This window comes from Hemiscyllium ocellatum, chromosome 43 (genome assembly GCF_020745735.1).
Source record: "Hemiscyllium ocellatum isolate sHemOce1 chromosome 43, sHemOce1.pat.X.cur, whole genome shotgun sequence".
NCBI classification, from domain to species: Eukaryota; Metazoa; Chordata; class Chondrichthyes; order Orectolobiformes; family Hemiscylliidae; genus Hemiscyllium; species Hemiscyllium ocellatum.
This window is the reverse complement of record NC_083443.1, coordinates 23,258,931-23,541,959: the sequence shown is the minus strand read 5'-3', so window position 1 is coordinate 23,541,959 and position 283,029 is coordinate 23,258,931. Positions and strand designations below refer to the sequence as shown.

General features: G+C 40.2%; 6 protein-coding genes across 10 annotated transcripts; 4 read left to right on the top strand and 2 right to left on the bottom strand.

The window, feature by feature from the left end:
- The first annotated feature begins 8,446 nt into the window (after positions 1-8,446).
- On the top strand, positions 8,447-17,096 carry lrit1a (leucine-rich repeat, immunoglobulin-like and transmembrane domains 1a). Its single transcript, XM_060854130.1, has 4 exons — positions 8,447-8,568; positions 10,224-10,696; positions 13,180-13,485; positions 16,036-17,096. The coding sequence occupies exons 1-4, from the start codon at positions 8,447-8,449 to the stop codon at positions 17,094-17,096; spliced, it is 1,962 nt and encodes a 653-aa protein (XP_060710113.1).
- Positions 17,097-29,178: 12,082 nt separating this feature from the next.
- On the top strand, positions 29,179-33,074 carry lrit2 (leucine-rich repeat, immunoglobulin-like and transmembrane domains 2). The gene is made up of 3 exons (XM_060854360.1): positions 29,179-29,213; positions 29,329-30,110; positions 32,272-33,074. Exons 2-3 carry the CDS (start codon positions 29,342-29,344, stop codon positions 33,072-33,074), a joined length of 1,572 nt encoding a protein of 523 aa, XP_060710343.1. The 5' UTR covers positions 29,179-29,213; positions 29,329-29,341.
- Positions 33,075-49,500: 16,426 nt separating this feature from the next.
- Positions 49,501-87,365, bottom strand: cdhr1a (cadherin-related family member 1a). Its single transcript, XM_060854129.1, has 17 exons — positions 87,305-87,365; positions 86,645-86,740; positions 82,085-82,230; positions 80,648-80,698; positions 79,206-79,295; positions 79,006-79,092; positions 78,186-78,302; positions 77,960-78,103; positions 76,068-76,146; positions 73,281-73,381; positions 72,058-72,261; positions 70,093-70,245; positions 69,833-69,997; positions 66,272-66,339; positions 56,581-56,809; positions 54,988-55,242; positions 49,501-50,058 (listed from the first exon to the last, which is right to left on the bottom strand). The coding sequence occupies exons 1-17, from the start codon at positions 87,363-87,365 to the stop codon at positions 49,501-49,503; spliced, it is 2,604 nt and encodes an 867-aa protein (XP_060710112.1).
- Positions 87,366-110,897: 23,532 nt separating this feature from the next.
- LOC132835058 (ferroptosis suppressor protein 1-like) lies at positions 110,898-130,380 on the top strand. The gene is made up of 8 exons (XM_060854319.1): positions 110,898-111,072; positions 114,369-114,484; positions 114,589-114,708; positions 117,264-117,356; positions 124,996-125,104; positions 126,572-126,724; positions 127,755-127,955; positions 130,215-130,380. Exons 1-8 carry the CDS (start codon positions 110,898-110,900, stop codon positions 130,367-130,369), a joined length of 1,122 nt encoding a protein of 373 aa, XP_060710302.1. The 3' UTR covers positions 130,370-130,380.
- Positions 130,381-138,212: 7,832 nt separating this feature from the next.
- On the top strand, positions 138,213-162,653 carry LOC132834936 (ferroptosis suppressor protein 1-like). 4 transcript variants are annotated; one of them, XM_060854099.1, is made up of 10 exons: positions 138,491-138,668; positions 139,441-139,541; positions 142,646-142,836; positions 147,104-147,219; positions 147,311-147,430; positions 147,552-147,644; positions 148,445-148,553; positions 151,111-151,263; positions 158,757-158,957; positions 162,202-162,653. In XM_060854099.1, the coding sequence occupies exons 2-10, from the start codon at positions 139,513-139,515 to the stop codon at positions 162,354-162,356; spliced, it is 1,167 nt and encodes a 388-aa protein (XP_060710082.1). In that variant the 5' UTR covers positions 138,491-138,668; positions 139,441-139,512; the 3' UTR covers positions 162,357-162,653. The 4 variants fall into 4 exon arrangements, with proteins under 4 accessions (XP_060710084.1, XP_060710082.1, XP_060710087.1 ...); XM_060854101.1 differs by lacking the exons at positions 138,491-138,668; positions 139,441-139,541 and adding an exon at positions 138,213-138,373; XM_060854104.1 differs by lacking the exon at positions 139,441-139,541.
- A 3,556-nt stretch (positions 162,654-166,209) lies between these two features.
- On the bottom strand, positions 166,210-273,496 carry LOC132834980 (elongation of very long chain fatty acids protein 6-like). 2 transcript variants are annotated; one of them, XM_060854157.1, is made up of 5 exons: positions 273,205-273,496; positions 203,771-203,902; positions 188,752-188,903; positions 174,377-174,461; positions 166,210-167,197 (listed from the first exon to the last, which is right to left on the bottom strand). In XM_060854157.1, the coding sequence occupies exons 1-5, from the start codon at positions 273,291-273,293 to the stop codon at positions 167,170-167,172; spliced, it is 486 nt and encodes a 161-aa protein (XP_060710140.1). In that variant the 5' UTR covers positions 273,294-273,496; the 3' UTR covers positions 166,210-167,169. The 2 variants fall into 2 exon arrangements, with proteins under 2 accessions (XP_060710140.1, XP_060710138.1); XM_060854155.1 differs by lacking the exon at positions 166,210-167,197 and having other exon boundaries at positions 173,998-174,461.
- Positions 273,497-283,029: the final 9,533 nt, after the last annotated feature.

The window sequence follows — 283,029 nt, the reverse complement described above, 5'->3', positions numbered from 1 at the left end:
GCATAATTTACTGTTTTTGTGGCCAAGGTTGAGTGACCATTCTGGCGCCATACTGTTTTATACACAACCGTTCTTTAATAACAATTCTCTTAAATTTGCGAATATTCTTACCCATAATTACCATGATCAACAAACAAGTCTGTCCAAGAGAATGGATTTACACTGCTTCATTTAATTAAAATGCAATCAGTTCCAATATAGCCAGCTGTGAAGAATGAGTTTGTTGTATTCTGTGTTCCCACTTTACAACACACTTTCAATAATGCTAATGTTTTACTATATGGCTTTTCCACTAACCTTTGCAGTCATTTATCATTTGATGTGAAGTAGGTCACCCATGGAAGAGGTGGTCACAGATCTATACCACTGCACTTCAATTATAATATAAGTTGATTGTAAGGCCATGCAAGTGTTTGACATTGTACTATCTTTGGTGTAACAGTGAAGAAATGCATGGAGATGCCTCTGCTAAAAAAGCATGGAGAAACCAGATGGTGAATGACTTAAAGGTAAAATGGTACAGTCTCCATGTAGCATTCCAATGGTGGATACAATTTCAGGATTAAGCAATTCAGGTTTTGCTTCTCAGTGCAATGGGGAAGTTTAGATTAAATCATTATTCAGACTGGCAGACAATATTGCATTGGGAATTGTTTCTCACAATGTGTGTGAATGAAGAAGTGTGATAAATAGGATTGATGGGTTTCAGGTGCAGATTGCCAGGTGGAAAGATGGTCTGATGGGAAAATAATTGTTGCAGCAGCATAGACAGAAAAACCATGTGGAAATGCTGATGGGGCTGATTCCCTGGGAATGACCCTGGAAGTTGAGATTTCTGAGGGGATTTCTGAGAACCCTCTGAGAAAAGACCCGGCTCTGAGTTAGAAGTTGAGACTTTGTGCGGTCCTGACTGGTTTTGCTAAATAGTTACCCAGGACATGTTAGAGGGATTCAAACTCACAATTCACCCCCATCAGACTCTCCACAGATACTCGACACTCCTTCCATTGCACTTCACCGACACCCTCATCTCCACATAAATCTGAACCCTCCAACTACTCAAAGCCATTCCAAAGACCAATCACTCAAGCATACCTGCCCCCAGTTGGACCCAACCACCCCCAATGGATTTGTCTTGTAAATACCTTCAACCTGAATCTCTTTCCCCCAACCACACCATGATCTAAAGAGCAGGAGAATCGATGTTTCGGGCATAAGCCCTTCTTCAGGAAGGGCTTATGCCCGAAACATCGATTCTCCTGCTCTTTGGATGCTGCCTGACCTGCTGCACTTTTCCAGCAACACATTTTCAGCTCTGATCTCCAGCATCTGCAGTCCTCACTTTCTCCACACCATGATCTACCCTACTCATTCATCCACGTACCTATCCTTTTGCCTACATGGTATGTAAACCCTTCACCGATCTGCTATCCTAACACTTACCCTCCTGCCATGCACCACCTCAACTACCTGACATCTCAACCCTTCAATCACTGTCACCCTATGCCCTCATCCATCTACCAACCTATCCCTCACCCACATGACATGCTATTCCAGCAAGAGCAAGTACAGAAAAGGAACCGGAGAAAGGAATGCCAGTGATCTCGAGGACAAGAACCAATTCCATCTCCTGGAGTCATCTGCCAAAGGTGTAGTGGGAGATGCAGCTCTAGGATCAGGCTCATCAGTGCCATATAAGGGCCCACAGAACCCATGACCAGTGACAAGGAATTTCTGAGATAGACAATTATAATTGTTAGTGAGTGACTGCTAATAAGGACGACACTCAGCTGCCGCCTCACCCCTCAGTCATCATTCACATTAGCCCCTCAATCATCTGGCATTGTATCCTCTTACCCACATGATACCACAACCCCTCACCCACCTATCATTGCAAACCCCACCCCTTGCCACTATACCACGCCAACCCAGTGAACACCCCAACATTTGCCCCAACCTCCAGCTCAGACCAAATGGACTGCTGTAGTCCAAGAAGACAGCTCATCATTTTCTCAAGGGTGACAAGAGATGGGTAATAAATGCTGGCCCAGCAGTAAAACCCACATCCCTTGATTGGATCAATGAAGGGAAAAGAGAAGGAAAACTCTTTCAAAATGAAAAGGTGAGGCAAACAAATTCAAAGCTTCCTGGATCACATAAGATGTAGAAACTATGACAAAGAAACAGTTTACTAATGCAAGGTGTCACATAAAAAATACAATTGAGAACAGGCCGAATATGGAAGTTTCAGTGGGGTGGTAACAAAGTAAGTAAGAGAAATATTGTGGGAATATTGAATTTGATGGGCATCCAACATAAAGGAGGATTCCAATGTCTTCTACAGACACATAAATAGTAAAACAGTGGTTAAAAAAAAGCCTGGAACCAATTAAGACCAAAAAAGGGGATTTATATATGGAAAAGGCAGCATGACTGAGGTATTTAAATGAATAGTTTGCATTTGTCTTTGTGAGGTGTTGATGATCCCAGTTGTTAGTAATATTGGACAAGTCAGGTATAGATGTAAACGTATAGACCAAAGGGTTCTTTTTTTTTCTGTTTACCTGGAGGTCAGTCACTGAATATATTCACAAGAGGCTGCCAATGTACTTTTAACAATAGATTTGCTCGACAAAAGAATAAAACAAACTATATTACAATATGCAAGAATTATTTGAAATGTACTAATTCCAATTATCAGAAGTAATGATTCATCCTTCTATCCCCAGCAATAAACTTACAAGCATCTGTTATGGACAAGCACAGATTCCTCCCCCCCCCCCCCCCCCCCCAAAACATTTTAAGAAGCTAGCCAAGACCCTAACTTTTACTTATTTGTAAGGCAAATGTAAAGTGTCATGTTCCAGTTGCAATACAATTGGTCAAACTACTTGACATTGAAGAAAACTCAATTTATTTCGACACTGTAGTTAAAATAATCATAGAAAGGGAGATTTAGAATAACTTAACTCTATTTGAAACCTTCACAAAATAATAGATAGAATAACTAATACTAATTAACCGTTCCAATATAGTAATATCCCATAAACACATGCCTTGGCAAACAGGAAAATTCAGAAAAGCAAATTTTGTCTCACATACAAAGACCTTCCTAGCAACCTAGGAAGAGAATCCTCAACTTTTGGTTGTAATTGAGAGAGGGAAAAATAGCTCCCACTTCGTCATGCCCACAACAGCAACTGCTTAAAGCTATATGTAAAAACTAAAAAAAAAGTTGAAATCCTCGTCTGTGTGAATTGGCCACACCCATCCAGGCTGCTTCTATTGTTCCAAGCTTTTAAGAAAAATCCCAAGGCCTCACAAGCTGTACATTCTAGTGGTTTTGGTAGAATGCTCAGTACCGCTGCCTCTCCCTTAAAAAAAAGGACAAAATAGCCTCATAAAGTCACAGCATCATCACACATCCAAAGCTCAGAGTCACAGCTGTCTCCATGCTAAAGTATCTTGCAGAGCTTGTATGGCTATAGTTGGTTTCTTTCTGAAAATTGCTGTGGAATCACTGCTTGCCATTTTGATCAGTGAATCTTTCTTTCTGAGACCCTTGTAAAACCTGCTAACTCAGCTCACTTATTTCTCAGCCTGGGTTGCTTAACCTCACACAATCACCAGCCTTGCCCTCTCTGTCACTATCACCACATTCTATTTCTGGCGTTCTTCTCGACATCCAAATATGTTTTCTGCAACCTTGATTCCTTTAACTGCTGCATAATTTTCTGATGGCTATTTCTGCAGTGTCAAGGGGAGTTGCACATTGAGATACTGTGTAATCCATGATGTCGCAGACTCCAAAGGAATGCCCAGAAAATTAAAAATCCCCTTGACCTGATAATACCCCAGATCCTCGTGGGGACCTACAGTCTCTCTGTCACTGGACCCAACACTGCTCCCTTTGCCTGAGATCCACAAATGACGAGACCAAAAGGCCATAAGATATAGGAACAGAATTAGATGATTTAGTCATTTCAATTCTGCTTCTCCATTTGATCATGGCTGATGTGTTTTTCAATCCTATTCTCCCGCCATCTCCCCATAATTCCCTTATGAATGAAGAACCTACCTCTCTTAAATACACTCAATGACTTGGCCTCCACAGCCATCTGTAGCAATGAGTTCCATAGATTAACCACCCTCTGACTGAAGAAATACCTCCTTTTTTCATTTCTGAAGGGCTGTCCCTTCACTCTGAGCCTGCGCTCTCAGGTTCTAGTCTCTCCCAAAAGTGGAAACATCTTAAAAGAATCCTGAACTAGGACTTCCAAGTTCCATTGAGCTTCAGATTTCTAAAGCCTTTCCCTATATAGAAACTAGTCTATGCCTCTATTCTTCCACCAAAGTACACATCTCACACCTTCCCACATTGTGTTCCATCTGTCACTTCTTTTCCACTCTTCTCGCCTCTCCAATTCCTCTGCAGCCTCCTCTCTTCTTCAATAGTACCTGCCCCTCCAGCTACCTTTGTCTGCAAACTTAGCAACAATGCCCTCAGTTCCTTCATCCAGATTTCTAATGCATAACACGTATAATTGTGATCTGAAAACTGACTCCTGCAGAATGCCACTAGCCACTGGCTGCCATCCTGAAAAAGACCAATTTATCCCTTCTCTATGTCTTCTACCAGTCAGCCAATCCTCTATCCATGCCAGTACCTTATCCCTTACACCATGGGCTCTTATTTTATTCAGCAGCATCCTGCACAGCACATTGTCAAAGGCCTTTTAATAATTCAAATACATCTGGATCTCTTGAAACGGGTAAAGGTGGATAAATCCCCAGGACCTGATCAGGTGTACCTGCGAACTCTGTGGGAAGCCAGAGAAGTGATTGCTGGGCTTCTTGAGGTGCCGGAAGACTGGAGGTTGGCAAACGTGGTGCCACTGTTTAAGAAGGGCAGTAAGGACAAGCCAGGGAACTATAGACCGGTGAGCCTGACCTTGGTGGTGGGCAAGTTGTTGGAGGGAATCCTGAGTATTGAGTACAGGAGTTGGGAGGTCATGTTGCAGCTGTACAGGACATTGGCTAAGCCATTGTTGGAATACTGTGTGCAATTCTGGTCTCCTTCCTATTGGAATGAAATGAAAAAGGGTTCAGATAAGATTTACAAGTATGTTGTCAGGGTTGGAGGATTTGAGCTATAGGAAGAGGCTAAACAGGCTGGAGCTGTTTTCCCTGGAGTGTCAGAGGCTGAGGGGTGACCTTATAGAAGTTTACAAAATTAAGAGGGGCATGGATAGGGTAAATAGGCAAAGTCTTTTCCCTGGGGTTGGGGAGTCCAGAACTAGAGGGCATAGGTTTATGGTAAGAGGGGAAAGGTATAAAAGAGACCTAAGGGACAATGTTTTCATGCAGAGGGGGGTATGTGTATGGAATGAGCTGCCAGAGGAAGTGGTGGAGGCTGGTACAATTACAACACTTAAGAGGCATTTGGATGGGTATATGAATAGGAAGGGTTTGGAGGGATATGGGCCGTGTGCTGGCAGATGGGACTAGATTGGGTTGGGATATCTGGTTGGCTTGGACAGGTTGGACCAAAGGGTCTCTTTCTGTGCTGTACATCTCCATGAGTCTATGACATCCACTGGCTCTCCTTTGTCTAACTTGCTCATTACCAGCTCAAAGAATTCTAACAGATGTATCAGGCATGACCTCCCCTTCACAAAGCCGTGCTGACTCAGCTGTATTGACTATGCACTTCCAACTACTCCATAATCTTATTCTCCATAATGGACTCTAAAATCTGACCAGCAACCAAAGTCAGGCTATCCAGTCTATAATTTCCGGTCTTTTTCTGCAACACTCCCTTCTTAAACAGGAGTGTTACATTAACCATTTTCCGGTTCTCTGGAACCCTCCCAACTCCAATGATTCCTACAAGATCACCACCAATGCCTCTACAATCTCCTCAGCTAACTCCTTCAGAACTCTGAAATTTAGTCCATCTGCTCCAGCTGATTTATCTACCTTCAGACCTTTCAGTTTCCCCAGAAGAAAAATCACCCAAAAATAATTGACAGCTAATTTGGTTTTAAGAGCTTAGCTAAGCTGCCATTAGCCAAACAAAGATTGGATTATTAAGGGGCCATTGGTCTGAACTCACATAAGATGTATTTGCATGAGCCAAATGACAAAAATATTCAATTAAACTCTGGGGATGTTCATACAATCATATCATGTGAATAAGATAATCCATCTCTGCACTCTATCTCAGAGACATCAGATTTTATTAAAGTAAGTATGCTTTCAATAAATTGCAAAATAACAGATGGTGAGGGTTGTGAATCATCACTTGGTTGGGTTTTCAAATCTGGTTAAGCATTGGGTCAGATTAAGAAAATCATTATTAGAGTTGCCATTTGCGACAAGAATCTGTGCCACATTTACAAAACTGATGCAGTCCCTTAACGTGTTTTATAGCAGCCACACTCACAATCAAGTAATGGAAGAGATAGGCTTTGCTGCATGCTGTAATGCACTAATTGTGCTATAATCACCAGAGTAAAATAAATGGAGACCAAGCACAAAATGAGAGAAAACAATCTAAGTTAGAATAAGACTTGTTTTGAGGCTAGTTGAGAGATCAAAACAATTTGATTGAACAATATGCAGTTCCATTTACTTGTTTTAGTAGTTGTGATAAATTGGTGAAAGTAGATAATTTATATGAAGTGAACCAAACAAAATGTAAACTGCGATTTATAAAGAGCCAGAGCTAGGTTATTTGAACAGATGATGATTGGTACTTGGTCACGAGGAGCTCAACATTAATAGTTGCTGCTTGATACAAAATCCAACAATTTGACAAAAAAGCACTATGAAAGATTTTAAAGAGACATTGCAAGATGCATTGCAATGCAGAGAAGTATGAGAGAAAAATAAAGAAATAAAATCTACACACAGTGGAAATATAACAACACATGTGGAGAATTAGAAAGGTTGAGGGATATAAACATATAAACGTACAGATGCTGGGCAGGGAGGTTATCACATCTTAGGTTTTCACATGGCCCATAGAAATGCGTTATGGTAGGTGTGGGCAAACAGGCCACATTTATTCCTGATCATGTTGGCATGCCACTTTTCGTACAATACCATGCTGAGATTATATACTTACTGAAGAGCCTATAGGCAGAATGATGAGGCAGAGAGTCACATTGCATTATATTGTCATTCAAAGTGCCAGTGATGAAGACATCACTCAGAAGAGGAGGCTCCATTTCCCAATGTCAGCCAAGATGAGCTTCCTGTGGCTTTAAGACTGCAGGCTGTAGGTGCACACTGAAAATCTCACAGTACCCATCAAGAAGCCTGAATGATGTGGTAGATTATCACTTGTCCACTTTTCCACTGGACATCACTTTGAAAGTTTCCCAGTGGCAAACACTTCCCAAATAAAGACATATTTACTTCCTTTATTAGTTCATAGGATGTCATTGTTTCTGGTCAGACCAGCATATATTGTCTAGCCTTGGTTCCCTTTGGGGGTTGTGGCAAAATAATACCTGTCACTCCAGTTCATAAAAGTCTAGCAGCCCAGATGAAAACACAGTAACAGTACAGAAAACATTTTTAGAAGGCTTAATGCAGTTACCTTTTAAATTACTTCCCACTTGCTCATTCACCAGAAACCTTTTCCTCCATCAGGTTTCAGGTATTTTTAATCGACCTGTATCAAAGGTATCATGACACATCCCCTGGAGCAGGCGAGAGTTGAATCCAAGCCTCCTGGTTTAGAGGTAGGGACGCTACTGCTGTACCATAAGAGTCCTGTCCAGCAGTTTCAGTTATGTTTAATCAACTTCCTCAGATTTTAGGTTTACCCTCAAACACACCTTGAGCATCGTGTCAGTCTTGAACTGAACATGCATGCCGCTTTTTTGAACAGATATGGATTGGAAGGAATGCCAGCTATACTGCCTATAGCATTTACCTTTGGTTTCATCAAACATTTATGGCTTTTTCCATTTAGCAATTAAATAATTAGTACAACATGATTTTTATTTCAGAATGATATAAAACAGAAGTAAACCATTGGTCCATCAACAATAGGGAAGGGTTCTACTTTATCTAAGTAGACTATTCAGTCTATTCCTACCCTTCTGCAGTGGTATCATATTGAATGATACTATCCAATTAATCTCCATGCAAACAAATGCACATGCATTTAATGAGAATAAAACAATGCCAGGATAATTCACATCCGTGCATGTTAGCTCTCTCAGTACAATATCTCCCGATGGTGCCCAGACTATATACCAATCTCATGACAGCAGAAAGCCCTTCTTAATCCTTTTCTATCCTTTTTTTATCTCAGGATTCACTGTAGCAGCTGAGGACTTTGGATTGTGAGCCACAAAGACAGAGAGATGTTGCTGGAGCTGTGTTAAGCAGCACAGTCTTCAGATCACCAGTGCTATGAGGAGCAGAGAAAATGTCACTCAACATTTGGATGCTTTGCTTTTTGTGTTTTGGCGATCTATCTGTGACTTTCTGCTTGTGCCCTTCTCAATGCATTTGCACATTCCAGAATTACAGTGGTGAACACATGACAAGGTATCTCAGCATTTCAACTTTGGGTTTAAATTGGGAGAGACATCTAATTATTTTATAACTGAAACTGCATAGTTGTACAATTGAAATTGTCCTTTCCAAAGTTCCATGCACTTAATTTATCATTTCTAATGTTCAACATTTTTACTTCCGAAGAGATTAATTTTAGTTGTGCTTTTCTAATAGATTTCTAGCAGCATCTACCATAATATCAATTTATATATGTATATTTTGTACTGAGGTAAATTGTAGAATATCATTGCATATTTTTGGAAACATTTTACAATGCTCAAAAAAGCACTGAGGATAACTTTGCTCAATATTTAATATTTGACATTGTATTTTATTCTACAATACAATTTTTACTCCTTACCTGCATTGTCTAAACTAAAAGAGAATTATAAATATTGAAATCATGCTTAATTCAGGAAACTATTATGTATTTCTTTGATTGATGTCAGATCTGAGGTAATTTCTTGTGAGCTGTCGACCTCGTGAATTAAGTCTTAATTAGTCAAGACATTTCCATTCCTACAGATTAAATGTGAAGCTCCATTATACTTTCATTGAGGCACTTACATTTAGATTACTTCTCCAAAGTGCATATTACTGACAAATACATATATTGCATTTGATAATAAGTAATACAATTTAAGAGAAGGTAAAAAAAATTGAGCTAGATTAGAATCCTTACAGTATGGAAACAGGCCATTCAGCCCAAAGTATCCACACTTACCCTCTGAAAAGCATCCCACCCAGACCCATTCCCCTGAACACCATGGGCAACTTAGCATGATCAACTCACCCTAACCTGCACATCTTTGGACTGTGGGAGGAAACAGAGCACCCAGAGGAAATCCACACAGACACAGGGAGAACATAAAAACTCCACACAGACAGTCACCTGAGGCTGGAATTGAACCCAGCTCCCTGGTACTGTGAGGCAACAGTGCTAACCACTGAGCCACCCTGCTACCCAAATGGCTGCTGTAACTCAAATGGAATGTGGTAAGAACTTCTTTGAGCACCACTTCTGACTTGTCTTTGCTGTTTCTGGCATTTTTCAGCTGAAGTTAAATCAAGATTAGTACAACCATTCTTAATTGATGGATGCATATCCTATATTACATTTCCTATTATTCATGCCTCATTAATGCTTAGAGTAAGAGAATATCTGTCTAAACCTGGTTCTGAGCAGCAGAGGGCTACTTGCAAACAAGTGAAGCTTTTTGGACCCAATGTTCTTCAGTTGGTAGTGAAGCTGGAGGCCTAGCAAGCCCAATGCCAGATTTCAGCTAAGACTGAAATGAGGACAACATAATTGGTTTCCAGGAATAGGGAGAGCTAAATCTTCTCCTTCACTTCAGGGATGGAAAAATTATTGGCATGATAAGGCCTTATCTTTGCTCTCATAGCCCTCACTTTTCATGGTAGATCAACTGGCTGTTCCACACTGCCTAGGTCCACATTACTCAGACATATTACAGGAGAATTGATAACACTCAGTGTCACGGCAGCTTTCAAGCAAAGATGGGAGAAAACTGGATCACAAACAAGCAAAAAAAATTACCATGCTGTGTTCTCTGCAACTAAAAAGTTTGTTTAGTTGTCACATGTAATGAATAATTAAACTAACAAGAGATTCTCTTTACTTTCAGGACTGTGCTTTGTAATGACCCTGAAATGATTCTGTTTCCAAACAATATTCCAGCTGAAACTGTAAAACTAGTGATTGAGAAAACATTAATTCAACAAATTCCCATTCAAGCTTTCTCTTCTATCTCCAGTCTGGAGTACATTTGGCTGTCCAGTAACTCCATTAGCAGCTTTGACAGAGAGAGTCTGCAGAGTGTAATCGGTCTGAAGGAACTTCGTCTGGATAGAAATGCACTTGCAACTTTTCCATGGGAAGCCCTTTCTTATTTGCCACAACTCTGGCTCCTTGACCTACATGACAATGTTCTTCAATCATTCCCGAGCCAAGCAGCCACTTATTTAAGAAATATCACCTACCTGGATTTATCAGGAAACCAGCTGACCACCTTGTCAATCAAAGTGATTTCCATATGGCTGACTGCTCCAAAGGTGTGCCGTGCAACTTCATCAACCGACAATTCAAAGCGCATCATAGGTAAGCACAAAGAATGTCCTATCTCTGCTGTGCAGTAGACTCATTTGTAAAAAACCATCAATAATGTTTCATTCTCATAAAAGGTAGATCTTTAGCTAAATTATTGACACAATTCTCCATTAAAATAATACATCTTTATTGGTGATTAGTTTCTTAAGCAAGCAATTTTAGAGAAAGCTGCACTGTCACATGTAATAACAGAAATATAATATTCCTCTGTTATGCATTTGCTTTTCACTATGGCAAGTGTGTCTCTGCTATACTCTTACCTCAACTTATTTATTTTGAATCATTTGACTTTAGCCTGCAATAATTAACAATATCTCTGGCTCAAATCATTAGTTTTACTTCTATATGTATGTTAATTTTCTTTTACCTCAAGCTAGTTGCCTACTTTTTGTTGACTATGAGTTTTAACTGATTGCTGGTGCAATGTATTTTGAATTTGCGGTTATCCTCCTGTTTGTATAAAGTGACGCTGAAACAACTCTTAATCATCACACATGATATGGTGCTCATAACTAAACAGCAAGGACAAACACCTCTATAATGCAAAATAATAGGCAACACTGTGGTAATTTTATACCCCACTTGCCTTTTCGTCATCATGATTCAGAACACACTGAAGAAACTATTAGGACTGTATTCAATTGCCAATACATAAAAAACTGCAATATTGTATGTTTTCCTGTACAGTATACCCAGTATGTTCAGATTTACCACAACATAAATTAGGAGTCCAATTGATTTCATATCATTCCTCAGCATATGCTTTTTTATAATACTTTATTTTTCATGTACCTGACTTCAATCAAAGAGAGAATATAGATATAGAGTCAGTTCAAGTCCCACACTTCTCCTTGGCAAATGTCAATGTTTGTTGTTATTGCACTTAAATTTACAAATAAACAAATTAATGTCATAAAATTAGCAACTAAAGACAATGTGACTACAAATGATAGATTGTGCATTCATGTAAAATTTTAGTTACATCACTTATTAATTTTTCATAACAATTATGACCAAATGAATGTAGGGACCATTTTAATATTTCTCATAACCACCTTAAGACTGGGTGTTACACAACTTTGCGAAGACAATAAGATATACGAACAAGAGTAGGTCATTTGACTCCTTGAATCTGCTCCACTCTTCAACGGGAGCATGGCTGATCCACCAGTCCTCACATCAACTTTCCTTCCCTTTCACCAAAACACTTGATTCCCCTACTGATCAAGCATCTATTTATCTCAGCCTTATTTTATATATATATATATATATATATATGGACAATGCCTAACAGATATCTGTAGCAAAGATTCCAAAGACTCAAAACTTTCTGAGTGAAGAAATTCCTCCACACCTCAGCCTTGAATTGGTGTCCCTTTATTCTGAAACTAAACTCTCTGACCCTAGGGTCTCCCGTAAGGGGAAACATCCTCTAAACATTTACCCTGTCAAGCTTCACAATAATCCTATGTTTCAATGAAATCACCTCTCATACTTCTAAATTCCAGAAAGTAGAATCCCAACCTGTTTAATCTTTATTCCAGAACAGGGATTATCTGAGTGAACTTTCACTGAACTGCCTCCAATAAAATTATATCTTTTTTTAAATAGAAGGGACTAAAATTGCTCACAGTTCTCCAGATGTGGTCTCATTAGCACCTTGTACAGTTGCAGTAAAATTTCCCTACTCTTTACGCCCAACCCCATTGAAATAAGGGCCAACATTCCATTAGTTTTCATGATTATCTGCTGTGCCTGTTTGCTAGCTTTCTGTGTTTCACGTACCCAAAGCCCTTTGTGTTGCAACTTTCTACAGTTTTTCTCATTTAAATAATATTCTGTGCTTTTGTTCTCAATGAACATCTATGCATTTTCCCACATTGTACTTCATTTGCCAACGTTTTGCCCACTTACTTAAACTTTCAATATCTCTGTAAATTGTCTGTTCCCCTTTCGTAACCTGCCTTTCCACTTTTTTTTTGTTCAGTTATGTGACTTGTTGGGAGGGTAGAATATTCAATCAAATATGAACTTTAATGTCTTTCACGTGATGAGTTTGCAATTCTGAAGTAATGTGGCAATGAGAACAGTACAACTGAGATGGCATTTCCTGCCAGAGTAAATATTAACTAGGATTTCTGCTCCTCATCAGTGCCTTGGAAAAGATGCAAGGTGAGGATATCACAGTAGTTGGCTGTATTACCCTCCAGAGTGTAATACTTTACTGAGGCATACTGCATAATGACTGATTGGTCCCTTGGACTATCAGAAACTGTGAGATAACAACTCACATCAAAACTTCAGAAGAGCTGAAAGCCTTGCTGTGCAGGCCGGATCAATAATTTAAAAATGTGTATCTAAAATATTTAAAATAAAGATATAATAAAATGAAAGAATTTATATCCAACAGTGCAGATCCACATGTTTTGCAATCCTTTCCTCTGAACGAAATGTACACTTGTTCCTTTCAATAGGACTACATGGCAACCCTTGGAAATGTGACTGCAGATTGTCAGAACTAGTTCATTTGGTCAAGAGGAATGGTTTAACTACAGCTTTGATGGACCCTGGATTAAAGTGCACATGGCCAGAAAACCTCTCTGAATCCCAACTCAGCAGCATTGACCTAAAAAAGTGTCAGAGTCCAACAATTCATGCCGTGGAAAGTAAAGTGACCACAGTCATGGGAAGAATTGTCTCACTATATTGTGTCGCTACAGGGGTTCCCATTCCAGACATTAGTTGGCTTAGACTGGATAATATCCTGTTGAATGATACAGGTAGGTCTCTGATCAAATAAAGCCATTTTTTAACTGTTTTTAGTTAAAAACTAAACTCTGATGCTAAGGAAGCATTAAGCTCCAAAAGATACCCAACTGTTACTTATTTATACTAATCTCAATAAATACATTACATTTTTCACTAAAGAGATTGGCACATTGATTATAGCCAGTACACATGTTGAAAAATTATCAGTCAAGAATAGATTTTTACGAAATATTTGGGCATGTTACCGCAACCAAAATGTAATGATCTATTTTTAGATAACAATTTAAAACTTTTAGGTTTGCTTTCATAATTTAACGTTGGATCCTTCCAATAAAATATTGTCTTACAATTACACCTAGTTGACCATCTTATCTTGCATAATCCACGTGTTCTATATGTCCATAAACATTGTATGACTTCAAAAGTTTACTTCACACTGCTGCAGAGGCAAATGTTCTGTTCCCAATAAGCTTTTCCTTTACATTAAACTTTGATGTTTCTTAGATTAGCCCAACTAAATAGGATTAAGGATTGTAATTTCTCATTGGGGCATTGGAACAGGAATAGGGTATTCATCCTCATAAGCATGTCCTGCCATCCAGTTATGTCATGATTGAATTGTATCTTAACTCCGTTTACCTATCTGGGTTCCACAACCCTTAATTCACTCCTGAACAAAGTCTTACCATTAGATTGCCTGCTATAATTTATCTGTAAATGTTTGTGAAATATGCAAGCTGTGGCAGTTGATCAAAGCCCTGAAATTCTACTGTGTAAAGAAATGTACATTAATATGAAACACGTGTCTTTTAATTTGAAGCTGCCTTCTGACATATCTTTTTAAGACCACAGTTCAAGAACTCACCATTACCTTCTCAAAGGTAACCAGGGACAAGCAATAAACCCTGGTCCAGTCTGCGGCACCCAAAATTCATGAGTGAGTTTTTTTAAAAAAAACTCCTATTTTAACGTGCACTTCTGTGGTAGATTTAAGCTATTATATTGGCTGACTGACAGGAAACAGAGTATTGGTCTGGGAAGGTTTGTCGTGAAAGTCCCCAAGGTCAGTGTTGAGAGTCTTGCATTTCCTGCTAAATATTAACTTTTAAAATATATAGTACAATTTCAAAATCACAAACGATATGGGACTTGGCAGCATTGTCAACCATGAAGGGAATCATGTAGAAATTCAGATGAACATACACGGGTACAGGGTGGTTATGCAGCAGATAAAGATCAATGCAGAGAATGTGAGGTGATAGCTTTGTGTAGAAGAACATGGAGAGACAATATAAAATAAAAGAAATAACTCTAAAGGAAATGTAAGGTTGGAAAGTTCTTGGTGTAAATGTGCACAAATCATAAAGGTGGCAGGAGAGGTTGAGAGAACTGGTAATAGAACATACTGTATATGAAACTCTATTAATGGGGGCACAGGGTATAAGAGCAAGGAAGTTATATTGAAGTTATGTAAGACACTCCTTCAGCTTCTGCTGGAATATTGCACCCAGTTCTGGGCACTGAACTTTCGAAAAATAAGGGAAGGCAATTGATGAGTGTACAGACGTTTACCAGAATGGTTACAGGGATGAGGGCAATTATGAAGATATGTTGGAGAAATTGAGACTGTTGAGCTCAGAGAAAAGAAGCTCAGTGATCTCTTTGAAGTATTCAAGATCAAGATAGAGTAAATAGGGGGAAATTGTTCTCATTCATGAAAGGATCAAGGATGAGTGGAAACAGATTTAAAGTAATTAGTGAAAAATAACAAAAATGATATAGAGTCATAGAGAAGTACAGCATGGAAACAGACATTTCGGTCCAACCCATCCATGCCGACCAGATATCCCAACCCAATCTAGTCCAACCTGCCAGCACCCAGCCCATATCCCTCCAAACCCTTCTTATTCATATACCCATCCAAATGCCTCTTAAATGTTGCAATTCTACCAGCCTCCATCACTTCCTCTGGCAGCTCATCCCATACACGTACCACCCTCTGCGTGAAAAAGTTGCCTCTTTGGTCTCTTTTATATCTTTTCCCTCTCACTACAACAAAAGTGTTTTTCATGCTGTGAGTGGTTAAGGTATGGAATGCACTGCTTGAAAGTGTGGAGATATTCAAAAGGGAATTAGATAGTTATTGTGAAAAGAAACAATGTGCAGGCTCACTGGGAGAATGCAGGAGAATGGCACTAAGTGAATTGTTCATTCAGAGAGCTAGAACAGACAAGATAGGCTGAATGATTTTTTTTTCTTCTGCACAGTAATAATTCCTGTGATTCATCTTGAAAATCTATGATGTTGAAGTACAATTGTTAGTTGCAAATTTTAGCCTTCAAATCAGAAGAACCCATTATAACATGAAAGTCTTTTCTTACTTTTATCAAGATTATTTTACACCTGTTCCAATATTTGCCAGCAATTTCTATAGACAACACTAGTTGATGAGGAAGAACAGTGGGCACATTTAAATGTATTTCATTCTTAATCCAAAAAAAGCACATATTCTTGTAACTTCAAACTCAAATATAAAATGCTGCAAATGTTGTGTTTTACAGTAATACAGGACAATTCTCATGAGAGATTGAAGTGGTCTGCACTCAGTCTATCAACTGCATCCCATCAGGATTCTGGAATATATTTGTGCAGAGCCAGTAATTTGGTGGGTACATCAAATGCTTCGATTTCCCTTCTTGTGGTGAACTCTGCCATTGAATTAGCACCAATCAAAACCACACCCAAAAGAAAAATGAGGAAGCTCATGGCCAAGTATGTGACTGCACTGACCACCACAGTATCACCAAGGGAGTCATCAGGGATCTCTCATGCTATAAATGGGACAGATTACTTCCTCATGCCGAACCACCAGGTTAAACCAAATGAAGATGCATCAGAAATTGTTTCACAGGTTATGGATCCTCCACAAGTTAGTGGCTTATTGGAAAAGCGAAGAAGTGCTGATGACTTTTCTGACAATATTACATCTAGTCCTTCTTCAACTCAGCCAGAAGCAGACTGTCTGGTCAGAACTGTTAGAGTTATAGGGGGTACCTATCATAGTGTTTCCCTGGCTTGGAGATCTCCAAAGGCTACAAATATCACAATCTTTAGCATTCTATACACAACTTTCGGTGAAAGGGAAATGCGAAGAATAAATGTGGGTCCTGGAAAGACCAAAATCACCATTGGTGGTTTAATGCCACAGACCAAGTACATTGTTTGCATTTGTCTCAAAGGCCTCATTCCCAAGAAGGAGCAGTGCGTGATTTTCTCCACAGATGAAGTAGCTAATGCAAGTGGGACACAGAAACTGATTAACCTGGTGGTGATCACCGTGGCCTGTGTTATTGTGGTCCCTCTCACTCTCATTGTCTGCTGTGGAGCACTAAAGAGGCGCTGCAGAAAGTTTCTGATTAAGCCACCAGAAGAGGGTTTCCAAAATGACTCATACGTCACGTTTGAGAGTCTGTCAACAGGGCCCAAACCCAGCGGTGCTGAAGGAGAGTATCAGACTCGTCACAATAAAGATGAGTCTAATCGACTTCTCTCACCAAGATCCAGTTTAGATTCTGAAGAAGCAACAAACAGTGAAGTACAACAGCATGAATATTTCTGCTGATCGATTCGTATGCATTTGGATCAATCAAACTTGTTCATCTGAATGGACATACCAATAGCAAAGAAACTAATTTCTCACTATTCCCCCTGCCAAAAGGCTTATCAAATCTAAGCCCCATATTTCAGAATTTCAACATGACTAATACATATATAGAAAGTTTAGATTCCCTACAGTATAGAAACAAACCCTTCGGCCCAACAAGTCCACACTGACCCGTCGAAGAGTAACCCACACACCTCCATTTCCCTCTGACTAGTGCACTTAACACTATGGGCAATTTAGCATGGCTAATCCACCTAACCTGCACATCTTTGAATTGTGGGAGTAAACCAGACAGCTGAAGAAAACCCTTGCAGACACGGGGAGAATGTACAAACTCCACATAGACAGTTGCTCAAGGTGGGAATCAATCACAGGTCCCTGTACAGTGAGGCAGCAGTGCTAACCACTGAGCCATCATGCTGCCCCGTGAGCAACAATAAAGCAACAATAAACCATGATCCTTGGATTCTTTGTGAAGGCAATACAGTTTTGAAGAAATTTTAGGAATGGTGCCATAGTTAGTATTATGACCCCTTTCACCATGTGCAGCTATAATTCTCATACCCAACACTGTCTGTATTTTTGATTGTTAGTTTAAGATCAACAAGAATATCACTTTCCAGAAATTAAAGGCTTCCTGCCTTGGGGAGTCAGTGTGAATATCACACATTTCCAGTCAAGTACTGCACAGCACAGCCCGAAGCTGAATGAATTTCCTCCCATCCGACTCCAACACCGTGCCTCAACCTTGGATCTTTTTCCCATCTCCTACACCAACCATCCTTGACCTCCTGAGCAACATTTCCAAATAACTATATGTTAAATTGATCCAGACCATATTGTGAACATTACACTCAGCAAAGCATGCTATCAAACCATAAATCAAGATTTGGTTTGAACCCGGCATTGAAAATTCAATCTCTAAGCTCTTGCTTCGCTGGATATATTAACCCCTCCACTTCATTGCTTGGCTCATCTGAATGTCTGTTTACATTCTGTAAGGAAGAAATTCCATCCAATATATCTTTCAAACAATAGATAGATTCTTTTCTTTATCCTGTTTCTGCATCAAACTATGATATTGTTTCAGTGTCCTTGTCTGTACACCTTGCCTAAGAAAAGTTTTATGTAACAGAATGGGTAGCAACAGTTTTAACATTACTGTTGCACTTCCGATGGCTAACAGTTGTGCATTTTATTTATGTTGTTATATAACAATTTGGTGTGTGAATGTTTTAGTGCAATACTTGCTGCTTTCTTTTGCTCTGTTCTGTTGCTTTGATGAAAGAAATTACTTTGAAGGTGCATTTTGTAATTGGCTCAGAACTTCTAAACATTTGCCACTCAGCCAACCTACACATATCATCAGTACAATAAATGTTATAATCCCAGTAGTATGTGAAAGGAGTGATTTTCTTGATTGAAATGTTTAGCTTGTTTATTACTATGTGAAAAATGGAAAATCTGATCTTCAGACCACTTTGTGCCGAGCTATGCAAGTTTGGCCAAAACATCAATTGAGCTATTTATCAGCAGCATATCCAACTGAAGGAAACCATGTTATATGTAGTGTCACTATACAGAAAGATCTTTACTTTGAAGTCTTACCATAGGACTTTCCTTCTCAACCTCTTCCCACGCCTGAGGTCTGTTGGCCCTCAGGTTAAATCACCACCAGTTGGTTCTCTCAAATGAGAGCAGCCCCTATGGTCTAGTATTCAAACACTACCTTAAACTTTGAAACTAAAGATGAAACTTCATATAGTCCAAGCAATTTTTCCAATATTATTGGGGAACATATGAACATTGGAATAGATGGACTTCATCTCACCCTTGAGCTTGTTCTGGCATTCAGTGAGATTATAGATCACCTGTGACCCAACTCCATATAGCCATCTTTGCTCCGTATCCCTTCATACCTTTGGTTAACAATAATCTATCGTAATCTGATTTAAAATTAGTAACTGAGCCATCAATAATTATGTAGAGTTCCAAACTCCTACTGCCCTTCGGATTTTGAAATTTTCTGAATTAGAAGTTCTCTTAAAACGGACTCAAAACTTTAGACTACAAACCCTTTCCCTCAACACTCCAACCAGCAAGACAAATGCCTCATTTATTTTGCCCAACTCCTTTTAATATCTTAAAAACTTGAAATGAAACCATTCCCTCACCTTCTACTTAAAATGGAATACAACCAAACAACAATGCATTGCAGGTTGTGCCAGGGAGTGAATATATATTCATGCATACCTTAGCAAGGGGTAATTGGAAGGATTCACATCTAGAAAATAAAATGCACCAGGAACAAGATGTTACCAGAATCTCTGAGGAACAGATAGTGATGACAAGCAACATATTATATGGTGTGTTGGGAAAAAGTATATTTTTTTTATTTTGCTAATTTTGACATTATATGACACTAGGTTTCTGCATCTTTTTGTGGATTATGAAGCAGAATTGATACTTCTTATAGTCATAGAGTCATAGAGGCGTACAGCATGGAACAGACCCTTTGGTCTAATCTGTCCTTGCTGCCAGCACTTGGCCCATATCCCTCTAAACCCTTCCTATTCATATACCCATTCAATGCCTTTTAAATGTTGCAATTGTACCAGCTTCCACCACTTCCTCTGGCAGCCCAATCCACACACGTACCACCCTTTGCGTGAAAACCTTAGGTCTCTTTGAGATCTTTCCCCTCTCACCCTAAACCTATTTCCTCTCGTTCTGACCTCCCCCTACTGACAAACCTAAGCTAACACAGCAGACATTCCCAGCTAAAGAAAAAAAATGTAAGCTTACCAATAAATTCTGCAACATATGTCAAGCTTATAAAAGATTATAACAATGTTAAGCAACTATTTTAAGCTTTCCTGGCTTTTGTGTATGTATGAGACTTAAGGTAGTCAAGATTCAAATGTTTTTCTTGGTACTTTTTAGAAAACCTTCCCAGTTGGTCTCAATACATTCTCAAAGTATACAAGGTAGGGAAATTATTTTTAAGTAAGTTGAATATAGGGTATTATTTTCTTTTAAGAAAGGAAATATTATGAACAATGATAGGTGCACCTTCATATTACAGAATACTCAGGGCAAAATATGGAAGCAGGAAACCAATTTTAAGAACATTTCCTGAACATACAGGAAATCATGGTTTCACTCTGGCCAACAAATTTCCCATAATTCCTTTATTGAGCACTTAGCGCTTCACCTTTTTGAGACAATGCCTATACACCATGCATTTTATCTAAATCACCCACTGCCTTGAGATTGTTTTTCATGTAAACCCTTTCTGAGGGCAGTATTTTATTGTCAAAATGTGGAATATAAATCTAAGGTCGTCTTGGTGAACTTTGTAGTGCATTTGCAAGGTTACGCAATGAATAAGGCAAATGACTTTGAGTAGGACCAAATGGCCATCAAGACCAAGTGAGGCAGGGAAGGGCAATGTGGCTGATCCAAATTGACAAAAAACTGAACCTGGAGAGATTACAGAGTTCAAAAAGAAGAGAATGAGAAGACAGCCAGTATTATAAATGAAGGAGGAATAGGATGGAACAGTTAACCAATTCTAAATAATCATTGCAAGTTGAATCAAGCATGCAGGACAAACAAACATAGGTACAATCAAAGTTAAAGCTCCATTTAGGATCAATTGCAGGGATCACTTTGTCAGGTAAGGAGTGATCAATACTGAGATAGTAGATTTTTAAAAGTATATTTTTGAGATGTGATATCATTTGGTCTGCCAGCATTTATCACCATCCCTAGTTGCCCTTGAGAAGGAGGAGGTAAGCAGCTTTCTTGAAACATTGCCCTCTTTTTGGTAGACCCACAATGCTGTTAGGATTTCAATATAGTGACAATGAAGGTATGGAGGTATATTTCCAAGTTGGGAGTGTGAGAGGCACAGAATGGAACTTGTGGGTGGTAAGGTTCCCATGTATCCACTACCCTAGATGGTGGTGGTCATGCGTTTGTAAGCTGCTGTCTAAGGAACCTTGGTGAATTGCAGTAGTGCATTTTGTAGATGGTACACATTGTTGCTACTGAGCATCAGTAGTGGTGGGAGTGAATGCTTGAAGATGTAATGCCAATGAAGCAGGCTGATTTGTCATGGATGTTGTCAAGCTTCTTGAATTTTGTTGGAGCAGCAATCATTCAGGCAAATAGGGAGTATTCCATCACACTCTTGACTTGTGGCTTGGAGATGGTGGTTAGGCTTTGGGGATTATTTCAAGTCATAAAGCCATAGAGACTTACAACACAGAAACAGACCCTTCAGTCCAACTCGTCAATGCCGACCAGATAGCTCAACCCAATCTAGTACCACCCGCAAGCACTCGACCCATATCCCTCCAAACCCTTCCTATTCATATACCCATCCAGATGCCTTTTAAATGTTGCAATTGTACTAGCCTCCACCACTGCCTCTGGCAGCTCATTCTGTACCACCCTCTGCATGAAAAAGTTGTCCCTTAGGTCTGTTTTGTAATTTGTCCCTCTCACCCTAAACCTATGCCCTCTGGTTATTTGCTGCAAGATTCTTTGCATCTGACCTGCCGTTGCAGCTAAAACATTTATATGGCTGGTTCTGTTCATTTCTGAATGATGGTTACCCCTAGGTATTGACATTGGAGAATTCAGCAATGATAATGCCAATAGATGTCACAGGATGATAATTGGATTCTCATTTGTTGGAAATGGTTAATGTATGGCATAAATTATAGTTAGGGCCAGACATTAGGTCTAAAAACATCTGTGGTCTTCAAAGTGCATTTGGATGCTGGAATGTGGATGTGGGGCTGAAGGTAGGTGAGATTGAGTTGGGTGGGAAAACTTCGTTTTCTGAGGAAGGGTGAATGAAAAAAGCCAACCATTTCCTTCATTCTTGTGTTTTAGTATTGTTAAAAAAACAGATTGCCTGCTCACTAATACAATACTGTTTGTAGGATCTTCTGTAGAAAATAGCTACTACAAATTTTATAGCAATTCCTTGTACATTAAGACAGGTGGTATGTTTTAAAAGACATGGTAAAGTGTTATATTAATGCAAAAATGTCTTTATAATAAAGATTCAGAATTCGTATTGGCCTGCAATTTTGGATTCTCATCAAAATAAGACACCAGCAGTCAGAATACTGGAAGAATTAACTAATTGCCATTTCTAAGCAAATATTTCATGTTTATTCCCAGACTGGGTCAGACACAGAATAATGAATCTCATCCTCTTTTGGTCCTTTGCTGTTTCAGAGAAAATCAACTGCAAAAGCACCTGAGATTTCTATTTCTCACACCAGCTCTCTCATTTCTCTGAGACTGCCACTTCTGTGCAAAATCAAACTTTTGAGTTTTGTCTCCCATCAGGAATTAGATTTTACTAATTTCATTCAGGATTCTTACAAAAAATATTGCATGAAAAATTGCACCATTAGAGGTGAAAGCCCTGCTTTCAAGTGTGAAGGCATGTTATTCATTTTTACCACTCTAACTCTTGAATTCCATGAAACAATTCCCCTATCAACTCTTACGTCTGGGGATTCTCCTTATGATCCATGAATGTCAAGGTAAACTCTTAATGTTCTGTTATAATTTTGTTTGGAGAATATTCATTGTTTGTAAAGGGTTACAATGAAATATTTTATCTAAGTTAAAAATCACACAACACCAGGTTATAGACCAACAGGTTTATTTGAAAGTACTAGCTTTCAGAGCACTGGTCCTTCATCAGATAACTTGTGCGAGTTTTAACTTTGTCCCCCCTCAGTCCATCTTCGGCACCTCCGCATCTATTAGTCTACACAGCCTATCTAACCAAGAGAGACTGGATGGATTGGGGTTATTTTACTTACAGCAGAAAAGGTTGACGTCGGATCTAATTGTATAAACTTCTGAGGTACATAGTCGGGGTAGGTAGGAGGAACTTTTTCCCTTAGTAGAGGTGTCAATTACCAGTAGCAAAATTTTAAATTACAGAGCAGGAAATTTAGAGGGGATTTGAGGATTTTTATTTCACTCAGAGGGTTGTGGTTACCTGAAATTCACTGCCTGAAAGGGTGGTAGAGGCAAGATTCATCAAGACATTTAAGACTATTTAGACAAAACTTGAAATGACACAGCATACAAGGCTGTGAAGGTAGGTAGGATTGAGTTGGGTGGGAAAACTTAGTTTTCTGAGGAAGGGTGAATGAAAAAAGCCAACCACTTCCTTCATTCTTGGTTTTGTATTGTTAAAAAACAGATTTCCTGCTCACTAAGTGCTGGAAAATGGGATTAGAATAAATGGATGCTTGATGATCAGCATGGACATGATGGGCCAATGGGCTTCTTTCAATGCTCTAAAAACCTCTGTGTGTTCTGATCAGATTTTATACAAGTACACAATCAAGAATGTGAAGACACCAGATTAGTGAGGATGTATCCAGTGGAATTTTAAAAGAATGAGGGGGAAATCTCATTGAAGCCTATACAATTCTAACAGGACTGGACAGGGTAACTGCAGGAAAGATGTTTGCAATGAATAGGAAGTCCAGAACCAGAGGTCACAGTCTAAGGATATGAGGTAGGCCATTTAGATCTGAGATGAGGAGAATTATCTTCACCCAGAGAGTGGTCAGTCTGTGGAATTTTCTACTAGAGAAAGTGGTTGAGGCCAAACCACTAAATGATTTCAAGATGTTATGTATAGTTCTTAGGGCGATAGGGATCAAACTGTGTTAGGAGAAACAGGAACAAGGTACTGAGTTGGTTGATCAACCATGATCATATTGAAAGATAAATGAAAAATACTTTTTTTTTGCGTAGAGAGTTGGTTCGTGTGTGGAATTAACTTCCAGAGGAAATGGTGGATGTGGGTACAATTACAGTGTTTAAAAGGCTTTGGGTAAGCACATGATTAAGAAATGTTTGGAAGGATATGGGCCCTCCACTTAGGTAGATCTCTCCTGCTCCTCAGATGCTGCCTGACCTGCTGTGCTTTTCCAGCACCCCACACTCAACTCTGCTCTCTAGCATCTGCAGTCCTCACTTTCTCCTTTGGGATTATGGTCAACATGGACTGGTTAGACCGAAGGGTCTGTTTCCTTGCTGTCTGATTCTATGACTCAATGAATGGTGGAGAAAACCTGAAGGCCTGAATGGCCTAGTCCTGCTCTCATTTTTGAAGTTTCTATGTAGCTGAGGACATAAGGAAATGGACATTCCACAGTTTATTCCATAAAATAGCTGATTGCACAGTTGCACAATTTTAAACGAATGCTGTCTTGCATGTTTTGTACTTCTTATGCACTTCGTGCTGCCCTGTGTATGATCGTGTACTTTGTGCTGTCCATGTAGCACCCTCGTTCCTGGAGGAATGCTATCTCATTCTTACTGTCTTAGTTGTATATGGTAGAAATGACAAATAAAGCTACTGTTGACTCTTGGCTCTTGCATAATGTGGTGATTAGGGAATTGTCTGTCTTGGCAATACCCATTTTATTCATAAAGCATCTATTGGAAAGGTTTGGTAACTCTGATGAGAATCTATTTGGTATTCATTGCTGTGAAATTCACTCTGGGTTTTACCCCTTTTAGACAGGAGCTTGTTAGAATTTGGTGTTTCAGTGCTTCTCAAACTCCCCATAAACTCTTGTCTACTGGACACTGTTGTTAATTGCATTTCTTGACCATTCCCATTTTCTGAATTGTTGCAATGAAAACACTTCCAAATTTGGAGAAATCTGTTGTCAACTTACACCACTGTAATAATGCATAAGACTTCCAGGAATCAGTAATTTTACAATAAACAAAAAAAATCTGTGGATACTGAAAACCTGAAACAAAAACTGAAATTTCTAGGAAAAACAACAGGTCTGGCAGCATCTGTAGAGAGAAATCAGACTTAACGTTTCAAGTCCAGTTTTTAGGTGCTTTGATTTGACATCCTCTGGAGTATGATTCCAGATATCCCTGGTTTTCCCAGCATTTATTGCCCATCCCGAATTGTCCTGATGATATTTAAGAGTCAATCATATTACTGTGGGTCTGAAGTCACATGTACACCAAAACATTTTCCTTCCCTAAAGGAAGAGTGTTCGTTAAAGAGCATTTGTGAATCAGATGGTTTTTCCTGACTATCGGCAATGGTCATCATCAGACTCCTACCTCCAGAATTGCATTGAATTCAAATTCCACAAATGCCTTGGTGGGATGTGACCCCAGGGCATTACCTTAGTCTCTGGATTAATAGGGAAAAAGTGAGGACTGGAGATGCTGGAGAGTCAGAGTCAAAAAGGGTGGCGCTGAAAAAGCACAGCAGGTCAGGCAGCATCCTGATGAAGGGCTTATCATAAAATCCCTACAGTGTGGAAACAGGCTAGTTGGACAAACAAGTCCACACCGACCCTCCGAAGAGTACCCCACCCAGACCATTCCCCTACCCTATTACTCAACATTTACCCATGACCTATGCACCTAACCTACACATCCTTAAATACAATGGGTAATTGAGCATGGCTAATTCACCTAACCTGCACATCTTTGGATTGTGGGATGCAACTGGGGCACCCAGAGGAAACCCACGCAGACATGTGGAGAGTGTGCAAACTCTACACAGACAGCTGCCTGAGACTGGAATCGAACCCGGGTCCTTGGTGCTATGGTGTTCAGTGTGAGCCACTGGGCCACTTATGCCTGAAACAATGATTTGCCAGCTCCTCAGATGCTGGCTAACCTGCTGTGCGTTTCCAGCTCTGCCCTTTTCAACTCTCTGGATTAACAGTCCAGTGATAATACCACTAGGGTGTTAACTTCCCTTAATTCACCTAATTTCACAACCAGTGTGTAACATTCCACAGAGGACTCCTCATATTTGACTTTCATCTAAATATCTGGAGACTTTATGCTTTCTCCGCCCCCTCTATAAAGAGTATTCCATTATCCAGAGATATGAATAGCTCGTCTACAGAGGACCACCCGAAGTTTCAGTGTGGTAACAGCCAGAAAGGTTAGCTCACTGCAGCTTGAGGGAGAACAAACTGCAGAGAGAGTGGCGTGGCACCTGTTTTATTTCTTCATGCTTGGTGTCTGGATTTCCAAAAGAGGAGGGAGAAATGTCAGAGAACATCAGGAGAGGTCTGGCACTGTCCTTCATGCGTTTGGAAGCCTCATTGAACAGCGGACAGAGGAATAATGGTTTAGAAATTAAACATAGTTATGTTGCCCTAGTTATTTCGACATTCCAATGGCAACATGCATTTCAGATTATAGCCGAGCCCAGTGCTCCCGGGATATATCTTCAGATCAGAAGTCACATCACACCAGGTTAAAGTCCAACAGGTTTATTAGAAATCACAAGCGTTGGAGCGCTGTTCTTTCATCAGGTGAAGTGAAGAGAAGCACGCAGGTGAAGAATTTATAATCAGAGAGATCAAAATATCATAGAAATGGTGTGGGTTTAGTGTCCACAGGCTGAATATTAAATCTCTATAGATGATCAAGAGTGTCTGACTGTGTGAGTAAAATAGCCATTGAAGGCATGACCTATAATCTTATTAATTGAGGCAGAGAGACAATTACAAAAAAAAAGTGGTGCTGGAGATAAGCCAAATGACTGGAATAACATAATAGTCATAACCATACTAACAAGTGATCCAAAACTGTACAAACTAATTAAGGTAGAGAGATCATAACAATTTATCAAGGCAAAGGTGCAAAAGAGTATGGTAAGAAAATGTTTACATGCACAAAACAGTATGGTAGGGTCACATATAGTGTGACATGAACCCAAGATCATAGCTGAGGCTGTCTTTATGGGTTCGGAACTTAGCTATCAATTTCTGCTTGGCGATTCTGTGTATTTCAAGGGCTGCCTTGAAGGATACTTACTCAAAGATAGGAGGCTGAATGCCCTTGACTGCTGAAGTGTTACAAATAACGTCAAATGGGAGGGAAGATTCCTGTCTGGCGATGGTTGCATGGTGTCCATTTGTCCATTGTCATTGTGTCTGCATGGTCCTGCCAATATACTATGCCTCGGGGCATACTTGCCTGCAACATAAGAGATAGACAACATTGGCTGACTCACATGAGTACATGGTGGGTGGTGTTCCCACATATGATGGTAGTAGCCATGTCGATGATTTGACATGTTTTGCAGATGTTGTAATGGCAGGGTTGTGTGATGCTGTGGTCATTGTTGTCCTGGGCAGTTTACTGGGCAGAATGATGAACTGTTTAAGGTTTGGTGGTTGTTTGAAGGTGAGAAGTGGAGATGTAGGAATGATCTTGGTAAGATGTTCATCGTCATCAGTGACATGTTGAAGGCTGCAAAGAACATGGTTTAGTTTCTCCATTGCAGGGAAGTACTGGATGATGAAGGGTACTCTATCGGTTGAGTCCTATGTCTTTCTTTTGAGGAGGTATATACAGTTGTTTGCTGTGGCATGTTGGAACTGGTGATCGATGAGTTGAGCCTCGTATCCCGTTCTTATGGGGGCATCTTCCAACATTTTTTTATTGCCTGTCATGTCCTCTTCATCTGAACAGATCCTGTGTATATGCAGGGCTTGTCTGCAGGGGATGGCTTCTTTAATATGTTTACCGTGGAAGCTGATTTTGACACCATCACCTTGATAACTCATTACGATCTCTCTACCTTAATTAGTTTGTACAGTTTTCTTGTTACTTTGGTTAGACCCTTATACCCATCATGTTATTCCAGCCATTTGGTCTCCAGCACCACCTTTTTTTAAAAAAAATATAATTATCTCTCTACCTCAATTAATCAGGTAATAGGTCATCCATTCACTGGTCGTTCAGCTGTTGACATTTTGCTCACACAGTCGGACTCTTTTGATCACCTGCAGAGATTTATTCAGCCAGTGGACACTCATGCAACTTATATGATCTTGTTGATTATAAATCCTGTGCCTGTGTGCTCCTCCTCACTTCACCTGATGAAAGAACAGCTCTCTGAAAGCTTGTGATTTCAAATAAATTTGATTGACTATAACCTGGTTTGGTGTTACTTCTGACCTTGTCCATCCCAGTCCGACACCTGCACCTCCACATCAGAGACGGATAGAACCTGCTCTAAAGCCATAACTGCTAAAGCCACTGCCTAAAGCTTACACTACAATAGCTAGTGTTAAAGTACTTAATTGACTGCAAATCCTTTGGGGTCTCCTGAAATTGAGAAATATGCTAAATAAATAGAAATCTTTTCTTTTATAGCAGCCATTAAACATTTCCTTTAGTTAGCGTTTGCACCAATTAGTATACATCTCCGAAATGGAACTAATATTATAGAAATTTAACTGTCATCAACACGATTTCATAAGTCAGTTACTGGATGATGTATATCTTGTCCAGACTCTGTACAGGGGATACACTATAAATAAGGCCACACGTACATAGTGATTAAAGCAAAATACTGGGGATGCTGGAAATCTGAAACAGAACGTGTTAGCAAAACTCAACAGGTCTGGCAGTGTCTGTGGAGAAATAGAGATTTAACGTTCGGAGTCTAATATGACCCTTCAGAGGAAGGCTATAACCCCCCGGCCCTCAGATCGCATTTATCTGAAAGCGGGTCACATAAAACGTACATTTGAAAAACGAACTGGTGCGGATTAGAGTTGAATTTGAGCAGCATGGATGTGTCGTGTTTGTTTCAGATTAACGCTAAGAAGTCGGAATGAATTTCGTTTTCAATTTGGTTTTGTAACACCGCGATTCCCCAGTTGATTAAAATAAGCATCAATATATTCCAGTATATTGAGCAATCTTATTCGGTCCTGGAGGACCAGCCGGGTTGCTCTGGAGAATGAAAGTAGGACTTTATCTTATTTTCACCGACATATCTTGCCTTCCGCCCAGCCCAAAGTTGCGTCAGATAAGATTACTGTTAATGTGATTCGATATAATCCCTAACTATAGACAGGTCTGGTGTGAAGCCAAACGCTTTGCCTACGTTGAAGCAATCATGGACATAATTTGGAGTATGTTCGTTCTTCTGCTGGTCTGTGGTACAAAACCAACAGCTGCTTCTTGTGTGTCCGAATGTTATTGTAGGAATGACAGCTTTGGAAGGTGAGAGGCAAGTTCCTATTGCTATCTCAATACCATTTCGTAACATTTGCCATATTCTTTTTTTATTAACCAGAAAGGATAGTTTGTAAATGCCTGTATCTTTCTTGTTTTGCAGAAGTCTGATCTGCATGCCTTCCTCTTTGCAGCGAATACCAGAGGATATTCCACACGATGTTAGAAAGATCCGAATCGAAAACTCCCGTCTGGCAGAACTGCCTCGGGGTGCATTCTCCAGAGTTCGTGCCTTGGAATACCTGTGGTTAAACTTTAACCAGATCACGCTCATGCATGTGAAGAGTCTGCAGCATTTGCAGGATCTGTCCGAGCTGAGGCTGCAAGGGAACAAACTGCGTTCAGTACCATGGACAGCTTTCCAGGATTGTCCGGCGTTGAAGATCTTGGATCTGAAGCACAATCGACTGGACGTCCTCCCAGAATACGCACTCAGGCATCTCATCAACCTCACCTTCCTGGACATGTCTTTCAACCAACTCACGGTGATTTCCCAAGATGTGTTCTTGAACTGGTCAGTTTATCAGAGGAGCCAGCAGCCTCGGGATCAGGGGAACCGTCATCCCAACGCAGTGCTGGCCCTCCATGATAACCCGTGGCTCTGTGACTGCCGCCTTAAAGGTTTTGTGCACTTTATCAAATCCATCAGCCCCCCTTTGATTTTGATGAATTCTTACCTAACCTGTTCAGGCCCGGAGTCCAGGACCGGGAAATTTTTCTACGAGGTGGAACTAAAGAGTTGCTTTAAACCGTTAGCAACGGCCGAGGTCAGGAACATCAGCGTTTCACTGGGAGACGAGGTCCATTTGTTTTGTGAGGCTAAAGGAAATCCTACCCCTACTGTGTGGTGGACAAATGGTGGGAAGATCATTCGGAAGTTTAATGGTATGACCAACAAGCTATTGTGAGGATCTGCAAGTTATCTTTTTGCTTGCAAGTACAATAGCAATTAAACTATACTCAGAATGAAAGCTTCCTTTTTTTTAAAATATCTTTTGAATCTAATAGTTTAGGATACAGAGCACAAAAATGATACACTGATGATCTATAATTGCATTACATTATGAAATAATGTTGCCAAATCATTGGTAACGAATAATATGGTCACACTTCCTGTAATTTTGATGTTTGCTTCCTGTCACACTTGGTCCCATTTTGTTGCTAACAACCATCTTGTTACAAAACAGCAGACCCTAAAACTCACCAGGAGGAAAGCCCTGAGATTTGTAGCTGTATCAATGTAAATCCGATATATCACATCAATGCAAACTATAATTTCTAGGTCTGTAGTGAGCTGACAGAAATTTACAGAGTTTAATTTCTGATTAGTGAACAACTACAGCACCAGAACATTTGGCTATCAAGATCATAGAAGTTGAACTTAATGCACTTTGGACTATTTTCATTCAGGAATCCCTACATTCCCAGACATAAATTGATTTGTCAGAACCAAGGAGTTTACCATTCAGTGATTTTGCTGTTCTGACCCTCAACACAATCTAACTGCTACATTAATGACATCACAATTGGGTAACATTTTCACTCATCCAGTGGCTTGCATTTGTGCAATATGGCATGAAATAAGCTGAGCAAAGTAGAGTGCAAATGTCTAATGTTGAAAGGATTTATTAAAAACATTTATGACACTCTCTAACTGGTTTTAAAGTCAACGTACTATTGTGTCACAATCTCATTTGTTCATTCATATGTCAAATTGGGTGTCACTTTACTGACTGCCACTCTTGAGTCAATACAATAATCTCAGGTGCACAGAAACTATGATTTCAGTACTTCATTGAGGATATGGAATCCTTCCAAACTTTTAAGTACATTTAAAATTGGAATTTTGAGATCAGGTGTAACATTTGGACAACTTTCATTTGTGCTTCTGCCCTAATGCGTTTTAATTCCAACCCAAGACGCAGTCGTAGTTTTAAAAATATCTAAATATCTGGTAGGAGAGTTTGGGCAATTAGCATATTCTAACCACTCCCTCATGACATTACAAATGAAACTAAGAAGGCCAAATAAGTGAACTCACTCACATTTCAATCCACCTGAATAGGTTGACATACAAATAATGTCATGTAATGAATACAAAACAATGATCACTTACATTTATGTAGAGCCTTTCACAATTACAGACACACCAAAGCACTTTGCAGTCAATTAAGTACTTTTTGAAGTGTAGTCATTGCTAAAATGTAGGAAATGTCATGCCCAATTTACAGACAAAAAATTCCAAAAAACAACAATCTTTCAACAACAGACCATTTGCTCTTGTCATGTTGTTTGAGTGATAAATGTTGAGCAGGAAACTAATAAAATTATTCTCATGCAGTTGGTTAAGATAGTGCCATGGGATCTTTTTTACCTGACTTGGGGAAACAAGACCTCAATTGAACAACTTTGTTTGTAAAAAATTGCTCCTCTGACAGTGCAGCATTCCCTCAGTAGTACTCTGGAGTGCCAGCCTAGACCTTTTGTGAAAGGAAAACACTAGTCCATATAAATAAATTTAAGACAGTTTGGGCTGTGCCCTTTATCATTATCCTTTGTGGTGAGATTTTATGGTGAGATTATTATACAGTCTTTATAAAATTAATGCATATTTTACATTATTAGCTATGGAAATTATGTAATTTAATCTTTTGAGATGACTAATGGATATATAAATTCAACATGTATTTCAGTAGTATTGATTAACCTCATCTCTTGTTTCACATGAATTCTAAATGCCAAGATTTTTGTAGTATTTTAGTTACTTACATTAGAAATGCAGAATGTTTACTATTATTGGAGATAACCTTGGCTGACAATTTGTGGGACACTTCACTGCAGAGTTATTTCAACATCCACAACAATACCATTTATTCTACCATAACCATTTTTGTTGCATGTATTTTACTATATTGGATGTGGAAGCTATTTTTTGGTTGTCTGCTCCTCAGCATTTTCAAAATTTGTGCCTCTCTCAAGTAATTTCGCATGGTACACAAGTACTTTGACTTGAATTAATAAACACATCTTTGTTTTATTATTACAGTGTCTTTTGCAAATATTGATGAGGAAACAGTAAAGTCAGAGTTGGTGATTCCATCAGTTCAGAGTACCAATGAAGGAAGTTACATCTGCATTACTACAAACTATCTTGGAAACTCATCCGTGCAGATCCTGGTAAACTTTTTAACTTCAGAATCTTTAGGTACCCTATCGTCCTTGACCCCTACAGCTTCCGAAGAAGAGAATGTTTATATAGATGTGAGGATTGCAAAGCAAACAGTCTATGGCATAACCCTAGAGTGGTACGCAGCAACTCAGAACCCTGCTGAGACTTGGTACACCCTGCACTTTGGGAAATTCGAAGACGCTAAAAAGGAAATGATTTATATTGGACCAGGAGTAAATACTTATTCTGTTAATGATCTGTTCCCAGCGACAAAGTACAAGGTGTGTGTTACACTGAGGAATCAGCCTCCGAAGAGCGGTCAATGCATTATATTTGTTACCGGCAATGACATTAGTGAACTGGAGCAGAGGGAGAAACTCATTCACATTATAGTCATTGTTTGTGCCATGATTCTGGCAGTCCCGGCTGGAATGTATGCTTGTACAACAGAAACGCGTTTCAGCTGCTTTGATAAATGCAGCAAGTTTTGTCGAAGACAAAGACGAGAGAAAGCACTGAAAACAAGAACACAGGATGTCGCCTTTGACAGCCTGCAGACAGGTAGTGATGCTGAGCTTTGCAACAGAAATTCCAAGGAAGACAGGAGAAGACGTAAAAAATCAGAAGACAAAACCCATAAGGTCAAAACGGAGCACAAAAATAGTGATGAATTATATTAAGCAGAACTGCTATTAACTTGCTTCAGTCAAAATTTATTTATCCACCAGTGAATATTTTGTACTTGGGGCTGAATGCCCTGGTTATATTGAACATCTGCTGCCAATGTGGCACAGTTATTTTGGTCCTAGTTAAAGCTTCTGTTATTGCAATTTACTTTAGGCATTCACATTGACAGTCATGAAGAAGCAGAACAAAAATCTTACTGATCTCCTGGGGTATTAGAAGTGCTGTATTTTGGAAAAGTGGAAGGAGAGATGGACACAATTTTATCACTTTAAAGTTTTGTATCTAACATTTGGAATTAGTATTATAAATGAATAAAAACATTTACATAAAGTTGGGAAGCAGAGAAGTGTGGGGTTAATTGGAGAATAGGTTCTCCCCAAGGAATACCAGCTAAGGAACAGGAAGACGTAGAATAAAGAATGCACAATGATATCACTGATGCGGGTTGTGGTTATAACACAATAGCTTTACATATACAATTTCAGCAATGAGTGTGGGCATAGAAATTCATAATGAAATGAATATAAATGTAAGATTTTGGGTATTATTTCTAGGTATATTCATTGCACATTAATATTTTCTATCCAAGGACTTACTTCATTGGATCCTATTAGCTTAATTTTGTCAAATGCAGCTAAAAGGAAATTAATTCAAAACACACAGTCTTACTTTTCTGAGTTAATGAAAAGCAGTCAGGAAGATGAGAAGACCTGGATATTTTATGATTGTTCAAGACTAACAAAATAACTATCAAAAAGCAGTTGACAATGATATAGCTGTAAACTGGCAAAAGTATTAATAAAGATGGTTCACAGTTGAAAAAAACTTTTTAATGTTACTTATTGCATCCCAAAGTGCATAATTTTCATCAAATTAATTTTTGAGTAAGTAAACCATCATAGGAATAAAGTCAGTTTAGTATACATCCAATCAAGGAATAGATCTTCTCAGCCAGTGCAACAACAATGCAGCAGAGAGATAAACTATAAAGAGACAGAGATGGAGTTTGACAACTGTTAGTGAGTATAGCAGAATTGATAACAGCAAAGGGATTAATATGAATCGCTGATAACTTCAAGATCAAAAACAGAAAGCAGTCAAGATGATTGAATACTTTTGGTTTGCTAAAAAGTGAGAATGACAGGACTGGTGAACATATGTTCATTTAGGATTTCAACAAAATAGCAATCAAGATTACTTAATCTTGAATAAAAAAAAGGTGCAAAGCAAGGAAAAGTGTTACCTTTCTGGTCATGACTTGGAATTGCCGGTGTTGGAATGGGGTGGACAAAGTTAAAAATCAGAGTTGAAAAGTGTGGTGCTGGAAAAGCGCAGCAGGCCAGGCAGCATCTGAGGAGCAGGAAAATCGACATTTCGGGCATAAGCCCTTCTTCAGGAAGTTAAAAATCACACAATGCCAGGTTGTAGTCCAACAGGTTTATTTGAAAACACAAGCTTTCAAAGGACTGCTTCTTCCTCATGTAGTAATGGTGTATACTAGTGTTTCCAAATAAACCCATTGGACTACAACCTGATGTTGTGTGATTTTTAATCTCTTCTGGTGGTTAAGTTGGGTGAAAGCTCAATCTGCTTGGTTTACCAGCATAGAGATAATCGAGGCACCTGAGTTTATATTTACCATAATTCAAGAAGACGGGAGCATGACATACTAATCCACGATAAAACTGGGTTACAAAAATGTGATTGAAATGAAAGAATGTCCGCTTTAGGTCAAGTTGGAAGAATGCGAAGAAACATATTTATAAAAAAAGTAGATGGAACTAAATTTATCCAACTAAAAATGGATTATGCATAGAATCGTAATTAATTGGTTCAGAATATTGGGATGGATTTTACAGGGAGATGAAATACTTATGATATCCCTGAAGTAGAAGTATATCTTCAAATCTGGCTGTCTCACAGAGGTGACAGTATCATATAGTGCCCAATTAAGGGAGGGTTAAGAGAGAGAGAAAAGGGGCAGGGAGAGAGAGAAACTGGGAGGAGTGATGATAACAAATGCAACACATGACATGGAGCATCCATTAGAAATAGCCACTGTTATCCCAGAATGTTTAAGTGTCAGATTGGGTACCTGGCAGTATCTCCTGAGGAGAAGAGGTAGCTGGAACATAATTTCACTGCCAGTGGCAGACTATCCAGAGTAAATCCAAAGTCATTCAAATATTCTTAGCCTGCAAAATTGCAATTATTTTATTAGCCATTTTGAATTTACACAGAATTTTCATATAAAAATATAACTGAAACATGCAAATATTTAAATTCATAGAAGAAAATAAAATGTGTATTTAAAGAAGAAAGAAAGCTTTTATAATGGGTTATTGAGTTTAGTATATTTAGCCAAATACATTTGGGCGGCACGGTGGCACAGTGGTGGGCGGCACGGTGGCACAGTGTTTGGGCGGCACGGTGGCACAGTGGTTAGCACTGCTGCCTCACAGCGCCTGAGACCCGGGTTCAATTCCCGACTCAGGTGACTGACTGTGTGGAGTTTGCACGTTCTCCCCGTGTCTGCGTGGGTTTCCTCCGGGTGCTCCGGTTTCCTCCCACAGTCCAAAGATGTGCGGGTCAGGTGAATTGGCTGTGCTAAATTGCTCGTAGTGTTAGGTAAGGGGTAAATGTAGGGGTATGGGTGGGTTTCGCTTCGGCGGGTCGGTGTGGACCTGTTGGGCCAAAGGGCCTGTTTCCACACTGTAAGTAATCTAATCTAATCTACATCAGTAGGTTTTGTACTGAAATGTGCGAAGGTAGCCAATCCCATTACAATATCTTTCAACATTCTTGTGTAGAGAGGACAATTGGCCAATGTTCCTCCTCCTGATCATAATCCACAAACCTCCGATTTAAGTACTCACATTTGGGCTTCATATTTCATTGTTGGGCTTGGTTGTGATGCCTGCAACAGTGGAACAACTAAGTAGAATTATCTACCAATGGTGTACAGGCAAAGTACAATGGGCGAGGTATAAATGGTTTCTGGAAATATACACCAATAGAAAACCAACTCCTTTAGGAGAAAGTGAGGACTGCAGATGCTGGAGATCAGAGCTGAAAATGTGTTGCTGGAAAAACGCAGCAGGTCAGGCAGCATCCAAGGAGCAGGAGAATCGACGTTTCGGGCATGAGCCCTTCTTCAGGAATGAGGAAAGCCCTCTCTCCTGAAGAAGGGCTGCCTGACTTGCTGCGCTTTTCCAGCAACACATTTTCAGCAACTCCTTTAGGACACAAGAAGAGAAAATTGAGAGCTTTATTCTGACTGTATTTTTATTGGTAGTCCAGATTCATTTAAAAAAAATTTTTTTTCAGTTAATACTTTAGATGTAATTGTCCTTAAAGAGATATCATATCCATCCTTTGTCCAAGTTGTCATATCCCTAATTGTAAGGAAACACTGTTGTCCCACCTCCTGTTTCATTAAATATCTTACTTGATCTATCAATACTCTATTGAATGATTCCTCAAAAACTGGTGCAGGTATTGAAGGTATCAGTCTGATTGTATATTGAGGGTTTCACACCACCTGACACAAATGGCATGTTAAAGAAAACTACATCACATCCTTGAGAAATCTGGATCAATAAAAAATATTATTTAAAAATGCTTGAGTTTTACATATTCTTACATGTCCTGAAATAGGAATTTCATGTGCTACTCACAACATCACTTTATGATATCTGGGTGATCTCACTATCTTATGAACAACTGTCTATTTTTTGTATGCAGTTCTATGAGGAGATCTCTACTTGCTCATCAATATCCTATATTTAACAGAATAATACTCAGTAACTCCCTCAATGTCAGCTTCATGTGGGCTAATTATGCTTACTTGCTTATCTCCACTTCTGCTTGCTGAACATTAATTAAAGAAGACTTACTAAACATGAATACTATTAAGAAAAAGACATATTTTGTCAAAGTTTGCACTCATCAGAACAATTTGCAATGCTACAAATGTGAGGGGAAATCCATAATCATATTGTAGGGGATGAGAGGTGAAGATTGTTTGTGCTGAGAATACATCGTAGCTTCACTCCCAGCACCCAATACCACACTCAATGAGGCATAACTGAATCAGGAGCACTGGATTTCTGCTTGCCAATGGTCAGTGACAAGAACACTATTGTTTCTATATCACCCAACTGTGCAGATAAAACTAGGACACTTACAACAACAAACTTTACAAGTCAACATTAGCCCCATCTTACTGTCATGCCATTCCTGATTAATTCGACAATGTTTACAACTGCATTTTATAAGTGAGAGCAAGTGGCAGTGGTTTTACAGAAGACAGGGTAAAGGAAATGTGGCAAAACATTAATATACAGTCAGGATAATTAAATGCTGCCCTGTGTTTTGATGCTACACATTTCAGGTCTTAATCAATGTGCTGCTAATATATGCAAAGTTGCCAATGTACTGATGGGAAAGTGTAGAAAAATTAAATTATATATATTGAAAAGTGAAATTCCATTACATTTTTATATGGCTTGTGGAAGCCAATAAATTAATAAAACTTATTAAAGATACATAAATAAATATACTAAGAAATTCCAACATGCACTGGACTATGCAGAATCTATTTCCCCTAAATCATGTTCTTAAATTCTAATTTTAAATGAATATAGCTCTGATTTTAAGTTGTAGATTCCCACATAACTATAGATGCATTTTGGTACAACAAACAAGGATAGAACTTATACAATTAATCATGATTTGGAGATGCCGGTGTTGGACTGGGGTGTACAAAGTTAAAAATCACACAACACCAGGTTATAGTCCAACAGGTTTAATTGGAAGCACACTAGCTTTCGGAGCGACGCTTTCATCAGGTGATAGCCTGATGAAGGAGCGTCGCTCCAAAAGCAAGTGTGCTTCCAATTAAACCTGTTGGACTATAACCTGGTGTTGTGTGATTTTTATCTTTATACAATTAATGGTAGGGCCTTGGGTAGTATTATAGAACAGAGGGTCCTAGGGGTATAGGTATATAATTCTTTGAAGTTTGCATCACAGGGTGATTAAAAAGGTGTTTGGCACACATGCCTTTACTGCTCAGTCCATTGAGTATAGGAGCTGGGACGTCATGTCAAGGTTCTACAGGATATTGGTGAGGCTTCTTCTGGAACACTGTGACCAGTTTGGTTGCCCACTTATAGGAAGAATAGTATTAAGCTGGAGAGGCTTCAGAAGAGATTTACCAGGGTGCTGTCGAGTATGGAAGGTTTGAGTTATAAAGAAAAGCTGGATAGTGCTGGGACTTCTTTCACCGGAGCGTAGGACGTTTAAAGCAACCTGATATAAGTTTATAAAATAACAAGAGGTACAGATAGAGTTAACTAGAGTTATCTTTTCCCTAGGATGGGGGATTTCAAGGCAGGGGGACACAGTTTAAAGGTGAGAGGACACACATTTGCAAAAGACATGAGAGGCAATTTTTTTTTTACACAGCATGGAATGAAATTGCTGAGGAAGTGGTGGATGTAGATACAATTACAACATTTAAAAGACCATTTGGATAGATACATGAATATGAATGGTTTGGAGGGATATGGGCTAAGAGCAGGCAGGTAGGACTAGTTTAATTTGGGATTATGTTTGGCATGGACTGGTTGGATTGAAGGTTCTGTTTTCATGGTGTGTAACACCATGACTCTACGAGGGAGGTTATTTAACCCATTCTAATTCATCCATCCAAAAGTATTCTAGACAGTCCCCCCAGTTGCTTGACAGGCATAGTGACAACACTGCAGTCACATTTTGGCCAAATGATTGTCACTAATTTAATATCAGTAGCTTTATGCCATAGTCTCATATAAATAAGAAACACTGAGACTGCCAAGGTCATTTCATTTTAAACTTTTACAGGAAGCAGGCAGAAAGACTTTCAATCCACTAATCTGGGTTTATTTCAACACACTCACAGAGCAGATTAATTTGTAAATAGCATCCTTAAGATTAACTCCATCCACTTTAGTGGAAGGGTGGACCCATATATTAAATCTATTTGTTATGAGTTGTTTTTCACACTCATGCTCATTGTAGTTAATATGAAAAGGTCTACTGAACAATTGCAAAAAGTAACTATTTGGCAAAAATAGCACTGTAAGTCTGCTGAAGACCTTATTGATTTTATCTTAAATGTACTTTTCTCTCCCTCTGGCTATTTCTCTTCTGAATTTCTCCATGCCCTTTCCCACCTTATAACCACCACAATTCCACATCCCAACACCCTCTCCAGCCCCCACAAGGCTTTGTTCCACTGTCTTCAGTCTCTGAAATCCCACCTTTCCGATGCCCTGTATAGCCTCATAAATCCTACTGTTTGGAACCATTTTTATAAAGACCAGCACCTCACCACATGTTCTTTTGGGACTCCGTAAAATGTCATGGAGTCACACAGTCATGCAGTCATATAGCATGAACCCGGACCCTTTGGTCCAATTCATCAATGCCAATCAACTTTCCCAAATTAAATTGGTTCCACTTGCCTGTGTTTGACCCATATCCCTCTAAACTATTCCTATTCATGTACCTATCCAAATGTCTTTTAAATGTTATAACTGTACCTGCATCCACCACTTCATCTGGCAGTTTGTTACAAATACAAACCACCCTCTGTGTGAAAAAGTTGCCTCAGGTCACTTTTAAATATTTCTCTCACCCTAAAAAAAAAGCCCTCTAGTTTTGAACTCCGGAGGAAAAAGACTTTTGCTAGTCACCTTATCTATGCCCTTCATGATTTTATAAACCTTTATAACATCACCCCTCAACCACCTATGCTCCAGTGAAAAAAAGTCCCAGTCTATCCAGCCTCTCCTTTTAACTCAAACCTCCATTCCTGGCACCATCCTGGTTCAGCTTTTCTGAACCCTCTCCAATTTAATAATATCCTTCCTATAGTAGGGCAACTAGAACTTACACAGAACTTTAAAAGTTGTCTCATCAATCTCCTGTACAACCTCAATATGACATCCCAACTCATGAGTTCAATGGTCTTGGCATGGACTGGTTGGACCTTGCTGTATGACTCTGTCATTCTATCAGCCACCCTCCAGTCCTCCAGCACCTTACTTGTAGCTATAGATGATAGAAATATTTCTCCTAGGGGTCCCGTAATTTCTTCCCCAACTTCCCATAATGTCCTGGGATACACTTGATCAGATCCCACAGATTTATCCACCTTTACGCTTTTTAAGACTTCCAGCACCTTCTCCTCCATGATGCATACTGTTTTCAATGGATCAATATTTACTTCTCTGAGTCCTCTAGCCTCTATGTCTTTGTCCACAGTAAAAACTGAGCATGAAATATTCTTTTGGAATGTCTCCCACCTCCTGTGGTCCAACACAGAGATTAACTCATTGATCTTTAAGAGGCCGCATTCTCCCCCAGTTGCTCTTTTGCTCTCAATGTATTTGAAGAATCTCTTTCAATGATCCTTAACTTTATCTGCCAAGGCTATTTCATACCTCCTCTTTGGCTTCCTGATTTCCCTTTTAAGAATGCTCCTACTCTCCTTCTGCTTTTCAAGAGTTTCACTTGATCCCAGTTGTCGATACCTAACATATGCCTCCTCATCTTTGACCAGAACCTCAATATCTGTATTCATCCATTGTTCCCTCCTCTTATCAGCTTTACTCTTTATTCTAACAGGAACATAATGTTCCTGGACTCTCTTCATCTCACTTTTGAAAGCCTCCCACTTGCCAGTTGTCTCTTTACTTGTGAACTGACTACCCCAATCAACTTTTGAAAGTATGTTCCTCATATAAAATTTGTCTTACTCCAATTTAGAACTCTTATTTCTCCAAGTTGTTGATTACCCCATATGCACTTTTCTTCCTTGTCTTACTTTGTAGCAAAGTACCAAAATCTTTCACATGCAATGGCCCCAGGTTCTGGAATCCGCTCCTTAAATCTGTTTGGTCCTGCCTCTCTTTGAACCTAAGATGGTGCGATGTGTTGATGAAATTGTACTTTACTCTGTCCTTTTGTAATCCGAGTGCACATGATAATAAACCCAATTCTAATTCTAATTCTCTTTATTCATTTAAGATGCCTCTTAAGAGCTACTTCCTTTACAAATCTCATGACTTTATGGCTATATAGGGGAGGCAACAGTATTATTGTAATGCCATTGGATTGCAATGCAGAATCTCAGGGGAAATGAGTTAGAACATAATGAGGAAATTTCAATAAAATCCGTGATCCTAATAGTGTAACTACTGTGAATTGCTGGAAACATTTATCTGGTTCATTAATGTCCTTCAAGGAAGGAAATGTTAAATTGTTACCTAGTCCAATGTAGATGGATCGCAGACATGTTATGTGTTTAACTCTTACCTCTCCTCTGAAATAGCCCAAACAACTCCTTTAGATTCCTCAAATTGCCACAAAAGCTTACAAAAGGAATTAAACTGGATAGACTGCCTGCCACCAGAAATAACAATGGAAGAGGTTCACTCATTCCAGGTTTGAATCCTGCCATGGCAAATGGTGGATTGTGAATTCAATAAAATGTTTGTAATTAAGAGTCTAATGATAACCATGAATCTATCGTCAGGAAAAAACCTATCTGGTTCACTACTGCCCTTTAGGGAAAAAAACTGCCATCCTTACCTGGTCTGAACTACATGTGACTCCAGACCCACAGCAATGTGGTTGGCTGTCAGCTGCTGCCCTTTGGGCAATTAGAAATGCACAATAAACGCTGTCCTAGCCAGATAAATGAGGTAAAAAATTTATTCAGTCACATTGACCCTGCAAAGTTCTCCTTACCAGCATTGGTGGGGGGGTGCTTGTGCCAAATCTGAGAACGCTGTCCCACAAGCAACAGCACTCACAGAAACATACCTTTCAGGCAAAGTCCCAGATACTGTCATCACCATCTCATATCCCAAGTAAAGAATTAGCTCCAAAACCTCCCTTGGGTTGTAGTTGAAACATATTGAAGTTTGATATTCACATTCATTATTCTCATAGTTTATGATCAATATTGAGTCTTTAATGCTACTAAAAGAACAATGTGAAACCAGTCATTATTTTGTGCCATTATCCGGCCACAATGAAATTTGTGTAAATCTGTCTTCTGATTGTACATAAGATTTATGTCATAGAATCCCTACAGTGTGGAAACAGTTCCTTTGGCCCAACAAATCCATACCAACCCTCGAAAGAGCATCCCATCCAAACCCAGCCCACTCTCCTATTACTCTACATTTACCCCCACACGAACACATCCCTGAACACTTTGGGCAACTTAGCATGGCCAATTCACCTAACCTACATATCTTTGGATTGTGGGAGGAAACCAGAGCACCTGGAGGAAACTCACACAGACAGCTTTGCAAGACTGGAATTGAACCTGGGTCTCTGGCGCTATGAGGCATCAGTACTAAACAGTGAGCAACCATGCCACCCCTGTCTTTATTTGTTATAAGCAGGATAATGATTGAAACTGTTGTGAAGAAGGGTCAGATTGAACTCAAAACATTAATTCTGTTTCTGTCTCCACAGATGTTACCAGACCTGCTGAGTATCTCCAGCACTTCATGTTTTTATTATCAATGACTAAAATACATCATTAAGTCATGTGTATGTGAGCATTTAGAATTCGTGAGAATTAGAGAGAAATAGAGAATTGCAAATAGCCAGTTGTACTCAGATATTCAAGTTAGAATAAAGACTAAACAGCTAAAATCATAGATATTCAGAGAGTAAAACTATATTTCTGCATATGAATCTAATATAAAATAGTTGCGAAATATTGCACATAACCTCAACAGGTATGCTTCATTTGCTTAAAAGTACGTACATACTTTTATTCAGTATCAGACTCAGTGGACTCTGCAAAAGATATTAATAACCTACTTATTATTATTAAGGGCCTGTATCAAACAGTATTATTCAATTGAACATAAGTGACCTTCAAACAAATGCTACACTGAAAAACATAATGCTTGTTAAATGGCACATGCTACATTAACATGTTGCAGTTGCTGTATCCTAAGGATAGATACCTAGAGCAAATGCCAGAAGTACATTATGTAGAACGTTAATCCAGATGTAACCTAAATTTTGATCGATTTGCATCAGTGAGATGAGACTATGTAAGCGGCTTCTAGATTTTTTATTTCAATGTGCTGTTATGTAAAACCATCATCTTCCCTTTAATGGGAATTGATTTTAGTCAGGCTGCATTTATACTCCTAAGGCATTTTATAAAAACCTAAATTTCACAGTACAATCGTCAACAGATAATATTCCATTCATCAAGTTTGCACCAAATGTATCTGAAGGAAAGCATTCTCATTTGTCCAGGTACATACATACCTACAAACATCAATTTTGGCCAATACTGTCTTTAAAATTCCTCTCATTTGAGCTTTATTCTGATTTTTTTTATCTTAGGGTCCATTCATATTTAAGTTTGTTCTATTCACTGTTTAACTTCTTTCTTTTATTTATTAATTATTATTTGTGCCCTTGTGTATACAGTTATGCTCTCTGCATGTTGATTATTCCCTTCTTAGAATGGACCTATTAATGATAACTGATGATTAATGCCATGCTTTTGTTATCAAAATTCAGGACTAGAAGAGTTTAGCTAGAAATCAGAAGACGTTATTCAAAGCTAAGAAAGTTTTCAGTTGTATGAATAATCAAGGAAAAGGCCATGAAGCTCACAAGATTGGAAACTGAAAGAAATAATCAAATCATAGAGCCACACAACACGGAAAGAGATGCTGTTGTCCAACTCTTTAGTGCCGACCACGTTTCTAAAACTAGACTTGCTCCACTTGTCTGTGTTTGGCCCATTTCACTCTCAATCTTTCCTATTCATGTATCTATGCAAGTGTCTTTTAAATGTTATCCACCACTTCCTCTGACAGTTTATTTCAGATATGAATCAGCCTCTGTATGAAAAGTTTGCCCTCAGGTCAATTTTAAATCTTTCTCCTCTCTCACCTTAAAAATATACCCTTTAGTTTTGAACTACCCAACCCTAGGGAAAAGACCTTTTCTACCCACCTTCTCAATGCCCCTCATGATTTTCTAAACCTCTATAAGGTCACCCCTTAACCTCCTACACTCCAGTGATAAAATTGAGCCTTTTCAGCCTCTCCTTATAACTCAAACCCTCCAGTCCTTGCAGGATCCCCGTAAATCTTCTTTGAACCCTCTTTAATTTGATAATATCCTTCCTTTAGCAGAGCAACCAGAACTATACTCAGTACTCCAAAAGCAGCCTCACCAACCTCCTGTACAACCTCAACATGATGTCCCAACTCCTATACTCAATAATCTGAGCAAGGAAAGCAAGTGTGCTTAAAAACTTTCTTAACCACTCTGTCTACTTGTGACATAACTTTCAAAGAACTATATCCCTGAACTCCTAAGTCTCTCTGTTCCATAACACTTCCCCAACCTTAACATTAATTGTATATGTCCAGCCCTTGTTTATTTTATGAAAATGCAATACCTCACATATATCCAAATTAAACTCCATCTGCCACTTGGAAAAAGTAAGGGCTGCAGCTGCTATAAGTTAGAGTCAATAGATGTGAAGATGGAACAGCAGGTCAGACAGCATCTGAGGGGCAGGAGAGTCAACGGTTGAAGCTGAAACCCTTTGCCAGTACTGGGGAAGGGGAAGGGACACCAGAAGAAAACGGAGGGAAGGGATTTGGGCTGGGGGGAAGGGTATATTTGGACTGGGATGGTGATAGGCAGATACAGATGGGGGTTATTGTGATTGGTCAGTGGGAAGGGTGGAACGGATGGGTGAGTAGAAAGATGGACAGGTTAAAACTGCTCAGAAAGGTGAGGAGGAGGGGTGGGGCTAGACATAAGATAAGGCTGGGGGAGAAGTGACTTTGAAGTTGGCGAGGCCATTGAGCTGTAAGCTTCCCAGGCGAAATATGAGGTGTTGTTCCTCCTGTTTCCATTTGGCCTCACTCTGACAGTGGAGAAGGCTAAGGATTGGTATGTTGCTGGGGGAGTGGGAGGGAGAATTAAAATAGATGGCAACCGGAAGGTCGGGTTGGTTGATGTGAACAGACTACAGATGTTCCGTGAACTGGTCCCTGAGTCTGAATTTGGTCTCCCCAATATAGAGGAGACCACATTGTGAGCAATGGATGCAGTACATGAGGTTAGATGATGTGCAGGTGAATCTCTGTCAGATCTGTAAGGATTGTTTAGGGCCTTGAACAGAGATGAGAGGGGAGTTGTGGGGGCAGTTGGTGTACCTCTTGCGGTTGCAGGGAAAGGTACCGGGTATGGTGGAGAAGTTGATGGGGAGTGTAGAGTTGACAAGGGAGTCGCAGAGAGAGTGGAGCCTGTGCAAAGCAGGCAGTGTAGGGAAGGAAATATATTTTTGGTGGTGGGGTTTGATTGTAGGTGGCAGAAATAATGATGTATTGGATTTGGAGGTTATTGGTGTGGTATGTGAGACTAAGGGGACTCTATCCTTATTGTTGTCGTGGGAGGGGTGTGAGGGCAGAAGTGTGGGAAATGGAGGAGATGCAGTTTGAGGGCATCTTTAAACACTGAGGAGGGGAAACTATGGTCCCTGAAGTAAAAGGATATCTGAGATGTCCTGGAGTGGAACATCTCATCCTGGCAGTAGATGTGGCAGAGGCAGATAACATTTTTGCAGGAGGGGTGGGTGACAGAAGGTGTAGTCGAGTTGGTTGTGTGAGTCAGTGGGTTTGAAATGGATATCAGTGATCTGGAGTGCAAATTTGGTCCCCACGTCTATTTCTTGTGCCTGGTTGAAGAACTGGTTGTCAAAGGTGAAAACATTGTCGTCAAGATTGAAGTGAATGAGTTGTAGGATGGTGCCTAGAATTTGGCAGTTGTTGTTATTGAGGACTGAGTTTGTTCTATTTTGTTCAAAAAGCATAAAATTTATAGACAGTCAGTCAATGTGGCATTTTACAAATTCCTACTTTGGAAATAAAACCAGTCTGTCTCTAGGTTAATACATAGAAAGACTCCTGCAGAGATTTTCCTGCACATCCAAACACCTCATCTACTGTGCCCATTGTTTTTGATGTGGTCTCTTCTACACTGGGGAGACAGGATGCCAGCTTGTTGAGTGTTTCAGAGAATGTCTCTGGGACACATGCACCAACAACCCCACCACCCTGTGGCTGGCACTTCAAACCCCCTCCCTCTCCGCCAAGGGCATGCAAGTCCTGGGCATCCTCCACTGCCAAATCCAAGCCACCTGATGACTGGAGGAAGAACGCCTCATCTTCTGCCTTGGGACCCTCGAACTACACCGCATCAACATTGATTTTACCAGTTTCTTCAACTCCCCTCCCCCCCACCTCATCCCAGACCCAACCCTCCAACTCAGCAATGCCCTCTTGAACTGTCCCACCTGCCCATCTTCCTTCCCACTTATCCGTTCCACCCTCCACTCCAACCTATTACCACCACCCCCACCTGCATTTACCTATCGCCTTTCCAGCTACCTTCCTCCTAGCCCCAACATGCCTCCCATTTATCTATCAGCTCCCCCTTCCCCCAACCCCTACATTCCTGAAAAAGGGCTTATGCCCAAAACATCAATTCTCCTGCTCCTCGAATGCTGCCTGACCTGCTGTGCTTTTCCAGGGCTACATTTTTCAACTCTAAACAAGACCTCACACCTAAAATGCATTGTCTGACCTCTTTTATGTTTATAAAACCTTACATTATCTTCGGAGTGACTTGAAAGAAATTTCGGGATGTGCATATTAATCAATTGAAACCTGCATCTCCATTCTAACTGATTAAAGATTTAGCAGTGATCTTACGTGTGTTCAATTCATTCACATCAGTTGTATGACCCTTGATCTTTTACTTATAAATTCTGTATCTAAGGTCTCCCTCTCCCACGAGCACCTGAAGAAGGAGTGAGGCTCCTTGTGTTTTCAAATAAACCTGTTGGACTATAATCTTGCCTAACCAGTCCAATACCATCACTTCCACATCACAGTGAAACGTGACTGTCATAAATTTGATTTTATCAACAAGAATTTGTTCAAATCTATTTTTCTTTTCCCTTTATGCTTTTATCATCTCTGCAGAGTTTATGTTATTTTTTCTTTGTTTTGTGCTCATCATACAGTCCTAATTCAGGATTATAATTTAATCTTCACTAGTTTTGACAGTTTTTATTTAGAAATTAGTTTTGTTTTATAATGAACTGATTATTTTGAGTTAATTAAAGAAACCTAGTGAAAGTAGTCCATGTCATTCTGGATAGCCTTACTAAAGAGAAACAATTGGTAGTTTTGGTGATTGAATCACAACATTTGCACTAATGGAGCAATTTGTGGTATAATACACGTTGATTACCAATACATTCCTCTAATCCAAGTAGTAATAAACTTGATGTCGATAGAATACACCCAAAATGACTTTCTAGTAAGGTAGGCTTTTCAAATGGTTTATATTCAGCAGCCGACCAGTTGTAGCCATAAACTAAAATTGCAAAACACATAGTGTCACATAAACTGCAGAGGTTCAAGAAGGCAATCACCACCATCATTTCAAGGGCAATCAGAGAGTGACGACAAATATTGCCCTAGGCAGGGATGGCTACATCCTGTGAAACAATTTTTTTTAAAAAAGCACATGAACTAAGACATCAGAATTCTTCAGTACACAAACTTTATTTATAAAAACAATTTGAAGTACAAATCAACATGTTTATCACTAGGAAGATCATCTTGCATGTTCACAAGAAATGTACTAAACTCTTAATACTGCTTTCTCTTAATATCTCAGTTTTATTGCCCATGACCTTTGGTAATAGTATCAACTAGATGGGGAAAAGAGGGAGGGAGTTTGACATGAGACCTACATATTTTCAACTACAGTATGGATGAGGTGAACCTATTATGCACATTCATCATTATTCCAATTTCAAGTCCCACCAAAAATATGAATCCCTCTCTTCGCCAATGGTTGTATCAAAATATCTAGTTTCTCTGCTATTTCTTTCGATAATGATTGCAGATAAGCCAGAAATGATAAATGTTTTTAATCATTAGATTCTCTCCATTCTTCCTTCCATTTTAACACACTGTCTGTACAACAATATTTTCTTTAACCTTCTACCAACTTACTGATGCTACACTTTATATCGGCACAAATTACCAAATCTATCTAACATAGAACTGACAGATGCAAGTGATAATTTAGACTGGAAAGTATGCTCCATTATAGCTACATCTTAGCTTGGCCATGAAATGCCTATGTGGACTAGCATGGATTGCCTAGAAAGTTTGTAATAAACATTTCCAAATCCTGTTTTAATAAATAGGTTAATCTTTGAATATGTGTCCACTATAATTGAAGGAATTTTGAATGAGCACATAAAGCATTTGTACATCAGTACCTTGTGGTGCAAATTTAGATGTTAACTTTTGCTTAAATCTACCTCAGGGACTTTTTCTGGTTGGCAATAAGAACAGGAAACCATTTAGCACCCTTAATGCCTGTCCTGCATTTAATAAGATCATGGTATACACTCATCCTTAAACTTTAATGCATTAATTTATCACAGGCTGTCACCGATATTTTATTTTCTTAACATTGCATGGTCAGTATTCTAGAATGTGGGTCATGTATATTTTCACAATACACACTTATACTCAATTGCATTACATCATCAGACATTTAGGTTAATATTGCCAATTTGAAGTAAATCTCTGCAATTGAAACAAGGTACATCTTCTTGCAGTCCAAAAACATTTTACTCCTTTTTAATTAAGAGTGTGCTGTAGTATTTTTCTCAAGTATTCCCCAGCAGGGGGATCCATTTGCCTTCAGTAGCTTTAAAAGAGTGGAATGCTTTAAATTAAAATGCAGGTTACTCAACATTACTTAAAGCATACATTTAATATGGTGCCATTCCTTGGTATTCTGAATCAATGTTTGAAAATTACTGTATCCATTCATGAATAAGATCAATATCTGGGGATTAAAAGAAGGGGTTTATCTAATATGTGATGGTGGTAGTGTAGCTGTAAAGTGCACTTCTGACTGAGTTCCACTTTACTGAATATTCTGGTCTCACCCACATTTCCCCCCCTTTGACACTCTCCTCTCTCAGATCCCCAATCTCTCACTACTCAATAACCATGCATCTGTTGGGGCAGCATGTGAAACAGTCAGCACATTTTAAAGTTGAATTCCCTGTTCTGCAGGAGGCTGCAGTAATCTGATTCAGAGAGTAGAACACATAGATAGGCACGCAGATTTTATGCCTTTATAACCTGTGGAATCTTTAAACTTTGCACAGTGTAGAAAATCAACGCTTCTGACAAGATTAGAATGACCTTCCCATGTCGCATTTCAATCACGTTATTTTACGTACTTTATAATAGCACGGATATTTCATAAATATAGCTTAGAAGCATCTTCATTCTTTTTCTGTTCGAATCGCTGTTTAAGCTCTGACACCAGGGCACTGTTGATGTTCGACATCTTGCATTTTGTCTGTTGTGGGATATGGGACCCCTTGGAGCTGAGTGATCCCGACACTGTCGGCAGGACCCAATCTGGCTGGTTGAGACTGGTCGGGAGTATAGAAGGTTGAGGAGGAAGCAAAGGTGCACATGGCAACGGAAGTGGTGGACGGTTACATCTGGTGCTCACATCTTGCAAATGGTGGTTGGCTTCAGAAGCTGTGAAACCAATGTTTCTTTTGCCTGATTTCTTATTTTGAAACCATTTAGATCTGCGAGTCTTTGATCTATGGCGTGGCCTTTTCTTTATGATACGCCTCACTGGGCCAACTCTGTTGGACTTTTTGTTCCGCCAAAACATGATTGTCGAAATTAAAATTGTAAGCATCACAAAAAAACAAACTATGCCAGCTAGCACTCCTAGGGTTTTCATAGGATTATCTTTAGATTGCAACAAAAAGTCTGCCATGTGCCCTTTGCCTGAAGTCTGTAAAAGAGTACAAAGAAAACAAGTGATTTAGTCCCTTAGACTAGATTTTTCATTTGTGCAACACTTATGAACTATTTAATCAATATTCTGTTTTGTACATCATTTTCTCAAGTGTACAAAAGCCTCACTTGATCTTGCTTCCCTAGAGCAGCATTAATCATATTCTTCAATGTGTTATTTATCAGGATAAGGTGTGACACCAAATTCAATAGTCGAGGAATGTTGTTCATCTCCAGTTCTCGACGAGAATAGGTCACAAGTGTTACCATTAGCATGTAACATGGATTCATTTACTTTATTTTAAAAGTAATTTCTTCCCTCCTAATTTTAAGTCCTTTCCTTTCATAGATTCTCCAGCTGCATGCTAGATAAGCAACCTCCGACTAGACTTCTAACCAAAGGCAGCTTTAAGTCACTCGCTAAAGACAAGTGCCAGTCATCCAGGATGATTCGTGCTGTGAGATGGCACCTGTCTCAAATCCAGTGATGAGCAGGATTAAAGCTTTCCATATGGAAAAACCATGGTTGACATTGAGAATGTTGCTGCATAACATTTGGAGATTTCCACCACATTTGTGGAATATATGTGGCGTTATATACCCAGTGTAGGATACATGGACAGGGTCCTCACAATGCAAATTTCTAACATCCCATCCAATAAATCTGAGTACTTTCCATTAGCTTTTGTACTCTTGCAAAAGATCACTGCATAGAAAGCCAACATCCATCACATTTCCATGTATCACTTCTGTACTCTTTTACAGACCTGCACAGTATTAGCATTGGAAGAGGAAATAAAAATTTTGTTTGTATCTACTCTGACATACTGTGGACATCTACAGGTACAATCCTGCACCATCAAAGAGAGTGCTCTAATCAGCCACTTTTCTTTGTACAGGTCTCTGGACAATCTTTCGGATCTTGCTGCGTGGGTGTATTCTGGATCTTTTCGCAGTTTTCCAGAACATCAGACCGGATATAATTACTGTTAGAGAAACGATGAAGGTGACCATGCTGAAACAAATCCTAAATATTCGCCAGGGCTGGTTCCTTAGGCCCAAAATATAAGAGTTTAGCCTTGATTTAATCTGAAAATGTTAAAACATTGGATTTCAGTGTTAAAAATTGGAGTGTGTGGTCAAACTAGTGTACTAAGATCAGCTTGTACAAATGCAGGATATTCAGCTGTTAAACCATTATGACACTTAAGTTTTAAAGCAATCTGGAGATCCTTAGGTAGTGAAACAGAATCAGCAAAAGTGTAGAAACATTTACAAAATGCTCTTCGGTTTCCATTTTACACAATTTTAAGCAAATGAAGTTAAGACGTGAAGTTTAAAACTAGTTTAAAAACATTCCTTTCTGGTTTCAATGTTCACCCCGCTGGGCCTGCGATCAGGGATTTGTGCCTACCTGCACGCTACCATCGGTTTACCTCCCATTTACTGACAAGTGCACAAGAGAGAAAACAGGCTTTTGTGGAGAACTTTCTTCAAACACAAAATCATTCAGTTTATAAAGTTGCCTTCATAGCACAGCACATTCCATCTATAAAGGTATACATTTTATCTCAATAAATGAATGTTTTTTTTAATGCTACAATGATCTTTTTACAATTGTTGCATGTTATTGAATTGAATGTAAACCATGACTGCTTGCTACAAAAAGAAAGGCTCACATTTGAACAGGTATAGTGATTTTCATGATCACTGGACATCTCAAAATTCTTCACATCTTTACAATGAAGTACTTTTGAGTGTAGTTACTGTTGCATTGCAAGAAATTAATAACTGATGGAACCATATATCTCTTTGATTGGATGGCACATTTTATAGTCAAGATTAGTGTGGTGCTGGAAAAGCACAGCCGGTCAGGCAGCATCCGAGAAGCAGGAAAATCGACGGAAAGGCTTTCTTGATGAAACATCGATTTTCCTGCTCCTCGGATGATGCCTGACCTGTTGTGCTTTTCCAACACCATTCTAATCTAGATTCTAATCTTCAGCATCTGCAGCACCCACTTTTGCCTGGCACATTTTATAGCAATGTACTTCTAGCCTGGCCATAATTCAATATTTTACATGCATCTTCTGTGAATTAGGACAGAAGATTTAACACTGAGACCTTTTTCCAGAACTGTTTCTATTTGCACCTTGAAGAGAAAACAATGACTTTGTTTTTCAGTCACAGAATAATCCCAGTCTAAGACCAGCCTTTTGTTGGTACTTGAGAGGAGGAAATAAAATTTCCTTGCTCATTCTACCTAACTTTCCCTATCAAGACCATGAATGAGAGCATCTATTTCAGGACAAGGTACCCTTAAATTGGAATAATCACTGCCTCATGAGACTCATGAGAAACTATGTCATTGAGTCACACCATGCTATAACCTGATCTGACAGCACTGATGAGTAATCAATAGATTCAAAAGATGATGGGATGCCTTGTTACTTTAAATTATTGATACCCATTCCTGCGAATCTGTCAGACTACAGCAGTTTAGAATTATATAGAATCTCTATAGTGTGGAAACAGGCCCTTCAACCCAACAAGTCCACACCGAACCGCTGAAGAGTAACCCCCTAGACATATTCCTCTTATCGCCCCCTTGACCACGACCCCACCTCCCACCACCAAACCATCATCTCCCAGACCATCCAGGACCTCATCACCTCAGGGGATCTCCCATCCACCGCCTCCAACCTCATAGTCCCACAACCCCGCACCGCCCGTTTCTACCTCCTGCCCAAAATCCACAAACCTGCCTGCCCCGGCCGACCCATTGTCTCAGCCTGCTCCTGCCCCACCGAACTCATCTCCCAATACCTCGACACGGTCCTGTCCCCTTTAGTCCAAGAACTCCCCACCTACGTTCGGGACACCACCCACGCCCTCCACCTCCTCCAGGATTTTCGCTTCCCCGGTCCCCAACGCCTTATTTTCACTATGGACATCCAGTCCCTGTACACCTCCATCCCCCATCACGAAGGACTCAAAGCCCTCCACTTCTTCCTTTCCCGCCGCACCAACCAGTACCCTTCCACTGACACCCTCCTTCGACTGACTGAACTGGTCCTCACCCTGAATAACTTCTCTTTTCAATCCTCCCACTTCCTCCAAACTAAAGGAGTTGCCATGGGCACCCGCATGGGCCCCAGCTATGCCTGCCTCTTCGTAGGATATGTGGAACAGTCCATCTTCCGCAACTACACTGGCACCACCCCCCACCTTTTCCTCCGCTACATCGATGACTGTATCGGCGCTGCCTCGTGCTCCCACGAGGAGGTTGAACAGTTCATCAACTTTACTAACACCTTCCATCCCGACCTGAAATTCACCTGGACTGTCTCAGACTCCTCCCTCCCCTTCCTAGACCTTTCCATTTCTATCTCGGGCGACCGACTCAACACAGACATCTATTATAAACCGACTGACTCCCACAGCTACCTGGACTACACCTCCTCCCACCCTGCCCCCTGTAAAAACGCCATCCCATATTCCCAATTCCTTCGTCTCCGCCGCATCTGCTCCCAGGAGGACCAATTCCAACACCGCACAGCCCAGATGGCCTCCTTCTTCAAGGACCGCAGATTCCCCTCAGACGTGATCGACGATGCCCTCCACCGCATCTCCTCCACTTCCCGCTCCTCCGCCCTTGAGCCCCGCTCCTCCAACCGCCACCAAGACAGAACCCCACTGGTTCTCACCTACCACCCCACCAACCTGCGCATACAACGTATTATCCGCCGCCATTTCCGCCACCTCCAAACGGACCCCACCACCAAGGATATATTTCCCTCCCCTCCCCTATCAGCGTTCCGCAAGGACCACTCCCTTCGTGACTCCCTTGTCAGATCCACACCCCCCACCAACCCAACCTCCACCCCCGGCACCTTCCCCTGCAACCGCAGGAAATGTAAAACTTGCGCCCACACCTCCACACTCACTTCCCTCCAAGGCCCCAAGGGATCCTTCCATATCCGCCACAAGTTCACCTGTACCTCCACACACATCATCTATTGCATCCGCTGCACCCGATGTGGCCTCCTCTATATTGGTGAGACAGGCCGCTTACTTGCGGAACGCTTCAGAGAACACCTCTGGGCCGCCCGAACCAACCAACCCAATCACCCCGTGGCTCAACACTTTAACTCCCCCTCCCACTCCACCGAGGACATGCAGGTCCTTGGACTCCTCCACCGGCAGAACACAACTACACGACGGCTGGAGGAGGAGTGCCTCATCTTCCGCCTGGGAACCCTCCAACCACAAGGTATGAATTCAGATTTCTCCAGCTTCCTCATTTCCCCTCCCCCCACCTTGTCTCAGTCGGTTCCCTCAACTCAGCACCGCCCTCCTAACCTGCAATCCTCTTCCTGACCTCTCCGCCCCCACCCCACTCCGGCCTATCACCCTCACCTTGACCTCCTTCCACCTATCCCACCTCCATCGCCCCTCCCCCTAGTCCCTCCTCCCTACCTTTTATCTCAGCCTGCTTGGCTCTCTCTCTCTTATTCCTGATGAAGGGCTTATGCTCGAAACGTCGAATTCTCTATTCCTGAGATGCTGCCTAACCTGCTGTGCTTTGACCAGCAACATATTTGCAGCTGTGATCTCCAGCATCTGCAGACCTCATTTTTTACTCACATATTCCCCTATCCTACAACTCTATATTTACCCCTGAACACTATGGACAATTTAGTATTGCCAATTCACCCAATCTGCGCATCTTTGGATTGTGGAAGGAAACCAGAGCAAACCCACGCAGACATGGGGAGAACGTGCAAACTCCACACAGACAGTGGCCTGAGGCTGGAATTGAACCCAGGTCCCTGGCGCTGTGAGGCAGCAGTGCTATCCACTGAGCCATCATGCCTTTACATTCTTGTATAGTTTGCATGTACACCTTCACAGAACATGTACTTACCTCCTCTGTAATGTCGATCCTCACAACTGCTGTTGTGCTGAAGGAAGGAGAGCCTCTGTCTTTAGCTAACACCACTAGTGACCACTGACAGTCTTTGTTTCTGGTGATGTTGTGAATGACCTCCAGAGATTTGATGTAGGACTTCAGCACAATCTCCCCTGTGGCTTGATCAATGTCAAAAACATTTGCAGGATCTGCTTGCATTATTGAGTAATCTATAATATTATTCGGTTCTTCTGCATCTTCATCTTTGGCCTACAGTAAAAGTACAGACACAATTCAAGAGATCACTTAAAAGTGTGAGTGAATGGCAAGGTGTTGGTGACAGCACTACTTGTGACAGAATTGAACTTCAAATGTTATTCAGCTGTGACGTTGGGCAAAATATTTTCCACCTTTATTGATATCTGGAATTATAGAAAGATTCAAATAGCAGGGATCTCTACTCCTCTTACCTGCTCTAGCTAGCACCCAGCAATGGAACAATTAGTCCTGAAGCCTATTAGAAGGTATTATTCTGTTGTTTTTTTTTCACCTTTGCAACTTGTAAATAATCAGAACTGTGCTAAGGAGATTGTTGATGGATGTAGGACTGTAATATATGTGCTTTAAACACTTCATTATTACATCTTCTCAGTTTTGCGATGTTGGTTCAGCATGCTATTCTTGAAATCTTCATCCATCTTTTTACAAACCAGAGGTTTGATTTCACTAGCATACTCATGGATGTATATGACACAAAACACGAAGAACAGCCACCGTATTCTATTCCATCTTAAACCCCAAATACTATTGATCCTGTCATCAAGTACCTTATCTTCCTTTGATTGGATATCCACCAGCACATCAATTATTGAATCTGTATCTGTTTTCAAATCACTTTATAGACTTACACTGTAATGCTTCTTGCAGTCTCCTCCTAATCCAATGTTATATCATATTGCCTCTGTTCTTCAACTGTGCTCTAATATTTGTTCCCTCTCTAGGCTTTACACCTGAATTTCTGGCATCCATGTTTTTTCACTCCTATGCTTTTTAAACCTTTCCATCTTCCTGCTTCCTTCTGTTCTCAAAGTCTCCTTAAAACCCTTCTCTTTCTCAGCATCCAGAAATTCACCATGTGACTGGTGCAATCCAGTCCCTTGGAGAGTACAACGTCTTTGCCATTGCCAACACCAACACCAACAGTATTGTTCACCTGATCTGATCGATTATATTCTCAAAACAGTCGGTATAGTTAACAGTAAATAAAGTACTTGATTGCGCAGTGTACCAATGCACCATGCACTGTGGAACTTTGGGTGGGTCATTTGCTCCCACGTCCCTGGAAATCTGCCTATCTGACCACAGAAGGTGTGAATCCTTTCAAATCTTTCCTCATTGTGCTTGAGCCTTGTGAGATGGCTGACATTAAAAATCATCCTGGTATGACACAAATCCAGAGCCCATTATTCTCTAACAGTTTCAATGCCTGACAAATATACCCAACCTGAAACTTCAACTGAGAAATGCAATCTCTGTTAACATTGATCTTATTCACATCTTGTATATAAAGGCAATAACATAATACATTATTTTGTCATCAATTCTTACCTCGACTTTCACAGGCAATCCAATGATCATAACTTGCTCCAAAATCCCCTCACTAAATTCTGGGTAGTGATCATTGACATCTAGGACTGTTACAAAGACTTCAGCCAAGCTATGCTTTCCTTCCACATCTGCCGCTTTGATGTGAAAATTGTATCTAGATTGTACCTCAGCATCCAGCACAGCCCAAGGCTGAGTGTATATAATCCCCGTAGTTGGGTGAATCAGAAATCTGGAAAATAAGAATTCAGTAAAACAATAGCCCTGTTTAAAAAACACACACTGACAATAAAATGCACTGAGCAGCCTTCTTATTATGTTGTTCGGATGAAATGAAAAGTTTCTTACAATGAATACACCATCCCCTCTGGTATCCTTGTCTCCCCCCCCCCCCCCCCTTTTACTTCTCATTTAGATGCCACCCCTCGGTAACATCATCTAAAGCCAGAATGTTATTTTCACACAGGCATTGATGATCCCTGAGCTGTACCTCACCTCTCTCCAGTCCTCCTCTTGTTGTTAAATCATCAGACTGTTTATCCAATTGCAGTACTGGGTGAGCAGACATTTCCTGCAAGTAAATATTGGGACATTGTTTTCAGTCCCTACTCCGTTCCCCTAGTTACCAATACTATCCTTGCCCCTGGCAACAGTTTGAGATTAAACTAGGCTGTTTACAATCTTGGTGTCACATTTGATCCTGAGATAAGCTTTTAACCATATATTCATATACATTAATCTCTAAAACCAGTTATTTCCAACTCAGTAACCTTGTTGAAATGGCCTGTCTCTGTTCATCTGTTACTGAGACCCTTGTTCTTGACTTTGTTATCTCTGGGCTCAAAAACACCAATCTTTTGCTGGCTGGCCTCTCATATTCTACTTTAGTAAACTTGGCGTCATCCAAAATTATACAGCCTGTTGTCTTGACTCTCAGGGGTTTCATTTCCCTATAACTCTTGAGTTCACTGGCCTACATGATTTTAATATTCCCATCCACATTTTCAAAACCTTCCATGGCCTCACACCTCTCTATCTCAGTAAGTTGCTCCAGTCGCACAATCCTCTGAGATATTCTGGTCCTCTAATTCTGGTCTCTTGTGCATCTTCAATTTTAATTGATCCATCATTGATGGCTGTGCAAATGGCTGCCTATACTTTGGCTGCTTGTTACACATCTTCATCTCTACCTCTCTCTCCTTGTATAAGACATTCTTTAAAATTTATCTCTTTGTCTGAATTTCTGAAACATCATGATATTATTTTGTTTTAAAATGCTGCTCTGAAGCACCCGGGGACATTTTATCACTTTAAATGTGTTAAATAAATATGTCATTGTTGTTCAAATATCAATTCAGAAGTTTTATAATTTACTGCAATGAGGATAAAAGGAAAGTTTAAAGAAATGTCTTCTTACAAACAGCTGTTGGAGAATGGAGTGCTTTGCCACAGGAGCTGGTTGAGAACACAGCATTTTTTAAGGAAAATTGGATAACCATGTGAAGCAGAGGGAAAGAAGAGAACAACTTAATATGTAGAGCTTTAGCAAAGATTTTTATAGAATCAGGGTCTGAATGTTTTAAATGTTTATGATTCTGAGTTTGGGGAATATTTGGATTGAGAAGTGTAATACTTTCCATATTGAGCACGCATTGTCAGTACTGTACACTGATAACATCTCTACTTTTCCAGCTTAGTCATCTCATGGGATCCTACAGTGGTGTTCACAATGTACTAACCAAGTTAACTGCTGAGTCCTTAAAGATGGCTTACACAAATATAAGCTTCAAACAACCATCATAAAATTTGCTGCAATGAGTTGGCCAATTGCATATTAACAGAAACACTTAACTGAGCAATGAAAAACTGTCAGTTCTCTGTTAATTTAAGTTGATTGATGCTGAGCTGTCAGTTAATGCGATTTGATACAGTTCAGAATACACCAGTGTGAGAAGAATCGTGACAATCTTATATATAAAATGTTTGGGGCCCATGTGACACAGTGGTAGAGGTCCTCCCTCTCAGCCAGAAGCCAAATTCAATTTCCACCTCTTTCAAAGGTGTGCAATAACATCTCTAAATAGGTTGATGAGGTAACTACCTATACAGAATACTTAATTATTGCAACTACAGAATGGTACAATATGGAGTATGTCTAAGCAAATATAATAATTCAGACTAATTGAGCAGGTACCTTTTGTGCTGTAGAATTTTATATACAAATATTGTACTATTTGAATGATAGCACACATTAAGTTTATATTTCAGCATGGTTTGTCAGTTGGGGAAATGCAATTTAACCCATTGTTTTAAATCTCAGCATTAAAACTTGATGACAATACACTAGAGTCTTGAAACATTTTTCCATCTGTTCTAAATGCACAAACTGAGGGTCGACTAGTCAGCTCACGTGCAGTTCAGGATTACTGCCAACACCACAGGTTTGTTTGCTGTTCCATCCTTCCTCTGCACCTCTACCCCTAACAGTCATATCAGCATGCCAGGGAGCATCAGGAGGTATAGAAGTCGATGTTTCAGGTGTAATCCTTCTTCAGGTTAGACCTGAAACATCGACTTCTACACCTCCTGATGCTGCCTGGTTTGCTGTGTTCTTCCAGCCTCCCTGCCTGTCTATTTTGGATTCCAGCATCTTCAGTTTGTCTTTGTCCCGAACAGTGGTATCAGCAGATAATGAGTCAAGGACGTGCTTTTGGGAGCTTGCGCACATAGGAAGAAAGATCATTCAAACTACAGTAATGTGCACGAATGCCACTAGAGGGACAGATTTACCAAGTTACAAATTAACCTGAATTTGAAATTAAAATGTATGAATGTTGCTAAAAGTTGTTGTGGTTCTGTTCACCGAGCTGGGAGTTTTTGTTGCAACGTTTCGTCCCCTTTCTAGGTGACATCCTCAGTGCTTGGGAGGCTCCTGTGAAGCACTTCTGTCATGTTTCCTTCGGCATTCATAGTGGCTTGTCTCTGCCGCTTCCGGTTGTCAGTTGCTGTCCGCTGCAGTGGCTGGTATATTGGGTCCAGGTTGATGTGTTTGTTGATAGAATCAGTGGATGAGTGCCATGCCTCTAGGAATTCCCTGGTTGTTTTCTGTTTGGCTTGCGCTATAATAGTAGTGTTGTCCCAGTCGAATTCATGTTGTTTGTCGTCTGTGTGTGTGGCTACTAAGGATAGCTGGTCGTGTCTTTTCGTGGCTAGTTGGCGTTCGTGGATGCGGGTTGTTAGCTGTCTTCCTGTTTGTCCTACATAGTGTTTTGTGCAGTCCTTGCATGGGATTTTTTCATGAGCAAAACCAATGTAGTGTACAAAATCCCATGCAAGGACTGCACAAAACACTACGTAGGACAAAAAGGAAGACAGCTAACAACCCGCATCCACGAACACCAACTAGCCACGAAACGACATGAATAGCTATCTTTAGTAGCCACACACACACAGACGACAAACAACATGAATTCAACTGGGACAACACTACTATTATAGCGCAAGCCAAACAGAGAACAGCTGGAACTGACAACCGGAAGCGGCAGAGACAAGCCACAATAAATGCCGAAGGAAACATGACAGAAGCGCTTCACAGAAGGCTCCCAAGCACTGAGGATGTCACCTAGAAAGGGGACGAAACGTTTGCAACAAAAACTCCCAGCTCGGCGAACAGAACCACAACAACGAGCACCCGAGCTACAAATCTTCTCCCAAATGTTGCTAAAAGTATCAGACAAATTCTCCCAGCCCCTGAATGACATGGTCAGCAGTGAGACAGTTGGGAAAGTACAACAAAAGTTTAAAAAAGGAGATTCTCGCTATCAAAGAGAAAAATCCAACTTTGCACATCAGGATTAATCAGCTAGATGAGAATGTCACCAGTGACTGACAAGGAGTCTATTTGCTTGCATTAACATCTCGGTATTATCTAATCAAGCCTCGTTAATATATAGGTTGCTCTTTTCCTAGGCAGAGAAACGAGAGAGCAACAATTTCCAATACAAAAGTCAGAGTGAATGCCTTGCAACTCGTTGATCTTGTAAGGTCAACCGGATACTCATCTTGGTCAGCAGTCCGCAGCACTATTAAGAAACTGAGTGTGCTGAACCTGGCTCTGCTTGGAAAATGTCAACTATCCTTTGATATGACACAGCCAGACCCAGGCACAACGACACAGTATCTATGGTATTGGTGGACTCTTACAAGGTAGGATCCAATTTCCTACGTGTTGCTGACAAAACTGGCTGCACCTCCACTGTCAATGTGAGCATTTTGATAACATTATTAATGGCAGACATCATGGCTTACTCTCATGCCTGGAGATAAACCAGTGTTTAATTTCTAGCAGTCCGCTGCGTGCCAGTGACCTGATGCATTTCTGCCTTGGCCAGCTACAGTGATGTGCTCACCCGAATGTAGTCCCAAGTGTAATCTAGCTGAATACCCACTGAATATCAATGCCTGAGCTTTTGAAGGGTGCAGGAGACAGTCTTGTCAATATTTTCAAAGAGGTGGAAGAGAGGGTGACATTTGGAGAGACTGTTATCTTCATGATGGAGACTGTGTTGGTGTAGCTCTGAAGAACAGTCATAGGACTCAAAATGCTAGATTATATATATATATTCCCTAAAGTGTGGAAACAGGCCCTCCAAGTCCACACTGACCCTCTGAATTGCAACCCTCATCACACTCATTTCCCCTACCATACATTTACCCTTGACTCATGGGCAATTTAGCATGGCCAATCCACCTTAACCTACACATCTTTAGATTGTGGGAGGAGAATGTGCAAACTCCACACAGACGGTCACCCAAGGCAGGAACTGAACATGGGTCCTTGGCACTATGAGGCAGCAGTGCTAACCACTGAGCCACTGTGCCATCCTCAACTCTTAACTCTGTTTTTCTCCCTCCAGGTGCTGCCACAAACCTGCTGAATTCTTCAGCACTTCCTACTTTTATTTCAGATTTCCACTATCTGCAATATTTTATGTCCAGTTACAATTAAAATGAAATAGAATTTTGTGAAGAATGTGATTTGCACATTGCTTTGTAATGTTCTCGGACATTTGTTTCAGGAGGAAAAGGCCTGCTTCACATGTTTATTCATCCAAACTGGACCAGCTGACTAAAAGCTAAGTCATTTACTGTGACAACATACAAACAAACACTTGGCCACTGGGACAATGAAGCACACTTAGTTCTCTGTATACTTAGTCTGTGTACCACTTTGCTAAGTGTACATTATTGAGAGACTTGCCTAACAAAGAATAAAGAGTGCAATGGAGGAAGAGACACAAAGTGATGGCACATCAACCCTGAAATTACACTGTTAGACTTGTGAGTATAAATATTGAAGACGCCTGATTGAAATTCCTGTCATTGCCACTTTATTGGAGTTGTCAAACAGTTTAAAATAATTTTATTCATAAAATGGGAGAGAAAGGAGTTTCAGACAAATGCAATACAATGAGTAAGTCTCTCAGCTAGGCAACAGTACCAACAGAAATGCTTCAGGAGACATTATAGTTATTCAGATTATGATTTTTATAATTTTAAGATTGTGTGCCATCCAACCCTTACATCAGCAGGTACAGCTGTCATGTATGAATGAATTTAAATATTGCTGATGAAAAGACACAATTGGTTAAAATCTTTCATCTCAAGAGGACAATTTGCAAGAAATACTCTATTTGAGGAGGATACTAATTGATTGTCAGCCATGGAGAATGCACCAGTTAATGTTGACTAACAGTGAGTTGCTAACCTTTTTTCATATTTATTCAAGGCAGGTTGACTTTGATTGGTCAAGTCTAGTTGAAAATGTGTTGCTGCTTAAAGCACAGCAGGCCAGGCAGCATCTCAGGAATAGGGAATTCGACGTTTCGAGCATAAGCCCTTCATCAGGATCTGCAGACCTCATTTTTTACTGGTCAAGTCTAGTGTATAGTAACAGCATAAAACAGCTAGCTTCAACTGTTGCTCAAATATTGCTCACAGGGTAACTGCCGTATCACCTGTCCTTTGTAGGGAAATTTGCAAAGAAAAACACCTTTGACCACAAGCCCTTCAGAAAGTGGTCAGCACTTAGCATCTTCGAGAACCTGTGGGAAAAGGAGAGGGTGGATCATGTTGCATGGTTCCCTGATCAGACTGTCAAAGTCGTTTGGCAGAATGCCTCATCGCCAGAATTTTCCAACAAATACCAAGACAATGCTTGGCTGGTGGTGAGAAGGGAGATCATTCATGTAGCCCGGTCGGTCTGCGCAATTACACATTGTTCATGCAGTGGCTATGTCAGGTGGAGGGGTGGGGGGGGGGATGGGTGTTCAGAGTGTCAGACGTCTCCTGCTGAAATGTGAGTTTACAAAGGGAGTCTGGAAAAAGACGCAGTGTTTTTTGTCAAGATTCATCCTGAACAGCTCCGTGATGATGGACTCTGTGCTCTACGGGCTGTTCCCCGAGACACACATCAAGACAAACATTGACTGTGCCTGGAGGACTATCAACTCAGTGAAAAGCACTCTTTGGTCTGCCCGAAACCTGTTGGTCTTGCAGAGCAAGGAGTTGAGCTTGACTGAGTGTTGCAGACTGGCACATGCCAAGGTCCAGATCTACATGCTGAAGGACACACTAAAGACTGGGTGGTTGCCACCAAGGTGCAATGGGGAAAGATCATTGTCTGATGTCTTCCTGCTGAAGGTAAATGGGGCCAGTTCAGTTATTGGACCCTCCTAGTGCCTCAATGTTGTAAATATAGTCTTGTATGTGTAAGAGATGCCTTTGGTTTGTTAGGATGGAGTCAAACTCAAATATTTTTGTTTACTTGACATGCTACTATACAAAGTTGAGAGAGTGCTGGAAAAGCACAGCAGGTGAGGCAGCATCCCAGGAGCAGCAGATTTGAAGTTTTGGGCATACACCCCTCTGCAGTCTCCGCTTTCACCTATGATACTATACAGAACCAAATTGATTCGTGGCAATGTATATGTATATAAAGATATTTTTCATGAATAAAGTACATTTTTGAAATAAAAGATTACTGGGCACTTTTCTAGGATGAATAGTGATGGCCTATGTTCCCGCTCAGAGGGTCCATGCTTACTGATTGGAGTATGGATGCATTGCCTTGCAGTTCTGGAAGCTGCTGTCGTGCATGGCCCTCAGAGGTCCACACTGGGGAAGCAAATACTAGAGAGAATGTAGGTGACAGCGTTGGGCTCATTCATGACCTTGCACAAAATTCAGCAATGATCAGCTCAGGTGGCTATTATCCTTTGATGTGCCCTATTTTAGCATCAGGCTTACACAGTAAACAATGGCTCAAAGTTTGTGCGAAGATTTGTAGCTCGGGTGCTCGTTGTTGTGGTTCTGTTCGCCAAGCTGGAAGTTTTTGTTGCAAACGTTTCGTCCCCTGGCTGATGATGATGATGTCGCCTAGCCAGGGGACGAAACGTTTGCAACAAAAACTTACAGCTTGGCGTACAGAACCACAACAGTAAACAATGGCTCAGGCAAACAACAAAGCTTCTAACAATTGGTGTCCACTTGCCAACCAATTGACAATCTCTTCTCATGCACTACAAATGTTGTTTTCCCTTTTCTTTGTATTTTGTTGAAACTTGCCCTGATGAGCTCAACAAAACATGTATGTTTTATAGCAATCCTGAAAGTTTTGGGCTACCAGATGGCAACTTCTAAGTGGATTCCACAGCTGGCAGGCTTGCTATTGTGGAGTGCACCGTTTAAAAACAAATCCATTATTTTGAATGCACACTGGTACTTGTCTCCAATCTAATAATGATAATTTGTTGACCACTTTGATACAGGATACTATACAGTGGGATGTCTTGGAGGTGCCAACATTTCAAGGTTGTCCAAGCATTAAAGTGAAATAACTCCCCAGAGTAGCCCTTTATTGATACATGGAAAGTCTTTGACTCTTGTCTCGTCAGAGTCAGCTCCCACAGTGTCAGAATCTCTGATACGCCTCTTTTCTCTGTCAGCCAGTACTCTCTGATTAAACCAGATTAACAGCCCCAATCCAGGAACTCATATCCTATGAGGTCCAGCTGCCTGACCTCATTATAATCACAACAAAAGATTAATCACTTGGAAGAAAAGAAACACATTTTCTTTTTATTTTCTTTTTGAACAGTTCAGGAGGTCAATGGCAAAAGTGTGAGGGTAGGGAGTGCTTGGAATCAGGAGCTCAATGATTAAATCTCGAGGAAGATGTTCAGCTGTGCCAACAGCCCTTCCAGGTGAGCCCTGCATTGAGTTGAAGCGTTTTTGTGTTCTTACCTACTATCGGGGAAAGAGAATGGATGCTAGGAGAACATTTCCTCTGTGCATTATTTATAATGAAATTATAAACTCATTTAAAAAGAATGGATTTAAAATTTTTGGATCCTTGACCCACCCCATAACAGAGTGAGACCTCTGAGCTGTCAGCTGCTCAGGCTATTTTTCCCATTTTAAATGTGCTGAAGATAATCTGTGGTCAATATTGAGCTGATGCTCACTGTCAGTAGTTGTCTTTATTGGGCTTAAAGTGAGAGCACACTAACTCAAGATTCCCTGAGGCATTCTGAGCAAACCCTAGTCATGCCCTACACCAAAACATATCCCTCCTCTCCACTCAAACCTAGCTCCAGATAAAGGAAGACTGGGTGGAATACCAACTTGATTCCTCTAATCAAAATCTGAGCTGTGATGCCAACTGGGTGAAAGTATGTTGGATTTAAGTTCCACCCCAATTTTTTCCTCCTGTAACAAATTCTCCACAAGTAATATCCACTCCCACTGCAGTAATTTCAGCCCAGAAGGTATTTCATTATTTCATTTTTCATAAGAAAGCTTCTCTTGTTGAACTCAAGAATGTATATTGTTCATCAGGTGATGTTGACAGACTGGAAAATGATTTATGCTACAAAACTGAAAAGGAGAATTTTCTTCACAGGAAGATCTGGTAAATGTTCACTTGTTTGCACATATGTGGAGGCAAGAGTTACTGTTCCAATCTGCTGTTGCATGGAAGAATCTTGCATTTATATAAAACATGGCAGCCCTTTGAACTATATTGACACAGATATTTCGGCCATACTGTCCAGGGCTTTTGTTTAGCTATGGTAATGATCCTGGCTGGTTCAGGGAGGAGGAGGAATACCATATAAATACGGGTTTTATTATTAATTGATTTAAATCTATTTTGAGCATGTATCTAGTTATTTAATTATTTTGTTGTTTACTACTAGTAATGTATGATATCCTATTTTATGTTTTGGTTGTTTGTTTGTAGGATAGATTAGTAGTTAGTTGGGTTTTTTCCCTTTTTTTGTTATTTTCTTTCTTATTTATCTGATTCTATATTGGTGCTTACACTTGTTTGTATTACTTTCATAATGTTGTAAAAAAATCTTTAAAATTTTCTTTTTTCACTAAAAATACCTATTAAAAAAGGAAGAGTCTTGCATTTTAATGCAATTTACATTAGATTTGGAAGTAAGTGAGGAAAACAGACTTCCCAGATACTTATTCAGCAAGCCAGTGTATCTGTCAAGGGAAGAATCCAATCAAAATCCATGCAATTTTAGCTTTGTTTAATTGGATTTTGTTTCTAATTGCAAAAATTGTGTTACCCATCCCTCCACCGTTTCTGTGAAATGAAAAGCAAATCAAAAACCTTACTTACAGATCAGCTCCTGTTCCATATATGGAATACTTCACATCTCCCCACATTTCTGAGTCGGCATCATTTGCCTATGAAGATAATCAAATTCCAGGATTATGACAACATAAATATTATTTATATAATTATCTATTTGATAGTTAATTACCGGCATGCTACAAAACTAAATAGAAAAAGCAGCTCGCAGTCACTTGATGCCACATGTTGTATGGTTCAATGACATCAATTGCTACCTTACATCTGAATTGTTCCCTTACTTTTGTCCTTCAAATTCCATTTGTTTTGTTCATAAAGTTTAGAATAGTAAATAAGAATTCTTGTGTACCTTAGGCTTATTTTGAAAATGTATTTACCAACATAAATGTAATTGACATTAGTGAGCAAGAGCGGAGATGTGTACTAAAGGAGGGTCACTTCAAATGCCAATAGATGTACAGCAAACTTTGTTTTAACTAGTACCTAATCAATTGGCACCCTTGATAAACTGGCAAAAATTATATACACCAAATACCATGATCTAACACAATTATGCTGTAAATGATGTATAACAGTGATGTGTATACTTCCTGCATTAGATTGGACTCACTACTGTGTGGAAACAGGCCCTTCGGCCCAACAAGTCCACACCAACCTTCCGAACAGCGACCCACCCGGACCCATTTACCCCTGACTAATGCACCTAACACTACGGGCAATTTAGCATGGCCAATTCACCTGACCTGCACATCTTTGGACTGTGGGAGGAAACCCACACAGACACTGGGAGAATGTGAAAACTCCACACAGATAGTTGTCCAAGGCTGGAATCGAACCTGGGACCCTGCTGCTGTGAGGCAGCAGTGCTAACCACTGAGCCACCGTGCCACCCATGTTTCTGTTATTTACTGTATGTTTTACGCTGCTTTTAGGAGGTGTGTTGATGATTTTACACAGATGTTTTGAGGAATGTTGATGCCCTCTGATGCCTTACATCAGTTTTGGAATTTCCAGTTTGCAGGTTCCAGTTACCTCCTCTTCACCATGGATGTGTAATCCCTCCAGTTACCTCCTCTTCACCATGGATGTGCGATCCCTCCAGACATCCACCTCCACCAGCATGGTCTCAGGGCTCTCTGCTTCCTGGACCAAAGGCCTGAACTGTCCCCGCCCCACCCACCCTCCTCCACTTGGCCGAGCTCGTCCTCACCCTCAACATCTTTTTTTATCTCCTCTCATTTTCTTCAGCTCAGAGGGTTGGCAATGGCTATCAACATGGGCCCTAGTTATGCCTGTTGCTTTGTGAGGTATGTGGAACAATCCTTGTTCCAGTCCTATTCAAGGCCCCACCCACAACTCCTTCTCTGATATATCAATGATATCATCAGTGCTGTTTCCCTTTCTCATTTGGAATTGGAATGGATCATCAATTTCACTTCCAATTTCCTCCCTGCTCTTACTTTCACCTGGTCCACCTCTAACTCCTCCCTTCCCTTTTCTTGACATCTCGTTTCTATTTTTGGGGATAGACTAGCCACCAATATCCACTATAAACCCACTGATTCCCACAGTTACCTGGACAGTATATCCTCATATCCTGCTTCCTGTAAAAGATCTATTTTATTCTCCCAGTTCCTCCATCTCTATCGCATTTGTTCCAATGATGCCAACTTCAACAAGGGAGCCTCTGAAATGTCCACCTTCTTCCTCAACCAAGGATTCCCCAGGACAGGACCCTCCTCTGGGTCCAACCCACACTTTACCCCCGCCTCCTCTCTTTCCTCGCACAACAGTGATAAGGTTACCCTTGACCTTACCTACCATCCCACCAGTATCCACATCCAGAAGATCATTAACCACCATTTCTGCCATCTCCAACGAGATGCCACAGCCAGACACATATTTCCCTCCCCTCTCATGTCTTTCTTCTGCAAGGACTGTTCTCTCTGGGATACCCGAGTCCACTCTCCACTCCCAACACCTCCTGACAGCTCCATGGCACCTTCCCCTACAATCGCCGAAGGTGTAACATTTGTCCATTTACCTCCTCCCTCTTCAGTATCCAAGAACACAAACTTACCTTCCAGGTGAAGCATGCTTTACTTGCACTGCACACAATCCAGTCTATTGCATTCAGTGCTCATAGTGTTGTCTCCTCTACACCGGGGAAACAAATCATAGACTGGGTGGCCACTTTGCAGAACAACTATGCTCCGCCCGCAAAAATGACCGTGAGCTTCCAATTGCCTGCCACTTCAACACATCACTCTGTTCCCTGGCCAATATCTTTGTCTCAGGCTTGCTGCAGTGCTCTAGTGAAGCACCCCTACTCTCTCTCACTCCATGGTTGGGATGTCACTGCCATGGAACCCAATTGTGGGGAAGCCCTGGTAGTGACCATTTAATATTGGACTTCACTCACTGAATACTTTCCGATCATAGAAGCCCTACAGTATGGAAGCAGGCCATTGGGTCCATCAAGTTCCATACCTCCCATCTGAAGAGCATTATCACCTGACCCACACTCCCTCTCTTTCCCTGTATTTTCCAAAGACATGAGGAGAATGTGCAAACTCCACACGGACAGTCACGCGAAGCTGGAATTGAACACAGGTCCCTGGATCTGTGAGGAGGAGTGGTAACCACTGAGCCACCATGCCACCTATCAAGTTGGTTTGCGAAAATCAGTGCCTATGGCCATTGTTGAATCCATTTAGAGGAGGCATGATTATGACAAGGGAACCCTAATTTAATTTCATTTGGATTTCGCAGCCGGATGCTCTAATCAGGCTATTCAAGAATGAAGAGCTATCCAACAGAGTCCCAATCCCACATCCATCCACTGCATTACGACTCAATGATTACTGGGTAGGAGTCACGTGTTGCAGTCTACCAAGGAGCCTTACAAACAATCATACTGCTGGGCTGAGTTCAGCCAACTATGGCCAATGGAATGAGACCTGGAAGTGCCTCCCTTGTTTGCAGGAATTATCCCACTGCTGAGACATTTTCACAAATTGGAGTAGGTAAGGGGCTAACATTTCAGGTTTGCTGGAACTTTCCAACTGCAGATGAGACAAGATTTGCAGATGAAACATAGGCATGGAGGGGAGAGAGTGGGAAATGAAAGGACAATGTAGAGGTGACTGCTTTAACCCACAAGGGACCCCCAACTCCAGTAGACATGACTAATGGGCCACATCTATAACTAGACGATTCCCCCTTCATGTTTGTGCCCCAATAGCATTTCAGAAGTCACCTCTGTTGTGAAATGCACTCTCTTGTTCTCCCTCTTCAGTAATTAGCACCTCACCAAGGATCAAGGCTTGCAAACCATCCCACCATCCTTAATGGGACAGTGGGTGTTCCCTCTGGCTACTAATGGCCAGTGTTGGGTGGCTATGGAGATGCACATCTGATCCAACATTGTAGCCCCAATCCCAAGTGGAAAATCTAACCCTAGATGTCAAACTTGGGACTGGCAGATCTGTAATTTTAATTAGCCCATTGCCGCAACCAACTGGGCCACCAAGGGAACTACTTAAAATAAATGTTTGAAAGATTATCGAACAAACATCCTTCACTTACCGTAACACATATAACAGGAGAACCCCCAGGAGAGTTTTCGGGAATCCGTGCAATGTAGAACTCGGAAGTGAATTTAGGAATATTGTCATTTGTGTCCAGCAGTTGAATGATAATGTCAGCCGTGGAACTAAACTTTTCTGGAGTGTCTGATTCAATAGCAAGGAGCTAAAGGGAAGTAACAATGCATTAATTGAAGTTGCAAAATCTCCAAAACTAAAATAAATTTGACAAAAGTTGCTCAAATAGTATAATTCACTTACCTTAAAACTAAACAATTGGATAATTTCATAGTCAATAGCAGTCGAGTTCTCCACTATGATTGTGACTTGTGCCTCGTTGATGACAATTTGGGGAATAATTCGGAAAATACCATCTGGGCCCTCTAGCCTGAGGTTGAATTGTGCATTTGTTCCCTGAAATCAAAATGTCAGAGATTTGTTAGGTCTGTATTTATTACTGCCAGCACATTAAAGAAATTCTGTCCAAAGGAAGATGTTTAGAAAATCTTTTCTTTACTGAAGATTTCTGCACAATTTTCTGAATCCTTCATAGCTATGACAGCAAAATGCCTATACAATTGTAAACAAATGAAAACTGGTCTAGGGAAATTGTTTTGTTTAAACATCGTGCCCTTTTAATATTTGGCATAGGGAGGTTTTTACTTATGAAGACTTCGAGCACTCACTGACATTTTTTAGCCAAGGTTTAATTGTCATTTATATTTGATTCACTCAACAAAATTCAGGACATGAAATACAAGCCTACAATCTGTTATTCAGTATTGGGCTGATGAGTCAGACAGGTGTGTCCTCCAATGGCTCCCAAACAGACATTAGTCCTTCATAAGAACATCAAGTCCAGTTAGGACACACAAGTTTCTCAAGGCTACCTAGAAGCCGTAATGATAGATGAGCAGGGACTGGACATTCTACTACCATAAGAGTGCACACTCACTCCAAAATTCACTGTTTTACCAGGGAAGCATAAACCCTCAGAAATTAGTTGCTTTCAATACATGATCATGGTATAGTAGTTTTACTGCATTCTATAATTTCTCAAGTCTTTAATTAAAGATAGAGAGATTGTAAACATTGTCCACCTAAGCAGAGAGAGCTAGCATTGATGTGTAAAGATGATGTCTAATGAAGCTAATAGGATTGTTTTGAAGAAGTGGCTAAAGCAATAGTCAGGGGGTATGCCTATTTCCAGAAAAAATATCAATAAAGTCCCTCATAACGAAAATAGTAGTTATATTGGAAACCCATGGAATTGAAGGTTAATTATTGACTTAATTAAAAAATTAACTGAGCAGTTGGAGACAGAGAGTGAGGCATAATGGGCATTTACTCTAACTGGAAGTGCCTCATTGAATCCCGAAGGAACCTGTGTTGGTTCGGAACAATTTACCGTTAGGTGGTTATTTATGGCTGGCATGGACATGATAGGCTGAAGGGCCTTATTCTGTGCTGTGGATCTCTATGATTCTATGGCTACAGCTCTATAACAGTGGGTGCACAAGTTTCATGTGTTTCCTGGAACTTGGCAGTGAAAGCAAGGAAAGTGAACTGGGGATTGAGCAAATGACAGATAAAGCACTGACCTCTCACACTTTCCTGCTCGCTTGTCTAGTTATGTGAAATACTTGTGCTCACAGTACTCAATCTGTGAGTTTGCTTTGACCACTTTACAAGTGATGTCTGTTACTTTGAAGATGCCTTTCATTGCTTGGGAGACTTCGCCTCTAAATTCCACCTGCCACCAGATCAGCAAAGATGCCACTTATGCTGCTTTAGTTTGGGTGTCAATGATTTGCCAAGCTGACTTGCAGTAATAAAGGATACTCCTGGTTTCCAATATAACTCAGGTGTCAACCTGAACAGCAACCCAGAAAATCCAAGTGTGCCAACAGAAACTACTTTGTTAAAAGCAAGAAACAGGTACAGAATATTTAGAATGACTAGTATTATCAATTGACTGATAAAAATAAAAAACTAAACTTCACTGCAAATATTTCTAACATCACTGAAGAGCATAGATTTTGAAGGATTTTTTTAAACCAGTAGATGGCAATCTATCTGTGAGATAATTTTAAAGGGATGCTGGCAGAAACCATTTTGCAATTCCATGAAAACTCATAAAATGGAATTCTCGTTCCAAATTGTGCCCTCTCAAATTTAGTCTGTGATGCACACAGTAAACTTCAAATATCAAACAAGTAGACAAACCTGATCAGAGTCATTTACTGTTATTTTCAGTCCACGCAGTATCTCTCCTTCCAGGGGATGTTCATGCATTGTAATCTCAAATTGTGACTGGGGACCATTCTCACCATAAAAAGTGGGGCGATGATTGTTGAGGTCCACCACCTGGATTGTTACCATAGCTGTCATAAACGTTTGTACATCAACATCTGGATTAACCTCTGAGGCCTTGGATGAATCACAACAAAAGATCTGGGTGAGTTATGTCTGTATTGTCACATTTCACGATTTGCATCTGTAGGAATACATGTTGATTTTTGCAATGACACATGATTCAAAAGCACCAATGCAGTGCACTGTGGAAAGGGATGGTGCACTCTATATTATTAAGATTACCATTTCAGCTGCATTACTGTGGAAGTTCTAAGTCCAAATATTTTTTCATTAGAAAAAACACATTGAACTGTTTTGGAGTAACAGCAACTTCAGTGAATCCCTGTAGGAGACTGAATCCCTGGCTAGTTATGATGGGAATGCATGGACACTGATTTCAATGAGAATTCAGACTTTCTTTACTCCAAAGAAATATGACCCGTAGAAGTTCAAATTATGAAGTTGTGAAAAGAACATAAGCAATCAAAAAGTATGAGGTTAAGTGAGAGGGCAACAGTTCAGTAGATGGAGAATATCAAAAAATATAAATTGTCCCACATTTAGCACTTGGTAACTTAATGATTTGGAGGTGCCAGTGTTGGATTGGGGTGGGACAAAGTGTTTATGCCTGAAACATCAATTCGCCTGCTCCTCGGATGCTGCCTGACCTGCTGATCTTTTCCAGCACCACACTTTTCAACTCTGACTCTCCACTATCTGCAGTCCTCTTGGGATGGACAAAGTCAGAAGTCACATGACATCGGATTATAATCCAGCAGGTTTATCTGAAATCACACTCTTTTGAAACGCTGCTCCTTCAACAGGTGACACGATCTGACGAAGGAACTGCACTCTGAAAGAATGTGATTTCAAATAAACTTGTGGGACAATAACCTGGTGTCATGTGAACTTCTGACTTTATAACTTAAATGGACAGCAGACCCTGTGTTGGATTTGCCCACTCAAGCAATCAGCTTGATTATGCCATAATATCTCTCGTAAAATAGTGGCACAAAACACTTCAGACACCTTCAATATTCATATCCTTATACCTATTACATAGCTGCGATTATTTCCAGATTTTATTGACCCACCTGAATTAGAAGTTTGTAAATGTCCTTCTGAAGAAACTTTGTGGCTCGAAGGAGAGTAATAGCCCCAGTTGTGCTATTAATATCAAAAGATCCATCGTTTCCTGTTAATAAATTGCACGTTATTGATAGATGCGAACAATACTAAAATCATACAAGTCCTATTTTACCGAGCTAACCATACAAATTGAAATTTAATCTGATTGTCACTTTCATTTGCACCATTGACTCAAGGATACCTCAGCAAGAAAACTGTTTGCTCCACCTACCATTTGTATGGGAAGTTGTGTTTCAAAATTCTACGCATTTACTTTTTTTCTTTTTCTAACTGGACAATGTGAGCAAAAGAGAAAGGAAGTGAGAAGAATTGTACCCAAGCCCTGAGATTGATTGATGACTTGAAGATTGATGCAAGTCCCCAATATGGATGTTCACAGGGATTGAGTCTTTATAATTAAAACCACATTCAGATCTCCAGATCACGCTACTGACCCATGTTACAAAATTCTAAACCCTATAACCACTCAAGTTGTGACAAAACTAAGATTTGCATTTATTTGGCAATATCATGACATTTGAAGGTACTCTCCAGCCAATGAAGTAGTTTGATTGCATGGCCACTGTTGTAAGGTAGGAAATACAGCTGTCAGTTTGCACACAGTAAGCTGCCATAGACAGCAATGTGATAAGAGCCAGGTATTGTTTTTGTTATGCTGACTGAGGGACAAAACTTTCAAGAAAACTATGGGGTCGTTTCCATCCACCTATACAGTCTTAGCTTAACACCTTGTCTATCACTCCTAATAAAAATCACCACAGACTTGCTGGACCATAAGGCTGCTCTCCTGTTAGAGAAAGGCAACTGATGGTGGCTTAACCTGAGGGTTACCACACCTCAAGCAAAGGGGAGAGGTTGAGAAGGAGAATCCTTCATGGTGACCTCAGCCAGTGTGGTAATTGAACCTGTGCTATTGGTATCAGAGTGCATTGCAAACCAACCATCCAACCAATGGAGCTAATTGAATCGCCAGCTCTCCCTCAGTACTGCACCAATTGAGCTTCTACTTCAAAACTAAAAAAGTGGGAAAGGAAGAAAGAAGGACCAGTGACATCAGAAAGAACAAAGAAGAAATATATACTTATTTCACACATTGCATTGGATGATGAGTGCTAGTTACAATTTCATGGGAATGTGTGTAATGACTGTTGCTTTTATTGCTGTATAATACCGCTGTGAAATGATGAAATCAGAGCTTTGTGCATGTTTTAAACATTCACTGAACTATGTAATACACTTTCTGCTTCAATGTTTCCTAGTATCTCACAAAGAATTTCACTGTTCACCAGCTCAAGGCCTGGCGTGAAGCAGCTCCAGTCTAACCTGGTACTTAATGCAGAGGATGGTGCGTGTATTGAATGAGTTGCCATGGTGGCTGGTATAATTACAATATTTAAAAGGCATCTGGATGGATATATGAATAGGAAGGGTTTAGAGGAATATGGGCCGGGTGCTGGCAGGTGAGACTAGATTGGGTTGGGATATCTGGTCAGTATGGACTAGTTGGACAGAAGGGTTTGTTTCTGTTCTGTCCATCTCAATGACTCTACGACTCCATTGCTGGTGGGGATAAGTGAAAATCAGATTTCACATCCGGTAACATCACTATCATAACGAGTAGAAAGCCAATCACTGCACAGCTTATTACTGAGATTCCAGGCTTACAGTTTCAATAGCCATTTACACCAGCATCATGGAGCATTAGTTGGCTCTTTATAAGAGTCAATGCAGCAATTTTCTGGAGCGACAACGAGCTGGGAGCATAACAAAAAGGTAGGGAGCTAATACAATAATCATGATTCTTCAGCACATTATTCCTATTTCATTGACTTCATCTCTAAAACTTAGAGTTGGTTTCCTTTTAATTTTGAAAATTGTCAGCATGGTGTCACTTGGTGCTCAGACATTAGAATTACAAGTCAGCAAGCAAAAAGCACACTGAACAGCCCTGTTCAAATACCGAAGTCCATGAAAGTCAACAGGATAAATCAGCAATTTTAAAAACAAGGCTAGGCTGTTTGGGTTTGAACACCCAGATTACTCAAACTTGGGACTCTATAGACCCACACAGTGTGTAGTCAAACATTTCATACAGGCCACTTGCATTCTGAAAAGGTTGAATCAGTTTCAATTAGATAAGGGCTAAATTTTTAGTTATTTTATAACTGTGAAATGGGAACCATAGATGTATGAAGGCTGGCTAGAAATATAAAAGCTGCAGTAGCAACAATATAGAGTTGGCCTTTGGTGAACTAGAGACAATGCCTTTGAAAAACATAAAAGTCATCATAATCTTTCCAGACTTAGGGTTCAAGAGAAATGACTGGTGGTGGTTTGACTTAAGGATCACCGCATCTTAGGCAAAGGGTAAGGTTGTGAAGGGAATCCAATATGTTAACTTCAGCTGGAATGGAATTTGAACCCACACTGTTGGCATCACTTTGCATCACAAACCAGCTGTCCAGCCAACTGAGTCTACTAACGTCCCCTAATTGCCTGCAAAGGCTGTGAGAAAACAACAGGTAATGTAAGACACCTGTACAGCGAAGTGTGGGAATGGTAATATGGATGTTGTTTTGTTTTGTACAGAAACTGGAAGTGTTTGCAACTCACTAGAGTTTTACATTTCACAGTGATAAGACTGTTCTCCGTGTATATGCATGAAATGAACAATCGTTAGCCTGATTCCTGAAGTCTTCTATTACCTCACTGAATTGTATGATTACACTTACCATGTGCAATAGTGTAATGGATTGGATTGGGGTTCCCACGGTCTCCATCATAGGCCGTCACTGTAAATATTTCTGAACCCTAAAAGGAAATCAAAATAGACAGTCTGTATAAAACTGAATAATACGTTTTGGCGTACATTATTGTTTTTTTGCAAATTTTGATTATTTTCTCCAATTTAGTTCTGTTATGGACCAGACCAAACCCTCTCAAAATATTCAGAAGATAGTCTAGATCCTAACTTTTATTTGTTTTCAAGGTAAATGGAAGATGGTTGCATTCCAGATGCAACTTGATTAATCAGACTACTGGACTTAAAGCAAAACACTTTTGCTGCATCCACTATAGTTAAAATATAACAAAAGAAAGAAGAAATTAGAATAAATTAACTCTGTTGGAAATCTTAACAGAATAATTGACACAATAGCTATTACTAATTAACTGTTCCAATATAGAAACATCCCATAAACACACCCTTGGCAGAAGGTAAATTTAGAAAACAGATGCAACTCCAGTACCAGGGAGAGAACCCACAACATTGGCTGTAACAGAGGAGGGATGAAACAGCTTTCAATTCCTTAAGACCCCAACAGCAACTGCTGAGAGCTAAAACTAAAAATCCTGGTTCTGTGGGAGCTTGACCACACCCATTCAGGTTGCTTCTATTGTTCTAACTTTTGAAAAAAAAGCTAAGGCCTCACAAGCTGTTTACTCTAGTAGATCTGGTAGATTGCTTGGCAATTCTGTTTTAAAACCTCTGTTCAAAAAAAAGGACAAAGTGTACCTCTTAAAGCCATAGTATTGTCATGGCTCCTGTTCACTTCCTGTTCACTTCATACTGTTCTCCTTTTGGCACCTCTTAACAATGACACACTCACAAGTACAAAATTATATTCTTCCTCCATACTTCAGTGTATACTCCTTTATGTATTATCCAAACAAATTTAAGTGTATTTTCTTACGTGTATTCTCCAATAAAACCTTAAACCATTTTAACTCTAACAATGGCATCATCCTAAGTATCAATTCTTTCGAAGTTTGTGACTGTTCCCGAGTTCAAATGGCTGATCAAGCACAACCAGAAAACTCTTGGAGGTTTTTTTGGAATTAAGCTATATAAAATAGCACTCCGTTTGACTCGCCACTTTTCTGATCTGCTGCTTAACCAAAGCAACCATATGAATGCTTGCCCCTGTTCGAAAATAATAGCTGTACCATTGGTGAGAAGGTTATGGGCTCAAGTCCCACTTTAGGGACTTAAATATAGACTCTAAGTTGACACCATTGTACGGAGGAGCTGTTAGCTTTTATTTTAGATGTTATAGCAAAACCTGTCCACTATGCAGGGGCTACATCTGAAAGTAAAATACTAATGGAGAAGAGAGTTTCAAATTTATTACTAATTGCTCAAGTCATAAAGTAGTTATTGGCAAATTCTTCTTAATATTTTATTAGATTCCCTACAGTGTGGAAACAGGCCCTTCGGCCCAACAAGTCCACACCGACCCTCTGAAGAGCAACCCACCCAGACACATTTCCCTAACTAATGCACCTAATACTACAGGCAATTTAGCATGGCCAATTTCACCTAACCTGCACATCTTTGACTGTGGGAGGAAACCCACGCAGGCACGGGGAGAATGTGCAAACTCCACACAGACAGTTGCCTGAGGTGGGAATTGAACCTGGGTCCCTGGCGCTGTGAGGCAGCAGTGCTAACTGCTGAGCCACCATGCTGCCCCAACTTGGTCCTCAGTGGAAACTTATCATTGTTTTGCACTTTGGCTTTGAATTCTTTATATGAACCATCTCAACTTATATCTGAACACAAGACTGCTAAATGTACAGATATTCAGTTACAGCATGAATGAGTACGTGATGAATCATTACTCACAGGTTCAGTATCTTCATACACGTATCCAAAATATGGTGTGCCAGAAAATATGGGAGGAGTGTCCTGAATATCCAAAACATTGATTGTTACAGTGGTTGAGGAAGAGCAAATTCGATGCATTCCTCTCAACTTGCCACCTCCATCCTAAAATAAAAGTGAAACCATATTATGGACATTAGCTTTCTCCAGATGCCCCTCCAACCTGACCCCCACTACCCCAGTTTACCTTGGCTTTAACAGTAACAAAGTGGGTCGTAGACTTCTCAAAATCCAGAGTTACACTTGATTTTAGTCGAAGGACCCCACTGTATCGATCCATTGAAAACTTGTTCTTCTGCATATTCTGGAACAGAATGTACAGGAGGAGCAGCAAATTAGAGATGGAAAAGAACTATGAGAATCTAAAACAGTGAAAAGCTGTTGAGCAAGAATTCAGTTTTTAAAAAAGGACAAAACTTTAGTTAAAAGTTCACTCTTCATATTTTTAAAAACATTGCATAAACAAAGGGGCAATTTTAATGCTTCCATTTAATGTAATATGAATAATATTGAGTTAGACATCTTCATACACATCGCCTGAGTTTACTTTTCATTGAGGTCAACAGCAGGCATCTGAGATCTCAACTCTTTTGGCAGAAGTTAAAATAACTCCCAACATCTCCCACAGATACTATGGAAAATGCTTCATCAATAACCCAAAACCTTGGAGCCTTTCAGGAAATTCCACATTAACCACTCAGTTATTTCCAATGTTCCACAATTACTCAAGTGTTTTCCTAATATTTGTTTAGATCTTTCTGTTTCCTGCTGAATTCCGTTGTTTACACAGCCTAAATGGATACTCTGCCCTTTGGAATTCTCACAGTTATTAATACTGATGTCAAGTCACAATATCGTAACAACAAACACAGAAACATGGTCACTTTTGTCCTCTTCTGTAAAATCGTACTGTTTATGTGAAGAAGGTCACATTTCCTCCTTGATTTCTTGCATGTGACAACAGTTTCATATCAACAATAAATAATACTGCAATAGAGAATGAATACCTGCAGAAAATAAGTGACACTGCCTCCAGATCCATTGTCTTTGTCCACTGCCTGCACCTTGAATATGCTGGTCCCCGAAGGGGTGTCCTAGCAGACCCCAGTCCAAGAAAACACATTAGTCAATTTCAGATTGCATTAGTTTTGTCAGTTGGCAATTAATTAATTAATTTAATAAGAGATTGTTCCTAACAGAAATTTACCTCAGGGATATTAATGATATAGGGTCTATTAATGAACTCTGGGCACTCATCATTGGCATCTGTTACAAGTATTCGAACCTTTTCGACAACCTGTAAACACAAAGAGTTCTCCATCTATCATTTTTCACTGAAAGATGATTTTGCAGACAGGTACACATGCAACTCGATCCATTGCTTGGAATCACAGATAAGAAAAACCATGTTGTGCATTTTATACCTAAAAGCAATAATTGGACGTAAGTATCTTCCCTTGAGAAGAATTCTCACAAAGAAAGCCTCCCCAATCAATGTGACACTGAAATTAAATACCCACCCTAAATGTTCCTGAATTGTTGTGCTCTGTGAGATAGCACTATGTTACTTGAATAACATTGTTTCACAAAAAGATATTTCAAAATGAAAGAGAATTATACCACAGAAGTATTGATAATATCAACTCATAAATACATTCAAACTATTTTGCTAAATCAAGGTTCTGTGCTGGCTTGCTCTAACTATGAATTTTAAAATAAGTTGCAATTAACCACAATATTGTTCCTAATTACTTTTAAATGCCACAAGTCACAGAGACCTATGCCCAAGGCCATGCCATCATGAAAAGGAATGTATTGCCAGTGTGATGTTGAAATACATCCATGTTTGGTGAGGAAAGACTAGTTCAGACTCTAGCTCAAAATGGTTGCTATTTTGTCTTCTGTTTACTTCAGTTGGTGCTTTGAGAGTGTTATCCTCTTCTTCTGCTTACGTATATATCACCCATCTGTACAAGCTAGGAAGATTAGAATCTTGAAACCTAGCACTGGCAAAGCCTCTGATGAGATTATTGATAACTTGTATTTAACACAGGCTGCTGTCTTTCAAGCCACATGCATAGATGACAGAAATTGTTAACTATTTCTCCAGCTCAAATATCTCCTAATTATTGTTTTAGCTTTGCATCTCGATTGCTTCATGATGTCTTGTAGCAATGTCCACAGCACAGTTTTTAGCCTCACTCTTACTGTAAAACAGAAATGTGACAGATAATGGAAAGTAGATCCCAGTGTTCTTAGCTTCCCTACGGGTGAAAAGCAATAGGACAGTTGCTGCCAAAATAGGGGAATAGTATAAAGCATGTATGTCAAGTGCAGACACGGTGGGGGGATTCAAGTTGTGAGGGGTTCAAGTTGGAGGGATTCAAATAATCACAAACACAACAAGCAGATTATTAGATGAGGAGATGCAAAGCACTGGGATCTGATGAAATAAACTCTTGACCCTCATTTGGCTGAGGGTTAGTAAGACAAAGAAACCTATTGGCAATTGCTTTTGGTAATATCTCAATGGATAGGCAATATATCTGCAGCATTTAGGGTACTCATTGAAGCATTTATTTTAATTGTTATACAGATGTGTCTTGGACTTTAAGTACATGGCACTTTGCAATGTGTAAGACGTCTTACTTTATTCACACTATCAGAAATGCCAACAAGTACTTCAATTTCATCTTCTTTCTGCAAAACAAAAACAACATATTCAATATTATTGAATAAAAAAGATGGTCATCATTATAATAATGTCCTCTTAGCTAGGAACTTCAACCACTATAATCATATTTTGGGAAATTTCCTCCCTGGTCTGAAAATCTAGACTTTTTCTGGATTCAATGGTCAAAAGGCAGTCAATGGGCATAAGTTAATCTGTCATCCTGATTCCCCATACCCCCTACCAGGAAAAGCTATCTAACTTCTAGAGGACAGATTCAGAGAAGGTGGTGCCATTGTTATTTGGAGTTTGTGGCTATAAACATAGTCACTGACTCATATAGTTCCTTAAAAGTGGAGCTGCAGTGTTGATAAGATGGTGAAGAAGGCGTTTGGCATGCTTGCCTTCATTGTGCATTGAGTTTAGGAGTTGGAACATCATGTAAAGGACATTGATGGGGTCATATTCTGAAAGCAAAAAAATTTACTCTTATTTTTAATTTAGAAAGCATTAGATAAGTATATGAAAAGGAACAAGAGAGAGTATGAATCATAGGGTCATAGAATTATACAGCACAGAAACTGACCATCTTGTCCAATTCATCCACACTGACCAAATATCCTAAACTGATCTTGTTCCATTTGGTAGCTTTTGGCCCATATCCCTCCAAACCCTTCCTGTGCATGTACCCAAATGATGTCCCTTTAAATGTTATAATTGTACTACCCACCTCCACGTCCTCTGGCAGCTCATTACATACACGCACCACCCTCTGCATGAAAGTTGCCCCTCTGCCCCCTTTTAAACCTTTTTCCTCTCACCTTAAACCCACACCCTCTAGCTTTGGAATCCCCTACTCTGGGAAAAAGACCTTCATTATTCACCCCATCCATGCACCTCATGATTTTATAACCCTCAGCGTCTGATGCTCCAAGAAAAAAAGACCTAGTTTATTCAGCCTCTCCCACAGCTCAAACTCTCCAATCCAAGCAACACCCTTTCAAATCTTTTCCTTTCAAGTTTAACAACATCTTTCCTGTAGCAGGGAGTCTAGGAACTGAACACAGTATTCTAAAAGTGGCATCACCAATGTCCTTTACATAACGTCCCAACTCCTATACTCAATGAACTTTGAAGGCAAGCATGCCAAACGCTTTCTTCACCGCCCTGTCTACCTATGACTCCACTTTCAAGGAGCTATATACCTGCAACCCAAGGTCTCTTTGTTTGGGGGAAATGACAACCAGATGAGATTCAAGTAGAACATGTTGAAAAGCTGCTACTAGCATGGGGCGATGGGCTGAATACCTTCCTCTTATCTTGCAGTTTCTACAATTCTATAATTCTACAGTAATGGACAGCGTCCACCATCATTGAAACAACAAATATAGTAACAAAACAGCAAAGAGCTTTACCTCTCTGTCCAGCTCCTCCACCAAAGTGACATCTCCTGTTTGTGGTTCCACTGCAAAATATTGTTTTGTTCCAGGTTCAAAGGTCATGTGGTAAGTGACTGAATTTCCCTCTGGATCTGTGCCATTTAAAGTGTACAGATGTGATCCTACAGAAAAGTTAAAAATTTAGAGTTCGTAACAACAGAACAAAGTTTTTGATAGTGATTTACAACTGGGGTGTGTTAATTCAATTATACTTTAGCTCTTCTGTTTAATTGTGTAAAGTGCACCTAAAGGGCTCAGATGTTTTATGGATTTTTTTTGTTCACGGGACATGGATATTGCTAGCTCAGCCAGCATTTATTACCCATCCTTAAATGTCCTTGAGAAGGGCATCTAAGCTGTTATGAGAGATATGTAGGCCGTAGCAAAGCCTAAGATGAGTGTTAGTTTTCAGTTTATTGTAGAACATGTGTCATTTTCCTGCACTGCTGACAACCCCACCCAATATTTTGCTAATGGTCAAAGGGCAGGGTTGGAATACTCCTCGCTTTTATGGATAGAACATACCTAAGTAATTTTCCACATTGCCTGTGTTGTTGCTGTCCTGGAACAATCAGGAAGCAATAACAATGAACCAACAATAAAACTTTTGGCTCATCAACCTTCAAGCACTTTGAAAAGAAACCTTAGAAGGTGACATGAGACAAACATATTAAGTGCTGAGTGGACTATGTAATGTTACATTCATAGCTCTAAACCACATTCTTGTTTCATAGATTTCCATGGAGTCCGACAGTATCATTTAATGAAATGCTCGGTAAGGGCTTGCTTCCAGCCTCGGAGTTTGCGCATTCTCCCTGTGTCTGGTGGCCTCCAGGTACTCCGGATTCCTCCCGCAATTCAAAAATGTGCAGGTTCGGTGAATTGGCTATGCTATATTGCCCACAGTGTTCAGGGTTGTATATGTTATGTCCATTAGTCAGGGGTAAATGTAGAATAATAAGGTAGGGGAATAGGTCTGCATGGGTTACTCTTCAGAGGGTCAGTGTGGACTTGTTGGGTCAAATGGCCTGTTTCCCCAGAGATTCTGTGATTCTAAAATAAAACAACGACAGAACTTGCAACTTTGAATGCAGTATCATGCATCATCTGAAGAAACTACCAGCTAGGACAGAGATGGAGACATGTCATTTTGCTTTGCTGTCATGTTTGTCATTGCAATGGTGAGGGACGCTGATTGCTATTATAGAATTAATAATAGCAGCAATTCCAATTAAAAAAGAAGGTACTCAGCCCATCGTCCCTATGTTAGTACCATCTTTTCAATTAAGTTCTATTTGAATCTCATTTGGCTGTTCTTTCCCTTATACTCTCCTACATTCTTTCATTGAAGACCTTGATTTGTTTGAAGAAGGAAGATAAGGCGGGTTTCTGACACGCACTGAAGGAAGAATAGAGCTGGTGCTTCACAAAGGGCTCACTCCCATTAAACGTCCTGGTTTCATTGCTCAGCCACTTTATAATTCCAGATTCATGAGGCCAACAAAGTAATGGAAGATATATTCTGAACATGGGCTAGTGTGAATAACTCCTCTCACTGCATATTGAGAGGAAAGCTGTCTGTTGTAAAGAGTCAGAAGTGAGGCAAGACAATGTTTTGTGCAGTGAATTATAATGATTTGAATGCACTGACTGAAAATGGTGATGGAAGCAAATTCAGTAGTACTTCTAAAAAGGAATTGGATACATATTTGAATGGGAAATATTCACAGAGCTGTTGGGAAGGAAATGTGAATTTCTTGTGATGAAACAAGTCTATACTCAGCCATAAACATTTAGAAATAGAACTGCATGAGCAGTTAAACACAATTCCTTTATTATCTCTTCAGAGCAGACCTCCTCTGTGGGCACATATGTGTATGGTAGGGGGACAATTTACACAATGCAAATTTCAATACATAGCAAGAACAAGGGAGTGGGGTTAGTTGAATGGCTGTTTCAAGAAGCCAGACCAAGCATAAGGGCTGAATGGCCTCTTTATGTGTCCTACCATTGAATGGCTCAAAGATTTGATGAGGGATTGAAAAACCTGCTGCTGAATTGGATATTGTAAGACACCCAAACAGCATCTTCCAAAACAATTCTATGATATAGGTATAGATATGACAAGGACAGTAGATGTAAACGAACAGCAAAACCTTTGTTCCCGTCCATGCTCCATACCATCTTGACTTGGAACTATATTGCCATTCCTGCACTCCTATTGGACTGAAATCCTGGAATTCCCTTCCTAATAGCATGTTACCTGCCGTACACAAAAGGACTGCGGTGACTTCATCCTCCCCAGGGCAATTAGGGTTAGACTATATATGCTAGCCTCTCTCGTGATGCCCACATCTCATGAACTAATGAAAAAGCAAAGAATGTGCTACATTTGCTCGGGATTTGGAGTGTGAAATTTAGTGGCCTGAAGAATTGCTTTGCTGGCAATATACCAGGTGCAGACTTATCCACCAACAGTGTGTTGTGTCTGGAAAATAGTCTATGCAGATCTGAGTTAACAGTAGTTCTGGAATCTGTCACCGACTTTGGGACCTTTTGGCTGCTCCATGTTAGGGTTTAAAATATTCAAATTCATCCATTACAGGAAAATAAATTGTGAATTTTGGTCATCAATATTTCATAAATACGTACTGAGCTGTAAACAAGTTGGAGCTCTTAAAATATCCTCATAAAGGAAAGATTGAAGGGACTTAGAGTCATAGAGATGTATAGCACAGAAATAGGTGCTTCAATCCAACTCAACCATGTCGACCAGATTTCCAAAATTAATCTAGTCCCATTTGCTAGCATTTGGCCCATATCCCTCTAAACCCTTCCTATTCATAGAGTCATAGTCATAGAGAAGTACAGCATGGAAACAGACCCTTTGGTTCAACTTGTTCATGTCGACCAGATAACCTAACCTAATCTCATCCCAGTTTCCAGCACTTGGCCCATATTCATTTAAACCCTTCCTATTCATATACCCATCCAGATGTCTTTTAAATGTTGTAATTGTACCAGCCTCCACCAATTCCTCTGCCAGCTCATTCCATGCTCTCTGCATGAAAATGTTGCCCCTTACATCCCTTTCCCCTCTCACCTTAAACCTATACCCTCTAGTTTTGGACTTCATATCCTGGGAAAAAAGGCTTGGCTATTCACCCTATCTATGCCCCTCATGATTTTATAAACCTCGATAAGGTCACCACTCAGCCTTCAACGCTTCAGGGAAAATAACCCCAGCCTCTTCAACCTCTCCAAGCTCTCCAACCCTGGCAACATCCTTGTAAATCTTTTCTGCATCTTTTCAAATTTAACAACATCTTTCCTATAGCAGGAATACCAGAATTGAACACAGCATACCAAAAGTGGCTTCACCAATATCCTAAACAAGCCACACATGACCTCCCAACTCTTATACTCAGTGCACTGATCATTAAAGGCAAGTGCACCAAACACCTTCTTCATTATTTTGTCTACCGTGACTCCACCTTCGAGGAACTATGAACCTGCACCCCGAGGTTTCTTTGTTCAGCAACATTCCTTGGACCCTACCATTAGATGTATAAGTACTGCCCTGATATGCCTTACCAACATACAACACCTCACATTTATCTAAATTAATCTCCATCTGCCATTCCTTGGCCCATTGGTCCATCTGTACTCTGAGATAACCTTCTACACTGTCCACTACACCTCCAAGTTTGTTGTAACCTGCAAACTTACTAACTATTCATCCTATATTCATATCCAAATCATTTATATTCTCTGCAGTTCAGAAAAATGCCAAGTTGTCTCACATAAATCTACAAACTTCTCAAAGGGATAGACAGAGTAGATGCAGAAAGAATATTTCCCTATGGTGTAGAGTCGGGATTGAGAGGACAGAGTCTTAGAATAAAAGGCAAATCACTGAGGAAGAGAGTCTTCATCAGAGGGTAATGAATCTTCAGCACTCTCTGCACATAGCACTGTGGAAGCTCAGTCATCAAGTAAACTCAAGACAAAGATTGGTATATTTTGAGTACCTAATATCATCAAACGATATGGGAATAATACAGGAAATCATCAGCCATGATCTAGAATGGCAGACTAGGCTGGAGAAGTGAAGGGCCTTTGCCCGAAACGTCGGTTTTGCTGCTCCTCGGATGCTGCCTGAACTGCTGTGCCCTTCGAGCACCACTAATCCAAAAAATGGAGGAGTGAATAGCCTATTCCTGCTCCTGGTGTTACAATGCAGAGAGAGTATGGGCTGATACGCTTAACAGTTATTGACTAAGTGCAATTCTGGCAACATTTATGAGTGTGAATGACAATCCTATATAGAACCTTTCATAACCAATGGTAATGGTTGGAGAATTGTGCACTGTGAACTCTTTCCTGACTTCCCAAGATCCGTTGTAATAATCAGAAAATTGGCAGTGTCATGAATTATAAATTCCACACATCACACTTGTTAATGAAACTATGTATTCGGAATAAGCTTTACAAACGTTAACCTTTGAATATCAAAGAACTATCTCAAACACATACCTATAGGCGTATCCTCAGGAATGCTCAACATAGCCATGTTCCCATTGGTGCTGTTTGGTGCATTGTTATAGAAGTAAGGAGCATAATCTGCTAGAACTAAGAGGAAAATTAAAGTCCATGTTAACTGATCCAAAATTTAGCAATTATAATTCTAAGTTATTTATAAATACCATACCAAACCCTAATGATTACTGGATTTTATTCAGAAGCAACAATGTCAATATGGAAGCAGTTTCATGTCTCTGTATGGAAGCGTTAGCTAATTGGGTCAGTTTAATCACAAATAAAACTTTGAAAATAATGGCAGAATTTATTACATTAAATATATTTTCTGGTAATATTTATTGTCTGAAGTGAGGAACAGGCATATAGGAAGGAAATATAGAGTTTGTGAAACATCACAAGCTTGGCATTGGTCAGAAAACAATAAATAGGATCATGAAATGTCTATTAAAATCACCAAACCTGCTTCCTAAAGTTAAAATACATTTAATCATTCACTTAAAGAAATTGATGCTATTATTTGAAATGAATATTTCAATGGTACAGTACCTGACATATGTGAGAATTGCACTTAGGATTATTGGGGATTACACAATTTTGATCATTCTAGTTCAGACCTTATTTTTAATACATGTAACGTAGAGAAAATATACTTACGTAGGGAGATATATGTCACAGCTAGAAGAATGGCTTGCTGGTAAATCTCTACATACTTCATTATAGCACAATAACAGAGTTGATTTTTCTGAAGTTAATATTAATGTTATTCCAGAGGGAGCATTCTGATGACCAGTGGACAAAACCTAGGGCTGGACAGAGGAACCAACAGCCACTAAGATTTTAATCCGATGAGTAATCGCCTCCAAGCAGAGTTGAAGCAGCTTTCTTATATAAATCCGTCAGCCAACTGACAGCAGATTTAATTCTGCAATTTACATGATTGGGAATTTGTGTCTCTTCCTAAATGAAACTAACCAAAAATTCTTGGGGTGATCTTTATTTTTATTCATTTGTGCAATGTTGGATTCATTGCTGGACCTGCATTTGTTGCCTGTCCCTGGTTTGCCCTTGAAATGAGCGGCTTGTTCAACCACTTGAGAGGGCAGTCAGAGACAACCACATTGTTGTGGTTCTGGAGTCTCATGTAGGCCAGACCAGGTAAGGATGGGAGATTCCCTTCCCTAAAACACATTAATGAATCAGTTTGGCTTTTATGACAATTGACAATGGTTAAAATGCTTGCCATTAGGCTAGCTTTTAATTTTTGTTTGTTTATAATTGAATTCCAATTGCATCATCTGTTGTGGTGGATTCAAATCCTGGTCCCCAGAGCATTATATTGGGTCTTTGGATCTCAGTAACTTTGTCCATTTTGTTAAGATTACAGAGCAGTGCTAGCTTTTTGTGAGCTATTCTTACATTGAACAATCCAAAATTATTATAGATGAGTGTGAGTAACAGTAGGAATATTTATCATTTAAGAAATAGGTTTCTGCATCTTGTCCCTCTTATTTTTTTTTTGACTAACTTTTGTTTCCAGTGGGTTGAGGCATATTCATTGTTTTTCAAAGACAGCTGATTGTGCTAATGTTCTTTATTGATGGTGAATTGTACAATATTTCCCATTGGTTTTACAATTAAGGTAGCACAATCTTCAGTGAGAAAGAAGAAAAAAAAATTAAATTGCACAAGAAGGTGCACTGTTAACAAAGTCCAAAAATTCAAATATCCAATCATCTAAAGAAAATCCCAAAGCAACACAACTCTTCTTGTGGAAAAGATAAATCCACCATCAGAAATGATTTTAATTAGGCCTGCTTTCTGGTGCAAAATGGAATGTCTATGCATAAATGTGCAATGTAGGCAATTGGCCATTAGGTATTTTTCATAGAACGAATGAAAAGGAATTCATGTTTATGTGGTTGCATTCAGATTCTCAAGATACCCAGAATGTACTTCACAGCTGAAGGATTATTTTGAACTATACCCACTTTTTTTTGGAATGCCAATATGGCAGCCAACAGGGACACAACCAGTAAGGTGCCAGAAACAGCAAATGAGAAAAAAAGGCTAGATAACCTATTTCAGTGATGGGATGAGGGATAAGGATTGGTCAGGACACTGGGAGAATGCAATTAAACGTCTCTGAACACTGCTTTGGAAACTTTCATGCTCAGCTGAATATTTATCATTGGAATAATACATCAGATGTTCAACAAAGCCTTATTGAGGTGGCTGTGATAAGGTTTTCATGTCTTGGTGATAACCTTCAAGATTTTACTGGGGGCGAGAACTCCCTTGAGTGTCACTCAAATTCACCCAGGTTATTATTTCCATTGAGCTTTCTTCAGAACAATCCCTAATTTATTTCAACATTTCAGCAACTAAGAGTTGAGGATCCGAGCAGTAGATTAATTTAAAATCGCAAATTTTGCACCAAACTGCAACAGCCATCATCTCGATGAGAATTACAGCAGCATTTGGACAATTGAATGGGCTTGGTTTAATTTGTCAGATAGAGTTTTGCATCCTCAAGAATCAGTGTTAAGACAGTTTCTAATTGGATAAACTAAAGTCTTATTGGGTTTGGGTGCTTTGATCAAAGAAATCATTATTAGTTTCATTTCAAGACTACTTTGTGAATTTCCTCATCTCTCTGTGATGCTAGACATGATCATGGATACAATTCTCTGGGCACAAGTATTGTTCAATGTTTTGCCCAAATCACCATTATTCATTAACCAAATGTGATGGTGAAACGGTCAAAGGAAGAATAGACAGCCACGCATGAGTTCACTTGCAGTAAAGATCACTGAATGGTAGTCAGAATGTTGGTTTCCCTGTGACAATTAACAGTTACCTTTGTAATCAAACACCAGTCAAGTTGCAGCTTTCCCATAAATAAGTTGCTCACTGTTGGACTTCAAGTGCTAAAGACCTTCTAATACTTACCTTTTTAGAAACATGTGCTGTTCTCATTTGAATCTATTCAGTCAACCAATAACCTGGTTCAAAAGTTAAGAAACAAGAAAGATGTTTAAGTAGCACCTTGGAGCATTAATATGCTGTATAAATGCAAGTTGTTGTTGTTGGGATCTCAGAGTTCCAATATGTGCAATTTGTACAGAATCTAAATGAGCAAGTAAATAATTATCCACATTGACATCTACTTGGAAGTAATAAATAACTTGCTCTAATAAATCTTAGATTCCTCAGCATTTTCTAGTAAACTGTAATAAGCAGGTTATTTTCTAATCTATTGGAAACTTCCCTCAAAATCAACTTCCAACTTCCTGCTCTTGCCTCCTTCAGGATGACACATTCAGGTGGTGATGGTTCACCTCGTTGTTCATCTTCTCTAAGCAAAGAACTGTTAAAAAAATTTGGCAGAGAGGCTTCTCAAGCTATCAATGCATTTGAATCTCCTACCATTTAAATACATTTTTTTAAAAAACTGTCTGCAGTATTAAAATAAATCAGAGCTTGCTGTTCACTCTGTTAAATTAAGATTGAGGACAATCATTATAGATTGGTACTGCTTTTCTGACTTCACAACCATTCATTATCACATTGGGGTGCCTGTCTGCAATTTGTTTGACAGGTCCAAATGATTATAAATTCTTTGAAGTGGGACTAAGAATTCCAATGCTTGAATTCATCAGGGATTAAAGAAAGGCAAATATGGCCAGTATGTTTTATCAATAACAGTGTTTCTTTTACAAAGGGAACAAATTAACTTGATTTAATGTCAGAATGGTTCCTGAGATCTGGCCATTGTCAACACTGGGTGATGTGACATGATAGGTACAAAGACAAAGAATGGTGGATAGGGTGTATGGGTTGACCATAAACTGGTACTGTGTTGATATAGGAAATATAAAGGGCTATTGGATTTAAAGGGCATAGATTATATATTGTGTGGATATATAAAGCACTGTGCATGTGTAGATAGGGTTATATATTGACATGGAGTGTATAATGGGTTATGGAAGCTGGGTAATGGGGCACTCATGAATGGATAAGGCAAAGGGAGTGTGAGGAAAGAGGTAAGGGCTGTAGTTTACTTTATTATTGCACATGATGATGACAACACTGGCAAGATGAACATTTGTTGTACATCGCCAGTTGTCCCTTCAACTTCACCTAATTGCCTTAGGGTAATGAAGGATAGGCAATAAATGTTGACCTAACCAGTGGCATCCACATCCTGTGAGCTAATTCGTTAAAAACTGATTAGCTCTCAAAGATATTTCAGTGGACATTTAAGAATCAATCATATTGCAGTGGATCTGAAGTCATATGTTAGCCAGACTGGTTAAGGACAGCAGATTTCCTTCCCTAAAAGACTTTAGTGAATCTGCAGGGATTTTACAATGGTTCAATATTTGCCATTAGACTAGCTTTTAATTTCAGATATTTTATTGTTCAAATTTGACCATCTGCCATGGAGGGTGGTGGGGGCTTCATGCCAATGTCCCAACATCATTAGTTTGGGGTTATGAATCCCAACACCTCCTTTATCATGGCTTCAATAATGAAGTGCACCAAGTCAGGCATTCTAAAGGTCTGGGGTATTATTTCCTGAGACAGGTTTGCAGAGTCAGCTCCTAACTATGTGATCCCAACCCAGGAGGATGAAATCACACCTATGTGTCCAAGCTTAGTTTAAGAGAAAGACACTTATTAGAAGTTATTTTTGAGATTGTTTTATGGTCAATTAATAATACAAGACCATACAACAAAAGGACTTTCATTTTCTCACTTTAAATTTTATGTCATGTTTGATAATGTGGTGGGTTACATTAGTAAGAAATCAAACAGGTTAATGTTCTAAAAATGCTGAAGGTATGGTCATGGAGACATTGCCATTGTTTGTACGGGTCTCCGGAGCAGTGTAATTATTTATGCAGTGTGTCTAGAAGAATGCTTCAACTAATGAGGTACGGTCGGTTCTGCTATAATGCTTGTTTCTTCAACTCGAATAGACAGTAACGTGATTGAAGAATTAGTCCATTATTTGTGGAATCAAACTTTCCTTACTTATATTGGCTACAACATAATCCCATCCCCACTGGTTTAAATGGTGCTGCTATCGTGCAATTTTCTTATAACGTGGGATCGCATGAGAATGGAACTATCGCGTTATATCAGAATAGACTGTAATAAAAACAGAAAGTGACACTCAACTGGTCTGACAGCATCTATGGAAAAGAATCAGAATTAACAGCTGGAATTTAATTTGGTGACAGGGCCATCCTTACCAGAGAATCAATGCGAGACCCTCATCAGCTCCTTTAGGGAAAGACTTTGCGGAATTAAGGAAATACTATCAGGCGTTTAGCCATCGAGTGGAAGCCTTTCCTGGGGTTTAGAACCTAGGAGCACAAATCTCATCCGCTAATTCGAGGCCAGCAGACCTTCGTTACCTGCAGTGCCACCAGTTTCATTTTGCTTTTCAATCACAGTGAATTACAGCCAATGATGGTCATTTTCCCTTAGTAACTATGGTTTCCACAGAAACTTCCAGATCCATTGAAAAAGAACCAATTGTTCTGATGACTCGAGAAATGATGATAAATGGGAACAGATGGTAGATGTGTTATATTGAAGATAATACTTAGATTAGCTTGAAAAAGTCAGTGATTGTTCTTTCATAAAAGATCAGAAAAAGCCATCATTATGGTCATGTCTTGTAAATATGACACAAATGACTTTCTGAAGTCAAACAGTTTGCATTGCAATTGCAATTTCCTGTCAAATTTAACAGCACAACTGCATTATTATTTTATTTTTCAACTTCCCATCTGTCAATAGGCTAGATTAATATTATTAAAAGGTTAATAAATAGGCATTAGGAGGCCACAGGAAGGGGGCAAAGGCTTATGGAAGAGAGAGGCAATTGTAAGGGTGGAGTGATGGCTGTAATTTGAAGCATTAAGAAGAAAGAACTTTTTTATTCATCAATGGCAAAGCCATGCTGCCCAACCCCATAACTGCCTTTGGGAATGTGGTGGTGATCAGCCATCTTGAGATGTTGCTGTTTATGGAGTGAACATACATTCAAATGTTGTTGGGGAGGGGTGAGAGATGGGAACCAAGATTTTGATCCAGAAACAGTGAAGGAACAATGACATAGTTTCAAGTTAACATTGTGTATGACTTGGATGGAGCTTGCAGGACACTGTGTTGACATGTATCTGTTGCCCTTGTCCTTGTAAATGATGGGGCTTGCAGGTTTGAAAGGTACTATTGGAAGAAAACAAGTGAAAGGCAGCAGACTGGAGGTTCAGGCTTGGAAGAGAAGAGGTAATTCAGAGTGAGAGCAGGGGTGGAAACCAATGCTCGAGAAGAGTAAGAGGAATGACTGAGAAAGAGGGAATCCTGCGTTTGGCCCTGGGGTTTGTGGAGGAAGGTAGGTCATCGCAGCAGGAGAGAGACAGAAGCAGTGGGATAATAGAAATCCTCGTTCAGAAATGTGGATGATTTTCCTGGCCATGTGGAGGTTGAATCAAAAGTTATGTGCAGCTCACTGCTCCCACTATCCTTTCACTGTCAAGACTCTCAAGTCCCAGAAACCTATACAGGAGCTATCAAATTTAAATTAAGGTCCCAATTTCACTTTGATGCCTGATTTTAAAGACGTTAATGATGTGTTCCAACTCATATGCATGCGACTGTCAAAATGACTGATGTGACAGAGTGGGGTCACATTCCCCAGCTTTTCAATTTAACAGCCAACTTGAACAAACCTCTCCCACCCTGTCAGGAGAGAAGAGTTAACATTGAGGACCATGTATCACACTTCTATCAATTGGCTTTTCATTTAAATCATTTAAAAAAAAATGTCCCTCCAAAATGTCCTGTGAATTTGTTGGAAGATTTGAACAGACAAACCACAATGCCTTTTGTTAATCATCCAGCAAGGTGTTTGCATCCAGATATACATATAAAGTCTTGTCTAACCATAATCATGTGCTGGACCAGTCCACACAGGACAATATGTACTGGAAGTTGGAGAAGCCTAAACCGAATTCAACTTCTCTAAAATTCTTTGGAATCTCCAGAGGTTGGATTTTTCTTTCAATTACAATTTTCATGTCATTTTTTTCATGCTTTCTTCTCAGCTTTGCCTTGGAAGTAATGCGCTTCACCTCAGAAGCAGCAACTGAAGGGTTCCAGCGCTGTTCCAAAGACTTGGAGCTTGACTTTCATTCATGGGAATCAGCTTGTTTCTGGGCCTGCCCAATGGTGACATGAAGCCACAGTGATTTTAACCACTGGCCTCGTCACCTTCTCACTGGCTCCCAGAACATTTGGCAACCCATTGCAGCATTTGGTTAATTGTGTGGAAGGGAACTGAAAGTGCGTTGCTGGAAAAGCGCAGCAGGTCAGGCAGCATCCAAGGAGGAGGAGAATTAACATTTCAGGCATGAGCCCTTCTTCAGGAATAATTCCTGAAGATTCCTGAAGAAGAGCTCATGCCCAAAACGTCGATTCTCCTGCTCCTTGGATGCTGCCTGACCTGCTGCGCTTTTCCAGCAACACATTTTCAGCTACAATCTCCAGCATCTGTAGTCCACACTTTCTCCCTGTGTGTAAGGGAAACCTAAGAGAGTCTCATCATAATGCAAAGGGTATTCTAGAAGAACAATGTGCCAGGAGATATAGTGAGTTAAACTGTGAGGTTAAATCCCTACTGTTCAAAGCTTGCATGATAACAAAGAAACAAGTCTATTTCACCTTGAAAGATGGCAATTTGAGGGTTGACCTGTAAGCGAGAATAAATGATACAGAAAATGCACGTTGTGGCACTACTTTGAACCAAATCATGACCTGAGGTCAACCTGGCTATAGAGGAAGAGGAAAATATAATTTTAATTTAGATGGTGCTTTTCATGAACTCAGGATGGCCCATGTGGCTCACAAGCAATATAATACCTTTGAAATGCAACCACATTGATAGTGCAGTGAAACATGGTTACTAATTTGAGTACAGCAAGATCTCACAAACAGAAGTGAGATAAAAGGCCATAAAACGTGCCTTTTTGCTGTTGGCTGTGGATATTTATAATCTGGTCAGTGGGAAGAATTCTTTTCTTCTTCAGGCAAAGTGCCAGAAAATATAACTCACCCACCATAGGAGACCCACAGCTAAAAGCTGTCACCCTCTCTGTGATCCTCAGAACTATCAGCTGAGGTAAATTTCTGAGTTTGGATTGAAACCACAATCTTTCTAAATGGGAAGTGAGAAAAGTACCACTAACCCAAGATTGGTGTCCAAGACAAACGTCCAGTTGACATCTGGAAGCATACATGAGCTATCTTCCAGGTTTGAGTTTTGAGAGATAAGTTCTTGAATCCTTTAAGGAACAGCAGAATACTATGGTGGTGGGGAGGCTATGTGAATGAAAGCAAGTGGTTGAACTGGACTTCCTCATTTAGCTTGTTCTTGTAAAATATACAAACAGAAAACAGGAGCAAAGTAGCTAATCAGCCAGGCAAGGCTACTCCATCATCAAATGATTGTGGCCAATTATGCAACTCAGTACTCTATTCCTGCTTTCTCCCCTTACTCTCTGATCCCTTTAGCCCCAAGAACTATATCTAACTCCTTGAAATGATTTGGACAACCTCCTGATGAAGGAGCAGTGCTCTGAAAGCTAGTGCTTCCAAATAAACCTGTTGGACTATAACCTGGTGTTGTGTGATTTGTAACTTTGTCCTTCTTGAAAATATTCCATGTTTTGGTCTCAGCCGCTCTCTTTGGCAGAGTGTTCCACAAGCTCACCACTCACCACAAACAAATGTGCATGAAGAGGGGTATTTAAGAAGTGTTACCAAAAATTACACGAAGCTTTACGCTCCTTCTCCTTTTTATCAGATGTTTAAAGTTTCTCAATGACAATTCTACAGCCTGAAGTCTACATTAACTAGACATCATTGGTTCCATTGACACAATTCACAAGCACTAACCATACAAAGCTATTGGGGTTAATGTAATTTTCATCGTAGTTTGAGAGAACCATTATCCAACCTCTAAACCATTTTATGTTTCATGTTTAGTAGCCTGGCCTTCTTTCATGCTTCTGCACTGCCCAGCTATTAGTGATTTCATATTTTCCCCACCTGCATGTAACCAGCTCTCTGGTAGGCTAAACAACAATTAAATAAACAATGGATGCACAGCAACTTAGCAAATCAGAATGATTGAAAGTAATGATGTCAACACTGATCATTAAACTTTGAAACATACAAGAAAGTGGAAGTGGTTGAACTACATAGAGCTAACATCTTTACATAGGGATTTTAACACTTCACAGTTGGGTAAGATAGAGTTTGATTTTTATGTGTATTCTGAACTAGCATCAGTGATTACATCAAAACCCAACAATGACTGTGTTTCTTATGTAACATTTTAAAATTCTCAACCCATTTTCAAATCTCTCCATCACCCTACTTTCTCCCTTTCTCCACCAAGCCTCTGGACCCTCCAAGATCTCTGTGATCCTCCAATTCTAGCCTATTGTAAATGCTGTTTACATTTCTCCACCAATGGTTACTGTGCCTTCAGCTACCTCAGTCTCTGAAATTCTCTCCCAAAACCTTCACCTCTCCATCTTTCACTCTTTAAGATCCTCATAAAAATTTATAATCCTAATATCTCCTAATGGGCCTTGGTGTCAAATTTACGATTTACTCCCTTAAAGTATTTTGGGACATTTGACCTGAGTTAGACACAATATAAATGTGAATTATTGTTCTTTAATTAACCTGTGTGTTTTCTAACAAATTTTTTATACCTCTCATTGCAGAAAATACTTCTAGCTTCTTTCATCTATTAATCACATGATCATCTTATTGTAAGAGTTGCTCTGTATTTGTGTGTGACAGCTGTTACTTGTCATTAAAGTATTTCTTTAGAAGACTTCCATTGGAATGTGATTGATTGGGAAACAGTAGGTTTATGTTCTATCTTTATAACCTCAATTTGGATATGTTGTAGAAATTCAGTTGGATAGTAACTGATTTAGGGAGGGACCACAGACAAACCAACAAAGTAGGTAGACACAAACCAGATGAACTTGATGGCAGAGAACTGTGAAATTATACCTATTACTAGGTGAACACAAAGAGGTAAATGATACAATTTTCAAAAGGGATGCAGGAGCAGTGTGACCTGAGAGTGTACATATGCAGATTTTTGAAGGAGCAAGACAAGATGAAAAGACTCTATAAAAAACAGACAGGATCCTTAGCTTTATTAATAGATTTGAGGACAAAAGCAAGCAAGTTGTATTAACCCTTTACAAAAACACTCATTCAACCTCACTGTGTTCCATCCTGGTTTCCACACTTTGGGAAGGACAACCAGGTTTGGACTTGCGGGATGCTTCAGAGGATACAAATTATAAACAAAATGGTAACATTTTGCAGTAAGCAAGGAGAAACTTTCCAGTGGCTGAAGGGTTGATAGCCAGAGGTTAACAAATAAAACCGTAATGACAAGCAAACACTTATTTACACAGTGACTTGTAGTGAGCTGGAACTTGTTGCCTGAAGACTATAGGAAGCAGATGTAATTGTATCATTAAAAAGAAAATTGGATAAATAGAGTGGTGATAAAAGAGTTCAGGACTATGAAAAAAGAGCAGCGATCTAGGACTGATTTGATAACACTGCCAAAGAGCCTATGTATAATAGGAATAAATTATTATGATTATATGATACATTGCTAATGAGGTTTCTATGAGTGTAAATCTCAGAGGAGATTATCTGTGGGAAGACTAACTGTGTAGTTAAAAAAAAAAGTGCTGAGATGATGGGGGTCTGTTACACCCACTCCTGATCTGTTTTAATCTCACAATGACAAAATTAGAAGGTGCAGATTATTCTATCCTGAAAAGTATTAGACATTTCCATTTGGAAGTAAAAAAAATGTACAGTTTCAGTACTTTCTCTCACCCCTTGCTACTCTAAAGTATCAATAAAATAACTTCAAAATTCAATTGTTTTTCCAAACAATTTACGTACCTTCCTATTGATGACTCTAACTTCCATCTTTATTGCTATCTGAAGTCAAAAGGTTTGTCCACTGGTAAATCTTATAGCTTCGCTTGTTTTGATAACTAGATTTTTTCTTAAAACTAATTATGATATTCCCATCCCTCCTGCACCTTTCATTACAATACATTACAAATGAAGCAACCAGTGGTTTGGCAAATCTAAACTGATCATGACTGTGGCCATACAGTGTTGATCTATCTATACAAAGGCTGTGTAATCACAAAATTCAGCAAGAAATTCATAAAACCATAGAACTGTGGTAACGTTAGAGTAGAATGAGGCCATCAGCCGAATGTGTCGGTCTTGGCTGAATAAACTGGCGGTCCATTCTAATCCCACTTTCCATTACCTAATCAGTAGTTTTACAAGTTAGTGTTTCACTTACAGATCCAGTTTCCTTTTTAAGTGAGTTGAAAGTTTCTGCCTCAACCACCAAACCAGGCAGTGAATTTCAGACACCTATCGCCTTCTCATGGAAACATTTCTCCACGTGTCCTCTTCATCCCTTCTACCAATCATCTTAAATGCGTGGCTTGATGTCCATTTGTTGTTGAAGTGGCCCTGCTTTCTTCTGTCCTCATTGTGGGAACTGCCCTTCGAATGACTGCTCTCTCTGGCACTTGTCCTGAGCTGACTTTTATTTGGTAAATGTTCTGAAATTACATCACAATGGCCTGCGCTGGTGTTGTTGGGGCAATGGAATTTTCGAAGGGTATTAAGGTTCTTGATAGCAAGTGTCCACTGTATTGGGTGTTGCCTAGCAGTTTAAGGAAGTCAATTCACGTGGCTTGAAAATGTAAAGATGCAGTGGGACAGCATATAACTGAGTGAAAATGTTGTATCAAAAGTGTGAAACCTGAAAAGGAAAAGGATACCTTCAGTGCCAGATGGCAAGCGAACACTTGTGTGGCAAATATCAAGCAGAATATGATGCATTAGGAAGCTGTAAATAAGTGAGTAAACCCTGCGACAATTGTTAATATTCTAATCCACTTGCCCGGAATTCCAAGATTCAAAACCAAGTTACTATCAAGTTAAACATTGGATTGAGTTTGAGAACATTAGTACTTAAATAAGCGGGTATGATGGGGCTCAGCTGATGATGAAACCAGATTCAGATTCATTAGAAGCTTATTCAGATAGGCACCACAGAGTTTTAATGGTTGGATTTTTAAAAAATCATCCACGGGATGAGTGTATTGGTAGCTAGGTCGGCATTTAATGCCCTTCCCTATTTACCTGGAGGGCAGTTTAAGAGTAAACTACATTGTTGGTTGGTCTGAAGTCCCCATGTAGACCATATCAGGTGAGAAGGCAGCTTCCTTCGCCAAAGGATATTAGTAAACCAGATAGGTTTTTCTGACAATCAACAATGGTTTTATAGATGTCACACACTCAGTGACTTCCGCCACCCCTACTGCCGTGTCTGCCACCACTTCCGCCTCCACCAACGCCACTCACCTGCATTCTGCTGACACGCCCCCCACAGATCCCACTGTCACCATTCCCGGCCCCCAGAACCCTGAGGGGAACACCACCCCTGCTCATGACTCCACCCCCATTCCCCCCCCCACCATCACACCCACTCCAGTTACAGGCTCCGACCTCACTCCCAGCTCCACACCAACACCAGATCCCAGCTCCCAGCCCTGCCGAGTTTTCACCATCTCTCCAGACCTTCCCCTCACTGAGGACGAATGATCAGTCCTCAGCAAATGGCTCACCTTCATCCCCCTCCGTCTACACATCAATGAATTTAATACATGCCGTGACATTGAACACTTCTTCCGCTGCCTCCGCCTCCGAGCTTACTTTCACAATCAGGACTCCCGCCCACCTTCCGAGGACCCATTCGCCCACCTCCAACACACTGCATCCACCTGGACACCCTGCGCTGGCTTATTACCTGCCCTCGACCTCATCATTTCCAAGTGCTGCCGGGATATTAACAGCCTCAACCTGTCTACCCTCCCCACCACCTCCCCCACCATTCCAACCTCTCACCCTCACAATGCGCAGCCCTCCAATCCCTCTGCTCCAAATCCCAACCTCACCATCAAGCCAGCAGATAAAGGGGGCACAGTGGTAGTCTGGCGCACTGACTCTACACTGCTGAAGCCAAACGCCAACTCGAGGAACCTATTCCTACCGCCAACTCAACCATGACCCCACCCCCCCAGCACCAAACCATCATCTTCCAGACCATACAGAACCTCAGCACCTCAGGAGATCTCCCACCCACAGCTTCCAACCTCATAGTCCGGGAACCCCGCACTGCCCGGTTCTACCTCCTTCCCAAGATCCACAAGCCTGACCACCCTGGCCGACCCATTGTCTCAGCATGCCCCTGCCCCACTGAACTCATCTCTACCTACTTCGACACTGTCCTATCCCCTTTAGTCCAGGAACTCCCCACATACGTTCGAGACACCACCCATGCCGTCCACCTCCTCCAAGACTTCCTTTTCCCTGGCCCCCAACGCCTCGTCTTCACCATGGATATCCAATCCCTCTATACCTCCATCTGCCATGACCAGGGCCTCCAAACCTTCTGTTATTTCCTCTCCCGAAGTCCCCAACAGTACCCTTTCACCAACACTCTCATTCGTTTGGCCGAACTGGTCCTCACCCTTAACAATTTCTCCTTCGAATCCTCCCATTTCCTCCAGACCAAAGGGGTAGCCATGGGCACACGTATGGGCCCCAGCTATGCCTGTCTCTTTGTTGGCTACGTAGAACAGTCCATCTTCCATAATTACACCACCACCACTCCCCACCTCTTCCTCCGCTACATTGATGACTGCATTGGCACCACCTCGTGCACCTGCGAGGAGGTTGAGCAATTCATCAACTTCACCAACACATTCCACCCTGACCTTAAACTTACCATCTCTGACACCTCCCTCCACTTCCTGGACCTCTCCATCTCCATTAATGACGACCGACTTGACACTGACATTTTTTACAAACCCACCGATTCCCATTCCTGGATTACACCTCTTCCCACCCTACCTCTTGAAAAAATGCCATCCCATATTCCCAATTCCTCCGCCTCTGCCATATCTGCTCCCAGGAGGACCAGTTCCACCACAGAACACACCAGATAGCCTCCTTCTTTAGAGACCGCAATTTCCCTTCATGGGGTTAAAGATGCCCTCCAACGCATCTTGTCCACATCCCACACCTCCGCCTTCAGACCCCACCCCTCCAACCGTAATAAGGACAGAACACCCCTGGTGCTCACCTTCCACCCTACCAACCTTCGCATAAACCAAATCATCTGCCGACATTTCTGCCACCTCCAAAAAGACTCCACCACCAGGGATATATTTCCCTCCCCACCTTTTTCCACCTTCCGCAAAAACCGTTCCCTCCATGACTACCTGGTCAGGTCCACGCCCCCCCTACAACCCACCATCCCATCCTGGCACCTTCTCTTGCCACCGCAGGAACTGTAAAACCTGCACCCACACCACTTCCCTCACCTCTATCCAAGGACCTAAAGGAGCCTTACACATCCATCAAAGTTTTACCTGCACATCCACTAATATCATTTATTGTATCCGTTGCTTCCGATGCGGTCTCCTCTACATTGGGGAAACTGGACACCTCCTAGCAGAGCGCTTTAAGGAACATTTCCGGGACACCTGCACCAATCAACCACACCGCCCTATGGCCCAACATATCCCCCTCCCACTCTGCCGAGGACATGGAGGTCCTGGGTCTCCTTCACTGCCGCTCCCTCACCACCAGACGCCTGGAAGAAGAATGCCTCATCTTCCACCTCAGAACACTTCAACCCAGGGCATCAACATGGACTTCACCAGTTTCCTCATTTCCCCTTCCCTCACCTCACTCTAGTTCCAAATTTCCAGCTCAGCACTGTCCCCATGACTTATCCTACCTGCCTATCTTCTTTTCCACCTATCCACTCCACCCTCCCCCTGCCCCGACCTATCACCTTCATCCCCTCCCCCACTCACCTATTGTACTCAATGCTACTTTGTCCCCATCCCCACCCTCCTCTAGCTTATCTCTCCATCCTTCAGGTCTCTGCCTTTGTTCCTGATGAAGGGCTTTTGCCCAAAACGTCGATTTTACTGCTCCTCGGATGCTGCCTGAACTGCTGTGCTCTTCCAGCACCAGTAATCCAGATATCTGGTTTGCAGCATCTGCAGTCATTGTTTTTACCTAATAGTTTTATAGACATCATTAGACTCTTAATTCCAGACTTTTTTAAAAATTGAATTCAAATTCCACCATCTGCTCTTGCCAGATTCAAACTTGGGTCTTTGGGTTAATAGGCTAGCTATAATACCACTAGGCCATTACCCTGCTGTGCATATATACATCTGTAAATAGGCATGCAGGATAGGCAGGATTGGAGCGTGACATCAATCTTGTGTAGACCTACCATTTCAGAGCCTTCTCTTCCTGATAGCGCCAGGTCTTAAATGCTCTCAACTGAAAACGAGCCTCTCAAGTGAGGGGCTGCTGATATTTTGTTTTGTTGCCACTGAGTCAATGGAAATCTCATGTTCTGTTTTGTTGGAGGAGGTTTGTAAAATTGTTGGAGTTTAAGGACCCATGCTGGACATTTCAAACGAGTTCAGTGGCTGTCACCAGAAAGGCAGCTTTCTCTTCTGGGGGCTGGATGTGCACTAACACACACAGAAACATTGGAAACAGGGACAGGAGTAGGACCTTCGGCTTTGTGAGCCCGATTTACCATTCAATATGATCAGCTCTTACTCTAATCCTGCTTTCGCAACCTCTCCATGCCCTTTGACCCCTTTAGCCTTAAGCACTGTATCTACTTCCTTCTTGAAAAGAAACACAACAGGGAGATAGAGCACAGGCAGTGAAGAGAGAGGGATGTGCATCAAGGGAGAAGAGGGTTTTCAATTGCCTTCATTCCTCAGACCACTGAGTATAGGAGTTGGGACATCATGTTGAGGTTGTACAGGACATTGGTGAGGCCACTTTTGGAATACTGTGTACAGTTCTGGTCGCCTTGGTATAGGGAGGATTACTAAATTGGAGAGGATTCAGAAGAGATTTACCAGAATGTTGGCAGAACTGCAGGGTTTAGGTTATAAGGAAAACTTGGACCGAAGGGTCTGGTTGCATCCTGTTTGACTCTATGACTCTAACAGAAGAGTTTATTTATTCATTTATGGTATATTGGAATCACTGGTTAGGCCAGCATTTATTGACCATTCGTAATTGCCCAGTGGGCAGTTAGAGTCAACCATATTGCAGAGGTCTCAAGTCACATGTAGGCCAGACCAGGTAAGCGTAGCAGACTTCCTTCCCTAAAGGACATTAGTGAAGTAAAGGGTTGATTGGATCGATGGGAGGGAAGGGCGGGATGCAAAGGAACGCATCCATAGCCACATGCACCATCTGCGCCTTCTACCATGACACAACAGAGTAAAGATGAAATGTGATTTGAGAAGGTGGATCAGACAGGGACCTAGCATTGTCTTGCACCTATAAAGGTAAAATAATGCAGATTCTGTAAATCTGAAACAATTACAGAGAATGCTGGAGAAACTCAGCAGGCACGGCAGCATCTGTAGCGAACAAAAAATATTAGAGTTCAAGTCTGGTATGACTCTATTTCAGAACATAATAAACATTTCATCACGCATATCCTGCACTTGCAGCCTGAATGTGCCTTCCTTTTAAGCAGTACTGGAAGTATTTCAGAAGTAGGAACCTGATCGTAATCTGTACTGACTCGCACGCACCCTCTATGCAGGAATGCAGTCGGAAGCACATTAAGCCTGGGATTGATCACCATGAAAATGCAGAGGAACAGGCAGCGTGAAGTTTGTGCTGTTTGCATCACCTCACCTTGGCATAGGGCGATTGTGCATTCCAATCCCTGTGCCCGAAATCAGTACTACATTATTATCCATTGTATACTCTGTGAATAAGCAGGAACAAGAGGGCGAAATGGTACATACTGTTAAGAGGATTGTCGTTTCAAAATCTGCTTACATTCAAAGTACAGCAGACTCAGACTCAACCATCAGAGAAAATGAACAAATAAGTCATTACGACATTCCATTCATACTCCATTCAGTGTTACATTTATAGTTTTTATCTTATGCCTTGTGCAAACATGTGGTTAGTCCAGCAAAACGTGTGTACAACGTAATATGACAAAATGCATAGTGGAAAAAGGTGTGACTGCATGTGAGATAACAACCACTGGTTACCAAATGAGATGTTGCTATGTGAATGTGTTCCACCTAGTCAATTCTGAAGCACGAGTTTCAAATTGAGCAAATAATCTTTGTTTTTTACCTTGAATCATTCTTCTCTGATGTCCATTTAGATTTGATAATGAAAGGCGGGGGAGAGATTAATAGTATTTACACAGCTTGCAAACAAGCCTCCGTGACTAAACTATAGCTAAATCTCATGCTAAATTGCTCAGCTTGTCACTGTGGCTGCAGCCAAATGTGTATTGACTGAATACTGTGGACTGCACAGAAAAAGTGTTTAACAAACCAGACTGTATTGGATGGACAGGAATCCACCCTCTGTTCCAACTTGCTTGGTGCACCTTCCCCTTTTATCACCCTTGTAGGAGGAGCTTCCTGTTAAATGTACCCATGAGGGCGAGCAAGATCCAATTTCTCTGCTGGAGTCCTCAAACTTCAGGATCTCTGTCTCCTTGCCCTCTTTCCTCTCACTCTCTCCTTATCTGCTACACAGCCAAAAGAAACTGAATATTTAAGGTGTAATCACTGAGGCACTGCCGCCCTTATACACAGACAAATGGGACCACTGCCACACTTGCAGGTCTTTTTATTCACCCTAATGCTACTTCTCAGATTTGCCGTAACTCACTCCCAATGCTTTCCTTTGCACTAATAAGAAATGGAGTGGGCAAGATAAAATTGTGCTCTATTGGGCCTTTGGTAAGCTCAGTTGCCCATTAATTAGTTCTCAGATCAAGGCAGACAATTTCAGTACCTGCTCACCTTCTGTGAAATCAGGAGCTGTGGTGATGGTATGGAATTGCTAAACCGATTGGGACAGATGGAGACAGTCCAATTTCTAGGCGAAAGTGAGGACTGCAGATGCTTGAGATTAGAGTCAAGATTAGAGTGGTGCTGGAGAAGCACAGCAGGTCAGGCAGCATCCAAGGAGCAGGAGCCTTTCATCAGGAATGAACAGTCCAATTTCTGCCATACGATCCAGCAAATTCCTTTCTGGTTTGAAGGGAAATATTACAACAGGCTCTAAAATGCTGGAAGAACAAGATGTAGTAGGCCAGAAAATACACAGTTGAGGCTGCGGACCTCATTAGAAAGTAGGAGTCTTTCCAGTCCCTGAATGATGTGGGCTGTGGTGAAGATATTGGGAAAATTGGGGGGAATATCCAATAAGGTCCTTTTCAACACTGAGATCAAAAGGTTGCATTTTACAACCAGGTCCTGAACATTGAGGTTAGAGGCCTATCATTCATAATCATGGAATTATAGGATCCCTACAGTGTGGAGGCAGGGCATTGAGCCAATCAGGTTCACACTGAACCTCTGAAGATCATCAAACCCCACACCCCACACCCCTACCCTATCCCTGTAACCTTGCATTTCCCATGGCTAATCCATCTAGCTTGCACACTATGGACAATTTAGCTTGGCCAATTCACCTAACGTGCATATCTTTGGACTGTGGGAGGAAACCGAAGCACCTGGAAGAATGTGCAAAATCTGCAGACACCTGAGGTTGGAACTGAACCTGGGTCCCAGGCACAGTGAGGCAGCAGTTACTGAACTGTATGTGCTTCAATCAAACAGCGACATCTCAAGGTCAATGGGGAATCCTCCTCTCTCGGGTCTCAACACAGTAAGTCAAAATAAATGTCTGATATCAGCCCAGGGTCTTGAAAAGAGTCAATTGGCTTCTCGAGGTGATCACAGTCAGATCCTCTCCTTGTACAGGATAAGGAGCCAAATGTCAGATGGTCCACCACCCACCTTGACTTTATGTCTTACTATCAGCCATCGTCTCCTGGACTGAGAATGAAAGAGCGATTAAGTGAGATGAAAGCATCTGGTGCTGATGTAGGTGAGGAAAGGCTGGTTAAGTTTCTGAGTGAGTGAGTAGGAAACATACAATATGTGCAATCTGGCTGGGTCAGAGCAAGTGAAAGTAAGTCTTGAAGGAAATAGTGAGGGTGGTAAAACATGAACCTTGGTAGGAGGTGGTGTAGTAGCAGAGGGAGAGTAAATGCGAAGTGCAGAGAGAATATGTTGCCATTTACCCTGTTGTTGACCTCCTTCCTACACTGTTCAGTGTTCCTTTGGGTAGTGGAAGCCACACTGACTAGGTCTCAGCAACATAAGACAAGGCTGGTAGGTTCTAATGTCATGTCCTCTACTGTTGGTCCTGGGGTAAGAATGTAGATCCCCTACTACACCAGCCTAATGCCAGATTACTGTTTACAAATCAGGATTCAATTTCTCCTAACTGTCATGTAATGTTCTCTCTAAAATATCAAAGATATTTTCATCCAGAGTCATATTTGTTTGTTTCATTGTTTTATTGACATAAAGTCATAGAATCATAGAGATGTACAGCCTGGAAACAAACCCTTTGGTCCAACTCGTTCATGTTGACCAGATATCCTAACCTAATCTAGTCCCATTTGACAGCATTTGGCCCATATCCCTCTCAACACTTCCTCTGCATATATCCACACCCAGATACCTTTTAAATATTGCAATTGTACCCACCTCCACCATTTTCTCTGGCAGCTTGTTCTATACATGCACCACCCTCCGCATGAAAAAGTTTCCCTTTTAAGTCTATCCCCTCTCATCTTTAACCAATGTCCTCTAGTTTTTGACTTCCCTACCATGGGGAAAAGACTTGACTCCTAATGGGGCAATCCATGTCCCTCATGATTTTATAAACTTCTATAAAGTCACCCCTCAGCCTCGGTTGCTCCAGGGAAAACAGCCCCAGTCTATTCAGCCCCTCCCAATACCTCAAACCGTCCAACCCTGGCAACTCCTTGTAATCTTCACACATTGCTTTTGTTCCTTAGGGGAATATTGGGCAAGTAAATACACACATTTAATCTGTGTGTGTGTGCATTATTTAGACTGAGATACAACTTGACTCATTTGGCAAAACAGGAAGTAGCATGTTGCTGTTTTGAGGTAGAACAGCCCTATATTTTGTGTATATCAAGGAATTGTCACATCTTCAGACTGAACCTTGATGTCTATTCCCTCACCTACTCAATAAAAAGACTGGAATTATACTGCAAGCCCCACTCTATACCTGTGCTACAACCATATACATAGATAGTTTACTCTTTGTGGACCTCTTTTATTTAGTCAGCAATTAAAAGCAAGTTGACAGTGTGTGATGTTGCACATATGAATCTATGTACCCAAGCGCACCTCTGAGCCTAATGATAGTCAGCACAAACAGTGTAGACCTAGGGAAAAGGCATATGCTGAACATCGAGGCAATAAATACAAAGCACATTGGTGTTTTAGATTAGTTACAGTGTGGAAACAGGCCCTTCGGCCCAACAAGTCCACGCCAACCCGCCACCCACCCAGACCCATTCACCTACATTTACTGACCTCAATCACTTATCCAGCTTTCAGTTAAATGCATTATTGGACATTCATCTCATGGCTTACAAACACACAAGAATTCTGCTATCTGGGAACTTGTGGGCAGTTTTGAAACCCTCAAGTTTTGCTCCTTATTTGTTAAAGTTTGCATCTGGCCTGGGAATTAATTATATACGACTTTCACACTGCCACCGTGTCTCTCTCTCTCTCTGTCTTTGGATAATATATTTGGAAAGCGAATGATCACTGTTAATTAGTTCTGTTTTCCACTTTAGACATATGCAGAGATACATTCCCACCAACCATACAAGCAAAGGCAAATCTTAAATTGGTAAGTTTGAACAATGTTTTGCAACTTGATAAATATACTAATAACTGAAGTCAGACAATTGAAAAGAAAAATAAGACTCTGTTATCAATTGTTTTTGTGAGATAAATGTTCAGAACGCTGTGAAGCATTCAAACTTCGCACCTTACTTGATTGCCACATGCAAATGTTACTAAGAAGAGAGCTCCAGGTGTCATTTCTGTCTTGATGACCCCTCACTGTAACTCCCCTTGCTTCTGAATACTGAATGGTGATTGTCTCAGTCAAGGTCTTCCTTGAAAGAATGACAGGAGGCTTTGAACACCAGGGTAGCCTTGTTGGTCCAGTAGAAATGTAGAAGATAGGTGCAGGAATAGGCCAAAGGACATCTCAAGCTTCACCATTCAAAATGATCATGGTTGATTTTGAGTTCAATACCCAAACCCGGCTCTACCCCCATATCCCTTGATCCCTTTCACCACAAGAGCTACATTTACCTCCTCCTTGAAAACATATAATGTACTGGCCTCAACCACTTTCTATGGCAGTGAATCCCATAGGCTCGCTACTCTCTTGATGAAGAAATTTCTCCTCATCTCAGTCCTAAAAGGTTTACCCCTTATCATCTGGACTCCCCCACCATCAGGAACATATTTCCTATATCTAACCTGTCTTGTCCTGTTAGAATTTTCTAGGTTTCTATAACACTCCCCCCACACCCTCCCCCATTCTTTTAAACTCCAATGAATATAATCCTAGCCAACTTAATCTCTCCTTATATATCAGTCCTGCCATCCTTTGCTGTACTCCCTCAGATAAGGAGAACAAAACTGTCCACAATATTCCATGCAATGTAGCCTCATGAATGTCCTGCATAACTGGAGCAAGACATCCCTGCTCCTGTATTCAAATCCTGTCACTATGAACACTAACATACAGTTTGCCTTCTTTACTGCCTGCCATACATACGCTCTTACTTTCAGCATAGTCTTTGCCTCCTTTGGTGTAGTCCTGCTGCATCACTGTCTGGATCCTTCTGATAGACTTGTTCTTGGAGATCCTGTTGGGAATCCATCATCGAAACGTAGATAGTAGAAGCATAAGTAGATAACTTGGCTCTTCAAGCCTGCTTCCCCATTCAGCATGATCACCGCTAATCAGCCAACTCACTATCTTTTCTCCCAGACCCTTTGGTCGCTTTAGCCCTAAGAAATATATCTAACTCCTTCTTGAAAACATTCGATGTTTTGGCCAACCACTTTCTATGACAGAGAATTCCACAGGTTCACCAGCCTCTGCGTGAGGAAATATTTTCACATCTCAGTCCTCAATGGCTTACCCAGTGGTCTTAGACTGTGAGACAAAAACAGAAATTGCTGGAAAAGCTCAGCAAGACTGATGAGAGAAGTCAGAGTTAATGTTTTGGGTTGAATGACCCTTCCTCAGAATCATTCTGAGGAAGGGTCACTTGACCTGAAATGTTGGCTTTGATTTCCCTCCACAGATGCTGCCAGACCTGCTGAGCTTTTCCAGCAATCTCTGTTTTTGTTTCTGATTTACAGCATCCGCAGTTCTTTCAGTTTTTCTCAGACTGTGAGCCTTGGTTCCAGAATACGCAATATGAATACATCATGAATACACAATGCTCACTGTTCATTATGCTGGCAGCTGCATCGCATCATTCCTGTGGAATTTTGAAGGGCAATTTGCAGTCATTGTGTTTCTGATCTAGTCTGGTGCCCTCTGCAATGGCAATGCAGGAAACAGTGAGGCTCTTCAACCAATCTCATTGAGGAATCCTCATTGAAACATGCAGAGGCCAAATTAGGAGTTGTAAAATACAAGGTAGAAATTAATGTAAATTATGTATAGAAAGTGAAATAAACATTATAAAATCTCAAACACTTCTGAAGGACTTGAGATTCAACATTTACAAAATTAAACCTCCATGGCCAGAAAGCTTCTTTGGCAGAAACTAGACAGTCAGCAGATCATAAAAGTAAAAAGTCACTTGCTTCACCAGACCTAACATTTCCCAGTGGAGTTTAGAGAGTATGTACCCCTCCATCACACTTTTACTTGTATTTCAATGTCAAGTTTCATGGCAACATAATGTTTACTGGGCACCACAGTTGCGTCACAGTGCCAGAAACCTGGATTTGATTCCAGTGACTGTCTGTATGGAGGTTGCATGTTTCCACTGGCTGCTTCAGTTTCCTCCCACAGTCCAAAGACGTGCATATGTGGACTGGCTATACTAAATTGCCCCACAGTGTTCAGAGATGTACAGGCTGGAGTGTTAGTCATGGTAAATACGGGGTTACAGGAATAGGGTGTAGGACTGGACCTGGGTCAGATGTTCTTCAGAGGGTCAGTACAGACACGATGGGCCAAATGGCCTCTTTCGCACTGTGGGGATTCTATGATTCTAACATACAGTAAATGACATACTTCAGAAGCTGCAGTTTTATTTACTCCATAGTTGCAATGAATGCTGTTAATGCGATTATTATTATTAAAGAAAACACTGATCCATTGATTTCCAACCTGATACAATGCTGTAGCCTGGGTTATGCGTTGTTGTCTCATCCTGACCATACTGGGCTGTATTAAAAAAAATATGATATTTAGTATTCAAGTTTGAGTTGAGTGACAACTGTTCCTCCATTTAAAAAAAAATTGGCCTTCCCAAACAGGCTATAAAATAAGTATTTTTCCAACCTGTATTTTTGTCATTATTTGATCAACATTGTAGATGCTCATAAAAGCCACAACATTTTTGCTTTGTCCCAGTTGTTGCTTTGTGAACAGTTCTGTCACATCTGAATAGTTTTATTTCTCACTCTCTCTGACACAATAGAGGCAGACAGTCCAATGTAGTACCGAGGGAGTATTATAGCATTGGAGGTATTATCCTTTGGATGAGATGGCAAATCAATGCTTAATCTGCCACTCAGGTCATTGTTAGAGATCTCGTGGTGCAATTTCAAATTAGAGCAAATGCATATCACAGTGTCCTGGCCAATATTTATCCTCCAATATCACTAATTATAAAATAATCTGACTGTTGCCACATTGCTATTTGTTGAATCTTGTTGTACCCAAATTGGCTGCATTCCCCACTTTACAACAGTGATTAGACTTTAAATGCATTTAATTCACTGCAAAATGCTTTGGGAATATAAGAAGTGATTTTTGAATGTGAGACCTTTTCTCGATATTTCCAATTTAAAACGTTTGCCTCCTTCTTTCAACAGGCACCATGGGAGCAAGATTATCTCTCGATGAAACTGACCGTGTTGTCATTGTTGGTGGTGGTTTTGGAGGGATTGCTGCAGCAAAGCAATTATCATACTATAGGATCCCTTACACATTGATCGACATAAAGCATGCTTTCCATCATAACATGGGAGCTCTTAGAGCATCAGTACAGAAAGGTAAATCAGTAAAAAGGAACAATTTCTAAATATGAATTAGGAGCAGGAATAGGCCATTCAGCTCCTCGACTCTGTTCCACCTTGATATTTATTATAAATAAGACTTCTTATGGGTTTCAGCAAACCAGGATCAATATCAGGATGAAATGAACACTAAACTACATTACAAGTAAGAGAACTGCAAGCATTTGAGCTCAAAAATTGCTCCTTAATTATAAACTGAATTTCTTTTAGGCAATGTGCCAATTATTTCAAGCCTTACCAACAGCTTTAGTGTTTCATCGACTGCATGTTTCAGCAATTTGCTTATGTGATTCTGTTGTTTGCTCTGTTTAATGAAAGAAATGGGGAAATAGCTAAATTTCTGAGGAATATTTTTAAGAGCTGCATACCATATGTCATACTACTGAGTACTGTAGAATAGAAAATTACTCTGATATGGAAAACCACATGATCTGTGAAATGCTGAATTATAAATGCTGACATAGGTACTGGGAAATATATTCAAGAGTATTTCAGGACTCCACTGTTGTTCTACAGAGCATTGTCACCATAAGAAGAAATCAGAATGATTTTAGAAGCAGTGGATTATGCCGCATAATTCGATTGTTTTAAGAGTTCTTTAATAAATCAGCACTGTCCTTATAATTGTATAGATAGACATAGTCTGGTTGCTATTTTAAAGTTGTTTAATTAAATTCTGCCTACAAGACTCTGAAAGAAGATTAAGGTCCCTGGAATTAATGGAAATTAATGGCCTGGTTTTGCGAAGTGGCTTGGCAATAGGAGGCAGGGGACAAAGGCAAGCAGAGTGTCTGACTGGCAGAAAACAGTAATGGACAAATCTCAGCAGTGGCTTGTTCTAGACTCCTTGTCAATTGTACTATTTGTAAACAATCAGAAGGTCAGTGCTTATACAAAAGCTATGTGACCAGGTGATTGATATTGTGATATTTTGGCAGCATTCAGATGGATGTGTGCAGACTAAGAAATAATACTACCTTGCATGGAACACACACATACACATGACAGCTATGGGAAAGGAAACAAAGTTTGCATGTGTTTATCATCAACTGATTGAAAATAATTTGTTGATGCGCTGGTTAACAACCAAACTAGGTTCAGATACATCTCAAAGGAATCTTAACTGTAAACTTAAATAATTTTTGAGCCTGCATAATTTATTAAGTGAATCATCAACAGGACATTGGTAACTTGGGCACTCAAGTAAAAGCATTGCTGGAGAAACTCAACATATCAGGCAGCATTGGCGGAGAGAGAGTTGGAGTTAACATTTTGAATCCAGTATGAGTCTTCTTTGAGAAACTAGGTCCAAAGAGAATTTAAACTTTCTTTCTCCCTAGATTAGGTTAAATTTGATTTAGATTTATTGCCATATGTAGTGAAATAGAGTGAAAAGCATTTTTACATGCGATTCGCAAAGAGTTTCTCGATCATTTGAGTTTCTTAAGTTCTTTCTTTTTTTTAATGGTGTTTTGGTCATAATTCAGCAAAAATAGATTGGAAAAGCATCTATGAATTAAAAGATTAAGCATGCAGAACATTCTGGTTTTTATCAACAAATAACAATCAAAATGCCTAAAATATTGAGATGGACTGTTTCATTATAATGAATTTCAGAGTATAACTCTGAAATTATTGTGACTTCAATAATGTTAGCATTCAAAACCAAGTTTTGGAAGGCTGTACATCCTACACTCCCAATAAGCAACCAATTCTGTGTTGATCAACTATTTTAAGACAAGGATGAAGGTTCTAAATACAAATGTAACAAGGTGAAAGATTGTAAAGTCTTCATCTCCTGAGTTAATCTCCTGCAGAACCTCAGTATTGACCATATCAAAGTTCATGGATTTTGAGGGTAGGACACAATGAGCATGCCTTTAGAAGTTTGGGGTCCCCAGAAAGATCATGGAAGCATTGATAGCAGTCAGCAGTTCTAGAATGAGGACTCTGCAGGCTTGCCTTCCTCACAGGAGGGGAATATGGATACAGGTAGCTGTTTTGAAACTCCACCAAATGTTATCTACTCCCTGACCTTCAATAAGAATTCCAGGCTCAAAACCTGGTTCCCATTTCTTCTGGGGTCAAGTTGGTTTTCCTTGTGTAATTGCTGCAACTGTACAATGGGTTGCAATCTGAGGACTGGATATTAGCTCACCACTCCAAGTGCTATCTATGCTGGAAATGATGGTGTGAGGCAGTCTTTGAATTCTTGCTGTGGCTTCATGGCTCTACGTACCAATTTTTCATTGGAATTAAAAATAGGGCTATACTGAAACAGTGAGAAGTTTTGAACAGTCAGGTTATGAGATCCTTATGAAAACACTCAACATTGGATTTATCATCAATAGATGCTTATGCACCTTCCACTTGAAGAGTATCCGCCGTATCCTGGCAAGACCGAGTGTCCAACGTAGCGGTCCTATTCCAGCATGTACACTCTGCTCAGGCAACAGAGACAAAGTTGACTGGGCCACATCCATCGCATGGAGGATGGCCGCATCCCAAAGGACATCCTCTATGGAGAACTTGCATCCGGGAAGAGACCCACTGGGTGTCCCCAGATGTGCAACAAGGACGCCTGCATGAGGGACATGAAGTCGCTTGATATTGTTACAGAATCCTGGGAAAAGGCTTGCAGCTGACCGCACAAGATGGAGAAGCACCCTAAACCAACACTTCGATTAAGGGGAAAAAAAAGCCGATGAGTCCTGTAGCAGACAAGCGGCATGAAGGAAGGAGTACAGTAGTACTAGCAGATCAATGAAAACATACAGATGTGACCTCTGTGACCAGGACTGTCACTCCAGCAATGGTCTCTTCAGTCACAAGCAACATTGCTTCAGGGAAGCAGAAAGCTAGAACAACAAGGATGCAATCCATGGTCAGCCATGACCGAAGGGGCCTCACTCACTCACTCAGATGCTTATGAATTATCTGAATTTTATTTTCAGATTATACTCTAGATTTTGGTTGATATTGCCATAAAGTCAGATTGAAATGTTACAAATACTGCCATTACAAGATATTATTTAACTTCGGATTTTTAACTTTGCATAGGCTCACCCCAATTATTTAATCTCTTGTGATGAAGTGATGTGATGTTTTTAACTACTTCAAGATGTTATATAAATGCAAGTTGTGTTAGATTATGTGTGATTTATTTTAAGCAGTGACTTTGACAGGTTGAAAGACTTGCTTTCAATACAAGGTCTTGAATAAATAAGTTTGCATAGGTGCTATCATCATGTGTATGTGTGTTTTTAAAATAGGATTTGCAGCAAAAACATTCATACCATATCATCCAACATTCAAAAGCAACTTCAAACAAGGAAGAGTCAATGATATTGATTTTGAACAACAGAATGTCATTTTGGAGAGTGGGGAGGTGAGTGAATTACAGAAACCTTTAATAAGGGAATGTTTTGGCTTTTAACGAAATATCAAATGCTGCTATTCCAATTAACACACTGTCTTTTGTTATTTTTAAAGGTCATTCATTACACTTACCTTATCCTGGCAACTGGTAGCACAGGCCCATTTCCTGGAAAATTAATTGAGCCAGTTAGTAGGGAAACTGCCATCCAGATGTATGAAGATTTAGTGAAAGAGGTAATGCTGAATTAGATTGCAGGGAAACCTTATTTCAAACAGCCATATAATCTTACCTGCTCATGCAACTGGCTATACTTATTGCTATCTGTATTTCTGTCACTTGTTCTTATTATTTCACAAGACAGTATAGAGCATGATCAGTCCATTTTGCCCTTCTGGAAATGTTATGTAATAAACCTCAGTACTTCAGATGGAATCTTCTGCAGAAATGCTCCATGATTATTAAGAGAAGTCCTCGCATTTTCACTTGACCTCAGAGCTCTGGAATTCAGGTTTCATTAGCTAATGGTCCAAACACAACTTGGGCAATTTTCAACTGGCTGTTTCACCACCAACAGTTGTCTCTCTCTAATGAGAGAGCAGCCTTATGGTTCAGTAGGACTATAGTGACTTTACCTTTAATTGGAAAATACTTCATTCACCACATTGGTGTCCAAATGGTGCAATTCATTGGCAGGCCATTGAATGAGTGAACAGATTCCTGATGAAGGGCTTATGCCCGAAACGTCGAATTTCCTGTTCCTTGGATGCTGCCTAACCTGCTAACACATTTTCAGCCGTGAGTGAACAGATTGCCAATTTGTTTCCATGAGATGGTGCTTCAACCTATAAGGTTCCATTCTGGTTCCAGGATCCGAGAGTGCAATCCTGAGATATGAATGGGTTGAGAAAACAGTGCTGCATTGTCAAAGCTGCTGGCCTTCAGATTAGACATTAAACCAAGACCCATTTACCTGTTCAGGTGGTTATTCAAAATCCCATGATACTATTTTTGAAGAAGTTACCCTAGTACTCTGGCCAATATTTCTCCCTTAATCTAATATCACCAAAAAAACCAGTTTATCCAGTCATTGTCACTTTGCTGTTTGTGGGAATTTGCCAAGTACAAAGTTTTAATTCATGCAAAGATTGAGGGCATTGCTGGGTGGGCCAGCATTCATCCTCAACTACCCTTAAAAAAGTGATGGTGAGCTGCTGCCTTAAATACTCCAGTCTATTTGCTATAGATACAACCACAATGCCATTAGGAAGGGAATTCCAGGATTTGACCCAGCAACACTGAAGGAACAGTGATATATTTCCTAGTCAGGATGATGTATAGATTGCAGGGAGGTTTTTTTAGTGGACCCATGTATCTGCTGCTCTTGTCCTTCTAGATAGAAGTCACCATGCTGTCAAATTTTGTCTACAACAGTGATTTCATTTCAAAAAGCATTTCATTGGCTGTAGGGTAGCCTACGTTCAAGAAAAATGCTACATAAATGCAATTTTTTTAATATGCCCACCATCCATGTGTACTATGTTTTGTACCAGCCAACCAGTGAAAGACTCAGCAGCTGAACAACACTTGAAAAACAGATGAAGAAATGTAAAATTGTTAATTTTGTGGGGCCAGTATTAATTCTTTACTTTTGTCAATGTCTTAATTTTTTTCTAATAAAACAAAACCCAACCCATTGACAACCCATGCCATGCCCAGGTAAGGAGACAGTGCTCGGTCTGCATTACTCTGGTAGGGTTAATATAGAGTCCAAAGTGAAAATGGTTTGGCATGGCACAGTGGCTTGATGGTTAGCACTACTGCCTCACAGCACCAGGGACCCAGGATCTATTCCCTCCTCAGGTGACTGTCTGTGTGCAGTTTATACATTCTTTCTGTGTCTACATGGGTTTCCTTTCACAGTCCAAAGATGTACAGGTTAGGTGAATTGGAGAAAGTGAGGGCTGGAGATCAGAGCTGAAAATGTGTTGCTGGAAAAGCGCAGCAGGTCAGGCAGCATCCAAGGAGAAGGAGAATCGACGTTTTGGGCATGAGCCCTTCTTCAGGAATAGTGAATTCTTTAGGTGATTTGGCCAAGCTAGATTACCCATAGGGTGTGGGTTAGGTGGATTAGCCATGGGAAATGGAGCAATAAGGTGGAATGTTTTTCGGAGGATTGGTATGGACTGAATGGCCTGTTTCCAAAAGAATTCTATGATTCAAAATGTTTTGTGCCAGTTTTGGCAGGTCGCATAGATACTTGCAAAAGATGCAAAGATTGCTCTCAATATTTCTCCAGATAGTTTGTACTTGATGGTATAAACTGTAAAATTCAATCTACTGATAACACACCCATAACTGAGTTAGACAGTTGTGGTTCAAACTCCACTCCAGATCTTCAGATAATCCACTGCAGTATGGAGGAGGTGCTGCACTGTTGGTGCTGCTATTTATCAGATAACATGGATAAGAAACCAAGACAATATGTTCCCAATGTTGGGGTGCAAAATATCCTGTGACAAAATGCAAGCAAGAGCAGTGGCAATGAGTTCACTCCAGTGTTCTGGCCAATGTTGATATGTCAACCAACACCACTTTGAAAATTAATGGTTTGCTTTATTACCACATTACTATTAGTGAGAGCTACCTGTGCACTCGACATGTGTTTCCTACATTTCAATACTGGCCAAACTCCCAACAAGTTTCATTGGCTGTTAATCAATATTGAGGGGTCCTGAAATCATGCAAGGCGCCAAACAGATGCAGTTCATTCTTTTTCTGTTCTGTACAGATTCAGAAAGCTGAAAATATTGTGGTGGTTGGAGGTGGACTTGCTGGTGTCGAGTTGACTGCAGAAATCAGAACGGACTACCCTGATAAAGAGGTAAAATGATGATACTGTATTAAGTTTTAGACAGACCTTCTGTTTAATAATCCATTATCTAATATCAGTCATTACTGTTCCTTCATGAAACTGTGGTGTAACATTTATATTCCTTAGCTTAGAAGGTGCTAATTTAAGCATTTAATTAATGATTTTTTAAAATAAGGTCTCATTTCCACTTCTACCTTGTTTGTTTCAGTGCAAAATAAGTGATAAAGTGATAAACCTTTATTGTAGATTGAAACCCTGATCCAGGCTTCAACAGCAACATGCTTTTTGTGAGATGAGTCATGTTCATTTTTCATTCTGTGCGTGTCAAGGAACTAAATCTTAACTGTTCACTCCCATGTAATATCAGTGGGAAAAGTACAATATTGGGCGGAACAATAGCTCCGTGATTAAAACTGCTGCCTCATAGTGCTAGGAACCCCGGTTTGATCCTAGCCTTGGGCAACTGTCTGTGTGCAGTTTGCACATTCTCCTTGTGTCTGTGTGGGTTTCCTCCAAATGTTCTGGTTTCTTGCCACAGTCCAAAGATGTGCAAGTTAGGTAGATTAGTTGTGGGAAATGTAGGAACACAGGGATGCAGTAGGTCTAGGTGGGATGCTCTTTGAAGGGTTGGTGTTGACTCAATCAGCTGCATCCATACTCTAGGGATTCCATAACTCTATCAGACAAGTTAGTGAATCAACACAGATTATTAACTGGAAGTAAAATTTATTTGGTTAGGAGTTGTGATACAGTGTCCCTGCCTCTGAGCCAGAAGCTCTGGATTTGAGTCCCACTCTAGGATTTGATGCTCTGGGAAGGTATCAATCATAGATCATAGAATCCCTACAGTGTGGAAACAGATCCTTCATCCAACAAGCCCAAACCAACCCGCCAAAGAGCATCCCACCCAAACCCACTCCCCCACATTTACCCCGAACTAACACATCCCTGAACACTATGGACAATTTTGCATGGCCAATTCACCTAACCTGCACATCTTTGGACTGTGGGAGGAAACCAGAGCACCCAGAGAAAACCCACACAGACATGGGGAGAATGTGCAAACTCCACGTAGACAGTCGCTTGAGGCAGGAATTGAATCCCGGTCCGTGATGCTGTGAGGCAACAGTGCTGCCAACTGAGCCACTGTGCCGCCCTTCCAACATACACCAATAGCAGGAAGTAAGGAACAGGAGGAAACTCCCAGTCAGCCAACTGCAGAAGGCAACATCAAACCTGCAGCATTTTAACTAAAGGCAAACTACTGTGGATGCTAGAAGGTAGAAAATGCTTGAGAAACTCAGCAAGTCTGACAGCATCTGTGGTAACAGAGATAGAGTTAATGGTTTGAAGCTAATATGTTACTTCAAAACTGTTCTGAAGTAGAATCATATCAGAAATGTTAATTGTTTCTGTCTCCACGGATGCTCCCAGACCTGCTGAACTTCTCCAGAACAGTGTTTTTATCACTGCAGTCCCTTTCCAGATATAACACAGATCAGCATATAGTCCATGGTCACCTCATTAACACGCCTTTTCAGAGCATGATGAGAGAGAGAGAGTGGATATGCACCAAAACCAAAGTGTTTATTTGGGCTTCATCAGTAAGCCAATAGTCAGGAGTCCACTTGAAGTGATATGAGAGAACAAGATGGTAGTGGGGAATGGGCAAAAGAAGATAGGAGCTGGCACCAAAGGAAAGTCAAAAGCAAACGGTTTCAAGAGATTCTTCCAGATGTAAGTTTCAGTTAAAGCAAAATAATCCGGATGCCAGAGATCAGAAATAAAAACAGAAAGTGCTGGTGAAACCCAGGAGTTCCAAGGAAGAGTCATTGGTGACAAAATATTAACTATTTCTCTTTGAATTTAAAATCCCAACAGTGCAGAAAGAGGCCATTGACCGATTGAATCTGTGCCGACCCTCCGAAGAGCAGCCCACCCTCACCCGGCCCCATACTCCATTCCTATAACCCCACCTTCCCATTGGCTAACCCACCTAGCTTGCCCATCTTTGGACTGTGGAGCAACTAGAGGAAACCCACTTTTTCCAGCTCTTCATGTTTTTGTGTCAAGGCTAAGCTTTCTTTGTGGGGCTCAAACAAATGGCAGAGTGGTTAGCACTGCAGCCTCACAGCACCAGGGACCTGGGTTCAATTCTACCCTCAGGTGGCTGTGTGTGGAGTTTGCACGTTCTCCCCGTGTCTGCATGCATTAGCCATTGGAAATGCAGGGTTACAGAGATAGGGTAGGGGGGTGGGTTTGGGTAGGATGCTGTTCAGAGGGTCGGTGTGGACTCAATGAACTGAATGGCCTACTTCCACACTGTAGGGGTTCTATGATTTGATGAAACATTCCTATGTTGACAATGAAACTAAAAGAAAACCTAAGTTAAACAGCTTTCTTTGGTTTGATCTTCTTCACAGTCTGTGAATTTAGTTTGAAAGGCCACATGGCTTTCCCCACAGATCAGAATAAAAATGGCACTTGGGGTCCAGATCATATCCTCAGACTCAGGATGGAGTCTTCCCAGGTCCTGAATCCTGAGAAATCTGGGAGGCCATTCTCAAAAATAAAACATCATATCTTCAACCAACTCTCTAATGTTGAGAAGAGATTCTTGCTGTTGAGTGGTGATAGGCCTAATAACATAAACTAATGCTCATTATCACTCTAATTCTTACTTGATTTCACCTCGTAAACATGCACTCTCCCATTCTCCCACTTGCCAGATAGAAACTAAATGCCAGGAATTCTCAACATGGAAGTCAGCACGAGTACCTTGCGACTCCAGCCCATTGTTTGCTCCTCCAGACCTCCATCTTGGATTCCAGACACCAAAGTCTCAGGGCACACTCCATGGGCAACTGTTGCATGTCCAAAGATCTGGCAGATACCTCTCTGCATTATGATAGCACAACTCCAATCTACTAGCAGTGCGGTTCTGTACTTTGATGTTGCATTTTGGGCATCTCTTGTTGGAATGCCTCTACAATTCCACTGCATGCAGGAACAGATACCCAGCTCACAAACTGGACAAGACTGCATTTCAGAGATGCTCACTCACTCTCTTAGTGATTAATTGCTTCCTATCCATCTGAATGGGCACAGCATACCTGCCTTGCCTTATCTTGTCTTGCAGTTTAGCACATACACAAAACCAGGCAGCTGGTCATGATTTGTCAGCAGTTAAGGGACTAGACATTTTGTTGAATGGTACTGTCCTACAATCTCACATCTGCTTCCACTATGTGCCAGCCACATTCAAAGAAAACATGCTGCTTGTTTATCAACAGAGTGGCCATGTCTCAGAGTCTAAGGGGAGCAGTCTTCAGTCAGTCCATGGTAACACCTTTCGGTCAGGGGTCCTGGCATAGTCAGTCAAGGGCAGCCTCTGACACCAATCCACATGGTTGGGCACAGGCTGATGGCCAGTCAGGATGGTCAAGATCAGGAGATCAGTAACTCTGCATTCCAAGGAGTGGGCCATGGTCAGCCCTGCGTGTCCAGTCTGGGGAGTCACAGGAGGTCAAATGGGGAGCTGTGTAAATACCAGCCAGGGCTCTGGTCTGTCATTATTTGCTGCTGTTGGCTCAGTCGCTGAAGAAGGTGGGCCAGACTTGGTACTGGGAATCCATCCAGTAAACATCAGTGGGCTCCATCAGGGGCTCCTGGTATCGAAGGGAGGCTGGAGAACTCACTTGTGTCGATTGGATTTAGAATATTGAGTGCAGTGAGACTAATAATACTGAAGGGAGACACAAAGAGGAGAGACGACAGACTATGGGAGGGAAAAGGGTCACACAGAATGGGGTTTATTGACTATAAGCTATATCCTGGCTTCCTGGGGCTTGAGGAGTAAACAGGACAGAAGATTGAAATAGATGGATTTTGTTTGGAATTGGGAAATTCAAAGCCTGTGGGGTTGTCAGCAAGGCTACCTCCAAGGGGATGGTTACATTTGGGCATTCACCAAGACGGAGAGGCTGAGTCTGAGATTCACTATTTGAGAAGCGACTGCGGTTTCTTCCATTGTGCTGTAAATAACAAGTGTGCAATGAACATCACACCCAGCGTGATCAGGGTAAGTACCTCTCTTGAGGGAGAATGCTTTGATTTTGAATTATGTGAGGCTCAAAAATGAAAGAGGGTGGGATCCAGGTAAGACAGCTAGCTGATTTTAGCTGCCTGCCCATCAACCTTCATTACCATCGGAGTGAAAATTAGGGTCCTCATGCTAAACTGCATTCTTCCTTCTACATACCAGTGACAGTGAGTTATCAGGACTGGAGTGCTGAATGTGATGATATGTATCTTTGTTGAATAACCATCTTCCACATTCCCAATGCTTCTTTACAGAACCCTCCCAGTGGATTCAGACTGCATTGAAACTATCAATGTCACATCAAAATAATGCTTCTAAATTCACGCCTTGTTCCCTCATTGCCTTCAGCAGTGAAAATAGCTTGGTGTTATTTTCACCAGCATCCAGTTTGATAAAATGATTTTCTGAATCTGATGTGTCTATAAATTTCCAGTTGTGTTTCACCTCAATGTCAGAGTATGCACCAAGGGACCTTGAGCACAATGCTGTTGCTTCTTCCCCTTGGTGTCAACTGATGGAATCATGAATGAGTTTTATGGAGCGTAGGCTATCAGCTCTGTAAACCTGACAAGATCAGCAGCACTGCACACTGAAGCTGCCAACTCTGAAACTATTTTTGCCTCTTTGCAGCCTCAGCACGATGTAATCAGCATGAATGTTCTTTGACTTCCTTGTGCCATATGTTTCCCATTATGACATCAAGTAGATCATCACAAATGGCTACAGTGTGTGAACTGATTCCAGGCTGTTCTTTACGAAGATTCCTGCTGCTTTGAGGGGTGACCAGTTCTGTTTTTCAAGTGGTTTACCATCCTTACACATTTGCTTGTAATCTCTTAAAAGCATGGAAACATGTGGTGAGGACCTACTGGTTACATTAATGTGGAAAGACCCCATCTCTCCCGTTTGCTGCTGCAAAAGCTAATTAAAAGGTCAATACCATGAGTTCAGATTTAAGCTTGAGTTTTGGGTTAAGCCATTCTTTTACCTCAGTTTTCAGAGAACAAGACGCACATTTAATATTTTACTGAGCAGACCATTACACATCAGCAGAATGTGGACTGGCTAAAATACCAGAAAAATCCTACTCTGCTAAAATCAAAGCCTTAATGTAGAGAAGAGTATCTTGCTGTTTCCTCATAGTGGACGCTCCCAGAGTTGAAAGGTTTAAACAATGGATTGAGGACAAACTCTTCTCGAGAATCCTTAAAGGAGGGAATTGGATGGGAATCTGTCTTTCTAAAATCGGTTCCATCAATGTAATGTGTGCATCTTTCAAAAACAAAGAGCTGGGTATTACAGGCTCCCACTGTGTGAGCTTTCTGCAGTGCGGTATGTTAAACAGGTCTGGTGCCCAGACACTCCTGAGCTCACCTCCTTATTTGGGTGGCCTAGTGGTATTATTGTTAGAATATTATTCCAGAGGACTGGTATATGTTCTGGGGGACCTAGGTTCAAATCCCACCCATGGCAGATGGTGGAATGTGAATTCAGTAAAGAATCTGAAATGAAAAATGAATGATGCTTTAAGGAGAGGTTGAATAGGCTGGGGCTATTTTCATGGAGTGTCAGAGGCTGAGCTTTATAGAATCATGAGGGGCATGGATAGAGGGTTTAGGTTTAAGGTGAGGGGGAAGATTTGTATGCAGAGGGTGTTGCATGTATGGAATGAGCTGCCAGAGGAAGTGATGGAGGGTGGTACAATTACAACATGTAACAGGCATCTGGATCGGTATACGAATAGGAAGGGTTTACACTTAGAGGGATGTAGGCAGAATGTTGGCAAATGGGATTAGATTAATTCTGGATATCTGGTTGGCATGGACGAGTTGGACTGAAGGGTCTGTTTCTGTGTTGTACATCTTTGTGACTCTATGACTGTGAAACCATTGTGGATTGTTGGGAAAAACCAACTGCCAATCTTACCTGGTCTGACTTACATGTGACTCCAGATCCAGGCCAAAATGGTTGGCTCTTAACTGATACCTTGGCAATTACAAAAGGGCAAGAAATACTAATCTTGCCAGAGATGCCCACATCCCATGAGTAAATAAATAGCAATCCACAACCAGTCCATTGTATGTAAATAAATAAAGCTCAACCAAATTTTTCAACGCTCAATTGTCTCTAGCATTACATTACCCACATGACTGAAATAGGCATGTGGGCAGGAGTGGGCAGTTTGTTTTCTTTCACAAATGTGCAAGTAGTGAGGTAGTGCTTTCTTCAAATAATTCCCTTTGCCGACCGGGCAACTCCAAAGGATAGCACCCAAGCCTTCCTTCCTTCCGGCATGGAATTTGCAACATATCTCCAAACCTCTCAACGTAACCCGTTCCCAAAGTTATCAGACCCTCCCGACTTCTCTGAGTCTGGTGACCCATAAGGTCTTCATCCTGTTGTAGGACCAACAGCTCCAGAGAGTGGGAGCCCTTCTCACTGAGAATTGGAAGTTTGATTCCAAAATGATTTAGCCCAGTCTCAGTGTCTCTGGCTGCAAGGCAGGATTGGTCACAGTCTGTTGGCTTGACATCACCTTTTGCCCATATGCCACCATTTTTTAACTATCCACTTAAGGCCTGCTTTATTAAGACTCAGAGCTTCACTTCATCTCCATACAAGAACATCTGGCTACTGTTGGTCCACGTCTCCAGTCAAAGGAACAGTGATGATTTTATAAACTTTCCCCCGCAGTGTGACAACAATAATCCTTTCTGCATTTTCCTGAAAGCAACTGGCTCTATCTTTTGACTGGGGCATCTTGTCTTCCTGTTCACATAGGGGCGTGGATTTTGCGGAGCCCACTGGAGGGAGCAAGTTGACAGACAGGCTCAGAACCACGGTGACAGCAAACTGGCCGTTGATGGATTCATTCATATTTGTTTTAATCAAATTTCCCTCCAAACCTACAACCTGAAGTTACGTATTCCATCCAGCTGTGAAAGAAAACAATATTATGATGCTTTGTGATTCAGGGGAGATGTGAAGGGGTCAGCAGTGATTTCTGCCAGAGGTTCAATTTCCTCCTGTCAATCTGCACTGTCAAGTTCATTACATAAATAAGGCTCCATGGCTGACACCCAAATGATACTTATGTATATCTCCCTTAAATATGTTTCCCTTCACCTATTGAAATGGCCTTCATAGTAAGAAGAAAGGGTTAGAAAGTAGCAATGAAAAAGGGTTAAGCTGTAGTTATTCTTTAAACCACCAATAAATACTAACTTCAATAACATAACATTCCTCTCTTCCTTAGCATGTGCTACTCTGCTACTTAGATACACAAGTTATTTCCATTCATAAGATACATACAAAAGGACAGGAGAAAATTCTGAGCATGTTTGAACTTCTAATATCAGGCTTTAATCTTCGTTATGAGCTAGTTTTAGTGCATTAATTCAGGCCTTTGTGCTGAACTTATGTCAGAATGATTATAAAGCCATTTCAAATAACCAGCAGAAACAATGTATGCCAGAAATTGCACAGAGATAATTAAATAGTTTATTGCTATAGAACTCACAAAACCTTCTTTCTGTTGTTTTTCAGGTAACCTTGATTCATTCAACTTATGTTCTGGGTGATTCTGAGGTTTTACCGAGCGTAAGACGTGGAGTTAAGGAAATTCTTATCAATAAAGGGGCTCACCTTCTACTAGGTAATATCACATCAGTCAATCATATTTACTGTGGGAATGAAAGGCTAATTTGTGGAATACTTAAATCAGGTTGTGTGATGATTGTATTGACAGATGCTTTGTTGTAAACTGAAGTGTATTTTCTTACCATTTGGTTCACTGTATTTACAGAAACATTTTAAATAACTATATTTGCAATACATATTAATTTCCCCTCTGTTTCTGTTGAGCTTGTTTATTTTATTTGGTCTGTACCCTTTTCAAAGTGAAAAATATACTTAAATAAGATAAAGCTAATTTCCATCAACTTTAGTGAAAATCAAACCCTGAAGTTTAACATATTACTCCAGGTACTCCAGATAAATATACCTAATTTAGTCCTGTCTTCTGATATGTTTTAATGAATGAAAATAATTTTTATTGTTTAAGTAGAGGAACACTATTCAGAGAAGTATGTTCAGAGCAATATGGGGTCTTATCAATCCATTAACAATAATGGAATGGCAAAAATGTTCCAAAAAGTCATCTTCCATTTATTTTGTCCTGTAATTAAGAGGGTTGTGCATTCCATAACAATTGTAAAATTGTTCTGGGGCGGGGGGTGCAGGGTTCAAACATTAACAAAATCTATTTCTGCACACATTGTCCTCAAATGTTGTTTCTACTTAATATTAAGGTTAGAGGATTTGAGCTACAGGGAGAGGCTGAATAGGAGGGGGCTATTTTCCCTGGAGCACCAGAGGCTGAGGGGTGACCTTATCGAGGTTTATAAAATCATGAGCATGGATAGGATAAATAGACAGTCTTTTCCTTGGGGTGGGGGAGTCCAGAACTAGAGGGCATAGGTTTAGTGTGAGAGGGGAAAGATATGAAAGAGACCTAAGGGGCAACTTGTTCACTCAGAGGGTGGTACATGAATGGAATGAACTTTCAGAGGAAGTGGTGGAGGCTGGTAAAATTGCAACATTTAAAATGCAGCTGGATGGGAAGATTTGGAGGGATATGGACCAAGTGCTTGAAAAAGAGACTAGAGTAGGTTAGGATATCTGGTCGGCATGGATGGGTTGGACCAAAGGGTCTATTTCCATGCTGTACATCTCTCTCTATCTGATTAGTTTGGACTGTATAATGTACAATTGGCCAAAGAAGCTGGTGAATGACTGTCTCCATTCCTCTGCCACTGGTTTTGTTAAGGTTGATCAGTCATAGATATATAATAGTAGATACACATCGAGCCTTATTCTACCTCTACCTTACTAATTTGAGGAATAACAGTTTGCACACTGTTCTGGTAACAGCATTTTTAAGCTCTCAATTGATGGGGTGCTGTCTGCTTGAATCAGTAACCCACCACTCCTTGACATAAAACTATCATATTTTTGAGCAATAACCCTCTTGTGTATTGGTTCAAGAAATGAAAACTGGCTGCGGGAAGAAAATTGTCTGATAATCTGACAGAATATTTTACATGTTGTTGTTTTTCAAAAGGGCAGAAAGTCAATAACCTGTCTGAACTAACTGTGAACAAGGTGCAGAAAGACACAAAAGTGCTGACTAATAAAGGTCAAGAGATTATAACAGATATGGTCATCTGTTGTACCGGGATAAAGATTAATTCCTCCTCATATGCCAATGCCCTCAGTAAGTTATACTTACAGTATTTTAGAGTTTGTTAAAAAAAATTGTTTTTCTTTCTGTGGCGTAGACTTGGCAGAATCTGTGTTTTTTATTTCATATGATGTGTACTCCATTTTCATTTGTAAATCATTAGGTGGCACAATGGCTCATCACTTAGCACTGCTGCCTAACAGTCCCAGGTTCAATCCCAGCCTTAGGTGACTGTCTGTGTGGGGTTTGCACATTCTCCCTGTGTCTGCTTGTATTTTACACATTCTTCCCGTGTCTGTGTGGGTTTCCTCCCACAGTCCAAAGATGTGCAGGTTTGGTGAATTGGCCATGTTAAATTGCCCATGGTGTTAGGTGCATTAGTCAGAGGGAAATGGGTTTGGGTGGGTTACTCTTTGGAAGTTTGGTTTGGGCTGAAGGCCTGTTTCCACACTGTAGAGGATCTAATCTAATAGCTGAATATTGCCATTCAAACAGAGTCTTAGCTACATAGGACTTAAAATTATGGCACAACTACATGAGACGAATTTCTCCAACACCGTAGCCTAATTTAATAAAGGTAACTCAGTCAAATATTAGTCGTTTATCTACTTAACATCAGCACAAATGTCATCTGATTTATTTTGCTTTTGAAGTTAGCTTAAAGATTTTCCTTGAGTTTCATGTTTGTTTTGCAAATATCAAACTAATACATATCCATTTTTTTCCTCAATCTGTTATGTTGATGGTTTTAAAATCCTCGCAAATAAATTATCAAGAGGTGTTGAATAAATTCAAAGTACTATTGGAATGAAGACACTGATGAGAATGGGACATTTTATTTTGGATATCTTACTGACTAATAAAAATAAATATGGATCCCTTGCAAGAATGAATTATAAAGATATGGTAAAGACATAAAATAAATATTTTGTATTTGTCTTCGCAGAAGACAAAAGACATAGTTAAAGGGGGAAGATTGCATTAAGACTTCATTAAAGGCTCTTTCCTTTAATACATGTTGTATTCAGAATAAGTTAATTGTCGACTCTTTTTCTTTTAACAGAAGATAAACTCAATGAAAATGATGCAATACTGGTTGATGAAAATCTGAATGTGAAGGGAATGAAGACTGTTTTTGCAATAGGGGACTGTGCAAATGTGAACGAGCATAAGTCTGCCTATACTGCTGAATTCCAAGCACTTGCATGTGTGAAAAATATTGTTCATGGCCTTAAACATGAACCTATGGAACCGTACAAACCAGGTAAATGTGTTAAAATCGACAGAATGCACAGAAACTATAATTTGCATTTTTATAGTACTTTTATTGTAGCAAAATGGCTGAAGCATTTCACAGAATTGTGTTAATAGACACAATTTACACTGAACCACATAAAAACATACAGAGCCGCATTAGAACACATAAAGGAACAAATTACTGCAGATGCTAGAACCTGTACTGAAAATAACAAATGCTGGAAATCACAATGGGTCAGGTACCGTTCATGGAGAGACAGCAAGCTAATGTCTCAAGTCTAGATGACTTTTCATCAGATGAAGAGTTGTCTAAACTCGAAATATTAGCTTGCTTTTTCTCCATGGATGGTGCCTGATTTACAGCATTTGTTATTTTTAGTAAGATCATTTAAAGACAGGTGAAGATTTTAAGGAGTACTTTGAATGAGGAGGGGTTAATAGAAGAAATTTCAGAGCTTAAGATCTAGATAGGTGAAGGTGGATCTCCATTGGTGGAACAATTACTATTGGGGATTCTCAAGAGACCAAGAGGTGGACTGAGATCACAGAGAACTGTAGGACTACTGGAGATTACAGAGATAGACTAAGGCAAGGTGAGGAAGGATCAATTGAGGTGTTACCACACCAGGAACCAATGTAAGTCAGCAACATAAAGGATACGGATGAGTTGGCATGATTTAGGATGTGGGAAAGAATGGTTTAGATAATATCACATGCATGAGGATGTGAAGTAAGGTTTTGGGAACTCAAGTCGAGAAATAATAAAGGCATGCATGAGGATTTCAACAGTAGTGGAGCTGAGTGAGGAATGGATACAAGCAATGTTGGAGAAAAAGAGGACTGCTCAATTTGGGACTGGATAAGCGCCTCCACTCTGAGGAACCTTCTGTCTTACTTGAAAAGACAACTAGCTTTCTTATCACTGTTACTTTTATTGGCAATTTATCTTCAAGAGCTGACCAGCCTCTCTCAAATGATCTCACCAGGGTGTTCTCTGCCCTCATAGTCTGGATATGAACCTTATTTGACCTCAACAGTGATGTCACAAAGCCCACGGAGAAAATCCTGCCTCAACATGCTCGGACAACAAATTATATAGATTGAAAGAAATTTATGCTCTCTCCAGGTGCTGAAAAGAAAAAAATTAACTTTGTCCCTAGCAGCAAGTCTGTCCTTTAAAATCTGGCATCTGAACTAAAATCCACCTCTGTTAAAATGAATGGAAATCTCTGCCTGATAACTGAAAATATCCTCAGTGTTTTTGAGTTGTTTAAACTCTGTTCCCTATATATACAGAAGAATGACACAAATGACTCATAATTCAATGATATTGATTGCTGTTTATCATTAAAAATCACACTGAGCCAAAAATACCAAAAGCAGTCTTTCCATCTTGAGGAAACTTTGTGAGGTAAAACAAACAACTGTGGATGTAGGAAATCTTAGACTGAAAGAGAAATTGCTGGAGAAACTCAGTAGATCTGGTAGTACCTGTGAACAGAAAGCAGAGTTGACATTTTGCATTCAGCGACGTTTCATCAGAACTGGAATCTTTGTGAAGATGGCCAAGGCAAGGTGGACCTAATTTGTCTGGAGATCAAAAGACTTTCTACATGTTTTGCCCCAATACACACCTTCTACACAACCTAATTAAACTAATGATAGCTATTCTGCAGTTCAGAATGAGATAAAGACAATGCATACTAAAATGTTCAAGAACATGTATGTCATTCTCAGAATAAAATTAGGTTGATCACTCAAATGTGTGGCAAATGAAATGAAGATGGGAGGGGATACTTTTATAGTTAGTTATAAGGAAACCATGGCAAAAGATTTCCTTTGGCTGCTTGTGGAAGATATGTCAAGATCTTGTTTCTAAATTATCTTTATGTTGCATTTTCCAATGCTCAAACAATGCTCAACGCTGTTCAAGAATTGGGAGATGGCCATAAACTCTATCAACATGTGGGATTAGTTTGGATAAGTTGTTGCTACTCAGTGGGCTGAGAGACCTCTTATGACTATGATTCTATGAATATTCATCCTTTTGATGAGCACAACAGGCCCTGAATCAAAATGATTTCCTTTTCTCACACAAAACTTGAATGCCACTCATAAAATATTTCAATTTATCTTTGCTGGATTCTTTCTAGCCTTGCCACAAGGTCATAATATAAAGATTTTTTAAAAAAGTGAATAATGTAAATAAATTATTCCCTGGATTTTGGTAATTGATGAAGGCTCTTATTTCACGTCTTTACTTTAGGTGCTCCTTACATGTTAGTGACGATGGGCCGAAATGATGGTGTTGGCCAGATGTGTGGTTGCAATGTTGGGAGGTTAATCGTAACTTACGTCAAAAGCAAGGACCTACTGGTTAAGACAAGCTGGAAGAAAATGGGTCAACGGATGCCACACTGACTAAGTTTAATTCCCACATTATATAACTGTATTCTCCCTTTCTACAGTGTCTCAGTCAATGACCCAGTGCCTAATGTTTATATCCCTTTTTGAATCCTTTTAATTTCTATATATACTTCTAAAATTTGTTTTATATAATAAAGGTTAGGGATAATTTGGCCTGAGATATAATTCAGTGCTTATTTCAAAGTCTCAGATTTATCCTGACTTTAATTTATATTTTTTATAGTAAATAGTAAAACTTGCACAATTTGGGAAGCAGGAGTCTGCCTGTGGAATGACAGCTGGGAAATCAAAAAGGATAAGTTACATCACTACCGGCAGCTGCAGAATCCAATGACAAAATTAGAAGTCTTCACTAGCAGTTTCCATTATGAGCATGGACATAAATAATTGGACTCCAAAAGGTGATACAGAAATGATAAAAATGGAACTGCTGTAATAAAGATTCTGTAAACAGGAAACATTTGTAAGATTTTTAATATGTTATCATTGGGGAGGAAAGTTATTGGAACATCATTGATCAATGCTGTAGACTGTAGAAATCTCGTTCCATCTTCAATTTGACACAACCCATGTTTTACAGGTATTGTGTCTCCTGTACAGATATGAGTGACTAGAAAAGGAAAGTTTCCTTTCATTTTAAATATCTCTGGAGATCTCTTTTATATCTACCTAGGGTAAGCAGGGGTTTGGCTTAATATATTTTAGGTGAAAGATCTCAGACAGTGCAGCACTCTCTCAGCACTGCATCCAATCATCAACGTGGATTTTGTGCTCAGGTGTGAGACTTGAGCACATATCCATCCAACACGTTGCTAAAGACCTACTTCTGTGCCTAGGCTGCATGTCCATCCTATCAATCATTGCTAAATCTCTTCTTGAACTCATCGTCCAAAGGCAGGTCCAACCCACAAAGACACAATGTGCTCCATGGTCGGGCAAGGAGGCAACTCCCAAATCCACTGTGATATTGACACCAATGTAATCCACACTGCAATCCACTGAGCCAATAGCTCCCAAGGAGTCTGAGTCTGGCAACATACACTTTTGGTGACACACGTTGTAGACCAAACTATAGTTAGTGATAGTTGAGACTCTAATTTTCTTCTATCACTTGGCCGATCAGGAACCTCTTCTGCTCTTGCCACCTGCATTGCAGTATTCCAGAAGGATTTATAAATTGCTCCTCTCTCTATTTGGCCATGTTGTAAATGCATCTTCCTTAAATAACAAGCCAAGGAGTAGGACTGGAACCCAAAGCTTGTGGTTCAGAGACAGGGTTGCTACCAGAAGATCTTCCTCTTCTTTTCAATTATAACACAATTATCTTAACCTTGCTGGTTGTCAGTCAGATCTGTCTTCTCACATCTAATTCAACAATCCAGGTGATAAAAATGTTTCTTGAATTATGCAAAACTTTTATTCCTTATATAATTTAAAATAAACGAAACTGCTAAAATATTCAGAATCAATTATATTGTATAAGGTAGAAATTCAGCACTGGATAATTGCATCTCTGGAAGATGGATTATTTGAATTCATATTATTTGTTCAGGTTTTTCACATCTCTTTTAATCTCATTTCATAAATATGTACGCCTGCAATTATTGATGTGTAAACCACATCTCCCACCTAACAATAATTTGAAAATCACATGCCTTCCTGAGAAACAGATGCTAGGGATCTATTCTTCGATATACAGTGAGAAAGATTGACTAGGATTCACATTTGTCTCACAAAATAGGGAACAATTTTATCAACATTTGCCCTATTTTATTCCTTCAATATTCGTCAAATGGCAGTGTTTTTAAACCAGGATTCCCTGGAATCCAAGAGGTTTCTAAGCATCACTAAAGGTTGAAAACGCAGAAAGTTTTTAACTTTACAAGGTGTTTTTACATTTAATGAAAAACAATCATTCATTCAATTGTGTTTTCCTTTCTTTTCATTATATATAACATGTATAATTGGAAGGGAGGAGGGAAAGAAGGTTGGGTACCATTAAAACTTACAATTTTTATAAGGTTCCTAAGTCAAAAAAAGTTGAAATTCACTGTGGTGTAAGACAACAGTTAATATAATCACCACAAATTTAAACCTATTAACTTAGAAAGAAAAATAACAGCAATGATTGGATTAAATTCATTTAATTACCTGCTCATTCATCCAATTTGCTATTTCTGATTGTAAAACATTGGATCTGAAATCCTTTAGAGATGTCCTGGAATTGTGATGAGGCATCATATGGAATGCAATACCATTCTTTCTTAAGTTGAACATAAAGTAATTCATTAAATTCTGTGGGTATGTATATCAAAATCAATCTGGTTTAAATGTTACAAAAAAATGCAATAAATGTTTTAAATTCATAAATAGACAGAGAGCAATCATAGTGTTCCTTTTCAAGCTTGCAACTTGGATGAAATTAATATAAAAATGTATGACCTTTTTGATTGCGAGCAGTTTAACTTTGTGAAACACCATACTTCCTTTGCCATGCACAAGTTTTGCTCACTCAGCTACATAATCAATTTATCATTTGTAGTCTTCTTTCTCACTTTTTTTTTGAGCAGTCAGTTTTTTTTCTTACTTAGTAACACTTCATCATGACTAATACTATCGTGATATACGTTTAATCTTACTCATACCATATTGTGATATTTATGTTATCCTTCACTGATCCATACATTTAGCAGACTGACAGCACTATTTGACTATTTGAACACAGTTTTGGAACCATTATGCAGGCTGTAGATTCTAAACTTGTGGGATGATGCTGCAGGGATTAATGAAGGCCATTAAATGTCAGATTAAGCTAATTGCCACATATATGAAAAGCAATGTAAAGATCAAGGCAACAAAAATCTTGGAAATGGCATTTTGGAAGTGGAAAAACAAGAATGCAGCTTGGCGAATATACATCAATCCATAGAGAAGGCATGAGGGCAGATTTTCATTCACAGGAGCAAGCTGATGAGGCACAGAGGGCAGACTGACTAAGTCAAGATCTCAAACATGGAAAACAACATGTCATTGCTGGAATTTCTTCACAAATTAGTATTTCCATACCAGGTGTTTCACTGTTTTAATCCAGTAATTGAACTGGCGTTGCTGAGGTTCAGAAGGAGGAGGTGGAGATGAAGAAGGAACAGCCTTCACCATCAGAATGAGTGACATGAGGATCCACGACTGGAGCTGAGGATGAGGAAGTAGTTCCTGAAGAGGGGAACCAGGATCTTCACTGCAGTCGAATGGTCCACTCAGAGGGGGGCTCTATTGCAGCTTCCTGTAGGAGGGTGAAAGGAAATGCTGGAGGTGTCTTCGCAGGCCTAGGAGCAACTTCCCTTCCATCTGCTGCCTCCTACAGCTGTGAAGCTGGGGAGATAATGCTGAGGCTGTGGGTCTGAAGACCACAGCAGCATTGGACTTTCTGACATCAGATCCTTTGAAGCCTCAACTGGGCACATGTGTGGCATCTCTCCGTTGACAAGTGTACAGGTATTCCTGAGATAATCACTTTGACAGGTAAGCAATGCAGTCAGTCCAGTTCACTATGGGCCCAGAGAGCCAGTGAGCAAATGGATTTACAGTCATCGCTCAGGTCTAAGGGCCACTGGTAACTGGTATGTGGCAGTCAGAGGTCTCTGGCACCATCCAGCCAGATTCCTGAGCAGGAAGGGATTTCACTCCCTCAATGTCCAGCTTGTGAGCACAGGAAACAATTCCTGTGGAATGTGAGCCCACCATCCAGGGAGCTGTCACAATATTTCCATTCAACACAGCTCCCAGGATCCTGAAAGTTTGCTCTCCTGGCCTTTAGGTGACAAGGGGTGCTCCAGTGGGCATGGCTAATGACCCCAATGTGAAGCCCTCAGACTGATGGTGAACAGCACCACATGGGGCGGCATGGTGGCTCAGTGGTTAGCACTGCTGCCTCACAGCACCAGTGTCCCAGCTTCGATTCCAGCCTTGGGTAACCGTCTGTTTGCACATTCTCCCAGTGTCTGTGTGGGTTTCCTCTGGGTGCTCCAGTTTCCTCCCACAGTCCAAAGATGTGCCACGTGAATTGGCTATGCTAAATTGTCGGTAAGTGTTAGATGGATCTGGATGGGATATTCTTCGGAGGGTCGATGTGGACTGATTGGGCTGAAGGGCCTGTTTCCACGCTGTAGGGAATCTAACCTAATGACAGCCCATGTTTCCACCAGGGCCAGCAATGACCAGCCAATTAGTCTTTTAAATTGCTCATAAGGAGAGCTCCCTTGTTATTCTGCCAGCCTGGTATGGGTGAGAAATTTTATGTTAGGCCGTTCATGCCCAGTTTGGTGCAGATTTGTACTTAATGTTCATTTTTATCTAGAGAAGAAGAAATGTAGTAAGAGCATTAGCATAGGTAAATAAGCCTGCATTGATAGAGACAGATTGAAATGTCAATGTCCAGAGCTGTGATTGTCCATGTGTGTTATTATTGAGAAAACGGGGGAGTTTAGGTATTCAAAAATTCTGAATGAAAGGTGGATCTGTGTTTTCAAAATGACGCAAATGAATAAAGCTTCATATAATGTGCGAGATACCAGTGCAGTGTTTATCCTGAGCCATGTTTTGTAGTGGTATCCTTCTCCATGCCAGCCTTCAGTGAAACACTGTCTGATGTGTGTTCCTGGTTATGATAAAAGGTCAATGGGCTGACAGCGTATCAGCGACTGAACTTTGTAGCTTCTTTTATATTTTAAGTGTGAATCCTTGTAGATATGTTTATAATACGTATTGTGTCTTTTTTAAGCTAACTCATTAATGATCAGCACTCATGTGATTGTCAGTTCCTGGCAGCACATGTGGGAATATCAGAAATGAGCATGATGATTCTAATTCTGTTGCTTTATGGCAATTACATTTGGAGATAGTAAACACATAGACAACTTCAACACAATTCTGAATCAATAAGAGAGAAAACACTTACATAGTGATTTTCTATATAGCAACAGTGGCTACACTATAAAAGTACTTCATTAGCTGTAAAGTGCTATGGGACATCCTGAAAGGTTATGAAAGACACTATGTGAATATTTTCTTTCACCTTTTCTTGGATTTTGGATGTCACAAAACACCTTGCAACCGAATGCTTTTTTTTGAAATACAATCACTTGTGTGATTAAAACAAACACGATAGCCAATCTGCATTCAGTGAGGTACTTACAAGCAGCAAATAAATGAATGAGAATAGTTGGCTGAGACACTAGAAGTGCAGCACATACTCCTTTACATAATGCCAGGAGATCTTTTATGGTAACCTGAATAGACAAGAGGACACGTGGATTAACATTTTGCCTGAAAGACAGTACTATCTTAGATTAAGTACTTAATGGAATTTTAACCCGCAAACTCTCACTCAAAATTGACAATGTCAGAAACTGAAGTAAGTTTTATATGTGCCAACTGCTCTTTGTTTGTGAATGCTGTCATTTGTCATAACAATGAATTGACTGAAAGGTAGTTGTTTTAATACCATTCATGTGATATATGTATTTCCACTTTTTCATCATCAGTTCAGTATCTTATATTGTCAGTGTTAACTCTGATCAGGCATTGTCCTCACCAACAGGACACTTTCTTCTCAAATAAAAGCAAAACACTGGAGATGCAGGAAGTGGGAAATAAAAATAGAAAATGCTAGAGAAACTCAGCAGGTCTGGCAGCATCCATGGAGAGAGAAACAGGTTAATGTTTCAGGATGACTCTTCCTCAGGGCTGGAACTTTGTGGGTTTTATATTGTTGACAAAGGGGATATGTTCCCTAGAAATTTGCCAGATGTCTTCAGCTTTTTCTGTTTTTAATCTTGGATATTTAATCACATTGTTGAGAAGCACTGATATGCTTACTGCGAGCCAACATAGGCAACTGCCCCTCTCACTCCGCCGAGAACAAGCAAGTCCTGGGCCTCCTCCATCGCCAGTCCCTTACCACACGATGCCTTGAGGAAGAACACCTCATCTTCTGCCTAGGGACCCTGCAACCCCATGGCATCAATATGGATTTCACCAGTTTCCTCATTTCCCCTCCCCCCACCTTACCCCAGTTCCAACCTTTCAGCTCAGCACTGCCCTCATGGCCTGTCCCACCTATACATCTTCTCCCCAGGCTCCCAGCCTCATTCCTGATAAAAGGTTTTTGCCCGAAACATCAATTTTCCTGCTCCTCAGATGCTGCCTGACCTGCTGTGCTTTTCCAGCACCACTCTCCCAACTTTAATCCAACAGAAGCAGAGGTGGGATGAGGAATAGCAATGAATCAAGTATACTAACAGGGAAGCAAGATGCAAATGGAAAGTTTGAAAGCAGTGATGTCCAGGGAACTGGAGAAGGCAAAGTGCAAATCCAAAAGTATCAGTGCAGATGATGGAGTAACGCAAGGAACAGCTGCAGGGAGGTGAGGAGCTCCGAGCTACAGACAGGTAGGAAAAACCAATCACATTTTGTATGACAAACACTGATCCAACTCATCTTGTATATCTCAAAATAGAGCTCCAGTACAACCAATACCTGTGGTTTTTATTATGCAGTTTTTATTAACTGTGTTTCGCCCTTTGGGAGAGGGAGAGGGGTATAGGGGTTGGACAGCAAGTGGCGTTGACATGATCACATCAAATGGCACAGGAGGATTGAGGGCCCACTGTTACTTATATGTAAGATGGGACGAAGTCTGCAGCACTACTCAAACCAGCAACAGCATTTTCATGGAAGGGAAGAGTGGGAGTAGGGACTGGGAATAAATATTATTATTCAAATCACACTGATTAGTAAAAAAAAACACATTGAGTCAAACTCCTTTCATAACAGCATTAAGAATATATGTAGCAATGGACTGCAGCAGTTCAAGGGAATGGGTAATTATTTAGATTTCCTATAGTGTGGAAACAGGCCCTATGGCCCAACCAGTCCATACTGACGAGTAACCCACACAGACCCATTTGACTGATTCACCTAACACTACGGACAACTTAGCATGGCCAATTCACCTGACGTGCACATCTTTGGACTGTGGGAGGAAATTGGAGCACCCAGGCAGATAGGGGGAGAATGTGCAAAGTGCACACAGACAGTTGCCCAAGGCTGGAATCAAACCTGGGACCCTGGTACTGTGAGGTAGTAGTGCTAACTACTGAGCCACGGATCATCACCTTCCCAAGGCCAATTACTGATAGGCCATAAAATGCTGGCTTTGTTGACATTCCAATGACTGTCATAAGTTTTTTTTATAGATATTTTTATTGGGAATTTAACATTTTGACAAATTTACAAAAATAAGCAGAATTTTCAAGCACAAACATTAATATAAAAATAGATCTTAGTATAAAAATAGATCTTATGTCATAAGTTTTAATTTACTTGGCATTTATAAAACTGGCCAATTTAAAACTTCCCCTAAAAGATGCTAACAGAGTTTTTCCTTGGTGTATTTTTAAATTTCAAAAATATATTATTCATTAAAAAAAATCTACATATTTAGTCACAAACACAGTTTTGTTCTGTGCAATAGCATATGAAGAAAATATACAAACATTGGAGTTTGACTCCATCCAAACAAACCAAAAGTGTCTCTTACATCAACAAGACTGTATTTACATGCATTTGAAGAACTGGGTTGTCTGTAACTAAAAGGTAAAAACAATGACTGCAGATGCTGGAAACCAGAAAGAACCCTCATTTAACTTCAGCAGAAACACCTCAGACAATCTATTTCCTCACTGTATTCCAAGCTTTACGAAGTCCATAGTTCTGGACCTGTGCGGTTTGATCAGGGAACAACCCTACAGGATTCTTTTTCAGCACGGTCTGGAGAACGCTACGTGCTGACCACTTCCTGATGCACTATTAAGTTGACACTGTGAAGCTCATTTACAAGTTCACGGATGTGCAGTAACAGACTGTGGCTCAACACTTGGGAGTTAAGTTTCAATTGCACCTTACCAATTAAATCCAGCGGAATTTTTAAGATACGGGGTAAGTTTCAACAACACACCGTATCACCGGGGAAAAATAATGGGGGAAGTCGTTCCTGTTTTGAAAAATAAATCAATTTGAGATGTTTTTTTTCCGGGTTATTCAGATCTCTCAAAACCGGTTGTTGGTCCGAAAGTTGACAAAGCGTTTCTCGGGTTGTAATTGGACCTTGAGTGTTATCAGAGAATGCTGGAAATAGAAGGGGAGTTCATGTGATAAACAAGGCCGAGTCTTGGGGGTTCAGTATGGTTTGTAAGTGAGCGTGTGTACTGGGGAAGGCTCTGCTGGGAGAATGGTGAGTGTGTTCCTTCATTGATTCATACGCCGGGGGTGTACATGCTGTTGGAGTTTGGCCCGGACCCTGCATTCCGCCTGCAGCGAGACCAACATTGCAAAGCGCCGCCTTCCTGGAGGCATGTTGGAACCATCATGCGACCTCTTAATATTCTCTTTTAAGAAGAAGGACTGTAATTAGCAAACGGCATGTTAAAATTAGTTTGCAAAAGCGAAGGAAAGCAACCATTCCGGCTTTCCTGCGGATAGCGGGTGATTAGATGTCCATCTAGTGGCGATTGGACACAAGATCCTCCCTTTTCCCCTCTGCTCACAGTTTCAGTGCAGTCTAACACAGTCATTCCTTCTCCAGACACACTGGCCTTTTCCAATAATCCTTTTATTTAGAACTCTCTACGGGGAGGGGGCGGTGGTAGAGGTCAGTCATGTCCTTGATTTTGAGATGTCAGATCTCCAGGAATTGAAAATCTGATCTCCACAGTAAGGAATTCTGGAAGGGACTATGAACTAAAACTGTGTCTATTTATAAATGGTCTTTGTATACGTTTTCGTATTCTGCTGAAACAAAAAGAATGCAAGATGGCAAAGGTGGCTGCTAAGTAATGATTTTAGAATTGTCTGATTTGATTATTGAGTCTGTCTAGAAAAAGAACAGAAATTGTTGGAAAAACTGGCAATTCTAGACTCTAACATTAACACTGATTGGTCTCTACAGATGCTTCCAGATCTGCTGAGGTTTTCCAGCAATTTCTGTTTTTGTTTCTGATTTCTAGCATCTAGTTCTTTCTCTCACTTCTCGATTGACTTGGGAAGCTTGTGGGCCATGACTGAGCATCCTGGTGGAGATGATCCAGTGGAGGTGGGGTGTGGAGAGGTGAGTGGTTGCCATCAAATGAAACCTCCAGGAATGCATCCTTAGAGTTGGCAATCCTACAACCTGCACACAAATAGAATGTGTCTCCTGTATTCTGTGGTAACTAAAACTCAACTTTTTGATTTGTAAAGTATTCTCGCACTCTCTCTCACACACACACACACACACACACTGAGGGGAGAAAGATTTAAAAAAAGACATGGGATAGTTTTTTTTATACAAAGTGGTTTGTATGTGGAATGTACTTCCAGAAGAAGTGGTGGATGTGGGTATAGTTACAACATTTACAATACATTTGGATAGATATATGAATAGGAAATGTTTAGAGGGATATGGACCAAGCGCAGGCAGGTGGGACTAGTTTAGTTTGGTATTATGGTTAACATGTACAGAAGGATCTGTTTCTGTACTGTATGACTCTATGAATTTGTGACGGATTGGTCAGGAAGATATACTAAACGGTGTGGCCAGAGAGTTCTCTCATTTCTTTTGGATCTGCTTTAACAATTTGGTTGGAGTGCTAAAACAATGCTTGTGAATCATAATTGTAAAAGTTAAACTAGAGAAGGTGGGTAATTCAGCATGAATAAAAGTTGCACACAGTAATTTGGAGCTAGAACATTCCATTTGCAGGAGGAGGATGGGCTAAATGGGTGAAATGGTCACCATCTCAGTGTTGCCCTTTCTGAATTTAATGACAATAAAAATCAGGAGCTGGAGTAGGCTATTCAGTCCCTTGAATTTGTTCTGATATTCAATAAAATCACAGCTGATATGATTACAACATCCAATCCTCATTCCTGTCTATCCCTGATAACCTTTCACCTCTGCCTTAAAAAAAATCAAAGATTCTGCTTCCACAATCTTTTGAGGAAGAGACTTCCAATCACAGTCCACCTTCTGTGGGAACATTTCTTGCCTCCCTTTTAAATGGGCAACTCCTCATATGTAAACAATGCCCTCCAGTTCTAAATTCACCCATAAGAGAGAATATCCTTTCCACATCTGTAATGTCAAGACCTCCTTAATTCCTCATTTCAGTCCAGTCTCTCCTACTTTTCTAGACTTCCATGGATACAAACCCAGCCTGTCCAGCCTTTCATCAAAAGATAACCCGCACCTTCTGGGCATTAGTGTGGTAAAACCTCTCTGAACACCTCCCAATGCACTTACATCCTTTCTTAACTTTTGGACAGATGAAATAATATCTTTTTTGTGACAGTATTCAACAACTGGAACAATGATACTATGACTGCAATATTACTACATGAAATCACCTTGTGTAGTTTTAATCAGTTTCTTGCAGATATAATTTTTGCAATGTAAAACTGAAATCAAATGTGTCTTCCTCAAAAACGACAGTATGGAAAGTGGCAATGTCAAACCAGTGTCTCTGTGTTTGGTAAGATAGCAGGAGACATCTGCATCGCAAGATTGACCCTCTGAGTTCAATCATTTATCTACTTTCAGAAAGGGTGGGTTGGGATGGAATTACAGGTCACTTCTTCCAAAACAGTTTCCAGCTTTGCATAAGTTTTTGATCTAAGTAGCAATGGAACCTTGTGGCTCTTTTTGTTTATAAACATTGAGAAGTAATTTGCTTACTTTGTCCTAATAGAGGCTGATTGCTTTTGAGAGTGATTTTACTTAATGTGTGTAAATTCTCATCTGCTTAAAATCTGATTGAAGATTTGTAGCTCGGGTATCCGTTGTTGTGGTTCTGCTCGCCGAGCTGGAAGTTTTTGCTGCAAACGTTTCGTTCCCTGGCTAGGGAACATCATCAGTGCTGTTGGAGCCTCGTGTGAAGCGCTGCTTTGATGTTTCTTCCGGTATTTATATTGGTTTGTTCTTGCCGCTTCCGGGTGTCAGTTTCAGCTGCAGTGATTTGTATGCGGGGTCCAGGTCGATGTGTCTGTTGATGGATGTTCTTGCCGTTTCCGGGTGTCAGTTTCAGCTGTAGTGGTTTGTATATGGTGTCCAGGTCAATGTGTCTGTTGATGGAGTTTGGGGATGAATGCCATGCTTCTAGGAATTCTCTGGCTGTTCTCTGTCTGGCTTGTCCTATGATAGTGGTGTTTTCCCAGTCAAATTCATGTTGCTGGTTGTCTGAGTGTATGGCTACTAGAGATAGCTGGTCGTGTCGTTTTGTGGCTAGCTGATGTTCATGGATGCGGATTGTTAGCTAACAATCCGCATCCATGAACATCAGCTAGCCACAAAACGACACGACCAGCTATCTCTAGTAGCCATACACTCAGACAACCAGCAACATGAATTTGACTGGGAAAACACCACTATCATAGGACAAGCCAGACAGAGAACAGCCAGAGAATTCCTAGAAGCATGGCATTCATCCCCAAACTCCATCAACAGACACATTGACCTGGACACCATATACAAACCACTACAGCTGAAACTGACACCCGGAAACGGCAAGAACATCCATCAACAGACACATCGACCTGGACCCCGCATACAAATCACTGCAGCTGAAACTGACACCCGGAAGCGGCAAGAACAAACCAATATAAATACCGGAAGAAACATCAAAGCAGCGCTTCACACGAGGCTCCAACAGCACTGATGATGTTCCCTAGCCAGGGAACGAAACGTTTGCAGCAAAAACTTCCAGCTCGGCGAGCAGAACCACAACATTCTCATCTGCTTTAAATGGCAATAATGACAATTCTGGATCTTAGCTTTTAGCTTTGGCAGGTGCACAAATGTTCCTGACATCAGTGGAGTTTCCTATTCACACTGGCAGCTGCATTTGCATTATGTACTGTTTGACCAGGGGCACTTGCTGTAGGCATGTTTGGAACAAATTTGAGTGAATGCATATGTTGCAAAACTCACACATGCAGGAATTGAATTTGCTTGTGTTGGAACCATTGGTGTGCTTGTAATGCAAATAATTAATGAATTATTGGTGCATTAAAGTAAATTATTAAAGTTTACATATTAAAGTAAATAGCTGCAGTGATTTATCGGGAGTACATTTCAAAGCACAATGTAACTGTTGCCATCCAATGAGTTGACAAAGAGTTGATCTAAATAATGCCACAAACATTTTATTTAAATACTGCTGCTTTTGTTTTCTCTAGTCCCCCCAGGAGAATTATGGGCGGATCAGTATCTGTCGATGAAAGTTTCCACGTTGTGATTGTTGGTGGCGGCTTTGGAGGCATTGCAGCAGGAAACCGTTTGAAGTCATACAATGTTCCATTCACGTTGATTGATGTGAAAGATGCTTTCCATCATAATCCAGGAGCACTCAGAGCATCAGTGGAAAGTGGTGCGTTAACAGAAAATTAATGTGTTAATTGTGAGAATGGGTTCTGTGCATTCCAACAATAATATGTATGGAATAAAAGGGACTGTGACAACATGGATATGAAATTGGCTGAATGACAGGAGTAGTGATTGGACTGGAGGAAGGTGAATCTAAGAAACCTTGCTATTCCTGATTATATATTATTGTAAAGTAATGCAGAAAAAAAGACACATTTTATGGAAGCTTTGTCATCAGGACAGGTTGGAAGAATACCAATTCAAGGGGAGGTGATGAATGAGAGAAGAGCGTTAATTGGTAGAGATGTTGTCATGTAGATCATACCCATTAATGCAGATTAACTGCCAAACTTTGTTTCAGTTTTAAAACAGACAGATTCAGGTTAGTGACAAAGAGTGTGGTACTGGAAAAGCACAACTGGTCAGGCAGCATCTGAGGAGCAGGAGAGTCGACGTTTTGGGCAGAAGCCCTTCATCAGATTGCACGAAATGTCTACTCTTCTCCTTGATGCTGCCTGATCGGCTGTGCCTTTCCAGTCTTTGACTCTGATCTCCAGCGTCTACAGTCCTCACTTTTTCCTAGATTCAGGTTAGTGCATTGCCCTGTGAATCAACGAATGGCTGTCACCATTTTGTTGTTGAAACAGGCATATTGCAAGTAGATGTTCTTTCTGTCTGCAAAGATGAGGGCCCCATGTAACAATATGTAGTTTTCAGCATACCCAAGTGTGCAATGCTGCAAGCCTAACAGACAATTCTAAATAGGTTGACACTGTAAATCTTCAAAGGATTATCCATAAGGAAGTTGTATATATTGATAGAGCATAAAATAAAGGGTGCAGTTCTAATGTGGCTGCAGGAACAGAAAAACCTGGATTTAAATGTCTATAAATCTTTGAATGAGCTGGGACATGTTGAGTGCATAATTAATAACTGAAAATGTGTTGCTGGAAAAGCGCAGCAGGTCAGGCAGCATCCAAGGAGCAGGAGAATCGACGTTTCGGACATAAGCCCTTCTTCAGGAAACATCTTCAGGAGCCCTTCCTGAAGAAAGGCTCATGCCCGAAACGTCGATTCTCCTGCTCCTTGGATGCTGCCTGACCTGCTGCGCTTTTCCAGCAACACATTTTCAGCTCTGATCTCCAGCATTTGCAGTCCTCACTTACTTTCTCCCTGCATAATTAATAAAGCAAACAGCCTCTTAGGCTTTATTAATAAGAGCATAGAATATAAAAGATAAGTTTTTGTTAAATATATGTAGAATGGTGGTTTAGCCTAAACTGGAGTATGAAGGGAGAATCTAAGGAGGAGGCACTGCGGTAGGGTAATGTCAGTAATCTAGTCCTGAGGCCCATGCAAATGTTCTGATTCATGGATTCAAATCCCACCATGCAATTTGAAATCAATTAATAAATCTGGAATATAACACATTTTGATAACAGTGACCACTTGTAATTGTCGTAAAAGCCTTCTGGTTCAATAATGCCCTTTTTCTCTTTTTAAGGAAGGAAATCTGTCCTAGCCTGGAATGACTTGCAGGTGACACAGATCCACGAGAATGTGTTGATTCTTAATGGCTTAGGAGAAATTAAGGATGGGCATCAAATGTTGGACTTGTCAGAAATGTCAACAAATAAAGGAAAAAGAAATGTGGCTCCACTTGTGAAGACATTACAATGTGTAGAAAACATTCATCAGAATGACTAGATCGGTATATGAATAAGAAGTGTTTAAGGGGTATGGGCCAAATGCTGGCAGATGGGACTAGATTAGTTTAGGATATCCAGTCAGATTGGAAGAGTTGGACTGAAAGGTTTGTTTCTGTGCTGTGTAATTCCGACTGCAGGGATAAGAAATTGTAGTTACTTCGATAAATTGGAGAATTTCTGATCTGTTTTCCTTGAAGAAGAGGTTAAGATGAAATTTGGTAGAGGTATTCAAAATGATGAGTGATCTGGATAGAGTAGAAAGGAGGAAGATCCATTATACATTAATGCAAAGATTGAGTATAAGGACAGAGATTTAAGGTAATTGGTGAAAGACAGGAGGTGACAGGAGGAAAAACTTTCTCAAGCAGTGAGTTTTATGAGCTAAAGGCACTGGCTGAATGTGGTGGAGATGGGCTCAATCAATTCTGAGAATTTTTTTCATTGCAACAATGTTCTGTTGCTGTCCAGAGGGCTTTTTTTTTAATTAAAGCCAAAGCTAACCAGTAGCAGAGCAGGGATCCTGTGAATCTCCCAAAGATATGATGCACATTTCACAAGTATCTGATTAGAAGAGCTTCTGTTTTCATCATGTCTGTAGAATACCGTGAGATTGACTCCTAAACAAGAGCATGGACACCCCTCAAGGATCAATGTCTGAACTGTTATGTTGGTTTCATTGATGCTGGAAGTTGTAATTAGATTGCTGTGTCATAGCTAATTGGGATAGTTTGCTAATTGGGATAGTTTGAATTTGTCTGCATTTGAGCAACTGTGTAACTAACTTCAAAGTCCGTATGACTATTTTTAAACCACTTTTAAAATTATGTATAGGTTAGTATAGTATGAGCGCCCCTTGTTTTTGAATTCAATATTTTAACACAGATGTTATTGAGTTGTTGAATGTCCAAGTGGAATAGTTTGGGCTCCCAAAGTATGAGGAAATCTAAACCAGGATCCATTGTTGAAGCCCTGCATTAAATGAACATTCCATGTGAGAGAGAATAGACGGAACTAACAGCGTGCTATATAAATGCACAAACTGTTGACTGAACTGACAGACGATGGTGAGATCTTTGCATGGATAACCCACTTGTTTTCCAGTGTGAAAAAAGTTACATCCCAGGAGTTGGGAACAATTTAATGAAAACTCCCCAGCAGTGTGAAGTTTGAATAACATTTGAATAATATTGTAGTAATAATAATAAAGTTGAGGCATAGAGTGCATATAAAAAGTTAATTAATAAGTAGATTAAAGAAGTACTATTTACTTCAATACTTTCCGGCAGCAAAATCAGTAACTTGTGTTCCAAAGTGTTTCCCAGGGAGTTTCAAAATAAAATATGAATGAACTAAATAAGGAGATATTGGAGGAGATAACCAACAGCTTTTAGTCAAAAGTTGGTTTTTAGGAGCATCTTGAGGGAGGAAGGAGAATTCATTAGGAAAAAGAGGGAATTCAAGTCATGATCTAGTCAACTGAAGGCATAGTCACCAATGGTGGAGAGTTTTAAAAATTGAAGCTATTAAAGAAGCAAAACTTAAATGGGTTTCTTCCCACAGTCCAAAGATGTGCAAGTTAGGTGCATTGGCCATGCTAAGTTGCCCCATAGAGTCCTGGGATATACAGGTTCGGTGAGTTAGCTATGTGAAATGCAAGGTTACAGGGATAGAGTAGTGGGGTGGGTCTGGGTGGGTCAGTGTAGACAAGATGGGCCAAATGGCCTGCTTCCATACTGTGGGGATTTTATGTTTCTAAATGAGCAGATAAGTGGCTTAGAAGGTTGATTCAGGGGCATTAAGGGATTACCTGATGATGATAAATTGAGTATGTTGTGTCTTTTACAGATTGGAGTTGAGAAGAATGAGAGCGACCTTATTGAAATATATAAGATTCTTCAGGAGCTTGTCATTGTAGTTGATGAGAGGTTCTTTCACCTTGTGGGAGAGTTTAGGATAAGAAGACATATTCTCAGAGTTAGCGGTTCCCCCCTTAGGACAGAGATGAGGGTGAATTATTTTCTGAGGGGAGTCGATAGGTGGAATTCTTTACTGTAGAAGATGATAGAGGCTGAGTAATTAAATTATTTAAGCTGAGAGACAGATTTTTAATCAGTAATGGAATTAAGGGTTATGAGAAAAATCAAGAAAGTAGAACTGAAGATTATCAGTCGGCCATGATCTCATTGAGTCTACTCTGCCATTCAATGTGCTAAGTGGCCTATTTCTGCTTCTGCATCTTGCAGATGTCTAAGGATTTGAGGTTGAATTGGAGAGATAAGAGGGCAATCCCATATAAGGATTGAAATCAAGGATAAAAATTTAAAAATTGAGGCATTGCTCAACCAAGAGTCAGCATTCACCTTTTAAATTCAACATTATGATTTTCAAAATTCAGAGCAAGATGTCAAAAATTACTGACCACAAAATTGGTGTGGGAGTTGTTGATTTGTCCATAGATTAATTATTAATACTGGAATTAATGATTTCTTGTCCATTTGAAGAATGCATATCTACTTGGAGACGCATTCCAACTGCTGTAACATCTTCAGTGTTGCTTTTTAGGATTTGCAAAGCAGACATTCATATCATTCAAAGAGACGTTTGCACAGAACTTCAAGCAAGGCAAGGTCATTGATATTGATTTAGAAAAGCAGGATGTTATTTTAGAAAATGGAGAGGTAAGTCAGAAAAATAAATCTCATGGATGTATAACCCATTGAGGTTATTTGTGTGTAATAAATTGGCTTTAATCTCTCTATTATTTTGAAGACACTACATTTTTCCCACCTCATTTTGGCGACTGGTAGCTCAGGACCATTCCCTGGAAAATTTGTTGAACCAGTTACAATGGAGACTGCCATCCAGATGTATGAAGATCTAGTAAAACAGGTAGTGTCTTGTGGTAAACCAATAAAATTTTACAAAATTTATTCTGCAATTTCCATTCTGGTTCTGTCATAGCATTTCTAGCAACAGTGTGTTTTTCATGTGATCATGTGTTTTCGACCAGGTTCAAGAAGCTCAGAGAATTGTTGTGATTGGAGGTGGATCTGCTGGTGTGGAAATGGCAGCAGAAGTCAAAACTGATTACCCTGATAAAGAGGTATTGATTTACACTGATCGTCCTGTATATGAAAGGTTGCCATTTAATGCTGTTCTCTAAGTTGCTCTTTAGTTTCTGAAGTTTCATTGTTCTGTGAAGTAGGCAGTTTTTTTGATTGAATAATAGACAATATATAAATTCTCTGCCATTATTTGGTTTGCTAAAGTTTAAATAGGAAGGTGCAGTGGGTGGTGTCGCTGCCTCTGTGCCAGAAACTTCGGGTCTAAGTTTCACTCCAAGAGTTGATTATCAGGAAGGGTGCATTCCCAATGTGACCAAACAGGTTGAGTGTTCCCTTACAAATCCTTCCCATACACCAGTGGCAGGCTGACGAGTGGGTGAGATTCCTGGTCAGCTATATAATCTGGGCCTCTGCCATCAATATCCTTAGTTTTGGATTACAACATCCATCTACAATAATCACACTTTCCAGCACTTGGCCTATAGTATTCAATGCTATGACATTTAAGGTGCTTATCTCTGTACATAGGAAGAGGCCATTCGGCCCAACAAGACCATGCTAACTCTGAGAGAAAACTATCTAATAAGTCTTTGTTTTTGGTCTTCCTCCAAGCTTCAATCATTAATTTTTGAGTATGTGTTCAATTGATTTTGAAAGTTACCATTGAATTGGTTTTCATTACTTTTTCAGGCAGTGTATTCTGCATGTTCTATGTGCATAAACCTATAGAAACAATATTTTAAAATTTCAGAGCAGGTGTAACCATTTTTGATCCCTTCTTTGTGGTTAACTATTTGTTTCCACAATGCTTTTTCAAAATTTTAATCTGTTTCCATAGGTAACTTTGATTCATTCCAAGATTGCTCTGGCTGATGTTCAACTCTTACCCAGCGTAAGACAGGGGCTGAAAGAAATTCTCTTGAAGAAAGGAGTTCAGCTTCAGTTAGGTAATAATACCATTGAGAATATTTTTAAAGGCATAAATTTCATTCCAGTCCATTAAAAAAAACTATAATTGTTTGCATTTTGAATGAATAGCATTGGTGTTGCCATATTGATTCTATGCTTTGTGAATTAAGAAAGTCTGTTCATTGCTCTAGTCATATACATCTAATACTTGGTCTGCGACTTCTAATCACAGCAAATGTAAGAAATGCACAGCAATTTAGCAACTGAACAGTTAATGTCACTAGTATAGACTCATCTTTGAAGGTTGATAAGTCTCTAGGGCCTGATGGTCTACATCCCAGGGTACTAAAGGAGATGGCTCGGGAAATCGTGGATGCGTTGGTGATTATTTTCCAGAGTTCGATAGATTGGGGTCGGTTCCTGAGGATTGGAGGGTGGCTAATGTTATACCACTTTTTAAGAAAGGCGGGAGAGAGAAAGCAGGAAATCATAGACCAGTTAGTCTGACCTCAGTGGTGGGAAAGATGCTGGAGTCTATTATAAAGGATGAAATTACGGCACATCTGGATAGTAGTAACAGGATAGGACAGAGTCAGCGTGGATTTATGAAGGGGAAATCATGCTTGACTAATCTTCTTGAATTTTTTGAGGATGTAACTCTGAAGATAGACAAGGGAGATCCAGTAGATGTAGTGTACCTGGACTTTCAGAAAGCTTTTGATAAAGTCCCACACAGGAAGTTAGTGAGTAAAATTAGGGCGCATGGCATTGGGGGGCAAAGTACTAGATTGGATTGAAAAGTGGTTGGCTGATAGGAAACAAAGGGTAGTGATAAACGGCTCCATTTCAGGGTGGCAGGCAGTGACCAGTGGGGTACCGCAGGGATCCGTGCTGGGACCGCAGTTTTTTACAATATATGTTAATGATATAGAAGATTGTATCAGCAATAACATTAGCAAATTTGCTGATGATACAAAGCTGGGTGGCAGGGTGAAATGTGATGAGGATGTTAGTAGATTACAGGGTGACCTGGACAAGTTAGGTGAGTGGGCAGATGCGTGGCAGATGCAGTTCAATGTGGATAAATATATGGTTATCCACTTTGGTGGTAAGAACAGGAAGGCAGATTACTACCTCAATGGATCCATTTAGGTAAAGGGGCAGTACAGAGAGATCTGGGTGTTCTTGTACACCAGTCGATGAAGGCAAGCATGCAGGTACAGCAGGTAATGAAGAAGGCTAATAGCATGCTGGCCTTCATAACAAGAGGAATTGAATATAGAAGCAAAGAGGTGCTTCTGCAGCTGTACAGGGCCCTGGTGAGACCACACCTGGAGTACTGTGTGCAGTTCTGGTCTCCAAATTTGAGAAAAGACATTCTGGCTATTGAGGGAGTGTAGCGTAGGCTCACAAGGTCAATTCCTGGAATGGCGGGATTACCTTACACTGAAAGACTGAAGCGACTGGGCTTGTATACACTTGAGTTTAGAAGACTGAGAGGGGATCTGATTGAGACATATAAGATTATGAAAGGATTGGACACTCTGGCAGCAGGAAACACGTTTCTGCTGATGGGTGAGTGCCGAACCAGAGGACACAGCTTAAAAATACGGGATAGACCATTTAGGATAGAGATGACGAGAAACTTCTTCACCTAGAGAGTGCTGGCTGTGTGGAATGCTCTGCCCCAGAGGGCAGCGGAGGCCCAGTCTCTGGATTCATTTAAGAAAGAGTTGGATAGAGCTCTCAAAGATAGTGGAATCAAGGGTTATGGAGATAAGGCAGGAAGAGGATACTAATTAGGAATGATCAGCATGATCATATTGATTGGCAGTGCAGGCTCGAAGGGCTGAATGGCTTAATCCTGCACCTATTGTCTATTGTCTATTATCTAGAGAAACGGTTCCTACTAGTTTGGTTTTAGTTTGGATTGCTAATATTTTGTTCTCTTTGTACCAGTCCCAATTCACTTTTCCTCAGAGTATAATGATATGAATAGGAGGGATGTGAGCCAACTGCTGGCAAATGGGACTAGATTAGGTTAGGATATCTGATCGGCATGGATGAGCTGGACCAAAGGGCCTGTTTCCATGCTGTACATCTCTATGATTCTGAGTATGAGTCTATGACTGAGTCTTCGCAGATGTATCTCCATTAAGACCTGTTTTCGTTGAACTCCCCAAGAAGCTTGTCTTTGTCTGCTCCCTCTTTCCATTTGGTTTACTTGAAGGTTGAATGTGCCAAATAATTTTATACATCTCAAACAAGAAATCAGCTGAAGAAAATTGATCTGGTGTGAGGCTAAGGGCATGTAGTGAACATATTGGCATGTTTAACTGATTTGGCATTTGTGCTTAGTGTCAAGCCAAGTTGATTTTGGACTAAACTGATTATGTTCTTTTCCCATTCGGAACCAATTTCCCAGATGGTTCAGTCCATCTTGTGCTTGATTTTTGATAATGTATTCTCTGGTACCTTGCCTGAATTCCATTGGAATTAATGGTCCCGTGAAGTTTGAACCCTTGAGTAAAGCATTAAGTTGCTCTGAGAACTGCTTCCTATGGATATTCATGCTCTCCCTTTTATTCGAAAAAGGACAAAAAGTCATCAACATCCAGGACCTGGTGATGAATGAAATGAAGGCTGACATGAAAGTACTGACTGACAAAGGATTGGAGATTATTGCAGACATGGTCATCTGTTGTACTGGAATAAGGGTCAATTCTTCAGCTTATTCAAATGCTTTCAGTAAGTTCTAATTCCAATGTAATACATTTAAAGTACTGCTTCTATTTGTCCATCGTGATAAAGCTATGTTTAAAAGCCATTTGAATATCATTTCACATCATAAACAAGATAGGGACTTTCAGATAACCTAGCTTTTCTGAACATGAAGAACGATTCCTTTGTCACATTTTATATATAATTTCTGTGTGGAAAGTCATTGATTTGAATAAGTGGTTTAAACAAGCAATTTATTCTAGCCCAAATATATATATATATAATTGACTTTTTGGTCATATAAGCAAATATAGAACTGCTCTGTTTGCGCTCTCTTCAAATAATACTGAAAATGGCAATGCTAATTTTCAGCACAAAAATGTCAGTAGGATGGGAAAATTACCACTACTAGTGGTGTCTGCAAACGGAACTTTAAATTAGTGTCACCTGCTTTTAATTAGATTATAAGACATACAATTTGGGGAGAGGGCTCTTCTGGCATAGTGGGAGCACCTCTACCACTGAGCCAGGAGGCCTATGTTCAAGTCCCAACTGCTCCAGATGTGTGCAATAATATCACTGAATAGATTTGTTAAAAATACCTATAATTTGAAAAGAAAGTAGTGCAAACAAGGAATTGATTTTTTTGGATATGTGCTGCATACACTTTAGTGTGTGTGTACAAAGGATTCTGTCTGCCCTTTACTATCTGAAGGCCATCCACTTTTTTTGTCCTTTTTTCCTTTCCCTCTGTTTTGTATTTTTTCAATTTCATTCTTTGTGTAACTAGATTTTTTTTTCATGTATTGAAGACTCTATTGACCTGGATATGCCTTTAAAATATATAACCATGCCTATGTGTATGGGTGCTGTTATTTTCAGATTGACTAGGTAACCTTTCTATTTACTTGCATCTCTTCATTCATGAAAGCAAAAATGTCTGTGAATCCTCAGACAGCCAGGCAGCATTATTGAGGCGGAAAAAAAGTCAACATTTCAAGCTGCTGACACTTCCACAACTGATGAAAGGTCATCCTTACGAAATATTGGCTTGTGTAATTTGCTGTGGTGGTAATGACAAGCTTGAAATTGTTACTTCACTGAAACTGACAGCCAGTATCTTTAGGAGTCTGCACGTGCAAAATAACACACCAGTCCAGACCGTGCTGTGAGTCAGCGAGTTTTGCGAAGATTTGTAGCTCGGGTTGAGATTCTGGATGTAAGTTTGCTCGCCGAACTGGAAGGTTCATAGAACATTACAGCGCAGTACAGGCCCTTCGGCCCTCGATGTTACGACGCCCAGTCATACTAATCTGAAGCCCATCCCACCTACATCCATATGCCTGTCCAATGACAACTTAAATGCACTTAAACTTGGCGAATCTACTACCGTTGCAGGCAAAGCATTCCATACCTTTACTACTCTCTGAGTAAAGAAACTACCTCGGACATCTGTCCTATATCTATCACCCCTCACTTTAAAGTTGTGTCCCCTCGTGTTTGCCGTTCCCATACTTGGAAAAAGGCTCTCCCTGTCCACCCTATCTAACCCTCTTATTATCTTGTATGTATTAAGTCACCTCTCAACCATCTTCTCTCTAACGAGAAACAGCCTTTCCTCGTAAGACATTCCTTCCATACCAGGCAACATCCTAGTAAATCTCCTCTGCACCCTTTCCAAAGCTTCCACATCCTTCTTATAATGCGGTGACCAGAACTATACACAATACTCCAAGTGTGGCCATACCAAAGCTTTGTACAGCTGCAGCATAACCTCCTGGTTCCGGAACTCAATCCCTCTATTAATAAAGGCCAGAACACTGTATGCCTTCTTAACAACCCTGTCAATCTGGGTGGCAACTTTCAGGGATCTGTGTACATGGACACCGAGATCTCTCTGCTCATCTGCACTCCCAAGACATTCAGATATTTCATCACCATACTAGGTAACATCATCAGTGAGCACTGGTGTTATGTCCTGCTTTCTGTTTATGTGTTTAGGGTTACTTGAGTTTGGTGATGTCATTTCCTGTTTTCTTTTCCTCTCTCAGAAGGTCGTAGATGGGATCCGAATCTATGTTGATGTCTTTGTTGATGGGATTCTGTTGGAATACCATGCTTCTAGGAATTCTTGTGTGTGACTCTGTTTGGCTTGTCTGTTCTAAGATGGGTACGTTGTCCAGGTCAAAGTGTTGTCCATCCTCATCTCTATGTAAGGATATTAGTGACGGTGGGTCTTTATCTGTTGACTAGATATCCTAAGTTCATCAAGTCCCATTTGCCAGCACTTGGCCAATATCCCTAAACCCTTCCTACCATACACCCATCCAGATGCCTTTTAAATATTGTACGTGTACCAACCCGCACCACTTCCTCTGGCAGCTCATTCCTTCCATGAACCACCCTCTGCGTGAGAAATTCTCCCCTTAGGTCCCTTCTAAATCTTTTCCTTCTCACCTTAAATCTATGACCTCTAGTTCTGCACCGGCCCCCTCCTGGAAAAGACCTTGTCTGTTTACTCTATCCATATCCCTCGTGATTTTATAAATCTCTAAGGTCACCCCTCAGCCTCTAATACTCCAGGGAAACAGCCTCAGTGTTTTCAGCCTTTCCTTATAGCTCAAAACACTTCAACCCTGGTAACATCTTTGTAAATCTTTTCTGAAATTTTTCAGGAAGGATGTTATCGTATGATCTGAGGATATGAAAATCTTAACTCTGGTTACGTGAAGGATGGTAAATGTAAAGTCGCCATAGTCTTACTGGACCATGGGGTGCTCCCTCATCAGTGAGAGTTGACTGTTGGTGGGTTAACTTGAGGGTCATCACACCTCCAGTGTGGGGAGAAGTTGAGAAAGAAAGTCCTTCACGGTGTTCTCAGCTGGTGCAGGAATTGTACTCATGCTGATGGCATTACTCCACATTACAACTAGCCATCTGAGCCAACCGATCCCCTCCTCACTCGTCCCATTTGACATGTTAATGGAAGCATGCAATTCTTTCTAATCAAATAGCTTGATGTTAGCCAAGACATTGATGTGCCTGTGAATGTAATATTTGCATAAATCAGTGAGCTGTAATAAACGTCTGGATCTACTGATACCACTTTAACTGTATCAGCTTGTATGTTATACGGGATAACATAAGCATTGACACATCAGTTAAAGAGAACCTGGGGGAGGCAAAATACACATTATGGACAGCTACCACTGCTTACCACAAAGAAGCCACTCCAAGATATCAATGGTAAATATCTGTAACCCTTATTGAAAACTAACTTGAAAACAATCCTGAATATCAGAAACCTCGGACAATCAACGGTGTCAGCTAATGTGAGTACAGATTTGTAGATAGACATTGACCAGCCAGAAAAAGGCTTCTTTCTTGCTGATTAAAATCTCAATTCCTGCAATTTCCAATTTAAAACAAAAAGGTAGTCAGAGGCTCTTTGCTGCATAGTTACAAGCCTCTTGTGTAGGAAAATTCAACTTAAATGCACTTAAACATGCTAATAAAGACTCACCTGTATTCAGAAGTCAATCAAATTCGACCATTTTCTTTCTTCAAATCAGCACCAAAATGAAGTGAAGCCTATGATGTCATCAGTCCTTATTTGGCACAAACACCACCTGCAGGCACAAATCTGCTACTACAAGCCTACATTTCAGACAGAAATAGTTTTAAAAGAGCACTGAGAAAAATAAAGGGAACCAGAAGCCAGCTTTGAAAAATGTACAGCACCAATCATGCATAAAGGGAATGAGGAAGAACATGATTGTGCAGTAATGTTGAATGACAGCAAGATACAATATGCAACAGAAAACAACTCATACCATTCCAGACAGGTATTCTAGCACCAGATTAGGATAAATTATCAAACCTCAAGTGAGCTTGAATTGTTAATCTTTTAAATTCTTTGTTTTTACCTGTGTTATATAATTATTGAAGTGATGGTACATCCCTACATACAAAGTGTTCAGGATTTTAAAAAATTTTTTTGGGGACAAGAAGATATTGTCTGGCTCACACTCTGTATATTTGTACACTTTGAGACATGCTCATGATATTACTATATGTAACCTGAGGATATATAGATCTTGGACTCCTCTTGATTCTGGTCACTTGAACTTGTGATGCTGAATGAAGTAAACTACAGCAATCTTTGTAACTGATTAGCCCAATATTAGCACAGACCCTGCTGAGCCTATGAATTTAATATTTGTAAATATATTATATATGTGTGAGCTGTAATAAATTTCTGTTGGATCTTTCTATACTACATTATCTATGTGCCAGTTTTTTATTTTGAGGGATGTTGTGAACATTGGCACATTGTTTTGTTCAGAAGATGGGCCAACAAACCAATTTCAAACACCCTCTACCTGCACTCAAAGGACATAATGAGTATATGTAGTATGTCACACAAGAATTGTCATGGAGATATAACAATTTGTGGAGAAATTAATTGCAGTCTTCCCAAAATGTAAATCTGTTACAATAATTAAAGAGAAAAATCAACTAGCAAATAAGTTAAAAGAGGAAATGGGAGTCAAGGCAAGAAGAGGAGCATTGATTAATTTGGCATTAAATGAGGCATTTAAATGAAGGTTCTATACAGACCAAGAGCTCTGGAAATAAAGCACATTTCAAAAATTTTAAACGTGCATTTCTTAGAATGGATGATGCTGTGAAGACATTGGATGGATGAGTTGATCTTTTTTGCCTGGTCATCGAAAATTGTAAAACAATGAATCAGCATTAGCAACTGTCATAACTTAAATTTACCTCTTTAATACTTGTTGTTGAATTAATCTGAGTTACTGAACAGTTTAGACCACAAACAATTAATAGTTAATGACTAAATGACTGAGCATCTAGCTATGATTGCGCTCACTTCCTATAAATTGTAACCTCTTAGATGGTGAACAAGTTAACAACATGGGGTTGTTGGTCTATTAGAGGGGTGCTCAACTTGTGACCACATGCCATCTATTGCTGGGGTCTGAGCATTTCATACAGCCTGATGTCTGCTCTATTTGGGGAGTAATAGACAGGCTGCCTAATATTCATGCTAACTTTTCTTTCCCAAATATTTGGCATTGATAAACCTTTCACTACCTTGATTGATCAGTGTTACAGTGCCCTCTTTGGGCCACTCAGTCAGGACACTCCAATTGGCTAATCAGGATGTGTCAGAATTTAGAATTAAGTTTCAGAATTCGTTTTGTAAAATTGCATTTAAGTTCCTTTGGTGGTTTGGGTGGGGGGGAGGTGGGGGGGTGGTGGTGGTGGTAATATGGTTTCGTTCACTTAAATGCAAAATGTTCGGTGTGTAATAATCATGGTGGAAATTTTGGAGTGCAAAACCCCTGGATTATTTTCTTGAGCTGAAAGGGCCTGAGGAATACAGTCAGGAGTGGAGGGAAAAGGGAAGAGAGGGACAAAAGGGAACAAATGAGTCTAGCTCAGTGTTTTCTATGAGAGCCAACCCAGGTTGGCGTTAGTTAAAAATAACTCCATAGCTTGGCTCCAGTCTTCAATCCTGGTCATCATCAATTGGGGCTTTTTTTTTCCCCTCTAGTCTGTTTAACCAAAAAGCCCAAAAACGTGGTGAATTACGTACAGTTCTGGTCATCACCTTTTATAGGAAGAACGTAGAAGCATTGAAACGATGCAGAGGAGATTTATGAAGATGTTCCCTGGTATGGAGGGACGGTCTTATGAGGAAAGGCTGAGGGATTTGAGGCTGTTTTTGTTAGAGAAAAGGTTAAGAGGTGACTTGACATACAAGATAATCTGAGGATTCGATAGGGTAATTTGGAGATGCTGGTGTTAGACTGGGGTGTCTAAAGTTAAAAATTACACAACAACTATGTTATGGTCCAACAGGTTTATTTGGAAACACGAGCTTTTGGAGCGCTGCTCTCCACAATCGCCTGATAAAGGAGCAGCGCTCTGTAAGCTAGTGCTTCCAAGTAAACCTGTTGGACTCTAACCTGGTGTTGTGTGATTTTTTTAGCTTAGATAGGGTGGACAGTGACAGTCTTTTTCCTCAAATGATGATGGCTAGTATGAGGGGACATAGCTTTAAATTGAGGGGTGATAGATACAGGACAGATGTCAGAGGTAGGTTCTTAGAGAGTAGTAAGGGCATGAAATGCCCTGCATGCAACAGTAGTAGACTTGCCAATTCTAAGGGCATTTAAATGGTTATTGGATAAATGTATGGATGATAATGGAATAGTGTTAAGTAAGATGAGCTTCAGATTGGTTTCACAGGTCGGCGCAACATTGAGAGCGGAAGGGCCTGTCCTGTGCTGTAATGTTCTATGTAAGTGGTTTTCCTATTAAGTTTTGCATTTTAGGGCTTTTCAATGGTCACTTCTATTCACTACTCATCCTAGTTATCAATTTGTTGCTTTTGAGGTTCATGTTTACTGTTGTTGCAACCCTTATCTTGCTGAAGTTTGCTCACTGGTCCCTTGAAAATTTTAAACGTGTCCCTCCCTGTCCTGTCCTCATGCAAAGGTGAGAGAACCTTGTGTTTGTGGGCTGCTGGTTGTCAATGTTGTCAGATCTTTTGCTTATGAGTGATAACATTGAATTGATTTCCTTCCACCTCTGGGGAAAACCATGTCTAGGATGTTTTGTCAATAGTGCCACTTTCATTTTGATACAGTTCACTTGCATAAATAACATGTACAATTAAGTGACATTAACCTTGAAATTAGCTAATTATTGGCATGCAACCAGTCCAATGAATACATTGGCTTCGTGAAGTTAGTCTTCTACATCTGACCAGTAAAAGTTACTGTGGGAGAAGACATTGGAGGGTTCTCTGAGTGAAGAGAATCTGCTGAGGTGACTCCGTTGTGACACAAATTTCAGGCAAAAATCCTTTCTATGCAATTGACCAGTCTGGGTGACATGTATGTCAGAAGCATTCAGTTTTGTTTTTATAAGAGTTAATCAGTTTTATTCATCACAGAAAATCTTTGAAGACATCAGTGAGGCACAGCTACCAGTCAGATGCTGATTTTCTCAACTCCTAAGCTTTCAGCCTTTTAACAATGGGTCTGTTAGACGATGAAATAGTGAGGCATAAAAATATCATACTGGCTGAAGAACAGTTTCTTAATATTGACTGGCTTATCATTGGTAAAGAATTTTGTGTCTCAATGTGATTTTAATAGATCTGAATTCCCATATTCAAGTTTGCCTGCTACCTCCATGTTGTGTGGATTCCCTTTTAAGTTAAAACAACATTAGTATCTCTGGCAATTCCCAGTGTTTAGCTGCAATCTGTACTAAAATTATTCTATTCCTCCCTATTAGACACCTCAAAATAATCCTTGATTTCTTGTTTAATATGGACAATTCTAATCTATTGAAAAATTGTCTTACTGTTGAGTCTTTTTGAGCTGAGACTTAACTATGTTGTTGTGTCATCAAGTAAAGCATGATCTGTGTACATTTTCAGAGACTGCATAATATATTTGATGTTTTCACTCTTTCCACAGAAGATTGTCTTGCTGAGGATGGTGCGGTACAGGTCAACCCACATTTGCAAGTCATTGGGATGAAAAATGTTTATGCAATAGGAGATTGTGCAGATGTGAAGGAACCCAAAATGGCTTATCATGCTGCACTTCATGCAGTGGTTGCTGCAGATAATATTATCAACAGTGTTGGCAAAAAAAATCTGAAAGTTTACAAACCAGGTAGGGGTTCTGCAGATAGTAATTTGCTAAAAATAAAACTTTCATTCAAAAGACAATAAAAGTGTGATGTCAGACCATGTTTTTAATTTTTTTGACTAAATATCTTTTTTTGTTTCCCTGCTGTCTTCACCATCCTCCCTTCATTCTAGTCCCATACAGAAATACACCAGCTTAAATGAATGTGAAGTGAGGTGGATGCTTATCTCCCTCAGTAAACTAGCATTTGGAAGTAGCTGGCTCCAGTTTAGGAGGTCCATGCCCATTGGAATGGTGATCTGAAAGTATGGGAGCTTGGTGCAATTGAAGCAGCAATACAATGTTTTTATGTGGCATACAGGGTATGTGGGAATGAATCAGTTCACTACAAAGAGATGTCACCCACTTGTAAGACTCAATTCAATTAATGCTGCACAATAACTAAAGCTCAGCCTGTTTGCTGTATTGTCTACAATATAGTATGACATGAAGAAGAATGAAAGATTCATTTAGTGCTGTAGCTAGTGTCTAACCAACTATGTTTTTTTTTGCTGTTCATTCAAGGGATGTGGATATTGCTGGCTGGACCGGCATTTATTGCCCATTCCTAGTTACTTTCAAAGGTGATGGTGAGCTGCTATCTTGAACTGATGCAATCCTCGTGTGGAGGGGTATCCACAATGCTGCTAAGATTGGAGTTGCAAAAATTTGATCAAGTGACAGTAATAGAACGGTGATATAATTTCATGTTAAGATAGTGTGTGACATAGAGGGGACCTTGCAAGTGGTGGTGTTCCTATGGATCCATTGTCCTTGTTCTTCTAGGTGGTAGAGGTTATGAATTTGAAAGTTGCTAGGAATGAGTTACTGCAGTGTATTTATGGTACACACTGCTGAATGCAGATGGTGAAGGACTGAATGTAGATGGTTTGGATGAGATGTCACTCAAGTGGGCTATATCCTGGATGATGTCAAGCTTCTCATTTTTTATTGGAGCTATACCCAAACAAGCAAGTGGACAATATTCCATCACACTCCTGACTTGTGTCTTGTAGATTGTGGATAGGCTTTGGAGAAATAAGAGGTGACTGCGTGATCTTAAATTGACATAACGTATGTTCTTGATTAGTTTGGGGTCCAGGGTTATGGAAAAAAGATAAGAGAATGGGGTTGAAAAGCAAATCAGCCATGATTAAATGGTGAAGCAGCCTAAATGGGCCGAATAACCTAATTCTGCTCCTATAACTTATGGCCTTGTATGGTATTCTAGAATACTTGATATGTAAGTTTGGAGTAGATTGTGGTGTAGTGAGTGCAGGGTGCATATGTAACTTGTATTGTGACTTTTTGTAACTTGTATTGTAAGCCATTTCTGCCATCTATCATCCTAGTGCATGAGTTATGCAGCTGTGAATGTACACTGAATAGTCATGCATTCTTGAGAATGAAGTAAAGATGGTGTGGCAGAACTTAGACATCCTATTAAAATGGGCAATATTCTTAAAGTGTGTAGGTACAGAGCACTTTCCATGTAACTCTGCAGCAATAGATTAGTTATACTGATACCATCAGAACCATCTTGAGAATGTTGCTGAAAAGTCTGATTTGGTAAATAAAAAAGGGCAATATACTATTATATAGTGGAATGAGGTTTTGTACTGGATCATGCAGTATTTCTAATCTTACCGGGTGTTACTAAATGCAACCAAGGCTTCTCCAAAGATAAGTATATGATACTTTGTGAATTTGAATGATTTCATTGTTTTGTGTATTTTACAGTAGGAAAAATATACAATGAAAAGCTTTCACTTATTGCCACGGTTTAGTAACATGTTGAATAATTTTAAGAGTGATGGAGAAAAGAAAGATAGAGCTTAAAAAAAGTTCATCAGTCTTGAGCCAGCTTACCACCATTAAGTATGCTGTGTCACCATCCCTCCTCTTCCACCTCACCACTATCTACACCTGGCCCAAGCAACATTGAAGTTGCTGATACTCACTTAAGCGCCATCTTTCCTCAATGGGTTGATACTCCTGCGCTGGACCAACCGTTAGAGTCGCTGATCCTTGGATGAAATCTTTCGCTGCTAGCCATACTCGCCAAAGTCACCTCCATTGTAGCAGTAGCCGATTCCAATGCCAGGTCTTCTGCTCACCCCGGAAAAATAAAGATTCACTTGAGGTGTGCAGTAAGCTCTTGCCACTGTTGACCGAGCTCAGGGCAAGAGGTAAGTAAAATTATAGGGGAAAGAAATAAAGAAAAGCCGTCAGGGTAGATGAACTCTGACTAAGGAGCCATCTTGTCAATACTTCCACAAGGTCAGATGCAAGCTGACATTAGAGGCTTGGCAGTTCCTGTGTTTAATGTGGAATGAGTCAACATTATCCCAGTTTCTTAATTCACCAAACTCCTGAAATCAAATTCATCCAGCCAGTCATATCATGATGGCTGTATAAGCTGAATTATAGTTATTTTTTAAAGAGAATCATTACACATAGATCCATGAAAAACATAGTGTGTTGTGGCAGTGATGCTAAAGTTGAGGAAAACATATATCTGTTACTGCTTCATATACATTGAATACTATCTAGCTGATGTTGAATAATTGCAGGAAAGTTTGCATATCAGAGCTGAAGTCTAAATTGTGTCAATGTTAAGATCATTCCTAATTTGAAGCCTATTGCCCTTTTTTATTTACCAAATCAGACTTTTCAGCAACATTCTCAAGATGGTTCTGATGGTATCAGTATAACTAATCTATTGCTGCAGAGTTACACGGAAAGTGCTCTGTACCTACACACTTTAAGAATATTGCCCATTTTAATAGGATGTCTAAGAGCTGGGTGGACAGGTCATGGAAACTACATACATTGGTTATTGCACTGCACTCTAGCTTCTAAAGAACACACATTTGTTCATAGTACTGATGTTTCAGAGGCAGTGTGTAGACATTTTTAGTCAAGCTATTCAGATGTGATGACACACTTCCAGGACAGGGGCTTGAACTTGTACCTCTTGGCCAAAAGAGCCTTCATACACTATCAACCAGGGTGGGATTCAAACTCACATGGAGTACAATGGATTAGCAGCCAATCTGTTTAAATTCCCAGCCACCTCATCAGTGTGTATGAGTGTATTGGCAGAGTTATGGGTTAGTTAGTAAATTTATAAAATGTAATGTTTTTGATTCTTTTTACCTTAAATCTGTCTGGTTTCTCCTGCATTCTTTGAAGCTGTTTTGTGAATGGTTTTTTTTTGTCTCCCTAGGTTCTCTGACTATGCTATTGTCAATGGGTCGGAATGATGGAATTGGCCAGATTTTCGGTTGTCATGTTGGAAAATTCATTGTTGTCACGGCCAAAAGTAAAGATCTACTAGTTTGGAAAAGCTGGAGAGAAATGGGCCAAACAAAACCCAGCTGACTAGAGTGCTTTACTGTCTTTCTCCCATTCTGGAATGTGCCTTTTTGGTTTCTTTTTATGCATATTTAATCCTTTTGAATTAAAAATTATGATGCTGTAACTTTATAAATAATTTGCAAGTAGAAATGATAGAACCTGAACAGATATACAGTAGTCAACCATAACATGACAAAAAATATCAAATACATGTTTTATATGGGTGCAGAAAAAGCAGCTGTGATCCCATTTCTGTTCACTGATGCTTATGAAGTTTAATCACTGCAAACAATAAATAGATTTTTCAAATCCACACTGTAACTAATCTAATCTAGTGTTTTTGTATAGTATTTGCACATCAAATATTTATAATAAAGTACTTTTCAGATAGCAGGGAAGAAACCATCTACATTGCATTTGTATCCGTAGGAGACCAATTTGTATGAGCCAAGAACTGTTTTTCTTTTGATTAGGGAATGCATGTGTATCCAAAACTAAAAGTGGTGAGATGATATTTTCAGCAATTATTCTGGTTGAAATTTCTCAGCTGGTCACAATGTAAATGAGCGTGGAAAGCCTAAGTTTAAATTCCAATAATGAGTTCATTGAGTCCAACAGAATAATTGTTGAAATACTCTAATTGGCCTTATCAACTCTTCGTCAGAACATTCCTCTCTGTTACTATCTAGGACCTCTGCTGGAAAACAAAGTATTGGGATCATATCCAAAGACTGGGTTGGATTTGGTTTTTTTTTAAATCTCTAGTTCCTATCCCTTTTATCTTTTCCTGTTCAGGCTCCTTATTGAACAATGTCCCTGGGATTGAGAAGCAAGAGGGAAGTCTCAATTGTCTTCTCACCAACATTTTTAATAAATTCCTCTGAATTAATATTTCTGAAAGTTCAGAAATGCCATATGTTGTATCCCAGTGGAATCCCAACACTAGATAAAAAGCTTGATCACCAACAAATCCATATATGTTAAGGTATTTCTGTATTATTGAATTTTGATGTTTCTTCTGGACCTTTCAATGTGAACATCATCACTTTTTTTTGTAACTTGAGAGAAATTAAATTATGAAGTTGCAGCAAACTAGAGGTGCTGAAATCTGGTTGATCAGATATCCACTTAAAAATGTTGGCTATTCTGAAATTTGCAGCATTAGATCTATCTTTTCTAAATTTGAGAAGTGGGTAACTGGAGCAAAATTGTGTTGTCCACTGTAGCTGTCTATAATGATGGCCTTTATGGAGTATTCTAGGCCATGTGAACTTAGCACCATAAAGTCCAGGATTCTAATCCAGTGATGAAGAACAGTTATAAGTTCAAGGTTTTTGATTTGGATGTAGTGATCGTCTCCCAACATTGAGTATTCTCCATTGCATTGATGTAGAAAGACTGGTAAGTTATAGAAACTGCATGCTAGCAATGTAGTGAGCAGCTATTCAGTCTATTCTTACCATTATTTTCCAATGAAATACCAGTCAATTTTTATTTTTGTGATAAAATGGCCAGGCTGAAAACTATAATCAGCAATTTCTTTAACCAGAATTGTGTAAGTGCATATCAAAGGACTGAACAAATAATTCAATTGACTTTATTCTAAATCACCACATTATTGAAGGGCAAGCCTCCGCACTTAACTGAGATTGTATGTAACCTGACTACCACTGCATCACATGAGCCCATGTTAAAGTCCACACCTCTAGAGCAGATTGATTAGAAAAAACTTACAATCTGACTAAACAGTTAGTGTTCTCCCAGTTAGGTATAGAGTCGGAAAGCATGGAAACAAACTCTTTGGTCCAACCAGTCTAGACCAACTATAATCCCCAACTAAACCAGTCCCACCTTTGTGCTTGGCTGATATCCCTCCAAATATTTCTTATTCATGTACTTATCATTTGGTATCTCTTTCATGTGAACATCTCATCCATAAGTCCAAGTCTGACCTTGCAAGAGCATTAAAGCTCAAATCAGCACAAGGCTAAATTGAAACCAATATTTCTTAGCAGTAAAGATATGTACTCATGAGGAACAGGTGCAGCCCTCAATTGCAATATCTAGAATATGCTGCAAATAATATTCACTTCTAAATGAGCTTCTAATGAACTATTATTATAATTTCTAGACTCATGCCTTAAGATCAAAGAATAAAATTTTAACAATTTTGAAGTTTTATAGTATATGCTTAAACCTCTTTATCTCTAACTATCTCCTTACTGAAACTGACCTTTTTGATAAAAAGTGTTTTGAACATTGACCCTAACATCTTTGTCAGGCGTGATATCATACTTTGCTTGAGAATGTTCCTATAAAATCCCTTGATCCATGTTAATATAGTAAAGGTGCTATATAAATGGAAGATGTTACTTTGTGTACTCAGCTCTAATATGGGATTTCTGATTTCATTCCACGAGTTTGAGTATCAGTTACTGTCAGCAAACATGCAGTCATTCCAAGATTCAACACACTGGAATAGTATTTACAGAAAACATGTGGTTCCCTTTGTAAGATGCTCTGCCCCATTTGGGTGGAGGGAGAAAACTGTTGATTGGTTTTGTATGAATCAGCAGACATTCTTTAATCTCGGTCCTAAAATATTGTTAGGGCACTTATGCCTAATTTCTAGCTTTGCCGATGCACTGGGGTACACTGTCAACAGTTCAGTTTAAATTTGTGTAATATGTGTTTGAATCCAGTTTAAACTGCTAAGAAAACATGGTCCCTTTGGTTTAAACAAAACGTTGCAAACCTTTACAGATCAAGCGACATATTAGGTTTAAGAGTTTTTGCCCAATTAAGATACCTCTTTTGAGTTTTAGCACATTAATCCCCTTCATTTTGATATGTATTTATTTTGTTTCAGTTGCATTGACATCTCCATTAAGCTAAAATACGTCATACATACTGATCTTTATTATTGCCAAATTATCCATTTTGCTAAATGATCATTTTTATTCTTTGACTGACACTTCAATTGTGTAAAGATGAAGGCAGCAAATGGGCACTGTAATTTCCACATTTTTTTCAAGCAACATTTAAAGCTGGGTGCTAATTATTAGAGCACCCCACAGAATTCTACTTCAGTTTTATTTATAAATTCTTGTCACCTTTCAATTCTTGTAATTCAGGTCATGAGTGTTGAATATCATGATCAAACTAGACCTTTGTCTTATGCTATAAAACCAAAAATGCAGGTCAGTCTTTGAAAAAGCCCTGTCCTGATGCAGGTGCATATTTGGGTAATGTACTTGTATTTGTGCTGCCAGTATAAACTTGATGTAGCCAGCCCAATGCGTTTGGCCAACCCTCTAATTCTGCATTAAGACTGGGTGGAGATAATTTTGAAACTGAATTAATTGACATCAGGAAATGAATTCTAATATGGCAGTTGTTCTAAACTGGCATCCTTGTCAGAAATGATTACATTTTTCTTCAATACTCATGGTTGCTGGCTTTCAGGTGGTCAAGCCCTTATTACCTGTTCAGCTTTACCTCGAGCTGAATGATGCTGACAAATGGATATTACTGAAATTAGGTGCTCAATAACTAACTGTATGCTGCAGCAAAGAAAATCCCAGCTGTACAGAAATTCTCACATACAAGACACCTGATGCGGAAACATGTAATTAGTGCTGTGGTGCTTCTAGTGTCATGGTGTCCACAAGTTGGAAACATTAGAATTGGCCGTGTTCATACAACTTCAATATATTCCTTTACTTATTTATACTCAAATGCAATGTCAAGAAATCTAAAAAGTTGTTTCTTCCTAAAAATAAAAGACAATAATGAAGATATTTTGCTTTAATGAATATATTGATGACAATGAATTAGCCATTTTAAAAACACAAATGCATACAGAATGGATATGTACAGAACATTTAGAACATTATAACACATTTGAACATGTTGAACAGCAGATTTAAGGAAATAAATGGTGTCATCTTTGTGGACATAATGGCACATTAAAACAAGTCTTGGACCACCTTATTTCCTGACAGTATGTAACACTAAGACAGACTTTTACTGAAACAACTAATGTTTAAACAAACCATTTTCCCTGACTCCATTGTTTGCTGATGGGGTGGAGTACAAGATGGGGGATAGATGAGAGGTGTTTTATTTCTCACAGGTGTTTATGTACTATCTTATGTCAGTGTCTGCTCCCCAATTGGTAAGGCACTACACTAACAAGGGCCTATGTCGTAATTTGCAGCTCAAATACATGGAACATTTCCAGATCTAAGGTAATGCTAGGTACGCAGAATAAAATGCTGATGGTTTATATAATTGTGATGACACATCAAGAAATCTCAGTTCAAATACAAGATGAGTGCGTTAGAATTAAATGATTAGATTTCAGTCATCTGATTATGGATGTTGGTGGGATTGGAAGATAAGGAATTTAAAAAAGATTTTGAGATCTCTCCCAAGCCTACTGCCACTGCATTTTCAGCTTGTGTCAAGTATATTTTCTCAGCACATTAAATAGATGAGAGGGCAACACCATGTTCCCAGTACGTGGCATTATTTTTCTCAATTCACCAAAGTACATTACCAGGTGTCTTTAACACATTGGTGGTTCTGGTGATAAGAGAAATGATCGAGAAGGCTTAGGAATTCACAGTACACGTTTGAATAGAATTATCATTACTGTAAACCCTTTTAAAAGAGTTACTTTGGCAATTTAATATTCAAAAGGTCTTGTATATTCTAAAAGAAATTTGGAATTGTAGTAAGGACTAGAACAGACTGTATTGTTGTTGGTGCAGGGACATCCACCATTTTGTGAATGTGGATATTTTGTTTGTAGTAGCTTTAGTTCTGGCATTCTTCATTTGCTCCTGTAGAAGGACCATGTCCTAAATAAGACACATGTACGAAGTATAGTATATGTAAGGTAAACATTTCATTTATACTTATTCAGAAACATTTTATCAAATCACCAGTAAGATTAACAAATTCAACCATGTTATAAACATTTGGCTTTTGAACATATTATTTCACTTTGGTTTATGTTTTACTCCACAATTAAAAACAGATAATTGTATTGCAAACATAGTATCAACTAGAATAGAATGAGAATTGCTCCATATCTTGGGCCTGAGATGGAAGGCAACCTTATTATTAGGGATAATACTGATGTTGAAAAGCCACAGCACATTAAAGCTGATTTTAAAAGGTAAAAGAAAGATAATCAGAAAAGCAATTCCACAAAGAAACAGAACTATATATTGTTAAGAATGGAACCATATGGAGTATAAACTATTCACAGAAACATGGTAAACAAAATATTTTAATTTCCTCATCATTTCAGACATCCATCTTTAGAGGGCAACTGCCTTTTAGGAAGGCGTTAGAAAAACTCATTTTGACTTTGTGATGTGACATGCAAATAATAATGTTTTGCCATCATTATGAGAATGTAAATTAATTTTAACACATAACATCCCCTCTTCAGAGTTCTTACTTGAGTACCTTATGCAACTTATACTCAAAATTACATTTTCTTTCCTCTCACTTTTGATAGTTAAGTATGTTAAACATTAACACTTCCTTATTTAGATGTTGTTTGTAGTGAAGTATTGGGAGATATGGCTTCTTGTTCTGCTGTTGCTTTTCTTTTCAGAACCCTGCTACAAAAAGCTGTTCACAGAAAAACTTAATTTCTTCCCTGATCATAGGCTATCAAAAACATAGGCTGGAGCCAGTCTATGTAATGACTATGTAGCTCTGTGCTTTTAAGATCTTAGGAATTAATATTTTTGTCAACAGTGTAGCCGCCAGAGGCCCTCAATGTTTAAATGTAGATGGTGTTACACTGTTTTCACAATACAGAAACCGGTTATTTGATTCAAAAGGCCTAAGCTGGTTCTACTGCTCCATACAAGTCTCCTGCCACCCCACTTCATCTAACACCATCAACAACTGCTTTCTCCCTCAGGTATTTGTTTAGTTTCCCCTTGAATCATCACTGCTTGTTGACTTAGCTGCTCCTTTTGGTCGCAGGTTCCATGCACAAGCCATCCTTTGGCTGAGGAATTGCCCACTGCATTTATTAGTGACTACCTTACATTTATGGCTCCTAGTTATTGTGTCCCCTGCAAACGATAAATATCTGTTTGTCTACCCTACTGAACCTTTTAATCATTTTAGAGACATAAATTAATTTCACAACCTCATGCTTGGTACCAACAGAGCTGTATTACAATACTCAACTAATAATAGTATATTGACATAAAACTGCAATATTTTATGGCTTTTACATTCCAAAAAATGGTATAAAACTCAAGTGTAAACTCTAAATTAGCCAAAATCCCACAACCTATAAAATAACATGACTGTGCTGCATAAATGTATTGAAGTAATGAAAGTTCACTAGTTTTATAGATTTAAACAGAATGTTCAATTTGGCATGAGATGATTGCAGACAGGCTGTGGAAATAATGACTTCCTGGAGATGGGTAGCAGATTGCATTTCATGCAATCCTCTTAACTCTATGGAAACTCTTCTTTTCCTTTTGGTGCAATTACTCTCTGTATTCATAAACTTTCTCAAGGTGCATTTACATTTGCACTGTATAATCTTGAAAGCAAACTGAGTCAGACCTCAGCTGTTTCAGGGAAGTGACAGGAGAATGTTTTGGCTAGGAAGTGCAAATTCAGTGCAGCATATACCGTTTAAAAAGTGATCAAGAGTTTTTGTTCCTTGAATTTCCTGCTTGCTCCATAATTGCACTTAGCACAAACATTTAGATAGTGCAAATACTTATTACCCCACTGTCTAAAATGTGACTGCTGAGAAAGGAATTTTGTGTATGTGTGCAAACACACTAATGCAATACTCTCTGAGCATAAATCCAGTCAGAGAATGCAGACAAGTGAATGAAGAATCGTCTTGCTGAAACTGACTACCCTTTTTTTTCCACTCTTTGTAGCTGTACACGTGAAAAACGTGACAGTGCAGTTCTGCTAATTAGGATTAAATATCATGTGTCTCTGTTTATTCTGTTATTTTAACTATAATAGATTGAGCTGACTGTATTACTGTCAGCAACTTGTGTTTATTTGTTAATTTTCCGAGATTTTCTTTCAAAGTCAATGTTTAGGCATTGATGCTGTGGTGCAACAACAGGGTATTTGCAGGTATTGTCTCAAAACACTGGCTGTGAAATTATCCAGTTATAGATGTTTAATGCATCCATATAAAATGTATTATTGGCATTTCTAAGAGGCGGTTTACAGAAATAGCCTAAGTTAAAATGATGCAAAGGGATAACATCACCATGTTATGTTCATACATTAATATCCACAATTATTTCAAACTGCAGTTTTATTTTGGTTGCCATGGATTGCTAATTTAGCATGGTTGTGATGATTTCAATAGGGACAGAGGAACATTACATCTCTATTCTGATTATGATAATAATCAACTTTGAGTTTTAACAATTTATTGCAGCACTAATGCAGCAACTGAATTTATTTCCAAGTTCAACAACAATTTAATTTAAATTAGGTACAATAAAACATTTCTAATGAAGGAAAATACAAAGGGAATGACCATTTGATATATTTTCATGCATCCTCCCAAACAGCTATAATTTACTGGTCAAAGCATCAAACTATCTCTTAATTTATCCAAACATCTGGCCTCCATTAAATTATCTGTAAAGCTATTCCAGGCATGAATCACTCTTTGCATTAAACTGTGCTCTGTCCCATCTGTGAAAATGTTTTTCACTGGCATGTAACTTGTCTTTGGTGACTGAATCTTAATGCATCACATTAAAATGTCAATTCCAAACATTATCTTCCACACTTTATATACAGTTCCTTCTCATTTGCCTCCTTTAACTGCTGGGAGTCCTGGGGTTGGCTTAAGTAAATTAAGAAAATTGCATGGAAAAGAAGGCAGTTGCATTTACCTAGTAACTGGACAATAGCACACTCTTCATTAAAAGAATTTTAATGGTAATGTGATTGAAAAGAAAAAAAAACTCCGCCTCTGGAAACTGTTTTAGCAAGATGGGAAATCATTTAGTTACTTTGTTCTAAATAATGTAGCAAAATATTCTAGCTGCCTTTATATTAAAATAAATTGCACAATAAAGTTAAACTCTGGGTACCAAAGCAAAAAGCACTTTTTTTTTCAGTTTTGGCTTTTTTTTGTAAAAATAAACAATTTGTTAAAAACCCTTCAAAGTGGAGCTCAACATAAAAGAAAAAAATGCAATAAAAATGAACTCAAAACTAGCTTTAAACATTAAATGCACACTTGCTTTTGGTCAAGTTTACTCTTCCCCTACTGTTGTTCTATGGGAAAACAGCTTCTTTTTCAAAGGGGTGGCTGCCTTGCATCACATGTACAATTAGCCACTGTCTATTTTCAAGAGAGGAGTTGCAAACATTTGTAATGTTTATGTACAATGATAAGTGGTTCTAAACACATCTTGTTTTATAGATTTGTCACTTTCCCATTACCTTTTAACCAAGAATGCTGCTTCATCCTGATCTACAGGCATGGTATTTGACTATATTACTGCTTATTATGCACTGCCACACATCCATATTTCCCTCATGGTACCTCCTACTGCTGATAAACAGGAAATGGAAATTAGGAAGTCAGCTCCCACTCAAATCTATAGTTTCTCCAACCACTTAAATCACTGTAACCTTGCTGCAATCCCCAATTCCCCTCACACTCTCACCATTCCATTGCTACTTTCCCTGCTCCCCTTTGCCATTCGCTGCCTAAACCACCATTTCTCTGGCTATTCTCCTCCATTTTCCTGCCGTTCTCATTCTATTTCCTGTCTCCTTAGATTCCCTTCTATCCCAGAAGCAAGGCAGCAGAAAGAGGCTGTGGTGGGGTTGAAGGGAGCTATGAGATGTGAAGAGAGTGATTGATGTGAGCAGACTGTTAGTTAAAGTGAGGACAGTGGTGAGGAGAACAGGGAAAGCTGCTAGGGATGTCAGTAAACCATTTAAAAATTAATTAAATTCATGTTTCCAATTGTGTGCCAACTGTCAGTTCTTAAGGTGCGACTGAGCTAAGATAGAAGCATTCTCAGTGCCGGCACTATGATTATCCAATGTAACATAGAGTTACAGTGATCGTTGCAGGCTCTGCTTGGGACGTCACTGCTCTTGATGTCACAGGTTCTGACTTGGCATCTTTGCATGTGCAGCAAATGCACCCCCTCATGTTGAGGCACAAATAAATGCAGCCCCTCACCAACCATGCTTTATAATATTTTAAGTACATTTCAAAGTCATTGTTCTGTTTTTTCTGACAAGAAATAACTTCCAATTGTTCATCTGCCATTAAACTCAATTGATAACAATCTAAAATGATTCACTTTTCACTCTAAAATGAATCAAGAAACCCTAGAATATCATGAAAACAAACCAACTCTGGCTAATTTCAAAATTGCACAACAGATTATTTCTGAAACAATTAAGCTATGGCTGTTGTAGAATTAACAGTAAAGGTTGCAAAGATGCTGCAGGGTGGACGCCAACCTGTCTCCTTGTGACTTTCTTCAAAGTAATTCATAATATGTTATCAATTGTAGGATTTCTCATTCTACTGATGGCACAAAAGACAGATGGCCCCCACATCAACCCCATGCTCCACCAAGTCCAAATTCAAAAAGCTTTTGTGCAAATGTTTCAGTCAGGAAACAATTTCCTCTGTTTCTTAACTAAATTTATCAAGTCAGACCATGGCAATACAGCTAAATCCACCTTTTGCCTAATACACATTTTTTTGGCATGGGAAAAGCTATCTTGGAATGACAAGCAATAGACTGCACCATTTAGACTGGTAAATCAGCTTTCAACTTTGGACACATCTGCATTCGAGTTTCCTCCATACTTCGCTCAGCTTCCAGATACAGGACCTAACAAAGCTGAGATGCTTAGCTCAATTTGAGTTTGCTTCAGCACCTTGCGCTGGTTAACTGTGTTAGGGCATCAGTGGATATATGAAAGTTTTCAAAATCTCTGTTCATGAGTTACCATGAACAGGAGTGAAAATAAAGATATTGAATTATCTTTTTACCCTGTTAGGTTGATTACACATGTGACAAGTGGATCTAGTAACACACTCTATCCATAATATAAAAGGAGCTTAGTATTGTATCTGGACTAATGAAAGTGCTGTATTAATGAATCCTACACAGCAACATCTTTGTCAAAATATCTTATCATTAAGAGGCCAAGTTTTATAAGGACTGAGACTTTTATAATGAGGGTGCATTTTTGTAAATGAAGCATAGCCACCTATCCATATGATTATTTTTTCTAAAGGTGACAGATTTTGCTGGTTGGTCAAGACTCAGCGTGTTAAGTTTTTGATGTTAAGAACACTGCTTGGGAATGGCTTTAGCAAATTAAAAGAAGGCAACTTTTATACTGTATTGGAATATTTCCAGATCTTTAGTTATTGGCTAGGTAACACGCTGACTTAAAGTCTACATTTCTACTATTGGAGATATTAGCAGGTAAGTGTTTAGTATGTTTATGTGGCATTTCATCACCTGTTATTTTAATGGAGTGTTTATCTTAGTTTGGATGACTCTCCATTAAACAAAGTAGGCAAAGGAATATGCCATGGGTTTGTGAAATAATGATGCCAACAACAATTTATTCAATATTTAATAAGTTTAACTATTAAAAGTAGGCAAACTCTCAAATGCTTCCCAGCCCTCCCCATTACAAGATAAAAGCTATTATTTTAAAAAGTTAATTATTTTATGGTCGGATCAGCAGCTTTATATAATGGGATTTGAAACACTGGAAATCTATGTTTAATTGACATATTCATTTCCTCAGAGTCAACAATAAACATGACAAGAGATCTGCCTTTGAACTGTTGTATAAATAGAAGAAGAGCCCTCTAAGTTTTGTATAATCAATTATCTAGGTTCCAAGGACAAACATATGAAATTTTAAATCCAGTACTCCTTGAAGTTTTGTTCAGTCAGCAGGACCAACACAATAAGGTGCTCAATCCTGCATCTAGAATGTGTGTTACAAAAAGTGTTTGCCTTAAGTATAAGGAAAGATGCCAGTTTGAGATTTAATTCTAGGGAAAAATTAGTGTCTTCAGAATGTTCCACACACTATACAGCGGTTAGTGCACAAGCTGGACTACAGTGCGACTGGAAGTCTGAAATATCCTGCACAACAAATTATTTCCAAATTGTCCTTAATTTTCTGTATTTCCTCTCTCCCCTGGGCCTTTCCTATTGTTGTTTGAAATGATGCATTGAAAAGGTCAACTAGGGTTTGTGAAGCAAACCTTCTGAACATTCATTTATAATCTCCATATCAAACAGTCTAAGGCCATAGCTCACTCCTTTGCATGCTGCTGAAATGGACCCACAGAACTCCACTGCTTCTGCGCATTTTTGTGGTTCAAGTCTAGTTTATACAAAATGGGAATGAAGAAGATTCAGGTGTTCAACATTCTGGGATCTGCTTGACCTGACACCTCAAGTGTTTCCTGGAGATTCAGTCAACAGCTTCCAATGAAAGAGCAGTAGGGAATGTGAACATAGAGAGTGCAATCCTATAAAATCTACAGAATCCCACAGTTAATATCAAATAACTCCAGACTGCTTAGACAAAACCACAACATCATCCATGTTTGTGCATTAACCACTGACACTATTACTTTAACTTGTTCATCACCCTGAGTTTAATCTCCCTTTAAACCTTTCTTCCTGTTTAAGTAAGTTTCATAGAAGAAGCAGCAAAAGAGAAGAAAATAACTAAAGTACATAATGGAAGACAAGATGATATTTGCAAAGAAGGAAGGGCAATGACCCTCGTGCATCCACATGTAAATCAGCACATTAACCACCATGCCCATTATCATCTGCATGATCTGGGTGAGGGTAATAAACATGGCAAATCTACGTGGTACATGAAAGCCTGCAGCACGAAGTGTATAGTATGAGTACATAAAGGCATGGACGCCATAATTCATTGTCATAAACCAGCCACCACCAGCTACCATATCTTTGTAAGAATACCAGGAGTAGAGCAACACGGTGATGTGGTGATACCAGTGCAGGAATATCAGTTTCTGTTTCCGTAGAACGATGAACATAGTGTCACCTGCAATAGAAGGTATCAGATAGTTCAGCAAACTTTAGTAAAATGTGAAGCATATTGAACAGGTAAATACAAAATCCACCGTGGTCAAATCCTGATCATGAGGCAAGAAGATAAGCTAAAGCTGACACAATTATTGTTTTTCTTTCAAACTGCATATTTGTATTTGTGAAAGTAAACGTATCCAAATGTCCCTTAAAATGCTTAAGGCCAGAGCACCTTAAGTCACAACTTGTGTTATGATGGTATAAGGGGTAATGAACCTTTGAGAGTTAAAAGCTAGAACTACCTAATATAGCATCAGGTATTCTGAATAAGGTAACAATATAACATTTGGTCAAACAGCTAGATTAGCTGGGTTGCTTGGAGATAACAAAACAAATTCAAATACTGCCAATCATTTTAAATTACACCCCAAAGTACCAAACTCGAATCCAGTTTGAATTTAGTATGTTGACAATATTAAAAGCCAATGACACAATCCGATGCTTTGGGGTATAAGACCGGGAAAAATTGAACAGTTAGAGAACTGCCAAAAGACCAACAGATGTGGGCTGCCAATAAGAACTCTCTGAGAGGTACCTGTCTAGAGAAGGAGTTTGCACAGAGAAAAAACATCGACACTGACCTAGAGAGCAAATCTATAGAAGAAGTTTAAAACAGAAGATTTGACAGCTGGCTGGTTTTGAAACTTGAATTTTTTTTGTAAATCTTAATCAGGGGTTTTATCGGGATTAGAATTACAGAAGGTAAAGTAAAAGATAGGTTAGAGGAAGGAGTTGGAAATAGTTGCTGGTTCATTACTTTCTGTTATACTTTAAGAAATAAAGTTGTTAATTTTTACTTAATAGTTCTTGGCCTCTTGAATTTTCACAGATTACTGCACAGGATAAATCTTTTGTGTTGCTGGAGGAAATTAAGCAGGAGGGTTTATCTCGTGACATTACTGTTTGGGGGCTCAGTCGTCAGGACTTGAACTGGTTTAGACAGATTTGAGGGTATGAAAAATCCCAGCAGATTTAAACACTTGCAGGTTAATGTCCTAGATCTTTAAATAAAATGTAGGTGAGACAATTTGTTTAATTTTGGTTGATTAAATTAAAAGTGAGAGAAATGGCTCTTAAAATTGCTGAAGAGGTTCTGGGATTTGATGATGATTCTTAAATTGGTCAAGGAAGTTTAGAAGGAAAGAAAAAGGCCATAGTTTTAGAATTAGCAAAGAAATTAGATTTGGGTTTAACCAAGGACAAAAGTAAAGATGAAATTGTACGGGAATTACTCAAACAATTAGGTGTGTCAGAGAAACAGATAAGTGCAGTAAAGGTAGAAAAACTTAAATTACATTTATGAAAATGGAGTTAGAAGATAAACAAAGAGAGAGGGAGAGAGAAGTGAGGGAAAGAGAAGGGGAGAAAGAGAGAGATAGATAGAGAGAGAGAGAGAGAGAGGATTCTTAGCTGAGCAAAAAGAGAAAATTTGAACTTGAGAAGTTGCGACTTAGTCAGCAAAGTCAAGTTAACAAGATGGAGATTAAAAGAGAAGATATATACAAATACATCAAAACTCTGCCACATTTGATGAGAAAGATGTTGAAGCCTTCTTTATTTCATTTGAAAAATTGGCTAGGCAGATGGAGTGGTCTGAGGATTTAAGGGTAATGCTAGTTCAGACTAAACTGATAGGCAGACCTAGTGAGGTATTTGCTGCACTGCCAGATGAGGGGTCAAGAGATTATGTAGAGGTTAAATAGGCTATTTTAAGTGCTTATGAATTGGTACCAAAGCATATAGACAGCGGTTCAGAAACATAAATAAGGAACCAGGTCAGACTTATGTTGAGTTAGAAAGAATTAAACATAGTAATTTGGATAGATGGGTATGTACTTTGAAAATAGATAGGACCTTTGAGGCTCTACAAGAGATTATTCTGCTGGAGGAGTTTAAAAACTCACCTCCAGAGATGGTAAGAATTCACGTGGAGAACAGAAAGTTTAGGAAGTGAGAAGGGCAGAATTAGCAGATGAGCACATGTTGGTGCATAAGACGAGCTTCCGGCCAGAATGTTGTGATGTGAGGAACAGATGTTGGGAGAAGGGAAGATTCCACACTACAAGACCAAGAATAAAGAGCACTGGTAAGAATTACCACAGGAAAAATAAGAAGCCCAAAAGGTGGAAAGGAGGTGAAAGGCCTCATAGAACATAAAACAAAGAAAAATACAGCGCAGTACAGGCCCTTCGGCCCTCGATGTTGCACCGATCCAAGCCCACCCAACCTACACTAGCCCACTTTCCTCCATATGCCTATCCAATGCCCGTTTAAATGCCCATAAAGAGGGAGAGTCCACCACTGTTACTGGCAGGGCATTCCATGAACTCATGACTCGCTGAGTAAAGAATCTACCCCTAACATCAGTCCTTTGCCTACCACCCCTTAATTTAAAGCTATGCCCCCTCGTAATAGCTGACTCCATACGTTGAAAAAGTTTCTCATGGTCAACCCTATCTAAACCCCTAATCATCTTGTACACCTCTATCAAGTCACCCCTAAACCTTCTTTTCTCAAATGAAAACAGCCCCAAGTGCCTCAGCCTTTCCTCATACGATCTTCCGACCATACCAGGCAACATCCTGGTAAACCTCCTTTGCACCCGTTCCAGTGCCTCCACATCCTTCCTATAGTATGGCGACCAAAACTGCACACAATACTCCAGATCCGGCCGCAACAGAGTCTTATACAACTGCAACATGACCTCAGGACTCCGGAACTCCATTTGCCACCTTTCTGCCCAGCTCTGCAGCTTATCTATATCCCACTGTAACCTGCCACATCCTTCCTCACTGTCAACACCTCCACCGACTTTCATATCATGCGCAAACTTGCTCACCCAACCTTCTAGCCCCTCCTCCAGGTCATTTAGAAAAATGACAAACAGCAATGGTCCCAAAACAGATCCTTGCGGAACACCACTGGTAACTGCACTCCAAGATGAACCTTTACCATCAACTACTACCCTCTGTCTTCTTCCAGCCAGCCAATTCCTAATCCAAACCTCCAACTCCCCCTCAATGCCATACCTCCGTATTTTTTGCAGTAGCCTACCATGGGGAACCTTATCAAACGCCTTACTAAAATCCATATACACCACATCTACCCCTTTACCCTCGTCCACCTCCTTAGTCACCTTCTCAAAGAATTCAATAAGGTTTGTGAGGCACGACCTGCCCTTCACAAAACCATGCTGACTATCCTTGATTACATTTTTCCTATCCAGATGTTCATAAATCCTATCCCTTACAATTCTCTCTTAAGACTTTGCCCACAACAGAGGTAAGACTCACCGGCCTATAGTTACTAGGGTTATCCCTACTCCCCTTCTTGAACAAGGGAACCACATTTGCTGTCCTCCAGTCTTCTGGCACTATTCCTGCAGACAACGAGGACATAAAAAATCAAGGCCAATGGCTCTGCAATCTCCTCCCTTGCTTCCCAGAGGATCCTAGGATAAATGCTATCGGGCCCAGGGGACTTATCTATATTCACCCTTTCCAGAATTTCCAACACCTCTTCCCTACATATCGCAAAGCCATCCATTCTAATTAATTGTGACTCAATATTCACATCGGCAACAACGTCCTGTTCCTGAGTAATACTGACGAAAAGTATTCATTCAGTGTCTCCCTGATTTCTTCAGCCTCCACACGCAACTTCCTACTACTATCCTTGACTGGACCTATTCCTACCCTAGTCATTCTTTTATTCCTGACATACCTATAGAAAGCCTTTGGGTTTTCCCTAATCCTACCAACCAAGGACTTTTCATGTCCCCTCCTTGCTGCTCTTAGCTCTCTCTTTAGATCCTTCCTGGCTACCTTATAACTCTTAATCGCCCCAATTGAACCTTCATGCCTCATCTTTACATAGGCTGCCCTCTTCCCTTTAACAAGGGATTCCAATTCCTTATTAAACCTCGGCTCCCTCACACGACCCTTTCCTCCCTGCCTGACAGGTACATACTTATCAAGGACACTCAATAGTTGCTCCTTGAACAAGCTCCACATATCGATTGCACCCTTCCCTTGAAGCCTACTTTTCACAATTTCCGCATCCTAATTTTCCTGCCCCCAGCTATAACTCTTGCCCTGTAGTGCACACCTATCCCTCTCCATCACTAAAGTAAAAGTCACCGAATTGTGGACACTGTCCCCAAAGTGCTCACCTCCCTCCAATTCTAACACCTGGCCTGGTTCGTTACCCAGAACCAAATCCAGTATGGCCTCACCTCTTGTTGGCCTGTCTACATATTGGGTCAGGAAACCCTCCTGCACACATTGGACAAACACCGACCCATCTAACATACTCAAGCTATAGCTTCCCCAGTCAATATCTGGAAAGTTAAAGTCCCCCATAACAACCACCCTATTACTTTCACTCTTTTCCTGAATCACCCTCGCAATCCTTTCTTCTACGTCTCTAGGACTATTAGGAGGCCTGTAGAAAACTAACAGGGTGACCTCACCTTTCCTATTTCTAAGCTCAGCCCAAACTACCTCAGATGACGAGTCTTCATTCATCATCCTTTCCACTGCCGTAATACTATCTTTGACAAGCAATGCCACACCTCCCCCTCTTTTACCCCCACCTCTGACCCTACTAAAACATTTAAACCCTGGAACCTGCAACAACCAATCCTGTCCCTGTTCTACCCATGTGTCCGTAATAGCCACAACATCGAACTCCCAGGTACCAACCCACGCTGCAAGTTCACCTACCTTATTTCGTATACTTCTCGCATTGAAGTATACACACTTCAAGCCACCTTCCTGTTTACAGGCACCCTCCTTCGAGATTAATGCCATGTTCCTAACCTCCCTACACTCCAGGTCTTGCACCCTAAAGCTACAGTCTAGGTTCCCATGCCCCTGCAGAGTTAGTTTAAACCTCCCGAAAGAACACTAGCAAACCTCCCCCCAAGGATACTGGTGCCCCTCAGGTTCAGGTGTAGACCATCCTGTTTATAGAGGTCCCACCTTCCCCAGAAAGAACCCCAGTTATCCAGAAACTGGAATTCCTCCCTCCTGCACCATCCCTATAGCCACGCATTTAACTGCTCTCTCTCCCTATTCCTCGACTCTCTATCACGTGGCACGGGTAACAAACCAGAGATAACAACTCTGTTTGTTCTAACTCTGAGCTTCCAACCTAGCTCCCTGAAAGCCTGCCTAATATCCTCATCCCTCTTCCTACCTATGTCGTTGGTGCCAATGTGGACCACGACTTCGGGCTGCTCCCCCTCCCCCTTAAGGACCCGAAAAACACGATCAGAGACATCACGTACCCTTGCACCTGGGAGTCTCTCTCGTCCCCACAAAACCGCCTATCTGTGCCCTGAACTATCGAGTCTCCAATAACTATTGCCTCAAGTGTTTTTATTGTAATGGAGGGGGACACAGAAAATTACAGTGCCGGTGCTTTCAGAAGGGCACTGGAAAAGGATTTTTCATTGCCAGAAAGTGGGACACAGAGTCACAGTTCTTCATTAAAGAAAGGCACTGTGGGAAAAGATGTGGTAAAAGAAGCTAAGTCAGTGGCACTGGTTCGGCCACTGTTGGAAAATTGCGTGCAATTCTGGTCTCCTTCCTATCGGAAAGATGTCGTGAAACTTGAAAGTGTTCAAAAACGATTTACAAGGATGTTGCCAGGGTTGGAGGATTTGAGCTACAGGGAAACGCTGAACAGGCTGGGGCTGTTTTCCCTGGAGCGTCGGAGGCTGAGGTGTGACGTTCTAGAAGTTTACAAAATTATGAGGGGCATGGATAGGGTAAATAGGCAAAGTTTTTTTCCCTGGGGTCGGGGAGTCCAGAACGAGAGGGTATAGGTTTAAGGTGAGAGGGGAAAGATATAAAAGAGAACTACGGGGCAACTTTATCACACAGTGGGTAGTACGTGTATGGAATGAGCTGCCACAGGAAGTGGTGGAAGTTGGTACAATTACAACATTTATGAGGCATTTGGATGGGTATATGAATAGGAAGGGTTTGGAGGGATATTGGCTGGGTGCTGGTAGGTGGGACGAGATTGGGTTGGGATATCTGGTTGGCATGGACGGGTTGGATTGAAGGGCCGGTTTCCATGCTGTACATCTCTATGACTCTAAGAGCCAAGGAGAGTACACACGCTGGGCAGGGGCTGGGTATGGAGTAAGCACCTGATTTGCTTTCCCAAAATGCAACACCTCGCATTTATCTGAATTAAACTCCATCTGCCACTTCTCAGCCCATTGGCTCATTTGGTCAAGATCCTGTTGTAATCTGAGGTAACCCTCTTCGCTGTCCACTACACCTCCAATTTTGGTGTCATCTGCAAACTTACTAACTGTACCTCTTATGCTCGCATCCAAATTATTTATGTAAATGACAAAAAGTAGAGGGCCCAGCACCGATCCTTGTGGCACTCCACTGGTCACAGGCCTCAAGTCGGAAAAACAATCCTCCACTACCACCCTTTGTCTTCTACCTTTGAACCAGTTCTGCATCCAAATTGCTAGTACTCCCGGTATTCCATGAGATCTAAGTTTGCTAATCAGTCTCCCATGGGGAACCTTGTCAAACGCCTTACTGAAGTCCATATACTGTTCTGCCCTCATCAATCTTCTTTGTTACTTCTTCAAAAAACTCAATCAAGTTTGTGAGACATGATTTCCCACGCACAAAGCCATGTTGACTATCCCGAATCAGTCCTTGCCTTTTTAAAAAACATGTACATCCTGTCCCTCAGGATTCCCTCCAACAACTTGCCCACCACTGAGGTTAGGTTCACCGGTCTATAGTTCCCTGGCTTGTCTTTACCGCTCTTCTTAAACAGTGGCACCCCATTTGCCAACCTCCAGTTTCAGGCACCTGACATGTGACTATCGATGATACAAATATGTCAGTAAGAGGCCCAGCAATCACTTCTCTAGCTTTCCACAGAGTACTCGGGTACACCTGATCAGGTCCTGGGGATTTATCCACTTTTAACCATTTCAAGGCATCCAGCACTTCCTCCTCTGTAATCTGGACATTTTGCAAGATGTCACCATCTATTTCCCTACAGTCTATATCTTCCATATCCTTTTCCACAGTAAATACTGATGCAAAATATTCATTTAGTTTCTCCCCCATTTTCTGTGGCTCCACACAAAGGCCACCTTGCTGATCTTTGAGGGGCCCTATTCTCTCCCTAGTTATCCTTTTGTCCTTAATGTATTTGTAAAAATCCTTTGGATTCTCCTTAATTCTATTTGCCAAAGCTATCTCATGTTCCTGTTTTGCCCTCCTGATTTCCTTCTTAAGTATACTCCTCCTTTCTTTATACTCTTCTAAGGATTCACTCGATCTATCCTGTCTACACCTGACATATGCTTCCTTCTTTTTCTTAACCATACCCTCAATTTGTTTAGTCATCCAGCATTCCTATACCTACCAGCTTTCCCTTTCACCCTGACAGGAATATACTTTCTCTGGATTCTTGTTATCTCATTTCTGAAGGCTTCCGATTTTCCAGCCGTCCTTTTACCTGTGAACATCTGCCTCCAATCAGCTTTCGAAAGTTCTTGCTTAATAACGTCAAAATTGGCCTTTCTCCAGTTTAGAACTTCAACTTTTAGATCTGGTCTATCCTTTTCCTTCACTATTTTAAAACAAATAGAATTATGGTCGCTGGCCCCAAACTGCTCCCCCTCTGACATCTCAGTCACCTGCCCTGCCTTATTTCCCAAGAGTAGGTTAAGTTTTGCACCTTCTCGAGTAGGTACATCCACATACTGAATCAGAAAATTGTCTAGTACACACTTAACAAATTCCTCTAGTATGGTAAAATCCTCTACCATAACTACCCTATTATTCTTACAGATAGCTGAGATCTCCTTATAAATTTGTTTCTCAATTTCCCTCTGACTATTTGGGGGTCCATAATACAATCCCAATAAGGTGATCATCCCTTTCTTATTTCTCAGTTCCACCCAAATAACTTCCCTGAATGTATTTCCAGGAATATCCTCCCTCAGCACAGCTGTAATGCTATCCCTTTTCAAAAAGGCCACTCCACCTCCTGTCTTACCTCCCTTTCTATCCTTCCTGTAGCATTTGTATCCTGTAACATTAAGCTGCCAGTCCTGCCCATCCAGAGCCATGTTTCCGTAATTGCTGTGATATCCCAATCCCATGTTCCTAACCATGCCCTGAGTTCATCTGCATTTCCTGTTAGGCCCCTTGCATTGAAATAATGTAGTCTAATTTATTAGTCCTACCTTGTCCCTGCCTGCCCTGATTGTTTGACTCACTTCTGTTCTCAGCTGTACCAGTCTCAGATCTTTCCTCACTATCTCTCTGGGTCCCACAGCCCACTCCCCCCACCTTACTAGTTTAAATCCTCCCAAGCAGTTCTAGCAAATTTCCCTGCCAGTATATTAGTCCCCTTCCAATTTAGGTGCAATCCGTCCTTCTTGTGCCCCAAAAGAGATGCCAATGATCCAAAAATGTGAATCCTTCTCCCATACACCAGCTCCTCAGCCATACATTCATCTGCTCTATCCTCCTATTCCAGCCCTCACTAGCTCATAGCACTGGGAGTAATCCAGTTATTACTCCCTTTGAGGACCTCCTTTTTAAATTTCTGCCTAACTCTCTGTAATCTCCCTTCAGAGTCTCAACTTTTTCCCTTCTAATGTCATTAGTTCCAATGTGATCAATGACCTCCTGCTGGCCCCTCTCCCCCCCTCCGAGAACATTCTGCACCCTCTCTGAGACATCCTTGACTCTGGCACCAGGGAAACAACGCACCATCCTGCTTTTTCTCTGCTGGCCACAGAAACGTCTGTCTGTACTTTGGACTACAGAATCCCCTAACACAATTGATCTCTTGGAAGTCGACGTACCCCTCGTTGCATTACAGCCAGTCTCAATACCAGAAACTTGGCTGTTCGTGCTACATTCCCCTGAGAATCCATCACCCCCTACATTTTCCAAAACAGCATACCTGTTTGAAATGGGTATATCCACAAAAGACTCCTGTCCTAGGTGCTGATCTCTCTCACCCTTCCTGTAGTTAACCCATCTATGTGACTGTATCTGAGACTTTCTCCCCTTCCTTATCGCGTCTTTGAATAAAGTTTACTCAAAGAACAGGGGGAGAAGGACACAAAGTAATAATTTTGAGACATACAGGATCTAACCAGTCACAAAAAGTAAGGGATGAGCGAATATGCATGCTTCCTGATCTGTTACCCAACAGTGTGGTAATTTATGGGATAGATGGACAGAAATTTACCATTCTGCTATGTAAGATCAGGTTGGAGTGCCAACTCAAGACTGGCGAAGTAACAGTGGGAGTGATTGACAGCGTGTCAGTTTCAGGAATTCAATTTGTTCTTAGGAATGATTTGGCAGGGTCCAAGTTGGGAGTAACACCCTCTGTTGTGGAGAAGCCCAAGAAAGATGAAGAAACGGAGGAGTTAAAACAGAAATATCCTGATATTCTCTCACACTGTGTAGTAACCAGATCCCAGGATCTTAAGTCACAGCACGAAGCTGTTGAGGTTCAGTTAGCGGATATCCTGTTTGACGTAATTGTGCAGAAAAAAAACCTGAACAGGCAGAGGATCAGGCAGAAGTGTTTCATCCTGAAAGGCTAAGAAACTTACAAATGCTAGACAAGGTGGTAAAAGATATATATGTGGATGTATCTTCTGAAAAGGAGGCAGAGAATATTCCAGAGGATTATTATCTGAAAGATAGAAGCCTAAGGCGGAAACGGAGACCACGGTAGGTTAGTGCAGAGGAGAAATGGGCCAAAGGGTCCCAGATTGTGTTGCTGGCAGCATACAGACAGAAGATGTTACAGGTAGCACATGAACTACCTGTAGGAGGTCACCTAGGGGTATGAAAGACTCTGGCTAAGGTACAAAAACATTTTTATTGATGTGGTTAACTTTTGCTGTACATGTAATACATGCCAAGTGGTAGGTAAGCCACAGGTGGTAATAAAACCAGTACCACTGTTGCCAATTCCCGCATTTGAAGAACCTTTAACGGAGATTATGACTGATTGTGTAGGTCCCTCCTAAGAACTAAAGGTGGGAACCAGTACTTGTTGACCGTAACGAATGTGTCTACAGATTTCCGGAGGCAGTTTCATTATGGAGTATCAAGGCAAAAAGGGTAATAGAGGAATTAGTAGCTTTCTTCACACAGTATGGGCTACCCAGAGAGATTCAGTCAGACCAAGGGTCAAATTTTACTGTTATGCTGTTTGAGGTGGTTATGGATAGCTTAAGTATACAGCACTTTAATCCAGTGTCTATCATCCTGAATCCCAAGGAAATTTAGAAAGGTGGCATTAGACTGCAAAGACCCTGTTGACAACGTACTGTCAGGATTACCTGAATGATTAGGATAAAGGTATTCCATTCGTATTGTTTGCCATTAGAGATGCCCCAAATGAATCTACTCAGTTTACTCACTTGGAGTTAATATTCGGGCATGAAATGAGAGGCTCTTTGAAATTAATTAAAGAAACATTGACAGGACCAAAGTCTGAGATCTCACACTTAGACTATGTATCGGAGGTAAGGGAGAGACTAAATACAGTAGGTGAGTTAGCTAAACAGCACCTAAAGAGGACACAATGTAGAATGAAGCAGGTGGCAGATAAAAGCTCTGAGACACTGACAGTTTCCCAAGGGGATGAGGTGCTTGTACGGTGACCAGTGGTAGGAGATCCCTTCAAAGCCAGGTTTAGTGGTCCCTATCAAAGTGAGAAAATTTGAGTCAGATGAACTATTTAGTAAAAATGTCAGATTTCAAAAAAGCAAGGTATCGGGTATGTCACGTGAACATATTGAAATAGTATTACACCAGAGAGAAAGAACTGGAGGAACAGATGTTAGTTACTGCTCTGCATAGTGAGGAATCAAATCCAGATTATGTGCCTCAAAGTAAATTAAAAAATAAAGAAGTCCTTGAGGAGTGGGGCAGATTAGTAAGCTGTTTTAGGAGCATAGAATACAGCTGAAAGACTGTGTAAGGACATATGTAAGAATCAGATGAGGAGAAATTGTACATGAAGTAGACATAGGAAATACTGTTGCGATAAAACACCACCCCTATCGGCTTAATCCTTTCAAAACCAGACAGGTCTAAATGGAGGTGGAGGCCATGCTCGACAAGGACATAATCAAACCACGCCAGAGCGGGTGGAGTTTACCGATAGTCTTAGTTCCCAAACCGAACGGGATTCAACAATTCTGCGTGGATTAGTGGAAGGTCAACACTGTTTCAAAATCTGACTCCTATCCAGTTTCTAGACTGTATCGAGAAAGCCAGTTGCATCAAGTTGGACTTAATGCATGATTACTGGCAGGTATCTTAATCAGAGACGGTGCAAGAAATGTTTGCGTTGGTAATCCCAAATAGGCTATATCAATTTAAAGTGTTGCCCTTTGGAATGAAGAACACACCTGCCACATTCCAAAGACTCATGAATAGAGTTGTGGCTGTGTTAACAAACTGTGCAGTCTACTTGGACGATGTAGTGATCTTTAGTAAGTCCTGGAAAGATCACATTGTGCAGTTGGCAGAGTTCTTTGAACGACTACAAGAAGCAAAACTGATGATAAACATAAACAAAACTGAATTCATGAAAGCAGAGGTGACATTCTTGGGACTTAACATCGGTCATGGAAGGTTGACCCCTACAGAATGCAAAGACAAAAGCCATTGAGAAATGTCCACGACCAACTTCAAAGAGATGTTTGACTCTTAGGACTCAGCAGATTCTATTGCTGAAGTTTGGAACAAACTTCCAGTGTAGTGGCACTGTTACCCAATTTGCTGAAGAAAAAAAAGTGTGGGTGGACAGAACAATGCCAGGAGGCATTTGACCACTTGAAATCGATATTAACCACAAACCAGTTTTAGCTACACCAAACCTTTCAGAAGTCACCATCAATGCTAGTGACATAGGAGTTGGAGTTGTACTCCTACAGGAAGAGGAGATGGGAGTGAACTGCCAGTTGGTTACTTTTCAAAGAAGATCAACATTCTCTAGACAAAATACTCCACAATCGAAAAAGAACTGTTGAGTTTGGTACTGGCCTTTCAACATGTTAACATATACGTCACAAACAATGTATCAGAAACAGCACACGGATCACAATCCTCACATTCTTAGAACGTTTTAAAGACAAGAATATGAGACTATTTCATTGGAGTCTTATATTATTTTAATTTAAAAATTGTATATGTTGCGGGTCATAAGAATGTAATCACAGATATGTTACTGTGGATTTAACCGATAAGGTTTAGATGAGTTTTTACACACACATACACAGGTATTTTGAAAGAAGTTAAGGTGAACTTAGATTAAAGTTATTGCTATGCATGGTAATGTGTTTAAGGAATAGAAGAAAAGAAGCTACCTTTTCATTATGATGGTTCATTTTTTTCCTAAAGGGGGAAGGTGTTATGATGGTGTAAGGGGTGCTGTACCTTTAAGAGTTAAAAAAAAGTGCTGTATCAGATAGTTCTGCTAAGTGTTCTAAATAAAGTAACAATGTAACATTTGGTTGAACAGCTAGGTTAGCTGGGTTTTCTGGATACGACAAAACAAATTCGAATTGAGTCAATCAGATTAAATTATACTCCAAAATACCAAACTCCAATCAAGTTTGGCTTTTAATATTGTCAATACTAAATTCAACTACACAATCCAATGGTTTGGGTTATAAGACCAGGAAAAACTGAACAGTTTGAGGAGAACTGCCGAAAGATCAACAGATGTAGTCTGCTCGTAAAAACTCTAAGAGGTGCCTGTCTAGAGACGGAGTTTGCACAGAGAAAAAAACATCGACACTGACCTGGAGAGCAAATCTACAGAAGAAGATAAAAAGAGAAGATTTCACAGCTGACTGGTTTTGAAATATGATTTTTTTGTTAAATCTTAATCAGAACCTTTATTGGACTAGTATTGTAGAAAGGAAAGTAAAAGATAAGTTAGAGGAAGGAGTTGTAAATAGTTGTTAGTTAATTATTCTCTGTTAGACTTTAAGAAATAAGGTTGTAATTTTTACTTGATAGTTCTTGGCCTCTCGAATTTTCACAGATTACTGCACAGGATAAATCTTTTCTGTGCAGTTGGTTTAAATTAAGCACAAGGTTTACCCCATGACATAACACCTGTAAGTTTATTTATTATCAGGTAAAGTTGCCACTTTTGGGTGTAATTGATGGCATCAAAGTGAAAAGTCCAACCGGAAATCAATGATTTTTTAACTTATTTTCACTCAAGTTTCCACTCAAGCTCATTTTTAAATTGCTGAACATGCGATGTTAATCAGTGTTATAGACCATAATATTTTTTAAAAACTGTTTCAATTTTTCCCTTGATATATATTTGAGTACAGGCAGCTTATTGCAACTTTATTAGAACAGCTGAAGATGGTTTAATCACAAAACATGCATTTTAAGCAGAATGTCTGGTCAATCATCTGTACTTAAAGTAGCTTTAAATAAATAAAAAATGACTTTAGAAACACTGTGCAGAATCATTGGAACACTAGATATAGAAGCATGAATTCTCCACCACCCTTAGCATATTCAGGCATTCATTAAATCCTGGTTTAACTTCTCCATGAACTTCATTATTCCAGTCTATTCATATATAGTCGGTTCTGATATAACGCTGGAGTTCGGTTCTCGTGCAAACTACAAGAAAGTCACGCGTTATAAACTAATGGGGCCGGAAACGCATTGTAGCCGATACAGGTAAGGAAAGTTTGTGTTCTACAAGTAACTCAATTCTTCAATCTAAATTCTTCAATCTTGTTAAAATCAATTTGTGTTGAAGAAACATGCGTTATAGCAGACCGACTGTATTACTTCATTCCCTTGAATGGATTGAATGACTAATCAGATTATTGCTTTATTAACAAAATATGGGCTTTTGTCCACTTTAACTGTAAGTAGCTTATGTTCATTCTAGGCTGAAGATGTATGTGACTGCTCTGTTAAAAGTTCTGTTTTTAAAAGAAAAAAGTTAGCTTGGAGGGCAGAAGAGGTTGAATCCTTCACTGCAATTTGAGCCCAAAGGTAGCTAATTAACAATAGCTTGATCATTTTACTTTGCAGGGAGGAGAGGGTGAAAGTTTGGGTTGTACAAAATCAGGAGAACAATTTCAACAAAACACCATATATAAACATCTAAAAATGGATTCGCAATAAACGTGAGCACAACTTCACGGCCTCTACTTTTCTTACCTAGTTCTGGAGCTTTGCTCAAGACAAATGCATATGCCCAGAATTTGCTCACAGGTCCATTGTAGAAGCTCTGGTCACACACTGATTGCTTGAAGCCACTGGTGTACAGGACATGCCACATATACCACCCTGTTCTGAAAGCACCAAGTATACTGTTGGGGAAGAAAACATTCGCTATTATTTTCATAACATTGAATATTCCAACTGTATATCGTCAGAATATAGGTTTCAGTTATAAATTAATATAATGGGAATATATTCTTATTTTTAGCATCTTCTTTCTGGATTACCTGTCTGACACTGGAAAGCAAAGTGTTTCTTCTTAATGCTGCGAGTTTGTAACAGTAAGAGGTGAATGGTAGAACAGGATGATATTAATTATGTACAGGTTGGTGATAACAGGAACAAATGATTTTTTAGAAACGAAAACAAATTTCTGGAAAAGCTCAGCAGGTCTGGCAGCATCAGTGAAGAGAAATAAGAGCTAATGTTTTGGGTCCAGTGACCCTTCATCAGAACTCCATGATTCACCTTATCTATATCCTTCATGATTTTATCAACCTCTACAAGGTTACCCCTCAACCTCCTATGCTGCAGTGAAAAACGTCCCAGCCTATCCAGCCTCTCCTTATAACTTAACCCCTCTATTCCTGGCAACATCCTGATAACTAAACTGGAAAACATTCAGAAACAAATTATATCCTTCCAAAGCAGGGCGACCAGAACTGGGCATAGCACTCCAGAAGTAGTCTCACTAACATCCTGTACAACTGCAACATGACTCTTATACTCGAAGGTCTCAGCAATGAAGGCAAGCATGCCAAATGCCTTCTTAACCACTCTGTCAACCAGTGACGCAAATGTCAAAGAATGATATACCTGAACCCCCAAGTCTCTTTTGTTCTACAACACTACGCAGAACCCGACCATTAACTGTATAGATCCTGCCCTTGTTTGTTTTACCAAAATGCAATACCTCACGTTTATCAAAATCAGACTCCATCTGCTACTCTTCACCCCAATGTCTTAATTAATCAAGATCTCTTTGTAATCTTAGATAACCTTCTTCACTGCGAACAATACCACCAATTTTGGTGTCATCAGCAAATTTATAAAGCATGCCTCATATATTCTCATCCAAATCATTTATATAAAATAACAAACTGGACCCATTACCGATCCCTGTGGAACACCGCTGGTCACAGGCCTCCGGTCCAAAAAACAGTCATCAAGCCAATTTTGTATTCAATTTGCAAGCTCACCCTGAATCCCAAGTGATCTAACTTTACTAATTAATCTACCAAGCAAAACCTTGATAAAAGCTTTACTAAAGTCCATGGAAGCAATGTCTACCGCCCTGCACTCATCTCTTTGAATTTGCTAATGAAGTAACCAATCAAGTTGTCAGACACTATTTCCCTTGCTGAAAATATGCTGACTATCCCTAATCAGTCCTTGCCTCTCCAAGTGCATGTAAATCCTTTCAGAATCACGTCCAAGAGGGGAGCAAATTATATTTTTTTTCTTGTAGGCGACAATCACTTGCAGTTATATAGTATTTTCAAAACAGGAATAAATCTGATGCTGATGACTTCACAGATGTAAACAGACCTTCATTCTTTTACAATATCTTCTCCGTATTAGGAAAGGAAGCAATGTTAGGAATTCAACAAAAGAATCGTGTTAAAATATGGTCAACTAGTCAAAATTCAAACTCCGGATTTGATGCCAAATGATATTGAGTATCAACATTTGTCTTGGAATCTTAAGGCTGTGGGTTTAACTCCCATTTCAGAACTTGAGCACAAAACTAAAGTGCATATTCACTCACTGCTGCAGTGATATGTTGCACTGTTGGAATTAAATCAAAGTCTAGATTAGAATGATGCTGGAAAAGCATAGCTCCTCAGATGCTGCCTGAACTGCTGTGCTTTTCTAGCACCACTCTAATCTAGACTCTGGTTTCCAGCATCTGCAGTCATTGTTTTTACCTACCGGAATTAAATCAAAGCCCTGTCTCCCCTCTTAGGTGGATATAAAAGATCCATGGCAATATTTTGAAGAAGGGAGTTGACTAAGCCAGTATTTACCTTTTTAGCCAGTATTTACCTGGGTGTTATCACATTGCTGACTATGGAGCTGACTGCAGATCAACCTTCATATTTCCTCTTTAGCACTGACTACACTTGAAAAATATTTCACCAGCTGTAAATCACATTTGAACATCCTGTGTTTATGAAAGCCACAATATATAATTGACTTTTTTTCTGATAGACTTTCTAAACTATGTTATGCTATTCCTGGGCAATAGTCTATTAAGGCCACCAGAGTCAATTCTTTCGCAAGTGAGTTAAGAGTGCTAAAGTGAAAGTTTTGATTTGTCCAACAGATGGCTCAGTTATCACCCCAACTGAATTCTTTTCACAGTTAAAACAGAACCAAAGTCACATTTGGTCTGTGTGTGAAGATTTACGGAAACATCATCGTATTAGCTGGGATACACGAGTGAGGTTCAAAAATATTGTGTGAGAAAGCCACTGCAGTATAAAGATTGTCAAATTGCTCCAGGCAATCAATGCAAAAGAAAAAGTCAAACTGAGATTTGCAGGGACTACATCAGATGTCAGTAGGTGAACATTTAGGGGGCGGTGATCATTAGGAAGAGGATAGGAGATGACAATGATCAATCCAGAATAATACTAATGAGTTGATTTCAATGGTGCATATTGAAGTTGGGCCAGACAGACTGAAACCAAATATTGGTGAGAAAAACTAACTGTACAATGGACCACCAATAAAGAGGAGATGGTTCGGGTACAGTGAAAGTATATTTCATCAAAAGGGAAAGGTGGGACAAACAAATCCAGTATGCTGTGGATGACAAAGAAGGTGGACAGCAAAGTAAGAAAGAAAGAGCATTTATGATTAATGTCAGATAATGAATACAATTAAGAACAAAGGTAAAAACAGAAGGATCAGAAGGGAGTTGGAAAAGCAAATAAGAGAAGCAAAGAAGGAACAGGCATGGCTGACGTGTTCAGTGAATACTTTATATCTGTACTTAATGGCAAAGTAGATGTTGCATAGGCCATGGTGACAGAACAGGAAAGGTGGTTTTGAGAGAGGTTTAACATTGAGAAGGCATTGGTAAGGTACCCAAACTGCATGACATGCAACCAAGCAATGGAAATTGTAACAGCACGGCATGAATTTCTCAATATTCCCTGGATTCAGTGATAATGCCCAAGGGCTGGAGAATTGCAAACATTACACCCTTGTTCAAAAGTTGTGAATATAAGCCCAGTAATTACAGGTCTGTTATTTTATTTTAGTGGTGGAGAAACTGCTATAAATAATTATTCAGAATAGAATTAATAGTCACATGGAAAAATGTGGCTTACTGAGAAATAGCCAGTATGGATTTGTTAGAGGGAAGTCAATTCAACTAATTTGTTCAATTATGTTTTGAAAAGGTCAAAGCTTTTGATACAGTGCCACACTACAGCCTTCTAAGTAAATTAGTGGTCATGGAATAAAAAAGTCAGTAGCAACAGGGAAGCAAAATTGGCTGAGAAAGAGGAAACAGAGAGATGTCTAATAGTTTTTTTTTAAACTCTAGGAAGTCTATTGTTGTGTTCTCCAGGTGTTAGTATGAGACCCTTGATTTCCTGATGTACATAAATGATCTAGATCTTGGTGTGCGGGAAGAATTTCAAAGTTTGCAAACTACACAAAACTTGGGAGTACTTAGAGTACATAAGGACAGTGTAGAAGTTCAAAGGACATTGCAAGTAGGTGGGATGGGAATGAAGTTCAATGTAGAGCAGTCTGAGATGATACAGAACAAGAGCGAAGAGGTTATGGTGAATGTATTTAAGATCTTGGCTGGAATATTATGTACTATTTAGGTGTCACACTCGGAAGGATTTGAACACAAAGAGTGCAAAATAGGTTTGCGTGAACAGTTCCAAGAGATGAGAAACTTCAGTTATGGAGATAAATTGAAGAAGTTGGGACTGTTTTCCAAAGAGAGCAGATTTGATAGAAATTTTCAAAATCACAATGGGCCCAGACACAACAAAACTGTTTCTGCTTGTAAAAGGAACAAGAACCAGGGTTAAATTATTCTGCAAAAGAAGCAAATATAAGATAAGAAAACATGCTTTCACTCAAAGGTTTAACAATAGAATATCCTACCTGGAAATAAGAAGGTGGAGGCAAATTTGATTGAGGTATTCAAAAAGGATAGGAGATCATGATTTAAATAGAAAGAATGTGCAGGGTTACAGAGATATGGCAGAAGTTTGGCAATAAGTCAATGCAGACACAACAGACCAATACTATAATTCTGTACTGCTCTGAGATTGCAAGGTTACCTGTATGCTCTGTAGCCTTACTGCATCACATATTCGATACAATTTAGGCAGCTAAATGCAAGCTTAACCTAATGTAAACCAGTAATTTCTATATCTCGTTTAATTTAAACATTCATTTTATTTAGTGGCATGGAAACTGAACAATGCATTTTTATCTCCCTTCCCCATTAATGACACTAATGACCCTAAAATTGTGCATAACATTATGTCTGTACCAATTAGGCAGGGACAGGCATATCTCCACGAACCTAGCATTTTGAGCTGCCACATGGAGATACAGCCACATTCAATGATGTAGCAATAATATTACAAATAATTCTGAACTCATGTCTCTTAAGAGCCATTGGACTATTTCTAGCATTTCCATGCCTGATAGTGCTGATTGAAAATGAATGATTGCTTTGAAAAGGCCTGTCATTTTAACATTATTCTTTCTTTGCTTTCACACAATACCCACATCAAACTAGGAAGAATTTTCATCTACACTGTCATCACCCCGATAGAAGATTAAACATCTAAGAGTCACACTATAAGAAATACGATGACAATAAGTCATTCGGCCCATTGAGTTAGCTCCACTATTCAATGAGATCATGGGTGATTTGATAATCCTCAAAACCACTTTTGTGCCTTTTCCTCTGTCAACCTCAGCCCCGAATACACTTAATGGCTCTATTCACTATCGTCAGAAAAGAAATTCTTATCATTTGTGTCCCAAGTGGGTGATGCCCTCTCGTCCTACAAACTCCCACAAAGAGAAATAACCTCTCAGCAACAATCCTGTTAAGCCCCTTTGGAATCTTTATGTTTCAATAGTGTTACCTCTTTCATGTAAATTCCAAAGATTTCGCCCAATTCAATTAGCCTTTCCTAACAAGATGTCTCCAAGGCCAAGATTAACCAAGTGAACTTTGTCTGTACTGCCTCCAGTATCAGCATATCTTGCCTTACAAAAAGGGACCAATATTGCGCAGTATTCTAGGTATGATCTAAGTAGTTTTAGTAGTATTGTTTTACTATAGACTTACTTGTTTTTATACTCCATTCCCTTTGAAGTAAAGGCAAACGTTCCATCTACCTTCCCTATTACCTGCTGAACTGAAATTCTAGTTTTTTGTCATTTATATGCAAAAGTCCTGAAATCCCTCTGTGCTCCAGATCTCTCTGTATAAACAGTATTCAGATTCTCCTTTCTTCCTGCCCGACCTTACATCTTCCCTCATTGTATTCCAGATGCCACGTTTTTGCCCAATGACTTCACCTCTTCATATCCCTCTTCAGAATCTTTGAGTCATCCTCACTAATTGTCTTCTCACCTATTTTGTGTCATCTGCAAACTCTGTGATAGTGCAGTCACTTCCTTCATCCAAGTCATTAATATAAATAATTGTGGCTCCAGCACTGATCCCAGTGGAACTCAATTAGTTAAAGATTGCCATTCTGAAAATGTCCCCCTTATTCCAATTCAGTCTTCTCTTAGTCAGCCAAATTTCTATGCAGGAGCTCTTATCAAGTGGCCTGCATGTAGTACCTTGTCAAACATCTTTTAGAAACCAAATATATTACCTGAGCCAGAAGTGGCAAGTAGAATATTCATCTTAGCTTCCTTCAGAGGTCCTCAGCACCATAGATGTTTCTTTTCAGCCAATTCAATTCACACCATAATATCAAGAAATAGTTGGAGGACCTGCATACTGCAAAGGCTATAGGCTCTTACAACAAACTGGCAATATCACTGTAAATGTAATACTGAGAACTTGCCGTACCCTTAGCCAAGTTGTTGCAATACAGCCACTATTTTGGCATCTATCCAACAATATTAAAAATTGCTGAGGTATGCCAGCTACAAAAATGGCAGGAAAAAAATACAACACTGCCAAGTACTGCCCCATCAGTCTATTCTCTATCATTAATAGTGATGGAAGACACTGTCAACACTGCTATCAAGCAGCACCTGCTTAGCAATAACCTAGTCAATGACTGTCAGTTTGGGTTCTGCAAGGGCCACTCAGCTCTTGACCTCCTTACTGCCTTGGTTTAAATATGTTTTAGAGCCAAGTTCTGGAAGTGAAAAAAATGAATGGCCTTGATATCAAGGGATGCATTTGAACAGGATAGGCAAAGAGCCCTCATAAAACTCCAGTCTATGGGAATATGGAGAAAACAATTACCTCTGGTTGGAGTCACATCGGGCTTGCTGAAAGATGGTTATGTTTGTTGAAGATGTGTCATCTCAGTAGTGTCCTCGAGCCAACAGTCATCAGCTGCTTCATCAATGACATGCCCTCCATCAAGATGTCAGAAATTGAGATGTTTGCTGATATTGCACATTGCTGAGCAATACTTGCAACTCCTCAGACACTGAACAATCATGTACAAATGCAGAAACAAAATCTGGGCAAAATCAGGCTGGGGTTGACAAGTAGCAAGTAACGTTTGTGACACACAAACACGAGACAATGACCATCGCTAACAAGAGAGAATCTAATTATTGTCCCTTGACATTCAACAGTATAATCATCACCAATCCTGTACTAACAACAGCCTGGTGATTACCAGAAACTGAATTGGCCGAGCCAAAAGAATACCGTGGCTACTGAGGTCTACAAATCCTGCAACAAATAACTCACTTCCTGATTCCCCAAAGCTAGTTTACCATCTCAGACACAAGTCAAGTTTAATAGAATACTCTCCACTTGACTCATTTGAATACTCTCCTAAATGAGTGCAGCTCCAACATGACTCAAGAAGATTGACAAAGCAACCAACTTGATTTGTACCACATCCACAAACATTCATTCTCTGTACCGCTGACATTCAATGGCAACAGTGTGTACTATCTACAAGAGAAATTCACCAAGACTCCTTAATCAGCACCTTCCAAACCCTCAAACCACTGACATCCAGAATAAGAGCAGCAGATAACTGGAAACACCACCACTTGCAAGTTCCCATCCAAGCCACTTACCATCCTGACTTCGAAGAATATTGCCGTTCTGTCACTGATGCGGAATCAAATTCTTAGACCTCTCTCCCCATTGGCATTGTGGGTCTACTTACATCAAATGGATTGCAGCTGTAGAAAAAATCTGCTCACTAGCACCTTTTTTAGGGCAATTAGAATATGCAATAAGCGCTGGCCCAACCAACAACACCCATATCCCATGAATGAAAAAAACATCAGAAGTTAGATCACGTGAAATACAGGGAGAACTAGCCATTTGAATATAGAACTGACTCAAAGTGAGTAAAGAGAGAGTGGTGGTGGGGGGGCTGCTTTTTAGACTGGAGGCCTGTGACCAGTGGTATGCCATAAAGATTGGTGCTGGTTCCACTGCTTTTTGTCATTTATATAAACGATTTGGATGTGAACATAGGAGGTATAGCTAGGAAATTTACAGATGACACCAAAATTAGAGGTCTAGTGCACAGTGAAGAAGATTACCCCTCAGAGTACAACGGGATCTTGATCACATGGGCTAATGGACTGAAGAGTGGCAGATGGATTCTGGATTAGTGATGCTGGAAGAGCACAGCAGTTCAGGCAGCATCCAAAGTGCAGCGAAATCGACGTTTCGGGCAAAAGCCCTTCATCAGGAGTTTAGTTTCGATAAATGAGAGGTGCTACATTTTGGAAAGGCAAATCAGGCTAGGACTTATACACTTAATGGTAAGGTCCTGGAGAGTGTTGCTGAACAATGAGACCTTGGAGTCAGGTTCATAGTTCCTTGAAAGTCGAATCACAGGTAGATAGGATAGTGAAGGTGGTGTTTGGTACGCTTCCTTTATTGGTCAGTGCATTGAGTAGAGGAATTGGGAGGTCATTTTGCAGCTGTACAGGACATTGGTTAGGCCACATTTGGAATACTGTGTGCAATTCTAGTCTCCCTGTTGTAGGAAGGATGTTGTGAAACTTGAAAGGGTTCAAAAAAGATTTACAAGGATGTTGCCAGGGTTGGAGGGTTTAAGCTATAGAGAGTGGCTGAGTAGATTGGGGCTGTTTTCCCGGGAGCGACAGAAGTTGAGGGGTGACCTTGTAGAGGTTTATAAAATCATGAGGGGCATGGATAGGTTGAATAGACAAGGTCTTTTCCCCAGGGTGGGGGGGGGAGTCCAAAACTGGCAGAGGGTGATGTGATAAAGAATGAACTGCCAAAGGAAGTGACGGAGACAAGTACAATTACATTTAAAAGGCATCCGAATGTGTATATGCATAAGAAGGTTTTAGAGGAGTAAGGGCCAAATTCTTGCAAATGGGAGTAGATTAACTTAGGTTATCTGGTCGGCAAGGACAAATTGGAATGAAGTATCTGTTTCTGTGATGTACATCTCTATGACTGTAAGATTCTGCAATGAGTATTTAATCATGTAACTTTAAAAAAAGTTCTGGGATTTACATATGGATACAAATATAATTATATATCACCAACATGGTCATTCTAAAAGGTGAAAGACTTAAGCTAAATTTGTTTAATATTACATTCCATGACACTGCAATTCTGTTGCTATAAAGTCTATGTCTTATGATTCTGCTCCAAACCAGCTTATGAAGAAACAGTGCTTCAAAAGCGAGTGATTCCAAATAAACCTGTTGGACTACAACCTTGTGTTGTGATTTTTAACTTTGTGCACTCCAGTCCAACACCAGCACCTCCAAATCATATTTTAATCAAATATGATGAAAATACACAAAATGAGCTAAGAATGAATTCAAAATTCACTCCACTGATTTTAGACACAGTGTTGAATGAATACGCAGATAAACCAATGAGATGAACTTGATATAACTGTGACATGTAAAAGCACTGAGTATGTTGCTTGGTAGTCTTACCACCAGTCTATTTATAAACATCATTTACAGGCAGCCTGAAAGTCTAGCCTGAGTTTGTATGAAGAACAGAATTTGAGGGTAATGTTTACAATTCCAACATGGAGATGGGAGGAATGAAACAGCAAAAGTTTTTAATTTACAAAGAACAGCCCCAGGGCATTCTAGAGTCCGTCCTCATTTTGTATATCAAGCACTTGCTAAAATGGGTTTGGGAGACCGTGTGAGATGGTGGTTAGGAAGTAATGCACTTAAAGAATGCTTAAGGGCTAAATGTATGAGACAAGGCCTTTGAATAATTTTATGTGAATGGAAATGGAACAAAGAAGAAAGCAAATCAAACTGCAAAAATGTTGGCAAAATTGCCATTATTTGCTTACTAGTAATCATACAAAAACCTTGTCTTTCTTTTGCAGACATATGTAGGGGAAGAAGTTTTATGAGGAAAAGCCCAATGTTCCATGCATGCACCAATTGCCAGTTCTGGAAGATGTTGCTGCACACAGGGCTCTGTGGTCCACATAGAAGTAGGAAAAATGAGGGAGAATGCAGGAAGTATGTCTCCTTCCTTTCCTTCTATCTCGAAAAATACCACTCAATACTGAAAAGAAACAGCATCCCTTCCTAACTGCACTGGAGATGTACCTACTCACCGTGGACTGCAATTAAAGAGTCATACAGCACGGCCACAGACCCTTCGGTCCAACCAGTCCATGCTGAACATAATCCCAAATTAAATTCGTACCACTTGCCTGCTCTTGGCCCATATTCCTCCAAACCTTTGTTATTCATGGATCCAACTAAATGTCTTTTAAACACTGTAACTGCACCCGTATCCACCACTTCTTCAGCAAGTTCATTCCACACTTGAACCATTCTCTTGTTGAAGGAGGTAGCTCGCTACCAACTCCTCAAGGGAAATTAGGAACAGGCAATATACTCTGCTTAGCCGGTAATGAAAAAAAGTGAAATTCAAAAGTCTGGAAGCCTAGATCTATGAAACAGATCTGTTTTCGGAAAGCAGGCAAAGAAATCGTGTTCATACTGCAAGATATCAGAGTACGTTACTTCTGTTAAATCTGGTCTGGGAAGGATGTGTCAGCCTTTTATGCAATTCCCCATCCTGCATCATCCAAGTGATGCACAGAATTGACATTTATTTAATTTGAATCAGATCTTGTTGGAGTATAGCCAGGAGTAACCATGCCTCTCATGATTTAAAATGCATTCAGGGCACTTTGTCACCTTGCATTATATGAGAGTTGACCTAAATATATCCATTGTCTTGAGCATGTTTCTAGGAATATAGAGATAGAGGACTCACTGCTGGGATTTTTATATTGTATTTCAGACTGCAGCAGCTATACAAACAGACCTAGAAAAAATATGCGAAGTTAATACATTTGTCCGGATTCAGTCAAGAGTTTATTCAGGTAGAATTTCATTAACAGGCACCATATTTCCAAGTTTTTCTTAAATAACTGACTGACAACGTTCAATTTTAGTTGTTACGGTCACTCTTATCTAAAATGTCACTAATGTAAACATTATATGGTGAAACACTTCATTTGGTTAATATCAGGGGTAGATTCTGTCAAAGCATAATTAAACTTTTAAAGGGCTAGTGTTTAAACAAAGATCTGTGTTAGCATTTTTTTCTGGTTTATAACAAATGTAATGTTGAAAAGAATTACAAGAGCTAAATACCTACTTTATCATCAAGTATTGGTCCTGATCCTCATGGTGTATGAAGGTCAGTGCTTTCACAATAAACATCGTTTCTTTCAATTATTAGTTTCAATTTGCAAATAAATCAGTGAGGTTTAAACTGATTCTTTATTTGTATTTTATATTTAAGTCCAGTATTCAAAGGAAAACATGCAAACTGAAAAGACCTGATACAGATGGCAAACCGCTTGTTTATGCTTTGAACAATCAACTAAACTTTAATAGGTAGATTTGCTCTCTTTTTTGTAATCTGATGATCTGTATAGTAAATCTGACAAATGTTCAATGGAAATATCATGCAAACATGGCAACTTCCCTCTTGCATACTGTACTTGAGACACACAGCAAAACCATTATTAGATTCATTGTGAATTGCACACAATCTTAATCTTTTCCAATACATTAGCTCTTTTACCAGAAAATCTAACTTTGATTATGGGTGACAATGAGGAGGATTATTAAAACCGTACAAGTTTTACACATACACCAACCTGGAGAAGGATGGCATAACAACAAGGTATTAAAATATTTATACTAGGTGATGACTGACAGATTGGAATGCAAAATCAACTCTGTGGTAAATTAGCTTCTAGTCACTTTTAGCTTTCTTGGAACCAGCAAGGAGTGCTGAATGCTCTGGCAGAACCCAAACTGAATATCGGTGAGCAAGTTATTGCTGAGCAGGAGTTGCTTGATAGCACTGTCGATGACTTCGTCCATCACTTTACTGGTGTAGAGTAGACTGATGAAGCAGTAATCGACCAGCTTGGATTTGTCCTGCATTTTGTGTAAAGATCATACCTGAGCAATTGTCCACTTTGTCAGGTAGATGTCAGTGTTGTGGCTATGCTGGAGCAGTTTGCCTAGGATTGTCGCAAATTCTGCAGCACAAGTCACGGTGGACTGATTGGTAAAGTTAGATCACACGGGATTCAGGGAGAGTTTGCCAACTGGTTATAAAATCGGCTTGATGGTAAGAGACAGAGAATGGTGGAGGAGGGTTGTTTATCGTGACCAGCGGTGATCTGCAGGGATCAGTGCTGGGTTTGTCATTTATCTGAATGACTTCGATGAGAAATTAGGAAGCATGGCTAGTAAGATAGTGGTGACACCAAAATTGGTAGTATACTGGACAGTGAAGAAGGTTATCTAAGATTACAAAGAGATCTTGATCAATTGGGCCAATGGGCTGAGGAGTGACAGATGGAGTTTAATTTGGATAAATGTAAGGTATTGCATTTTAGCAAGAAAAATAAGGGCAAGATTTATAAAGTTAATGGTAGGGCCCTGGATATTGTTGTCGAATACAGAGACCTAAAGGTTCAGGTACATAAATATTTTGAAAGTTGTAACACAGGTAGACAGAGTGGGAAAGGCGGCATTTGGCATGCTTGCCTTCATTGCTCAGACTGAGTACAGGATTTGGGATATCATGTTGCAGTTGTACAGAACATTGGTGAGGCCACTTTTGAAGTACTGTGTTTAGTTCTGGTCACACTGCCGTAGGAAGGATATTATTAAAGAGGGTGCAGAAATGAATACCAAGGATGTTACCAGGACTGGAGGGTTTGAATTATAAGGATAAGCTGGAACATCTTTCACTGGAACGTAGGAGTTTGAGGAGTGACCTTATAGAGGTTCATAAAATCAGGCAGGGTATAGATAAGGTGAATAGGAAAGGTCCTTTTCCCTGGGGTAGGGGAGTTCAAAACTAGACAGCATATTTTTTAAGTTGATTGGCAAAAGATTTAAACACGGAGGGTGGTTCATACATGTAATAAACTCCTAGAGGAAGTTGTAGATGCCAATACAATTACAACATTTAAAAGACATTTGGATAAGCACATGAATTGGAAAGGTTTAGCAGGATAGGGGCCAAATGCAGACAAATGTTGAGTTTAGTTTTGGAAACTTGTGAGCTTGGACAAGTTGGACCGAAGGGTCTGTTTCTGTGCTGTATGACTTTATGACTCCAGTACTGAAACGTTATCAGTGTATCTTTGCAGTAAGCAGTGCCTCCATCTATTTCTGGAGATCACGTGGAATTAACTGAATTTGCTGAAGACTGGCAACCGCGATGCAGGAGTCCTCTGGAGATGGCCAAAGTGAATCATCCACTCTGCACTTCTGGCTAAAGGTTGCTCTGAATGCTTTAAGTGTTATCATTTGCACGGGTGTGCTTTTTCTCCCATCATTGAGGAAGGGATATTTGTGCAGCGTCCTCCTCCAGTGAGTTTTTGATTGCCCACCTCCATTCACAACTGAATGTGGCTGGACTGGAGAGCTTAGATCTGATCAATTTGTTCTACAATCACTTAATTGCTGGCTTGCAACTAGTTCTGTTTTGCAGCTTCTCCAGGTTAACACTTCATTTTTAGGTATGCTTACAGCAGCTCCTGGCATGTCCTCCAGCATTCCTCGTTTAACCTGGATTGCTCCCTGGTTTGATAATAATGGTAAAGTGGGGGAAATGTTGGTTCATGAGGTTGCAGATTGTAATGGAGTAAAATTCTGCTTCTGCTGCTGGTCTACAGCATCTCATAGATCCATCATGTATAGTTGTTAGATCAGTTACAAGTCTGTGCCATTGAACACAGTGATGGTGCCACATGACACAATGTAAGGTAGTCTCAATCTGAAAGCAAGACTTCATCTCCATGAAGACTGGAATGGTCACACTTACTAATACTGCCATGGAGAGATGCATCTGTAGCAGATAGACTGGTGACAATGAGGTCAAGTAAGTTTCTACCTCTTGTTGGTTCCATCATCACCTGCTGTACCCAGTCTAGCAGCAATGTCTCATCGGATTCAATCAGCTTGATCAGTAGTTCTGCTACTGAGCCATGCTTGGTAGTAGACATTGAACTCCCTCACCCAAAGCATATTCTCCTTCCTGGTCACACTGAGTGTTTCCTCTAAGTGTTGTTCAATGTGGAGGAAACAGAGTCATCAGCCAAGGAAGGATGTTATGTGGCAACCAGGAGGAGATTGTCTCCATTTTTGACCTGATGTTGAGGTCTCCCAAAGCAACTCCCTCCTAACTGTACACCATGGTGCTGCTATCTCTGCTGGCCAGTCTTGCCAGTGGCACAGGGCATATCCTTAAGGATGGTGATGATGTCTGGGACATTGCAAAATATGGTTCCATGAGTATATCCTTGCCAGGCTATTGCTTGACTAGTCTGAGACAGCTGTCTCAATTTATCAATAGTTCCAAATGTTAGTAAGGAAGCCTTTGTAGGATAGGGTCAATTGGCTGTTTTTGCCATTGATGTTTCTCATTCCAAGGCCAATATTAGGTGTACTGTCAGGTTTCATTCCTTTTTTGAGACCTTCCATTTATTACACAAATGATTAACTTGCTGGGCAATTTGGAGAAAGTTGAGAGTCAACCACGCTGTTGAGAGTCTAAAGTCACAAGTAGGCCAAACCAGGTAAGGCCAGCAGATTTCTCTCCCTGAAGTGTATTAGTGAACCAGAAAGGTTTTTCCAACAATTAACAGTGGTTTCATGGTCACTGTTAGGCTTTTTATTTTTATTAAATTCAAATTCAATGACAGAATTTGAAACCAGATCCTTGGAACCTTAGGTGAGTTACTAGATTGATAATCTTACAATAATATCAGTGGGTCATCACCTTCCCTCATTTACGCAGTTGATTCCCAAAGCTCAATTTGCTAAGAATCTGTGAACCTCATAGTAAACTTAGAAAGACCAACTAGAGTACTAACCTCTACCTTTCATTTTATTATTAGTATTAGCATTTTTACTTTAAAAATTACCTAGACTGGACATAAATATTTAGCAAAAATTGTTTAGTTGTATCATGAATCTAGTCATTTTATTATTGAAATTTGTCTACGTTATCCTCTGATGGTAAAATCCTTAACTGTTCTTTGGACCATTGCATTGTTAAATTTAAGACAGTGATCCCAGAGTTTGGGAGACTTCACCTGGCCACTCCTATCGGTTTCTAATTTCTCTCTTAATTTTCTACCAAGTTTCCAATTGGCATATGAAACACGAATAATCTTATCTGCCTACTATTTTAAAGTGAAATTGCCATTATATATCAACCACTCACCTGAATAAAGCAAGCGTCAGTGACCACAAGACTAATGGTTTCCGAAGTTCAAACTTCTTCCGCTCTCTCATGTAATACTGCCCAGCAAAGATCAACGCAGCATAAACTGCAGAAAACAGAAACGACTTGCTCCTAAAAAGAAACAGCAGAAAAGTAACGAAAGGTAGATTGTTGAATTTTACATAGAGAAAACCATTGACTGATGTCCTGCTGATTTCAAACACCAGCAAAACTGGAATTAAAAATGTTTGATTTGAAAAATTATTTAAAGCTTGAAATGATGTAGAAGCGTGCAACAGCTCATGGGAGCCCTAATATGTTGGAACACAGAATAGCAAGCTTTGGATTTTCCGATCAAATCCATTCATCTCAACTATTTGTTACAGGAAGGTGAAAAAATTATTTAAAGCCAAGCACTGTCCAAAGGAATAAGTTACTAAGTTAGGAGTAAGAGAATAAACTAATAGGTACAGGCACAGTTCCCAATTATATTGTAGGCTTGAACATATTTTGTACATGTTGATATTTAAAAGTTTTATTTTAACAATTAGGTAATTTTGTATTATTTTAACACAAGCAAATAATTACACTTTTCCTTACTTCTTGGGTTGTTAAGGGTAATTTATTGTTAGTGTTGATGATAATGGTTCAAGTAATAATTTTCCATTGTTAAAAATCACACAACACCAGGTTACAGTCCAACAGGTTGATTTGGAGCACTAGCTTTCGGAGCACTGCTCCTTCATCAGGTGGTTGTGGAGTATAAGATTGTAAGACACAGAATTTATAGCAAAAGTTTACAGTGTGATGTAACTGAAATTATATATTGACAAAGACCTGGATTGTTCGTTAAGTTTCTCATCTTTTAGAATGAACATGTTGATTTCAGTTCTTTCAGATATAAATCGCAGAACATTTAGAAGTTACATTCTCAAGTGAGCATTAACTATTGGTATCATGTCGGCCCAGATAATGCAGTTATGGTGTGAGCTATCCTGTGTGAGACTGTCTGTGCCACAATGGTCAAACTGATTCTAATCTAAAAAACAGATTTACAGAATCTTACATGGATTCATGCAGTTATTGAGCAAAGTAAAATGTAATTCTGCAGTTACAAATTCACCCCACAAACTTACATGTGTATGTGTGCATGTGGGTGCGTGTGGGGGAGTGGGGTTTTAAGTGTCTGTGAGAGAATGTGTGTGTGAGAGTGAGAGTATAAAGGGGTATAAGTCTGTGAAAGGGTGCATGTGTGAGCATATGATAGAGTGTCTGCATGAGTGTATGGGTCTGTAGGAGTGCGAGTGCTTGTGTATGCGCGCGCATGTCTGTGTGTGTGTATAGTGCAATGGGGTCACTGGCAGTGTGACATGAACCGAAGGTTCTGGTTGAGGCCATCCCCACGGGTATCGAACTTGGCTATCAGCCTCCGTTTTGGAGGACGATCACCTGAAGATTTAAGGTCGGAAGTCCTGAACCGCTGAAGTGTTCTGCAACTGGGAGGGAACACTCCTGTCTGTTGATTGTTGTGCAATGCCCATTCATCAATTGCTGTAGCCTCTGCTTGGTCTCGCCAATGTATCATGCCTCAGGGCATCCTTGCCTGCAGCGTATGAGATAGACAACGTTGACTGAATCACATGAGTACCTGCAAAGTACAAACAAGGAGGTGTCCCCACGCATAATGGTGGTATCCGTGTCAACACTCTGACATGTCTTACAGCGTCCACCGTGACAAGGTTCATTCTATAAGATGAGAAACTTAACAAACAATCCAGGTATTTGTCAATATATAATTTCATCACACTGTAAACTTTTGCTATAAATTCTGTGTCTTACGATCTTATACTCTACAACCACCTGATGAAGGAGCAGTGCTCTGAAAGTTAGTGCTTCCAAATAAACCTGTTGGACTATAACCTGGTGTTGTGAATTTTCAACTTTGTACACCCCCGTCCAACACTGGCATCTCCAAATCATTTTCCATTGCTTCATATGTGTTCTCTATTTGCCTGTTTCTCACTCATTTGCAACATATTAATTCCACTAAGTGGCCTGGGAATTAAGTTCAAACTTCTAATCTGTGTTTATCTGTGATCATAAACTATTTTGTTCAATTTTTCTCTTAATTATAAGATCTCTAGCAGATATCTGAACTATAATGATGCATTTATGTGGCATCTTTTACATTGAAATATTTCAAAACCCTTTGCACAATTAATTTGTTTTAAGTATAATGACTACTCCATGGAGCCATACAGACTTTGAAGGTGAAAGGTATTGTTAAAGTAGAGATTTGAGACGGCCCAGGGAATCCCTTGTAGACTCAGATCTGTAAGCCTCTCTCTTGGTTCATTCTGAAGATCGTACTCTTTGGAAGTCTGGAATAAAAAACCTCTTACAGACAGATTAGTTTAATTTGAGTCATCCCCTTTATTTAGGAATAGCATCACTGTTACAACATAACACTGATACCAATAAGCTAAACTAACTAGGTTCTAATAACCTAGGAGAATAGGGTACCAGCTCTTCAAGTGCCCCAGCAAGCTACTCCAATGTACTGATGCAAAGTGGCTTCCTTTATACAAAAGTTTACAGAAACATTGCATGTTCTTAATTACACAGATAACAGTGAAAGACAATAAATTGTAAGGAAGAAAAGTTAATTGACAGGCTCTGTACGCTTGACGAATCACTCCCACAAGTTCTAAGCCGTTCATCACGTGGGAAAACATACCAAGCTGAGTTTGGTGCCTGCTAGCGAGTTAAACTTCTATCATAAAGCGGTACCAGTCTAAGCTAATTGGAGAGTTCATAAGGAAACCTTGCACAGCTCACATGTCAGATACAACTGTTTAACAAAATGGCTTCTTAGCTTTTTAAGCATTGAATCATTCTGTATCTGAAGCTGAGATGTTACCGTAAAGTTGCATTTAAACTGATTCATTAATTTTTGAACTAAACATGATTTCTTTTCAGGGTCATGATTCAAATTCAGATAAGACATAAGATCTGATTAGTTAGAATGGACAGTGGGACAGTCTGTAAGGTATGTAGAGTGGTCTGCAAGAACAGCAAGTAAGTTAAAGCCTCATCAATATCACCTTTTACAGAGTTTGAATTTAATGACCGGTAATGGCTATTCAATATCATAAAGTCCCAAAATGCAATTAAACGCAATCATAGCAGGTAAGTACTAAGAGTTAATTTCCTACTGGCTTAAACAGCTTCAGCACTTCCACAGATTCTATCAACAAACACATCGACCTGGACCCAATATACCAGCCACGGCAGCGGACAGCTGGAACTGACAACTGGAAGCAGCAGAGACAAACCACTATAAATGCCGGAGGAAACATCACAAAAGTGCTTCACAGGAGGCTCCCAAGCACTGAGGATGTCACTTACACAGGGGACGAAACGTTTGCAACACAAATTCCCAGATCGGCGAACAGAACCACAACAACTAAACTGGTCTCTCTCTCTCTCTAGTGTCCTTTTGAACTCTCAAGTCAGGGTCTTGTAACAGCAAAGATGTTTTTCTCTCTGTGTTTGCCCCGCTTGCGAGTGGGATCTGACCGTCAATGACAGTACCGAGTTTCGTTTCAGGGTCAGAATCAAACACGGTCATTAATTTCACAAGGAAACGGCCGTGAGTGTTATCACCTTAGTGTCTTGTTCACACAAATTCACCGATGTTAAGGCAAAAGTTCTTAATTGCCATAGAGCATCTCGTTATGACTTGAGAGCACAGATGTCCCTATCTTCTGCATTCCTTGAGTTCCCCCCTTTTTCTGAGCCTTCCTGCCTGTCTATTTTCTAGTGTGCAGCAAAAATGTTTGATAATTCACCATTACATTTTAGCCTAAATATTTAAAAACAAGTTTTAAGGATATAGACTTTCTCAGTATGAACCATCTCGAGCACAGCCTCACCTGCCTTGTATGAGAGGTCTTTCATAGATCAAATTGGATAGACTATTTCCACTTGAAGGAGGATCAATATTCAAAGGACAAAGATATAAGATTATTGGCAAAATGAGCTCAAGAAAGATTAGTTTCTGTAGCAAGTTGTTATGTTACTTGATGCAATGCTTGAAGGAATAGTAATAGCAGATGCAATAGTAAGTTTCAAAACATAATTCGATATAATTCGAAAGGGAATTTTTATTACTCTGAGATGTGGACATCACTGACAAGACTAGCTTTTGTTGTCTATCCCAACTGCTCTTGAACTGAGAGGCTTGCTCTGCCATTTCAGAGGATAATTAAAAGTCCTAACAGTTTTCCTTTCTTAACGGGAAGAAATCTTAGAGCTTGTACGATTGGAGATACAGCAGACACAATGTGTTAGAGGAAGGGATGAGAAGAATTTCTTTTCCTCTCAGAGACATTTTTCTTTCCCAATGGTGGAGGCAATGGCATCAAATATATTTAATGTTATGTTAGATTCTCAAGGCAAGGGAGTTAAATAGGAAGAGGCTAGATCGGAAAGTGGACTCGAGGCCACAATCAGATCAGCCACGATCTTATCAAATGGCAGAGCAGGCTGAAGGGGCCAAATGGTCTTCTGAAGGCTTATATACATGTTCTGTGACCCTATGAAAGGCTCAGTAGAACGTAGCTGCTCATAGGAGTTAACTGTATTCTTCAGATATCCTAAGCTATTCAGACAAAAGTGAAGAATTGTAGAGCAAGATAGGAAGGACATACTGGCACTGGAGCATGTCCAGTGGAGATTCACACGGATGATCCCTGGAATGGTAGGCCTAACTTATGAATGGCTGAGGATCCTGGGATTGTATTCATTAGAGTTTAGAAGGTTGAGGGGAGATATCATAAAAACTTACACACTGGTTGAGATGATTTGAACAAGTCAGCATGGATTGAGTAAGGGGACATCTTGCCTGACAAACCTGTTAGAATTATTTGAAGAGGTAACAAGTATGTTAGACCAGGGTAACCCAGTGGATGTTATCTATCTTCTTTGAAAAAGCTTTGATAAGGTGCCTCACAGGAGGTTGCTGAGTAAGGCGAGGGCCCATGGTGTCCGAGCTGAGCTACTGGCATAGACTGAAGATTGGCTGTCTGACAAAGGCACTGAGTTGGGATAAAGGGTTCTTTTTCAGAGTGGCAACTGGTGACAAATGGTGTTCCGCAGGGTTCAATGTTGGGGCCACAGCTGTTCACTTTACATATTAATGATCTGGATGAAGGGACCGGGGGCATTCTGGCGAAGTTCACCGATGATACGAAGTTAGGCCGACAGACAGGTAGTACTGAGGAGGTGGGGAAGCTGCAGAAAGATTTAGACAGTTTAGGAGAGTGGTTCAGGAAATGGCTGATGAAATTCAACATGAGCAAATGCAATGTCTTGCACTTTGGGAAAAAAAGAATACAGACATGGACTATTTTCTAAATGGTGAGAAAATTCATAAAGACAAAATACAAAGGGATCTGGAGTGCTCGTTCAGGATTCTCTAACAGGTGACTTGTGGGCTGAGTCCGTGATTAAGAAAGCAAATGAAATGTTGTCATTTATCTCAAGAAGGTTGGAATATAAAAGCAGTGATGTGCTTCTGAGACTTTATAAAGCTCTAGTTAGGCCCCATTTAGAATACTGTGTCCAATTTTGGGCCCCACACCTCAGGAAGGACATACTGGCACTGGAGCATGTCCAGTGGAGATTCACACAGATGGTCCCTGGAATGGTAGGCCTAACATACGATGAATGGCTGAGGACCCTGGGATTGTATTCATTAGAGTTTAGGAGAAAGTGAGGACTGCAGATACTGGAGACCAGAGTTGAAAAATGTGGTGCTGGAAAAACACAGCAGGCCAGGCAGCATCCAACAAGCAAGAGAATCGACGTTTTGGGCATAAACCTTTCTTCAGGAATCAGCCCTTCCTGAAGGAGGGCTTATGCCCGAAACGTCAATTCCCTTGCTCCTCGGATGCTGCCTGGCCTTCATTAGAGTTTAGAAGGTTGAAGGGAGATCTAATAAAAACTTACAAGATAATGCATGGCTTAGAAAGGGTGGACACTGGGAATGTGTTTCCATTAGGTGGGGAGACTAGGACCCATGGGCATAGCCTTAAAATTAGAGGGGGGTCAATTTAGAAAGGAAATGAGGAGACACTTCTTCAGCCAGACAGTGGTGGGCCTGTGGAATTCATTGCCATGGAGCGCAGTGGAGGCCGGGACATTAAATGTCTTCAAGGCAGAAACTGATAAATTCTTGATCTCGTAAGGAATTAAGGGCTACGAGGAGAGTGCGGGTAAGTGGAGTTTAATCACAGCCATGATTAAATGGACTTGATGGACCCAACTGCCTTACTTCCATTCCTATGTCTTAGGGTCTTATGTGAGTTATTCAATGTAATTAAATTCCTAATCCTTGTCAAAATGTTGAAGGAGATAGAGAGCAGAATTTGGAAAATTTGCCAAAGGACTGTGAGAAGCTCAATAACTCAACTATTCTCAAACTTATCATATGTCACCTCAAGCATCAATAACTTCCATTTAATAAACACTTTTCAATGTTCTGAGGCAATCTCTGGGACCAACTGCTAAATCAACTTTAATACTATGATACAACAGATCATCCAAAATTTAATAGCCATCATAGAACCATCACAGAATCATAGAATCCCTACAGTGTGGAAAGAGGCCCTTCAGGCCTCCAAAGAGTAACCCACCCAGGCCCATTCCCCTACCCTATATTTACCCCTAACTGATGCAACTAACCTAAATATCCCGGAACACTATGGGTAATTTAGGATGACCAATTCACCTAACCTGCACATCTTTTGGATTGTGGGAGGAAACTGGAGCACCAAGAGGAAACCCACACAGACACTGGGAGAACGTGCAAACTCGACAGAGACAGTCACCTGAGGCTGAATTCAAACCTGGGTCCTGGGTGCTGTGAGGCAGCAGTGCCTGCACCAAAATTTTCCAGTGGTACCATATTAACCAGATTTTGCTGACTGTTTATGATTAGATTAGATTTCCTACAGCCCTTCAGCCCAATAAGTCCACACTCGCCCACGGAAACAACATCATAAAGCAGATCCAAAAATTTCTCAAACTATAAAAATGGTCTCAACTGCCCCCAATTTAAGCTGGAAGTTGCTTTTTTGTGTAAATGTCTCGTACTCGGTCTTCCACAAAGGCAAACAAGGCAAAAAATTGGTTAAAAACTCCAGGTTTTTGAAGTAAACATAGTTTATCTTTCAGTTTTCCTTAAATGGACTATTATTCAATGTTGAATGTCACTTGTTTAGCATCTTACAGCATACAGTATAATTAGTCATGCTGACACGTAAAAACTCATTGCTTAGGATCTAAAGAACAGGACAGATGAAGGAGTCCATTGATCCTCACCCCAAAGTCTTAGCAGTTTATGGTTACAAAAAAAAACAAACCTTACAATATTCATGGAGATTTTAAAGCTGCACCCAGTTATTTTTATCACAGTTTTTTTTTATTTGTTCATTCCTGTGGGCAAATCTTTACACTGAAGAAAAAGCAAAACATGCGTCAACAAGCAAAGAAAGCAGATGAAAGATACTATTGCAAGAACTAGGCTCAGCTGCTGTCACCAGGCTTGACACTATACTCTGTTCGTTTAACTGCACCAAAATTTTCCAGTAGTACCATATTAACCAGATTTTGTTAACCATTTATGATTAGATTAGATTTCCTACAGTGTGGAAACATGCCCTTCAGCCCATCAAGTCCACACTCGCCCTTCAAAGAGTAACGCACCCAGACCCATTCCCCTATGTTTACCCCTGACTATGGACAATTAGCATGTCCACTTCACCTAACCTGTACATCTTTGGATTGTGGGAGAAAACTGGAGCACCCGGAGGAAGCCCACGCAGTCACTGGGAGAACGTGCAAACTCCACACAGTCACCCGAGGCGGGAATTGAACCCGAGTCCCTAGCGCTGTGAGGCAGCAGTGTTAACCACTGTGCCACTAAAACTGCTCCATCCAAACTATTTGAACTAAGGATGAGAGATGACTTGATAGAGGTGTACAAGATGATGACAGGCATAGATAGAGTGAGTAGTCAGAGACTTTTTCTCAGGACAGAAATGGCATAATTTTAAAGGTGACTGGGAGGTGGTTTAGGGGAGATTGGTTCTTTGCAGAGAGAGAGAGGTGGGTGCATGGTATGCCCTGCCATTGGTGGTTGTAAGTCAGATAGTTTAGGAACATTTAACCTACTCTTGGATTGGCACATGAATGATAGTCAAATGAAGGGTGTATAGCTTAGTTTGATCTTAGAGTAGGATAAAGGGTCAACACAACACTGAGGGCAGAAGGGCCTGTACTGTGCTGTACTGTTCTATGTTCTATAAGGAGAACTGGCAATGAGCTGGAGGGGAGATATGAACTGGAGGTGAGAAATTAATAGAGGTGACCAAAAGCTTAACTAAAATGACTGGAAAGGGAGAGGTTTAAATAAGAATTCCAAAAAAAATTCTTAAGTAGCTGAATGTTTGCTACCAGGGAATGGGTAAGAAGTAGAATAGGTTGATTAAACAAAAAGAAACACAGAAAAAAAAATCCATGAAGTAACACCTTACACAATTTTAAGACGTCCTAAAGTGCTTTACTGCCTGTGAAGTATGCTGACTGTTGTAATGTAGGAACTGCAGAAACAAATATGTGCACAACAAGCTCCCACAAATAACAGTGAGATTTGTAACTAGATATTCTGCATCATTGGTGCTAATTGAAGGATAAATATTGCACCGAACACTGGGGAGAACTCCTTTCTCTTTGAAATAAAAGATGTAATTATTTCTGTCCACCTCAAGTAACCTCAATGTCTTTCTGTTTCAGTCTTTCATGCTTTCTTGCTGTCATGATCCTTCCTGACTTTTCCCCGCCTGAACAATAAGAATTAGTTCCAGCTAATTTTAGTAAGTATGTGAAGTAGTTCCAGCATAGCAAGGAGATCTAGTATACATCAGGAACCATTGTCTTCAGCTGCCATGTGTGAACAGCACCCTCTACTGCACAACTCAACAACTTAATTATCCACATGGGCAAACCTTAAGGTTCTGGTAGATCAGTGTCACCAAGCCCTTTTTTGACTCGAGAGTGGTTACAGTTAGTCTTTTCTCCCACCATTTTCTACGAGGCAAGACTAAATCAGTCTTTTGAGATCAAGGCCTCTCTCCAAATTATTCTTGAACCATTGACATTCTAACCTCAGAAACAAAACAAAGCCATCATGTGCTTGAAATATGATAATCCTGTAAAAGAATCCTCAAAACAGCATCGCAGTCCAGCAACTTATGAAATATTGTTAAGTAAGTTAAATTTCAGCACTCCTCACATAAATATTTCTACCGGCTTAAAATTGCTTTTATTCTTTGATTTCTTAGGTCTTAGTTTATTGTTCGGAGGGGAGGTACAAAAGTGACACAATTCAATATGCTTGCAGTTTTGGGCACAAGACTCAACTCAATGATGACCAAGGTGTTAGAAATCTTTCTACCTTGCTATTAAATCCTGTTTGGCACTAGTAGTGTTTACATATAATGTAAGAATAAGGAGCAGGATCAGGCCATTCAGCAAGATCACAGTTGTCTTTTAATCCTCTAAACTCCAGAGAATACAAGCCCAACCTGCTCAACCCTTCTTCAGAAGAGAACCCACCTATGCCAGGTATTAGTCTGGTAAACTTTCTCGGAACTGTTTGCAAGACATTTACATCATTCTCTAATTAAGTTGACCAATACTGCACACAGTCACCTGCAATGGACAACACCTTCTCCATGTTCTACTCAACAAGTATTTTCATATACTTATAAACCTGCTTATAGACACGCACCAACACCCCCCTCCCACACACCCTCAGCAAGATATTGAAGTAATAGTCCCTTTTTATGAATTTAACTAACAGAGCTCACAAAGTGTACAGTGAGTGCACTGTAAGCAAGCTTGAAGATCTAGTTTATTCCTAGTCTTGGATGAAGCCATTACTGATGATTGAACTTGGGGATAGCACAAAGAGAAAGGATGTCATGTGGCAAAGGACAGTCGGAAACCAGAGGATTGGGAAGCTTACAAAGACCAACAGAGGGTTAAAACCAAAAGGACGGAGAAGATTAAATATGAGGGTAAGCTAGCCAGTAATATAAAGGAAGACTGTAAGAGTTTCTTCAGATACATAAAAGGCAAAAGAGAGGTAAAATGGACACTGAGCTGCTAGAAAATGATGCTGGAGAGATAGTAGTGGGTAATAAGGAAATGGCTAAGGAACTGAATAATTACTTCACGACAGTCTACACAGTGAAAGACACAGGTAATATCCCAAAACATCAAGAGAGTGAAGGCACAGAGCTGAGAATGGTGGCCATCACCAAGGAGAAGGTGCTAGAAAAACTTCATCATAGAATCATACAGTTTGGAAACAGGCCCATTTGCCCAGCAAGTTTACACCTCCGAAGAGTATCCCACCTTGGCCTGGAAGTGGATAAATCACCTGGACCATAGAGTCATAGAGATGTACAGCATGGAAACAGATGTTTCGGTCGAACTCGTCCATGCTGACCACATATCCCACCCTAATCTAGTCCCATTTACCAGCATTTGGCCCTTATCCCTCTAAACCCTTCCTATTCATATACCCATCCAGATGCCATTAAATGGTACAATTGAACTAGCCTCCACCACTTCGTCTGCAGCTCATTCCATACATGTACCATCCTCTGCGTGAAAATGTTGTCCCTTAGAACCCTTTGATATCTTTCCCCTGTCACCCTAAACCTATGCCCTTTAGTTGTGGACTCCCACATCCCAGGCAAAAGACCTTGTCTATTTATCCTATCCATGCCCTCATGATTTTATAAATTTCTATAAGGTCACTCCTCAGTCTCCAGCACTCTACAGAAAACAGCCCCAGCCTATTCAGCCTCTCCCTATCGCTCAAATCCTCCAACACTGGCAACATACTTGTAAATCTTTCCAGAACCCTTTCAAGTTTCACAACATCCTTCCCATAGGAAGGAGACCAGAATTGCACGCAATATACCAAAAGTGGCTTACCAATGTCCAGTACAGCCACACTTCCCAACTCTTGTAGTCAATACTCTGACCAATAAAGGAAAGCATACGAAACATGTTCTTCACTATCATATCTACCTGCGCCTCTACTTTCAAGGACCTATGAACCTGCACTCCAAGGTCTCTTTGTTCAGCAACACTTCCTAGGCCCTTACCATTAAGTGTATAAGTCCTGCTAAGATTTGATTTTCTAAAATGCAGCACCTCACATTTATCTAAATTAAACTGCATCTGCCACTCCTCAGCCTATTGGTCCACCTGATCACCTCCAATCTTACTAACTATACCTCCTATGTTCATATCCAAACCATTTATAATAAATGACAGAATGGCGTGGACCCAGCACCGATCCTTGTGGCACTCCACTGGTCACAGGCCTCCAGTCTGAAAAACAACCCTCCACCACCACCCTCTGTCTTCTACCTTTGAGCCAGTTCTATATCCAAATGGCTAGTTCTCCCTGTATTCCATGAGATCTAACCTTGCTAACCAGTCTTCCACAAGAAGTCTGTCGAACGTGTTACTGAAGTCCATATAGATTATGTCCACCACTCTGCCCTCATCAAACCTCCTTGTTACTTTTTCAAAAAACTCACTCAAGTTTGTGAGACATGATTTCCCATGCACAATGCCATGTTGACTATCCCTAATCAGTCCTTGCCTTTCAAAATATGTAAACACTGTCCCTCAGGATTCCCTCCAACAACTGGCCCACCAACAACCAGCTGGGTTACACTCAAAGTTCTAAGGGAGATAGCTGAAGAGATAGTGCAGGCATTAATGGTGATCTTCCATGAATCGCTAGAATCAGGGGAGGATCTCAGAGGACTGGAAAATCTCTAACGTGGCACCTCTTTTAACAAAGGGAATAAGGCAAAAGATGGAAAATTACAAACCAATTAGCCTAAGCTCAGTCATAGGTAAGATCCTGGAATCCATTGTGAAGAATGAGATTTCTGAATACTTTGGATTGTACAGTAAATAGGATAAGGTCAGCATGATTTCATCAAGCGGAGGTCATGCCTGACAAATCTTCTAGAATTCTTTGAGAAATTAACAAGCAGGTTAGACCAAAGAGAGCCAGTGGATGTTTCTACCTGGACTTCAAGAAAGCCTTTGACAAGGTGCCGCACAACCCTCCACCCTTACTGAGTAAGATATGGGCCCATGGTGTCATAGGAAAAGTGCTAACATGGATAGAAGCTTTGCTGTCAGGAAAAAAGCAGAGTGGCGATAAAAGGGTCATTCTCAGGATATCAGCAGGTGACCACTGGTGTTCCGCAAGGGTCACTGTAGGAACCACAAATTTTCACTTTATAAATTAATGATCTAGATGACGGAATGGAGGGCATTCTGGCTAAGTTTGCAGATGACACAAAGATAGGTAGAGAGACCGGTAGTATTGAGGAGCCAGGAAGGCTGAAGGAGGTTGTGGACAGGTTAGGAGAGTAGGCAAAGAAGTAGCAGATGGGTACAAATATGAGAAAGCGTGAGGTTATGCACTTTGGTAGGAAGGAGAGAGACGTGGACTATTTTTCTAAATGGGGAGGAAATGCAGAAGTCTGAAGTGCAGAGACACTTGGAATTTTTAGTCCAGGATTGTCTCAAGGTAAGTTGTAGGTTGAGTCAGTAGTCAGGAAGGCAAATGCAATGATGGCATTTATTTTCAGAGGACTTGATTACAAAAAAAGGAATGTACTTCTGAGGCTCACATTTGGAGTACTGTGCACTAGTTTGAACCCCATGTCTCAGGAAGCATACACTGGCCCTGGAGCAAGTTCAGGAGAGATTCATGAGAATGGTACCAGGAATGAAAAACTTAACATAGGAGGAATGTTTGAGGATTCTGGATTTATACTCTTATCGAGTTTAGATGGATGAAGGGGGAATCTAATTGAAACATACAGAATACTGAATGGTCTGGACAGAGTAGATGCTGCGAAGATGTTTCCATTGCTAAGAGAGACTAGGACCTGAGGGCATAGCCTTACAGTCAAGAGAAGACCTTTTACAACGGAGGTAAGGAGAAACGTCTTCAGCCAGAGAGTGGTGAAACTATGGAATTCACTGCACAGAAGGCTGTGGAGGCTACATTATTGAGAATATTTAAGATGGAGATAGATAGGTTCTTGAGTATCAAGGGGATCAAAGGTTACAGTGAGAAAATGGGAGATGGGCTGAATGGCCTAATTTCTGCTCCAATGACTTATGATCTTCTGAATATCTTCTGTCTGCTTAACTTTAACAACAGAGAATGAAGTCTAGTTACCTCTCAGTTAGAGACTCCAAATGTCTTCCCTAATGCATCACCATTATGCCTAAATGGCCACTGACAATATCACCCATAGCCTGCTAAGACTGCATTTTGGCTGCAGCAGGCAGCACACTGCAGAAAGACTGAATTTTCATCAGAGGTTCAGATCAGAGAATTGCTCCTTTAACACTGGGTGAAATAGGCCTCCTGCTGACAGACTTCCTTCCCTTCCACTCTTCCATCAGCTTAACATATTATACTTGTCTTCTGCTCATTTTTAGAGTCACTGCAATGAATGCCCAGCATTACACCAACGTCTGGGAGCAAATGGTTTGATTCTACATAATAATCTAGAATTTTTGAAGTGAGCCAAATGTTCTTCAGTGTCTGGACACTGCTCCATGACAGAAATTGTCTCCTGTTCAGTGTTCCGTTCCCCCCCCACCCCCCAACCTCATTTTATTTCCCAATCTGTTGTGTAAAGGCTTTAGGACTTTGAAGCATCTTTCTGATGGTTGTCAGAGCTCCCTTTGCTGGACATAAATAGCAACAGGAGAGGAATTTAAGAAGAGAGACAAGAAACACATGGGGAGTAAACAGGCCTGAAGTTTAGTCATGTGCATGTTGGAAACACATGCAGAAAAGCACATGGAGTAAATTGACTAGCATCAGGCAGAATTAATAGAATAGTCTTTCAATAATAGTACAGTAAGATTATATATCTGAATACTATGTATTTAATCTTAATATGCGCTAATCAGTATGATAAAGAAGCCCAAGCTTGAAGATAGCCTTAAGTTTACCTTCTCCTTGTCCAATCTGTCTTGAACCCACATTCTTGAGCAGGCATCTAAGACCACACAATAAAAGAGCATTCAAATCTGTTGCTAATGCCTGCTCCTTAGGTAACCACAAGGACAGGCATGGACACTAATGCTTTGATTTTCTCTTCCTCTTTGTGGAATTCTTCTAAATGCTAAGGCAGGATCAAGGAGGTTATTTCCAGGATCCTGACCAACATTTATCCTTTAACCAGCAATAATATTTCTGTATATTCTAAGGGTTTTATCCTGTACAAATCAGGCGCTACATTTCCCAATAAGTGAACATGTGAAAGGTGATAGATAAATACAATTTATTTTTTCAGAAGCACGATTGTGGATGCTGAAAATGAAATAGTAACAGAAAATGCAAAAAATACCCAGGTCTGGCAACACCCGATTTCTTTTGTCTCTAGAAGGACATTGACAGTCCCACTAAAAAAGAAACCATACTGACTGAAGTCCATTGGCTTTGCACCTATGGTTCATCATGAACCAAGACCCTGATTTGAGCCAAGGGAGATTGATAGCAATTAAGAGGTATGCCATTTCTCTGCAGAAAGAGACACACGGGACTATAATATTTGTAGTTGGAAGCAGGGACCAACAGCAGCAGAGGTTTGCATGCCAAGGGCTGCTTTACCTTTTTGGGCAGGAAAATAGTACTAAGGATTACTATGATGAGAGAAAACAAGAATGAAACTTAGAAAGACAGCAAAGAAACTCAGTGGTCTGCCATCTTACTGGTGATCAGCTTTTGTAATACATTTCACCATTTAAAATGTTTTATTATTCAGCATTGAAAGTGAACTGCAAAGATAGGCCACCAGACAGGCTGAAACACATAAAATGTAACGGGAATAAATAAAATAGTACACAATAAATTAAAGTCTGAAAACTGTAAAAGGAAAGAATTCCTTCAGGAGACAAGGGAAGTGAAATTTTAGGACCTGTTAAATTATGGACTAAAATTAGACCGTCAAGGAAAATAGTCTCAATGGATTTAAGGATAATCTAAATAAGTGTGTGTGGGGTGAAAAGAATAAAAGCATATATTGATTGGACTAGATGAAGGGTGTGAAGTTTAAAGCCAGCACAGATCTACTGGGATGAATAGTCTCTGCCTGTTCTGTAAACATGTTGGAGAAATTCTTACATCCCCAAGATTGGTGGCTGAGGAATTTGGGAGGTGTAAATAAATGTGAAAACAACCCAAGCCATTGTGATCATGCTTAAATCTTTAATCATTATGGGTTGCAGGTTCTGAGTGATCTGGTCTAGAGACCTCTGTCAGTGCTTTGAAGACAGTACTGAGGCCAGTTCCTCAAATTTTCAAGACTATTGCCTGGGTTTTCCAGGGCTTAGATAAACTAGACAGATGAAGAGAGGTAGGAATCACCAGATTCAGCAGGTATATGCTTTTTCCAGCATTGCTTATTAGCCATGGCAAGCAGCAGTGCTTCTTCCCAGACCCCTCAAGCCAAGTAGCTCAATCTGTTCCATTATCTTCCCAGGACCAACATGATTGTACACTAGTCTGAATTTCACCACCATGAAAACAGAAGGGAAGGACAAGAATTCGAGACTGACCAAATTGTGCTGCTGAAAAAGACAGAGTTAAATTAAAAATGAAGCAGTTCATAGGTTGACAATTCTGGTAGCCTTCCTGAAGAAGGGCTTATGCCCGAAACGTCAAATCTCCTGTTCCTTGGATGCTGCCTGACCTGCTGCGCTTTTCCAGCAACACATTTTCAGCTTCCTTCATATTTATACAGCATTACACAAATCAGCAAAATATAGTGATGTTTGACTTCTAAGAAAGAAGGGATGAGTCAGTCTCTGAGACTCTGTGTAAAAAATGAGGTCTGCAGATGCTGGAGATCACTGCTGCAAATGTGTTGCTGGTCAAAGCACAGCAGGCCAGGCAGCATCTCAGGAATAGAGAATTCGACGTTTCGGTGAGACTCTGTATTCAGTGAAATTAACAGGGCATAATAAGACACAAGGGAGAAGAAGACTTTGTCATCCAAAAAGCTTGCTGAACAAATAGACTAAAATTAGATCAATAAAAGACCAAAGAAACTGATATTATTTTGCTCACAAGATGAGTAAAGTAATGCTTCACCTTTTTAATGATCTACTCGTCTATTTTCTAAAAACCTAATGCTCTACTCAAATACATTAGTTTGTTCAGCACATTTTTCCGATATCAAAAGTAGTAGCTCAAAAGATTTTGATCTCCCATCCACCGCCTCCAACCTCATAGTCCCACAACCCCGCACTGCCCGTTTCTACCTCCTGCCCAAAATCCACAAACCTGACTGCCCCAGCCGACCCATTGTCTCAGCCTGCTCCTGCCCCACCAAACTCATCTCCGCGTACCTCGACACGGTTCTGTCCCCTTTAGTCCAAGAACTCCCCACCTACGTTCGGGACACCACCCACGCCCTCCATCTCCTCCATGATTTTCGCTTCCCCGGTCCCCAACACCTTATCTTCACGATGGACATCCAGTCCCTGTACACCTCCATCCCCCATCACGAAGGACTCAAAGCCCTCCGCTTCTTCCTTTCCCGCTGCTCCAACCAGTACCCTTCCACTGACACCCTCCTTCGACTGACTGAACTGGTCCTCACCCTGAATAACTTCTCTTTCCAATCCTCCCACTTCCTCCAAACTAAAGGAGTTGCCATGGGCACCCGCATGGGCCCCAGCTGTGCCTGTCTCTTTGTAGGATATGTGGAACAGTCCATCTTCCGCAACTACACTGGCACCACCCCCCACCTTTTCCTCTGCTACATCGATGACTGTATCGGCGCTGCCTTGTGATCCCACGAGGAGGCTGAACAGTTCATCAACTTTACCAACACCTTCCATCCTGACCTCAAATTCACCTGGACTGTCTCAGACTCCTCCCTCCCCTTCCTAGACCTTTCCATTTCTATCTCGGGCGACCGACTCAACACAGACATCTACTGTAAACCGATTGACTCCCACAGCTACCTGGACTACACCTCCTTCCACCCTGCCCCCTGTAAAAACTCCATCCCATATTCCTAATTCCTACGTCTCCGCCGCATCTGCTCCCACGAGGACCAGTTCCAATACCGTACAGCCCAGATAGCCTCCTTCTTTAAGGACCGCAGATTCCCCCCAGACGTGATCGACGATGCCCTCCACCGCATCTCCTCCACTTCCCACTCCTCTGCCCTTGAGCCCCGCCCCTCCAACCGCCACCAAGACAGAACCCCACTGGTTCTCACCTACCACCCCACCAACCTCCGTATACAACGTATCATCCGCCGTCATTTCTGCCACCTCCAAATGGACCCCACCACCAGGGATATATTTCCCTCCCCACCCCTATCAGCATTCCGCAAAGACCACTCCCTTCGTGACTCCCTCGTCAGGTCCACACCCCCCACCAACCCAACCTCCACTCCCGGCACCTTCCCCTGCAACCGCAGGAAATGCAAAATTGCGCCCACACCTCCTCCCTTACTTCGCTCCAAGGCCCCAAGGGATCCTTCCATATCCGCCACAAATTCACCTGCACCTCCACACACATCATCTATTGCATCCGCTGCACCTGATGTGGCCTCCTCTATATTGGGGAGACAGGCCGCCTACTTGCAGAATGCTTCAGGGAATACCTCTGGGACGCCCGAACCAACCAACCCAACCACCCCGTGGCTCAACACTTTAACTCTCCCTCCCACTCCACCAAAGACATGCAGGTCCTTGGACTCCTCCATCGCCAGAACATAACAACACGACGGTTGGAGGAAGAGCGCCTCATCTTCCGCCTGGGAACCCTCCAGCCACAAGGGATGAACTCGGATTTCTCCAGTTTCCTCATTTCCCCTCCCCCCCACCTTGTCTCAGTCGATTCCCTTGAACTCAGCACCGCCCTCCTAACCTGCAATCCTCTTCCTGACCTCTCCGCCCCCACCACACTCCGGCCTATCACCCTCACCTTGACCTCCTTCCACCTATCACATCTCCATCGCCCCTCCCCCAAGTCCCTCCTCCCTACCTTTTATCTTAGCCTGCCTGGCACCCTCTCCTCATTCCTGATGAAGGGCTCTGGCCCGAAACGTCGAATTTCCTGTTCCTTGGATGCTGCCTAACCTGCTGTGCTTTAACCAGCAATACATTTTCAGCTCTGATCTCCAGCATCTGCAGACCTCACTTTTTGCTCAAAAGATTGTGCAAGTTTAACTGGAAATTGCAGTCAGCACAACCTAAATTTCTGCAGTCTTCTAGTTTATAAGTACATTGCATTAATGGCAGGACAAAACTGGCTATTAATTCAAGCTAAATAAAGAACTACTTGCATCTTCCACTAAAACCAATTTGTTTACAGACCTCTCAGACACTCCAAAGATTAAGCTAGAATATTTTTGGCAGAAAGTCACTGGTAGGGATGTTTTGAATGTACTTTTTTAAAAAAGAAAATCTCAAGTAATTAAATATTGCATCTCAAAACAATTAAACAGCTTTTATTTTCATTCAAAAAAGGCCATTAGTTTGGATTTTATAATAAGCTGACAAAGTTAGAAATGAGGGATTGGAGGTGGTGGCCAAGCCATACTGACTCCTGTTTCTGAAATGAATCTTGCTTCAGTCCGCAAACTAACAAACAGTAGACAAGGTGTTTGACCACTCACCAGCTGTAAATCAGGAATGGGGCAGTGGCTCATCATCAGCGGACATAGTTGGCATTTAAAAAGTTGCCAGCATTGGTATTCTGCTGCAGGTCACTTATGTTTCACCATTCATCAAAGCAAGAAGCCTAGAATTCTTCAGCCCATTAGCCTAAGAACTCCTGACGAAAGATGTTCTTTTGGGCATGGCAGAATTAAGATCCCCAGATGGCCCCACAGCTTAATGATGATTGGTATAATGTGCCTCTCATGTGGAAAATAGGCAACGCACAAGGTCCCCCTCTTCAGAGATAGAAGGTGTATACCTCCTCCAAACAACTAAGATTCATCAAAGATGATGGAGGAAGTTGTCAGAGTACCTGGCTGCAATACAACATGGGTAAGTACTGCATTTTGGTTCCTTTGGGGGACAGTACCTGGATGAGTGTGAGGGTGTGGCTTCTGGAAAGGGATTACCCACCACGAAGTTGGCAATGGCTGAAAGCACTGTCAAGGGGCATAGGCATGGTATTACTGTTCTTGTCAACGTGACTCCAGACTACAGTATGCAGGAGACCACAGATTCAGCACGCAAAACTAGTGTAATGATTATAACAAGGTCAGCCAGGTGGACCTCACAGAACATGAGTTTGCTGATTAGAGTTGTTAACCTGGTCCAATCAGGAAACCCTGGCTGACGGTGGTAGGGGTTAGAGGTTCTGTTCACTCTGAGAGCTGGCTCTGAGGAAGCCAGACCAGTGTTAAGTACTATGCATGGTCAAATAAAGGATGACTTGGTGATGGGATAACAGTCTCTACGGAGTTATATCAACCAGCATTCTGTCGGTTTTTGTGGGGAAGCTAGCATTACATTTGTGCTTTCCTATAAGGCAGAAGGACCCAAAACACCAAGAAAAGGGCCCAACCATCACTGGGATCCCAATTCACATCATCCTGAAGCCTATAGTGAAAAGAATCCAGAGTTGGCAGAGCATTATATTAGCACTTCATTACAAAAGTTGAGGCTGGAATGCAGTCACCACAAATAAGTACTGGCATGACTGGACTCATAGGAATCCAGACAAGGAAGAAGGTGATGCCTGTGTACTCAACAGGACATATCAATCTAAACAGCTGCTTATACTGTAGACTCACGTCTGGAGGGGTGAAAATCATTGATTTCTCTGTTCGGTCACACAGCACTCGAGCAGAGAGCCATTGTTTCCAAGAAATATCTGTCCACGTCTGAAGAGGATATCTCAGAGTGCAATATCATATTATTTATCCAATATCCTGCAACATCTCAGACACTGCCACCTTGAGGAGTTTGAATTTACAAGTACATCAAACCTAATCTGGTGCGAACATGTGACACGCCTGATCAGCTGTCAGGCAAAGGACCAACAATGACCGTTGGTGCTGTGTGGAAGGTCAGACCAATGTTGTGCCCTTGCTGACAAAGCACCTTTGAATTAGTTAGTCAGGTATCAGCTGCTTCATATTCAGTTTCAGGTGCATGATGATCAGGCAGAGTTTCCAGTACACGTGTATCTTGGTCTGAACAATGGAGGAGTCCATCTAGGCTGCTGCCTCCTTTCAAATAACCTCCTTCAATAAGAGATTGATAATCTTCATGCAGAACGAGATCAGACATGTCAATGAATGCTGAAAATGCAAATAGACCTGCATATCATCACCTTGTCCATAAGGTCAAGAGAGTAGTAGCTGGATGACAGAGGGTTGAGCTGCTTGATTTCTTTTCAGTTCATTTAGGAAGATAACAAGTGTGCAGTCCAAGGAAAGAGGTATAGTTGCTTTGCAAATCTAAGACTTCTCAGTTACCTTTCATTGATTGTCTACATACACTTGTTGCAAGATAGCATTGTGTCCAGGCTGGCATCTGTTTGTAATCACTTCTCATCAAGTCACAGAGTCAGAGAGCATGGAAACAGACCTTTTGGTCCAACTAGTCTTTGCTGAGCAAGTTTACCAAAATAAACTAGTCCCATTTGCCAGCATTTGGCCCATATCCTTCTAAACCTTTTCTATTTATGTACTTGTCCAAATGTCTATTAAATGTTGTAAATCTACCTGCCTCTACCACATCCTCTGACAGTTCACTCCATATATGCACCAACCGCTGTGTGAAAAAGTTGCTCCTCAGGTCCCTTTTAAATCTTTCTCCTCTCACCTTAAAACTATGCTATCTAGTTTTGAACTCCCCTACCCTAGGGAAAAGACTTTTGCTATTCACCCTATCCATGCTCCTCATGATTTTATAAACCTCTAAGGTCACCCTGCAACCTTGTACACTCTGTGAAAAAGACTCCAGCCTATCAAGCCTCTCCTTATAATTCAAACCCTCCAGTCCCAGTAACATCCTTGCAAATCTTTTCTGCACCCCTTCCAATTTAATAATATTCTTCCTATGACAGTGCAACCAGAACTGTACACAGTACTCCAAAAGTAGCCTCACCAATGTCCTGCAGCAACATGTCACCCAACTCCTTCTGCTACTTCCCTATCCCAAGGTTGCCCGAGTGATCCAGAGATTCTGCTGTAATCAATCTGACACCCACATAACACAAACAAGGACTTTGCCAGCTGGGCAAGATCAGAGAGAATTTGAGAAAGAACATTTTTACAGTAATAATGACCTGAAAGCGTTTGCAAGAGAAGGGCTGAAGCAGAAACAATAGGATTTCTGTAGAAAATTGGATGGCCCCTTCAACAAAATAATTCTGCTGGATTACTGAGGATAAAGCAGGGAAATAGTATTGAACTCCCTTCCTATCATGGTGTCTTCTTCACTGAAGGATCCCACTCCTCAAAGGAGGATTCTATTCACACATGAACATGAGGATCCAAAGGACTACCGTCCAGTTGCTGCTGCATTGCTACCAATCACGGGCCTTCGTGGGGACCCTACCTATTGATCTCGTGCCAGATACTAACTGACAAAATTGAGGCTGAAACCCAGATTGTTTGGTTTCTTCACTATCTTACCATGATAAATGCTATGATTGTCCTGCAGTGACCTTATGAGTGCAATCCTCTGTGTATGTGAAGTGCAGCTTTGATCTCAGCTATTATCCCATTCCTACCCTTAAAACACTGCCACATGGGTTTCTGTTCATCATTGGTAAAAGAGGTTCGTGTGATATGACAATATCAGTGTTCATCTTGACACCAATCCATGTAATTTTCTAACACCCAATCCTCTGCCTCCATTGACTCACTGTTCAGAGCCATAAAATCTTACATATTTCTGTTCATTTACAACTGGATCACACAGGTGACACATTGAGACAGTAATTCTAAAGTACTTACTTTGTTTTGTGATTAACACATTTTCAGCTGTATCAGATTATCACTAATTAGTATATCAAGGAATAATTTTTTAAGCTATTTAGTTTTTTTTTAAAATTACCTTTTAAAATATTGCTTGATTTCAATGGTTGCTGGCAGATGCTGCAATCAGCAAAAAGCAAATATGTTTTCAGCAGAAACTCAGAGGTGAAAAAAAAACACACATCTAAACCTAGGTTTTCTGATCTCAAACCTGTTCCAGAATTGCTGATTGTGCCTCAGGCAAAAATTCTATCCCTGAATGTCACAGGGTTTATATGAAAATGAGAGGGAGGCGTAGAAAACTCAAGATTGCTGCGTTTGCTTTTTCAGAATTCTTATAGGATTGTATTTCTCAATGATTCAATATGGAACATTAACACTGATTTTCAACATACTTTTGACTTATTGAAGAGTTGAGAGAGATCGGCTGTCACACTTTGGTCTGGACAAAAATCTCCCTCACAAAAAGGCACAGGAGAAATTTAAACGGTCAAAATATGTTTAAGAATGATTTCCTTTGTTCCACTCTGCTTTGAGTAATTCCTTGACCAGGCTTCTTCCTAAAGCTACTTAGCCAGTTTCTAAGGGACATGCAAAAATAATGTTTGATTCATAACTGGATACGTAACTTAAATCTTTCAACAAAACTCTTCCTCCTCCCAACCCACTCCAGTTTTAATTTCAATGAACAGGTCAGATTATTGCGTGAAACAGTTACAAGGCTGCTTTCACTACTTCTGCTCCAATGTATAATTAGAATCATAGCACGGAAACAGACCTTTCGATCCAACTTGTCCATGCTGACCAGATATCCTAAATCAGTCTGGTCTCATTTGCCAGCACTTGGCACATTTAAACCCTTCCAATTCATATAGCTATCCAGATGCCTTTTAAATGTTATAATTGTACCAGCTCCACCACTTCCTCTGGCAGCTCATGCACTCACCACCCTCTGCATGAAAACGTTGTCCCTTAGGTCCCTTTTAAATCTTCCCCTCTCACCCTCTAGTTCTGGACTCCTCCACCCCCGGGAAAAGATCTTGTCTATTTACCCCAACTATGCCCCTCATGATTTTCTAAACCTCTATAAGGTCACCCCTCAGCCTCGGATGCTCCAGGGTAACAGCCCAGCCTAATCAGCCTCTTCCTGCAGCTCAAATCCTCAAACTCTGGCAACGTCCTTGTAATTCTTTTCAGAACCCTTTCAAATTTCACAACATCCTTCTGATAGAAGGGAGACCAGAATAGCACACAATATTCCAAAGGTGGCCTAACTTATGTCCTTCTTCATTACCCTGTCTACCTGCAACTCTACTTTCAAGACCTATGAACCTGCACTCGAAGGTCTCTTTGTTCAGCAAAACTCCCTAGGACCTTATCATTAAGTGTATTACTCCTGCTAAGATTTACCTTTCCAAAATGCAGCACCTCACATTTATCTAAATTAAACTCCACCTGCCACTCCTCAGCTCATTGGCCCAGCTGATCAAGATCCCATTGTAATCTGAGGTAACCTTCTTTGGTTGTCCAATTTTTGTGTCATCTGCAAACTTACTAACTATACCTCCTATGTTCACATCCAAATCATTTATGTAAATGCCGAAAAATAGCTGACCAGGCACTGAACCTTGTTGCACTCCACTGGTCACAGGCCTCCAGCCTTAAAAACAACCCTCCACCACCACCCTCTGTCTTCTACGTTCGAGCCAGTTCTGTATCCAAAATGACTAGTTCTCCCTGTATTCCATGAGATTTATCCTTGCTAACCAGTCTACCATGACGAACCCTGTCGAATGCCTTCCTGAAGTTCATGGTAGATCATGTCCACTGCTCTGCCCTCAACAATCCTCTTTGTTACTTCCTCAAAAAACTCAATCAAGTTTGTGAGACATGATTTTCCACGCACAAAGCCATGTTTACTATCCCTAATCGGTCCTTGCCTTTTTAAATGCATGTATGTCCTGTCCCTCAAGATCCCCTCCAACAACTTGCCCACCACTAATGTCAGGCTCACTGGACTGTAGTTCCTGGTTTGTCCTTACCACCTTTCTTAAATAGTAGCATATTAGCCAATCTCCAGTCTTCTAGCACCTCATCTGTGATTATCAATGATACAAACATTTCAGCACAGGGCCCAAATAAATTAAAGACAAAAGGGTAACGAAATCAAAAATCAGCAAGGCTGCCTATATGTGGAACCACAGGAGATGGGGGAAGACACTAAAAGAGTATTTTGCATCAGTATTTACTGCGTAGAAGGACATGGAAGATACAGAGTGTGTGAAATCTTGAAAAATGTCCATATTACAGAGGTGGTGGTGCTGGATGTCTTAAACACATAAAAGTGGATAAATCCCCAGGACCTGATCAGATGTACTCTAGAGCTCTGTGGGAAGCTAGGGAAGTGATTGCTTATTGCAGCAGTTTTTTTTTAAACCAGACTAATCTTACAACTCTGTAAGAAAGTGAAGGAGGCTGATTAATTTTGAAAAGACCATAAATTAATGAATGCTGATGTTGGGATGCTGTCAGTCCTCAGCTTTCAGTTACATTTCTGATCTGGATTAGAAAAAAAACTTTCATGATTCACTTGAGTAGTTGAAAACAAATATACTCTGACAGCTGTTAAAATGTTTAGTTTCCCATGAGCTTGATGTGTGAAAAGTGATAGCTTTGACTCTGAAAATCAAAACTCAAAATTATAAGTGTCGATTAACAAAACTAAAGCAGGAAAATGTTCACTGAAGAGACATGGTACAAGTCTTTGAAACAATGTAAGGAAGGGATAATATTGATATAATCAGTTTTTTTTTAATTCAACTGGGTTAGAAGGATTGAGAAAGCATAAATATCAAATAGTCAGGGCATGTGCCTTAGAACCTCAAGGAAACAGACTGCCATGGAATTTATTTAGGGGCAAACTAATGGAGTCTCATTAAACAGGAGTTGAATAATTATCTGTCATAAATCAGGATTCCAGGTTCTAAAATAAATTTAAGCCCAAAAGATTAACTTAATCAAGGAGTTCCAAAATGCATGCTGTTCATGGTAACACAGCATTATCAGATGGACAATCACAATTTTGGCTTGGTTGGAAGTATTATCTGTGTTATTATTATCTTTAACTGCCTGCTGAAGTAATGAAAGTCTGTTAGGAGCAAAAAGGCAAACAAACTGCTGTGAGTCTTAGTTCCTTCAAGAAAACTTGTCTAGGATGAATGGACATACCCTGCTCAGACAATTGATATTGCCTCAACTTCAAAGTAGCATTTCTTATGATGTGACATCTTTCCCTTATACCCTATGGTTTTACGAAATGAAAGTCATAGGATGGCACACGTGGCACATCAAGTATGCACTGATTTTTCAGAAGAGCAATCAAAGATGTCTCATTCCCAGGTTTTTTTACATATCCGTGCAATTCTTTCTCAAAGTCATTCCTAATCCTAATCACTCATAAAAGTTGGAACATTACAGCGCACTACAGGCCCTTCAACCCTCTATGCTGTGCTGACCTATGGAACTAATCTGAAGGCCATCTATCCTACACTATTACATTTTCATCTATATGTGTATCCAATGACCATTTAGATGCCCTTGAAGTTGCTGTGTCTACCACTGCTGCAGACAGGAAAAAGGCTCTCACTGTCCATCCTATCTAACCCTCTGATTATCTTATATGTCTCAATTAAGTCACTTGTAAATCTTCTTCTTAGTCATCTCTCAACCTTCCAGGGCCTTTCCTTTCCTCTACACTAGGCAACATCCTAGTAATTCTCCTCTAAACCCTTTCCAAAGCTTCTACATCTATCCTATAATGCGATGACCAGAACGGTACACAATACACCAAGTGCGGCCGCACCAGAGCTTTGTACAGCTGAAACATGATCTCATGGCTCTGAAACTCAATCCCTCTACCAATAAAAGCTAATACACTGCATGCCTTCTCAACAACCCGATCAACCTGGGTGGCAACTTCCATGAATCTATGTACATGGTTCACTGAGATCTCTCTGCTCATCTACACTACCAAGAATCTTACCATTAGCCCAGTACTCTTTATTCCTGTTGCTCTTTCCAAAGTGAATCACCTCACATTTCTCCACATTAAACTCCATTTGCCACCTCTCAGCCCAGCTCTTCAACTCATCTATGTCCCTCTGTAACCTGCAACATCCTTTGGCGCTATCCACAACTATACTAACTTTAGTGTCATCCACAAAATTTACTAACCCATTCTTCTATGCCCTCATTCAGATCATTTATAATTATGACTAACAGCAGTGGCCCCAAAACAGATTCTTGTGGTATATCACTAGTAACTGAACTCCAGGATGGTAATTTCCCATCAACCACCACTCTGTCTTCTTTCAGTTAGCCAATTTCTGATCCAAACCACTAAATCACCCTCAACCCCATGCCTCTGTATTTTGTGCGATAGTCTACCGTGGGGAACCTTATCAAATGCTTCATGGCACAACTATTTTTCCCTTATGATGGCTCTACTTTGTTTTTGCCAATTATCCTAATTCTGTATTCCAAAGTCGTATGGTGAGTATTTTATGTAATAGTCTGATTTGATATTGATTGAATTCAGTTAGAATTGAAATAGCAATCCAATTAATCCCACATCTCTGCTCAGTCCTCATAGCCCTGAAATTCTTTCCTCTTCAAATACTTTCTCTTGGACCTTCTTATTCCATTAGGCAGGAAATTTCACATCACATAACTCATAATGGCATAGAAGGAGGCCATTTAGCCGATTGAGTCCATGGACCTCTACTTCCAGCCTCCTTATAGTTAACAAATTCCAAGTCATTATCATTTACGATGTAAAAATGTTCTCACATTCCCATGCTCTCATGATAGACAGTTGTGGTGCTTTGCTTGAGACAGTTTTGCAGAAATCTGGGAGTTGGTGGGGGGAGGGAATTGGATAAGACGAATGCAAAGAGATTGGAGCAATCAGAAGTACATCGATTTGTGCAGACATTATATCTGTTTGGTGACACGACTGGGATGGTTTCAGTGAAATGAATGCTTCACTGGTGTAAGTGCTACTTAAGATCCAAAACTGAATCCTGAAGATGGCTGCAATTCTCCAAATGGAAAGGAAATAAAACTCTCAATTTGAACCAATAAACATAAGCTCTTTGCTTGAAAAAGATTTATTTCATCATCTGTAGGTCTTTTCATGATTAAAGACTCAAATGCAAAATTAGGATCAAGCGGCATTTGGCATAATCCACAGAGTTGGCCGTCTATATATTTCACTCTTGTTTCTTGGAGAAATCTCTGAAGCTGTGCCACTTCTGGTTTCCACTGGAAATTGCATACTGGATGTTGCAAGTTTGGCATGGATAGTCTTCAAAACATACTGAACAAAATATCAGGGACAGATGGTTGCAATGATTTCCCAAGAGAAATGGCCCATAACACAAAAGTGTCAGCGGTTCCATTTTAAGGTGCCCCACATAAATCCTGTGGAGGATTCAGTATTCACCAATGTTTCAGACATGGCTTGGGTATTTGAGTTAAATTTCCCAGAATTGGCCTCCCACTTTTTAAGCCAAAAACAATGGAGACTTCAATGTTTCTAATTTTGTCGAGTTATCAAATTCTCATGACGAACTTCATAATTCTTTAGTGGAAGTGTTCCGACGCTTTGACATGATGCTTATAGTCGACTCAAGATTCTATGCAGAGGCGAAAGGACAACAGTTGTTGTCGTTCAATTTTATTCTTCAGCTTTATACCATGGTTCTTTCATATAAAATTATGGAGTCTGCAAAACACACTTCCTGGATGTGTAAACAGATACTTTCAGCAGCATCTACCTCGCACTTTTTCCCCAAAATCTTAATTCTGTATCCTGCAGAGCTTGAACAATAAGCTAACGCAACAGCCTTATTTAAAGGTTTAGAGGAACATGGGTCAACATAGACAAAATGGAAACACAGGCAATTGGGACTAATTCAGTTTCGGAAACCTGGTCAGCATGGACGAGTTGTACCGAAGGGTCTGTTTCCGTGATGCATGACTCTATGATTCAAAAACATAATGTAGCACACTTCAAAGTCTTCCCTCAATCTTCTTTGCTTCAAGGTGAACAAACCTAGTTTCTCCAACCTATCTCATATCTAAAGTTCCTCTGGAACCATTCTAATAAATCTCCATGTTTCATAAATAACATTTCAAATTCTTTCTAAAATGTGGTTCATGCAGTAAACAAAGGTGTTTCCTCCCTTGATAGAATGTAGGAAGTTTGCAATGATGGGTATGTAGGCAGCCTACATTTTTAGATAGTTTTACTCAAGAGATAATGCAAGTTTCCTTGACTGCCAAGGCAAGAGGAATTTTTACCTTCATGATTCTGGATGCATTATACCAGTGTGAAGTCATTCCATTCAGATTGTAAAATGCCTTCGTCACCTTTCAAAGTTGATAAATAGGACAGTGACAAGTTTACCCAATTGCACAATGTAAGTAGACAACATCCTATCATACAGCTACACCTGGGAAACATATTTAGAGGAGATGGAAGCCTTCTTTTGGAACAGTCAGTTGACCTAGTGGTCAACTCACAAACAGTGAGTTTGTTAAGGCCCAAGCGATCTATCTGGGATGCATAACAGGTTAACGACGCACACTGCCCAGGACTGCAAAGATAAAAGCAGTAGAGTAGCACAGTTCTCCATTTCCACAGCAAAACGGAAAATGATGAGGGCTTTGGCAACATGTAGATTTGACCAAAGGTTTGTCCCAAACTTCAGTACAGTAGCTGCGCTGCTGTCAGAACTACTACATTAAAAAAAATAGATTGAGAAATGCCAAACTGCTTTGAAAAGCTGAAGGACATTTTAACAAGCAAGGCTTTGCATGCAGTTCTGAACTTTAACCAAACTTTTAAACTGGTCATCAATGCAAGTGATATTGAGACAGGACGGTTCTCTCCCAAGAAGATAAATTTAGACTAGAGAGCCCAATTGGGTGCTTCAAAAAAAAACCAAACATGTATCAGAAACATTACTCCATAAAGAAAGAAACTCATTTTTTTTACTGGCTCTCAACCACTTTGAGATATTTGTTCAAAATGTGCACGGAGAGATCACAGTTTACGTTGACCACAATGTGTCAAACACTTCCACAGAAGTTAAACTGAAGAATGCCATGTTATTCCTTAAACTGCACCAGCTAAAAATTATCCATATTCTCAGCAAAACTGACTGCAGATGCCCTAACTAGAACTTAGAGAGACTAATTAGAACTGAAAAGACAACACTGACTGCGACTAAGATAATGAATGTCTGTGAGTGTGTTGTTGTTTTATATATTTAATTCATTTTACCTTGCAACGTAATGAGAATGAAGCTTGTTTATTTGTTTATGTCATGACCAGGATCATTAACTTACAATTTCAAATGTTTGCGATTTTTTAAAAGACATGACTAATACAGCTAAAAATGGCTGTGAATCTAAATTAAGTGACTGCCTTAACAGAAAAGGCTTGATGGAACCTCACACTTAAAGATCCTTTTAGTGGGCAGACAGGCAAACCAAAACAGACTGTCTGTGATCTCTTGTGGCTACAAAGGTACTGAACAGCTGACAACACCCTGGTTTCTAGGCTACATGACTCTGTGCTTTTATCAAGCCACCCGCTGCAGATTACATCCAAACTGCAGACTCATTAAGAGGACACTTCAGGACAAAGGTTACAAGCCAATTTCAACTCTACCAAAGTGTACAAGAGGGCTAACGTAAACTAGCCTGGATTTGAAGGTTAGCATAGGTAACTGAATGCTAGAAGACAGCTATCGAGCAAAACAACAAAAATCAGGACAACGAAAGGAGTCTCTCTCAACCTGAATGCTGGAATTCAGATATAGTCAAAAGAAGTCGGACCAACAAAATCTCAAATAACTTGCAGAACTAAGAATCTTGAAATCAAATGTTCAACTACCAACAGTGCTAACAGTCACCTTCAATGTAACATTAACCCCTTTGCAAACAATTCAAATAGTGATCAATGTATATTCCTTTTTATCTTTTTGGACTCACCTTGTATCTAATCTGTGTGCTGCATTACTAAATGTTAGAAATATTAGTAATGAATAGATTCATTTTTCGTTAATTCAAGAAAGTCTGGTTAAATTGGCTCCTTTTAAAAAGAAGTTTACTTGGCTTTGGGAGAAAGGTATTTGCAAGGGAAGAGATCAGTTTTTAAACTATCCTTTTTATGACAAACCAGGGAGGCAGGTGAATAAAGAGGAGCCAATTCACCCATCTCTTGGTTGGTCATAACCTAACAGTTTGGATTATCTCATGTGGAAACTTGCTCAATATGTGGAGATAACTGGCAAAACCTTGGCCAAAGAGCACCTTAAATGAGGGTAGAAAAGCAGAGAGGTTTAGCCAGATTTAATCAGTGCTGGGCATTCTCTCAAAATTTATAAGGCAACCGCTTATTATTACATACAGAAAAAAGTATTTGTTCACCCCATTTCAATACAGCCCGTTCCAAGCTGAACCAAACATCTAACCCAAACATGTTTCGGACTGTTTTACATTAGGACCTATTTAATTTTTGTGTTAACCCCCAAAAAATAGTAATTTATTTCTGTCATAGAAACTAAAAGCTGTTCCACACTTCCTGCAGTTCAGAGATATTAGGAGTTTTTTCCTGTTGCATCCAATCAATACTCTGCTAGTTACAACACACTGATATTCAGGACAAGATGTCAGGACAACAGGCAGCTGATGTCTTGCCAAAATATACTTGAGCTTGTTGAAAGCCACAGTCTTGCATTATTAATTTCTACATGGAGATGCATGGTGAAGGATTTGCCAATCAAGCTACATCAGATAAAATGCTTTTATTTAAAAATCAGTTTCCTATCCTTCTGTTGGTTTAATTACTGGTATTCTAATTTCCTGCATCAGTGAGAGAATCAGGAAAAATAGTATCAATACAATTTGTTTCCTCAATAATATAGTAATTAAACTTCAAAGTATTCCAATTGCTGAGTCTTTTTAAATATTATGTAAAGTCCTACATAAATGCAAATTAATTCTTTATATTGAACAGCCAGACCAGAAATCATAAAAACTGCAGTGCCTTTGATTACATCCTTTCACATTACCAACCTTATCACCTTTCCATCACAAGATCTGTATTTAAAACATGTCTACTACATGGTCATCTCAAAGATCACCATCAATGCACCTACAAACTCTTCATGTATCTCCTTCAGAACTCTGGGGTGTAGTCCATTTTGTTTGGGTGATTTAGGCACCTTCCGACTTTTCAACTTGCCCAACATCTTCTTATTTGTGATGGCCACTACACCCACATCTGCCCCTTGACTCTCTTGAAGTTCTGGTATGCTGCTGGTGTCTTCCACTGTGAAGACTGTTGTAAAGCACCTATTCATTACCTCTACCATTTCTTTGTTCACTGTTACCATTTCTCCAGTCTCATTTTCCAGCAGTCCAATGTGCACTCTTGTCACTCTCTTACATTTTAGATATCGAAAAAAAGCTCTTGCAATCGTTTTTCATGTTACTATCGTCATATTTCATCTTCTTCCCTTTTTTGCTTTTTTTAAGTTATCGGAGTAGAGAGTGTCGTGCTGGAAAAACACAGCAGGGAGCATCAGAGGAGCAGGAGAACCAACATTTTGGGCATAAGCCCTTCATCAGGAATGAGGCTGAGAGATAGGTGGGAGGGTGGCGGGATTGGGGGGAGGTAGCTGGGAAAGCAATAGGTGGACAAAGGTAAGGGAGAAGGTGATAAGTCAGAGAGGGCAGTGATGGACGGGTCCAGAGGGCGGTGCCATGTTCGAGGCTGGGGTGGTGGTTGGTGGGGGGGGGGAAGAGATGAAGTGAGGAAGCTGTTGAAAACCAAATCTATCCTGTGTGGTTGCACGGTCCCAAGGCAGAATATGAGGCGTTCTTCCTCCAGGCGTCAGTTGAACTCTACAAATTCCTTTTCTTGAGATCCATTACCAACCCAATTTTCCCAGTCAACTTGTATATTGAAGTTCCCCCATGATTAATTAATAGTGCCTTTTCTATCTCCTGCTTTATTTTCTTCCCACATCCTGACTACAACTTGGAGGCCTATCCATATCTTCCGTCAGGGTCTTTTTCGCTTTGTGATTCTTCACAGCTATCCAGACAGATTCTATGCCTGACAACTCTATTTCACTACTAGTTATTGATTTGATTTTATTTCTTACTAGCAAGGCAATCAAGTCATAAAGTATCCTGATTTGGTAGTATATCACTGCTCATTCATGTGGTCAAGATCCTGAATTTCCCTTCCTAACAACACTGTGGGGGTACGTACACTAGATAAACTGTAGCGGTTAAAAAAGGTGCTCATCCCCATATTCAAAGGCTATTAGGGACGAGAAACAACTACTGACTATTGCAATAATGCTCACATCCATGAGAAAATGAAAATTACAGCTAATGGTGACATACAAGGTGCAAATTATTGCTAACAATAAAAAGTAATCTTGAGTAATGATTCTTTTGTCAGAAAATGAAACTGTGTATTTTGGCACTGCAGTACCTCATTTCTAGAATTCATTTTACTGAATAAATCATTCTCTCCTCATTAGAAAAATCCATGTGGCTAAATTTGGATGGATTTTCCTTTCCAGAATGATAGAGCAATTTTAAAATATGATTTTTGAGTGTCGTCAGTTTACGGCTGGAGTATCCAGGTGAGGCTGTTTCTCCAGGGAGAAAAAGGACATATTGTAAGCATATATTCTGCCTAGTTTCAAAACTGCTGAAATAAGCCTTTTTTTTATTTAGTGAAAAGAATTTCTGCTGGTGCTGGGTAACATTATTCTTAACAGAAAATTAAATTTTATATTCACTATTTTTAAAAGGGAAAGAAAAATCTTCTGCAGCTGTTCCTAATTATAAAAGTATATTTATCAATGAAAACCAATCACCACATTAAGACATGTTCTGCACTGATTACTCGATCCTTGAAAAATAATAATGCTTTCTCAACAAAGAAATGTACAGCCATATCTCACACGGATTGAAGTAAAAGTATTACTAAGTAGCTATGAATGTTGTAATAAAGTCTCTAAAGAGACTATTCAGCACCTCAGGGCTACTTCACAAGTAATATAAATAGTCAAATTTGTATTTCATTTTATCCAACTAAGTAATCTCAAGATGTTGCAAAGCATTTTAGAGTCAAGGAGGTACTTTTCAAAGGAAAGCATTGCGCAAAGAAAAAAAAATGCAGCATCCAATTTGCCCACTGCAATGTCCAAAAGCAAGTAACAATGAACAGGGGTGCTAATCAAGGAATAAATATTGGCCAAGATAGTTTGCCATCTTTAGAATAGTGCCGTCGGATCTTTTATATCCAGGTCAATTAAGCACTTCACTCAAAGGGCAATATACTGTAAGCTTAAATTTTAGTATTCAGGAGTGAACCCGAACCCACGACTTTCTGATTAAAAGGACAAATTGAAATTACCATAACATGTTGACATGATTAACTGCAATGCTCCCAATAATTGACTACAGACTAGAATGACATGAAGAATATACTTGCATACAGTCGCCATAAAACATTTGCCATTCAAATTCTTAAGGTTTGATTTGAGAACAACATAGCTTGTACTTAGCTGGCACATATAACATAATAAAACATTCAAAGATTCTTCACAGGAGCATTATCAAAGACAGTAAACATTAGCCAATCCATGTTACTAATGACTGTGATAGGCAAACATATATTCTACAAGTAACACAGCTCATTTGAAGAGAATTCAAATCAACAACTTAGGACTTCTTGCACTGTACTAAAAACAGACCTCATACTGTTAACAATAAATCATCCAAACTCCCAGAATGGCTTCTTCCCACTGAGAACTTGACAAGTGAGAATGAGAACAGGAATAAGTTCAAATTAATGATTTATATCACATCACATCAGAGAAATCAGCAAGGGATGTTGTAACACTTTGGATTTGTTAAAATAAGTGTTGAAACAAACTTCAGAGAAAATCAAACACGTAGAAATCTAGCAAAAGATGTAGGAGCAGAGACTATTCAGCACCTCAGGGCTGCTTCACAAATAAGATAAAGAATCACATTTGTACTTCATTTAATTCAACTAAGTATTGTTGCAAAAAGCATCAACGTGTCTTTTTATTTTGCAGTTATCAGAATAATTTGCAAAAATATCAATTTAAGGGGAAAACTAATATTGAAAATGCATGAAAGTAGAGTGTTAATTGGTAGATGATTCACAGTTAATCAGTAGGTTCTAAATTTTAATCTAGTTGTCAGCCAATCAGCACTTTTTGTCATCCAGTATAAGTTATGGTTTTCCCTTTTAAAATGGCACTCTTGCAAATTGTCCTGATGAGTGCAAGGCCAAAACTGTAAACAACATTTTTTTAAAGTAGTACTCAAGTTGCATATTACCAAATGATCTCTATACAATTAAGTTGACTCCTGGCATTTAAACTATTCTATGGTCCAATGTCAAGTTGTAGACATAGAAGTGTATTAAATCAGTAGATACAATAACACCATTCCTAATTCACTTCAGTATTTTTAAAATAGGTCTTCCAGAAGAGAGTGCACTTATATCATGAAGTTCTACCTTTGTATAAAAACCTACAAACAGACTCAATATCTAGGCCTGTTACTCAGATCTACCAGCTAAAATTGTCTCACACTCTAAACGAGAAGAGGACAGCAGGGTGCTTACAGGTAAAGATCTCATTAGTGGTATATGTCTAGATAAATTAGCTATACCAGCTGTTAGCACCAGTTTCTGTCCTCAAAGGCCTGGTAATCAGTGTATTGTGGGTGGATGACAGTAATTATAAATAGGTTAATTACCTAGTCATACATGAGACAGTGCCTTCTGACATTTTTATGTCAATACCCAGAAAATGCCAAGGCTCCTGATGAGTTTCTTTTTGTGAAACATGACGTGATTGCGACAAGCAATCTCTATATTTGGTCAACCAGACAAAGCACATCTCAGATTGTAGACATACTGGCTTTGATTTATATATTTACTCATTATAAGTTTGCATTATGTATACACACTAAAGTCAGAAAACCAAAACCACAAATACTTTAAGCACAGACCTCTATCAGCAACATATCCCTGTAAATTCCTAATAATTTAACAACTTAACATTTAAATCCAAAACAATGCAAACACCTGGGGTATGCATATAAAACATATTTTCAAAAGTATGTGGACTGCATCCAAAGTTTCTATGACCAGTGGTTAATTAGTACTAGATCATTTTGTGCATTATTTCATAGAGAAAGATCAGTGAAAAGACAAGGCAAGGCTGAGGTATTGCAACAATCCTCAGACAGAAGTGAATGATAAATGTCAGCCTGCTCCAGAGATCCCCAGTATTCCAGATACCAGTCATCAGGCAACTCAATTCATTTCACTTCACTTCATTCAAGAAATAACTGAAGGCACTGGAAGCTGCAAAGGCATCAATACTGAAGACCTATTCCTCAGGCCAAGCCCTTCTAGTACAGTTTCCACACTGGCATCTAACCAGCAATGTAGAAATTTGCCCCACACAACATTCAGGACAAATCCAACCAGGCCTATTGTCTCATTAATGTACTCTCAATCATCAGTAACATAATGGAAACTATCCCAGCATGGTTTGGTGTTCTCTTGGCCCAGCATGGTGATCTTTGGCAGTATGTGACAGTCTCTCAGCCTGGGAGGCCTCTGAGAAGTGATTCCAGAGCAGAGCAATCTCCCAGCCTCATGAGCCTTGACGGATGCCTGGCATGTTCTTCAGCCAAGGCTCAGTGGCACCTAGTTTCCAGTTTGCAATGTGGTCTATGTTGCAAGACTGTTGTTCTGAACTTTTGTTTCTGCACTGCTGACTTTCTATTTCTCTATTTTTCTTAGATCTTGTAATTGAAGAACCTGTACTTAGGTGTCTTTGAACCTAAGATAGCATGATAAGTGGCGACTTATAAACTCTTTACTGTAATCATTTAAGTACATATGACAATAAATCTAAATTCTAACTCAATACCATCAAGTACACTTGCTTAGCAAAACTCTGCTCAATGATGCTCATTCTATCTGGCCCATTCAGCTCCTGACCTCATTACAGTCTGGAGTTCAAACAGAGAATACTCCCCACTTGCCTGGAATGCAGGTCCAACAAAACTCAAACAAAAGATTGTCACCATTCAGGACAAAGCAGTCACTTGATTGGCACCATATGCAGAAACATTCTTTCCCTCCATTACCAATGCACAATAGCAGTAGTGTGCGCCATCGAGAAGCTGCACTATGGAAGCTCACCAAAGCCCCTTAGACCACAACCTTCCAAACCTACAAACATCACCATCTGGAAAGACAAGGGCAACAGACACATGGGAACACCGGCATCTGTGATTCTCTCTCAAAGCCACACACACCCCGACTTGGAAATCTATTGCTGTTCTTTCAGTATGATCGGGTCAAAATACTGGAAATCCCTTCAAAGCTGCCCAAGGGTGTTCCTACACCAAATGAACTTTTAAAGTTCAAGAAGGCAACTCACCATCACTTTCTTAAGAGCAATTAGAGATGGGCAATAGATGCTGACCCAGCCAACAAAACTCACACCTTCTGAATGAATAAAAATTACATTCTTAGCTCACTGAGGTTATTCTGCTACTTCTTATTCTTATTAGAAGGTTGACAGATCTTATCTGCTGCAATACACATAGGGCTCCCACATCAACCTTGCTCCTCTAGTCTCTGCCATTTCAAAGTGATTTGTCCAGTCTAAGGTATAACTTCCTCCCCCCACAACAGTGATCATCACCACTTTGGGCAAGATTCTGATGACAAAATGTGGCCAGAAAATTAGGTGGATGAGTAAATAATTTTTTGTATTATTTTAATTGACCTGTTAGAATCATAGAATCCCTACAATGTGGAAATAGGCCCATTGGCCCAAGTAGTCCACACTGACCCTCCGAATTGTATCTCACCTAAACCCATTTCTCCACCCTTTTATTCCACATTTACCCCAATACACCTAACCTACACACCCTTGAGCACGAAAGGCAACTCAGCATGGCCAATTCATTTAACTTGCATATTTTTGGATTGAGGGGGAAACCCATACAGACATAGGGAGAATGTGCAAACTCCACACAAGCAGTCACCCGAGGCTGGAATTGAACCTGGCGCTGTAAGGCAGCAGTGCTAACCACTGATCTCCTGTACTGCTACCCCACCCTGAGATGTTATTACACGCCTCTGGAACAGGAGGGACTTGAACTCATGCTTAGTGGTAGGGACTGCGCTACAATAGACCCAAAGTAAGTAACTTTTTGGTGACGGGGTAGGCTGGCAGGACCCAGCAACCTGCCCAATTCTCAGCAATGACGAATTAAGCCTGTTAACAAATTTTTTCTCAGCTCAGCAGCTTGTCTGCAATTTTGTGCGAGAGACTAGATGTGGAACAGGTAAATTAAAAGTAGTTGACAAAGCAGGAGGGAACTAGTGACAACTGTGACATTCAATGAAATGGACTCTTGAAAAAGTGTGCGTCTAAGAGGAGGGTGACATTCATTAGGATACAGCTTCCATTGGGTGAGTATAATTAGCAAAGCAGAAAGTCTGTGCTTGCCCAATCAGTTGAGGGAATTATTACCCTCCAGACAGAGGGGGTGGGGTAATTGTTAATGCAACTCATTGCAAGCAAGGAAACAACTCAAACACGGAATTAAGATTAAAATAAATCAGAAGGCAAGTAGAAATGGAAATCAACACTTGCAAGAATGGTGGCAAAGCCCTGAGTTAAAGGAAAGGAGAGGAATGGAGCAAGGAGTCAACAAGGGTCATACCTCATCATATAGAGTAGCAATTACCTGGATCTGTGAGAGAATCAGCGCCACAGAAATCTACACCCACCAAACATCCAGGATTTGTGTCCTCGATAATATCATCTCAGGTCTCGGTGTGACCTGCCAGCAGTCATAACAGTTACAGTTAACATGAACATCTTCACTTTACTCCTTCCAGGAATCACAGACTTTAGAAGTAACTCTCAAGCTGCAATACACCATTACCTCTTGCAGACCACTAAGTTGCTAGCTGCAAAAGCTGGATAGTACATGTAATTTCAAACAGATGAGGCATCACAAGCATAAAGGGAAGGTTCTTGCAGATACAAGGCATCTTGAATGTGGCCATATTGCATGTGGCCTTCAAGGTTACCAAATAAGAAGACTGAGATTCCTCAACAGGAGGGGCTTCCAACTCTAAACGTTCAGCACGTTTTTTGACCAAGAATGCTTTAAGCATATGTATGCACGGTGGCTACAATAACATACGCACCATTCAGCAACTGAGAATGCTGGTGCTCTGCATGTCACCATCAAAATTCAGAAAATATGTCTTCTCGGCTAAAGGGGATATCCTGTGAATAAATTACTGCCCACACCTTTGCATAATTTGGAGGTGAAGGTGCTAAATTGTGAGAACAGTAAACAAAGACCAACATTGAGCTGGCACATCTGATTCATCCATGTTAGTCCCAGTCTCTACTTATCGAAAAGCATTGTATGTCCTAACACCTACTTTGCTCAGGCTTTGAGAACTCATCCAATAAAAATATATCATTGAATAGCTCCATCCTTTCAGTTAGAGCTCCGTGAGGATCATGGCTCCCTTCTTTTTTAAAACCTCCTCTTGGTCAGACACAATAAACTCTTTTTTTCCAATTTTGTTACATTTTAGCATGAAAATATCATTTTTCAGTTAGACTTGTTACCAAGATTAAAAACAAAGGAGAGTAGATTCCAATGTTTCCAGTGTGAAAAAGACACTGGTTTTATTAACAGAATAAAAATTCAAACATGACAGAAAACACACACATAAAACAGATAATGAATGTACAGAGGTGGGAGGGAGGAAGGGTATTTAGCATGGTCAGGAATGTAAAAGCAGTTGCAGCTTATAGTTATCTTTTCATGAGTTTTTGAGTTGAGAAAATAAAGAATTGAGACCTTAACCCTATCCCTTACTGTTTAGCAGTTGCCCTGTTTCCTCAGCAATGGAGAAGCTGACAGATACGCTTCATTTTTCAGTCCATATAGAGTCATACAGATGTACAGCATTGAAACAGACCCTTTGGTCCAACCCATCCGTGCCAATCAGATATCCCAACCCAATCTAGTCCCAGCTGCCAGCCCATATCCCTCCAAACCTTTCCTATTCAAATACCTATCCAAATGCCTCTTAAATGTTGCAATTGGACTAGCCTCCACCACTTCCTCTGGCAGCTCATTCCATACACGTACCATCCTCGGCGTAAAAAAGTTGGCCATAAGGTCTCTTTTATATCTTTCTCCTCTCACCCTAAACTTATGCCCTCTAGTTCTTGACACCCCCTCCACAGGGAAAATACTTTGCCTCCTTACCCTATTCATGCCCCTCATAATTTTGTAAACTTCTATAAGGTCACCCCTCAGCATCCGGCGCTCCAGGGAAAACAGCCCCAGCCTGTTCAGCCTCTCCATTTAGCTCAAATCCTCCAACCCTGGCAACATCCTTGTAAATCTTTTCTGAACCCTTTCAAGCTTCACAATATCTTTCCGATAGGAAGGAGACCAGAATTGCACGCAATATTCCAACAGCGGCCTAACCAATGTCCTGTACAGCTGCAACATGACCTCCCAACTCCTGTACTCAACACTGACCAAGAAAGGAAAGCATACCAAACGCCTTCTTCACTATCCTATCTACCTGTGACTTCACTTTCAAGGAGCTATGAACCTGCACAAAGGCCTCTTTGTTCAGCAACACTCACTAGGACATGCCAATTAAGTGTATAAGTCCTGCTAAGATTTGCTTCCCCAAAATGCAGCACCTCGCATTTATCTGAATTAAACTCCATCTGCCACTTCTCAGCCCATTGGCCCATCTGGTCAAGATCCTGTTGTAATCTGAGGTAACCCTCTTCGCTGTCCACTACACCTTCAATTTTGGTGTCATCTGCAAACTTACTACAAACTTACAGTTAGATAACCCAGCACCGATCCATAAATGCTGTTGGATGCGAACCTTATCAGTTCGAATGGATCGGTTGGATGATCCAAAGAGGTTTCAAAGATCCAAAAATGTGAATCCTTCTCGCATACAGCTTCTCAGCCATGCATTCATCTGCTCTATCCTCCTATTCCTGCCTTCACTAGCTCGTAGCACTGGGAGTAATCCAGATATTACTATCCTTGAGGACCTCCTTTTTAAATTTCTGCCTAACTCTCTGTAATCACCCTTCAGAATCTCAAACTTTTCCCTTCCTATATCGTTGGTTCCAATGTGGACAATGACCTCTTGCTGGACCCTTTCCCCCATGAGAACATTCTGCATCCTCTCAGACATCCTTGATCCTGGCACCAGGGAAGCAACACACCATTCTGCTTTTTTGATGCTGGCCACAGAAACGTCGGTCTGTACTTTGGACTACAGAATCCCCTAACACAGTTGATCTCTTGGAAGCCAACATACCCCTCGTTGCATTAGAGCCAGCTCAATATCAGAATGAGAATCCATCACCCCCTACATTTGCCAAAACAACATACCTGTTTGAAATGGGTATATCCACAAAAGACTCCTGCACTAGCTGCCTACCTCTCTTAACTTTCCTGGAGTTAACCCACATACGTGACTGCATCTGAGACTTTCCCCCTTCCTATAACAGCCATCCACCACACACTATTGCTGTTGCAAATTCCTCATCGCTTCTAACTGTCTCTCCAATCGATCCATTCGATCTGATAAGATTTGCATCCAACAGCATTTAGGACAGATATAATCCGCAGTAACCCTTAAACTCTCTTTAAACTCCTACATCTGACAAGAAGTACATATCACTGTACTAAAGGTCATTTTTGCTCCTTCACAATCTACAGACCCAGAAAATAACTCAGTTATTCCTTCACAAAACACTGCCCCAGGTTAAATTAATAGTGATGGTTTATATTTTTACTTTAAGAGACATATCTCCAAAAACATTTAATCAAGAAAGAACCAACTCTACTCACTACTGCAGCCTTTCTATTGGACACACTTAAAACAACGATTAACTTATCTGCTTCTGTGTTGTGAACTTCGCCCAAACTATGTTTTTCTAAGTTGCAGGTTTGTTGAGATTGAGATTGAGGGAGGCGGAGTGCTCTCTCTATATCCTTGCTATGTTCGCTCTGCATGTAAGCTTTCATCATCCATTCATTATAGTGTGATTAAAGCAAAAGGTGCAAATTTCTGGAAACCTGACTGAGTTTCAGTGCTTCCCAAGTCAAATTGAATGCCTCCAAGTCTCACGTTGGTGGGAGACAAATTATTGGAAAAGATTTTCAGTGACAAGATCTACAGTATACGCATTTAGAAGCAAATGGACTTATTAGCGATAGACAGCATGGTTTTGTGCAAGGGACGTAATGCCTCACTAACTGGATCAAGTTTTCAAGAAGGTGACGAAGATGACTGATGAGGGAAAAGTAGTTGGTGTTGTCTACATGGACATCAGTGAAGCCTTTGACAAGTTCCCTCATGGTAGACTGGTAGAAAAGGTGAGGTCACATGGTATCGAGGTGAGCTGGCAAGATCGATACAGAACTGGTTGAGTCAGAGGGTAGCAATGGAAAGATGCTTTTCAAAATGGAGGGCTGTGACTAGTGGTGTTCCATAGGGATCAGCACTAGGATCTTTGCTGTTCATGAACTACATCAATGATCTGGAGGAAAACGTTGCTGGCCTATTTGGTAAGTTTGCCGATAATAGAGATTGGTGGAATTGCAACTAATCAGGAGGATAGTTAGAGAATACAGATCAGTTGGAAGCATGGCCAGAAAAAATGGCAGATGGAACTTAATCCGGACAAATGCGAAGTGATGTATTTTGGAAGGTTAAGCACAATTGGAAATTATACAGTGAATGGCAGAACTGATATTGATAGTATTGAGTATTGATAGGCAAAGGGATATAAGTGCACAGATCCACACATCAGTGAAGGAGGCAGTGCAAGTAGATAAGGTAGTAAAAAACGCTTATGACATGCTTGCCTTCATTGGAAGGGCATTGACTATAGGATAGACAAATCATACTGCAGCTTTATATAATTTTAGTTAGGCCACACTTGGAATATTGCATTCAGTTCTTGTCACCACACTATCAGAAGGATGTGGGTGCTTTGGAGAGGATCCAGAAAAGATTTACCAGGATGTTGCCTGATTATGGGGATTTTAGCTATGAAGTAAGTTTGGATAGACTGGGTTTGTTTTCACAGGAACAGAGGAGGTTGGGGCGCAACCCAACAGAAGTTTGTAACATTGTGAATAGCATGGACAAAGTGAAAAGTATGAGACGTTTTTCCAGGGTGGATGGGTCAATCACTACAGGACATAGGGTTCAAGGTGCAGGATGGGGTAGTTAAAGGACAATGCAAGGAAGGTTTGTCGCACAAAGGGTGGTGAGTGCCTGGAATGTGTTGCTAGATAAGGTGGTGGAAGCAGACACAACAGCAGCATTCAAAAAGCAACTGAACAAATGCATGAATAGGAAGGAATAAAGGGATACGGATTCTGCAAATGAAGATGACACAGCCATGCAGTGGCACAGGCTTGGAGGGCGGAAGGTCCTGTTCCTGTGCTGTTTTGTTCTTTGTCTTTTTTGTTCTAAATAGCAATTCTGAGGCAACCGGTTTTTGTACCAATTCTACAAAACATAATTGTGCGTTATGGTTGTGCGTCTGCCTTCTGTGAACAATCCTAACTTATTCCTGTAGTCTGAGGATATCTAACCTGCATAACACTGCTAATTCAGCCCACAAAACCTGGGAAATTTGATCCAATTTTTTTTTCGAAGATTGTCTACTTACTGACCACACTCCCCACACACTGCAGTACAGAGGAACTATGAAGAGCAGAGGAAAATCAACTGTACAGTGTATTCAAAAAGAACAGATACCCAATGAACACAGTCCACCGATTTCTCAGCATCAAATCCAAACAAGCAGACAAAATGTATCCAGAAACCCTAGCCATTCTCTCCTACATCAAAGACATCTCGGAAATGACTGCCAGACTACTCAGACTTCTTGGCACCATGGTAGCCCATAAACCCAACAACACACTAAAACAGCAACGAATGAACGCTATAGACAACAAGCAAAAGTAATGCATTTACAAAATACCTTTCAAGAACTGTGACAAACACTACATTGGGCAAACAAGCAGAAAACTAGCCACCAGGATACATGAAAATCAACTAGCCACAAAAAGACATGACCCACTCTCACTAGTATCTCTACATACTGATGAGGTAGGACACTACTTTGACTGGGACAAACATCCATCCTAGGAAAAGCCAAACAGAGACATGCGCAAGAATTCCTAGAAGCATGGCATTCCAAAACCAGAACTCTATCAACAAACACATTGACTTGGACTCCCAAGAAAAAGAACAGGAAATGGCATCACCACAGGAAATGATATCACCAACGCAAGGAAACCTAGACACACAAATTAAAAAAAAGCAACATCACCAGTGCTTCACCGGAGGCTCCCTGATGATGTTACCTAGTATGGTGACAAACGTCTGAAAACGAACCTTCTAGCTCAGCGAACAAACTTACATTCAGAACCCCAACCTGGGCTACAACTCTTCTCAAAACTCGCTAGAAGGTGGTATTTTTGAGATCCTATCGCAGAAATAAGATAAACCCAGAATATTATTTCAGTACATACCAGAGAACGGGGCCAGAAAGGACACATTTAAATTAGCGAAGAATATATTTAAAAATCAATATGAAAATATATTGTACATTGTAAACGTGCTTAGAATAAATTGAAAAAGGCAGGTGAGTCAGAAACAAGAGGATCACTCAGAATGAAGTTAAATGGCTAGCTGAAATAATTAGTGTACTTAAGGCATAAAGATTGACAGATTCAACAACCTTTTCACATTGTATGAGTGAGTACCTTTTGTTTCAGTCCTCTCACATTATTGAACTTTTGTTCCGTTTTATCACTTAAAGGCATCCAAATGTAATTTTCGGGGAAAACCTTTGAATTCTGCCAATCTAATTTGTGCAACAGTAATTGTATGAATTTAAATAGGGTTGTGGCAGCTTCTCTTGTGTCTATGATTCATCCAAAATGAAAGTTATAATAAACTTAAATAAAGTTAATGAGAACTAATTGACTTCACCAAGTAATGCACATCTCCTAACTGGCAGTATTTACTATAAAAGCTTAAATACTAATGCAAGAGTCAAACTTTAATACATTTTTGGTCTTGCATTCATCAGGACAATTCACAAGATTACTAACTTAAGGAGGAAACCAACATATCTCTTCAAATATCAGCCCACACTTGGAAAACTCACACAGAATTCAACATTAGATACGAACCCACAACTGACCAACATTTGCTGAATAATTCTGAATTTACAAATAATTACCCTGAAAATAGGCTTGTGCTGTGGCACACATGCACGTAATGGAAGTTACATATAATACACAGGGCTCTCTTCTTAACATACAGAAAGAACATGTATTTGCTCTGCACCTGTTTCACCTCAACAATATAGGTATCAGGCATTCACTCATTACTCAAAACAATGACCTGGCCAATCCCTGGTTTATAATTCAAACATAGCCTAGCTGTTAACTGTCAATCAACATTAATGAGTGCATTCTCCCCGGTAACACCTTTACCAGAGTCCATTTGCCAATCAATCTCATACAATGTAATGTTTTGGATGTAAGTTTGCTCACTGAGCTGGAAGGTTTGTTTTCAGATGTTTCATCACTATACTTGGTAACATCATCAGTGAGCCACTGGTGAAGCACTGGTGTTAGTGACCCATTTTCTATTTACATGTTTAGGTTTCCTTGGGTTGGTGATGCTATTTCCTGTTCTTTTTCTCAGAGGGTGGTAAATGAGATTCAAGTCAATGTGTTTGTTGATACAGTTCCGGTTGGAATACCAACCCTCAAAACTCGCTAATGTAATGTTTGTTTTCCCCTTGAACTGACATTCCCACAAGTTGTCTTGATGTATGCAAAATGATAAACTTTGATAAAATGTTTCTTTCAGCAAAATTCATGTTCTCTACTTGATCTTTACAATTTTTTTGGTTAATGTTATAACCACTGATTATTTCATATTGGGAAGATATGGCAAGATATTCAAATTCTGAAATGTTAAAAAAAATGTTAGTCAGTTGTAATTCACTTTCTCACTACATTGTAGTCACTATATATTGACAAGAATCTCATGCTGCTTTTCATTAAACAGAGGGTGCAGGGGAATCCAAAAATTCCAAATAACTATTTTTAATGTCAACAGTCAATGGTTCAAAAGTAATACATTCCCAATCTTATTATTCTGGGGTTAAACAGCAGTGATGCCAACACAGACAGCAAATACCCCAAACTAAGGTTTCTGGATTACAGTAGAAGTATACCCTTGTTGTTGTCTAGTTCCTCCTGAAAACAAGTTAGACAACTCTGACCAAAATGCTAAGAATGAATTTGTCCAGGGTGTCCTAAATATCGAAGTGGTCAAAACAATATGAATGCAGGCCAGTACCAATGCAAAACAGTCCCAACGTTATTAGGAGAAAAGTTATAGTAACCTCTGATACTAAATGTACTAACTCTAATCCTATGTGGCCCCTTAAACTTAGAATACTTCCTGAGTCTCTTGAAGATTTCAGCAGTCACTCTGCCTCTGGGTTGGCAAAGCTGTTTTCTTTATCTCTCTCTTTCTCTCTCTCTCTGTCTCTGGATGGTCAGCTGGTCTCTGCCTCTTGCTTTGCTGGTCTCCTCAAAAAAGCCTCCACAAGATTCAAGAGAGATTGGTCTACAGGTAAACCCTGTTTTTATACCTTTTCAGCTGGTTTTCTGGAATTTTCTATAATTCTGGCCAATTGGGGAGACACACTCAATAGTTTGAAACATTGACAATCATTTGGATGGCTTGCTACTCTTTGTTTCTTTGTGTAGCAGGACCCTGTGCATTCCTGTCGAGGCCCTCGTTTGTTTGGTGGATATGTTGTTGGGGATATGTCTCTCCAGAATAACTGTTGTGTCTTACATTCTGCTAATATCATTAGCACCTGACTAATGTTCGCCCTGTATCTGGTGTAAGGATTTTGAGATGTCAGAGTTTTACTTAGCCAATGTACTCAGCATCCCTTGTTAGCTATCTGTGTTTTAGCAGCCAGGAGGTTACCACAATCTTTCTATGTCAAAACATTTCCCTACAAGGCAGAAGTCTCTCTTTATTCCGACAAATGCTTTTCACACAAGATTTTATTTTGATTATGGTTGCCATTCATCCATAATCAATCTATGACAAGCCATAGGCTTGTGTCTCTGTCCACTGTAATCCTGCATGACCCTGTACAGATGCGTGCAGGATGCCATTCGTTGCATCTGCCAATTAGACAAAGATCTATTTATGCGTATTTTTTCTACAAGCCAATGTTAAACCTATGCTAAAAGGTTATCTCTACACCATGCTCTTATTTTCTGCAATAACCTTATTTTAAATAAAATGAATAAAACTTGGACTTATTTCTTCCCACATCTCCCCTCACAATGAAAATCTATTACTTTGCGTTACCATATACATAAATGGGACATTTGGCCCAATGCGTTTTCATGGTCCACAGAAACTCACTTCTAACAGTCTTCAGTCAATCATATTAGCATAATCTTCTCATCATTTTTGCTTTTCACTTCAGCTACTATCCCAGTAGTAGCAGCTGTAATTAAATGCTCAATTTACATCCAGGACAATTTGCAATTGTAACTTTACTTTCTAAAATATGCAACATGACTCCTCAACCGGTTGATGACCAATTATTTAGTTAAAGAGGTAGACAGTTTTCAAAGAGGAAAAATATAGCATGTGAGAAGTTTAGGAACACAGTTCCACAGTGTACTCTGTTTAAGGAGAAACATTAGGTAGTGACTGTTGATCAGGGAGGAAGGAGTCTACCAACGGAGCAGAACTGATACAATGTAAGGCTTGAGAGTTTTGCAAAATCAGGATGAAGCAAGATTTAAATGCAAGGACAAATATTCTGAGCTAGTGGATAAGGGGCCAATGAGCATATAAGTGATGCACATATCGGAGTTTGTGTTTTGAACTTAAATGACACAAAGGTTTGAATGTCATTTAGTCGAGTAGGGAAATCAGCAAGAAAAGCACTGGAGAAAATAAAGTCTTAATTTGATGGGTACGAATGATAGTTTTGACGGTGGAGTGTGTGTGAAATGAGTCATAGGAGGGCAAATTTCTCAATGCTGCATAACTATTTCTGTTGTCTGATCACATGAGAATTGGTCATGGATAAAAGACAGGTTTTGGTCGGAGTCAAACATTACTTCAGTCCTGTTCTTGAGGAAGTGAAATTCTGGCTCCTCCAGGACTTGATGTTCAACTAGCGACTGGACATCAAGGCAACAATTACAGAACCAAGCATGGAAAGGAGAGATCACACTGATTATAAGTAGTAAATCATGTGAAAGCTGAGCTGGCAATGATGTCCCGGAGCTGATGGTGTTGGATTTGCATGCTTAGCAATCAGTGAATTTTACTGTCAGTTGGGCTCTGACCTGTGTAACCCAAAAGGAAAATTGACAGGAGCCATATGGACTGATCCTAGAACCCTTTGCCACATCATTCAAGTAATTTCCTTCTGATCAAAATAATGTAGATAGATATTTGTTGGCACAGTTTTAGATTAGATTAGATTAGATTATTTACAGTGTGGAAACAGGCCCTTTGGCCCAACAAGTCCACACGGACCCGCCGAAGCGCAACCCACCCGTTCCCCTACATTTACCCCTTTACTGAACACTACAGGCAATTTAGCATGGCCAATTCACCTGACCTGCACATCTTTGGACTGTGGGAGGAAACCGGAGCACCTGGAGGAAACCCACGCAGACACGGGGAGAATGTGCAAACTCCACACAGTCAGTCGCCTGAGTCAGGAATTGAACCCTGGTCTCTGGTGCTGTGAGGCAGTATTGCTAACCACTGTGCCACCGCGCCACCCGTGTTCTATGGTTATATAAATGAAATAGTAAATGTTTCATTTTAGAATTAAAGTTATGAAGATCACAATTGTAACTTTATTTTAAAGCCAAAACAATGTTCAGGATTATTTTGTTGTTCATTATATGGTTGAGGGATAAATGTTGGAAAAGACTATGGTACTTAAATAATACAATTCAGAATAAACAGAATCATTCACACATACTTAAAAGGATAGACTGAGGTTCATTATGTTTCATGTGACAGACAACACCTTTAGCAAAGCAGCACTCTTAAATTATGTACTTGTACCAACCTGAACTGTATGCCCAGAACGTGCAATAGGGCTAGACTCCACAACCCTGTAGCAGAAATACCAGTGTTACAAGATTAATTCCCATACAGTAATATTCTTCTAAGATGAAACTGAAAAACTACAGCAGAATATTTAACAGGCCACCATCTGTCTGTTGAGCTCAGCAGCAATGATTTTCAGAAATTTAAAAGGATTTTACTGTAAATATAAAATTTAACACAATCATCAGTTTCCACCTTTCTCATCTGGAGCCCTTCCCTATCCAGAAGAACTTACCTCTTCCATTTTAATAAACCTATATATAGGATGGACTGATTGTTGATGATATTTGATATCAGCATGACTTGATTGAGTCCTGTGACATTCCTACCCATGCTGCATGTGGCATAATCAAAGTTGCTTTTCTGTACTATTTTCTGTACCAGTTGTTTGTTACACTGTATGAAAGACAGATTTTCGTTCAAAGTCGTTTGATTTTACCTTTGGCCATAATTGTGAACGATGCCAGGAACAAACCTCAGCATACAGACCAGCCGTCGACTGAGGAGTCCCTGACGTGCAGGTGAGCACTGTTTTCTTTTCCTTCCTTTTCCATCCTTTTTTATTACTTAATAGACAGTCATAGTTCACACTTTTATTTTTCTTTCCTTTTTCATCTTTTATTATTATTCAATGAACGTTCATATTTAAGCAATTGCTATTGTTTAGTCTTCTGTTAACTACATTTAACTAAATCCGAAAAGAATCACTTGGATATACTCTGTGATCCAAGACAACCTAACACCAAGTTATCTACTCACCCAAGCAAAGAACCCAGCTCGTTTGTTATGTTTCGGACCAGGTCAGATCACTCAAAACATTCTTAAGCAGGCAGCCCAGACCATAACTTTGCAATTTGCTTCAGCAAATGTACAGTGAAAATTACCCAGATTAAATTTGCGAGTTGACCACCAGGTTTAAAACAGACAAAAAAAATGTATTCACAAAATTATACAATGAAACATGAAGAACAGAATAAAGAACCCCTGCAGAACTCAGTCTATGCAAACTAAGCTCTTCCCAATATACACAACAGCCCCAATAAGCAAACCCTCTTTAAAACACAGAACAAAAAAAGGTCAGATGCTTACAGGTTGAAGTTGGAAGGGGAGAAGAGAGAAGAACAGAGCTCACTGTTGAACTCCCTACCAGTTCTGGACTTAACTAAACTGCTCAGCTAGAGAGCCAACCACCCCACCCTTTTACTCCATGGATCACCTCTAAAACATGACCACTTTGGCCTGAAGTCTCATCTGTTTGCATATAACAAAAGGCCTCTCGAAATCCTTTTCCTCTCTGTACCAAACCAGTCTGATCGGAGCCGGGCCTGGTTTATTTACCCCCTGAAAAAAATCAAGGGCACAGTATCTTTGAGCCAAGGAACAGCTTTTAGACAAATTATGACAGACCTCCAGAACAGGTGGGACTTGAACACAGGTTTCCTTGCCCAGAGGAAGGAACACTACCACACCTATAACAGCCTCTGAACCCAACACTTCTTTTATCATTTTGTTGACAGTACAGCAATAACAAAGGGAAGGGAAGGGTAAAAGGGCGGGTAAATCAAGACAGAGTTAAAAGGGGAAATAATGCACTCCTGCAATGCCTATCTTTTTTTTAACTTCCTTGAGTGTTATTGGACACTACATGGCTTCCTTCTCCAAGGACACCTAGGCATGAACGTAGCCACAAAGGAACGCAGGCAGTCATGCCCACTGTCTAGGCCTGTTGATAGTGATCTTAGTCAGGCCCAGGAGCCAGCCCACGAGTAAGATCAAGGGCATGGAACTAAAGATAACCAAAAGAACAACAGCTGATTTTTCAAAGAATGAAAAAAGGGGGTGTAAGTGCCTGCAACTAACATACATATGGTCCGAGCACTTCACTGCACCACACAATAAACAGTTGGGCTTGGAGTTCATGAGCCATACTAACCTACAAATGCATTAAACTGCTGCGTGCAACACCCACCACTCCAGGTCCCCAAGGGAAAGTGAGAGAATTCTCATGTTGAGCACCCTCTTCTGGGCACCCTGAACTCAGCTCTTTTCTAAAATAAACCACCACCAAATTAATCATGTTACTAAGGAGATTAAAAAATTACAGCACAACCCACTAGGTGCAGTGCAACATGAATCCAGTTTTTTTTTGAATAATGCACCACCAAATAACCTGTGTCACTAATTAAAGTACATAACGGCGCACTGCAGCAATAACAAAACAGGAGAGGTCAAGGTTGAAAGAGAGGGAGGGGATAAAATTAAAATCCAGCTGGATTTGAGAGGAAACGCTCTCCAATCTCCAAGGTGTCCATCTCTACACAGAAGTTGAGTGGTACTGGAAAAGCACAGCAGGCCAGGCAGCATCTGAGAAGCAAGGGAATTGACATTTCGGGCAAAAGCCCTTCATCAGGAAAACTGAACTGGACTAGCAATATAAATATTTGGCCTACAAGTGCAGATAGGAGACCAGGAATTTAGCAAACCATGACTCACGTGAGGTCTCCCCAATACAAGTCCATGGCCAAAGTCAACAGTCCAAGGAAAATACTGTCCGCTTGTCTGGATGAGTACAGTTCCAACAACACTCATGGGGTCTGACACCATCCAGGACAAAGTAGTTGCTGGACTCGTACCCCGTCCATCACCTTCAACATTTGCCCAAAATGTCGATTCTCCTGCTCCTTGGATGCTGCCTGACCTGTTGTGCTTTTCCAGTACCACACTCTCGACTCTAATATCCAGCATCTGTAGTCCTTTTACCACCCCTAGACAGAACCCTGCTGTTTTATTTTAATATATAAAGCCATCACCAAATTACCCATGTCACTAAGACAAAGTCTTACTTTCTTCACCCGTTCTTAATCATCTCTGTTTGGTGCCTACAAGGGCCAAATGCACTAGACTGTTGCATGCAACACCCACCACTCCAGGTCCCCAAAGGCAAATGTGAGGATTCCTATGTTGAGCACCCTCCTGTGGGCACCCTGAACTCAGCTCTTTTCTAAAGTAAAAAATGAGGTCTGCAGATGCTGGAGATCACAGCTGAAAATGTGTTGCTGGTTAAAGCACAGCAGGCCAGACAGCATCTCAGGAATAGAGAATTCGACGTAAACCATAACCAAATTAATTATGTTACTAAAGAGATTAAAAAATTACAGCACTGCCCACCAGGTGCAGTTGCAACATGAATCCAGTTTTTTAAAACTGATATATATTACCAATAATTCAGTCCTGCCATTTCAAGGGCAAAGTGTTATGGTGGAACTAGAGATAGAGTTTTCTTTAATATCCTTATCAACAATTTAGAAGATAAGTAACATGGGCAATGATTTGGATAGGGGGAAGGAATTACTAAAGGAAATCTAGATTCCATGTGTATGTTATTTCTTCTATATTTAAATCAGAACCAGTATTAAATCTTCTCCAAGCAAGTTTCAATCTATACTGACAATGGAACACATTTTCCAGAATGCATAGGAAGTGAGATGTGATTTGGCATTACCGTCACTGAATCCACCAATATCACATCCCAGTGATTACCACTGACAAAACACTGAACCGAAATAGCAATATAAATACTGGGCCTACAAGAGCAGATTCACATAGAAGGCTAGGAATTTTGGAAAAATATAACTCACGGGTAAATTCTCTCCAATACATGTCCATGTCCAACGGAAGACTCTCCACTTGTCTGAATGGGTGCAGTTCCAACAACACTTATGGGGTCTGGCACATCCAGGACAAAATAGGCTGCTTGACTCGTACTCATCCGTCACCTTCAACATTCAAAACCTTCACTGCACATAGTGGCAGGACAATCTAACACCTACAAGATGCTTTCCAGTAACTCAAAGACTTCAACAGCACCTTCTGAATCTGCAACTTCTATCATGCAGAAGGACTGTGATGATACTATGGCTTTAAGAGGTATATTTTGTCCTGCCTTTCTTTAAAGCAAAGTAAGGTTGAGACAGAAGCACCAAGTGGTCTGCTCAAACCTAATAAACAGCTTGTGAGGCCTTGGGGATTTTCAAAGATAAAATTGGAACAATAGAAGCAGCCTGAATAGATGGGGTCAAACTCTCACAGCACTAGGGTGTTTGGTTTTAATTTTCAGCAATTGCTGGGGTCTTGAAGCTGGATGTGGAAGCTCTTATTCCCTTCTTTGTTATGGCTAAAAGCTGGGTTTCTGTTCCTGCTGCTAGAATTGCAGGTGAGACAATCTATTTTACTGAATTTGCCTTTGCTAAAGTTATGTTTATGGGATATTGGAACAGTTAATTGGTAGTAGTTAATATATACATATTATTTTGCTCAGCATTTTGAGAGAGTTACAGTTATAGAGTCATAGAGCTGTACAGCATGGAAACAGACCCGGCGGTCCAACTCGACCATGCCGACCAGATATCCCAACCCAATCTAGTCCCACCTGCCAGCACCCGGCCTATATTCCTCCAAACCCTTCCAATTCATATACGCGTCGGAATGCGTCTTAAATGTTGCAATTGTACCAGCCTCCACCACTTCCTCTGGCAGCTCATTCCATACACATACCACTCTCTGTGTGAATTGTTTTATTTTTGTTGTGTGTATTTTAACTGTAGTGTAAAAACTAAGTATATTTTGCTTAAAGTAGTTTGACTCTTAAAATAGAAAAAAAGTTAGGGTTCAGACTATCATCTTAATATATTTTGAGGAAGTTTGGTGTGGTTTTGACAATAACAGGACAAGGACAGGAAAAAAAACCTTCATTCCTGATGAAGGGCTTATTCCCGAAACGTAAACTCTCCTGCTCCTCGGATATACCTGACCTGCTGTGTTTTTCCAGGACCACATTTTTCAACTCTGACTCTCCAGCATCTACAGTCCTCACTTTTTCCAAGGACAGGAAATGCATTGGAACACCATCACCTCAGGTTCTTCCTTAGTAATGGACTGTAGCATTTTCCCAACACCAAATGTTAGACTAATAGAATATAGAACAGGCCTAAAGGTTCCTGTTTTCTGTCTCCCCCCTTTCTGAACGAGGGTGTCACATTAAAGGTTTTCCAATCTATTAGAACCCTCTCAGAAACTAGAGTACTGAATATTTTGACCAATGTCTCCACTACATCTGCAACCAACTTATTTGCCAATATACTCATAATAAAAAGTGAGAAAATTGATTGACATTTAGTCATCCGCTGCTCGTTCCTAAAATATTCCCAATCCTCTGATTTACCACTAGTTTTCACCATTTTATATGCCTTAATCTTTTTTATTGAACATTCTCCCTGACCATCTTTCTTTTTAAACTGCAGTTCATCCTTCTCAATAATACTTCTTTTTGACCAGCATAATTTTTTGCAGACCATAATAAAATTTCTGCTTAAATATCTGTCAGTACTCATAACTGACATTCCAATTAGGCTATATTTCCAGCCCGCTTCAGACAAATCATTCTTCATACTTTTGTGATTGATCTTTTCTAAGTTTGAAGACACTGTTTGGGGCCAGAGTTGCTCTCCCTCAAACTGAACTTGAAATTCTACTATTTTGCAATTATTATGTCTTTGAAGACTCTCAACTACAAGATTTCTTATTAATCTTCCCTCATTCTAACTACAAGATCAAAAATAGTTTATTCCCAGATAGGTTGTATAAGAAACAATCACTGCTGCATGCTACAAATTCATAATCCATGTCACTAATTTGACCAGTCAGTACACAGCTTAAAATCACCATGACAATCATAATGCCTTTCTGACACATCTCCATCATTTCCCAATTCATACTGTGTCCTATGGTGAGGCAACTCTTTGGGGGCTTATAGATGACTGCCATCTGTGACATTTTTCCCTTGCTGTTCTGATTCTTATCCAGTGTGTTTTTTGAACACCAATGCCAATATTGACATCATCTGTGGTTTCTAAATGTATTGTCTAATATTTATTCTAATCTGTATTGGCCAGCTTTTCAAACAGTTCTTGATTTATCCAGTCTCTCACATCTGATCAGAACTGCAGTATAGATGACATTGGCATCTAATCTCCCTCTATGTATCTTCACCTTACGATTTTTCCAAGTATCTTCCCTGCCCTTTTCATTTACATGCTAGGGAAATAAAAATATAGTTCTGAAAATAATTTGAAAAATGGCAACTTCAAAAATCTGACATATATTTAGTCATGAGCATGCTGGTTTTGAGGCACTTAAGAGTCACAGTCACACAGCACAGAAACAGGCCCTCTGGGCCCATGTCTATGCTGACCAACAAACACCAAACTACGCTAATCCCATTTACACGCACTTGATCCAAAGCCTTCTATGCCCTGACATTTTAAGTACTCATTTAGATGCTTTTTAAATGTTGTGGGAGTATGCCCCACAGCATCCTCTCAAGCAACACATTCCATATTTCAAACACACTCTGGATGAAAAGACTTTTTTTCTCTCCCTTGTCTAATTTGCTTATTATCTTCTCAAAGAATTCTAACAGATTTGTCAGGCATGACTTCCTCCTGATGAAGCTTGGTTGACTCAGCCATATTTCAACATGCACTTTCAAGTACTCTGCAATCGCATCCTTAATAAAGGGCTCTAAAATCTTGCCAACGACCAAGGTTAGGTTAATTAACCTATAGTTTCTATTCCTCTGCCTCTCTCCCTTCTTAAACAGGGGTGTTACATTATCCTTTGGCACCCTCCCTAACTCCAGTGATTCCTGAAAGATATCGCCTCTACAATTTGCTCAACTATCTGCTTCAGATCCCTGTGGTGCAGTCCATTTAGTCCTAATGATTTATCCATCTTTAGATCTTTCAGCTTCCCCAGCACCTTCTCTTAAGTGATAGCCACTACACTCTCCTCTATCCCTTGACACTCTGACGTTTTGGTATGCTGCTGGTGTCTTCCACTGTGAAAATTGATGCAGAACATCTATTCAGTTCTCAGGCTTCAACACCATAATTCCAAACAAACTCATCTCTGAACTCCAGGACAAGGGTCTCGGCTACCCCTCAAACTGGATCCTCAACTTCCTGACCCACAGACGACAATCAGTAATAATATGCAACACCACCTGCTCCACCATAATCCTCAAAATCGGTGTTCCGCAAGACTGGTATCCAACCCCTACTATATTCCTTAAACAACTCCATTCACAACTGTGTGGCCAAATTCCGCCCCAACTCCACTTAAAGGTTTGCTAACGACACCACTGTTGTGGATCAGATTTCAAACAATGATGAGACAGATTACAGGAAAGAGATTGAGTACAACACCATGGTGTTCAAGACAATAGTCTCTCCAACAACATCAGCAAAATGAAAGAGCTGGTCATTAAATTCAGGAAGTGGAGTTGAAGGCACATCCCTGTCTGCATCAATGGTGCTGAGGTTGAGATGGTCAATAGCATCAAATTCCAGGGAGAGATGATTACCAACAATCTGTCCTGGTCCACCCAGATCAATGCGACAATCAAGAAAGCACAATAACATTGCTACTTGCTCAGGAGGCCACAGAAATTGGCATGTCCTCCACAAGAAGTCTTATCACTTTTTATGCATGCACCAGAAAAAGCATCCTGAGTGGATGCCTCACAGTGTGACATGGCAACTGCATTTCCTAAGACTCACGAGAGACTACAGTCGTGAACACAGGCCAGTCCATCACACAAACCAGCCTTCCATCCACTGACTTCATCTATACTTCCCACTGTCTCAGGAAAGCAACCAATGTAATCAAAGACCCCTCCCATCCTGGTTATACTCTCTTCCATCGGGTAGAAGATATAAAAGTTTGAATACACTTACGAACAAATTCAAGAACAGCTCCTTTCCCACTGTATCAGACTTTTGTACAGAGCTTCTACATGTTAATTCTGATCTTTCCCTCTGCACGATAGGCTGTAACACTGTATTCTGCACAATATGTTCTGGAAGCTTACCATCCCAACTGAAATCCTAGCTACAATGTCTTTCTCCTCTGAATACAAATGAGAACTATTATTTTAAGATCTCATCAACATCCACTGCTTCTCTACATGGGTTACCCCTTTGATCTCTAATAAGTCCCACCCTTTCCTGGTAACCTTTTTACTCTTAATATAATTTTAAAAAGCTTTGTAGTTTCTCTTCACCCCATCTGCGAAAGATGTTTTGTGGCCCCACTGTGACCTCCTAATTTCTTTTTTAACAATTTCCTACACTCTCTATTCCTTTGAAGGTTATCCCCTTTTTTTAATGCACTGTACCATCGTGTATGCTCCCTTCTGTTTCTTTATCAAACTCTTGACATGTCTTGGCATCCAGGGTTCCCTGGGCCTACTCCTCTTCACTCTTACAGGAACACGCTAGCCCTGAATTCTCACTATACTCCTTTCAAAACTGTACCTGTAATCTAACTACAAATCCTTCCTTTTCTCCAATCACAATTGAGTGATTAGTTTTTTTTTAAATTGAACAGAACAAAGGAATATTTTTCACAGTGGCTAAGAACCACACTGTGCCTATTGAAGAGGAATGGGATTAGATTGATTAGCTGTGAAAAGACATGCTGATGTTAACACAAGTTGCCTATAGTAGAACAAGCACTCCTCCGGCTATAGGCATCATGTACTGGGAAATCACCGAATGGGAACTTTAAAAATTGATAAAGATAAGTAAATTAATGATCTTCCAACTCTTTCACCGTGGTATCCATCTTAAATGGTGAAAAATGTCACTCAAGTGCAAACAACCACATGAATCAATATAGATAGGGTCAGATGATTGCCAATATGAATTGAGGTGACATAGGAGATAAGTAAGCAAGAGGTGGGTGGGAAGAATGCCAGTGTGACCTCAATGGTGTAGGCAAAGAGGCGAAAAGTGACAGTGTGGGATGTGGAGAAAATGGTAGAGGAATGCCTATATGTCATTTGTGATAACCGTATGAACTACTTTAAATCAATTCACTAGATCTGTCAAGATAGAACATAAACAGATAACAACATTCATCTACAATTTCCCCACCAAAAAAATCCAGAATTGCACTTGCCTTTTACAGCCATTCCTACCTGCACTTGCCCTTTTTAAAAATCTATTTTCTGTGCTGTTGGCACTTTTACCTTTAGATTAGGTTAGATTCTCTACAGTATGGAAACAGGCCCTTCAGCCCAACAAGTCCACACCACCCCTCTGAACAGTAACCCACCCAGACCCATTCCCCTACCCTATATTTACTCCAACTAATTCACCTAACACTATGGGCAATTTAGCCTGCCAATTCACCTGACCTGCACATCTTTGGATTGTGGAAGGAAACCGGAGCACCCGGAGAAAACCCACGCAGACACAGGGAGAACGTGCAAACTCCACACAGATAGTCGCCCGAGGCTGGAATTGAACCCCGGTCCCTGGTGCTGTAAGACAGCAGTGCTAACCACTGAGCCATCGTGCCGTCCAAAGAAGATGCAGATGCAGGGAGAACAAGATTGGAATCAAACCCGGGTCCTGCGACTGTGAGGCAACAGTGCTAACCACTGAGCCACCATTGGCCTCCTTTGTTTTTTGTTTTAAATTCACGCATTAATCCTGGATTGTTACTCTATTGATTAATAGTATTGATAGATGTCATTTATAGGAAAGAATGGAAGGTTGAGTTCCCACAGTTTAGTAATAACAATCACCAGAAGAGAAAATGCTGCCCTGAAATTTAGGAATTAAGGCACAACAGCTGCTTAAATTCTTTTCCTGTATACTGTATGGTTGTGCAGATCCTTCTTTCATTTAAACATTTTTACACTGTAGAAAATTGTTATATAGCAGCCATTTAACCAGCAATATGCCAATATCAAAACGGAAACTCACTCCAATCATATGTGTTCCAAAATAAAAGTTGAACTACAGAAATCTTTTCAAAGCTCTACCTAACCCAGGTTGCAATGAGCAGTGTAACTTTTAAATTATACAAACTTCAAATAAAATTGCATTCTCTCAGTGGATTCAGTACTGACATCAACTAAAAACAAATTAGAAAAATATACTGAAAAGTGCCTAAGTACCATTAAAGCTATCACGTCCTAAACATTTAATGTAATTGTCGACCTGCTGTTAAAAGGACCAATTCCCTATGAATGGTCCTGTTGGTCAAGAAAACAAGTCCACAAAAAAATACCAAACAAAAGCTGCACTATTACAGACACAGCAGAATAAGTTAAGAAGTCAGAAAGTTCAGTTCAGAGTGTGATAATGGAATTGTAGTTCAAAAGAAAACATGAAAAGCATGTGTGATAAACTCGGAATGCCAAATGATATCAGATAACTCTAAGACATGAAATAAAAATAGAAAGCACTGGATAAAAACTGCGAGTTTGGCACTATCTGTCAACATAGAAACAGTTATCATTTGAGCCAAATAAAAATCTTTGAATATAATAAATTTTGTGATTTCTTTTTGTTTTGAAAAGCAGAGGGATTATCCTTGTCGCTGTTAGAAGTGCAGGTCCCTTTAAGAGTAAATCAGAACTGCTCCACAGTTGATTGAGAACAGGTGATGCTTCAACAACTGAGTTCCTCACCAGTGGGGGTTGGCTTCTGGATCTGGAAAGTGTCCAGAAGGGAAAAGATGGAAACTGGTGTATGCATTAAACTAAAGATTACAGTAAAACACTTGTAAATCTGAAAGTTTTTTGCTGCCCATCTCAGTATATGGATACTGATCTATTACACAGTCTTCATCAACATCTAACCCTCAATATACATCAATGTAACAGAACAACTGGTTTCACATTCCTGTTTGTGGAAATTTGCTGTGTAAATTGGCTGCAACTTATACCTTAAACTTACATAAGTACTTTGCAAACTTGTTCTTTTGTTCTCATCTCAAATTTAATAGGAAGTATTTGATAGCTATTGATTATGCTGCTGTATAACTATGTGTAATATAGTGCTCAAGGCTAGAATTCTTAAATTGAATTGGGCTAGGAGTCTATTATGCTGACTGAACTGCAAGATGCTCATAGAATGCTTTATAATTCTGAGACTATTATGGAAGTATCTCAAGAGATTACACTTAAATCTATATGTTATATTTCATCTGTAAACTTGATAAAATAATGCTCTATTCTTTATTCTTTCAAGGGATGAAGGCATCATTGGCAAGACTAGCATTTGTTGGCCATCCCTAATTGCTCTTGAACAGAGTTACTTGCTAGGCTATTTCAGACAGCAGTCACGAGTCAATCACATCACTGAAGTCACATGCAGGCCAGATCTTGCCCAGTTACTTTTTCAACAATAGACATTTAGTTGTTATGGCCATAACTAATGACTAGTTTTTAAATGCTAGATCCAACTAGTTCAATTTAGATTTAATTTAAATTTAACCAGCTGCCTAGAGAATTAGCCTGAACTTCTGGATTACATAGGAAAAAGTGAGGACTGCAGATGCTAGAAATCAGAGTTGAGAATGTGGTGCTGGAAAAGCACAGCAGGTCAGGCAGCATCCGAGAAGCAGGAGAATTGATGGTTCGGGCATAGGCCCTTCATCAGGAATCTTCAATAGGTTTTCTTTTTAACGAGGCTTAACAGTTGCAAAAGATGCTTGCTTATAAAACATGCAGATTCAATATTATTAGAGCAAATGCATATGCAGCAGAAAAGGAAAACTTATTTCAATGTGTCAAATAAAAACACAGGACATTCTTGCATAAAGTTGTGGTTGTATCCCTGAATATCATCACTTGAGTTCAAATGATATTAAGTGAGGTATTAATTCTCATAGGAATCAATGTAAAAAGGGCTTCCTTCATTATGAAAAACATTAAAACATTATACATGTATCATATGGGGCTTCAAATGGCTACATTCTTATGATGGTAAATTAAATAGTTCTTTTTGAAGGAAAATGTGATGTTCTATCTACAGAACCTTCTGGAACAAATCTCAGAGAGCAAAGCTCAGGATGCTACTGGCTCAATCTGCTCCTAGGGCTATCAACCACCACCTTCTTGGCATGTCATAGTCATTGCTTGATAGCATCTATTTATGGAGGTTCAAGGCACTCCTTCCTGCTGGCCTCCAATGCCTCCGAGCATGGAGTTACTGGATTTTGTCTGTGAGGGTCAAAGGAGTGTCTGGGCTGAGTGAGAGAGGACTACCTGGTGCAAACATCAGGCAGTAGAACAGTGTGAGAGAAGTCACATATCAGAAGGCTTGGTATTAGGAGCTGTTTCAAGTTCAGAGAGACTGGTTGTCCCAATTGGGTCAGTTACTACAATATACAACATTAAAACAAACCTCGAGATTCAGACCACAACAACTCGATGACATGAAAGCAAAACAAACTAACCAGAGCACTGTTAAATACAGACCCCCTGACTACAGGCTTCTCAGCAGATCGCTTCGAAAATTATGTTTACGTTTCCCATTCTGAAGCCCAGCACCGTGCAACAAACTATGTCAAAATTATATCCACTCAAGTGGGAAATGGAGCTGGATCTTATTGTAAGTCAGAAACCCACTCCCAGTGAAAATCTGATTAAAGTTTAGCTTTCATTGGCGAGAGTTAATTGATATTGAGCTGAATTCCGTATCTGTCCACAGAACCAGTGTAGGCAGGAGCAGAGGTAGCTTAGATGAAGTGTGGCACCGATTTAAGTAACCCACAGGAGCCATCAAGGAGGTTGCTGAATGTCATAGTCCATGCCAAAACTTTCCACCGCATCAAGGAGAATCAAAAAATTACAAGAAACACAGAAGCCTGGAAAATTCACTGCATCAAGCTGGATCCAAGGCTGAAACACATGAGAAGAGCAGAGAGAATCTTTCACCAGAGGAAGGGATGGTTTAGACTGGTCTAGCAGTTTGGTCCCACTTACTCACTCATAACCCCTGTCCATTACTTATCCACTCACTTGCCCGGTCTGCCAGTTGTCAAACCCTGTTTGTTACTCACTCACCCACTCACTTGCTCAGCAAGCCTATCAGTCATTTGCTCACATGTGCTAACCCTGTCCATCATTCACTCACCCCTTTAGATCAATATATTCATATTCCTTATATTCATGCCTTATATTCATCGCCCACCAAGTGCCCATCTCAATGGTCTCACTGTAAATCTTTAAAAAAAAGAGAACTGGCTTCCAGCTAAACTTTCTGTTTAAAAGTAATGAGTAATCAAGCAAGATTTGCAAAATCAAAAATATATGTGGGCACAGCCTCAGTTACATCACCTTGGTGGAAGCTTAAATACATCATTTTTTTAAAGTCACAAATAGAATAGTACCTCATACTGTTGATGAAGTAATTATCACATCAAAATAATTTGCAAGATACAATAATCTCCACTTGAAGTAATCTCAAGTTCTATCAATAGACAACCACTGAACACCACAATTACCTCAAATGGGTACAAGGGGTCAATAAGAACTTTGATCATTATCTGAAATTTCAATTTTGAACATTGCACATGTCCAAAAATATACAGTCTTTTATGCAGGCATTCTTTGAGCATTAACTTACAACTACAAATCATTGTTGATAATTTAACCCAATAGGATTTGTGTGTTTGTATGTATGAAACCAGTTGATGTTTTGAAATCTATTTGGCATCAGTTCTTCGAATTGAACAATAAATAAAGACTCTGTTTACTGTCCCACTAATGCTGATGAATGGTTGACTGAGAGATTCTACCTGCAATCCTGTCCTTCAAAAGAATTTCCTGCACACTACAAGTGTTTGGACTCATGGGAATTAACATCACAAACAACTGCAGAGATCAAATTTAGTATTTGACACTTTACCAAGTCACAGACATAAACATATTACCTAGTCTAATGCATTTTCTTAATCAAATTAATGTAACCTGAGGAGAAACTTATGGGAAACCAATACAGAGTCCTGATGTGAAAGCATACATTTTGAAGCATTAAAATCTAGTCTGTCAAATAACATGTTAAGTGGGCTGGATTTCCCTCTTGAGGTCAGGGAATCTTCTGTATCTCAAATTCTTAAGTTCGCACACAATTTTGGTTTCTGAAAATTGAGGGTGGGGGAACAGCCTCCAGAGTGAATGCAGACGCAAGAGTGTCCAGAAAGTCTCAAGTGGAGATGCAGTGCTTTCAGTTCCAGGCCTAATAACAGACCCAACAACATCTGCACAAAAATGCTTCTCCTGCCCGGCAACAACCCTGAAGCATGGAGTGCTTAGACAAAAGAAAGCTAAGCTTTCAGTGGAAAGAAGTCGATGCTGATATTATTGATGACCAAAGTATTTGCCCTTGGAAAGGCAGCATTCACAACCTATAGTTATACAAATATACTGAGTACAACTGAGTATTGAGTACTCTAAATTCTGAGTACGCTGTCGCACCAGATTCTGGTTGCTTACTCCTGCATGTCCCTGAACTATAACAAAAGAAAACAAACAGTAATTCACACTATGTATGAGCAAGTAGTCACAGCAGTCCAGCTCAGCCACTACACCCCATCTTCACAAATCAAAATTTCTGCCCCTTACAACTCTACTCTGATTTCAATGTCAGCACAGGAGATGAAACAACAGCCATTCCGATGCTTAAGCTAAATATCATCTTAAGTGTTCTTTCAAACACCTCAAGCCGCTTACAACATTTTTAAAATTCATTTGTGGGACTTGGGTGTCACTGGCTGGCCAGCATTGATAGCCCATCTGTATTTGCCCTTGAGAAGGTGGTCGTGAGCTGCCTTCTTGAATCGCTGCAGCCCGCTTGCTGTGTAATGCCAGTAGGGAGAGAATTCCAGGATTTTGACCCAATGACTGTGAAGGAACGGCAGTATATTTCTAAGTCAGGGTGGTGAGTGGCTTGGAGGGGGAACTTCCAGGTGGTAGTGTTCCGAAGTAACAGCTGCCCTTGTACTTCTAGATGGAAGAGGTTGTGGGTTTGGAAGGTGCTGTCTAAGGATCTTTGTTGCCAGTACATGCCACTCTATCACATGTTCAACAATGCTGAAATCACCAAGCCTCTTAATGCAAGAACCCATCACCTTACGTCACATAACACCATACTCTCACTGTCATGTCGTATGGCCAAGCTATTGATAAACCATATAACAAACATGACTGAATGACTCTTGGATCTCTTCAACTTATACATCAAAATGGGCAAAACTGTATGCATCAGGAGTCCCAGCAAGCACAGACTTGCAAATCATTCTGGTGAATGCAAGCAGAGAGGTTCTATTCCCACAGAGGCCAAACTTTCCAAACTCACCAGAGGGATGAATGAGCTTCCTCCAGCTCCTTGGAGGTAACAATGAAGCACTACATAGTAGCATGCAGAGTTGGGCATGTGGGTTAGATTCTGAAATAGGTCTCTTTATTGGTCAGAACAGAAAATGTGACTAAGAAAATTTAAGGAAGCAATTTTAAAGTTCAGCAAGCAGTTCTGTTACCGCTTTTAAACTATATACAATATATAGAACGATTTAGAGAGATGTCATCATAATCTCACATGAGGCCTCTGGTGGCTGCTGGCATGCCATTCATACATGTCAACTCTTAAGAATAAGGTTAGGTCATCGTCATCCCAATGAAGGGATGCATCCACTCACCATCTTCTGACATTATCTGAACGTCTGTTGAATACAAGCATTACGACCCCTTTAGTTCATCTGCAGCTCCATTCTGTGGGATTCTGTGGCAACTCTGCATGAAACCCGCGGCTGTACATTCTTGGCCTCCATTCACATTTCTCCTTTAATCACTTTCTTTTCTTTCAACACTACATCCTAACTCTGACAGTCGGCTCTTTCTCACCATCTTCTTCAACAACTGCCACACTGTTCTGTAGCATTTGATTGTGCAGTCTACAGCAAGCCACCATAATTTGGGAAACCCTGGTGGGCCAGTAGTGGATATCACACCCTGAACAGTGGAGAAATCCATACTTCAGTTTGACAAGGTCTAGTGTTGGGTATGGAGACAGCACTGAGAGAGGAGAAATGGCCACTGCCAGTGTCTGCTGCCTTCTCCATGGCAACATCTCCCTTGAGAGTCAAAGTTTCCACCTGCACTGTCACTTGCTCATCTTGAGGTAAGTCAGTCTATTCTTATAGACCTGGTCCTTGTCTTCTTCTTGCTGTCCTGAGGCTTCTTGCTGCACTGGGAACCTGCGTTGTGACACAAGGATTTATAGAATCATAAAATTTTTGTAGTACAGAAGAAAGCCATTGGACCTCTGTGTTTGGACTGGCTCCCAAAAGATCTATCTAGCTAGTCCCATTCTCCATCTCTATATCTCTCTAGATTCATCACTTTCAAAGAGATATCCAGCTCTCTTTGGAATCCACCTTCATCACTCTCCCACACAGCACATTCCAAATGCTGACAACTCGAGTCAAAACATTTCTCAGTATTCTGAAGGGGCACTCTACCTGATAATGCTTGGTTCATATCTCCTTCATATCACTCCTCCTTTCCATTACATCTGACCTTATTCCTCCTCCCATCTCACCACCTCGTACCCTCAAAACTCCTTCCTGAAAAAAGTGATTTACATAATCAATTTAGAAGGGAAAAAGAGAAAACTGCAGATACTGGCGAGCAGGAGTCAAGGAGAGCGGTGCTGGACAAGCATAGCTGGTCAGGCAGCATCCAAGGAGCAGGAGAGTCAACGTTTTAAGCATAAGCTCTTCATTGCATTCCTGATGAAGAGCTTATGCTCAAAATATCGATTCTCCTGCCCCTCAGATGCTGCCTAACCAGCTGTGTATAATCAATTTAGAACTCTGCATTAAATTCTAATACTGCAGTGTCTTGTGTAAGGGGAATTCAAATCCAAACTAAGTCGCCACTAAAAAAAATGCCTCTATTCAGCCTGAAATTGATTCAGCACTTCCAGTCAGAGTCACAGAGATGTACAGCATGGAAACAGACCCTTCGGTCCAACTCGTCCACGCCGACCAGATATCCCAACCCAATCTAGTCCAACCTGCCAACAGCCAGCCCATATCCCTCTAAACCCTTCCAGATGCCTTTTAAATGTTGCAATTGTACTATCCTGCACCACTTCCTCTAGCAGCTCATTCCATACACGTATCACCCTCTGCATGAAAAAGTTGCCCCTTAGGTCTCTTTTATATCTTTCCCCTCTTATCCTAAACCTAAGCTCTCTAGTTCTGACCCCCCCACCCCAGGGAAGAGACTTTGTCTATTTATCCAATCCATGCCCCTCATAATTTTGTAAACCTCTATAAGGTCACCAGTCAGCCTCCAACACTCCAGGGAAAACAGCCCTAGCCTATTCAGCCTCTCTCTCTATAGCTCAAATCCTCCAACCCTGGCAACATCCTTGTAAATGTTTTCTGAACCCCTTCAAGTTTCGCAATATCTTTCCCATAGGAAGGAGACCAGAATTGCATGCAATATTCCAACGGAGGCCTAACCAATCTGGTTGTCTTAATTTTCTCGCAAACTCCCATTCTGAAGTCTGAGTCCTCAATCTTCTAAACTGTTCCATGAAGTTCATCATAACTCACCAAGCTTGAGCAGCAGTAACTCACTTTCTGATTGGAGCACTTTACAGCCGTCTAATCTGAATACAGAGTTCAACAATTTCATACCATAATATTTGTTTCTTTTTGTTTCAGAAATCAACTGCCGGTAATCTTCTTGGTACTCCTGCTCAAATCTGCTTCAAACACATGTTTTTTCTTTAATTGTTCTGTACTCATTTCCTTTGGTTTTACACTATTGCATTCTTCATCATTTCATTCATTTATCATTCAATCTATGAAAGATATTCTATTTCATTATTTATTCTGTACCTATGCCTTCAGCTCCGCTATACAGCAAAAAGAGAACTACTTATTATTATTGCTCAAAATTCTTGTTTCAAAGACAATTCCCTAAATCTTGAATAAAATTACATAAGGTTAGAAATTACAGTACAACAATCATCTGTAAGAGTCTTTGAGGTACATTCACATAATGAAGCTCTTGTAGGGCAATCGAATCTGTTTTGAACCTCCACTGTAGCCCTGCAAGTTTACTTCCCTGAATTATAATGCTAAAGGAACAGTTTCTTACAATTCCCATTGCTTATAATGCCATAAATAAATAATTTCATGACATAAATAAATGAGTTAATATTTTTATTAATCCAGTTTACCCAACATCAGTTTAACTTTCTAACATTCCTATGGCCTCCTTGAAAATATGATTATCATGTAACTTAAAACATGGAAAAGTTGGAAATACACAACAGGTCCGTGGAAGAATATAAAGCAGATAATGAATGAGATCCTGAGGAGGATCTCAAAACCAGAAACATGATCTGACTTCTGTCTCTCCATAGATATTACCTGATCTGCTGAATACTTCAAATTTTTTTAATCTTCATATATCCATTTCACTTTGTGTCTTGTCTGTAGCTTGTCTCCTCCTGAAGCTCAATACCCTCAAAAGCTACAGCATTTAAGAATGGGAGAGGAAGACAACCAATTTTCTTTGAACTCTCGGGATGCTGTAATTTCCAAAAGATATCATTTGCTGCATTCAATGTAAAGAATACATCTCCAACCCAGGGATACAGAATTGATTCTAACTAAAACTTCGTTCACAGGAATTTTGTGACAGAACCGCAATATTGATGATTCTATTCTTTATTCTGTCCAAGTATGCATTCCTCCAGTTAAAAATGTTTCACTCTACAAGACATGAGTACAAATATGCAATTATTTATGCTTCTGAAAACAAATTTATAATTATCATCCCACAATAAATTCCATTCCTGTCACAGCATTTTTGATACTGATGTAATTTACAAGGCCTTCTTATTTAATATAAGCACAGTTTAGATTAGATTAGATTCCCTACAATATGGAAACAGGCCCTTCAGCCCAATAAGTCCACACTGAACCTGCAAAAAGAAACACACCGATTCCCCTATCCTACATTTACCCCTGACTAATGCAGCTAACACTAACGACAAATTGGCATGGCCAATTCACCTCAACTGCACATCTTTGGATTGTGGGAGGAAACCACAGCATCCGGAGGAAATCCACACAGACACAGAGAGAATGTGCAAACTCCCCACAGACAGTCACCCAAGAAAGGAATCAAACCCGGGTTCCTGGTACTGAGGCAGCAGTGCTAACCACTGAACCACCGTCCGACGTAAGTTCCGTAGTCAAACAAAATTTTACAGAACTGGAGTAGGGCACATTTTCTGCCAATGTCATATTGGCATGAATGCCACCGGTGTTTGAAAGAAACAAAATTTTGTAATGTTTATAAATTCATATTTCAAGTGTGCATGGCATAAACTGGGATCACCACGAAATGCTTTTAATAAAATTCCATTCGTAAATTTCCACTGCATTAACTAACTTGTAAATTCTTCACTTGTGGGATTACAAACCAGGGTCACTTATGGATTATCTACATGCCATACTAACCTCGAGCTAGTCACTTCATCGCATCTGACACATTATCTTGTCCAGAAATAGACTTATGGCGAGACATATTGACTGATCAGGTACTGAATAGCAATGTTAGTAATCAGTAGACAGACAATATTCTCTGAGTTGATGAATGAGTGCTGTATGAAATATGTATGTTTCAAACTGCCATTTTCACTTGGTTTGTTGCTAAGTAAAGGGAATTATTTTAATATTCACCTGTGCTGCAAAGCAGCTCGTCATAGGATAAAACATCCCATTAGCGCTCCACATTCATCTAATATCATCTAATCTCCTGAAAACTGGGAACAAGTAATGCACCATCATCAATGGTCACCACTTGCAACAAAGATGACAGCAATTATCATTTTTTTAGGTAACAACAATTATGCAACCTGTAAATTATCAGTAAACGTGAACTCATCTTTTTTTTAAGCAATTATGGGGCATGTAACCATATATGTTACTTTGTGAAAGCAAAATACTGCAGATGCTGGGTACTTGAAATGAATATGAAAATTTGCTGAAAATAATCCAAAAGATGCGCAGGTCCAGTGAATTGGCCATTCTAAATTGCCCATACTGTTAGGTGCATTAGTCAGAAGGAAATGGGTATGGGTAGGTTACTCATAGAGGGTTGGTGTGGACTTGTTGGGCCGAAGGGCCTGTTTCCACACTGTAGGGAATCTATTCTAATCTAATCTAATTAGGTCAGACAGTCTCTTTGTAGAGAGAAACAGTTGTCATGTATAGGTTGATAAAGGTTCACTGACTTAAAATATTAATTTTGCTCCTCTCTCCACAGAAGTTGTCTGACATTTTCAGCATTTTCTTTTTTTAATTCTGATATATTATTTCAACTCATCTGGGTAAAATGAAAGTTAGCAATCAATACTCTCCTGTATCATATAAATACTTCAACTTAGCTCTGTGGTTCCTGAAAAACACCAGTTGAGCAATTAGTAACACATATGGAGTGCCTGTTGCTGTAATGAATGATTTTACTGTATTTAATGTAGGCACAAGTCTGCATTATATTGTGCACCCACCCTTCTTCAATCTCTTCACCTCAGCTCTATTATTACACAGAGACATCGTTACAACCTGATCACTATGCACTGTCAAATAAAATTAGGTCACAGACTTAAGCTTTGACAGCAAAGGGAAGCTTCTAAGATGCAAATCAAAAACACACACATAGCTTTTATGGGTCTTCCATAAGATGCTTAGTCCTCAGGAGCAGATGGAACCTATTTTTCCATGGATATCGATGAAACCAAATCCAACTGGAATCTCTGTTATGCAACATTTGTAGTAATTACGTAAATTTTAAATTCGATTTTTATTTAGAAATGAAAACGGGTGGCTCTGTACACCTGCAATCCACGGCATTCACTCACCAGTTTTCCTGCATCCATTCTATGGCTCCCCTCTCGTCGAATTGTTTCTCAAAGTCATACTCCTGAAGAGAAATCACTGACATGTTCATCCTCCTCCTCCACGCTCTTTGGTTTTCCCGGTTGCCCGCCCCCGATTTCTACAGAGAATGTTTGGATTTCCTTCCCCTAAAATTAATATAACTTTGTTTTTTAAAAAAAAAATAAGGTATATATTGAGAGAGAAGAATGGGATAGGATGAAGCGGGTTGGAGGTTGAAGGCTGCGAGGGTTCGTGGTGCTGAAGCAGCGGCGCGATGACTTTGAACGACGCCCGATGGAAGGACGACAGAAACTGGACTGGAACTTAACCGCACTGGACCGGACCGGAGCGAACTGGACCGGAGCAAAGCGGAGCGGACTTCACTTGAGTGGATCGGACCGCGCTGCGTCGTCGCCTGACTTTCCCCTCCCGCGAGAGCGCGCACGCCTCCCGCCCACCTGCCCCGCGAGCGCCGCTTGGAAGCCCGCCCGGACCGCACCTACCACTCAGGCAGACACAATTGTGAAAATGGATGGCGCGAGGGGGGGGGGTGGCGGGGTGGGCAAATGCATAAATCCTCTCAGCACCTCACCTAAAACCTATTAGCCTTCCAGCACCCTCTCCACTATTTCATCATGACCGATAATATCGTGGGCTCGCCAGCTCTCGTTGCTTCGCGGCGCGGCGATTTGAGACGTTTATGCCATCTGTCTCTCCCTCACCTTTCGGAAGGTGGCACGGCCTCGATTGGCAGTTTCCTCACGCGGAACCGCGCACGCGCATTTGTCCCAGTGTGTTCCTTTTCGGTGGAGGATGCTGCTGCTGTTGGAGAGACAGATGTGAGGTCCTGATGATGATGCTGCTGCTGCTGCTGCTTGATGCAATGGGTACTTCTTTTTAAAAAACTCTTTCCTAAGGATGACACTGCCAAGCTTTGCTTATATTTTTATGCAGATTTGCAGAAGTAGACACCTGTTGTGGGCACAGAAAGTCAATTTTTTTTTATCTCGTTTCACAGCCTCACTGATGAATACCATATTCCAAGTCTCACTCATTGTTAATCCTAAAGCACATGCTGCATTATTTTGCCAATGATGAGGTTTTAGGGGACATTGAATGTGCCACCTTGTTAATGAATTAACAATATTTCAGCAAGGCCACAGACAATCTCCAAAGACAAGAGATTTGTCAGACTGGGCACAACTTTGTGCCTTAATGGCAGTTGTTTCAAGTTTCTACTTTGTGAACATTTTGACATCACAACTATTTTTACTGTAGATGTTATCAATTATAATGTTTTAAAAATTGTGATCTTTAAAAAGACATGGGCATGAAATTAAAAATTCTACCTGCTCCTGCCCACTCGGTGTGTGTGATACATACCTAAGAGATACCAAATTCACAAATCTTTTTGAATTTTATAGTTTTTTTTGTTAAAACTACGTATTATTTTAATTCATACAGCAGTTGGTTTTATATTAGATTAGATTACTTAGATTAGATTACTTATAGTGTGGAAACAGACCCTTCGGCCCAACAAGTCCACACTGACCCGCCGAAGCGCAACCCACCCATACCCCTACATTTACCCCTTACAACACTATGGGCAATTTAGCATGGCCAATTCACCTGACCTGCACATCTTTGGACTGTGGGAAGAAACCGGAGCACCCGGAGGAAACCCACGCAGACACAGAGAGAACGTGCAAACTCCACACAGTCAGTCGCCTGAGGCGGGAATTGAACCTGGCGGCACGGTGGCACAGTGGTTAGCACTGCTGCCTCACAGCGCCTGAGACCCAGGTTCAATTCCTGACTCAGGCGACTGACAGTGTGGAGTTTGCACGTTCTCCCCGTGTCTGCGTGGGTTTCCTCCGGGTGCTCTGGTTTCCTCCCACAGTCCAAAGATGTGCGGGTCAGGTGAATTGGCCATGCTAAATTGCTCATAGTGTTAGGTAAGGGGTAAATGTAGGGATATGGGTGGGTTGCGCTTCAGCGGGTCGGTGTGGACTTGTTGGGCCGAAGGGCCTGTTTCCACACTGTAAGTAATCTAATCTAATTTAATCTTATATAAATGCAGCTACCATTTAATAGAGTCATAAAGTCATACAGCACAGAAACACAGCCTTCTGCATAACTCTATACTGATGGTTTGGCCGTGAAACTGTACAGCAGGTTATTGGTGCAAAGGGAACAAAATCATTTACAGTCTATACTCAACAAATTAACTTAATGTTGAAATTTATAAATCAAGCATTTCCCTTGAGGGCAGAACACCTCTGCACCAAAATGGCTCATAATTCTAAATGTTAACAAATGTTCAGTCAGTGACAATCACACTCACCTCGAGCCATATGAGGTTCTCTCGGGCTTGTTTGCCTTGACTCATTCCTGGGAGAAAGTGAGGACTGCAGATGCTGGAGATCAGAGCTTAAAAATGTGTTGCTGGAAAAGCAACCCTGACCTGCTGCGCTTTTGATTCATTCCTGCTCTGGCTTCCTCAAGATTTTCATCATCAGTGTTGCCGCTTTCAGTATCTTCATCAGCCTCCCCTTTTTCTTCTGAGGAGGAAACATGTGTCTAGTCCATCACAATCTGGACATTGAAGAAATGAAACCTGTTTAGGAACCTGGTTGGATGATACCTCGGAGTGCCATGTGCCTGCAGTCGATAATCCCTTAGATCTGAGGGAAACCAATGATGGCTGAAAATCTGATGACTCCAACACCTTGACTCTCTGAGTCAATGCTGAACTGCACAAACTGTACCACTTTTCTATAAAGGACTTTTCTATAAAATGAACTTAGGGTTGTTTTTTGGGAGATGCAATATAACTACCTAGTTGAAGATTGAAAGAAGCAAGTAGCTAAGAAGTTCATTGTCACTGATACTCAAAACCTTGTTATTGTAAAATTGTGTGGCTGCTGATCTGTCTGCAGGAGATGGCAGATGTGACAGTCTTCCTCATCCAGTATGGATATCTCCAGCACTGCCTTTGGTACATCCTCTGTTGCTTCACTCTGAATGTCACTGAAGACCCTGGCTCCCCTTTCCACGTGTTTCTTCCTAATTGCAGTCCCTGCACCGTGTATCTCCGGTTCTACTGGCATTATTTATTCCACCTTTTCCTCCTCCTTACTTTACTCTGAAGCTTAATAAAGCTAAAGTAGCTGCTAGGTTAATTCGATCGAGCATCTGGCATGTACATACTGATTTGTGAAGAAGGATTAGGAATGAGGTGATAATTTTCCATTTGAGATCTTGACATAGTCAAAATAGTCATTGGATCCTTATCAGCCTACTCATCTGATGGGTGAGTAGTCTGGCCTACAGCCTCTCTACACAATGAGGTGCAACCTCTCTAACCCATAACTGGTTTTCTACTTTCTATAATACTAGTCCAATAAAGCCCCGATTAAGATTTACCAAAATGCAAATTTCAAAACCAGCAGCTGTGAAATCTTCTCTTGGTATCTTCCTCTGTAGATTTTCTTCTTCTTAGGGATTTCCATTTCACAGGTCACTGATTGATAAAGGTATCTTTAAGAGAGCTATATTTCTGACAGTTCTTTCTCAACTGTTCAAGTTTTACCGGTCTTATACCCGAAAAGTATTAAATTGTGTCATTGGCTTTTAATATTGTCAATTTACTAAATTCAAACTTGATTAAGTTTTTTTTTGGTAATTTAAACTGATTGGCCTAATTCAAATTTAGTTTTGTCTCCAGGCAACCAGCTACACTAGCTGCTGGACCAAAAGGTTAAATTGTATCTTGTTCAAATCACTTGCTACTGTATCAGGTAGTTCTGCTAGCTTTTAGCTTTCATAAAGGTACTACTTCATAACAGCAGTCCTTAGGACTGTAGCATTGTGACACTGACAATATGTAAGAAGTACCAGGACTTTGACTCAGTGACAGTGAAGGAATGGCAATATAGTTTCAACTCAGAATGCTGTATAAATTGGAGTAGAAATTGCAGATGTCAATGTTTCCTGCATCTGCTACCCTCCTACCCTCGATCACTAGTCTGGAAGGTTCTGTTGAAAGAGCCTTGGTGAGTCGTTGCACTGTATCTTGAAGATGATACACAATGCTGCTACTGTGCATCGGTGGTTAAGGGAGTGAATGTTGAAGGTAGTGGATTAGGTTGCCAATCAAGCGGGCTGCGTTGTACTAGATGGTGGCAGTCTTCTTGAGTCTTTCGCCCCTATACCAAGGTTGGACGACCGATTCCACTTCAGGACTGCTACGGACCTCCACCAGAGTTTCCTCTGGCTTCGCCCTCTTTCGGGTCCTAACACGTGCGCTCATGCTCCACATTCAACATAGTTTGATTCCCGGTATTTTTGTCGAATTTGAATTCAGCCATTGACTATGTTAGGATTCAAAGCCATGTTGAGGACATTCACCTGGACTTATGGATTGCTAGTCTAGTGATTTTACCACGAGACCATCACCTCCCTATTCTTAGGTGCCCTTCTTGTCAAAGTTTATCAATGACAATTGGAAAAATGATTCTGAGAAAGTTGGTAATTTTGAACTTTTTCTTTGATTCTTTCACTCTCAACCTTTTTGCTTTACAATGCACTTTTCCTTGTGTAAATTTAGCTTAACCTTCTTTACTCTGGTGTCCTATGTCCTACTTAAATATCCTCTTTGACTATACTGTCTTTCACTTTTTTCCTTGATTTTCTTGTTTTTCCCCCAATCCCACTCCCATCCAGATTTCCATGTTCAGTTTTAACTTTATATCCAATATTCAGTTCACCTGCTCATTCTCCCTCACTCCCACCCTTGATATGTAGCTTATACCCTTACTTGTCTGCTCTCAATATAATTCTTCTATCAGCGTCTTAGTTTGCTTCCTCCATTCTTTCTAGTGCCTTGTTAAACATACTTTTAAGTTCCATTCCCCTACTCTCCCTCTCAGTCAGTGCATCTTGCTGTGAACCTGTTGAGCTCCCTTTTAAGTGAAGCCCCCTTTTCATTTCAGATTTGTTTTCAGTTGAGTTCTACTTGGTTGCCCGTTTCAAGTTTGCTGGCATCACCAATATGCCTGTCTCATTTGGACAAATTAGTGGGCCTTGTCAAATTCATCCCATGTACTGTTAAGTTTTTAACTACATCAAGCAAGACTGCAAATGACTAAAACTCCTCATGAGCTTCTGAACCTAGTGAGGTTTCAGTCCTTACAGCTTGGATATGAAGGTGTTTGTACTCACTGGAGCTTAGTGGAAGAAATCTGCTCCATCAGTGACAGCCTCTATACAAATAGTGAAGCCATGCATTTCCGAATATTAATGAATAAGATTGAGACTGTGAACATAATTCCAGCAGGCTGTAGTGTTAATGAATGTTCATGGATGCTAATGAGTGCAAAAGAGATTCCCAACCAAAGCCATATTGCCTGAATGCTTCCAAGAACCTTAATTTCATAACTTAAGCCTGCCATCAAGAAATCTTTGCCTCCCACCCAAATAACATTCCCAGCCACCCTTACAAAATTTCAGGTAGATGCTGATGGTTCCTCCTTGTATAAACACAGCCTGTGATACTGTGAACTTCAGAACTTTAATAACCATTCAGGGGTTCAGCAATAACTCTCTGGAATAAACTGATTCCAGGGAAGAAAGGGGCAAAGCAAAACTGTTTATAAAGGAATTAAACTGTTTATAAAGGAATTAGGGTGGACGCTAGGAAATTGTTTCCGCTAGGTGAGGAGACTAGGACCCGTGGACACAGCCTTAGAATTAGAGGGGGTAAATTCAGAACAGAAATGCGGAGACATTTCTTCAGCCAGAGAGTGGTGGGCCTGTGGAATTCATTGCCGCAGAGTGCAGTGGAGGCCGGGATGCTAAATGTCTTCAAGGCAGAGATTGATAAATTCTTGATGTCACAGGAATTAAGGGCTACGGGGAGAATGCGGGTAAGTGGAGTTGAAATGCCCATCAGCCATGATTGAATGGCGGAGTGAACTCGATGGGCCAAATGGCCTTACTTCCACTCCTATGTCTTATGGTTTTATGGCCTTAAAACAACATGCTAATTCATCATCCCTGCAATTAGTAGAACATAAACAAGCTGTTTTCTGGGAGCGTGGTTGTTAATAACTGCTTGATAACATGCAGCCTTGTGACAAATGAACAATTAAAATTGTCTGCATAAGGAACGTCCTGAGATGAAGGAGTTAATGGCAAGAAAGTCTGTGTTTTGAACAGGCAGTTAACACTGCATGTAACAAGAAATAGAGAAGCTACTCCTGATAAGAATGCAAGCTACAGACTTTGGTGACTCCAAAAGTACAATCAATGTTGTGGATGAAAGGATCCTAAGGATCATCAATAATGTCACATCAGATACTTCACATGATAGAAAATCCTACAAGAATTCAACTTCAGGATTCTTCAGCAGCAAAACTTTGAAGAATAACACTGTACAAGGATTGAACATCCAGAGACAGATGCTGTTGGTTGGAATTATACCTGAATTTCACCATTAATCGGGAAGTAGCCAAGTTGAGTTATGAGGCTTAACTTGCTTACTTGAGGGGGCTTATTTTGATTGCTACATGCAATAGCGTTTAAGTAATTGTTTCAGTCCAGTCAGTTCTGTTATAACCCACATTTCTTCAAGGCAAATTGGCTATAACACGATTGAAGAATTTAGACCATTGTTGTAGAATGCGAACTTGCCTTACTTGTATTGGCTATAAATGTGATTCTTACCCCATCAGTTTAAATGTCAATGCTATTATGTGATTTTCTCATAACACAGGATCGCTTGAGAATAGAACTGACTGTATTTACTTGTGAGATTTCTTCATAAGTAGCCAAATTAAAAGTAGCTTGTGGTAATTTACACAAAACAAGTCTGTTGTAAAAAATTGATTTGTTTATTTATGTTGTTCAGGGAAGGAAATTTACGATTCATACCTAGACTGATCAATATATGGCTCCACACGCACAGTAATGTGTTTGATTCTAAACTGCCATTTGAAATGGTCCAACCTGCTGCTTGTTTGCTGAAAAGATGGTTCAGCACCATATCCCATGGTAACTAAGAATAAACAAAAAATTTGATTTGCCAGTGACACCCTATCCCTTTACTGATGTCTGTTACTACTTTCCTGTCATTCCCTTAGTATTAGCACCTTTTTTTTGTTTGATCACATCCTTTGCTCTTTGTATATTGTCTGGGATCCAGTGAATCTTTCCAGTCATTAGCTTTACTAAATTACTTTAGGGTTGGCATTGGCTGTCAGGACCTATATGTCTTGAAGAAGTGGTGCCAATATGACAATTAACTTCATTTGAAATTAGTTATCCTTATTGAGAATTTCTCACTTAACGATTGAAGATGTGATGTAAATAGCCACAAAGAACTACATGCATCTGGGAGATGTTATTTATCCTGCTGTAAATGCCAATAGTCAGGTTTTTCAGAGCCAAATCAGGTTTGAGTTCACATTTAACTGGCCTTTGCCTGCCCACCATTTTCATATCTTCAAGCTATATTTATTGTCTTAATCTGAAATATCAATTTGGTTATTTATTCAAATAGTCCACATCAGAACAATTGATTTGATTTAAATCAAATGTCACTTTGAACAGAATACTTTGTGTGTATTTAATCTAGTGCCAACTGATAGACATACAGGGGCCATTGTGATATTTTCTCAAATGACTGTTGCTGGAACCTTGTGATATTTGCCACTTCTACCTACAGGTAGTATTCAGTGAGGGTTATTTAGGATCGTTTACTGCCATCAATCCTCCTTTATCTTGGATTTGTCTTGACCTATCTCATTATTAGTAGGAGGAGTTGCACCACCTTAGATTATCTACAGAAGAAGCACGTATCTTAAGTAACAAGGAGGTTTACTGCATGATAACAGTAAATATAAATGCATTTGGTCAAGCATAATGACTTTACCTTCGGGTATAACTGATCCCCCCCCCCCAAAAAAAAGTAGAGCTGCTTCTCTCCATTCACAGACTGTCTGTGACATCAGAAGAATGGGTGGAACCAATTGTAACGTAAACATTAACTGATTCAAAACCATTACCTTATACAATAGTCATTATAAGCATATTAAACTTTACAAGGAGTATTGTCTGTCAGATACTGCACAGATTTTCAACTAGAGATATAGGAGAGAAATATAAACAATCTGAGAGATGTTCAGATTTCTGTTTGCATGGGTCGCATCATAAAGTAAGCATTACGTTTTAGAATTAGTTTTATAGCCATGTGTACTCAAGTTACAAAAGAGCAGGAGTACAGTGAAGAACATAATGTCACCAACACATGGTGCCATCTTAGGTACAAATCTGAAATACAAAAAATAGAGAATATAAAGGAAAAAGGTTATACTACATTACAGATATCATTATAGAAGTCAGGAAAATAAGAAATTGTGACAATGCTGCCCCTTTAACAAGGTTATGTTGTCCTTGGTTTTTATCATGAGGGATCGTAAAGACAGAGGCTCATTTGTCTGAAATGGTTACTTTAAGCAATGGTAAGGGAGTGTCCAGTTCTTCCAGTTTAGGTTTATATCTAATTTGGTTTGTTTTAGCACGCAGTCAGAAAACTGCCAAGGACCTAGGGAAGCAGCTATAGTGAAAAGAGGTTCCATGCTTCAACAGAGGTCTTGCCTGAACTTTCTCTCTGAAAACTCCCCAGCCTGTAAGAACCTGTGTTTGAATTTACCTTTTGCCAAGGGATGTGTTTATGGGATGTGTAGAGATTGGAACAGTTTCGTTAAGCTGTGATGTAGTGTCATTCGGGTTTTCAAATTGTAAATTCTGTTTCCTTTTGCTTATATCACATCTGTAGTGTTTAAATAAATTCTGTTTTGCTTAAAGCTGACTGGTTTGACCAGCTGCATCATTCCTGGAATATCCACTTTATTTCTGCCTTTACAAAATTAAAAAGGTGAGAGTCTGGACTACCTTCTTAAAATGTTTCATAACAAATAAAGCTAAAAAGATAGATATTACAGCCTTTATATAAGGCCTTTCACATGGTCTGTCCAGGCTCCACTGGTTACCAACCAGTAGCCATCTTAGCTCCAGGCCTGCTGGCCATTGTCCCCACACTGCACCAGGCCTCTGGCTGCCCTTGCTCTGGGTTATTGGCCAACCCACTCCACTCAGGACCCTCTGTCTGGACCGCTGACTGCCATCCCCATTCTCCAGCCTTGACTAAGTTTAGCATTATTTCTTTAAATGTACATTAATAACAAAGTTCTACGTAATTATGTCAATGTTTTCCTTTGGTTTATTGACTCATAAGTGTGTGAACATTTGCAAAAATCCCTTAAAATACAATGGGGTGGAAAGGCTTCGTGAAAAGCGAAACATTCTTTCTATTCAACTCAACTTCAGAACGCAATCAGAACAATGTTTATAATCTTAACAGCAAGACAAAATTCTTGTGGACCTCTTTGTCACTAAGACAGAGACGTGAACATACAAAATAGAAGCAGAAGTAGACCATTCAGCCCCTTCTGCCTGCTCCTTATTTTAGTGAGATTGAAGTTGATCTGACCATTCATCAGCTGCTCCTGCAGCATTCCTCCTTATCACTTTCCCTCCAAGCCAAGCTTCCTTTAAGGTTTACCCTTTCTGTAGCCATGAACTTGCATCTTTCCCTAGCTTTTCTTGTGATGTTAGTCTGTTATGATCCCAGTTTATGTTATTACTGGACAAGTCAGATCCCAGACTGAAATCTGGCTTGATAGATCTTTTTTTCTTTTGGATTTAATGAGTTGGTTTCTCACTGAAACATTAGCATGCAATAT

Bases quoted from the DNA above. Each gene is read 5' to 3' on its own strand.
- lrit1a (XM_060854130.1), top strand. From the start codon at position 8,447: ATGTCACTCAACATTTGGATGCTTTGCTTTTTGTGTTTTGGCGATCTA. The intron at 8,569-10,223 runs GTATCTCAGCAT...CTTTACTTTCAG, and splicing joins AGTGGTGAACACATGACAAG to GACTGTGCTTTGTAATGACC. The intron at 10,697-13,179 runs GTAAGCACAAAG...TCCTTTCAATAG, and splicing joins CAATTCAAAGCGCATCATAG to GACTACATGGCAACCCTTGG.
- lrit2 (XM_060854360.1), top strand. From the start codon at position 29,342: ATGCCTTCCTCTTTGCAGCGAATACCAGAGGATATTCCACACGATGTT. The intron at 30,111-32,271 runs GTATGACCAACA...TTATTATTACAG, and splicing joins GATCATTCGGAAGTTTAATG to TGTCTTTTGCAAATATTGAT.
- cdhr1a (XM_060854129.1), bottom strand. From the start codon at position 87,365: ATGAAGTATGTAGAGATTTACCAGCAAGCCATTCTTCTAGCTGTGACA. The intron at 80,699-82,084 runs GTAAAGCTCTTT...TTTGTTTTGCAG, and splicing joins TGGAGGAGCTGGACAGAGAG to AAAGAAGATGAAATTGAAGT. The intron at 69,998-70,092 runs GTAAGTGAATTA...ACTTCCCTTTAG, and splicing joins TCCAATTGTTTAGTTTTAAG to CTCCTTGCTATTGAATCAGA.
- LOC132835058 (XM_060854319.1), top strand. From the start codon at position 110,898: ATGGGAGCAAGATTATCTCTCGATGAAACTGACCGTGTTGTCATTGTT. The intron at 114,485-114,588 runs GTGAGTGAATTA...TTATTTTTAAAG, and splicing joins TCATTTTGGAGAGTGGGGAG to GTCATTCATTACACTTACCT. The intron at 126,725-127,754 runs GTAAGTTATACT...TTCTTTTAACAG, and splicing joins CTCATATGCCAATGCCCTCA to AAGATAAACTCAATGAAAAT.
- LOC132834936 (XM_060854099.1), top strand. From the start codon at position 139,513: ATGATCCAGTGGAGGTGGGGTGTGGAGAG. The intron at 139,542-142,645 runs GTGAGTGGTTGC...TGTTTTCTCTAG, and splicing joins TGGAGGTGGGGTGTGGAGAG to TCCCCCCAGGAGAATTATGG. The intron at 147,431-147,551 runs GTAGTGTCTTGT...GTTTTCGACCAG, and splicing joins ATGAAGATCTAGTAAAACAG to GTTCAAGAAGCTCAGAGAAT.
- LOC132834980 (XM_060854155.1), bottom strand. From the start codon at position 273,293: ATGAACATGTCAGTGATTTCTCTTCAGGAGTATGACTTTGAGAAACAA. The intron at 188,904-203,770 runs GTGAGTGGTTGA...CTTCCCCAACAG, and splicing joins CTGACGCTTGCTTTATTCAG to TATACTTGGTGCTTTCAGAA. The intron at 174,462-188,751 runs GTAAGAAAAGTA...CTTCTATTGCAG, and splicing joins GAGCAAAGCTCCAGAACTAG to GTGACACTATGTTCATCGTT.